Here is a 243,793-nt window from a genome sequence, read left to right as displayed (position 1 = left end):
GCTCCGTGTTACCACTCCCAGAGCGGGGGCTCTGGCGCGGGGGGCAGGACGGCCCGCAGGGCAGCGCCCGCCCGGCCCCGCCGCCTCCCGCTCCAGGCAGGCAGCGCTCCGCTGCCAGAGCCCTCCTCGCCCTCCTCCGCGCCCGGCCCCGCCGCGGAGCCCGCCCCGCCGCCGGCTCCTCCTCCCCCGCCGCCGCCGCTCCGCCAGCAGCCAGTCGGGCCTGAGACCCGCGCCCGGTTGCGGGGCCTGCGCTGAGCGCCGGTGGAGGGCGGGCAGGGGAGAGCAGCAAGGAGGAGCAGCGGAGACCGAGACCTCCGCGTCACATGAGCTGACAGGACCCGCTCCCGTTCCCGTTCCCCTCCGCGCAACAAAGACTCGGGAGCTCCTGTGCCCGCCGCGGGACGGGGCGGGGCGGGGCGGGACGGGACGGGGCTGCCATGGGACCCTGAGGGCCGCCGGCCCGCACAGGTAAGCGGCGGCGGGGGTGTGTGTGTGTGACCCTGGCGTGTGCGGCGTTTGGTGGGGGTGTTATTTGTTTTCCACAGCCCCGCTCCCCCGGGTCCCTCCGCCGCCTTCCCGCGTGTGAAGGGCGGGCGGGGGCTCGGGCAGCCCCCGCGCGTGGGGGTCTGTCCGTCTCGTTAATCTCCAATTCCTTCATGTGATTTCATTTTTTACGGAAATCAAACAGTTAAAACCGCGGGGGTTTGTGCGTTGCCACCCCCCCTCCTTCCCCTCCCCTCACCCATCTCTTTCCCCTCCCCCCTTATGGACCTCCACGTCGTGACCTTTCTGGCTGTTAGAGAAAATATTAAGGTGATCTTTATTTTTGTTAAAGCGCTGTCCTGCTTACGAGCGTCCTTTCCCAAGTCAGATCACTGCTGGCGGTGGTAGGCAGCCCCCCGCCCACCGAGACTTGCCCACTGGGACAGTGGCTGGAAGTTGTTGACAGTGGCGGGCGCGCACGTGTGCCACACGCTCCTCGAGCCGCCGAGGTTTACGGCTGGAAACTCCCGCTGGGAGCCCCGGCAGCCACACGGCCGGGGAAAAATCACCCCAGCAAGGCTGGCGTCTGAAGTCTCTGCTTGTTTGGGAAGCCTTCTCTCCGGCTTGTGGGGCTTGAAGGGGTCCCGGGGGCATAGATATCAGGAGAAGTTTGTGGGTGGGTGAAGGAGATCCTGGGGATTTTTGCTGGGAGTGCAGGAGGGGCTTACAGGGAAGTGACACGGGTGATGGGAATGAGGATCTGTGGACAGCCTGGGCAGGGTGCTTGGCCCCTCTGTTGTGTGTACGGTTCAGTGTGATGCTGCTGAAGGGAACAGTGTGAGGGATGGTGTGGGGTTTTTTTGTTTGGTTTTGGTTGTTGTTGAAGTGGGTGTTTTCTTGGTTGTTGTTGGGGGGTTGTTTTGTTTTGTTGGGTTTTTTTGTTTTGATTTTTTTGTTTTTATTTTGGCTTGCTTTTACTTTTGGTAACTGTATGCTGTGATATGAAAATAATCTCTCCTGGGCATGGTTAGCATCTTCCTTCATGTGCCAAGTGGCCACTGGCTTGAGTTCTAACAGAGGCGCCCCTAAACCCTGGCTCTGTCCAACTGGGAGTGTCCCTGGGAAGGAGTCTTCCTCTGCATGGTTATCTTGGCTTGTGTGGATGGAGAAGAAAACGCAGTTCCCTTTCAAAGGGAGATGCTTGGCCAGCCTTTATGATTGTGTTAAATCTCTTTAAGTCAAAATTAAACATAAGTAGAACTATGAGGTGAGGAGAAACAAGCCACCTGCTGCCCTCTATGTGCAAGGTGCCTGTGAGGGCAGAAACAGTGTCTGGCAAAGCCATTTGTGTTCGGGTGGTATTGCATGACTGTGGTTCAAGCAGTAGGAAACTGATGGCATGCCAGGGAAGGTGGTGGGCAGTGAGGAAGCCAAGGGTGTGTAGCACTTTCCAGTGCAGCTGATGCATCCTGAGGTGTTTCACAGCTCCTCTCACTGCAGGGTTTGGAAAGAAGTGGGGTGCGTGAACAAAGAGGTTGGGCAGATACTGCTGTTAGCCTCGACTGTTCCAAGACTGTGAAGTAGCCCACATGTACTGCCCCCACCCCATTTTTAAGGAACTGGTGTCTTTCAGGGTGAACCAGATTTGCAAGAGTATGCTTATCTTCATTCAGACTTGGACCTGAAGTTTATGTTTGATGGAAGCCAAACATCTTAAGCAGCGTGACTTCAGTCAAAGCAGCAAATGTTCCAAAACTGGGCAAAACTGTGAAAACAGAGAATACTAATTTTAATTGTGCATTTTTCCACAACTCTTTCTTTTCCCAAGATTCCCGTCCCAACTCTCCTCAGCTTGTGGGTGTTTCTTGGTCATGGTGGAAAACAGAAGGTAACTTGTCAATAGCCAGCTCAAGTTATACTGCTGAGGGTTGAGAATGTGACTGGTTTTAAATGTAACCAACTAACTGTATCACAAGGGTCTGATCTGAGACCCTGAGAGTTTGTTTCACATGGATCATTAACTGCTGTGGAAGACTGAATGACTGTGGCTGACAACTTGTGTCTTCACAAAGTAGGAGAAAAGGTTGGCTTTTTCTCTAGAGCGGATGGGATGTTTGAAGTGCAAGTTAGTTCATCTGTCCCTTCCCTTCAAAAAAATGTACAGCACATTTTTGAAACTGAGTCATCAGGTAGAATTTATTTCAAGTATTTTAAGCTGTTATGAATTTGATGCACTTTGGCCACATGCTCACTGGAAATTGTTAGACAGTCTTGCTCAGATTTGCCCTGGCTGGGATCACAAAGGTGATGAGGGAGTTTCCTTGCTGCAGCCCTTTTAGATCTGAGCAGAGCAGAAGTATCTTAAAAGGGGTGGAATATTTTGATGTCCTGTGCTCCAGACAAACTGGGAAGGGAGTGTGTGAGGCCCTTGTCCACCAGCCAAGTGTGGATCCGCTATCAGCCTCCCACTGATAAACCAGAGTTACCTTTTGACTCTCTCTGAGCTGTGCTTCTTGAGAAGTATAGCACAGGATGGGGCACATGGTGTGTGGAGGGCAAATTCCCTCCAAAGTCACTTTGTCATGGAAGTCATAACAAGGATGCACAGATTCAGGAATGATTATTAGTGTCTGATGACCTGACCAGGATTGTGTGATGACACTGAGTAAGCGATAAAAGGTTTTATGTCCCATAAACTTGGTTCTGGCTTCAGGGTAAACGGCAAGGCTTTTGAAAATGTCTGAATTTGATGACTCTCTGGTAACTGCAAATAGGTGCAAGCATTAATTGCTTGAAACAAGTCCTTAAAAATAAGAACAGACACAGATGCAGGCTATAGGCAGCAAAGTGAAAGAAGAGCTAAATGCTATTTTTCAGTGTATTTTTCAAATCATGTTTAATCCTGCATATATGATTCTGTGGGTGACCCAGCAGTTCCAGCAGTTTATTCATTTATTTAAAACGGCTTTGCAGTTCACCTTGAAAACCACTTCCTGCCATATGGTTATATTATTTCCCTATGCCACGTTTTTTGCTAATTATCAAGACCATTTGCTTTAAAATAGGTGTTTTTAATTTCACAGCCTTGTCTGCCTTTCCTGCTTGATCCTGCCCTGGAGTCAAGAGGCTGTGTCTGTTCATTCTCCATGGCAACAGGCTGTGATTTACTTATTTCAATTTAATTAAAAAGCAGATATCAAATTCTAGGCATTTTATATGTCCCTTATATTAGAAAAAATATCAGTGGATCAGTCTCCACAGCAGATCTACCAGTCTCAAAAATAAAATTCTCGACCTAAGCCTCTGGTTTCTTTCTCAGTCCATCCCCTTAGGAAGAGTTCGGGAGAGGGGGGAGTGCTGTAGCCTGTTCTCAGGTGAAGGTATTTGTACACGGGCTAAAAATGAAGGCCTAAGTCCTAAATTAGTTTTTCAAGCTCTGTGATTGTACAAATACTAGTTTGTGTTAGTCAGGGATAAGGAAACATGGGCAATGACAGGCTGGTTGCTGGCTAAAGAGGGGATAGTGTCAAGAAAGGACCTTGGGGGTGGATGGAGAAGTGTGGTAAAGTTACTAACCTACAGGTGTTAGGTTTGGTAGAAAATGGATGGAGTGGAACCAGTGTAATTAACTGCCAAAATTAACACTCCTTTTTGACTTCAATGCCAACCCACCAATTCTTAATAGGATTATTTTCCCTTGAAGGGCCTGTTGAGATGACTCAGCCTTTGGAGTACCTGCATGCCAGTGGTGGTTGCTTCCTAGGAGAAGCTGTGCCTGCTGAGTTGTGTAACTAGACTCAGGTTCTATTTCTGAGCTCTGATAATGTGTGGAAGAAGACAAGTTGGCTGTGCATTTTTATTAAGCCTTAAGGAGCAGTTATCATCAGAAGAGTGCCTGCACAAAACTGCACCTTTGGATTTCTTTTTTCCCCTTTAGTGTTGCTACTCCCAGTGCTTTTTCATAGTCACGGCTGGCAGTTTTAACAAAAGATACAGGTTCTTGCTCCTCCTAGCTCTGCCAAAGCCCATGAGGCTATGTCAGAAAACACTGGACTCTCTCCTGGCTTGCTTATCTATATCGATTAAAATTATGTACAGAATCTCTAGCTGCAGATTCCTGGTGATCATGCACCAACTGGGAAGAGACCCTCTTTGAGTCCATGAGGTAAGCAGTTGAGCAATGTTTACTAGTAAAGCGAGCATGTTTGGTCTGTGAGTGGTAAGTCTGAAATCTCATGATGTTGTTCCTAATAGTAACAGAATAAACCCAAGCAAAACCTCAAAGCAAGCTTTTGTTTGTTACTGTGTTTAAGCAGATACATTCAAAGAATTTATATCCAACTGGCAACATTCTTAATTCTTTATTGCTGGTTTTACTAGAGTACAGTCATGATCTGTATTCTTTAAGAGTGCATCTGTTCCTCTTGCTTATCCAGCTTTGAAGTAGACCTTGCTGATATTAATTTCTGTATAGCCTGTAACCTCATCTATAAAGTGAAGAGAATACTTCATACAGGCAGCTGTGAAGTTACATTTATTGTCGGTAAATTGCTTCTAGTAATTGAGCAGAGGAGGTGGAGAGAAATAAAGACAGTGGAGTTAATATGGGCTTGGGTTTTTTTAATAAAAGAAAAGCATTATTTTTGTTCATCTGATGATGTAGAAGCTAATGGGAAAAGAAAAATGCACCCTGAAACTAACTGTTAAGTTAGTAATGAAAACAGACATTTTTTTAACATAGTGATGAAGGCAGCCATCTTGTTTGATAATAACAGAGCCGAATTTAGAAATAGGGAAGATGATTATTGGAAATCCTGCAGTACCTCTTGTATTTTCTGTGTAGTTTAGTTCTGCTCAGTTTTAGTGTTGTTTTTTATCTGCATGGCTGCCTTCATAAATGCTACTGGTAAGGACACCTTAATAACAGGTAAAACTACCTGTTTTAAGATTACTTGCAAACACCTCTGTTGCAGGCTTTTCAGCTAGGCCGCTTGTTTTGTGCTGACCAGTATCCTTGTTGGATGAAACTGCGGTTTCATGTGGGTTAGGATGGGTTTTCTTGCTGTGGCTGACCCAATCTAACCATTCACTCCTCCTAAGGGGGGTGATCGTGCCTTGCTCCTGGCTCTGGGGCCATATTCCTTGCCTTGTGGATACAGCTTGTTCAGCTTTCAGAAAGCTGACTTGCCCAAAACCATAAAAAAGTGAATTGTTTTCTCCTGGGACAGAGAGCTGAACCTGCTCACCAGGTTCAGACTCGTATCAAAGCTGCCGTGCAGGAGGGGTGAGATTTGTTTTGCCAGCAGTGAAAGGTAAGGAATGAAAGAAAGGTGAAAATGGGGCCCCCCCTTTTTTGGCAGCAGTGACCTATTAGCCTGGTTCAGTTGTAATGTGAAGCCTCGCCCTCAGCCTTCATTTTCAGATCCCTCCCTTCCCCCCTGCACCTCTTCTTTCCCTCAGATATACTCGTGTGCCTCCAGATGCTGACTTCATTCCCAAGCAGTGTTTTCAAAAGGGGGAAAAAAGGGGAAAAGGTTGAGTTTCACTGCCTCTACAATCAGAGACATACTGTAGTTCCTGAGAGCCCATTGCTGTGAGCCTAAGAATTATTATTATTAGGCTCATGTATTATTATTAACGGGTTCAAAAAATAGTAGCTGTAATCATTCTTTATGAGGGCAAAAGGAAACTGCCTGCTGGGATAGCTGTAGGCCAAGTTTGTAAAAGAGCTTCCCCAAACCTGGTGATGGTGGCTCTTTGGACCGAGACCCTTGGAGCTGGTGGGACCAGGTGGTCTGGGGTAAATGACAAGGAGAGGAGACATCTGGAGAATTTTCTGCATGCCGTGGTGAGCCAGGCCTGGAGCTGGGTACCACAGCACCAGGAGGAAGTCTCTCCATCTCCGAACTGTGGCTTGCAGTTGTTCCAGATGCTACTGCCTAGCTAATTTTCAGACACTAGCAGAAATTGGGAAGGCCTTGTGGGACATTGCTGTGGTATTGTAGAACCATGTAGTGCCATCTTGTTCCGGGGGTGAGATGAAGCTCTGGCTCCATGGGAACTGGCCAAGGCAAACTTTGCTTCTGCTGACTGGCAGGGATGGTGTTTCTGCCTCGGCTTTGCCACTGATGGATCGGTGTAACTGCATTAGCCCGTGGTGGCTGCAGGGAGGACGTGTGTCCAATGAGACACGTGCCCAAGCATCTGCTTAGCTGGGGCATAGTGCAGGTTGGAGTGTGCATTTGGAGATGAGATGGAGGCATCTGTTGGCCTACAGCAATTGCCTTATGGCTAAAGGAGCAGAAACAGTGCCTGTCTGGTGAATTTTCTACAGCATGAAGGTGGAAATGATGTCAGTGAAGAGCAGTGTGCCAGAAGCAGCAGGATGCAGTGAGCCTGTGCATGTGTGGACTGACCCAGCAGCTGTACTTGGCAGGAGGGGCAGGTTGCAATTGGTGTGGTGCACAAATTAGAAATGTTTGTGCAGCCATTTTCAAGTAAGGAAAGCCATTGGGAGGGATGAGGGAATTTGCTTCAGCTTTGAGAGTTAGAGATTTGTTTCATGCTGTACTGTAGTTGGTTGGGTTGGGTTTTTGAAACATTTAAACCTAAATTCTTCTCATTGGTAGTCGAAGACATGGCAAAAAAAAGGTTATTATAGGGTTGTGTCGCATTGCATGGTAAGATTATACTCTGGGTGGCTGTTACAGTGGGTTTGTGTTCCAAGGATGGAGTGAATAAAGGAAAGAATCAGTGCATTGATATTAAATAATGATGCCACTGGATATGGTGAATACAAAGTGTCTTTGTTTTCAAGGCTGTGTTTGGGGTTTTTTTAAACTGACACATACATAAGCCAGCTGCAATATTTTTTTTAAAGACACATTTGTAAGAGTGGGAGCAATATAGAAAATGCTGGAAGTAATCTCATTGAGAAGTATGGGTTTTTTCCATTCCTTTGCACATGCATGCAGCCTCTGGGGAAGATGTTAGTGAAGGAGCTTGGATTATGGAGGTCTTCTCTGGAGCTGCCATTGTTCTGATTGATGTAGTGGGTATTAGCTGGGGGATGCGTACAGATGCATGGGCTGTCTGGGGTTTCATCTCTGCAGTCTCCCTTTTTTTCACTCCTCCTGGATGGAGATATGTATCCTGGCAGATTTATCTTCCACCTACATCTCTTTCTCTTCTCATGTAAATACTTGCTGATTTTTTTGTTGTTGTTGTTCTTCTGGCAAATCTTCTACTGTGCTTGTAATTGGTGACTCTTTTCCTCTGGCTCATGATGATGGGTGTTCCTGTAAGCCAGTCTCTTCCTGGATCACCTTGCTGAATTTTCATGCAATCTGCCCTGCCTGGGGGTAGTTTATCTGCTCTTGCAATGGTTGCTCTAGTAAAGATCCAGGTCTTGTAGCTGACTCCAGCTGCCCTTTGGAGTGCGAAGGAATGCAGTAAAAAAAGCAGCCGTTTTGGGGTCCTACTTGTCCTCAGACCTGAAATGCTGAGAGCACGTTAGAGTTCCCATGTAGAACTGCAGTAATTAAATAGTACTGCAGGGAGAGGGAGTAGGAGAGCATGTGATGGTCATTTCAGATAGATTAACAAAGAGGGGCTATTACAGCGCCAGCAGAAGACATCCTAATCTGGAGGTTCCTAGCCAGGAAATATTTTAAAAAGCTATTCCAGAGAGTAAGAGAGAAGCCTGAGAGGTCTATGCTATAATTAATTGCCCAGATACCACTGGAGGAGCAGTTTGAAGAAGGGAACTCATATGGGAGCCGGGTGTGGCGTAGAGGGGGAAATGAGAATTTCCTGACTTTTGTTTGCAAAGCTCAAGTATAGAAGACATTTTAGACAAAATAGGCGCAAAGAAGGACTAAAATTAATAGGTAATTCCATTTTATTTTCTTTTTCACTGCATGCTCCTGGCTAGTGTTACTTGAACATCAGTTGAAGCAGTACAGAGCATGCTTGGGAACTGGAGATATTAAGCAGAAAGAGAGAGCGAATCTGATTAGCTTTGCTTTTCGAGCATTAAGCAGAAAGACGGGCTGAAATGTGATTGCAAGTAGATAATAGCAGCAGGCTCCTGAGGCACCACCACAACCTGGCATATGGGGTGATGGATCTAACCATGCCATAGAACTGTTTCTTGTAATAGAAGCTGCTTGTTTTTATGTTGTGGTTGCTGTTGTACTTTCTAATTATCCTATTCATCGCTGTCTGCCATTTTGAGCCTGGCCACGTGGGATGGCTCAGCCCCCTGGAATGTGTGCCCTGTGGAGCACTTCTGCCCTGAATAGTAACAGTGGTTCTGGTAGCGAAAGGGTGGGAGGGAAGAGGTGCCAAGGCTCAAGAGTCCTAGCTATTTTCCCCCTTACTTCCAAGAACAAGGGAAGTAACAGCTGCTGCTTTTGCCATGTTGGGAAAGATGAGTGCTGGTGGTGTGTGTAAATCTCACTTCCCTCTGAATGTCCAAGTTTTGGGGCTTGCTGGGAGAAGGTTACTAGTGACCTGAAAAAAGGCCATCTATCAGTTCTACTTATAATTGATAAATAGAAGCTGGCCCTGCTACACCAGTCACTTTTTTGGCACAGTAGCAGAGATCCTGGAGCCACTTCCAGTCTGGGGCCTCTCTTCCACACAAAGCAAATGCAGCAGAGAAAGCAGGCAGAGGCTAGGCTGGTGCAAGCTGGAATCGGAGCTGCCGACAGAGCATCCAACACCCCCTGCCTGCTGCTGGGGGAGTTTCTGTGTTGCGGTGATCCTTTCCCCAAAACTGCCTGCTTTCTCTTCTTTCCACCCAAGGCTTTCATTGATGGAAAGCCTAAAGAACCATTTCCAAAGCTGGCATGGATCGGGGAATGCAGATAGAATGGGAAGAGCAGACCTCTCCTTAAAATGTCTGGACAAAGCACAGTAGCAAGAAGCTCACATGTGTAGTTGTGTATAAATATATATTTTTAAGGCTAGAAGGGGTGGGTCAGACGAGTGTTTCTGTGACCTTTTCTCAACTGTGGCTTGCCTTTCCTATGTGCTGCCTCTCCTTCCCTATCAGGGGACTTCCACTTCCTTCCTGCTGACCTGCAGGGCTGCAGGCAGCCTCCCTACCCTTGTGGCAGCTCCCAGCTCTGGCTCTGAGCCCAAGCTAATAATCCTGACATATTTTACTGGCTTGTGCTCTGCTCCGTGCCTTGCTGTAGGGGAGACGGTGTGTGAGGTTGTGGTTTGCATGACTTTAAGCATTGCATTGGCCCTGGGGAAACCCAAACCTCATAATAAGCACCGGCTGAGGCTCTGGTAGAGCCTGGCTTTGCTCAGCAAGGCCCCTGACTTCCCTGCTTGCAGGTGACCAGCTAGCACAGATGTCACCCAAACACACCTTCCAATTGTCTCTGGCTGTCCAGATGATTGCCAGCAGTGTGAGGTTCAGGTGGAAGTAGGAGGTGTTGATAGGCAGGAAAGAAAAAATTCATCAGGTACCAGAGAAGGGTAATGAAGATCTCTCACCACTCTCCCCACGCATCAAAGCACTCTTAAAAAAAATAGAGCGCTCATCTTTGACCCCCATTAATGACTGGCTTGGTCTGTGTAAGAGTTTTATGAGTCTGTTGATGCTCCCACAGAGTTTAATTATTTAGAGCATGAGGTGGAGATTTGTGCTTTCGCTGCTGATGGTGCAGGGTTCAGGCCCTCCTGGCGGGCGGGGGTTGGTTACAAAGGCAGGCTGGCTGGATTGCAGCCGCTGGCTCTGAGGAGCCTAAGGGAGGCACGAGCTGCAGCTGTGTGGTCCTTGTCAAGGCTGGGCAAAGCAGCATATCCTTCTCATTGTGTGAGTTCCACATGACCTGTCATGTGGAATTCAAGGTCTGTGTCCTTATCATCAGGGCACTTAATGGTCTGGACCTGAGATACCTTAAGTGACTACCTGAAGCTGTTGGGTGGGCATACTTGTGGCAGATCCTGCTTGTTGCTGAGCCCCCAGTCAGTGCTAGAGGCTTTAGTGGCTGGTGTGAAACTTCAGCAATATCAGATTTATCAGCCTGGGGCTACAGGCTTTTCCTGTTCCCTGCGGCAGCAAGCCTTCGCCTGCCTCTTTTCTGTGACCAGCCCCCTCCTGTTCCCCCCGAATTCTGCTCTACACTCTAGCAGCCAGTTTTCCTACTGTAAAGTCCCATCTTCAACCTGCTGCTTCCTGCCCTTTGCAGTACATCAGTTTGTTCTTGCCTTTCCTACTTTTCCTCACCCAGCACTTCTCTGCTGATAATCTTCCTGAGACTTGGGAACACAGAACAGATATAAAGAACAACCAAGGGAGAACAGGGTGTCCAAAGACCTTTGTGCAGCTCGTGTTCCCAAACAGGCAGCTGGTCAGCTAGGCCGGGTGTATTTTCCTGATGTCCTGCTGACCATTCAGCCAGGTTTCCACTTCTGGTGGGAAGGTACCAGACTCCAGGTTCGAATGGGATGAATGGTATGTGGGCTGGTCTGATGTGTCAGCTGGCCAGCTGGAAGGGTCAGATGCTCACCTTCTGGCTGCTTCTGGAACAAGTAAATTCCTTTAGAATTGTGCTGCCTCTTATGTTTGTGGGTCCTTAGGGCTTGCAGTTCTCATCAGCGCTGAAATGAAACAGCAGCGGCTGTTTGTTGCAATACTGTAAGTGGAGGCTTATTTCAAGCAAAAGTGGTTAGCGTTGGTGGATTTGGGTTTGGCTGATAGCCAAATAAATTTATGGGCAGACTGGGAAGCCTTAGTTGATGTGGAAGGTTCACACGACATTGCTCGTACCATACAATATCAGTATTGATATACTAAAAATGCCTATCACGGCAGACACCAAGCCAGCAGGTCACCTGGTGCTGCTGCTGAAGGCTGAGCTCACTGTTTGTGCTGGGGCTCACTGCTGTTCTCTGTTGCCATTTCTTACCCTCTGAGCCCAGGGACACTTGAACCTTCTTCTCACATCTGTTCTCCCGCTGTCTCCTTGTACGTGCTTGATCTCCTCTTTACTGCTGTAGCAAGGGCCTGTGCAGGCTCTTGGTTGCATGCCAGTGGGCTTTTCATGCTATCCCTATTTACCCTGGTTTATCTCTTCCCACTCCTTTCCCTATTCCTATTTATTTTCCTTTGGTATGGGACTAATGTTCCAGGTTGTGTTGAGAGCCTGGGTTGAGCTGAGATGACAGAAAGAGGGTGGAAGGGAAATAGGGGCTTAGGCTGGTAGTTGTGAGTTTCTGCCATCAACTCAGTCTTTAATCTGTTGATTATCGTGGATCTAGCTAAATCAGCTGGATCTGCTAGACAAACGTGAGGTGCTATGTGTCTTGTATCCATATTCTACTCTGTTTTTCTGTTTTTCTTTTTTTTTCCCCTGAAAATCAATAGGATTCTACCCATTGATGATTGAAGCAACGCCTGGAGTTTTGGAATGGATCAGATGCATCAATCAAGTGTTACCACATTGCACCCAAAGAGAGGAATGCCATCCAGCTGGGGGTAGGGTCTGTTTTTTCTTTGCCCCCATCAGTGTCTAGAGTTACTGGAAACCTTTTTGGGTTTTTAAATCTTTAAGAGAATTTTTAATAGAAAGTACTGGTTTAAAAATTAGTTGCTTCACTGTGTGAAAACTTGACTGCTTTCTCTTTTTTTGTTGGTATGGAGCAAGGTTGTGCCTCTTTATATTCAAAATGTTATTAATAATCTTGAGAATGCAGGCTTTGGTAAAGAAGACATTTCAGTAACTACCTCAGATATTTTGGGAGGGAAATTTTGTGTTTTAAATGAAAAGTAAATCTATTCTGATTACTAAGAAAGATGAAAATAATTTAACTTTTTTTCAGAAGTGTCAGATGTTCAGGTTGTTGTCCTAGTTCTTGAAATTAATGTAAAACAGACTTAATACCCCTGCATAAACTGTTCCCCTTGCAACAGGGAAGAGGAGGCATATACATCAGTAGGAAACTGCATCTCTCTATGTACTGCTTATGGTCACGTGGCTACTGTGGCAGCAGGTACTGCAGGAGACCTGGAATGAAATAAAAGGTTGGTGGGAATGTGAATCTGGAGCCTTGCTCGGGTGTAAAGCACAGGTTGCAATCCAAGGAGCAAACTGAAGTGGCTTTTTGGCTTCGTTCCAATTAGTAGAGCATGGCTCCCCATTATCCTCTCGTTGGTATGCCACTTGGCTGTTCCAGCAGAGAGGCTGCAGAAACAGAACACTTACCTGGCTCTCAGAAGTGGGATGGACTTTCCAGATCAGGCATGAGAAGATCTGTGTGTTGGGATTTGTGTCCGGAAGTAGTGCTGTTCCAGTGTTGCTCACTTGAAATCTGAAGCTTCTTACGCTTCACATCAATTTCCTGTTCTTGTTAAAATTGCTTTTGCTTTAAAAATGATGGGTCTTAAAGCTGAGGGGTTTGACAGAGTGTGCTGCAGAATGATTCTTTTCTCCTCTGTAGGTTTCCTGAATGAATGATTTTGAAGTAAAGTAGTATTTCCCTGCAGAGCCTGCCTCTGTTAAGTCTTTAGACTGTTACAGCAACAGTGAGAGTGCTAGCGCAATATTAATAATTTATGTGTGTTCCTCATTTTGGACCTTTGTCAGTCATTTCAGCCTTGGCAGGCTGGAAGAGATGAGAAAAGTATGTGTAAGTTTTGCTGCTGTTTCCTCTGCATGAGTTCTCAAGGTAGGCAGAGGATTTGGATCTTCAGAGCATGTCTATCTGGAACCTTTTAGCAGTGCTGAATTCACAAAAGTAATACCAAAAAATAGCATAATTTTAGTCATCTCTGCATAGGGTTGTACCGCTTTTGTTGGACAAGTGTGGTTCAGATGTTTGTGAGGGGAAGGTGAATTTTTTATGGGTTCCTCCTGTGGGATGAGCCCAGCCAGGGTCTTGCTGCATGTCTGTAATCAACCCCAAATGTAGCTGCATGTAACTTTCTTCAAAACTGGGCTTCATGTCCTTGATTCTCTCCCTTACTCTCTTCTAGAGGGAGGGAGATGGTCAGCTAGTTTGTGTGTTTCCTGAGTAGGTCATGCTTGAAGGGAGAAGCAGAAGACTGAGCCAAATGAAAATGGGTCTTCAGAAACAAGGCTGATGAGAGGATGTCACCAGAGAACTCAGCTGGTTTAAGTACAAAGTGTTGCTGAATTCTGTTCTGGAGTTTACTGTTGCAGGTTTGTGCTTGGTGTTAGCAATTATCTGAACACCTTCCAGCTTGGCTGGGGACTAGGTACTTCTTCAGATCTTGTTGGAAGCGTGGCACTGTGTTTCAGGGAGCTTTGGAGGGCCAGTGGTGTAGCATGCATGAGCTAGTTGAGGTGTTTCAGCAAGCGTGTGTTCTTGCAGGCAGGCACTGAACAGTTTGAGTCAGATTCGTCCTCTGAAGTGGTATTTAGTAAGTAGTTTGCAGGAAGTTGGAGAGTTAGCTCCCATTTGTTACTCATGGTCCAAAGTGGTTGATTCACCTCAGGCAGTGAGAGACCCACAGGTTCTGTACTGCTGGGGGATGGATGGATGGATGGATGGATGGATGGATGGATGGATGGATGGATGGATGGATGGATGGGACTGTCAAGGAGAAAAGAATGTTCTGCAAGGAATCTGTATTTTAAGCTTGAAATAGATTTCTAGAATTGTTGTTGGGGGGAAACAGATGTTTCTTTAAAACTGGATTACATTGTTTCAAATTTAGTTTCTGACTATCCTGGCTTGGAAAAAAGTCTGGCTCAAAAATGACTCTGTGTGTGCAGAAGGATCTGCAGAAAGATGAATGGATGAGAAGAAACTTGGTCTAGTTGTTTTATGTTGAACTCACTAAAAGAACTTTTAATTTGAAAGGGAATTTTTTGCTATGGTTTGTAGCTTTGTATTTCAAACATACTCTTTCCCGTATTCTCTGTCTTGTTAAATTTTCCTGAGAGCTTGTATGTACAGTTTGAAGAAAACAGGTTGTAACTGACTTAAGATTTCTTGAAGTTAAATTTTAGTACTTAAATTGCATAACTAAATGGGTTGGCTGCTGTGGGATGGTTATAATTCAGAAAGAAACTATGATGCCTTGTTGGGACTTCAGATGCCTCAGTTGCAGCAATGAGAATTTCTTCTTCCTTTTTCTCTTTTTTGGACTGATAAGTCAGGAGCCTTACTCCTGGCTCTGCGCTTGTGTGCTTCATCTAGTGTACATATGTATTTGTAACAAAAGACTGCAAAGCAGCACTGGTTTGTTCCAGAGGGAATTGGGAATCTGAGTTGGAAGATTCTCTTTCCTCTTTTTCCTTTTTTTTTTTGGCCCCCTCTCCCTCCTCTTTACAAGAAGTTACTTTAAATAGGGAGCTGTTCAGCAGGTTGCAACTAGAATTCTATAATAAGATCTCTGTTCGCTCTCCCTACTTTTTCACATGCAAAGTTGTGGCTGTAATTATATGACAGCTGCCCTCTTGGCTGACATGCAGCAGATTGAACTGGGGATCTCCAGAGCTAAAAGTGTGAGCTGCTACTCTCTGAGCTAAAGCTCTATAGCTGGAGGCTGTAATGATCTATATCCTTCATGACTGAGTGTAGAAGGGAGCTGCAAAAAGCACTTGCTGAGTTATGGTGCATACAGGGTATTTACTGTGTACATGGTTACTTCCCAGGTGTACTGGAAGCTTTTTTTGAGTGGTTTGTGATAATTGTACAAACTGTTGTCAACTCATGGGTGCTTTAAAATGACGATCTGTTTTGAAGCCTTTCTACCTTAAAAAACTTTACTACCCTGTTAGTCAGGCACAGATATTTGTTGCTGTTTGTGTAAGTTGTGCTGAGCTCGAGGTGCCCTGATGTTACTGAAGTCCTTAACTCTAATGCAATGTAAGTAATTGTTACCAATATTGAATGCAGTATGAAAAATTCTACACCACCAGTGGTGTTCAGACAAGTTTGCCTTTATGCTTTGCCATTACAATAGGTTTTTCACAGGCAACACCATGGGAGTTTTGTAAAAGCAAAGGAAGGAGAAACTGGAATCTCTCCTGTTTCCTCAGGACCAGGAAAATCTGAGCAGTGCCAGAGTTTGTTAGGCTGAGGAAAAGTGAAGGGAAGCAGAACCATATGGAGCTTCGTGAGTGGTGTCAGCCGTGGGTAGCTTCTGCAACCAGTGTTGTGGGAGAGGGGAAGTGTGTTACAAGTTGAGACATTAATTTTGAACTTTGTGAGACATTAATTTTTGAACCCTTAATACCTCTTTTCCCCACATCCCCAAACGCACCCCCTCCCCCAAACCGTAACAACAACAACAACAAAACCCCAAACCAAAACCCAAACCAAAAGGGAGATAGGCATCTGGTAGCTTTAAATATGGCACAATAAGCATTCCTGTCGATCTGCACAGTTCCAAACCAAGCTGATCTTTTCCTATTCAAAAAAGAGAAATAACGAAATATGTAAGGGATGCAAATAAATGTTAAATAAAGTATAAACTGGACAGTCTTTCAGACGTCAGACACTTAAGTTAGTGTCAGTCCAGTGTATCAGAAACTTACTTGATACTGTATATGTTATCAACAGGGACATTCTTTGCTGTAAATTAAGATAATCACCATATATGTTAGGCCATATGCTATTTTACATGTCTGACCATACTCACTCATAGTTTAGTAAACACCCTCCACCCTAGTTGCATCCTCCACTGCCTTTCTTTGCATGATTTCATGCACACAGAGTTAATACAAGCCTTTCTTAGGCCTGTAGCATGGCCTAAGAAATTCTTATTTTCTCACCTCTCATTCCTGTCCTGTGCCACCATCATCCCATTGGTTTTGAGGATGCAGCCATTGCCAGGACCATGCTGTAACACACATCAGTTACCTGCTGAGGATTAGAAGCCCCATTCCTCCAAATTCGTGAAATGACCCAGGCTACAGTGATCTAGTCCAGCGTGCTGCCTTGCAAGCAGCAGTGTCAGCAGAGCTGGGGAGGAGATGTTTCGCAGAAGGTGCAGAGGAAGGTTCTTAAGTTTGTGTTACTCCTGAGGCATCTTATGAGACTGTCCCTATCAGGCAATCTCACCAGTCTTAGGGCTTGATTCCCTGCTGCCTGTCCCATCACTCCTGGCAGAGAAGTGGGATGAGGATTCTTCCATTTTCCGTGGGAGCCTGTTCCACAGCCTAATAGGCTTTTCTGTCAGGAAACATTTCTTGATTGTGCTTTAATCATGGGTGTCAGACTGCTGGTCCCTGGAATGACCTTAGCCTGCATCAAAACCACTGCCTTCCTTGCACATGTTGCCTAGAGCCTGCTCCTCCTCCTCCTCTGGCATTTATTGTAGGCCTGTTTCACCTGGAGGTCCACTTGTGATCTGAGACAGACTCGTCACACGAGTAGGTTTTCAAGCATCCAGGCTGCTGGCAAGTAAGGAAATACCCACTGAAGCAGCATTCATGTGCATCTCTACCTTGGATAGAGCCAAGTCCAAGGAATCTGTTAGAGCACAGCTATCCCATGACCTAATTGTGTTGCTGTCAAATCCGAAAGTGTGGGTAAGACTCCAGTATATTCCTGCAGTTAGCTTCAAGCAGGGCTTTCGATTTCTTTTACATGACAGAGTTTGTGCTGTCTGTGTTGAAGCAGCAAGGAAGAGCAACCCAGCCAAGCTGTTCGTCTGCGAGGCTGTGGAAATACCAACCATGAGGCTCGGCAATGAAGACTCTGTATGCAGCGTATCCAATTTGGCAGGTGTGGGTGAGGAGTCTGCCTTGTTAAATCCTCAAGGAGTGACTCTGTCAAGGCTGGTGGCAGTTAGGCCAGGTTGTGGTGGCTGGCTGTGAGCAGATGGACAGGTTTCCTGGGGAGAACAGCATGAACCCACTGTGTCACAGCCCCGGTATGCACTATATTATGGTGGCACTAGAAGATTTCCCTCACCAGCACACGGCTGTTGTTTTGCACATGTGGACTTCATGAAAGCATTTGATACTTTTCAGGTCTCTTCTCTTTGTTGCCACTTGCTGAACCTCCTCACTTTTTTGTATTCCCTTTCCAACGTGGGATGAGTAGAGCACATTTCAATGCTGCAGAGGCAAATATATCTTTGACTTGCATCTTATCATTAGGAAATTGACACTATTTTCTGGTGTTTCTAGTACAGCCAGTGCTCTCCTATCTGCTTCTATAATTTTGGTAGATCTTGTTATGTGATGTCTTTTTAAAGAATGGATGTAATTACTCCAGAACCACAGGGTGTATGAACTGTTTGGATAATGACCCATTAAACTGTTCACAACCAGAATGGTTGTGACACCAGAGACCTGAAGTAGCTTTCTTACCGTTTCTCCTGATCCCCTCCTCTGTGCCCAGCATGGACTGTCTATATCCTCATCCTGCCTCTGTGTCCTCCAGTTCATGCCCTGGCTCCCTTCTGCTCCTCACTGCTCTGCCAGTGAGTTACTTCTCTGGTGTCCCCACACAGTTCCTACTCCTCACCAGCTGTGGTTTCCTATCCTCCTTGATCCTCAGAGGTCTTTGTCCACCTTTCACTGGTGCTTTGCCATTGTTGGGTCTTCCGCAAGCTCTGCCTTTCCTGACTGTACTGCCCACTTCAAAAGGGAGAGCTTTTTGCTTGTCTCCATTCCCGTGGGAGAAATAAAACTTCTGTCTCGTCTAGAGGTGCATAAAACGTGGCCACACTGTCAGCAGATTTTTGGTTTGTTTGTATCCTCTTTGACTTAGCTCATCTCTTCCCTGTTAACCATGTATGAAGTATCCCTCTTCCCTTTGTTTTCATGGGGTTTGCATGCAGTGTCTTGCTCCCCTGGGACTGTCATGCCTGTTGAATCCGAGGGTGTTGTTTTATGAGGGTTGTTCTCAGCAGTCCCTGCTGCTGCTCCTGAGCTACTTGTTCAGCTGTGTCAGTGCAGCTGAACGTGCTGCTGCACATTGAACTGGATCAGGGAATTGATCTGGATTAAAGTAGCCAAGGTGGAGAGGAAAGCTGCTTAACCCAGCGATTTGCTCAAAGAAATACTTGAAAAACTACAGTTTAAGAGCACTTTGACTTGATAGCCCTCCAACTAACAACCCCCTAGTATAGAAATCCGTTGTTTAAATGTAGAGTTGCTGCCTCCGCCCTTCAAACCCTCCTCCCGAGCTATTAAACACCAGCGGCCACCTGCTTCAGGCTTAGAGCAGCTGCTGCAGGTTAAGATGTGCTGTGCATCCTTTCTGGGATGCATGGGACACTATGCTGTTTGGAAGGGATGAGGACCCCCTAGAGTGAAAATGGACATGTGTCAAAGTGTGCAAAATCATCCTTTTGTGGAACATCGCAGAGCGAGACAAAGCTTTGTGCTTTTCTGTCATAATTGCTGGTTGGGGTTTACCCTGAGCCTTATTAATGTTCCAGGATGTTGCTGTGTCACTGAGTGTGGGAAATACAGCATACCTTGATGCTGGCTCGAAATGTTGAAAATGCTTCCCTCTGCCCTACTCTGTGGGACATATTAAACCTGCCCCATCCCTCCCGAGCTGCTGGAGTGGAGCCCTGTCTGGTGGCTCTTCTCCTGCTCTTCCCTTTGGCTTTCTTGCACCCTTCCCTGCCTGATCCGTTCATGTGCTCCCGAATTCATGCTGTCCAGGGTTTAATTTTTGTTTAAGATCTTCGTTCCTTTAATGACAGCAGGAACTGAAGGCAGTTCTCTGTGGGGGCTGTGGTGCGCGGCTGTGCTTGAGGTAATGAGACTTGATGAAAACCTCTTGTTACTGTGGCAAGATTTCTTCCTTCTCTGTGTTTAAGAGGAAGGGGGGGGTGCAGAGGAAAAGAAAAAGTGACAGACCCTGCTGGGTATGTTAATATATTTTTAATGGCTTCCATGTGGCTAGCTGAGGACTTATTTGTCCAGCCTGCGAGAAGAGGGTAGCAGCATGTTATTCTTGTGCACCTTTGAGCTTAGCTGGGAGTTGAAATGGGAAAGAGGGAAGGTTGAGTGAAAATTTCACAGAAATCCTGTTGATAAAAATGAAATCTGCTAGAGATAGAGGGGATTGGCCGGGAGAGAAAGATTGGATCCCAGATACCTCCTCCCCTCCCCCTCCCCAAATCTTCTTTTTTTTCTGGAATATTCCACTGTCTGCAATCAGCAAGCTACTGTCTCAGACTATGGTATTTCTACCAGTGGCAAGGGGAGAGATTTTTCTGAAATGATTGCTGTATTTCTGGTGAGAAACAAAAGGGTTTATGCTATGGTGGCAAGCTGGGGAAGGGAGGGGATGCAGGGCAGATGCTGGGCATTTTCCCCTTCCAGCCTTAATATGCTAGTTAAGCTGCAGGCAGGATGAGGCTGGTGGTCCGAGCCAGCTGCCTGGGGCAATGAGGGGTTTTGCTGCTTTCCTGTTCCAGCGGCATGCAGAGCACTGCTGGGATTGAGGGGCAGCCAGGCTGGGGCAGCTGTGGGTACTCGGGGTCAGGAGCCAGGTGCCTGGGGCAGTAGGTCAGAGCAGAGATGTGCTTGATGGGGCTGTGAGGAGAGTGAGAGCTGCCGGTGAAACATTAACGCTGCATAGCCCTGGTGAGAGGGGGAGAGAGCAAACAGTGAGGAACCCTGGCACTCGGTGTGTGCTGATTAGATGGAACTGCCAGGAGAGAATGGCACTCGTGACACATTGGCAGATTGGCTGGAAGGGTTATGGTATGGTGAGGTACAATGGATTGAGTCCACACCCAACCGACTCCTGGTGCAGGAGGGTTGGGGAAGCAGTGACATCTCTCTTCTGTCCTTATGTTCTCATTCTTACAAAATCCCCGTCAAGGGTGATGCAACCCTAGGAAGGACTGAAAATCAGGTAGACACCAAACTAGGGTTTTCCCTGCCGCCAGCAACTTGTTGTTCCTCAAGAAACAGCTACTGTGCCAGCTCTGTACTTCCCCTGCATTCAGTGACAAGCTCATCTCTCAATGTCCACTTACAGGAGATCTGTCCACCCAGTGTTGAAACCACATGGCTTGTGGGGCCTCCTCCAAGTAAGGAAGCCAACTCATGTGAGGCATCGCTTGTCAAAGCCGTAAAGGCATGCTAGCATCTCTTGAGGCAGGTGCATGGCTGGGGTCACTGCTGGGAGGATGTCAGGAAGTCATTTTCTTGAGTCACTGCCCAGTCCTGGAGTAGTGTGTGTGAGTTGGCAATAGCCCTTGCCTGGCTTCTTGTTTCTGAGTGGCTGGAAAACGTCCCGCAGCAGATATGCCTCTTCCTGGTGGCAGCTTCTCTGGGTGTTCCCAATGCAGCATCCCTACAGGGTCAAACCTGTATTTTGGGGGGGGAAAATTAAAAATTTGATGTCTATTTAATTTTGGAGCCAAGAAATAGTGCTAGACTGGCAACTCTTGGGATATTCTTTGTAGCCTGCCAATGCCAACATACCAGATTGCTGACTCCCAGCCAAACTGGCCCCTCTGATTTAAGTCTCACAAAAACAGTTTGTAGGAGATTTCTCTGAGGCTCCTGTAAGTTTCTTTGTGTTGCAGAAGCACATATGGCGAGTTACTGATATCTATCTGAAAGGACAACAACTTGTTAGCCTGCACTGACCCAATTGCTTGGCTGATCTGACCATACCCTTATTTAGATTGAAATTAACTTTCAGCTGATTTAGTAAAAATAGGTTTAGTAGTGAAGCAGGCAAATCAGGGATACATTTGCATTCTGTATAAAATCTGTCCATACAGATGCTTTATGTCCACTTAAAGTGCTTCAGCTTGCCTCTCCTGTGTGCCCCTCTGCAGGCAAGCCCTAGTTTTTGATGAGTGTCCACTGCTTTCTTAACCCACTTTTCCAGTTGGGCTGAAGTTGCTGACAGCATCATGACTTACCCGGGAGCATGAGTGAATGTGAATTGGCACAAAATAAAAACCAGGGACCCACCAGGCTCCCAGCCCTGTAAATTCTGGGTTGTTGAAGTCCTACTTTGCTTGAGTAGCCAAAAATAACACTCAGTTAATACACTCATATATTATTATTTTTACTCAAGCCTCTTCCACTGATAGTATGCTTGTTTAAAAAACGGAAGGTTTTTCTCTCCTTGAGTGTGCTTTCTAGTGTTAAGTCTAGATTAGTTTTACAGATGACCCAAAGGGAATGTTTGTTTTAAACTAGGCTTGTACCAGTGTATCTCCCCCATTCACCCCATCATAATGGATTAAAAAAGTGGTACTGTCATCAAGCCTGGTATATCTAAGGCTGCAATAAAGAGTAATGTGTGCTGTGTTTTAATTTTTGGAGGCCTTGGAGAACTGCTGCTGAGGTATAATGGATGTTTCTGTGAACTCTAATACTTTAACTGTAGGTACGAGAATTTTGCGTGTCTGCAGCTTAAAACAACTCAATAAATAAAAGTCTTGGTATAGACAGGAGCAAAATCAAGTGAAGACCATCCAGAATTTGTTGTGGGCTGAGTAAAATCCCATTCCCTTTTAACAACACTGCTTTCAGTTTCTCACTGTTCAGGAGATATCATTTTCTTGGCCCGCTGATTCTCATTGTCTTTCAGTCTAGAAAAAAACTTTCATTGCTGGATGGGCAAGATGAGGGAAGTGGCCAGAATTTTTGTCTTGACATTTTTATGTTGCATGTTTTAAAAAATAAAATCACCAAACTACAACAAAAACAAAATCACAAAGTCATGTGCACATGTCTATTTTTAATTTTAAAGATTATTGTAAGGTTGTCTCTAGCAATCTCATGCCACAGGCCTCTAACTGTACCATACCCTGTTCTAAGATGCATTTCCATAGTCCTGATTTTCTGTAGGCACAAGGCTGTACAACGTGGTCTTCTTGCTTTCTAGTTGTTTACTGAGGACACTGGTCTCCCTAAAATGAGGCCATTGGGGAAGGTCTCAGAAGATCACAGAGTATCTTGCTGGTGTTGGCTGCATGTAAAAAGTGGGCATGTTATTTCCTGAGGGGGAAGGAGGGGTGAAAGGCGTTTAATTCCCTTATGCAGGAAGGTGTGCACACAAGGCTGGGGGAAGGTGCCTGTCAGCCCAGTGAGGGTCCCAAGGAAGTGGCAGCGAGATTTGTTCATTAATGCAATAACACTTCACCCCAAGCTCACCCCCTTGCCTTTCCTCTCGCTTCCTTAGCCCTTCCCCCTCCTTGGGAATCTGTGTCAGGGGAATTGGGAATTGCAGCCTGTGAACTGCACCCAGCAGCTCGTGGTGGCAGTTGTGGCTGCTGCTAAATCAGCCAGCTGAGCACCTGCTGTCTCCTGCTAAGGGAACTGAGCAGCCAGCTATTTGTTGTTAAAGTGACATTGTCAAAATAAAAATCCTGTTTTAAGGAGGCTCTTCCTTGCATTCCTGAATAATGCACTGGATTATGAAACTAAATGAAATTTAAGAAATCACATTGGTCTCCCATTTGTAGCCAGAGGCGATGGCCTTGAGCATCAGGTATGAATTACCTACACACCCTGGAACCACAACTTCATGTGCTGAGGTCGATAAATTGACTTCCAGGCAGCTTATTAGGTGGGGCTCTTTCAGATGTGACCTTATTAAAACGTGGAGTCCTCTCTGGATGATGGCAATCCCATGACTGTTTCCTTAAGTATAGGGGAGAGTGTTGTTGCAGTGTCCTTGACAAAATCTCTTTCTTCCCCAAAATACCTGCCAAGAGGGGCATGAACCAGTTGTTCATTGAGCTTTAGACATGACTGTAGCACGTTGCTGAGCGAACAGATTCTTCTGAGGGGCATTAAAGGCAAATATCAGTCTCATGCTAGTGTAAGGGCTAAGGCTCTTCCTTGAAGGGGGTAGTTGTATACTACACTTGATTATGCTGTTTTGTTGGTGAGATTCCTGTTTTTCATTTAAAAAAAAAAAAATCCCAGCTTTCTCAAGCCAGCTGTTGTATCATTTCATAACCTCAGACTGTTTCCTTTCCTGCTTCTGACCTATCAGTTCGTTTCTGTAGTGCTTTAGAGCTGCTTCCTTTTCTGTCTCCTCTTGAACTTCCTACCCCCATTCTTCACGTGCTTGGCCACATACCACCATTGAAATGCCTGTGTGCTCAGATGGGAGTTTAAAAGGGCTGAGAGATATTTAATATGTGGAAAATGATACTGACTTGCCACAGACACGCAGGAAGGAGAAAGGAGTGACCCAGCATCCCAGGCTGAGGTGTGAGCTAGCACCTGCTTTTCTCTCCCCTGCCTCCTAGCCTCCTGAGAAAGCCAGAGGTTTCTGCTAGAGAGTCAGGTCTCTGCTCCTGCTTATCTTCCAGTGCTCTTTCCTGGCTCTTTTCATCCTTGCTCAGAGCATCTTGGGTGGCACAAAGTAGAGAACGAGTCTTTGTTCCTGGTGCGGGCTCTTTTGTCAGGAGGGAAAGAAGAGCACTGTGGTTTGGGCACTGTCCCTGGCTTTGGTTCCCCTGTTCAGATGCTCTGCTGTCTGAAAAATGGGGCTGTTGCAGCCCACAGGGCTGGGGGATGTGCCTACTTACAGCCTGCAAAGCACTCAACAGCAGGAAAAGGGAAGACTGTGGATCGACAGCTGCAGAGCTGCCCCTACCCTGCAGTAGCAAAGTGGAATTGGCACCTTGGGCTTCGCTGGGAAACAAGAGGGCGAGAGCTAATAAAAGATCAGTTTCTAATCTTCTGTTTTGGGGGAAACGCTGGGCAGCAGCAGAAGTGCTGGAGCTGCTGATCTACAGATTGCTGTGGCTTGGCTTAGTCTTGTTTCACATGATAATGATTTTCTATGAGCTTGTGTGTTTGTGTTAATGAAGGCTTTGGTTCAGTACAAGCTGTTACCACTGGACCACAATTTCTTGATTTTTTTTACAAGTAAGTGAGTTTTCCCAATGTCCTACCTCTCTGTATGCACACACTTGTACATGTGTGTGCATTTGGGGATCGCTCAGGATGGAAAGTGCAGTGGAAATGTAAAATACTATAATTATGTGCAGTGTTCATTTCTATTTTTGCTCTGCAGTCAGCTTGGCAAGGGGAACTCTGTGTCTGGGCAGTCTCATATCTGATCTGATCTATTTGTCTGTGCTTCTTTGCATTGTGGTTTACAGCCCTGCAATTGAAACCTTCAAGATTACTTAAAGATGGAACGAGAGTGTGCTTCCACTGAGCTTTGTAAAGGCCATTTCTTCTAGTGCAAAATAATGGGCCTAAATGAGTTGACAGTGCTCCTTTTAAATCCACCACTTGGTTCCTGAGGGGGCGGGGGTGAGGAGGTAATGTATAGGTCTTACAGGAATAAAGCCAGTGTTTTGTGCTCCCCTGCGGCTCTGCAGCAGTAGCTCACTGACTGACCCTATTAGCAGAGCTGTGCTGTCAGCGCGGGCCAGTCCGCTGTGTGCACGGGGAGCTGAGCTGAACAAATAGCACCAACTTAGGGGTTCCAATGAGGCTACAGCTGGGACAGCCACATGGGAAAAGAAAGGGATGCTCCCTTATAGCTCAGTGGTAAAAAAAAATACCTGAGTCTCTCCTTCTCTCCAGTTCGTTTGAAGGTGCAGCTGTGCCAGTGACAGGTCTGAGGAGTTCCAGTACAGGCAGTGCCTTGCAGTGCTGTAGAAAAGCAGGTGGGGGTACCAGAGGGGTACATTTCTCTCTGAGGCACAGCTGAGCCCATGCACCAGCATTGCTCTTGAAGAAGCTGCAACGAGTACTAGAATCTCTTATGGATGAGAGGTAGAGCTGAGGCCTTGATCAACTGATCGTTAAAGATCCCACTGCACTTCTCATGAGATGAGGGGACAGTAACCTTAGTGTCCTGGCCAAATTCCAGTTCATTACTTTGTGTCTGTCTAAAATTTCCCCTTTCCCTCCCCCTGCCGTTTATCCTGGAGAAGTTATCATTTGCTTCCTCTCCTAATGACTCACGGGTAATGCTGCTGGCACACAACTGATGCTTTATTTCATCCTGGTGATGAGGGAGTGATCCCTGTGGTTTGGGGTCTTTGGGCTGGAAGAGGTGCTATGGAAACACAAAGATGTTTGGAGTGTACACATGTATACAAAAGCACTGTTGGCTACTGTTCCCTTCAGCTGCTGTTTCGGAACAGGTAGAGAGGTTTTCCAGCTGCATCTTCCAGCTGAATCCAAATCACAAATGTGTGTGTGTGTCTTCAGTGTGTGTGTGTGCGCGCGCGCAAGCCTGTCTCTTCCCCCCCTCCCCTTTCGTCTTGGAACAAGAAGAATGTGTCAAGCCCTCTGGCTGCAATCCAGGACTCTCCGTGGAACTATAAATCGACCCGTCAGGGAGGGGGAAAGAGATTAACGTTGGCCGTCTTCATTAGTGAGTCCCCAGAGGAAACCGGGTCTGCCATGAGCCGTGAATGAGACCAGCTGAGAGAGGAGGGGGAGAGCTTGCGGTTTTTATCACTGCCTCCAGAGACCCTGGAGGAGCGGAGGAAAAGAGTGTGATAGGGATGGGAGGATGTAAAATGAAGGAAGCTGGAGCTTTCCAGCACATTGCTCGCTCCCTCATTGGTGGGCAGGTAGCTGTTTGCTGCTCCTCCGCGCCAATCCCTGACCCGTGAGCCCATGTGTGTGGCTGGAGTACTTGGCATGCTAATTGGGAGCAGAGAGGAGCGAGCCCAGTGGCAGTGCAATGCCCTGCCATGCTAAACAAGTGCCAGTAATTGCATTCAAGGTACTTTCATTATGTCCGATTTTTCACAGAACCAGGAAAGTGCATTTATCACGAACAGCATAATTCTTCCTGGGCATTGCTTGGGGGGGGGGTGTGTGCTTAATTCCCTGCCCCCTCTGCCTCACAGAAAGATGAAAGTAATTTTTGCTTTTTTTTCATTCTCACTTGCACACCGATTTTTACAAATAGCTTCTTTGAGCTTCAAACAACAATCTCATTCTTCCTCATACTGTTTATTGTATATGTTTGCACCGCAGGCTCATGCAATACATGCATGCACTAAGGCACACGTGTGCTAATTGTTGTTTTTTCAGGCTGATGGAGGATATGGAGGCTGCAACTGCAGCTGGTAATGTTTCAGGATCCCTTGTAAAGTCCCTGGGAGCCTGGATTCTGGTGATGCTCCTACCAGTAAAATCTGGTTTAAGCTGGTAGTTGTCTTCCCCCCCCTGCTTCTTGCAGTGAGTGACGCAGGCTCGACAGCTCCAGATAGTGATGCTCTGTATTCACCGAGCAGGCATCACACATTGTGGCAACACCAGCTATGCATGCACACTGTTCTGCCAGGGTACCTAGCAGTGACCTGAGGGGACCAGGGAGAGGAAGGCCACTTGTCTGTGCCCATGTGGTTTGTGTCACCTCTGCAGCATGACAAGAGAACCAATTAGTGTCAGTTGTGGTGGCAGTTCTTACTGATGGGGACAGAGACCTGGCTGAGATGTGAACTGAGACATCATACATCTTCTCACTCTGCCTCCCTGTGGGTCTCTGGGGTGGGGAAGTCACACGTGGGAGCAAGGGAGCTCCTGGGAAACACAGCCAGTGCCTGCAGCCACTCCGGTTTCTGGAGGTGCGAGTGACCTTTGCAGGTGATTGGAGTTACCAATCTGCATGGCAAAAATCTCTGCTAAAACTTACTGTTCTCTTCTCCCTGCCCTCTCACTGCTGTATTTTTGTTCCCTTGCTGTTTTCTCCTTAGACATCTGACTGCCCTCAATACCAGCACAGCTCCCCATGTTTCTTTACCTTGATATCCACCGTCCTTTGTAAAATATGGTGCAAGGCTTAGCTTTTGCTTTCACACTCGCCACCAGAGCTTAGACGCCTTTGGTGTGGAATTTGTCAGCTTCTTGAAATTGCTTTTTAACTAGCCCTTGCAACACAACTGTGACTTGTGCTTCTAGGCAGTTAGTATTTACTAAGTTAAGTGATGCTCCTTGGTAATAAGTAAAAGTAATACCATGTTTCTGATACTGACAGATTTTTTAAAGAATATTTTGTTAGGACCAACCCATAGCCTGTAGTCCCTAGCTTCAGGTGTTCACAGGCAGAACTGGATGAACAATGGTTTAAATAGAAATGTGGACAGGAAGGAGAACAGAAAGTTGGAGCAGAGGAGCTGCTGTGTGCATGAAAGGAGAGCACTCCTGGCGCTAAAAAGTGGTATTTCAGGTGAGTCAGCCCCAGACTTTGTCTAAAAGCCAGGAATCCTGCTGCTTCCCAGTTCTCTTTTACAGCTCTCACTGTTCCCAGCTGAGGAGCACGCACTGATGTTTTGCCGTACCTTGGAAGGAGAAGAAATAAATGATGATGAGTAGAAGGGTAACTGCACTATGGTGTGTCGTAACACACCACCAGCTACGGTGCCGCTAATGAACAAGCTGATGGATGAGTTACTTACTCCATGGTCTGGAGGGAAGAAGCCACCTTTGCTGACACCCACCTCTGAGCAGTGTGAGGGCTCTGCATCAAGAATAGTATGTCATCTGCAGGAGAAAAATCCTGCTTTTCCTTGTGCAGCTGGATGCCCTTTGGAAAGCTTCAGTTCAAGCCTGATCCTCCTTTGCTTGTGGTGGGGCCTGAGGTGGTTTAGTCTGTGAGGCAACCTGCTGCCAGCTGAGGTGGAGGTCTCTGCTCCTGTGGGACCTCTGTCCTGGTGGAAGAGTGGTGGAGGCACAAGGGGAATGCAGCCTGCTGTGGGGGAAAAGTGCTGCAGTAGATTAAAGCAGCTGCTGAGGGACTCCTCCAGTGAAGCTTGAAATCAGATTGTTTGACAGACATCGTGTTAGAAGCACCTGGCTGGTTCTGTTTGCCCCACAGCTCCCTACCTCAGAGAGAAAACAAGGATTTTCACTGCTCCAGAATTGCTTTACTCTTCCCTCTTCCCTTCCTTTGCTATGCCCCAGAGGGTAGATTGCCTGCCTGCAGTAAGCCACGGGTGTCTGCTGGAGGTGGAGGGTGGTAGAAGGCTTTGGGAACCCCTCACCTCAATGGCATCCCCTTGTCTGAGAGACAGAGAGCTTGTGGAGAGACGGGTTGGTTTAGTGTGATTTTATTTTTTTTCCCGGCTCTGATTTTTGTTCTGCCTCATTTGCATATTGTGGGTTTTTTTTCCAAGGCTCTGCATCTCCTTTTTGCCTTTTTTTTTTTAAATTATCTTCTCTCTGCTAAAGATTGCTCCCTAACTCTCAAATGTCCCTCCCCCTCCTCACTCCCCCCTATCCCCCCCTGCATTTTTCTTTCATCCTTTGTTCTTGATTGCTTGTGCCCGGGAGCAAAGAAAGGAAAAGGAAAGGATACCGTCTTTCTGTGAAATACAGGAGAAAGAAATAGGCAGGCAAGCAAAGTTGTCAGCCTGGCAGAGTGAGACTGGATCCATCTCAGGAACAACATGCTGCACACCTTGAACGTGGGATTCACCTCCCATTATGCTTGCCATGCCACGCCATGTGGCTGTGGTCCTGCCAGCCCTGGATGGGACTCCCCTGCAGAAATGTTACTTTTGGCATCTGCTGCCCCAGGGAGCAAAAACCCGCCTGCCGTGTCTGTGTCGATTGCTAACAGAGGCCCATGCACGGTCCCCTCCTGGTCCTAGTCCTGGTCCTGCTGTGAATCTGCCGTGTCCTTCTCGCACAGGAGTGTAGGGGTAATCATCTGAAATGTGTGTGCACGCTGGCTGATGCATCACATCTTCTCTTTCCTTCCATCTCCTCTCCCCCTGCATCAGCAGCGCTGCCATAATCTCTCAAAATCAACAGGCCATTACAGTCTGATGTAACTCAATGAGTACTCTGAGACAGAAATCCTGCAGTGTACTTAAAAACCCTAATGCAGAAACACAGCGCTGTCTTGCATTCTCCTTCCACCTCGTTTCCTGGTTTCTAATGTACAGTGAGCATTGTTTCTGTGTCTGCATGTAGGGATTTTAAGCAGAGCTGGGCTTCAACCAGCTTTTTATTCCCTTTCAGCTCCCAGAATCTCAAATACAGAATCTGATCTTCCTCCCCTCACTGCCCCAAACTTCTCAATTTTTTGTTAGCTTTTAGGAGCAATGGCTTCCAGCTTGTGCCTTGGGAGAGTGGAGGTCACGGAGACCTCACAGATGCCCTCTGTTTCACCTGCCTTTGCCTGTCTGGCCTGTCCCTCAGCAGTGGAACATGCACTTTTGTTGATCAGGCCCATGGGTGGGCTGTTCAGGTGAAGATGGGCCATGCTGGGTTTTGCACAGCAGAAGTGTCTTTCCCTAGAAGAGATTTATGTTAAATGTAGCCTTACATTTCAGTCCTCCTTCTTAGTCCCCTCCTCTGAGTTTTTGTTATAAGCCACATTTCTGCCCCAGAGAACTCTTGATCTTTAACCCTTATTGGGGAGGGGCATCTACTTTCCTGATATTTGCAGGTTATTCCTGTTTCTCATAGGACTCTTACACATCTGAGACCTATGTTGCAGGTTGATGCAGTGGGGTAGCACAAACTTCAGTGTCAAATACCACAGAACCATATTTTTCTTTATTATTTTGGTTACATAAGATAAACATGAGTGACGGATGAAATTGAGTGAGGTGTTGGCTGGATAGACCGTGTCTACTGTCAGTGGTTCTTCCAAGCCTCTTACCATGGCATCTTGCTGGATCATCTTTGTGTGGAGTGCCACGGTTCGTGTGTTGTGGGCTTCATGCCCATGGTAAAGTGCCAGAGACGCTGCCCCACTGTTGGGCCCACTGACCCATTCGGTCTGATACCCTGTTTTGGGCACTGGAGCTGGCTATGATGCCAGAGCTGACACCGAGTGTCCTCGGAAAGTGAAGAATACTCCACTGTGGGTAATTTGGAGCAATGACCCTAAGAGAGAAGCCGCTTCTTTATATCTCTGTTGGTTGGCTTTCATACACTTCAAAATGTGAGGGTCTGCACTAGTTTATAACTGATTTTGTGTCTGATACCACTGTGGGTATTTTTGTTATCTTTGCAAAAGTCTAACTGAATTAAGATACTGGCCAGTTTGTCTTCTGGACTGTCAAAGGAACTCCATGTGCTTCTATCCTGTGGCTGCAGAGACTGCAATTTGGCAAGACCTCCTCCTGGGTGGTGCCTGCATCTAAGAAATTTCACTTGTCCTCCATGTCCAAGTATCCAGGGAGCCTCCTGCCAGAACTGCAGGAGTTGGAGACAAAAATGCGGGATCCCTCTGTTCATACTTACCCTGTACATCCAGCTAATGTGTTTTATAGCTTATCATCCACTGGTCCCAGTCAAAGCATTACAGCTGCTCGAGCAGCTTGAGCTTCCCTTTCCCTTTGCTTTTTCTTCACGCCCTACCTCGCGCTCCTTTGGAGACAGCAGCTTATTTTCTGGCTTTGCCGTAAAATCTGTTCTCTGGTACAAAAAGCTCCTGTACAGCTGTGTGACTCTGGAAGTCACTTTCTGACCATTATGTCATTTCTCTCTCATGTGTCTCATTTAATCTGAAAACACTCCCTTTTCCCTCTCTTGTCCCTCTTAGTGTTTCTCTTCCCCTTGCATTGCAGATTTGAGCACTTGAGCCAGTTGGGAATATTGATTAAATGTGTGGTTTTTTCTCTTTTGGAAAGTGTTAGTTTAAACACTAGTTAAGCGTCTGTCTAAGACGCAGCATTTCATACAAGTTTCACAGGGAAAGGAATGTGGTGTTGTCCGGCTGCCCAGAATATCCCCTAGCCTGCCAGCACAAAGGCCGTCCTCCGGGCTAGAGCAAAGCCTTTGCTCCTGATGGGATAGGGTGGTGGACAGAGAGGTTTTTTGGTAGTTTTCTTTTATGAAATGGATCCTGCTTCCCAGTCACACCTGGAGACAGCAAGTGGGGAAATGGCTTTGGAAACTGGCTTTGTCACCAGCAGCCAGGATCCCACTGTGCCTTCATGCTATTCTGTGAGGAGTGGGAGGAGAAGCTTGTTTTGGTTTGTGTTTTGTTTCCTTAAAGCTTTGAAAAGGTGTGTCACCCGCTGCAGTGCAATTAAGGCATTCTTACATCTCTTTGATTTCGGAAGCTGGTTTACTGTAAGTTGCTCCTGGAAAATGCCTTCAAAAGATGTTGGAAGGAGAAAGGGCAGGATTGGGTGTCAAGTTATGAGCCAGGTACTTGTTGATATGATGCACTAAATAATCATTTCTCAAGCTGCAGGTTTGTATTAAGTGGTCCTGGCAGTGCTGTGGCTGCAGTGTCATTTAGAACACGTGCAGTTCAGGGGAAGGGGAGAAGATAGGCCATCCCACTGGAGGGAAGGTGCTGGATGAGGACTTGACTTGCTGCTCTTCAAACTCAAGCCTGCCTCTGCTGATGACGTTGTTCAGCTTCTCTGCACCTCCAGAAGAGGATGTGCTGGAGGGCTTCCCTTTGTAAGCTCTGGTTGTGGGCGTCTGATGAGGAAGGCAGGAATTAGACTTGAACCCCTTCCGACTGAGCTGGGGGAAGGGAAGCAGATGGAAGAACATGAATGAAAGCAGGCTTGCACTTACTCTGTGCTGTTCACCATTTGGAGTTGAAATCTATGGCTCAGAGATGGGGTGATATTGGCGTTTGGATTGCAGGTGTCAGATTGTTCATAAGGGCACAGCTTTGTGATAGGCTGAAGTAGACAGAGATCAGCACAGTTACCAAATGGAATGGACCCAGTTGTCTCCCACATTCCTTGTTACTGCTGCAAGTATGCTGTGGTAAACTAGCCAAGTAAAGACAACGTTTTTCAGCCAGATCTAGTCAGGGAAATGTGCTGAGGGAAGAGGCAGGAGGGGCTTCTTTGCCCCCTCAGCAGAAGTAAGGACTTGGATTGTCATGACGTGTTATCCGACAATTTGTTTTCAGCTCATTTAGCTAACTCATCTGCTTCCTCCCGTTGCCCTCTCCTGTTATCCCCATTTAATAGTATTTCCCAGCTTTATGAGGGTGTGATAAGGCTATCGCAGGCTGAGAAGTGATCCGATGAAATGCAGTGTGTGTATACATGTGCGAGAGGGAGAGAGACCTAAGAATAATTTCTGCTGTCTAAACCTCTGCGGGGCAAGAAATGGCATTGGCAAGGGCTGCTGACAGGAGGGAACGGGATGCCTTGGCACGGCCAGGTCCGTGCAGAGCCTTCCAACCCTGCCGGCCCCGATGTGTTGTGCTGACTGTGCGTGACTCAGCCGAGCACTCGCCTCAGTGGCATTTCGCAGTTTGTCTGTAACACAATAGCACTGGAGCGCTGCCGCCCAGCAATTCTGAAACTAAAGGGGGTGGCAGCAATGGGCAGAAACCTATCGATTGTGCTGTAAATCAGAAGGCTAAAGGAAAAAGCCCGATTCCCAGGAAAATTGCAGGTGTCTCACCTGCTGCATGCAGAAGAGTCTTTCTGCCACCTCTTCTGTGCATGTGCAATATTAGTGCTTAATTCTCTTGTGTTCAGGGACCATTGGTAGTCTGGAGTCTGAGATCAGTGTTACTTCTTTCCATGTTTTGTGCAGGCAAAAGATGGGATTTCAGCAGGGCTGGATTAGGTCAGATAAAGGTGCTAGAAGGTTCAGCCTTGCTTAAAAAGGAATCCCAAAGAGAAACGGGACAAGTGGGCTACTGGAGCTCGTGTAGAAGAGGCAGAACTTCATGCCTCTGCTGTTTGGATTGATGCCTGTTTTTGCAGCAGAAAACAAAGATCTGTGACATAGGATTGCCCCTCTTCCTTTTGCAAGCAGTGGGTTCTGCCCCAGAGACACTTGGCTTCGGGAATGGTAAACTGGAGAATTCAACTGGTCTGTGAAAGGAAACAACTCCAGGAAGAGCAAAAGTGCTGCTCAGAGGTGGGATGTGACTAGGTTAATGTGGGACAGAGACAAAAGTCAGTGCCAGGGCTGAAGAATGCAGTGGAGTTAGAGATTTGGGGGAGATGATTAATTGCTGGGCAGAAGATGGACAGATGGAAAGAGATTTTGGAAGAGGTCCCAAAATTACCCTATTTAGTACATTTGGGAGAGTCATCGTTCTACTCATCAGGCATATGTTTTGGGAATGGGCCAGGGGAGTTTTTAACAGAATCACAATCTCAGCTTTCTTTTCTTAAAAAAAGCCAAAAAAACAAAACAAACAAAAACCCAAACCAAAAAAACAACCAAAAAAACTGGGGGAAAAAAAAAAAAGAAAAGGAAAGAAACAAAAAAACCCCTTCAACCAAAAAAAAAAAAAAAAAAAAAAAATCCCCAAACCAGACTCATTATTTTGGGGTCATTTTTGTATGCATTGAGAAGCTTTTTAGAGAGAAATAAAAATCTGCTAGCTGTTAATATCTCTTAGTTTTCCTAACCAAGTATAAACAGGAGTTTCACATAGATTCAGGACAGATGTAGAGGCAACTTGGGAAAAGTGGAATGACAGGAAATTATGTTGGTCACAACTGAAATGTTCAGCACAACCAAAGCACTTGAGCTAGTGAACCTTTTTTACAGCACATGTTGCCCCTGTGCCACAGACTGTTAATTTTCTCTTACCTGGAGCAGATGGAGAAAACCCCTAGGCATGGGATTTTTCTCTTGTGACTGGAGAAAAGCCTGTGTGCACTCCAGAGAGAGAAGAGTCACACCTCTTGCTTTCCTATGTGTGGGTTAGCAGGAAAGCTTCATGAGGATCATGGCTATACTGGATCCATGTTTGCTTAAGGTGCTGAGGGATGCTGAGGTCAGACGAGCTTCCCCTGCTGCAGTGGGGAACTGCTACAATAACTGCTCTTTCTGCTGTTATGGGCCACACAAGGATGAGATATTTATTAGGCTAATGAGCAAATTATAATTCAAAGCTTTAGGATGAACAAAAAAAGAAATGTATGTTAGCTCCCAGCTGGTAGTGGTTGTAGGATCAGTCGCAGAATTCTTGAATTTCTAAGTTTTCCCAAGTGCCCAGTGCTTGGATGAGATGCAGCTATATATGAGTATGTGGTTATATTCTTAAACGTAGAAATGTATGTATGCATTGTGGTCATAATACAGAAAATGAGGAAAAAAGCAACCTTACCTCATTTCCTGCCTTTTTCTATGTCAATTCCCATTCATAAAGCACAGAGAAGGGGTAATTTTTTTTTGTTTCCTAGGAAGATATTTTTCTTTCCCCCACTAAAAGAAAATGCAGAAAGCTTTGGTCATGCATTTAAATGCAGATGGGTTTGGTTTGTGGTGCAGAGGTCTAAGTGTGCATTAGGACATGACCTGCCTAGTGTACCTGTTTTGTATCACCTCTGTACACAGAGAGGGGGTTTTGTGTAAATTGTATCGACCTGCTATCCAAAGGCAGTTTTGGATTACTGTTTATCTGGGCTGGATTCAAATCCTCAAGGAGAAATAATCTTTAATCATTCAAGCTGGATGCTGCCCGAGTTTTGGAATCTTGCAAATATGTTGGCATTTATGTAATAAACACAAACTTTAGGAGTGTTTCTTTTCCCTGAGGAACTCTTGACTTCATAAGCTTTTATTGTGAGCTGGTTGTTAGGGCTGAGAATTTGCCACTGACTCCCTCTCCCCACCCCAAAACAAACAAATAAATAGAACCATATGTAGTTGACTTCATCCTCCAAACAGGCTCTTCAGCTACTTCCCTACGAAATCAGCAGCTTTTTTTTTTTTCCTTCAAGTTTTGAGACATGCCAGACCACTGAGGCTGTGGGGAGAAGGAAGATGTTAGCCCTAGTGATGACTCTTAAGTCAGCTGTCAGCTCAATCTGAAGTTTCAGTCATTTTCCCATAGCTAAAGTCTCTGCAACATGTTTTTCTTGCCTCGTTCCTTGTGTGAAACGAGTTGCTGTAGCAAAAGGGTTTTAAAGACATTCTTTGTTGTTTGGGTTGAGGTTTTTTGTTGGTTGGTTTTTTGTTTGGTTTTTTTTTTCTGTCCAAAATAGAAACATTTAATCATCTTTTTCATCATAGTTTCGATGTACAGCCAAACAACTTTTTTTTTTCAGTGGCTGTTTCTGGTTTGGACTTGACATAAATCTGTTGCAAACTGGTCTGTGCTGTGATCCAGTTCAGACTATGAAGTGGCCCAGGTACAGATCAGCCTGAGTCTGCATTTTATTCCATACAATACTACTGACTTGCCATGTGGCCTTTGTTCAGTCACTTGTAAATTTATCTTTTATTTCCATTATCTTTGAAATCAGGGTAGCTCCTGGTTGTTTAATATAGTTGATATTGGTAGAAGAATCTTAATATTAGAGAAGAGGGGACATACTTGGTGACCTAGCAGAATTAGGATAAAGAGCACGAAGGGGCAGAAAGGGACCAGTGACAGAAAAAAAGGGAAGTTTAGACTGAGAGGTACTGGCGGGAGGCTGGTGTTGAGCTGCAGGAATGGGAAGAATTATTCAAAAAGTGAGAGGAAGGAGATGCTGCAGATCAAAGAAGGAAAGGAAGTGGAGCGCAAATGAAGGCAGTGATTTGGAGAAAGGTGGGTTAAGTCAAGGAGCTGGAAGAAAGCAAAGGGATGGAATAAGGAAAAGTGTTTGTTCAGTTCACTTAGCTTTCTAGATTATCTGTTTTTTACTTTTGAGACATTACCCTTTTGTTTCTGAACCTGGGGCAAAATGAGGCTTGCTTTTTTTTTTTTTTGAGGTCATAATGGTGTCTGATAGCACCCTCCTTTCCCTAGAAAACTGTTGTGTTAATGGTTTGACACAGTCCCCTGCCAGTTTGTCCTGGTGGCTTTCAAATTATTGTCCTGTGTTGTAGAGGAAAACGTCTAACATGTAAAGCATTTAAAACAACAACAAAAAGTAGCTATAGAAAGTTTGTTGTCTGTAGATTTTTTGTCTTCCTTTACTGTTTAGAGAGTAACTTGCCTGATTTAAAGCTGCCCAACAATGCCTTTGGTTTCATATGGTTGGTTCTCGGTGGTGGTTGTCCCCTTTTCCCTGCTGCCAAGGCTGTGTGTGAGGAAGGACTGGTGAGGAGAAGGGATGCAGCAGGGATGGTTTGTGATGACTTGTTTTGGGAAATAAGAGCGGGATGGCCCATGCAGGGTTGAAACGGGGGGGCTGAGGAGTGCTGCTGTTCTTATTGTTCTGCCAGACTGCATGATTCAGCCACAAAGCAGCTGGTTCTCAAAATTAATGTTTAAAACTTCCCATTTTGAAAAATACTGGTTTAAAATATAATGAAGCACAATAAGAAACATTAAGACTGATACTTTGAAACTACCCAAAGGCAGATGAATCACTTGAAAATTCTCCCAGTAAAAATATTTCTATTTTCTCTCAACGAAACAGTATGTTAAAGCATAACCTTGGGTCTCGAATAAGCTTCTGCAGTGACTAATTAGGCAGTGGAAAAGCAGAGAAATCACCTCACCTCTGACCGCAACACTAGTTAAGAAAGTTGTGGAGAATACAGGCAACCACTGCAATCCTGAATTGTAAGAAGGGATGGAGATGGAGCAGCTGCCTTCCCCAGGGCTCTGGTCGGTGTTGCATTGACTAGCAGCACCCATAACCACTCCTGCTAAGATTTATGAGGAGAGACTTGTTCCTTAATGCACAGTGATCACCCATGAGAGCCAGGGGAGACTTGCTGGGTATCCTGGTGCTGCCCATCACCACTGGCACAGAATGGGGAAGATGCCCTGCCCTGTCAGTGGTGTTGGAGGACAAAGGGGAGTGTGGTGTCCTGGGCAGGATGGATCAAAGGTGCTGCCAGATGTGGCAGCTCCTGTGTTAAGCTTTTATCTCCTATTTCACTGTTGGCTCATCTCCTTCAGATGGTGACAGCACTGTGAAATCTTCCAGGAGCTGCAATGTTTCCCTTGAAAGTTGGGACAGCAGGGGAAGAAGTGGGGAAAAAGGTTGTGGTTTTTTTCAAATCTTGTTTAGGCTTTTGTTTGCCTGGGTTTTTTCCCCCTGGAGAGTGCACAGCTCACTGTTTCAGGCTGGTTTTTGCTTTTCAGAGATTCCTATGAAACAATCAGACTATTTGAGGGTGTGTGAGATGCTTCTGTATTTTGAGTCCTAATCACTTAGGTGAAAAAGAATAAGTAAATTATATATTAAACTGCTAACTGGTGCTGAGGCCTGGTGGTTTCCATGGCAACAGGGATGGAAATAGCTGCCTGTGACGTCACCAGCACGGCACAGGTAGATATGAATCCTGTCGTCGCTGTTTCCCCCAAAGAAGTGAGTGTGAAGAAGTGAGTGCAGCAGGCACAAACACCTTGACATTGCAATTAACATATGCAAATTATCCCAGCCACCCCGGGGGTACCTGTCCGTCACCAGGGTACATCGAGTTCACTGCGGGCACAGCAGAAGTGTCTGGGCCCTCTTGCAGGTACTGAGGGGGGCCAGATCCCTCCACCCCACACCTCTCTGCACTGGCCACACTGGGGTGCAGAGCCGCAGTGTGAGACTTTTCAGCCCCACGTCCAGGCTGGGGGCTCAGGTATTCTCCTCCAGTGGCTGGTGATGCCCCAGTTGCCCAAGCTGCTCCTCTAATTCATCTTACAGCTGCAGTATTGCATGTGAGAGGGGAGAGATTTCTAAACAGCTCGGACACCATTTCTTCTTTCTGGAGATGGATAGAAGACCCGGTAGGTTTAGGTTTGGTTTTGGTTCCGTTATTTTTGTTCGCTTTGGGATTTTTCGGTAATTTGGTTGATGTAGGTTTTGGTTTTGCTGTTTTCTGGAGGATTTGGTTTTATTTTCCCTTTCTCTTTTATCTTTGAGATGCCAGGAATGTAAACTCTGATCTTTTCTGGCATTGCTGAAGGACAAATGGGAGGTCTAAATGAATCTATGAATGTGAATGTTTAAAATGTTAATTGAAGGGGTGAATGTGGTGAATCTTTAACAAAGGCCTTTTCTACTTAAAATATTAATTACTTGTTGATGTAAATACATCTTAAGCAAAACAAACAACCAGTCTGATTCGGCAGGGTTATTTGATTATCCTGGCAGAGTCGAGAATGGAGGTTCTGCCTGAAGCCTCTTGCACTGCACTGTAGATACAGGAGTGTCACAGTCCTGTGTGACAGGGACTGACCCACCCTGAAGCCTGGTTAGACACAGGCAAGGTGGATGTGAAGAGTAAGTCGCAGTTTAGCTGTGGAATTGAATATCCTTTAACCAGCAACAACAAAACCCCTCCACCCCACTGATCTGATTACCTAGCTCCATGCATGATCATAATACTTCCTTCCATGCGTTTTCTGGTGTTTGCGTTCAGTTTAGTTTTAGCTGTCCCGAGTGATTGCATTTCCAGCGTTTTCCTGAGAAGACAAGATTGTATGTCTCCTGTTAAGGTGATCTGTCCTCTTTTCCCCATGCAGCAACGGTCAGGTTGTGTTGAATAGTCAGGTAGCATTGAATGATCCCCTTTTTAGTTTGTGCCTCTCAGAGGTTTGGAGACAGTTCAGTTCCCACTCATTGGCCATTGCTTAGTGAGATCTCCTCTTTATTCTTTGTGTTTGTAAATTATTTCTGGTTCTTGATAATGTACTTGTTGCTCTTCTGCAACCTTCTATTTTGTCATGAGGTTTTTTTGAGCAGGTTTAGCCCAGAATTAAATACTAGCTTTCCGGTATGGTTGCAACCAAAATAATTTGAGGCTTGTCAGCTCTAGAGACTGTTAATAATACTGTAAGCACATGCAGCAAGTGCAGCTATTTGCCTCCAGCAGTGCCCACCTGTACACTGTGTTATAACAGTCTTCTCCAGGAGACTGCATCCTGCATCTCTTGAGCCTGTGTCATTGCAGTGGCTCTGAGTACCAAACTGATGGTTTGCGTGTGATGGCCGTTCTCTCAGGAAGGGTCTCATACTATCTCTTCCCCTTGGTCAAAACAGATGCATTCTGGATGATGGTTTACATGTAGATGTAAATGCTTATCTCTCATGTAAGCATAAAAATATTCAGTGTATATAAGGAGAAAAATGGCACAGGGCAATGGACAGGCAGTTTTACTGGATGCTGTGGCTTGCAGAGTGTTGTTTGCAGATAGGGCACTGCACCGACCGCCTGTTATGCTTCACAGGCCAGCAGTGACCTATGGACCACAGTTTAGGTGATGCTGTTCTAGGGCCTTATCTATACTAGAAAAAGGAAGACAAATGATGCATAGTTTATCGTTTTGTTGTAAAGCTAAATGACATTGTGGAAGGGTTTGGGGTGTTTTTTAATGTCAGGAGCGGATTCTTGCATGTGCTGCAGATGTGTTTCTGCTGCCAGAGGTGAAATAACTGTCCTGATTTCATCAGTGTAGATGCAGATAAATGTACTTGGAACTATAGAAGACTCCTACCTTTATAATGTAATTCTTTTTGGAAGCATCTCCAAGTATTAGTAGCTCCTTTTTCCTGCTTTGAGTGGACTAGTTTAAGCCATTCATATTATTCTGACTTCCACAGGGTTTTTTCTTCCAACATGGTTTGTAGACAGTGCCCCAAGAAGTGAATAGGTATGAATATGAAAAATATTAAGATCTCCAAAACCTTACTGACAAAAGGGAAACCTTACAAGGCATTTCACTGCTGCCATCTTGAGTTAGCTGTGCTACCACTAGTGATGAGGCAGAAGTTTGAGATCATCTGTGGCTTGTTAGAGGCAACATCAGAATTTAGAACTGAACACCTACTGCTCAAGGCTTTTGAGCAGTCATGAAAATCTGGTCTTTGTTTAGACACCTTAGTCTTAGCTGAGTGTTTAGAAGATGCTTTTCCTATTTAGACATGCAGTGATTATGTATGGTATGCTTGAAGGACTACAATTAGCATTTCTGTCTTAAGGTACCTACTGCTATTAACACTTGTAGTGCTCCTTACGGTTTCTAACACCTTCTGTCTTTTACGCATCTGTCTTTCAGAAGGTGAAACTTTGGGCCAAAAATTGGCACAGTTTTGTCATACAGCCATATTGATAGGACAAGAAAGAATGGCACTGCTCAGTGTTCCCATCAGAGTAGTTGGCAAATGCATCTGTCAGGAGGGATTTAGTGATGGGTGTTAAGATAATGAGCTACAGGGAGGTGGACTATGACTTTTCACTCCTTGCCATCTCTACTTTTCTCCCAGTTCACAAGGTCTTCAGAAGAAGGAAAAGCTGTTACTATTGCTGACTGCTCAACTCTTGCAGAGTTCTTGATCTCTGCAGATGCTGTTCATAATACCTGTGCAGTGGTATGGCTTGGGAAGGGTGAAAAACCAAGAAGATAGGGGCTTATTGTCTTTAAACCTGAGGCATGCTCAGGTTTTGGTGGCTGCAGTCTCCAGAATTAGATGGTTTTTGCTTGGATTTAGGATATCATCAATCGGGCCTACTGGGGAGAAACCGCTGTTCATGCACCCTAAAGTAACCACTTTGTCTTTCCTCTGCCACAGAAGGGATGGAAGGGGAAACAGGACCTCATGCAGGGCTCAGGGAGTGAGAGGTGGGTGGGGGATGATCTTCAGGCAATCAGTCTGGCGGCTGGAAGGAGTTGGGCCCCATTTAAAATGGCTGCTGTGCATTCAAGGGGCCATTTTAAGTGCTTGTTATCCTACTCTTGCTTAGGGCTGCAATTTGAATGAATGTGAAGCCAACAAAAATGTTAGATTCCAGTACAAATCTGTTCTGATTTGGGGATTCATCTGAGTCCCAACAATGTGTAAAGTACTGTGGAATGAGAGGTGATACATTGTGGAAATGTAAGATATGAATTTTATATTTATTACTGACTTGGCAGGGTGCTTTTCACATCACCATTCTGGTACAATTTTGATTAGATTTTTATGCTGAGTATCAGAGAAACTGTGTTCGTGTGTACGTAATTCTCTTTCCCTATTGTGCATCCCTTCTCTGATAAGGAGAACTCTGTGCTGATGAGCCAGGGTTGACAGTCATTGCACTGTAATGATACAGTTCAGACAAAGCCAGTAAAAACTTCCTCTGCCAGTGTGGAGGATGTGTGTTGACATGGAGCAGAGTGCCACGAGCAGTGGGAGAACAGGTAAGTTTCTGTCTTACCCAGTTGACCTCTGCAAGAGTTTGTAAGGGTGATGGTAGTTTCTGTCATGTTCCTGTGTATGGAGGAACGTGTTCAATGGTCCTCAGTCCATGTGTTGATCTCATTTGTCATAAACTGTTGTCTTGTAATGGATTTTGTTTACTCCCAGCATGTTCTGGCTCTAAATTAGCATTGAAAGCAGGTAAAATTCACCTGCAGATGGAGTGCTGTCTGTTCTCTCACAGGTATCTGTTTTCTTTAGATGGGAAAGCATCAGGGAAATACCCTTCTCTCTAGACTACCTTACAGAGTCAGAGTTCTGGGCCAGAGGTAAATCTGATGTGTATATTTATATTTAGTTATTTATGCAACCCTTGTCTTTTGTATAGAGCTTTTAACAAGCACTGGTGCATGTATTTTACCTTGCCTGATGTCAAAAGCAGTACCGTCTCCATTTTATAGCTTCATAAAGAACTGTGTTGCATGGTTTGAGATGGTGCAGAAAGTCTCCATTAAAAACCGGGAACTAAACCCAGACTTCTCAGATTCTTGATTCAGTGTCCAATATTCAGGAAGAATGAGGGAAAAGGCAGGATGATTTTTGTGCTTATTTAAAGATACATTTACAAATTTTTTTGTTGAATCGGCCTGTGGAGATGAACAGCTTCAATGTAGCATTTTTCATTAGCATAATTGTCTTGAGAAGGGGTTTATAAGGATAAAAATGAAGGGGTTTTTTGCATCTTCACCACAAACAGCATTGCAGTTGTACTGCAAGAATGCACTTGGCTTGTGGCATTTGGTGGAATCAAAAGATTTGACTCAGTGTGATACTGGCAGAGCAAAATGTATGAACAGACAATCGCCAGCAAGTTGATTTACCACAATAAGATTATAAATTGTTATCTGGGCTATAGTAGTTTGACTCTGTGATCTTTCTTCATTGCTGTAAGTAGTAAAATGTTTTGCCTGAACTATCAGGAGGTTACTTGATTCAGTGTTGCTGTGACTCGGCTGGCAAATGGTAACTTGTTAGTTGTGCTAACTCAATTACATATTTCTGTGTTTGCAGCTCTTGAACTGATTTTGGTGGGTAACCATTGTCAATGGAAGGCGAGTGAAAGGAAAACCCTGGGATTTACTTGGGTGTAATCACTATCCTCTGGATAGTCTGGATAGAAGCAGATCTGCTTGTAGAACTGACGGCAAAAAGAAATGGAAAAAGTTTTGTCTGTGTCTAAGTTGCTGGCCTACTGAAATAAATCTGTCACCCTCATCTGAGCTGTGAATTTTTATATTCAGAGTTTTGGCTGCAAATGGACAAAGCTGAAGGTGGTGTTATATGGGTTAGTATTTTATTCCCTACCCTCCCACAGCTGGAAGACTGACTCTTTGTGGAAAAGGTGGAGAGCCTTCCCCTTGCTGAGACCCAAGCTGGGCTTTTGGGCAGCCACACATTAGTCCATAGCTTCACGTTATCCAACAGTGATGTGTGAAGTCAGGTGGCTCCGGCCTACGCAAAATGAACTTGTGGTCTGTGCCCAGCCCCTGGACTGCAGATCTTCTACCCGAGGTCTAAAACCATAGAACAGCCATTCAGGGCCTATCTCTCCAGGAGGAAACCTTGCTTTCAATGTAAAACCACCAGACACTTATGCTTGCTGATGCAAGGAAGTTGGCATGCAGTAAGCTGGGGTGTGAGTTTATGGCTTCCTAGCTGTTCTTGACTCTTCTGTGTGGGCATTTTTCATATGCAGTTAAGAGCTGAGCTGCTTCCTCCAGCAGTGTTGTAAGAGTGGCTACAGCATATGTTGGTGCGCAGTGCTGTCCGCTCAGAGCCCAGCTTATCGCTCCCTTCCCAGGATGAGCAGGCCCTTGGATAACATTTGGATTTTACAGGAGGCCATGCAGGATCAGAGCAGCAGTGGCAAGGTGATGGGGCGGGACTGTGGGGCTGTGAGACCAGCAGGGATTTGCACGCCACACCAGACACAGCTGGGATGTGTGGGCTTAAGTGTGCCCTGGTCAAAGCAGGAACATTGGTGATGCAAGTGGAAGTACCTGTGTGGGGACAGGGGCATCGTTCTGCAGAGCCAGAAGCAAGGGGAGCCCCGGGATCACGCTGGGGGCAGGTCGAACCGGTGGGACCTTGTCTCTCCCCTGCCTTTGCCCACCGCTGGCCTTGGCAGAGCCCATAGGGAGGCCGATCGTGCTCGGCAGAGAAGAAAGGGAGCAAATGCTTCCCGCGGTGGAGCACGAGCTGGCATCTGAGCAGCCTCACCTCTGCCCCACTGTCTCTCACCGGCCCTTCCTGGCTGCTTGCCGCCTCGCTCCAGCTGCCGGCCCCGGGGGCGCCGCTGGCAGGCCCCGCATCCCCTGCCCGGGAGCAGGGAGCAGAGGGGTGGGCTGCTGAGAGGACCAGCTCCCTCGGGCCCCTGGTCCAACCCCAGCAGAGCAGCGAGCTGCTCCCCGGCTCCCCGTGTCAAGCGCGTGTTTAAGCTTGTGCTAGTCTCCTGGACACCTTCCCGGTGAGTTTTCCAGAGAATGACTACAGATGAAATGCAATTAGACACAGATGGAGGGGGGATGGGGGAGGGGTGGGAGATGAGCCGAGTTTGAAAATGGGGGGAGGGGAACGATTAATTGCGAGGCCGTGAGGCAGGACCGGCATGTGCGGGAGAGATGAGTGCGAGGATCAGAGGTCCCCGCTGGGAAACGCTCGCTGGGCTGGGGCCGGGAGCCTGAGGAGGTCTCTGTGCTCTCAGCTGCTGCTGCCGCCGCTGTTGTGGTTGTTGGAGAGCCAGAGGGAAGCAGCAGGCGTGTCTCAGGGATGATTAATCATGTATGGCAGCAGTGAGGAAGGAGGACGCGGTGCGCACACGGAGACCAGCACCTCCCCTGCCCCTGCGCGCCTTTGGCTCGCTGACAGCGATCTCTTCTGCTCGGAAAACCAGCCCCAGAGGAGGGCAGCCAGGGAGGGGGGGGACGGGGGGGACGACTGAGTTTCGCCCGAGCCAAGAGACCGCTCCTTACCCACCCCATTCTCCGGGAACTTTCAGACTTGAGAAACTTAAATCTCCTGAGTCTGGAGAAGAATGAAAAAAATGTGAAAGGAGGGAGTTGAACTAGTCCAGGTGGGAGGAGAGGGAGACCTGACTGAAGGTTTAATTAGGGAGGAGCATGGAAAAAATAAAAGTAGGTTTGGCAACAGCAGGCTGCAAGTGCTTCCCAGTTGGAGAGGTGGGGACAGGGCACAGCCCAGTCCAGATTGTTGCAGGTCTCTGCCTCAGGACTCGTCAGCCTCCTCTCCCTCCACGCCCCGGCAATACCTGAAGGGAAAAAAACCCAAAACCAAATGAAAACATAATTTGGCTTTCTTTTGGGGAAAATACTTGGGAAGAAGTTTGGTTTTAAATCTCCAGGATTTGACTTTTATTGCTGTAAAGAAAAGCTTAAGAAATAGAAACCTGCCTTTTTTTTCTGTGTGTGTGTATATGTGACTTTTTGCAAGGTCAGAGCCCCACACAAGGTGAGAACCAGAAGGTGAGACTATCAAAAACTTCCAAAGAAGGAGACATGGCTAAACCAGGATCACTGACAGGCCTGCAGTATTTTACCAGGCTCCCCAGTCTAATGGCCATTACTTGCAGTGGTCTGCACACACATCTTCTTCTTTTAATTTCTCCTCCAGCTAGCAGAAAGTGTGCCCTTTTCTCTGCATCCCTCATCAAAGATAAGGCAATATTCTTCCCCCTATAATTTACAGTCCCTTTAACCTCAAAGACTCCCCTTTCACAGTCTGTAACAGTTCTTTTTGAGAGCTTTGCACTGAAGGAAGGTGTTTGATTGTATTTTCCTACCCCTATTTCCCTCTACTCAAGATTTGCTCAGACACCTTTAACTACAGTGCTGTCTTCTGTCACCGAGATGGGATCACTGCACTAATTTTTGTAAGGCTGCTTGGACTCATTACCTTTATGTTTGCTCCTGCAAGATTGCTAGGGAGTGTTATTTAATGCTTATAAACAGCTCCACATTTTTCACATGCCACTTTCTCATGCAATGCAGAGCTGTGGCTGGAATCTGGAATGTACTAATTTCTTTATTTTCCTCCTTTTTTTCTTTTAATTGTTCTAAATGTAGCTAGGTAGTATTTCACAAAGCTAAATATCATCACAAAATAAAAGAGGAGTAGGGCATAGATTGTTCAGAGGTGGGACTGAAATGGGTCTCTCCAGAGAGAGTTGTTATGAAATGTGTGCTGCAGAGCTATGGAAAGCTAGGCTACTGCTGGGGAGATTGGAGGTACCTTTGTAGGGTTGTTTTGGGATCCCTGGATTAAAAATAAAAAAAACCCAATGTAGTTTTCCAAGCAGAATCGAAACACATTGGTGGCATCAGAAGCTGACAAAACGGAGAGCTGGAATAAATACTTAATGCTTCTCCCTGTGAGACCTCTGCTCACAGCCAGTAGTCATGAAAACAGGACAAAACAGATGTGGATGCCCGAGCAAGTGAACAGTGCTGCCTTACTCGTTGCTGTTGCGAAGTGAGATGTTTTCCTCTCCTCACCAATTTGCCGAGCTTCCTTTGTGGTTTTGATGGCCTGGGACAGAAGGTGCTGGAAGCAGCTGGTATGTTGCACCCGCACCAGACCAGCAGGTCTGATTTTGGGATCTGGGCAGAGCTCCTTTGCTGAGGACGTGTGGAGGGATGTCTCTGCCTTGCCTGAAGGGCCCATCTACTTGTTTTGAACGGATGGATTGACAACAGGTAGAAGAGGAGGAGGGCGTCCACATGCTTGAGGCTGGTACAACATAGCTCCATTCAGAGCTCTTCCTGAAACGGCTTTCTCTAAGGGCAAGCAGCAAAGGGGGGGCAGCTGGTGGTTTGTGGCGCCTTCTTCATCCACCAAGGGGCTGAAGGGAGTGGGGGTCATGCTAAGGCTTACCCCACAGTATATGTAGTTTAAGAGAGAGGAGGAAAACCAGGGATGAAAGGATGCAAACCAGGGACAAGAAGATATAATTTGCTCACTCAGCTGGCAGATGGGCAGCAAGAAGAATGTGTTGCTAATTAATGTGAACTATTGATCACATTTGGACAGAGGTGATGCTGTGGAGGGGAATAGTGTCCACCTTTGTGCTATTGGGCCATCCAGGGGTTATTTAGTCTTTTTCCAGTTCGGGGATCATTTTGGTGAGCCCTCCAGCTTTGTGTTGCCTTGTGGCAGCAGTGCTGGTGGCAGTGGTGGGGTCCTTGGCCCCCTGGGGACTGCAGCTTGGGAGAGTGGGGGTGGGCAGGACTCCCCCATCTCAGTTGGCACCTTGGGGGCCACCTGGTCCCCTCCCCTGCCAAGGGATGCTTTCTGGCTGTGTAAGGGGAGCTTTTGGAGGAGCCAGGGGCTGGCTGCCAGGCTTCCTTTAATTCCCCCAGCTGGCAAACAGGAGGCCTGTGTCGGTTGCCGGGGCAATGGCGGGAAGCTGTGTTAGTTTAATGAAGCATTGGGAAGGCTGCTGTTTATTTCAGGGGAGCGGGGGCTCTCTCATCTGCCAGGATGCTCTGCCGGGATGGAGGGGTGGCTGCCAAAGGACTCCTAGGCCACGACTGCCATGCTCTTGCCCTTGACTGCTGCCCTCAGCCATTCCCAGGGTGCAGAGGCCAGCGATGGGGCCATCCCTCAGCACAGCATCTCTGCCTCCTCCCTTTCCACCTGAGCCCAGCATTTTCAGTGCCATGCTGTCAAACTTGTCCTCTTCCAAAAGCGCCTGCTGTTTGCCAGGGAAGACCCCCTAGCCCCACTCGTGTGTTGAGAACCCAGTCCTCGCCTTAGGCAGAGTGCCTCCCTCCCTGGATATCCCTTCCCTTTCATTGCCCGCCTGGGGTACAGTGGTTACCTGATGGGGGTGTCGAACTTACTCCTTTATTTAAGCAAATGAAGACTTGAAGCATCAATGTCTTCATAGTAAAGGTGACCTACAAAGGAGGGAGGAGAAGAATGAAGAGGGGGGAAGGGGGAAAGCGCCTTGTGTTATGCCCCTTTTCCAGTGTCTCTTTTTGATTTAAAAGGGACCTAATGGGGGGCTTGGGCTTTTTTATCCTTCTTTGCTTCTTTTCTTCCCAGCGTGCTATTTCAAATACAAAAGGATTTCTGGTCTTGTTTAACCTCTAGGGGGGAGGGGGGATTCGATGCACAACTTGAGCACTAATAGGCTTATGACTATTCAGATAAAACTTCATTAACCGAGTATTTAAAAAAATAAGCCTTATTCAGACCTGTTAAAAATCAAGAGAGTGTAAGTGGGTGTGAACAAACAAATACTAGGTGGAGAGGTTGTCTGAAATTTCAGTAAGTCATGTCCATTTAATAAAAGGCTAAGAAAAAGCCTCAGGCCACAGACCGATGAATTTTCACACCAAAAAAAAGGCAAAATAAGGCTATTGTCCTGCAAAGAAAAAAAAAAAGGCTTTTTCATATGTGAAAAGAGAGATGTATTTGGTAAAGATATATGAACAGAAATGCACCTGATTATTTTTTTTCCCCCTTTCTCCCCTCCCCCCTTTTTTTCTGGTTCTCATTTAAAATAGCATATAAACAAATGCTGTCCTGGATGATGCTTCCTCAGCTGGTGTAGCAGAGCATCCCCATGTCCTGCTGGAGCAGCTTTCCACACCAGCCCTTGCAGGACCAAGTCCCCCTCTCCCCAAGCACAGTGGCACATTACGTGTGCCTGTGCCCGTGCCCAGGGTGGCAGTGTCCCGCGGGGGTTTGCAGGTTGCCTGTGCCAGCCTTGCCATGCGGATGGAGCACAAGGAGCTGTCTCTCAGCTGAAGCCCACATCAACCCAAACTCTCCGACGCCCTGTTGCTAGCCCGCCTCTCTGGCCCGTTTCTCCCTGTATGTGCAAGTCTCGTGCCCTGTGGATGGCTGGTAATTAAAAAACCGTGGAGGGGGATATTACTGAGTTAACAGTAGTTATTTGTCAGGCTGCTGGAGGGGGGGGAGAGAGATCTATCCCCAGGGAAAGCTGCACTGACGAGGGGTGGGGGGGAGCAGGAGGGAGGAGGAAGTGGGGGCGAGATTGGCAGGTGACTGCCAGCTCCGAGGAGATGACAGCGGCAGCAGCTCCGCCAGTCCCACTTGAACACTGCACTGCAGGTACTGGGTTAATGGGTGGGAAGTGGTGAAGAAGAATATCAGGGTGGGTGGCTGGAGGGGAGGGTGTTGGCGTGGGGGAGTTGATTTCTGTTGAATGCCAAGATAGAGATGACACTCTATATACATGTAATCATTAGACTTCATTCCCAAGAATATTTTCCTTCGAATAATTTTTTTAAATGCAGAGAAAGCTTTCCCCAAACCTGACAGTATTCTACCTACAATCACTTTCCCCTTGCCAAATACTACCATGCTCTACAAAAATGGTCTGAAATGCTGTACTATTTTTGACCATTTAATTTGGTTTATTTGTAGTGAAATTTTAATTTTTAAGGTGCTAGGAATAGGCTCCTCAGTTCCACATCATCTCCATGTAGCAAGGCCTTTTTACTGAATGCGAGACTGCATTACAATCTAAACCTCACAATTTTCTTGTTTGATGACACTGACTATCCAACTAGAAAATTCATGTATCCTCCTTTTGCAGGACTGGCAGGTTAGACCTAGACTGAAGTCCTGATTGACATCTGCAGACAGCATTATTGCTCATGCTCACTCTCTCTTGCTCTCTTTCCCCTGTGCTCATGCTCACTTTTCCCCCCTCTATTCCCTTTCAGAGGGCAAAACATCTGTTTGTGAAGGGCTGAGGACACATGCTGCACAGGGAGATAAAAGCAAAGAGCCCTCATCCCATGTAAGAGTTCACAGATCTGCAACTCAGGGGGCTGGCGACAGGGTTTGACAAGGGTTGAAATCCTTCTGTCTTTCTCCCTTCTCATATATTTGAGTTTGAAAAACAAAACCAGCCGGGGTTATCTCAGATGTGCAATAGTGAGGATTTAGATGTCAGCTTCACTATCAGCTTCATTCTTTGTGCACAAAAGAGAGAAAGAGGATCACAGATTTGCACCTAAGCTACACAGAGAGATGCCAGTGCCTTGGTTTATCACAGTGGAGAAAACCCATGCCTCTCCCTGCCCACTCCAGCAGTTAAGCCCCAAGGGCCTTACACAGACAGTGCCTCAGTTGGAATCCTGTCCTTTCCCTCCCTGCAGGCAGAAACCAAGTTTAAGGAGTTGGCTGAGAGTTCAAGGCATACATGTATGATTGTAGACCTGCGTGGTACAGATAGCAAGGAGAAGCTTCAAAAATGTTTCTATGCTTTTCTCTCCCAGCAACAACAGCCGCCCCTGTAAAATGTTCAGCCATAAAAATGTGCCTTTTCTTTTTGACCTGCCATGATTGTGGAGAGCGCCACCACCTATGCCTGTGCACCTGTGGTGTTACAGATTTTAGTCCAGAGACTAAGTAGAGTGTTCTAAACTGTGAAAACACCTGATAGGCTGGTCTAAACATCCAGTTTAACCTATGACTCACTGGTTTGCTTATCAGAAACACCTGCAACAAAAGGGGCAAACCCCTTTTGATTTTCCAGCATTGACATAAGTACGCTGATTTACATTACACGGAGATACATATTTTGATTGCTTGACAAAGAAAAATCATGCCCATGACAGCTTCTTGTCAAGCAAGTAATCCTACTAAATGGAAGCATGACCAGCACCATCCATTTTTGAGATCTCTTCTGTGTGGTAATTTCCAGAGTCCTGGTATGGCCAATTTTAGGAACTGTGTTTTAATCTGGCGACTACCTGCAGCCTTTGGTGAACAGCACTGGAAGCATTGGGCATTTAGCAGCTTTGAAAATTACATCCTAGGCATCTTAAATATACTTCTCAAGTGTGCATTGGTTTTAGAGCTTAGCAGCTGGCCTTTTGGCCATATATATAGATCACACACACACACAGACTTGCTTACCAGGAATGGCAGTTAGTTGAATGCAAAGAAAAATTATATGTTTCTGTCCTGCCTTCATCTTCCCCTTTTCTGTTTTCTGTGTGGAAGGATGATCTTGGGGATGCCTTGAGCTGGACCATGAACCCCCTCGCCTGTCAGTTTTGCTGGGGGTAGAAGGGACTTGCTGTGTAAAGTGCTACCTGCTCTTTGGATGCTTGCACTACAACCTGCTATATTTTCACTGTTAGTAGTGTGTGGCAGCAAGAGTTTCAGATGCACAAAACCTTGCTTGGGGGTAAGGGGGGCTGGGGGAAGACACCAGCAGGAGACACAAATGAAACTGCTAGTTCAGAGCTCACAATTAACAGGACTGAGATTTTGAGCAAGTCTCAGGGTAGTGGGAACGGGTAACACAAAGCCAGCACTGGGAGCTCATTTTAATTTCAACCATCTTGTGCGTGTGTAGTTGGCTGTCTTTGTTTAAAGAACTTGGCCTTCAGGTAGATTTTATTTGGACGGCTTGCTTATCCAAAGAACATTAATGACTTTCCTTGAGGAGTTCCAGCCAGTACCTTTGCACCCTGGTTCTCCTCCAGCCCTGTTTTCTCTTTTCCATAATCTCCTGGTGCCCGGCAGCAAGCCTTTAGGGTACATGCGCAAGCGAAAGGAGCTCGAGTTGGGGAATTAATATTCCTGGAACATAACACCAGCAGCATGCACACGCTGAGGAGAATATTAGAGCTATTAGCGGTGGGAGTTTGGAGTGCATGCAATATCTAGATGGAGAATTCAGTGTGATTAATCTGCCTCTAAGCAGCAGCCTCCGGGCTCTGGGAATTCTGTGGCACGTTTGAAATCAGAACTTTTTTTAATTACCTTTCCGCATCAACAAAACAATTGCAGTTGTGTGAAAATAAGCCCATTCAGTCCCTGCCCTGTCTCTGTTCTTTTTTTTTTTTCCCTTTTTGGATGAGGCATGCTACCGGAGCCCTGAGTATTCACGGTCCCGGCAGCTCTGACAGCATTTTGCACAAGTGCAGAGGGACTTAACCTGGGAGGCTTGGCCTGCCTCCAAGTAAGGTAATTGCATCGTGGGCCAAGCTGGAGCAAGCCCATGCTAGTCTGTGTGTATGTGTTGGATTCCTTGCTCTTTCCCCCTTCTTCATTCCTCTTCCCAACAAATGCCTGTGCCTCCCTTTCTCCCCCATTCACCTCCTCACCTTGCATCCTGGCATGTTGGCAGCCATGTTGCCTCCCCACCACAGGCAGTTTGAGAGAGATTCCCCGAGAGAGAAGGAGTGGGACAAACATGGAGGTTTTCTCTCATGCAGTCAGCAGGGTGGAAAAAAATAGATAAAAAACTGAAAGGAGTCAATATAAAAATGGCAGTAAAGTTGTGGCCAAACAAGGAGCAAGACTTGCTGAAGGATATGAGATTGGATGGGGACCTCCCTGCTTGCAATTCATACCTTTTCCCTCCCTCTCACAAGCAGAGGCAGGAGAGTTTATTCCATCCATTGCAGCCTGGTTTATTGCTGTACTGGCACGGAGACACCGTAAAACAACAGGGGAAATCTTCCCTAATGCTGTGGCTCTGCCAGGGCTGGGATGATGCCCCAAGGCAGTGGGATTCAGAGTCGATGAGAGAACCGAAGCTTTGGCCATGGAGGAACTCTCACCTGGAAGACCATCTTCTGGATGCCTGGATTTTGTGCTGGAAGCACATAGAGCTGCTGGGGTACAAAAGTTTCCAACAACTGTCTTGGGTTTCCGGTGCTGGTGCCAGCCCTCTGGGGCACCTCAGGCACTCGCGGGGTGCTCCCACCATCCAGCAGCAGTGAGATGGGAATGTACTTGCCAGCTGGTTCATGGCAGGGATCTGGATTGCTTCCTCCTCGCTTCTCGCTCGCTCCACGTACAGATTTCCCTCCTGCCGCACTGGCAGGTTGCGGAAAGGGCAGGCTACGATGGTAGTGCTGTTTTCTCCTCCCTTCCAGGTCGACACGGCGATGGGAATTGTTTTGTAGGTCTTGATGAGGGCAGGGATGGAGGCTGGAGAGAGGAGTGGACACACTGTGAGGATCACAAGCTGTCTTCCTTTTGGCTCTGCAGTTCCAATAACTTCATAAATATAACGTCTGCAATTAGCGCAGTTTAATTTTTAAATTTTTTTTTTTTTTTTGTAATTTCACTTGGCTGTGGCTGTGCCCTTGACTTATTCCTCTGAATTCCTGGCCTTCAGGCACGATAAGCGGAGTGTAAGTGTTTGAGCTGTCTTGCTTCAAAAGGTGAAAAACAAAAATTCATTTTAAACACAAATAACAGATTTTTTTTTTGAGCTTATTTACTGACATGTTTGAGGTTGTGTTAAATTTTGAGGAATTTGTGTTAAAAAAAAGCATCAGCTGAATAAACAAAAAAAGCCCCAAATCTTACAACTTTCCAGGTCACATTAAGCCAATAGCTACTTAATAAGCCTTTTTTTTCTTCTAGGCTTCATTTCAGAAATGACTGCAGAAGTCTTGTATCATCAGCTTTTGCTCCCAGAGCAACATCTGAGCATTGCCTTGTATTGGGAGTACATCAAAGTCTCCTGGCCTTTCTTTCATCTACCCCAGTCTGTCTTCCCCTCCCCAGGGCACCTAAAACCTAAAAATACACTAGGGAATCAAAAACTTCCTTCTTTTCCCTATTGCCTTGCTTGGGCCTTACATATAACTCTGTTACCTTTACTCTGACCACTTTTACTCGAATTGTATTATAGTAGTGGTTTCAGATCCTCAGGTGTGGGGAAAAAACCCCAAGTGCCCACTGATTAACCTTACCTTTGCCCAGCCCACAGCTCCCAGACCTCTGCCATGGAGTTTTGTTCATTCTGCGTGGCCCTGCTTGCCTGGTGGCTCTCAGTGCTGCCTTCCCTGTGTGTCTCAGGCACAGCCCACAGCATCTGCCTGTTGCCATCCTTACCCTGCAATCCTCCTCCTGCCGTGCCCCCCCAGAACCTCTCCTGTGGCCACTGCCACCCCTTGATTTTCACCCCAGCACCTCATCCTGTTCCAGTCCCGGCAGGTCCAGAGGGGCCATGGCAGGTGGATCTGTCCCAGAAGGGCTGCTGGTGCCTGTGCTGCGCTGGAGGATGGCGCCTGGACTGGCGCTCGCTGTCTGTCCTGCCCAGGCCACTTTTAAAAGGTATTTCCACCGTGGTCACAAAGTTTATTTGTGAAGAAAAACCACAAAAAAAAACCCCCAAAAACCCCACAACAAAAAAGGGAGTATGATTTATAAAAAAAAAAAAAGCCATTTTCTTGGCCAGCCATTTCCTGAGTTCCCTTTGTTACTACTGCAGATATGTGTTTGAATAAGAGCCTTTTCCCCTCCCCTCTCCTATTCCTCCCTGTTCTACCCTGCAGTGAAGTCACAATCCGGCGTTTGTGGGCTCTGTGTGATGTCAGAGACTCGGTCTTGTGACTTCACCGGCGGGCTCAAGCAGAAGGTGCAGACGGGGCTGAGAGAAGAGAAAAAAAGCCCCCTCCTCTTCCCTCCCCCCCCCTCCACCCTCTCGGTTTATAAAACCAGTAGCTGAGATAAATCGGAAGGGGGTGGGGAGAAGCAGCAGGGAAAGCTGAGAAAGATGCCAGAAAGGTACAGTAAATGGGCTTTATCTCTCTCTCCCTCTCCCTGAAAGTTGAGAGTGGAAAATTGCCCTGCAGAGGCCAGCTCTCGCCGACCACGCGCGGCGGCGGCGGTGGCGGCCGTGTGTCTGCGGCGCCCTGTGCGTGTCACCCGCCCCCGCGACGCCGCTGTGCCCACCCGGGGTGCCCGCGGCGGGGTGGGGGGCTGGGGGCGGGCGGTGAGGGCTGGGGGCGGCGGGGGCAGCCGGAGCCCGGCGTGGCTGGGCACGGGGAGCCGCTCGCCTTATCCCTTTTCAAAGGCCCCAGCTGTTGGCTGCTCGCTGCAGTCTGGCTCCTGCGAGACCGACATAAATGGGTTATGGGGTTTATGCATATACGTGGGGGGGGGGGGGGGGGGGGTTGGCTCCCCCCCTTTTCTTCCCCCTGTATCTCTCGTTGATGATTTTTAATTTTTTTTTAAATTTTGTTTTGGTTTTGGATGTGGTTTTTTTTTCTTGCTTTGCAGGCTCAGAGTAGCACGGGGGTGGATGGGGAGGGGGCCTGCCATTCCCCCGTGATATGTGGGTACATCATGAGGGAGAGGGGCAAGGCCTCAGGGTCACATTCTCAAGGGCTGTGAGATATGATTTCTTCTTTAATATCTTCATGGGGGGGGGAGGTTGGTGACTGTTGTTTTTTTAACTGACAGCTGCACAATAGCAATGTGGGTGCACCAGCAAAGAGCAACCTAAAAAAAATTAAAAAAAAAAAAGGGGGAGGAGGAAAACGGCGGGGTGAGGGGGGGGGGGGAGGTGGGGGGTTAGCTTGCCCCTCCCTTCTTTGGTAATTTTTTTTTTTTCCTGTGTCCAATTTACTGTTCACTTGAGATTTTGGACAAAGATGGGGGCAGTGGGTGGGCTGCTTTGAGTTTTGTGATATAATATGACTGGAGCAACAGAGTAAAGCACAGACAATTAAGGACCAGCGCGAGGGCTTTGCTCATTCAGTCTGTTGAGGAAGCCGTCATTTTGTGTTAGTGTGCGTGTCTGGAGGAGGAAGGATAGTGGAGAGTGACAGTGGAAGGATGCCTAATGTTGTGGTGTATTTGTACTTGCTAAATGCCTGCTCCAGGAAAGGAGGGCTTCAAAAGAAAGGGATGAGTGAAAGGGGGTCCTTCTGAATTTGCCCTTTGGTGAAGCCACTTGGGACTGGATTCTCGCTGCTGGGAACGTGATGTTTTGTTGCCTCCATTAAAGGGGAGGGCTGAGAAACGAGAAGGGCATGCAGGTGTCAGGCAGGCTCCTTGCTGCCATGGCTCTGCCTACGCATCTCACCCTGATCACCCCGATGACCGGTGGCTTCTCTGCTGCTCTGGTTCGTGAAGCTCCTGAGAAAAGCACCGTGTCCTGACTGTCTGCAGGGCCAGGCTTCTCTCCGCTCCCAGGTCACTTGGGTCCTGCTGCCGCACTTCACTGCTAAAGACCCAGAGCACATCCTGCTTTTGTAGTTATTTATTTCTTTATTTCAACTACTGGACCCTGGCTGTCCTCTGCCAATATGTTTCAAGGCTGATGAATAGCACCCCCTGCAGTTACAGAGCTGATCTTTTGTAGCACAGATGTATAATTAATTGTGCAGCACTTTTGCAGTCTGAACAGGCAAGTGGATTCTTGGAAGACACCCATGTACTGCCGCCTGCTTCTCAGAGCCCCAGATCCACGGCCATTAGGGAAGGGACCTGTTGGCCACAGCTTAAGAGCCTCTGTCCTACTGGAGTGATGTGAAACAGGATTTGAATCCAGGTCTTTGGTGTAAAAGCCAAAAAAGCCACAAACAACCCCAAACCCAAAGCACTGCTGCACCGCAGGACTCCTCTGCCTCTGCTCCAACATGAAACAACTTTTAGGCTTTTTTGCATCTCTGTTCCATCACAATGGTGATGTTTAGGGATTTTTTTTTTCCTTCTTTTTTCTCTCAGAGGGAAAGTAAGGATTTGTAAGTTTGTAAAGCACTTTGAAGATAAAAACGGTTGTCTGTGCAGAGTACTGTCTGTTGGCTTGTCTGAGTCACTACCTGGGTTGCCTGGGAAGTGAAGCCTAGAATCACCCCACAGCCCCCTTGGAGGATTAAGTCAAAAGAACCATTGAGGCATCCTCCTTTGGACCTCTGGCCCTAGGGACAGCAGAAGTGGTGATGACCAAGTGGGACCAGACACTGCATGTGAGTCTGGGAGGTGGGGGGCAATGAGTGAATGCACCCTGTGAAACTGAGGGCAGAGGACATGGGGGATGTGATTTAGCTAAGACTAGATACAGAAGAGATTCTAAGCCTCATTATTTTGTCTGGGTATGGCAGGATTGTCCCTTATGGGGCTTTCCTCAGTTCTTCATCTACACCTGCTTTTAAAAGAGCAGAAAACAGTGGAGAAAACCCTTTCCTTTGATTTTTCTTCAGCTGGGGACATCCATTGCCCAGGATTGTAACTGTAGGTGTTCAGTTGGGGGGAGGTGTACATCACTTCAGCCCCATGCTAGGATATAAAAGGATTAAATCTCTTTCCTAAGGAAAGTGGAAGGTCCCCAGGTGTCTTCTCTCAGGCTCAGAGATTGCAGTGGGAGAAGGAAGCAGGATCCAGCTGGGTAAGAGACCTCATCAAGAGGATAAAAGCATTTAGGGTAAAGGACAGTCCATCTTCCTGAGTAGGGGAAGTAATCACTGAGGATGTGCAAGGGTCTCTCGAAAAGCCCTAGGCAGGCAATGTGTGTATCAGAAAAGAATTTCCAGGCAGTGGGGAAGGGGAACGAGCTGCAAGCGTTAATTAGTTCCCACCCCACCCCCACCAGCCCGTTTCTGTTAAGATACTGCCTTTCTTATAACCACAACTGCTTTTCTCTTGTCTTTTTTTTTTTTTTTTTTTAACTAAACTTGTGTTCCAATGAAGAGGACTGTTATGGAAACCCCCTACTTATCACCTGAGGCTAGCTGCTGACTTACTGTTTCTCGAGATGAGATAATGCTAGCTGATTATAAATAGGGGGACTACCCTTTTTCATCAATATTGGGAGTAAGCTGACACCATGATCTTTAGCCTGTGGAATGAATCGCACTGTAAGAGTTGTTACTTTCGGAGAAGAGTGTTCATTTTTTTTCTCACTTTATGCTCCCTGCTGTGAAAAGGCTTGGCCCTCATGAGGGGATCCTTGAGCTGTGGACAGGTACCCCAGGGAATGTGAAATTCCACCCCGGTTAAATGCTTTCTCTCCACCAACGTAACCAGTGTCTCATCATTAAACCTGGGTTCAGCCAGGGTTGTCAGGGGATGACCTTGAGCACTGCAACCCCCCTCTGCCCAATGCTGCTGTTCTCATTGAAACTGTCAGGGTTGGGATAGCTCGTTTTCTTATTTGGAAGTTGGAGCTATTTCCTGAACTTGCTAAAACCAGTGGAGACTTACTGAGTCGGTAGGTCGACATGAACTGTGCTTGCTGAGGTATCTGTTCTTGCTTCTGCTGTCCTAAGAAGTGCTGACCTTATTTTCAGAGCCCTGATGGAACTGACAGTATTTTGTTTAGGTCTAATTACTCACAGCACATTTACAGAAGTTAAATGGGAGACCTTCACTCCTAATCATCTCTCAGGACAAATGTGAGTGCCAGCAGGATTCCCATCTGCAGAAGATAATAATTTCAAGAGGAATGATGAAAGCCATGATATGTAAGCAGAGTTTTTGTTAGTTTGAACCTGAACTTAAGTAGGCAACTGGAAGAGTCCCTCGTATCTTGAAACAAAACCAAGTTACTTAAGATTTAGGTTAGGTAATGTGAATGAAAATACGCTACTTTTCCCCATCCCCAGATGTGTCAGTAGTGTTCATAAATAGTGGAAAATGTTGCATTCAAAGTTGTAAGTTCTGTATGTTCTCATGTGCCCTATCCTGATTTGGATTTGAGCGCAACTTTAAAGTAATGCAGGGCACTAAAATAAGACATTAATATCTTTTGAAATGTAGAATTAGAGTGTTTGAGCACTGGATAAAATTTAATGAGTGTCAAGATACAAAGTAATTAAAGTGGTTGTGTTTGAAGTAGTTTTTTTTCTCCCTCATGTTTTGTTAGCAAGAGGAGATATATAAGTAAACTGTGGAGGAACTTAAAAAATATTTTTAATAAACCAATCTCTCAGATGAATCAGGACCAGAGAACATCACTATACGTAACAAAAAAGAGGCACAGAAGTTGATTTCTATGGCAAGAAGTTAATGAGATTTCATGCAATGTCTATCTCTAGTGGACCCTTAGGTTTCTACTACCCAATATAAGTACAGACTTCTTACCAGGTGAATATGGAAGACTCTATTGGTTTTGGTCCAGTCTGATGCTTTCTGCTTTGGCCTCTTGCTGCTGCAAGCTCTTCTTCAATGCTGTTTCATGTGCTTGGAATTCTGGAGCGCAATAGCAACAAGGTGACTGGAAGAACTAACGCTGTTCCTTCAGGGACCTTTTTTTTCCTCTCCTGTTGGCACAGCTGAGATTCAACAGCTACTGCATACATCAGGGAGGAAGCCAACAGGGAGCAAAGTAAGAATCAAAACCTTAGTTGCCTCTAAAATTTGGAACTATATGTCATGGGGATTTAAGCTTGTTAAGCCCAGAAATTCCCACTTCCCCGCAGGCAGAAAAAGCCACCCCAGCAAATGAAACCTCTGTAAAGGGCTAGCAGAAGTAAGAGAGAGAAAAAAAATCCCTTTCTGTAAAACATGTCCAGGCAAGGCAGAGTTGATTTTATGTAAGATCATTTAAAAAGACAAGTTCTAATATTTGAATTTCTACTTTATTTAGATATACTTAGCAATTCAGATAATGAAGATTTATTGATGGTCTTTTCTGCCTTGTTGGAGACAGTCTTGCTGGAGAATCTTATTTGTATGGCTTTCTGTTTTAATTTCCACCTTTATTACTCTGGGCATCTGCATGGAAATGTGATTGGCTTTTCCTCAAAAGTTCAGCTTCTGTTGTTTCTCGCTTTTTCTGCTGGACTCAGATTCTTTTGTCTGCAGCATCACAATCACTTTCACAGCAACTAATTCTATTCTGCCAGAAGCAGCTTTTTGGCAGGAAGCAAAAGGAAGAAGCAAAAGAAGCAGAGGAGGTCTTAAGGTACAAAGATCTTATTTTCATGAATCAGCTCTTTGTAACGGGAAGATGAAAAGGCAGAAGTGTTGCAGTGTTTTAATTTTTTCTACTGCTATGATTCACGCTACCTACCTTCGGCTGCTTTATCATTTTCCTTCCTTTGAGATGCTCCAAAGTCTTTCAATTCAGTTGTTGTTCTGTTGCTGGAAGGGGTGTAGGACTTAACACTATGGCTTATGGAAACATTCCCAGTGTCTGGAGGAGAACAGCTTCCAAGTGATGCACCCAAGACCTGACGATCAGTATGCTGAGAATCTGTGCTTGTCCAAAATATTTTCCAGCAAGCACAGATCCTTTGGTAATCTCCAGGGGAAAAGTTAAATATTGGCGAATTAATGAGAGCCCTCCCTGTCTTTGCTGCAGTTCCTTGGGAGACGTCTGATACAGCTTCTCCCTTGTGTAGGGTCAGATGTAACATGTTTTATCTGAACTTAAGTGTAAAAGAAATAGGAGGAAGGTATGGGAAATCCTGGGGCTAGGTAGGAAGAGAGGTAGGAAATGTTAATGAATGCAGCCGTGCTGATGTCTTTCTTGGAGAAAGAGAAACAGGTGAGCTGCCCTTGCTTTACACTTGCTTAAAGATGTAGGTGCCCCACCGTGAATATAAGTTTCAGTCCCCAGTTGCGTGACCTGTAGGTGCCCAATCTTGCTGTCATGTTTTGTATTATCTATCTTCAAGGTAGTCACTAATGCCCATTCCCATAGCATCTAAGAGCCTCTAGATGAAAGCTGTAAAAGTGCAGTGGTGAGCCTGTGCATGACATGAAATTGTGTAACAGGGGAAAAGATTAGGATAAGGGTAATACTTTGAGGGGACGGGTGCCATGTCTGTGAGAAATCTGCATGCCTGACTCTGTGGAGGCTTCACCTTCCTAGTGCTGTATCAGCAATGAAACCTTTTGTAAAGAAGAAACCTCTCAGAGGACCCCACCAGCTGCATTCAGAAATCATGTTTCCTCTAATGAACACTGGGGTGCTTGGAGCCTTTCCAGCATGTTACCTGCAGATTTGTTCTTGATCCCCCATCCTGCATCACTTACTGCCCTCCCCCCTTCCAGGCAGAGGGAGCTCAGAGGGTGTGTGAAGATGAGAGGTGGTTGAGGTCAGGAATGGTGTCATCCTTTTGTTCCCCCTCCACGCTGCTAATGTATGCTTCTGGAGAGCCACATGAACTGAGTAATTACTGAATTACGGCTAGATCAGAAGTGGTGACCTCAAAGACAGAAGGAGACTCTCCATCTCCATTTGTCAGTCCTCTTGGGGTCAGAAGGACCTTTTTTCACTGGGATCTGTGAGAGAGGGGAAAGGGATGTGCAAGGTAAGCCTTACATTAAGGCATAACAGGGAAAAACATTTGCTTTAGCCATTGCAGAGTTCATGTGCAGTAAGAGGCAGCATTGCTTGCATGCGTGTAATGACAGCAGCACTGGTGGGAGCAGTGGCACTCATCTGGAGGGCTACTCAGGGGGCTGTATTCTGCTCAGACTCTCCCATCCATCGTAGAGGAGGGTGCCAAGTCTTGAGGCCATTTTCCTGCCTTATTTGTGCCTCTATTGTCAAAAGCATTTTGATTAGGAGATGGCAGGGAGGATTTCAGGGAGGAAATGGGGAGGATTTGGAAAGTTTCTGTTGTGGTAGTACCATAGTGGCTCTGTACAATTATGACTGAGCTGATTTTCTTGCACTAAAAGCAAAGACTTCAATCTTTATTACAGCTGTGGTATAGCATATCTGTTGAATTCATAGCTCTTACTCTTAGATGATGGAATGCATTTGCTGGAAATTTACATTCAAACCTGTTTAGTTTGTTGTGTTGATTGTAAAATTGATCCTCTATGTTTTTTGGGGTTTTTTTTGTTCATAACCATTTTTGGCCTTAAATCCCTGGGGTTTTTTTCTTTTCAGAATTGAAGGGTAAGAGCGTACTGATGCAACTGATGACTTTACCGTGAAGTAGAAAGGCTTGCATGGGTGTTAGATTCCCACCCTGATTGTGTGTACGGGATTGTAGCCCTAGTAGCATGATGGGGTTACTGTCTTCATTAGTCCTAGAAATGTTTCATTTATAACAATTTTTTTTGTGTAACTGATGGTGGTCAAGTAGGTAGATGTCACTGAATTGCCACGTCAGAAGGTTGAATTTCTTTCTTCTGGACAGAAAATGAAATGTTCAGTGGCAGAGGAAAACTTGGTGATGTGAACAAGGTGTACTAATGAGAGTGTTTTTTCATCCGGAGTCTGCAGACGGCCAAAAATTAGTTTCTGGGAGAATTGAATTATCCATTAAGCTCGGTGGGGTTGTACATTGAAGCCTGATATATCACTTGGAAAGCTGCAAACGATACGGCATCTCTGCTTGCGTGATATTTAACTAATACAGTTTTGATAACTTTGTTTACATTCTGCACTTATATTGACCTTGTGTATTACCAATGATGCCTACTGTAATGCAACAGCTGACGATGGTGTGACAATTGCCTGTATTTATAGCATGAGCTCTTTTAAAACTTCAGTTCATCCTTTAAAACCAGCCATATAGTTTTCAAACTTTAAAATATTTTAAAAAGCAACTCCTGTTCTATTTGCCTTGTAACACCTATAAAGTAGTCGTAACAGAGGTGGGAAATGCTGCTCTGCAGCAGACTAGAGATCCAGATATTTAACTCTGTGAATTCACTTACTTTTGGTCCTTTGAGAAATGTTTGACTAGTGAATGGTTGCTGTCCTTGTATTTTTATAGCGCCTTTTAGAGCATTTTACAAAACTTTTGCTATTTATGCTGCAACTTCATTTTAGACATTAGGTAAAAAATACCTTGATATAACAAGCTTATCTAGATAAGCTGTGCTCTTATGTATTTATATATACCAAAGGGTTTTACCTTAAGGTAAGTTTAACTTAAGTTAGAGTGCTCTAAGCACTCCTACCTTATAAACCTACATAAAGGATTGACCTCAATTGATGCTGCACTTCAAAATCAGAAAACAGATAATGGAAAATCAAATTATAAAAACCTTATCAAGTTCCCCCACCCCATTACAGCTTTTATCACAGTCCCGGATCCCCGGGGGAATGCTGCTCTAACCAAGCTCTTAGCATGCCGTGGCAGTCAACAAGATTAAGGCTGTTTCTGACTGGATCAACCTCGCGGTTTGTCATGGTGAATGTGCTGTCAGAGCCTCTTCTCCAGGCGAAGGAAGCGATGACCTCCACCCACCTCCTGTGAGCAGCACCGTGGCTGAAACACCACCTGTGAATGGGCAGCCAGTGCCGAGGAGAGCAGGGTGTACTGTGCTACAAGAGCATGCAATAAGGCAGCGCCTGTGTGCTCCAGCGGCAATTTCCAGGGAGCTGATGCGGAGCGCATCGCGGTATTCTCATCTGAAGGAGATAAGGCATAGATCACAGCAGTAGACTTGCATCAGAAAGGAGCCAGTGCCTCTCAAGTCCCAAGACAAGTGAGCAGAGGAGCAGGCAAGTCTTTCCTGGATGCTCCAGGTGCACAGTTGCCTGACCAGCAGCTGGGGAGTCCCTAACACCCACAAATTGTTAACTTGAAAGACAAGTGGTAGAAGCGCATGTAATTGTTGTCTGCTCTGGTTGTTTTCCTCAGACTACTGGCATCATTTTAGTCTTATCTAGATGGAATTTCAGCCAGCCTCCAAATTATTTTTGACAGATAATGCACGGTATGAGATGTGGTGGTTTGTATTTATTTTTCATAAAAAGCAAGTCACCTGTGGAGGAGCCATCAGTGAAGTTGTCAACTGGCTGTGCTTGCAACACAGTCCTTCTCAGCAGTTCATTGCCTTTTGGATGAGCTCTGAGCAGAGGCCTTCTTTTGGAATACAGCTTGCTGAGGATCTGTGAAACAAAGCTTGGGAAACAGGGCAGTTATTGAAAGTGTCATATCTGCTCAGTAAAGTTCCTGGCAAAGCAAGTTTTAAATGATGCTTGAGCTTTCTCTGCCCAGCACTTAAGAGCTTTGCAGACTGCCAGCCCTACTGCGTTTTCACGTGAAGTGTTCTGAGTGGCAGATGGAGGAAACTGTAATGTCATATAGAGCTTCCTTTGCTGGCATACGGGCTTAAATGAAGGTGGTGATGATTTGACAGGCACTGCATGCCTGCTCTACAGCTGCCCCCTGCACCAGTCTCCTTGCCCTCTCGCTCTCAAACCCAAAAACTAGCGAATAATCTGAAAAAAGCTTAATTGTCTCTGCAGCACAGAAGTGCAACTAGACACACCGGACTCCCAAATGCGAGGCCAGTGGGGACTCGGAGAGCTGGCAGTGCCACTTCTGAGGGCCCGAGCGGCTCTGGGCAGGCGGGCAGGCGGGCTGCGGGGACAGGAGATCCCGGGCATGGCCGGTGCTGATCCCGCCGGGCGGGGGCTGCGGGGGCACGAGAGCCTGGGCACCGCCGCCTCCATGTTGTTTCCTGAGCTCCCCGCGCCTCCGCTGAGGCACCTCCGATTCGGGGCCCGCCCAGCCCCGGCCTACGGCCCGACTGCCGTCTCGAGGTGTGCTCCAGAGCTCCGGCCGGTGGAGGGGCATCCCGGCCCTGTCAGGGCTCGGCCGTCGGTGTCCGCACCTTGCCTGGCGGGGAGGCCGGGCGGGGACAAGTGGCCAAACGGAGCAAAGCCGGTTCTTAAAATGACTTGGGGGGGGGGGGGGGGGGGAGAAGGGGGGAAAAGGGGGGGGGACGGGTGGAGAGGGGCGGTATTGATTTACAAGGAGAGGGAAATGTGAGCTGCCCCGGTGCCTCCCCGGAGGGGCGGAGGGGGGCCCGGCGCCCCTCCGGGGGTCCCGGTGCCCCCCTCAGGGGCGGGGTTGTGTGGCACGCGCAGCGGGCGCGCCTCACCCACGTGCTCCGAGAGCGCGGGATGGAGCGGGCGTGGGGGGGGGGGGTGCGGCGCGCGGCTCCTTTAAGCGGGCGCGTGGTGGTGGGAGGGGCGGTGGCTCCCTCACGCGCCCCCACCCGTCCGCGTGCGCGCGCGCGGAGGCACGTCCCTGCACACGGGGGCGCGCGCGCACGCGCCGCTCCCCCTCCCCTCCATCCATCCCTCCCTCGCCCGGCCGGGACCCGCCGCCTCGCGCCGCCGTTCCCGCTGGCGGGCGCGCTGGCTCCACTACCGCCCGCCGCCATTGGCTGCCGGGGGTCAGGTGACCCCGTGTTATTTCCTGTGTGTGTGTGTGAGGTGTGAGTGAGGGGAGGAGGATGGAACCGGACGCCCCCGCGCCCCCGCCCGCCCCCCGGCCCCGCCGCCCCGGCTGCTGAGCCGCCCGCGCCCCGCCCGCCGCGGCGGAGGGCGCCGGGCACGGCGGCGGGGGGGGGGGGGGGGAGGGGGGTCGGTCTCAGGTAAGGGGCGGTTGCGCTCGCCCGGGCTCTGTCGGTGTGTGGGAGGCCTGGGGAGGGAGTGCGAGTCCTGGCGGGGGAAGCCGAGGTCGCCTGGACGTGTGGGAGGGGATGTGAGGGTCTCATCCGTGAGTTGGAGGGCGGGCGCTGGGTATGAGGGGGCCTTGTGAAAGGGCTCCTGGGAAGTTTAACCTTCTCCCCTCACCTCCCCCCCCCTCTTTTTTTTTTTTTTTCTTTAAAGAAAAAAAAGTGTTTGTTTACGTGTGTTCAAAGAGGCCCTCATCCTGCGTGATGGGGGTGCCCACCTGTTTTCCTGTCCCGGAAGAATTTTTTTTGCAAAAATTGTGAAGTTTTTGTAGGGATTGGTGTTCTCGTTGAAGATATAAACGACTAAAACTGTTGGAGAAGATGGATGCACCCTGTGCTCAAATTGTAGTAGGTGGACGGGCTGTGCTGGGAATACTTGAGGTTTGTAGTGCCTCTCTGCTTTTTGGAGGCTCAGCGTAGCCTTTGCTTGTCTGCAGAGATAATCAGGATATAATGTGTTTGGGCTGCTGTGAGGATCAGTTTGTCTTTTGTTCATGGTGCTTACCTTGCTGGAAGTTGTGTTTAGGGCTGCAGTTGGAAGTTATTTTTTTCCTGCCTTGAGGGAAGGAATAAGAGAAAGTTATGTAACATAAGTGTTCTAACCTATGTATCAGAACTGCCTAATGGTATTGGGGCTCTGTTATTAACCTGAAAATAAGAGCACATTTGTGTGTATCAACAAGTGATTGTCTCTGTAGGTAGATTTGGCAGCACCAGAATCCTTTATTTCTTGTGTATACTGTCTTTTCGTTCATTAAAAGGGCAGGCAGTTTGATTAAATTGCAACATTGTTTTCTGTACCGTTCAAACTTTTTAAAGTCCTCCTTTGAAAACAAATGAAAAATAAGAGGTACAACTGTGAGGGGATTGAGTTTCAGAGCTTTCTGTGTTTAGGTTAGCATTTTGAAACCTATTCATGTCTGTGTCACTTGTTGCCATCTGTTGCTGTATGCATGGGTAATTCTTTGGAGAGTATGATTTTTAGCATGCTTCCTGACCAGTAGATGTGCATGGAGCTGTTAGATCACCTCTACTCAGATTTTTAGAACAGTAAAGTGACTGGATGGAGATGCAGCAGCTTCTGGGTTAGGTTTGTAGCACATTGGCTGAACTCAGTTCAAGAAGAGCTGATTTCTTTTACACATTTTCTAGACTTCTTTTTTTTGTCAGATAAGCTTGTTTTTTGAGGCTTATCGATACGTATTACATAACCAAGTGCATTTGGTTAAGTGTATGTGATAAGTAATTTATAGTACTGTTATTTGAGTTTTCATTTGGCTGAAATGCTTTTGGTTTGTTTAATTTTTTTTCCTTAAATCCACATCTTTGAATAGGGTTCCATGATAGTTCACTTTGAGTTGTTTGAAACTGTATTATTTAATCTTAATATTAGGTTCCATTGGCATTTAAAAACTCAGTTGCATTAGTATACTGCAGAGAGAATTCCTATTAAAAAAGGGAAAAGATATTTATTAGCTCAGTCATCTGTCTCTTAAACTTTGTTAATGCTACAAGGAGAGGAAGATAGTCATTCCTCATTTCTGTGAATTGGTGGTACATTAAATGCATATTGTGTATTCTGGTTAACAAGCAAGTTCCTATGCCGTTTGAGTGAAAGTATGACAACGCCTTTTATATTAAAAATACTCCTTTTCTATTCTGCTCTTTTAAATCTTGTTGTTTTGGGATAGCTTTTAGATTTTGTATTATTCGGTTTAAATGTCTAGGAGGAAGTTTTTGGACCTTTTTGCTGGCTTGGTATTCTTCAGACTACTTAAAGTCGGATAGCATCCTTTCTAATAGAGTTGTGTGGGTTTTGACACAGTTTGGATTTTGACCCATAAGTCAGTTTTCAGAGGTTTTGGGATTGATGAAATGTGGATTTTTGCTGAAATGTATACTTTCATATACCTTTGCAGCCTGGGGCAGGTTAATCATGGTTTTCTATAAGAAAGCAGTAGGAGCAGCTTCATTGTTAGTGACTTTGATAGGAGATCAGGAATTTTGATTGTGTTGTTGTTCGTTTTCTTTGTTATTAATGCTTCATAAAAATAATTTGAAGTGAATTTTTATTAAAGGAGTAAATCTGTTCCTATAATGCATAAATAAGTAGTGAAGGTTATTTAAATGAAAGAGAACTTATTTGTGTCTTAGTTGTAAAGGAGACTTCTTTTTATTGTCAGAAGAAGCTTCCTTAATCTTCAGCTGAAGAAATAGGGTGTTATTAACCTGTTTGCTACATTTTAAAGGATACTCAGATTAAACTTATAGACTTAAAGCAGTAAAAGGAAACATGTTCTTAGTATGGTTCTGTCTATGATGAATACATGTAAAAAGTCTGTAGGACAAAGAGTGAAATGTGTAGGATTTTGGGTTGTTTTCCCTCTCCCACTTCCTGTTGTGGAAATGTGTGTAAAGACAACCTTTTGGGCTCTTAGAACAGTGTTAAAAAGAAAATCATTTTATACTCCCTTTCTCCCTTTTTAGGCCATGTTTAACTAAACCACCCAGGAGGCACAGCAAAATGGCAGTAAGGCCGCTTTTGGAAGGGTCCCTTTGTAAGAGTTACAGTGCACATGTCCTGTTGCTATTGCACCAGCTTGGCATGCTGCTGTCTGGAGTGGGGGCATAATATGTAATAAACTTGAATAATTTCGTGCTGCTTCCTTGGCTTCTCTATAATTTGAGATAAGGGTATTTAAGAGTTTATATCTGGCTTATGTATATCTTGCCTTTTGACACAGGGTATTCCAGATTTCTTTTTGGGTGGGATAGCTTTTTAATTAAAGCATGTGTTTATTTTTTCATACCTTGTTCAGTTAGGTTTTATAGTTATGAAAGGTGTTAGAGTCATGTTTTGGGAACCTGAGTTCTTATAAGTTACAAAGATTAGTAAAGTTTTTTGGCAGTGCTGGCATCTCAGGCTTCAGAGTGTACTTTAACTGGTTGTGTGAGAATTTGTGTTACTTAATCCTGTGGTTGGCCTCTGAAATGGGAAAGATTATGGATGGCAGTTTCTGAAGAGCCAGCTGACTGATTTGTTGATGGAGACTGGACTGAGACCAACCAACTCTTCCTATTCAAAAAATTAATACTGCAGTTCGATAGCAAAAGATAGTTTTTATTGACTGCTTTTGGTGAGATCTCTTTTAAAATGACTTTTTAGTTTTTGGACTTCTAAAATCAAAAAATAAAGGCAGTCTTAAGTGTTTATACTCACTTCTAGTAGCGTTGATACGCGATATAGAATTTTATTGTAAAAAAGCATTTAGTGTTGCTGATAGAGAACACATAGTGTAAGCAGAGGCGTATACTTCTCTAAAATCATGCAGGAGAGGCTGTTCCTGTAGTGGGATCCTGATGTTCAATTCTGTTCCTAGCAAACTTTTCTTACATAAAAAAAAAAAAAAAGTAGTTTAGTTATTCTTACAACTTGGGTCCCCTTCCTGACAGTTCTTGACTAGACTTCAGTCCTGGCTGAAATGGAAAAATGGGAAGATGTCTTACAGTCATGTACAGCACTGCTGGCGCATCTGTGTCACACTGGTGTCTGGCTACGCCGCTCTTTGATTGCTTCAGCTGAGCCTTTCCACTGCTGCTTGCCACTAAGGTACATATTGGTTGGTTTGGGGTCACTTGGAAAAGCCTGTGGTGTTCTTCATTAGGCATGTACACGGGCTTCCTTTCATTTTAAAGAAAGAAAAGGACAAAATAAAAAGCCAGACCCAAAGACTCAAAAGTCAAGGCTGACATGTAATCAAAAGTGGATTCTGTTTAGCCATGTTGGAGGAGAACATCTGCTCTGGGTATTCTAGAGTCTGTGATTTGCTGCCTGTTTGCCTTTGAAGACAAAAAAAATGTAGAATTGCATTTTACCAACTCTTGAACTTTTTCTTGCTGCCTTCATGAACAACAGCACGAGCAGTCAAAGTTCCAGTTTTGGATACAACAGAGCAGTGATCTTGCCATAAGACTCGTGCCTCTTACCTTGCAGTAAGACTCTTGCCTCTCACAGTGATTCCTGAAGAATGGAGCTAAGCAGTGGTAGCCAAAAACACAAGCATCCTCTTGTCAGCTCAGTCTGGTGACAGTGAATATGCTTGTGTTTTTCCAGTGCTTTTTGTGCTTCTCTTTTACCACGCTGTTTGTAACCTGTGATGATATTGGAAGAGGGGAAAAAGTGTTACCAGGTTCTTTGTCAGGGAGCCCTGGCTTGAGTCCCTTGAGATTTGACCTGTTCTCCATTTGGGAAGCCCATTATTTCTTGCCTGAATTGTGATGCAACAAATAACAAAAAAGCTAGGAAAATGACTTTTTTTCCCCCCTACCTCTTCATTGCAAGAAAAACTTGCTTATGTTCATACCAATAGTGTGTATGGAATTCATTGCATGTTCTGTGCTGGAATATGATGATTTATTTTGTAGTATTTTACTAGTATGAACTCAGTCATCTAATTGCTGGTAAATTGCAAATCCTAAATAGAACCCCCTGATGAGCTCTGATAAGACCTCAGTTCTTAGCTAGAAATTGTATAGGGAGCTACTATGCTGGAAGCTTTAGTACAATTTATTGGAAGAATTGTTCAGATCACTTTCCCTGTAAAATTATGTGCTGCAAAGTATCTTGTTAATAAGTTTTAACTGATCTAAAGACTTGGTATTAGCAAAGCTGACTGAATGGCTTGTGTCTATGTACGGCATCAGTAATGACTGAAAAACATACCTGAAACTTATTAGCTGAAAGAAAAATATGTGCTGTCATACTTGCCAAAATAGGAATAAACCTTCATACACCATAATGAAATGTTGTTAACCAGCCTTCGATTCACTATCTGCAGTTTGCTGTTACCTTTGGTCAGATGCCTGGATACACTTGAGTTTCCATGAGATTTGATTTGTTCAAGTGTTTTCTGGATGTTATGGAATAGTGGGAATGCTATGTGTGATTTTTTTAAATTCATGTAAATGGTTATATGATAAATGTAGTGAATGCTGCCTGATTAACATTATGTTGTCTGCTGGAAATACAAAACAGCGGGGCAGAAACAGTCTAGGAGGTTCCTGGAGTGTGTGTCCCCTGACACAAATGATGAGGGAGAAAACTAGGGAAGGCACCTGGTGGACCTGTGGTTTGTGAACAGAGAAGGACTGGTGGGTGATATGATGGTGGGAGGTCGTCCTGGACACAGTGATCGTGCAATGATAGTTTTCAGTTCTTGGGGAAGTAAGGAGGGGAGTCAGCAGAACTGCCACCGCAGACTTCTAGAGCACAGAGCCTCTGGCATGTTGAGGAGCCTGGTTGACAGAATCCCTTGGAAGGCATTCCTGAAGGGCAGAAGAGTCCGGGAAGGTGGACATTCTTCAAGAAGGAAATATTAAAAGTGCAGGAGCAGGCTGCCACCATATGCTGAAAGATGAGCCAGCAGGGAAGAAGACTGGTCTGTCTGAACAGAGAACTTTGGCTGGAGCTTAGGGAAAATTAAAAGAGACAATCTTTGAAACTAAGGGGCAGTCAACTCAGGAGGATTACAAGGATGTTGTGAGGTTACACGGAAAGAAAATTAGAAGAGCCAAAACCCAGCTAGAGCTTAATCTGGCTGCTACCGTGAAAGGCAATAAAAATGTTTCTGTAACATGCATTAGCAACAGAAGGAGGGTCAAGGAGAATCCTTTATTGGATATGCGGGGGAAACCAAGTGACAAATGATGAGGGAAAGGTTGAGACACTTAATGCTTTTTTTGCCTCAGTCTTTAATAGTAAAACCAGTTATTCTCTGGGTATCCAGTCCCCAGAGCTGGAAGACAAGGATGGGGAGAAGAATGAAGCTCCTGTAATCCAAGGGAAAATGTTCAGGGATTTGCTAGACCACTTAGACACACGCAAGTCTGTGGCGATAGATAGGATCCACTCAAGGGTACTGATGGAGTTGGCAGAAGTGCTCACTGAACCGCTTTCCGTCAGCAGTCTTGGCTAGCTGGGGAGGTCCCAGATGACTGGAAGTTGGCAAACATGATGGCCATCTACAAGAAGGGCTGGAGGGAGGATCTGGGGATCATAGGCCTGTCAGCCTGATCTTTGTGCCAAGGAACATCATGGAACAGATTTTAAGTGCCATCACGTGGCACGTATGGGACAACCAGGCCTAGTCAGCATGCATTTAGGAAAGTCAGGTCCTACTTGATCAACGTGGTCTCCTTCTGTGACTAGGTAACCTGCTTAGTGAATGAGGGAAGGGCTGTGGATGTTGTCTAGCTGGACTTTAGTAAAGCTTTTGATAGTGTTTCCCTCAGGATTCTTCTGGAGAAGCTGGCTGCTCATGGCCTACATGGGTGCCCTGTTTGCTGGGTGGAAAGCTGGCTGAATGGCCAGTCTCAGAGTGGTGAGGAATGGAGTTGCATCCAGCTGGTGGCTGGAGACAAGTGGTGTTCCCCAGGGCTCTGTGCTGGAGCCAATCCTGTTAAATGCCTTTATTGATGATTTTGGTGAGAGGATTGAGTGCACCCTCAGTCAGTTTGCAGATGAGACCAAGTTGGACAGGAATGTTGATCAGGTGGAGTGTAGGAAGGCTCTGCAGAGGGATCTGGTCAGACTGGGTTGATGGGCCAAGGCCAGTGCTATGAGGTTCAACAAGGCCAAGTGCACTTGGGTCACAAAAGCATCATGCAGAGCTGCGGGCTGGGGGCAGAGTGGCTGGAAAGCAGCCCAGTGGAAAAGGGCCTGGGGGTGCTGGTAAACAGCAGCTGAACATGAGCCAGCGTGTGTCCAGGTGGCCAAGAAGGCCAGTGGCAACCTGACTCCTATCAGATACGGTGTGGCAAGCCCCTGTACACCTGTGAGGCACCTTGAATCCTGTGTTCAATTTTGAGCCCCTCACTACGAGAAAGACATGGAGGGGCTGGAGTGTGTCCAGAGAAGGGCAATGGAGCTGGTGAAGGGTCTGGAGCACAAATCTTAGGAGGTGCAGCTGGGGGAGCTGGGGTTGTTTAGCCTGGAGAAAAGGAGGTTCAGGGAAGACCGTCTTGTTCACTGCATGAAAGGAGGCTGTAGCCAGGTAGAGCTCAGTCTCTTTTCCCAAGTAACAAGCAATAGGACAGGAGGAGATGTCCTCAAGTTGTGCCAGGGGAGGTTTAGATTCAATGTTAAGAAATATTTCTTACCTGAAGAAGTCAAACATGTGAACAGGTTCCCCAGCGAAGTGGCAGAGTCACCAATCCCTAGAGAGACTTAAAAAGATGTGTAGATGTTGTGGTTAAGGACATGGTTTTGTGGTGGCTTTGACAGTTCTATGAGAGGGGTTGGATATGATGGTCTTAAAGGTCTTTTCCAGGCTAAAGGCACTCCATGGCCTTTATAAACCATGTCTTTCCCTTTTGCATTCAGGGGAAAAAAGAATGAATTCAACAGTGTTCTGTCATGTTGTGTAAGTTTTGGTTTGCCCACTGTAAGTTTTCCCTATTTCACTTCATGTGGGGAGGTTTCTCTCCCTTCTCCAACATTTTTGCATGAAATGTGTACGTCTGATTTTCTGATGTTCTTGATCCTGACCATACCTTGTGCATATTGCTACATAAAATTGGTCTTCTAGATAGGTCTTGATAAGTGTAATAATACTAGATACTCAGCAGGCAGTAAATTAAATGAGTTGGGCAGAATCATTACAGAAGGAGGTAGCAGATTGCCTTTGTATTGCAGGGCATTGCTGAGTGAGTGGCAGATTCTCTTCTGTACTGTTGGAAGAGCGGAAGTAGCAGGAGCATAATGGAGAATTGCTCCAAAGTGATGCTTTTTATTTTGCATGAGAAAACTGAACCGTGCTGTCCTTATCCCCCTTCCATCTAAATCACTGCATTTTAATGGAGAAACATCTCATCCTGTGTTACTCTGAGAATGCATAAAGAGAACTCTGCTGCAGAATGATGTGTTTGCCAGCTGCAGTAGGACACTGGTTTTGGTGATGAGCTGGGGGTCCGCTGCAGTGTGGTATTCTGCATCTTTACAGTTCTGACTTCAGCTAATATCATGTTCACTTTGGAGAGCAGGGATTCTTGCATTCTGGCCTTTTTTCCTTTTGTTCTGTGTACTTTTCTATGTTTGGTGTCTTTCACTTTTTCTACATTAGGTATCGTATTCTGGTTATCAGAGACAAAACTGTGTTCTTGCTTGAGAACTGCTCAATCGAGTACATTTTTATTTGAATGATATCCTGCAATGAGGATATAGAAATTTGACTTGTCATGTGTTCATTTTGTTTGTTTCCTTGTCTTTTTGCCTTGCAAGAATACAGCTTGTTTTATGTTTGAAAGGTGGAACTTGTGGAAAACCAAAGGGGGGTGTATATATAATAGAGCTGCTGAAAATAGCAAGGGGAGGAGAAGAGGTTAATTATATGTATACTCTTGCAGCATAGTCAAAACCCTGTCAAAGCTGGTAGAAAAAGAAAACTTCTGTAAACTTGGGTCAAACTCACCAGCAAAAGCACATCTCTTAGCTCAGTGAGAAGCAGCATTAGGGAGCTCCTGAAAGTGGATGGGAAGAGGATTTAGGAAATAAACTTATTTGCTTATCCACAGAACTGTAATGTTTATAAAGACTCTGATGGTCTGTGTTTACTCATGGAATTTTGGCTCTATGTGTGCGTTGCCTTTCTGGAATAAGCTGAGGAGTAAGGTCCTTTTGCTCAGTTGGTTTAGCAGAAGAATTAAATCAGCAACAACTCTAAAGGTGAAAGTAATTTAGTTGCCATCTTACTACCTGAAACAAGGTGTAGCAAACTTCAGTTTTTCATGGGAAGTTGGGATGTTTTAGAGCAGGGGAGAAAAGAGATCTAGTCCTTCTTTTCTTGTAATAGAACAGTAGGATTACATTAGCATTATGAAATTGTCATATGTAATCCATCATATATGGTTTATGTTAATTGTACGTCTTTATTTAGCCTTCTCATGAGGGGAGATAGGTGGAGACAGAAACAGTAGAGTCTTCTGGTTTTGTTTTTTCTCTCCTCCCTGGTGTACAAAATGAATGACTGCAGGAGTGCGGGAACTTAAGTTTAAGAGAATGGTGGGACTGATTCTCAGAGTGGTGGACCATCTAAGCTCCCTCTGTCTTACTTCAAAATGTTGACTCTAGCATTTCCAAAAATTGTGTTCTGAGTGCAGTATCTTTGTTATCCTCCACTAATCGGTATTTACAGAGGCTTTTTTTCTTCTCTGGTTTTGGATTCATCCCTCCTGTTTGCTTTCAACCGCTGACTTCCTTAAGGATATATCCTTTAGGATATGACATGGAATACATGCAGTAGAAGCTTTGTCCATCAGCTTTCCAGCTTCAAACACTCCTGACACTATCACTGTGGTGATACAGAAATCCTCTGGGGAAGGAGAAAGCTCTAAACCCCAGTTGTGAGAAGATCTCTAATTGTAGGTTGTTAATTTCTCTGAACTGTTTATGCTCATTAGAGTTAATTTTGTGCCTGTGGTGTGGTCTGACTGCTGTTGACATTCCCTGCCTTTGGCTGTGCAGCAGAACTTGGAAGTGTGGAGTTTCTTGGTTACAATGGCTTGAGTTTAAAAGACAGGTTTTTCAGACTTTTAACTGAGGTGTGTTAGAAGTTTAATCACTTTATATGCATAAAGTTGACATAGAAGGATTGCTTCTGAAAGGTTTTGACTCAGTGGGGGTGCTGGTGAGAGCGAACCAATTTAAATGCTTTAGGCCAAGGCTAAGTATAAACCTCAGGAGTTCTGAGCTGTTTGCTCCAACACTGCAGTGTGCTGCCTTCTCTCATCTCTCTGTTGGTTGTGCTAGTGGAGCTACAGTGGGGATGCATAATGAGGTGGTTCAAGAAACTGGTCCAATCTGAAAATTTCAAAGAAAACCTGCAGGGGTGGGGATGGGTAGATAGGAAGGGGGAGGACCTCCTTAAAATAGTCTTACCTCTAAAGTAATCTCTTTGTTGAATTATTTAAATGTATAAAGTTATTTTGTATTAATCTGAACTGTTTCTCCTGTCTCCATGTAAGCGTGGCTGTAGTCTTAGTCACTCCCTGTTAGTCTCAGAAGACAAAGATTACTGTAAGAATGGGTCTGCTTCACTTTGTGGCTTCAACATGAGGCTGATGCTGTGGAATCTGAAGTGTGGAGAAACGAGCACAGTGATCTTTAGAGGACATAGGTTGTAGGAGACAAGGAGAAATGTCAGGGAAAGAAAAGTTGTGGTTCTTCTAGTGTGAAAATCTCACAAGTGCTTTAAAACTTTTAGAGAAATTCAGACAGTTCTTATGTTTGGGAAAAATAAGGTTGCTCTCTAATTTTTTTTATCAGTAAACATGATATGGCCTTGACTGTGTTTTCTTTTAAGTCTGCAATAGCAGTAGTATTTGCATACCTTCCACACTCAAATTCCTTTTAAATCTGTGTTAATTTAGAGGGCTGAAGTGCTGAATTTGTAGGAAGAATGATAACCTTGGCTAGTGAAAATTGAAAGCATTAAAGCTAAATTTTTTGTCTTACCTTAGAGGAACAAAAACTATAAGAGGTTTGGAAGGTGTAAATTTGAGTACAGCTTTTCTGCAATTTATCAGTAGTTATTTAATTTGTTAGTTTAAGTAGATCAAGGTTATATTTCTACCTGATTTTAATGTTATTGCCTATAATGTAAATAGGTGGTATTATTTTCAACAATGGTTTTATCCTAATCAATGGTTATAATTCTTGTGTACAGTGCATAGCCTGTATTGTGATAATACTTGCACATAACTGAGAGAGATTTTGTGTCAATTTACTTCATTTGCCTTGAGGAGTTCCCAGGAGTCTTAGTTACAGGCTTATTGCACCAGGCATTGTAAAAAAAAAAGAATAAAAAGATTTAATTGTATAGACTCCTTTGAATAGAAAAGAAAGACATATTACTGGTAATATGTAATATAGCCCTTATAAGTATTCATCTTAGCAACCTGTCATCAAGGCTGGGGCTGCTGCTTAGTATGAAAAATTATAAAAGTTAATTAAAAATAATGTGTTAGGATGGTGGGGGTTTTTTTCCCCACTGTATAGTTCTGAGTATTTTAGATACTGGATAAATTTTTGCACAGAAAGTGAGAGCTTGGGCAGATAGAACCTGGCAACCCTGTTCACACTTTCCTGTTTTCCTCTTGCAATTAATAATTGACTTCTCCTTTTCACTGTTTTGTAACTGAAAGGTGAAGGTTTAGTGAGAGTTGTGATGCCTTTGCTGAGCCTCATGTCTTGCATGTCTACGAAGGAGTAGGTCAGAAGTTGTTCTTGAAGTGAGTGTGCAGATTTTGCTATATTGCCAAAGCAGATATCAATGGCTTGAAGACATTGGAGGTATGGACACAGGTGAATTTGCAGTAAGAGGTGTGTAACGAGTTGCCAGAATTCTTGGAGGACTAGTGAGGTGGATTAGGATGTGCAGTCAGCTGATCTGCAGCTTGGAGGAAAAAAAAAAGATGCGCTGAGGATTCAGTGTTATTTTCATTTTCATGTTAGGGAGGGTAGTTTGACTATTGTGTAAAGATGAAGAGCCTTTTAAATATAAACTCCTGATTTCAAGTGCTCTTCAGTAGCCAGGCCACTTAAAACAGTTCCTGCTGTGTCCGTTTTGCTGGTACAGATGTTTGTGTAATGATACAGTGAATGGATCTGTCAGGTCAGAAATGGCTTTTCTCTCTCACAGAATTTTCTCGACCGTATCAGTTCCCTGATCTGACTTGCTCATGAATGGCTGTGTTAACACCATAGAGGAGGCTGGGCCTCTTAAACTGGGCTAGAGAAGACTGACCCTATATGTGAAACCAAAATTGTTGTTTTAATCTTTGACATAAAATGAAAGCTGACTGATTTGCATAAGTTCTTATTAAAATAGCTGTGTCTGTCAAAATTTTAGATGGATAACTTTTAGCAAGAGTTTGGTAGATTTTTGAAAGCTATTTAAGTGCATCTGTGCTGTTGATTGAGACTGAGAACCAATGGCATAATAATAAAATCAAATATATACAACCAGCCAAAATTCTGCTGAACTTTGATCATTAGTTACATTTCTAGAAATACATGTTTTCATAGTACTACAACTTAAATACTGGCTTACAACAGAAGTTGTTCTTGTCAAATTTCTTTTCTTCATGTTTAGGAATATGAATTTAACAGTACACTTCACTAAAAGTGCAAAGCTAAACTGGAGATGGTATTTTAGTTTTGCTCACTTAGTAAGAAAAACTTGCAAATGCAAAAAAGTCTGTGTATTTCTGATTTGGTGTTATACAAGTGGTTTTTTAAAAAATATTTTGGATGTGAGGGAAGAAAGCAGCAGCCAAATAATAGCCACGTGCAAAATTTGATTATTCTTTGTTGTTGTTTGTTTACATGATTTTAATACAGCAGGTGAATGCTCTGAATATTGTCTGCTTGCATCTCCTCTGTGAGATAGGAAGGTACACTGACACAGGCTTACTGTGGTTGGGCTTTTTCTGTGGTCACTTAAGGAAATATATGGAGACATAAGTGAATGTAGATCCTATCTAGCACAATAATCCCCAGAGCATTCCCCTCTCTCAACTGACAAAGCTCACTGTGCTCCTTCTGCCACGCTCATCTGTTCCTCACCCATTCTGTGAGAACCATTTCCTTAATTGTTTGGATTTAAGCTCGTACATACTGACTTTCTGAAAAGCTGTACAGACATTTTGGTAAAGAAGGCGTAGTGTCTCTGTGAGATGATGGAAGCTAGTTACAATGCACTTGGCCAAGCTGTAGCTCATTTGAGGAATTTTTTGATAAAAGTTTTCACTAGGAAGGACAAAATTAAGCTTTGGTGTCTTGGTTTTTTTTGTCAAGACCAGTATTACCACTGATTTGCAAGATGTGTTGCTAATATGTGTTATTAATAGATACTTAAGCATGTGTAACCACTACATATGGGTGTTTCTAAGACATGCTGTGATTTTTTAAAATTATAAAATTCAGTTTCCATTAATGCAGTATTCTGGGCTTAATTTAATTTTTTATATGCTTTACAAGATACTTCAGTTTAGCTACTTCCATAGGGTCTGGCGCTCTCAGTGATAATTAACTGTGTCCTGTTTCATCTTTGAGTGGTGTAGTAAGGTTTGTTTGACAGAATATAGATAGCATGATGGCTTGGTGAGAGCCAGATCTGACTGTAGTTTTCTCTAGAAGTGTGGTGGTGAATAATACCAGAAGCACAAGTCTTTGAAAGAAGTGAGCAGTGAATGTTACTGTTTGGACTAAGTGGTGACTGAAGGGCTGACTGTCTTGGTTTATTTCTATACCACACCTAATGTTGAAAACAAGTCTTACTTATTCTCCCTTTTCTTTTAAAAAGGCATCAAATGTAGAAGAAAGAAGTTATATCTGTTACTTTGTTAAATGCACTCTTGGGTTTGATCTTTAAATTCATCTACTTGTGACATTGGTGGCTGATTTGCCTTCTCTTAAAAGCAGCAGTGTTCCTCCAAAACTGAAACAAGGTCAGTCTATTCCCAGCCACTGATCAGGTGTGCACGTAATAACTCTGTACCTGCAGAAATGAGGGTTAGCAACTTGTCCTTAACAGTAGAAATGGTACTCAGTACATGGAAATCCTTTTTTCCAGTATATCTGGCTTAATTTTGAGCACAGGGATTATTTACTTATAAAATATGCCCCTGAATTGCTCATACTCAGGTTCTGCCTTTTGGGATTGTTTTGGTTATGTGTGTTCTCTGCTAGTTTAAGAAGATACAATGAGGAGGGGACAAAAATAGTAATTTTTGCATGTTGTATGAGTTGTGGCAAGAAATGGCTGCAGTCTTACCTATGTATCTGTTACTTGCACAGCATTTAGGAAGTAAGTCTGTTTTAATCAGAACTTTGGACACTCTATAACCCCCCCCAACATTTTTATGTACATTCTGGACTGTGGAAAATATTATCTTACTGTTTGTCACCTGCCTGTAACTGTATTTTCTTTCCTGATAAGCATGCTAGGAAGTGAGAGGCTTTTGACAGAGCACTAAAGATATATTGCATTTGACTGGTGCCTGAGACTTCTCTGCACAGATGGATCGCGGTAGTCAACCCAAATCTAAAGAAAATTTAACGAAGTGGAAAGACCTCACTTATGTCCTATTGAATGAACTGGTGGTGGCTTCATTTGCTCCTTTGTAGGCTTATCATCAAGAATTAGGCATATCCCCACTGTATTTTGGTTTTTAGCTCACTTGTTATGAGCTGTCTGTAGTGATGCACTGCTATGTTGGCATCAGTGTTACGTGGGAAGATCTGGGCAGCTGTCCTGTTATTTGTCCAGTCTTTGATAATCAGGACCAAAAAGAGTTTTAAAGATTTATGTGGCTTTAAAAGAAAGCCTAGCATGGTATATTGCAGAAGATCATTTCACAGAGTAATCTTGGTGTGGGAGTACTGATGAATTCTGTTAATCAGCACTGGTTGGGGGCACTTTGATATACATGCAGGAACCATTGAAAGGTGCTTACATGCTGTTGACTAACATTAGATGATCTTGCTCACAGTGAGGTCACAATGCAGTAGCTTCATATTTTGAGGAACTCCTATGTTAAAAAAGTTCTATAAGGCTGTTTAAAACGATTAAACAAGATACAAAATCTGCATTATACTTAAAAATAAGATCATGTGAAGAAGGTAAATTGATACACTGCTTGAAATAACATGTTTCACAAATAAGTCTGAGATTTGGGTAAGAGGACCTATTGCTTCTTTCTATTCAAGACTTTTGTGCAGTGATGTAAGTGAGGTTGTTTTTATCAGCCATACATATGCTTCTTTTGTTCCTGCCAGGTCGAAGGCAAGTTTTGATTACTGGGCTATTGGGGTAGAAATGAATGTGTTGGAGCAGAGTGAAACTGCTTAGCCTAGTGAGCGTAGTCTGCAGTGTCTAGATGGATATGCTTAGATGGCTCTACAGCTACAGGCTATAAATACTTTAAAGTCATGCAGCTTTATTGAGAGAGCTACGTGCACATGTAGCAAGAGTGTAGGTGTGACACTGGAGTAGTGAAAGCCGTGCCAGACTCTTACCTTCCCTTTGAATAAGCGATGAAGGCTTTGCATATTGTGTGTGTTGGAAAGTACTGTAAATGTGTGTAATTTGTGGCTGTTAATAGAGCACATTTTTGGAGGCAGGACTTTGTCCCTTCTGCTGGGGATGGCATTACGGATGTGTACCATCATTACGGAGGTTTGTATGATTGTGTTGTAGTCTCTAGTTGGCAGCTGGTGCATTGTCCTCTTGGCTTCGTGCATGAGGAGGAGTATGTACCAGCTGAAAATGTTTTCTTTAAAGGCTTCCAGTAAAAAATAAATAAAATAAATACTTTCTTTCATGTGGATATGGGTAGACTTTGAAGGCCTTATCTGTCTGAATGTATTTTATTAACAAGGCTTGTCCAGGGGATTATTCTCAGTGGTTTTGCTGAGAACATAGCACTTAGATATAAGCACTTTACTAGGCTGTTACTATTAAGAAAGGCTATTGCAGTAGTGATTGTAATAGTTCTGTATTTAGTATATTAATGACAGAAAGTGTGCTGTGTGTCTTAAATTATCAGTGATGTAATCGGTCAGAGCACGTCCTATCTTTTTTTACGCCTGTTATTAATGAAATGCCTTTTTTCTCTTTGGCAGCTGTTCTGCTGGTTATGTTACTCAAGTTAGGCTCCTTGTGAGATACTCAAAGCAAGTATTGTCCTGATGAAAACTTCTTATTTGTTTGTCAGGGTAAATTCCAAGATTGAAAAAAATAAAAAACTGAAGAAGAAAAATATGTTCTTCCTGTTTTGAGTTAGCATATATAACTTCTGGGCTAAATAAATGTTACATGGTTGCATGAGATTATGGAGGATAAGAATTTGTGCCTTGGTTGACCTTTACTGTGTCTCTGTTCTTAAGGGCATTTTACAGCATCTTGTGCTGTTTCTATTCATTATATAATTTAAATTATTCTTTTTTAATAGTGAAGAAGTCTTAAGAATGTTTGCCAGCATTGTTAGCATACATTAGCTTGAAAATGTAGCAGTTTTCAAGCCTATTGGTAGGGTTACAGAGAATGAATATCATCAGAGATTAAAGTTTTTGTATGATGTAATGCAGAAGAGGCTTCCTGAGATCTTGTCCAGACTATGCAAAGTAAGTTTTGGTAAAGTTGTGCTTAAAAATTTAGTCTGAGATTCTGTGGGAGACTGAGCCTGTGAGAGGATGGAAATGTTGCTTTCATGAAAAGAGGATAGATGCCAAGCATGTGATAGCCAGGGCGTGCACGCAGTCTCCATAGCACGTGAATGTTGCTGATTGCAGAGCCCCAAACTGCTTATCTAGAGAAGCTGCTTTTAACATCTGCCAGTTAGAGTAGATGTTCTCTTACCTTTAGCTTGATAACTTTCTTCTGTGTAAGTTTTTTTTTCCTTTTCTTCCTCCTCATGTTTTTTGCCTTAACGCCAAATCACACAAAAAAGGGAAGAAAGCAGCTTGCCTTAGGTATCCCAATTTTAGTCCTACCCCAATAGGGCTGGAGCTTCAAACTGATGAAACATCAAAAGGAATGATACAGAAAAAGGAGGGGCTTATCCATAATAAGTCTGAACTGGACAGATTGGCACAGTGTGGCATTCATAGAAGTGTTATTCGTGTGATATATGTAGTCTTTAAAATGCTAAAAAAGGGGAAGTTCAGCAGAACAGCAGATCTCTCTTATGACACTTAAAATATAAGATTAGAACAGCAGTAAAGTTGAATTCCTAGAAGAAGAGGGACAGAATTTGAAGTATTAACAATTTGACAGTTCCCTTTTGATTCTAGTAATATTATGATGTACGTCAAGCTGCATGAACCAAGGTTACAACACAAAGAGGCCTTTGAGTTAGAGGAGAGGGGCTGCGGAGACATGCAGTGCTGTGGGGTGGTTTTGTGCCTGTGTGTTCTGTAGCCCACATACACAGATAGCAGAAACCCAGATGAAAGACTCTAGTGGTAGAGTTAGAGTCTTCTATAGATAACATACATGTTAATAAAAAAAATAGCCTTGGGAGGCAGATGGGAAAAGAATAGGATACCAGATCTTGCCTGCATCTCATTTGTGTGCCTGGGGGTTTTTTTGTGAGTTTGGTGATCTACTTGAACAAAACTTGAGTGCAAAGCTAGAATTTAATTTTCAGTGGGTTCAGTTGAATGTGGCAAACACAAAACATGGCTAAATATAAAAACATAATGCAGACAATTCTTCCAGGAAGTCTCCAATCTGAGGAGTTGGGGTTCTGTTTCCTGGAAAAGGGCGAGCATTGTCTTAACATTCTTTCAAAGGAAGGAGTCTCTCCAGGTGGCTTTATCCATATTTTTTTTCAGGAAGAGAAAACCACAAGGTGTTTCAGACATGAATGCTTTTGTCATCTGCTAATTTGGGGGTTTTGTTTTGGTTGGTTGGTTTCGGTTTTTTTCTTTGTTTGGCTTTGGTTTTTAAAGGCAGTGTATATGCACATACTTGTTCATTATTGTACTTTTCTTAATGCATCTAGTAATGTGTCAGGCTTTTATAGAGGGACTAGCCAGGGTCCCCAAACAATTTTACAGCTGTAGTCCAGTCCTTGAGGGTGAGTCATAATTCCACATACTGAACAATATGTTGAAATACATAGGAGAGCCTTCCTGGAGTTTGTTTACTTATGAGTTGATTATGTGAATGTAGATGATCATACATGGTATTCCAAAATATATATTCTGACTGACAAACATTTTCAGTTATGTTTCATTCAAGGTAATATAAAAGTCCTAAGGGATGAAGTTGTAGACTATTTTGCTCAAATAGAGTGAACTTGTTTCAACTTTCCATCCTGTAAAGCAAAGCAGATGGCAGGGCGGGAAAATGCGATGTGTTGTCTTGTGTTGGTTTTCACCTAGGAGTGTAACTGGAATTACTCAGGAACTGAGCATTGAGTATGCTGGTGCCAGTTCTTCCACACGTTCACATAGATTCTTTCATTGGGTTATCTTGGTTTGAGCTTTGGTCAATTGTATCTTGAGTGTTTGCTAATAGAGATCTTTCCAGTGTGAAACATGGACCTTGGATATCATCCCTGTGGTAAATCCAAGTGTGGTTTGAAAGAGTTGCAGGGTTCTTGTCACATCTTTCCACATGGCAGCAGAATACTTGGATTACTCCCAGTGTTAGCCGTAGGGAATAGCTGGAGGGTGAGGATTGCTCTCCTTTGCTTTGCAAATATTGTTGGAAGCTTCTCTCTTTAGGGGCACGTAAACACAGCCGGTTAGTAAATGCTGGTGGGGAAATATTAATGCTGGAAATGCGCTCCAACTGGTGATGGGCTACTGGCCTGCATTACCTAGAAGGTTGGCAGGTTGCAAGAAGAGGGGTTAAACATTGATGTACCAGGAGGTAGGAGAGAAATACTAAATTTTAGTTGGTGTTAAAACAGGGAAATTGAGTAGGGTACTGGTGTGACTGGGAAGCATATTATACCTTTTTTTCCCCTCTCTTTTTCTCCATATTTAGGAGGGCTTTCGAGCTACCGCTCTGCTGCTGAACAGCATGCAGTCCTTTCGGGAGCAAAGTAGTTATCACGGAAACCAGCAGAGCTACCCGCAGGAAGTGCACACTTCATCCCGACTGGAAGAGTTCAGCCCCCGCCAGCAGGCCCAGATGTTCCAGAGCTTTGGAGGAGGTGCTGGCAGTGGACGTCGTGGAGCAACAGGAGCCTCTACAGCAATGCCTGGTGAGAGCTCTGGCCATCAGAGCTACCAAGGTTTCAGGAAAGAAGCAGGAGAGTTTTACTATATGGCTGCCAACAAAGATCCAGTGGTGTCAGGAGGGCAGCAGCCGCCTCAGCGCAGGCCTTCTGGACCAGTACAGAGCTATGGGCCCCCTCAAGGGAGTAGCTTTGGGAGTCAGTATGGGAGTGAGGGACATGTGGGCCAGTTTCAAACACAGCACTCGACCCTTGGGGGTGTATCCCACTATCAACAGGATTATACTGGTCCTTTTTCTCCAGGGAGTGCCCAGTATCAGCAGCAGGCTTCTAGCCAGCAGCAGCAGGTGCAGCAGCTGAGACAGCAGATCTATCAATCTCATCAGCCTTTACCCCAGGCTTCCAGCCAGTCTGCTTCTAGCACCTCACACTTGCAGCCAATGCAGCGTCCATCCACCCTGCCTTCCTCTGCTTCAGGCTACCAGTTACGAGTGGGTCAGTTCAGCCAACACTATCAGCCACCTTCGTCATCTTCCTCCTCCTCTTTCCCTTCCCCACAGCGTTTTGGCCAGTCAGGACAGAATTATGACGGAAGCTACAATGTGAATTCTGGGTCGCAGTACGAAGGCCATGCTGTGGGTTCCAATGCACAGGCCTATGGGACCCAGTCAAACTACAGCTTTCAAACTCAACCGATGAAAAGCTTTGAGCAGTCTAAGCTGCCCCAAAGTGGGCAGCAGGGGCAGCAGCAGCAGCACCCACCTCAGCACGTAATGCAGTATTCAAATGCTGCCACCAAACTCTCTCTTCAAAGTCAAGTGGGACAGTACAGCCAGACTGAAGTTCCTGTAAGGTCACCAATGCAGTTCCACCAAAACTTCAGTCCAATCTCTAATCCATCTCCTGCTGCATCTGTGGTTCAGTCTCCAAGCTGCAGCTCTACCCCTTCTCCACTCATGCCAGGCGGAGAAAATCTCCAGTGTGGGCAAGGCAACATGTCCATGGGTTCTAGAAACCGAATCCTGCAGATGATGCCTCAGCTTAGTCCTACACCATCTATGATGCCAAGCCCCAATGCTCATGCAGGTGGATTCAAGGGGTTTGGACTGGAAGGGCTGCAGGAAAAAAGGCTCACAGATCCAGGACTGAGCAGCCTGAGTGCTCTCAGTTCTCAAGTGGCGAATCTGCCCAATACAGTCCAGCACATGTTGCTCTCGGATGCCTTGGCACCTCAGAAAAAAAGTTCCAAAAGATCATCCTCTTCCAAGAAGGCCGACAGCTGCACCAACTCAGAAGGCTCCTCCCAGGCAGAGGAGCAACTCAAGTCTCCCATGGCAGAGTCACTGGATGGTGGCTGTTCCAGTAGTTCAGAGGATCATGGGGAAAGGGTGAGACAGCTAAGTGGCCAGAGCACCAGCTCAGACACCACTTACAAAGGGGGTAATTTAGAGAGGCCCAACTCCTCACCAGCACAAGGCTCTCAGAATGAGCCATCAAAACTCAGCAGCAGTCCTGCAGCTAGAGAAGATGTGGCCTCCCCTGATGGGAAGGAAGCTGTGGTGGCTGTGGAAAATGCCCCAAAAGTGAATGAAAAGGCAGTTGGGGTGATTGTCTCCCGGGAAGCCATGACAGGAAGAGTAGAAAAGTCAGGTGGACAAGATAAACCTGCCCAAGATGATGCTTCCACAACCCCTCAGGCACCAGCTAGCACTAGTGGAGCAAAAGAAGCTGGGCATGCAGGGACACAGCAAGAAACTCAAGGAGGAAGTAAAGGGAGCAAAAGTGGCGATAACACTAACCATAATGGGGAGGGGAACAGCCAGCCTGGTCATGCAGTTGTTGGGCCAAATTTTCCTGCAAGAACAGAATCTTCCAAGTCCCCTGGCAGTTTAAGATACAGCTACAAGGATAATATAGCACCTGGTATACAGAGAAATATTGGTGGCTTTCCACAGTATCCTTCTGGTCAAGAAAAGGGGGATTTCCCTGGGCATAGTGAGCGCAAAGGCCGTAATGAGAAGTTTCCTAGCCTCCTACAGGAGGTTTTACAGGGGTACCACCATCATCCAGACAGAAGATACTCTAGGAATGCACAGGAGCATTCTGGGATGGCTGGGAGTTTGGAGGGAGCCATGAGGCCAAATGTTTTAATTAGTCAAACCAATGAATTGACCAATAGAGGCCTCTTAAACAAAAGCATGGGGTCCCTCCTGGAAGGGCCTCACTGGGGTCCCTGGGATAGGAAGTCTAGCAGTGCAGCTCCAGACATGAAGCAGATAAATTTAGCTGATTACCCTATTGCTAGAAAGTTCGATGTGGAGTCTCAGTCTGCTGCCCATGAGGGGGGGGCGCTCTCAGAGAGGAGATCAGTGATCTGTGACATATCTCCATTAAGGCAACTTGTAAGAGATCCTGGCCCTCACCCCATGGGGCACATGGGTCCTGAGGCCAGAAGTGGAAGGAGTGAACGTCTTGCCCCCGGCTTGAGCCAGTCAGTAATACTCCCTGGTGGTTTAGTATCCATGGAAACAAAGATGAAAGCTCACAGTGGGCAAATAAAGGAAGAAGATTTTGAACAGTCTAAAAGCTCAGCTAGTCTCAATAATAAAAAAACAGGAGACCATTGTCATCCCGCTGGCATCAAGCATGAATCTTTTCGAGGCAATGCCAGCCCTGGAGCTGCAGTCTCCGATGCTGCTCCAGACTACATGCCCCAGCAGGACAGCAGATCGACACAAATGAGACGAGCGCCTGGCAGAACTGGAAGGGGTAAATCACCCTCTCAATATCAGGATCTTGCTGATAAGCTTAAAATGTCACCAGGCAGAAGCAGAGGCCCAGGGGCAGATCTGCATCACATGAACCCACACATGACACTATCTGAAAGAGTTAGCAGGGGTTCCTTGCATTCTGTCTACCCTCAGAATTCGGAAGGTCCATCTCTGGCTTCAGCATATCACACAAATGCTAGGCCTCATGCTTTTGGTGACCCCAACCAGAGTTTGAATTCCCAGTATCATTACAAGAGACAGATATACCAGCAACAGCAAGAAGAATACAAAGATTGGGCAAGCAGCACTGCTCAGGGTGTGATTGCTGCAGCTCAGCACAGGCAGGAAGGAGCAAGGAAGAGCCCGAGACAGCAGCAGTTTCTGGAAAGAGTAAGGAGTCCCTTAAAAAATGACAAGGATGGAATGATGTACCTTCAAGGTGGCTCTTATCATGATACTGGAAGCCAGGAAGCTGGGCGCTGTGTCATGGGGAGCGACAGTACTCAGAGCAAATGCACTGAACTGAAACACGGCAACCAGAAGTTGCAGCATCATGAATCTGGTTGGGACCTCTCTCGGCAAACTTCTCCTGCCAAAAGCAGCGGCCCTCTTGGAGCAGCCAACCAAAAAAGGTTTTGCCCTCAAGAAAGTGATGGGCATCGACGAGAGGAATCTACAGATTTGCCCAAGCCTAGTAATGCTATGCTTAGGCTCCCTGGCCAGGAAGACCAGTCTCCTCAAAACCCATTAATTATGAGGAGGAGGGTCCGTTCTTTCATCTCGCCTATCCCTACCAAAAGACAGCCACATGATATGAAGAACAGTGGCAGTGAAGATAAAGGGCGACTGATGACTTCAGCAAAAGAAGGAGCCGATAAAACATACAACTCCTATGCCCATTCATCTCAAAGCCAAGATGCTGGCAAGTCAGTTGCAAAGGGAGATTCCTTCAAGGACCTGCCAAGTCCTGATAATAGGAATTGCCCTGCTGTTTCCCTCACAAGCCCGGCAAAGACCAAAATATTGCCCCCAAGAAAGGGACGAGGATTAAAACTGGAAGCTATTGTTCAAAAAATTACGTCTCCCAATATTAGGAGAAGTGTTTCTACCAACAGTGCTGAAACTGGTCCAGATACTGTCACTCTTGATGACATCCTGTCCCTCAAGAGTGGACCTGAAGGAGGAAATGTGGCTGGACATGGACCAGAGGCTGAGAAGAGAAAAGGAGAGATGTCAGATCAAGTGGGGACAGCAAGCCAGGATACAACTGGTGAAAAAACTGTTCCAAGATCTTCAGAAGAGTGGCAAAGCAGTGAGGATGATAAAAATAAAAAAGAGGTCCCTGAAACAACCAGTGGTGGTAAAGAAGGAGCAGGATCCAGTGCAGCACCACCACCTTCTCAGAAGTCAGGTGGTCAGGGAAGGTCTGATGGATCTGTAAGTGGAGCTGGAACTCTCACCTTTTCTGACTCAAAAACAATTTCCCCTTCCAGTGTGTTCATTTCTGAACCAAATCCAAAGTCTGAGGAAAAAGATGGAGATGTGACAAACATTTCACCCAAGCCAGATGGTTTCCCTCCAAAGGGATATTTCCCCTCTGGAAAGAAAAAGGGGAGACCAATTGGGAGCGTGAACAAGCAGAAGAAGCAGCAGCAGCAGCAACAGCAGCAGCTGCCTGTGCCCCCGCCTCCCCCACCAGTGCCATCACAGCCTGCTGAAGGGGTGGGTGCTGGTGAGCCAAAGCCCAAGAGGCAAAGGAGGGAGAGGCGAAAACCGGCAGCACAGCCACGGAAGCGGAAGCCTAGACGGGCCGCTCCAATCGTGGAGCCTCAAGAACCAGAGATCAAACTTAAATATGCTACCCAGTCTGTAGATAAAACTGACTCCAAGAATAAGTCCTTTTTCCCTTATATTCATGTGGTAAACAAGTGTGAATTAGGCGCTGTGTGCACAATCATAAATGCAGAGGAAGAGGAGCAGAACAAATTGGTGAGGGGTCGGAAAGGACAGAGATCTTCAACACCCCCTCCTAGCAATGCGGAGAGCAAAGTGCTGCCCACCTCAACTTTCATGCTGCAAGGCCCTGTAGTAACGGAGTCTTCTGTCTTGGGGCATCTGGTTTGCTGCTTGTGTGGCAAATGGGCCAGCTATCGTAACATGGGTGACCTCTTTGGTCCTTTCTACCCCCAGGATTATGCAGCTACCTTGCCCAAGAACCCACCTCCAAAGAGGGCCACAGAAATGCAGAGCAAGGTCAAGGTACGGCACAAAAGTGCTTCTAATGGTTCCAAGACAGATACTGAAGAGGAGGAGGAACAGCAAGAACAGAAGGAACAAAGAAGCCTGGCTGCTCATCCTCGCTTTAAGAGGCGGCACCGCTCTGAGGACTGTAGCGGAGCTTCTCGGTCACTTTCAAGGGGAGCTTCTTGTAAAAAAGCAACCACTGATGGTGGCAGTGGTGGTGAAAAGACTCCTTTGGACTCAAAACCATCTATGCCCACTTCAGAAGGTGGCACTGAGCTGGAGTTACAAATTCCTGAACTACCTCTTGACAGCAATGAATTTTGGGTCCATGAGGGTTGTATTCTCTGGGCCAATGGGATCTACCTGGTCTGTGGCAGGCTCTATGGGCTGCAGGAAGCTGTGGAGATTGCAAGAGAGATGGTGAGTACCTAACCTTGCTATACAAAATTATTTTCTTTCATTAGCAAATATATGCTGTTTGGAATACGATTTTTCTTGTTCTTCTCTCATTTCTTAAACAACCGTCTTTCATCTTCAGTAAATCTCTAGTGATGTCCTTTTGACGGCCTCATTTAGATCTCTGCCACACCTGATCAGACAAGATTGTTTGGACATCAAAAAGCTGGGCGCTTATTACCTAGTTAAAGTTCTGGATGTCCAAAGGCTTTCTCGTAACTGCAATGATCTCTTTTCCCTTCCTTCTTCAATCCTGTTAGATAGAAGCTCTAGGGCTCTTCTTGGAGTCATACAGTGAAAAGACAAGTGGTAGCAGACACAAACTGCAGCAAAGAAAATTCCGGTTCAACTAGGCAAAAAATTTCAGTGAGGGTAGCCAAACATTGGATTGAGGGAGGGGAAATGACAGAAAAGCTGTGGAATGCCCTGGTTTTGGAGATGCAGAACTTGGTTCTGGGCAAGGCCCTAAGCATCTTTACATCTGAAGTGGGATCTACCTTCAAAGTTGGCTCTGCTTTCAGCAGGGGCCCCTTCCAGTGAGTTACTCTCCACTGTAATGCACACTACACAACTGTAGGAGAATTTACAGTCCTTACAAAATAAGGTGGATAGATCATAGAATTGCACAGAGGTCTGTAAGCATTGAACGAAATATTTGTGGGTTTAGTATTGATGAATTCAATATTCACAGACAATACTGATAGTTGACCCTCTCCAGAGCACGAGTATACAGTGGGTGAGAAGAAGGAGGTATACTTAAAGCAGGGACAAAGGAAAAACTTCATTCACAACTGCCTGGTTGAGGATGGACACGCTTACTATTGTTGATTTCCTGAGGCAGAAGCTGATGCTTTAAAACCACAGTTATGTGCCTTGTCTTGCCATCATCAGTATCCTGCATCCCTTTATTTATGGTTATCTTACTTTGTATTGGGCTTTGTCCTGGGTCAGACATGAGAGAGGCATAGAACTACTTTTTCTTGTTGCCTTCATGATGTTCCTTTTCTAAACAGTGTTGGGATCCAGTTTTTATCTTCTTTCCTCTGTATTGTTACATACAGCATACTTGTTTCCTCCCCATGAGCTTTTGCTCCTCAAGTTTGATTCCTGGCTTGTTCTAAATTTTCACTCAACTGTTCAGTGACAGTAATTACATGCTTCTTTGCCCTAACTTGATTTGGCTTGCATTCTTGTTCCTAGTCTCTCATTAAACATAGTCAGTTAATTTCATTTGGTTTTCATCGAGCCATGCCTGCATTCTTGTTCTGATGCAACTGCTGAATTTCTTATCTCTTGATAATTGCAAGGTTTCTTTCAGGTTCTCCACCACTGTTTGGATTCTACTCGCAATGTGGCCATGCTTTCATTTGTCTTGTAGTTCACCAGTATTTTGAATTTGCATCTCTCCAGCCTGATTTTCCCTTTCTACTGTGTGTAGGGTGTGTCTTCCATGTAGGATTCTGGTTTTCCCAACAGCAAATGCCTTCTCTACAAGTTCTTGAACCACTTGAGTTATCCTCCAGTGATCCTTTTTATGTCCCAGCTGTGCTAAGACATGCTGTGTTGAGAGGCTCTAATCAAACTTGTTAAATAATAGCAGCCCGTTATCCACATTTTTATATGGGTTTTGCATGTTGTTTGACATCTAGTTCTTTCTCTGCATGGAATCTTTATGACTTTCTGATTGAATATGCTTCGGCTTACCCTTTATCACTTTCTTCCAACTGTTACAATCATCTCCTCCTTACAAGTAAAACATTTTTTTCCTCTTCTTCTTAACCGTTTCATCTGCCCGTATGGCACCGTACAAAATATCTCTTTATCTCCCTTGAACTTTGTGTCCTTTTCCTCTACCTCTTTCCCTTAATCAGTTGCTCAGCTCCTGTCTTTTCTTTTCCCTCATAATACCAGTAGACATAAGTGTTTCTCATTTAAAAAAAAAAAAAAAAAAAAGACAAAATGCCTGTGGCCTCTCTTGCCTTTGCAACTACCTCTTAATTTCCTTTCTCTTTTTCCATCTCAGAGTTCTTTGAGTGCATTGTCTGGGGCTCTTGTCCTCCACTGTGGCTTCAGTTGTGCTCTGCTGCAATTGTTATTGGTGTTTATGGTGATCTTTTCCCAGTTAAGGATCAGATCCAATGCGTAATTTTCCATTTTTCTGTAGGCTACATTGTCACTATCAGCTGTGCTGCTTTTGAAGTGTTGTTCCACCTTTGTTTTCTGCCTGTGTCTTTTGATTACCTCCTTGCTTTCCACTGTATTTTTCAGAGGCTGTTGTACATTCTTCATGCTTTTTCTGTGGGGTTTTCTTGGGGTGACTTTATGATGTATATCCCATATCACTGCCCCATGCCCAGAAATTAATTTTGTGCCTCTCTGTGCCTTTAAACTGAGCCTGAGAGGGGAGAGAGACAAAACCGAGGGAACTTTCTAAGCAGTTTGCAGTTTGTTTTCATGTTTTCAAGGACACAGAGGTAGAGACGGCTCTCTGTGTTCAGCTGCGGCAGCAGAGCGAGAGTGGGGAAAGTACCTTGCTTTCGTCCAGTTTTTCAGCTCCTTTTTTCTCCAGAGAGAGATGGAGAGTTGAACTTTTGTTTTCCTGGGACTTTGTTTTCTTCCCTTTTTCTCTGTTGGATGGTTTCAACATCAGAATACATTGGGAGGAATTTCCATTGAGGCCTTGGCCCTGGAAGTGGGCCCACCACCCCGTCCCAGCTCCAAGGAGGGGAAGAGAAACACTACGGAAGGACTCTGAAATTTTCCCAGGTTTTCTCTCTACAACAAGAGGTTTCATTATTTAGCATTAGTATCCTTTTCCTGTGTGTTTGTTAAATAAATAGTTTTTATCTCTTTCACTTTCCTTCGAGGAAAATTCATTTTTTCCTGAACCTGGTGGGGGAGGGCTGGTTGTAACCTACCTTTTATCAGAGGATGTATTTCCAGATTTGCCCAAACCAGCGCAGGGGTTCACTGAAGTTTGCTTGTGCTTTTCTTCCCTTTATCCTGGAATACCATGCTTTTAAGTAGCTTTGGGTAACTCAGTCACTTGCTTCCAGAGTCTCATAGAGCTTCCTTTTTTCTCCAGATTCATGTTCTTCTGGCACAAACTTAAAAATTGTTCTTGAATTCATTGTGAGTTTTCAAAATCTCACTTTAAAACATGGCTTTTAATCTACATCATCTTTAATCCACTGTCTGCCATTTTATTCTGATTTTCATGTCACTCAGATTCACAGTCTCATTTGATTTAAAAATTATTTCTTCCTAATCCTTTTTATTTAAGGCTGCAAGAAATACTGCTTACTTCTTGTGTATGATGAGTAATACGTAGTCTTTCAGTGCTCTCCACTGTTCTGTCTGGGTCCGTTTTTAATCTGTTTATAAAACGGAACTTTTCAGAGTCAGGGACCATTGTCTTGTGTGTACACTTTGTTTTGTTATAGAATCGTAGAATGACTTGAGTTGGAAGTGACCTTAGAGATCAACCCACCTGCTGTGGGTAGGGTCACCTCCCACCAGACCAGGCTGCTTAGAACCTCATCCAGTCTGGCCTTCGCTTCAAGGAATGGGCGATCCACAGCTGCTCTGCATAACTTGTTCCAGTGCCTCACCACCCTCACAGTAAAGATTTCTTCCTAATCTCTAATCTAAACCTACTCCGTTTGAAACCATTCACCCTTATCCTGTCACTACACGTTCTTGTAAATAGCCTCTCTCTTGTAGGTTTCCCTTCAGGTACTGGAAGGTCACAATTAGGTCACCCTGAAGCCTTCTCTTTATCAAATTGAACAATCCCAATTCTCTCATCTTTTCCTTGTAAGGAGAGGTGCTCCATCTCTTTAATCATTTTGGTGGCCTCCTCTGGACTCGCTCCAACAGGTCCATGTCCTTTTTGTGCAGAGGGCCCCAGAGCTGGATGCAGCACTGCAGGTGGGGTTTCACCAGAGCAGAGGGGCAGAATCCCCTCCCTCACCCTGCTGTCCAGCTGCTTTGGATGCATCCCAGGATACAATTGGCTTTCTGGGCTGTGAATTCACATTGCTGGGTTATGTCCAGCCTCTTGTCCACCTGCACTCCCAAGTCCTTCTTGGCAGGGCTGCTCTCGACCTGTGCATCCCCAGCCTGTGTTGATACCAGGGATCTCCCCAGCCCAGGTGCAGCACCTTGCCCTTGATCTTGTTAGACCTCATGAGATTTCCATGTACCCACTTCTGAGCCTGTCCAGATCCCTATGGATGGTATCCCATCCTTCAGGTGAGTCAAGAGCACCACTCAGCTTGGTGTTACCTGCAAACTTGCTCAGGGTGCACTTGATGCTTTTGTCTGTGTCATTAATGAAGACATTAAATAACACTGGTCCCCATACAGACCCCTGAGGGACATCACTGGTCACTGATGCCCACTGGGACTCTGAGCTGTTGATCTCTACCCTCTGGATGCAACTGTCCAACCAATTCCTAATCCACCTAATCCATTGAATCCATCACTCTTCAGTTTGGAGAGAAGGGTGTTGTGTGGGACTGTCAAAAGCCTTACAGAAGTCCAGATCAATTTCATCCTCAGCCTTTCCCAGGGAGGAAGGAGTCACTCCATCATAAAAAGCCACTAGGTTGGTCAGGCAGGACTTGACCATTGGTGAAGCCGTGCTGGCTGTCCTGAATCACTTCCCTGTCCCCCGTGTGCCTTAGGATAGCTTCTAGGAGGATCTGTTTCATGATCTTCCCAGGCACAGAGGTGAGGCTGATAGGTTGGTAGTTCCCAGGGCTCTCCTTTCTACCCTTTTTGGAGATGTGTACAATGTTTCCCTTTTCCCAGTCACCTGGGGTTTCACCTGACTACCAACTTTTCAGATACCATGGAGCATGGTTTAGGAACTACATCAGCAAATTCTCTCAGGAATCTGGGATGCATCTATTTGAATCCCACAGACTTGTTCAGGTTCCTCAGGTGTTTGTGAACCTGATCTTTGCATACAGTGGGAGAGGCCTTCGCCTGTCCCATTCCCCATCCTGTCATCCATCTACTTGAGAGGTGTGGGAAGAGAGGTTGCCATTGAAGGCTGAGGCAAAAAAGTTGTTGGTTACCTCAGCCTTCTCCTCGTTGATTGTTGCCTGTTTGCCAGCATTGTTTATAGTGGGGGGTACACCTTCTTTGTCCTTCCTTTTCTGGTTCTGCCTATAGAAGCCCTTCCTGTTATTCCTTGTGTTCCTTTCCAGGTTCAGTTCCAGCTTTGCCTTGGCCTTCCTCAAACCATCCATCCACAACTGAACTTCATCCCTATACTCTTCCCACATTACCTGTCCTTGTTTCCACTGCCTGTGCCTTTGTTTATTTCCCTTTAGTTTGCCAAGGAGTTCCCTACTCAGCCATCCAGTCTCTTGCCTTCCTTGCTCAATTTCTTGCTACTGGGAATTTCTAGCTCTTGAACTCTATGGAAGACTTCCTTAAAAATCTGCCAGCTCAGTTCTGCTCTCTTGTCCGCAAGGGCAGTCTCGCAAGCTAGGCTATTGACTATCTCCTTGAAGAGCTGGAAGTTTGCTTTCCTGAAGTTCAAAGGGGCCTTAACTTTACTCCTTACCTAACCTATATCCCTCGGGATTGCAAAATCCACCAATGCGTGATCGCTCTAACCCAGGCTGCCTACCATCTTGACATCCCCAGTTAGCTCATTTACACTGGTGATCATCAAATCCAGTATCGGGTTCCCTCTGGTAGGGCTATCACCTGGCTCAAGAAGCTATTCTCCATGCATTGCAGGAGTTCCCTGGATTGCCCACAGCCTGCCTTGGTACTTTCCCAGTAGATGTCAAGGTGGCTGAAGTCCCCCAGCAGGACTGGAGCCTGTGAGCACAATGCCTCCTGTAACTGGAGCAAGAAGGTTTCATCAATAGGCTCCCCTTGGTCAGGCAGCTGTAGCAGACTGCGGCCACAAGGTTCTTTTTGTTGCCTCAGTGTCTGATTTTTACCCACAGGCTTTTGGCCTGCTCATGGCTGTTCTTCAGAGACAGCTCCTGACACTCAGTGCACCTCCTGATGTAGAGGGCAACCCCTCCACCTCTCCCTTCTCTCCTGTCTCTTCTGAACAGCTCATAGCCATCAGTAGTCACACTCCAGTCACACAGTTTGTCCCACCAAGGATCATCACTTTCCAGCAGCATGGTGGCTTCCAACTCCTGTTTGTGGCCCATGCTGCGTGCTTTGGTGTAAAGGCTGCATCACCTTCCTAGAGGAACACCCCTTAATTCCTTTGAGTTATTTCCCTGCTGTATCCCTGTTGGCTTCTGTAACCTCAGGAGTCCCTGGCTCACATCTGTAAGACTGCAAGTGTGTTCCAGTGTGGCCAGCACATTTCGGAGTTGAGGGCAGAGTGCCCTCGTTAGCACCCTGTCCCTCTAACCTTTGCATCTCATCCCACAGCTTGTCAGGAACAAGCCTGATACTGTCCCCCTCCTGAATCCGTTTAAAGCTCTGGATTATGTCTCGTACAAACACAGTATCCTAACACAATGCTGGGCTCTTCTGTATAACATCCATAAGAGTAATCCATTTATCTCCCCTGTGACAAATAATGGAAAAGGTTTTCTTCTAGCATTTCTCTTTTCCTATTGTAGCAAGCTGTTGTGCTGGGCTCTCCCCTGGAAGCAGTGTATCCTTATCCCTTCAGCTCACAGAGGGTTACGTGCAGCACTGAGATGGCCATGGGGTATTCAGAGGTGTGCCTGCCAGAAGCCATCCCGAGGCAGTGGAAAGGTCCTGTTGAGCTTGACTCTCTTGCCCCGCTGCCTGAGGAAAGCCTTCTGGCTCACACAGCTGATTTCCTCTGCTTGTTGCATATGCTTTTTCTTTACCTCCTCTGTGCTTTGCAAGTTAATTTTCTCTTTCCTCCTCTGACATGCAGTTCATTAGTGTTGCTGTCATGGAAAAGCAGATGTGCAAACCATGTAGCTGCTCCCTACCAAGAACGAGTAGACAGATGTGTGCACAGGCAGACAGGAATCTAGCTCTTGGATTTTGTCTATGGGTAAGGAGGGACATTAGCATATGGTATATGAAGGGTCATGATCCTGGAAGTGAGTAATTCATGTATGTAACTCATTCTGTGCAAATTAAATACTACCATAACTAAAAATTACGTAAATTGTCTGTGGTACTGACAGAGGGTAAATATGCACCAATTTAAACTGAATCCATGTCGCAGCGGGGATTACTGCAACAAGTATATTTCAAACCAGGAGTCCCGTGGAAACCGAAGTATATATGGACAGATTTGTGGTAGATGTTTCGGAGATGTTTATTTCTCCAGCCGCATGGCCGGGGCTCAGCTCAGGAACTCCGCAGTCACGGGACCCCAGGGTCCTTGGCCACCCCGGGGAACACAAACCAACCAATGGGGAATGAGACTGACCAGGGGCAGGGAGACCCCGTGTCTCCCCCCCAGGGCCCCTCTCCCAGGGCTCCATGGCAGGGGAGGGACCCCAACATCTCACCCGTTTTATTTTAATAAAAGGAGAATGAAAACAACTGGATAAACATAACAAGAACAGTTTCAAGACAAAACAAGCCACCCTCCTGAGTCTTTAAATGTCCAAACAGAGTCTCTGGAACATTTTAGGGCTGACAGAAGGGAGACAGAACTCTCCGGGCATGCTCTGTGGGGAAACTGAGGCAGGAGAGGGTTTAATTTCTTCCCTCCCCTTTTTCATCCCCCCCTCGGTACCGGAGAGGAATTGTAGGGAAATGGAATTGTATAGGGAAGCCACGGGGTGAAAAACGGATTAGGAATAAACTGGGGATAGGGCAAACTTAGGAAGGGGTTCATATTGGGTATAGGGTAAAAGGGGGAAGTAGGCCGTGGGTAGGGAAATTGCTGGGATGGATATTGTTTATAATTTTGTGCATAACGGCTGCCTTTGACTGGAATACCCCCAGGCCCAGTAACATTTGCTGCTTGTAAACCTTTCTTTCCTTGCACTATATCAAACTGTACAACCTCCCCATCTCCTACACTTTGCAGGTAATTTTTAGGGTTATTCCTTTTAATGGCAGTTCTGTGGATGAATAAATCTTCCCCTGTATCATCTCGTGTTATAAATCCATAGTTGTTTTTGACATTGTACCATTTCACAGTTCCTGTGACTTTCGTGGCTACAACTCCTCCTATCACGTGCTTGCGTGTCTGTCGTGGCTGCTGGTCCCGCGTGGCCGCTGCCTCGCCGACTCCGACGTCTCGGCCGGGCCCCCATGCTGTGGCTGCTCCGCGCTCTCCGAGTGGAGCTGCTCCGGCGTGTCTGGGCTCTGCGCGGCCCCGCGTTGCCATCGCCGCTGGCTCCGTGCCCTGTGAGCGGTTCCGCTCCGCAAACTCCACGCTGCTTTGGGTGCGGCCCCGTTCCGGCTTGGTGCTGCGCTGCGCGGCTTCTCGTGTCGCTGTGGAAAGCGCCGCTTCTCCCTCCGCAGGGCTCTCCGAGCCGTGTGCTCAGAGCGGGCTGCCACGCCGATGCCGGTTCCTGGCTGCTCGTGGCCCACGGCACCCGCGGCGCCTGCGGCATCGCTCCCTCACTCGCGGCCGTGTGGCCGGGGACCCCGAGACAGGGATGGGGTCTGTGATAAGGCGCACACTCCCGAGGGGGCCGGGCGCATCCAGCGCAGGCACCTCCGCCGGCATGGCTGCAGTCATGTGCTCCCGGGATGGCGGCCGCGCGGCCTCAGCCACGGGATAAGTAGGATCCTCTGCTTTAGGGGTAATGTGACCGTTCAAATGCTCCTCAAGGGCTTCCCTGATTATAAGGTATGCACGGCAAGCTTCTCTTTGATCCCATACTTCATCCCAGATCTCATCCCAGAAACACCCCTCACAAGATACAGGAGGTTCGATATTAAAAAGTAAGTCTCGAGAAATACAGGGGAACCTTTTGAAAAGCCAGATGAAAAAATGTTCTAGATCTCCCAGTTGCATTACTTTTTTGTTTTGTTGTTCAAGGATTTCTTTTACTTCTAGATACATTTTTCTCTGTGGCTCAGAGAGCCCCATTTCCCACGATTCTTCCATAGTCCAGAGAGAATATCCAAACCAAGATGAGAAGAGAGAGGTCTAGAGTGGTTATTTTACTCACGAATCTTCCTCAGGGATCGGTATCTTCCCCGGCATCTCCACCAGTTTGTCGCAGCGGGGATTACTGCAACAAGTATATTTCAAACCAGGAGTCCCGTGGAAACCGAAGTATATATGGACAGATTTGTGGTAGATGTTTCGGAGATGTTTATTTCTCCAGCCGCATGGCCGGGGCTCAGCTCAGGAACTCCGCAGTCACGGGACCCCAGGGTCCTTGGCCACCCCGGGGAACACAAACCAACCAATGGGGAATGAGACTGACCAGGGGCAGGGAGACCCCGTGTCTCCCCCCCAGGGCCCCTCTCCCAGGGCTCCATGGCAGGGGAGGGACCCCAACAAATCCATACCATTAAGTGAGGTGAAATACTTTCTTTAGACATCTGGCTCAGTTGCTGTTGTTTATGCAGCACTCTAGTATAGAAATAGGAAACTTAAAACTCTAGTCAAAGGTCATTGATGTAGAGGTAGTGATATAAGTAACCCATCCTGTGTTTCTTCTCACACAAGCTCACCTATTTTTCATCATATGAAAACTCATTATAGATTTTTTCCCTGAGCACCTGTTTCTCACATGCTTTCCAGAATCAGAAAATAATTTTTCTTGCTAAATTGTTTCTTATATTAATAAATGCCCTGTGTCTTACTGGAGTTTTTTTGAAACTGCCCCGTAGTCAATCTCAGGAAAGGATTTGTGTGTATATGAAGGTGCTCAAAGATCAAATTGTCCAGATGCTCTAGAAGAATACCTGAGAAGGTATTATCTAAAAAAGGCTTATCAAACTGTGAAATGACTCTCCTGAGCTTTGAGCGTTCCTTATCATCTGTTTTCACTCTGGACTGAAAATGGTGTATGTTACCTGCTAAGCAGCAATCCAGGTAGTTTCCAAAGTGCTAGAATCTGCCTTTCTTAAAGGCAAAAAGGTGGCCTGGTCACTTTTACGTTGGTCACTCTGCAATGCTTTTTGGTTCTGAAAATGTGATCCAATTAATTGGGCTGCTTCAGATGCAGAATGACTTAATCCTTTGCCTTATTTTGAGGCTCAAATTAGGTACCCCAGCAGATGAACCTAACTGCCGAGGAGTCTTGTCTCTCTCATAAACAGTTAATGCGTAGTAAGGGTGCTAAGTGGCCTTCTTGCAGTTAGACGTTTTTTGTTCCAATGCTGATGAAATCTTGAACTGAAAAAATGCCATCTCCTTAGTGCTAGGTGATCTTGTTGCCTATAAAATGTTTTCTTTCAAATACTGAATGTGGCCAGACAGTTTCCTGTCCTGTGTATTTTCTCACCATTTTTCTATTCATTTCCGTGGAAGATCAAGTATTGGTTACCTTTGAAGCTGGAAGAACTATGGAGTCATTTTGGTAGTTGTCAGCAGATTTAATGTTCAAAAGAATTGACAGTCTTTATTCCCAGTATTAAATAAAAGAAGCTGTAAATGAAGATAAGAACAATGCAGAGAACATTCTTTGTGTTGAATCCAAAATAGTTCAGCTATTGTTTTCTAAAAAGCTGTTCACTAGGAGGTGATACGCTGTTTCTTACAGGTTTTTTTAATAAGACACGGGTGTTTTTCCCAAGGCAGAGGCTCTGGCCTAGCACATGTATTACTCGTGGTTGGGGTTCTTTTGTTTGTTTGTATTTTTTTTTTCTTCTTCTACCCCTGCTCTTATCAGAATTGACCATGCTGAAGGTAAATGTAGTCTTGTTCCTGCTGAGAGTGTTCTGTGAAAGGAAAGCTTGTTTATCCCCCTTTTAAAGATCTCTTTTAAAAGGTCTGAAAAATGTAATGCTTTTCTCATCAATCTCTGTATCGCTCCCAGCTTGAGAAATCTCTTAATCCTTATACATGGAAAGAAGTCCTTGGAACCTGTTTCCTTTGTTGCTCCTTATTGAAAAGATCATCTTGGGTTTCAGTCAGGTGAACTTTAGAGTGACAAATGGTGAAGGGTGAAATCTGCCCATGATCTACAGTATACCAGAAGGAGATTGTGTGTTTTCTCTCACCAGTCTGGTATTTTGCCTGTCCAGCTCTCCATGGATTGTCTTTCAAAGCCTGCTGTTTACCCAAAGTGGAGAAATCTACCTGCTTTAAGACTGTTGACAAGCCTGTTTTGAAGGTCTGATGAGAAGTTTAGAACCTTAAATGCCTGAGGTCTCTTTCTCTTCAGCTTGATACATACTAGATATTTGAATTTTTTGTGACTGTTGGGCAGTGGCAGCCTTGTGCCTCATGTTAAGTGTGTCTTTGTTAGTTGTAGTGTTAGGGGTAGGTTTGCATGTTACCCGTATTTCCCAGAGAACAGCTTCTGGTTTTGCATAGGTAAGTTGTTCTTGACTTAAAGACTCCTGATAGTTGATCTTCCACAGTATCTTATTTGGAGGAAATTGCCTTTCTACAGTACTTTTTTTACTCTGATGCTTTCATAGAACCATTTTCTTTTGTTTACCTCTACCATTCTGGACCCTAGCTGTAAATTGGGTAAAGAAAGGTGCCTGGAGGGATCACTAGGATTTAAGTTATTTATATTCTCAAATTTGGGAAATCAAAGCCTGACAAAAAAAGCTCCCACGCTCTGTAAGTAATTGTTTATAAAAGGTTCCTGGCTGCATAGCTAATCAAGAGCCTAAGCCAGGGAATTGGTATGAACTGGGAAAATTGTGGAAGGTTAGCTACCTTTGGCAAAACAAAGCAAAATAGCTTCTAGCCCCAGAAACCTGAGTAGTGTAGTACTGTACAAGTATAAAGGTATCGGTTCATTCTGAATGTCTCAGTTTTCACAGGTGGGCTCTCTTATCCCTAAGTCAGACCAGGAGGGAGTAGCTGTCATGAGGAGTGATCCTACTTTATCCTCTTTGCAAGCTGCTTGCTTCCACTGTTTCACTTGCACTAGATCTACCAACTGTGCATTTTGCACAGTGGGTTGATTTTTAGCCAGCTAGCGCATCAGAAAACTAGCTTGGGGTGGGGGATCTTTATGCCAGATCAGCTGTCTGACTCTGCTTACCCTCTGAACCATGTTTGCTTCATCTGAGAGGGAGTACCCTTTCCACTGGTAATGATAACCATTACATCAACTTAGCTGTGACATAAAATTGTGCCTGGATGCCACCAGCACTTGAAAGGGTTTTAGGTCCATAGTACTACTATTTTATAGTATTGGGAGAAGAATGTTAACCTTTTATTCATCATCTTTCTTTGTTGAGAAGAAAAATGTTCAGAACCTGTGAATTTTTTTCTTTCCCCCCCATCCCCACAACCTCCTCTCCCTCCCCAAACCAAAACACGAAACCAAAATACCCTCAAGTGAAGTTCTGTATTAGGTCAGGGTTCAACTGAAATACTAATCTGGTGCTTCCAAAATAACATGCCTGACAAACACAGGAAGGAGCAGCTGTATTTCTACACCTAGATCTGTATTAGTAGGGAGACATTTCAAGAGCAGGAAGAAGTGACACTGGAGTTTTTTAATTTTTCACTGTGGGGAAAGGGAAACCAGTGGCGGATTTAAAATCACTGTTAGCAGTGGTTGGAAAAAGGGTGTATTGAGAACACTGTTTGCTTTTTTTTAATCTCTGGAAACAGCTTTTAGTATGCTTTAGCTCTTCAAATGAGGATTGCCACAGAACCTTGAGGCACTTTCTACAATTAAAGTGGCTGAATTCCTGGTTTTCATTGACAGACTGTGCCCAAATACCTAGTTGTCTGAGCTGGAAATGTGCACTCGAGTGCACAAATGAGTGTAATACTCGTTTCATTCCTCAGGAAATGGCAGCATCTTTAATATTCTTCTGCAGTGTTACAAAAATAAGAAAGCATGAAATTTCGCGTGGAGGAGAAATTCTGAAAGACAGCTGAATGATGAACTTCAGATTTGGTTTTCTCAGAAAGGCATTGCCATCTGCTGCGCTGCTGAAATTCTGTGCTGTCATGACTCCTGGTCTTGTAAGAGTGTTCCTCCACAGAGAGGAGAGCCTGGGAGGAGCCCCTGTTGTATCTCAGTTCACTGCCTTCCTCTGTTGGGGACCTAGAAGTGTGAATCGCTACTGCTGCAGCACTTGGTAGCTCACAGCAGCTCTGTGCATTGATACCACAAGACTTAAATGCTGAAGAGCTGAGCAGATAGAATCCACGTGTCCATGTCTGATGCAAATGTTTCAATATCTTAAATTATCAGAAGCCAGTAATTCCATTTGTGAAATGAAATTGGTTTTCTTTGGCTTTGTTCTGAGTAGAAGTGAGGTAAATTTGGTGCAGCCTATTAGTGATTATGGATTGCAGGTGCTAGGAAGCACATTTAGTTGAGGTCTCAAGCATAAAGATGATGCTGGTAAGAGGAAAGACTCCAGTATCGACCCCTTTGTAATGGGGACAGCAAGAAGATGCAGGGAAGTACTTTCTGTGAATCTCTGCTAGCAGACTCCTTTGTCATTAGTTTATGCCAAAGTACAGGCATTATGTCTGTGCTTGCATGTGGTTTTATATTTTACTGTTTGTCTTGCATGTGGAGTGAGAAAAGTGGAAAACAGATTTACTGACAATGGAGTTTTGGGAAAGAATAGGATGTTTACCCACTGACATTAGTTGTAGCCAAGAGCACTGGAAACTTGTATGCAAAAAGCAGCTTGCTCATTCCACAGTTGCCTTTCTGTAAAGCATCAGGGATCCTCATAATCTATGTACAGTTTTAATTTAAAAATACATTTAAGTAACTCAATTTTGAGGAAGCTCTTCCAAATGCGAATGGGGCCTTCTCTGTGCAGGAGGTTTCTAGACAAAGCTTTAGAGCTTTTTGTCTGGCTTACCCACAAGCTCACACAATCTTTTTTTTGTAAGATTTCAGTTGCCTCTTACCACGGGGGTGCCAAACTCTTACTAAATTCTCAATAGTGAGTGAATGCAATCTATTTATGTGTCATTTTAGCTTGAATCTTTTTAAGCTGTGCTGGTAAAAAGGTTGTTAAGGTTCCCCAAAATTTTGGAGGAGGGTTCTTGTATTGTTGAGGTTTTGTTCTGTTAACTTAAAATGAACCAATTTTTTAAACTTAGACTAATTCCAGATGGTAGACACTTCAGCTGTATTCCTTTAGCTTCATTAGAAGAACGCTACTAACAAACAAGTTTATTCTGATCCATGCCTCTGTATTTTAGGTGGTGTATATTTGATTACAGTTGGGCAAAAATGCAGACTTTAAAGTATTTTTCCTCATTTTTGGGGAAAAAATGATTTCTTTTTTCATCTTTTGTCTGTCTTAGTTTGAAAAGAAGTTAATTTCTGAAGGTAAGAATCCATTACTTTCTTTTATATAATATTTTATGGATCATTAGAACTGTGTTCTGTCTTTTGTAAGACCTTTTTAAATAAAAAAAAATCCACAGTTTTTCCATTTTATTTTTTAAATAAGCATTATACTGAATCCTTTGATCGCTGAATGAGCAAGAATAGTGCTTCAACTATACTAATGTTCTACCATTCATAATAAAGGAAAGCTCTCCAAGCTTAGCAATGCAAACCAAGTTCATAAAAAGTTATCTACACATAAGGCTTTTTGGAGTAGCCAGACTGGGACAGGAATTCTGCAGGCAAAGCTGGGACACTTACTGATGGTGGTATGAGATTACTTTAAAATCATGAAATCATAGGATGGTTTGGGTTGCAAGAGACTTTACAGAGACACCTTCCACTGGACCAGGTTGCTCAAATCCACGTCCGACCTGGCCTTGAAGACTTCTAAGGATGTGGAGAATCCACAGCTTCTCTGTACAGCATTCCAGTGCCTCACCCTCACAGTAAAGAATTTCCTCCTAATACCTAATTTAAACCTCTCCTCCTAGTTCAAAACCGTTCCCCATTGTTCTGTTGCTATCTGCCCATGCTGAAAGTTGCTCTCCCATCATTTTTATAAGCCCCTTTAGGTACTGGAAAGGTCTATAAGGTCTCCCTGGAGCCTTCTCTCCAGGCTGAACAACCTCAGCTCTCTATGTCTTCATAGCAGAGGTGCTTCTGCCCTGTCATCACCTTTGTGGCTTTGTAAGAAAGCAGGTTTTAAACTTCTTTTCTTTTCAAAAGTAGATTTTCACCTGACCATTATAAACCTAGTTGTATAACCTCAATATATTTTTTAATTAGAGAAATATGTTCTGAAAGAGGTTAGATTAATTTCCCTAGATTTAGAAAGATGAGTAAAAATAAAACTGAAGTATGATAAGTATTCATGTAATAATTTTAGAAACTACAGCAAAATTATAACTAGGGTTTTTTTTGCCTTAAAGAATGTTACTCTGCAGAGACAAGAACTGGAGAAAAGAAGTTCCTTCTGTGCAGCACATTGTGCCTCAGGTTATGGAAGGAGCCAGAAAAGTAGTTTGGGTTCCCTGAATCTTAAACCCATCCTTTTTAGCTAATTTAAACTATGCTGCTCTTACCCCGTTTGTGCTCTGGGTAGTTTGTTGGCAGAGGAAATATTTTTCAAGCAATTTCATACACTGAGCTGGACTCTGTGTATAGGATAATCTTCATGGATAGAGCACTTTGGCAAAAAGTTATTAATGAACCTTCATTGTTATGGATTGGATCCCAGCCAGCTGCTTAGTGATTAAAGTTTAATTGCATGATGATTAGTTTTCATTAGTAAGCAATTAGCATTTAACAGCAGTCCTGTATTGCTAAAGCTACGGGCAAGCATAAGTGGCTAGAGCCACATTGAGGGAGAAGGTCTGTAGCAGGAGATATGGGCACAGAGCTGTGTGGAATATGGGAATGAGAATTCTGAGGGTAGTTGACCCCCTCAGCTTGTTCCTACTGCAGCATTAAGCCGGGAGAGTGGATGGGAGTGGGAAACTGAGCAAATGTCCAGAAGAGCACAGCCTGCACATCGGGCACAGAGACTGATTGTGGATTTACCCGTGTGTGTAGAGAATTAACAAAAATCATCATCATCCTGAAAAGGCCCTTTGAAGTTCTGAGTTGTTCTCACAGTAACGCGGGTTTCCATAGACATGTCCCTCTCCTTGCCACAACTAAAACTCCTTTTCCAGAATTTCCCTCTGAATTGGTGAAATTCCCTTTTTTACTTGGATAGTAGCTCTTGATTGCTTTGTGCCACTGTGTGGTAAATTAGGAGAAAGATGAGTGCAGGGCAAGGGCTGGGGGAAGTGAAATGGATGAGGGCAGAGGGAGGTAGGAGTATAGCAAAAGGTCAAGGCTTCTTTGCTATTAAAGGTACAAAAGAGTGAAGAGTGCCCCATGTAAACCATTTCTATTTCACTGAGGAATCTGTTGTGAAGATGAAATATGGTGGTAATTTCATCCAGGCTAAATTAGGGTTATTAGAAGCCATTCTTCTTGTCCACACCTCCCCTTCTGCTAGCAGTAGTGCTCTGTGACTGAACCAAGTTAGGTAGCTAATCTGGCCAGCAAATCCCTCCCTCACTCCATTCCCATTTTAATCAAGCTAATTTTTTGGCTGGGCTCGCTTTCTTGGCTTTCAGTGTCAGTACTGATACAGAGAGATCCTAGGCATAGGAGGGGGCTGCAGGTTGAGCAAGAACAAACTCAGGTCTTAAAATTATTTGGAAGTGGGAGGCCTGGTCAAGATCGTGACTTCAGATGGAAAGTTCTTCCAGAATGATATTACTCATTATGCAAAGTAGTAAATTAAAACAAAAAAGGAACAGTTTAAAGTTTGTCTGAGGTGGTTCTCAAATATACATATATTTATTACTGATGTCAAGTATTTCCATCTCGTTGTCTAGACAAAAAGGTAGGGGTTTTTCTTTATTATTACGATGATTCCTTGATTCAGAAGTGCTGGGGACTGGATGCTTCCTCCCTTCCTCTGGCCTAATTTGCCAGGTGGAATAGCCTAAAGCAGACATTTCCCTTCAGTTAAAAGGTCTCGAGTAGCTACAGTTTTTTTTTGAGAAATTCTGACAGTGCTCATTGTGTGACTTTAATGGTGTAGATCTACTTAAATTGTCTTCAGACTTGCCACAAGAGGAGAAATACCAGTGTAGGACCTGGTGTGAAATTCCAGCCCTACTCAAGGCGCAAGGTGGTGCTCGAGTGGCAAAGCCCTCCCAGGGCTCTGGGTGTTGCAGCTCTGCACTGTTTGTCGCCACCTGAGCTACGGGGGGTAAAAACAGATTGCATATGCCTTCTTGAGGTCTGGCTGCACAACTCATTGTAGCATAAGTACACTTAGGTCTTAGCCAGCTGATTGTTGTCTGGGTCATAAGCTTTTCTTCTGTTTGAGAAAATATTAAAAGTTGATATTAAAAACTGGTTGTGCGGTCTTCCTTTATTAGTGATTTCACCCCCTCATTTGTAGCTTCTTGCATATTTTCTTTTGGTTTGTGCTTAGAACTAGGAGACCAAACTCAGCTGTATTTCTTTTTTTCATGGCTCCTCATTTCATAACATGGTTTTGTTGTTACTTTGCACTAGACTGCTGTTAATTGCAGCTTTTCTTGTGCCTCCAACTCCTTTATTCTTACTGAGAACTCACACTTGCTAAGTTTCAGAAAGTTATTGATGATTAAAAGCAACTGACCAGCTTCATAAAAGACTGCTAGGGGAGGGGAAGGAGGAGGAGGGCGTTCTGGCATGAATCTCTGAAATGGGGACTTCCACCAAAGGGTACTGCTGCTCAGTGTGAAACTTAAAAGGAAAAAAAAAAAGGTGGGTGGGGATGGGAGGGAAAAGCAAGTTCATGTACTTGAGTTCAGGTTTGAGAGCTGTGAACTTTTCTGACTTCATGCCTGTCAGAAATTGATTGCATGGCCTTTGACAAGTCATTTGATTATTCTGTAAAGTAGGCTTTAAGACCACTTATTTTGTGACCATTAAGACAAATTTGTAGGGTGCTTTGAATGTACAGTATGTGTTTAAGTTGTCAGATGTTCTCAATTAAATTGGAAGATTAGGGAGCTGACACAAGGTTTCATGGTGTAGTTGCATAGATGTAATGGCAGGAAGATAAAGTTTGCTCATGTATCATTTAGAGTCAGGTCCAAAAAAATAATAAAAATGTTTTGTAATGGTTCATTTGCTGTTAACTTCCTCTTTTCTTGTAAAAAGTTAAAATGCTTTTTTAATAATACTAAAATACTAATAGCAATGTACTCATCCCATATGTGAATTCAATGTTATATCTAATTGTTGAGATTTTTCTTGCAGAGTAACTCTCCAAGTTAAATTTAATTACTAAAATTTTGGAGTTGACACAGTTCATAACTGATGCTTTCCAGAAAACCAACATTTTTTTTTTTTAATGTTTATTTTAGGAAATTGTGTTGATTAGAAAATTCCAATATTCACATTATAGGTACATAAAACCCTTTTACAAGGTTTTTAATGCAGTCTTAAGTCCTATACTTAAATTTAATTATTCTTCCTTTGAAGCGTTACAGTTTATCATTGTGATGTCGCATGGTACCGCTCTTCTAAACAGAAACTTTCAGAGGCAGGTCATGGGGAACAGGAGTTATGAAAATTTACCAATAAATTCAGTTTCCTGGACAGATAGCTACAAAGGTAACACCAAAAGAAGAATCATCTATTCTGAAGTTGTCTTGACAAAGAAGACTTTAATGCTGACTTACTCTTCCACTTTTGGGCTAGAGCCTTCAGAAGATGAAGGAATAAGAAGTAAGAAGAGGGTGTGTTTATGTAAAATAAAAGAAAAACAAACCAAAACTGCCTGTGTCCTTTGCTTTCTACTGCAGGTGAAAAAAAGATTGAAATTTCTCTTTGATCTTGCACAGTAATTTATTTCTAGCAATCTGTGGCTCATCCCAGCCCTTTTTTCATAGTATAGATTGATCTAGATTTATAAAACTGAAGGTGTGGCTTGCAAATGAGTATTATTGCCTTTACCATGATTCAGCAGTGTTCTGAGCCCAGAAGATCTTCATTAGTCCTTTCCCTTTAGATTTCAGGAGAACCCAATCTAATCCTTAGACGGATGACGTTCTTCTCTCAGGAGAACCACATTATGTGTGTCCTTTAAACTACCTCATCTGCTTTGTAATATCCAGCTGGAATGCCATCCGGGCTTGGACTGCCGCTATTTCTATTTTCTGCCTCTTCTAAACTGCTGCTAGCTCATACCATGTTTTTCTGTGTCATGTCTGTGACAAGCCTACAGACACTACATATTCTTGTATAAATTCAGGTTAGAATTCATTAACCATACCTATTATTGCAATGGGCAGGTTAAGCAGCACATATATTATTATGGGTTCTTGAATAATGAAATAATGTATTCCTCTCTAAACCCATTCAAATTTTTGGCCAACGAATATTATTTTACATAGAGCACCCTCTGTGTATCTGAGGACATTTCATCAATATGTGTTAATTGTCTACTTTCCCTCAACTGTGATTGATGATTTATTGCTGTGGTTCATAAGCTTGTAATTTTTTTTTCTAGAGAGATGAGTTATTTATTTTCCAGTAAGATAAACATTGTACTTTTTTCACCTGTCCTTATAGTGAAATGTATTTTGACTGTGCAGTAGGAGTGGTTCTTTACACCTCAATTTAAGAATTGGTATTCTTAGTAAAGTGCCATTTGGATGGAATACTGTTACAAACATTTGTTGTTCTAAATGGTCATTTTCACATTCCTACTTCCTTCACGTTCATCTGCCCACCTCCTATTTTCTTATGCCTCAAACATAAGTTACTTGTCATTATTTTATCTGCTTTTATCCTGCTGCTTTTTCTTCTTTCAATTTCAAGAACTTAAGATTCACTTCCAATCAGTACACCCTGGCTAATTTTATAATTTCCTAAATTAAGCGCTTCACTTTCAAAACCCTGCACATTTACCTTTGTTTTTCTTCATGCATTTCTTCAAAGCCCTTCTTGTCTGGGATTTGTGCTGAATAATTGGATATGCTTAGCCTGCTGCTGAGATGGACTCTGCCCAACACTGCTGGCTCAGTCTCACCATTCCTATTTCATCCCTTTGCATCCACCAACGCTTTGTTCTCTTTTACCAAAGTGTCTTGCACAGTGGGGCTCTGTTTATGATGAAGGCTTGCACGGATTATTACAAGTAATGACAAATGGTGTATTTCTGTCCAATGTTACAAGTCTTTGAGTCATTGAGAGGGATGGATTTGTGCTGCACCCTTTTCCTGTCAGGTTGCATAGATATGTAATATCTTGTCAAAATATTTTCCATTTACAGTTTGCTTTGATCAAAAGTATTTCCTTATTTTTAAGTCTTTATAAAGATTTTGTTTCTGTTGAATCTACTGCTCCTAATAACATAGCGATTGTGTCTTTAATGAACCAATCTTTTTTTTAAGCCTTTTAGCAAATACTCAGCATCATCTCTTTTTTTCTTTGATTAGAGAAAAGCTGGTTCTGTTATGCAGTTCGGCTCTTGAAAACCTTGAGTTTATTGCATTTTCTTGCTTGTGTCAGGTTTTTTCCTTTTTTATATCACTCCAGACATTGATATTCAAAGCTATTGCTTTTCTGGTAATTAATTTATCCAAAATCTCTTCGATTATGGTGGAGATGTTGCGTTATTTTAAGGTAACTGCATGCTGTTGTTTTATACTGTACTTGGTAGGTCTTGCACTAAATAGAAATTCACAATGTATTTGGATATTTCCTGTAATCAGTATCCAAGATGGCTGAGAAATAAATCTAGTACTGGTAGAAAATCCAACTGGAGTAAATGCTCCCTTGCTGACTGTGCTGTTCCCACAGCTCTGTGTGTCCTTATCACATAATCACTGCTTGAAAATTTGAATTTCTTTTTCTTCTTTTAAGTCTGCTTTTCTATCTTTCAGACCTTTTTGTAACTAAATTGCACTTATTGTTGCATGTTTAATTCCCCAAATGAATAGTCAAGATAACGTAAACTGTATAATTTTTTCTGCTAGACTTGCATACTTTAGCAAATTCAAATCCCTATACTTACAAGTGGTTTTCTGAAATGTTTCTCTTATTCAGGGTGGCTCTTTGCATCAAAGGAAACAAAATTTATGAATTTCTTGGCTTCTTGGACTTGGTAGTCTATGTATTATTTTAATATTCCTTTAAAAGTATGAAATGGCTACATAGGTATGTACGTAGCCTGTTTAACTGAAATTAAACAGGATTTTTCAGCACCATTTAAAATTACTGGTTTCATTACTTTTGCTGAATCTGTTTTAGTTAGCTACTGGTTAACTCTTGAAGGACCTAGCCTCTGTTCTGGTTCAGTTACACTGGGTCTTCATTTGATATGGATTTTTCTCCTTCCATTGTGTGGAAGAGGCGGGAAGGGTTCATCCCCCCTCAGGTCTTACTTGGCTCTCCACCAGTCTCACATATTCATGCACATTTACGCCTTTGATCACTCCACCAAGTGAATGAAACAGGCTTGTAAGGAGAAGAGAACATGAATTTATCACTTAGATTGAATTTCAATCTTTTATATAGTGTTACAGTTTAGCTCAACCTTCCTGTTAGGGAGAATAAGACTGCAGAGTCTTAAATACTTGTAACCAAACAGTAATTTGTGGGTACCTGCGTTCTTTTTGATAATCATGGGGGGTTTTGTTGTTCATTGTGGAATTTCACAATTACATCTCTTGGTCTTCAGAAGAACTAACTTTCCAGACAGGTGCAAAAATACATTATGTTGCGATGTCCTGTCGCCAGCAATGGCCATGTATTTACCACTTCACTGCACATATTCAGAGATTTGTAGTAAACTAGGCATGTACAGAATGACAGTTGCATATATTCTCCCTCGTTTCAGCAATCACAGCTTTAGAGTTGTAGCTTTGGTTATCCCTGTGTTTACCAGGCAGAGGCATACCTGTCCTTGTCTAATCTGTTTTTGAACTTGATAATCTTTTTGCTGGTGCAGCATTCTTTGGCAATGACTTTTAGTTACTTGAGGGAAAAAAAGCAGGTTTATGTTACATTTAAACCTGCCCTTCCTTCTTGGAAACTGCTAAGAATCATTCCCTTGCGCACATCATACTGGATTTTGTAGGTCGCAATCCCCCTTTGGTTCCCTCTTTTCCAAAATACTTAGACTTCTCTTATATACAGGTTCTTTACATTCCTTGTTGTCTCTGTGGTCTGTCGATTTTTTCCTTTCTTAATAGGGTCATTGGAACTGCATATAATAGTAAGATGTCAGGCTACTGCAAGAGTAACAGACATCATGAAGATTTGAGTTTCATTATGGATTTATTTTCTTAATAACTGTATATGTTTTGGCTGTCCTTTTTTTGCAGTTGGCAGGGACTGCATGATGTTTCTGTCTAGGATGACTACTAATTCCTTCCTATGAGTAGTAAAAGCTAATTTAGAATCTGTCATCATGTATGTGCATAGGTGAAAATATTTTCACCACATGTATCACTTTGCACTTAACAATAGTAATTTTCATCCCCATTTTATCATACAGTTATCCATGGCTGTGAGATGGTTTTGAAGCTTTTTACTATCAGTTTGAGATCTGGCTACCCTGGATCATTTTACAAACTTCACAAGTTTTCACATCTTATTGTTCACCCCCCTTTTCGAGGGTCTCTGTAAGTGCAGTTGAATAGCTTAAGTGTCTGCATAGGACCTTAAAATTATTGCTGGCAAACCATTCTTTGTTAGAACTAAATATTTACTTCTGTTCTTGTTGCTTTCTATTTTTCCTCCTGGTTGAGGGTAATAAAATGCTCTGCTCTTAATTTCAAGTGCTTCTGTTCTAGTTTAATCAGTTTCATATGTCTTGAATAGGATTTTCCATTTTTAAGACATTTTCCAGCTCTTGGATTTCTTGTGGGTTTTTTTTCTATGCCATCCATTTTGAGCTGCAGCTTCCCTTTGTGCTTCAGCAGCCTGTGCAGCACTGCAGTTCTGACTTTTCACTATGTTTCCTAATGCAGCTTTATTAGTATAGCATCTTCCAGTTCATTGATTTGTCTGTTTGCTGAAACCTTGGAATCTAAATTTGTCCTTAGTTTCTTGACTTGAAGATAACTGTCCAGTTTTACTCAGGACTATTATCTTTTATTATTTATTTGATTTTCTTGCTACAGGAATGTATCATCATTGGCAAGAGGTGCCTTTTTATAATGCAAGTTTAAAGATTTTTATCTTTTTAATTGTGGGGTTCATTTTACTGATATTCTGTGCCTGGTTCTTTGGTAACTTAAAATTGTTTGTCAGGAAATGTAAACTAATAGTTCTCTATGCTTCAGTACTGGTTGTTATCTCTAGCCCCAGTCACATAAACAATTTTTTTCATTAACCATTATCTGCACATCAGAGTGGAAGTACTCTTCCTCTCACATTTCCTAAAAATGTCTTCCCACCCTGCTTTTTTCCTCTTGGTCCCTTTTTGCAGCACTCTTCCAAAATCACTTATTTCTTTCTCCTGTAGCAAGCAGTATATATATATATATATATACACACACACACACACACTTGTTTATTTTTTCTTGTAGCTTTTTGGAATAAGTTGTCTCCCTGCATCCCACTTTCCAGGAAAGAGAATGTGACTGCCTGCTGCTGCTTCTGTTGCCCTTTTGCCTGGATATTAAATCCGAGCTTCTGCCGAGCCTGCCAACTGTTTAATAAGAAATAGTCAGAAGGCCCTCCTTCCTAATATTGCAGCTGACTCTGAAGTCCTCATTATCTCACATCTGCATTTGTGCAGTGCAATTATACAGAAGCAATTATTTTCCTAAAAGCTTATAATTTAAACAGGAGAAGGAGAGAGTGTGAAAAATGCACATAACATGTGAAGCAAAGACTTGTACCTGTATAATTATTGCCACATATATTTCACTTTTTCTTTGCTTTGCTTTAGTTGTTGCTTTCCATTTTACTCCTTTTATGCATTATTTACACTGGTATGCAAGAAGGGGCAAAACAAGGAGATGCCTAGAAAGCAAAGCAAAGGAAAAAGAAAGAAAACAGAGCAAAAGAAAAACTGGTCATTGGATGGGAGGAAGTCAAGAAGTCTGAGTACGGGGTGCAACCAATCATTGAGAAAAGATGCTTTGTATTATAGACAGCAGAAAATACAATACGGTTGCATCTGCTGTGAATGTGCTTGTGTAAACTGGTTTGGTAGTGGTTCAGCAGGGAAGATAGTGGAAGAGTCATCTGAAAACACCTTAAAATAGTGTTAGAAGAAATTAATTTCTGCTTCTAAGCAACTGTTCCTGCTCCTGTCCAGAATATGTTGGAAGGGCTAGTCTGCAGCTTCCATCCTCCCACCAGCAAAACTGTGTCCACGGTAGGATTCCAGTAATTAGAAGTACTTTGTCTAGGGACAAAGATATTATCTCTGTCAGTGCAGAGCCAAAGTGAGCAAGTGAGTGTTTTACTTGAGCAGCTTGGGGCACTTGTTTTCACAAGGCTAAGAGTTTTCTGCTTGTTTGGGAGAAGGGGAAGGTAGATAGCTCAGGATATCTTTATGTTACAGCACTTAGGTTGATTTGGGTACAAATCTAAGGGAGGCAAAAAAAGGTACTCAAAAAACATACTCTTATTTATTACATATAGCAGTATGGTCTCAAAAGAGTGAAAGAATACAGATTGCAAGGGGGAAAAAAGCCAAGCATAAAGAAAAAAAATATAGCTGGTAGGTGGCGTAGCATTTTAAATGAATCAGAGCTGTTCTGCTGCTGCTGTGGTAGCTGTCCCCCAAATGTTCACACTTCCAGGTTGGCTGTTACTTCATTTTGGTAGACACAGAATGATGAGCTGTAGCAAGGAAGAAATGGGCTGCTAATAGCGTGGAGAAGTAGAAACAATGTATCTGACTTTAATGCTATTGATAATTTAGTTCATGGGATGGAGTGTCTCTTCTAAATGGCACTTTTCAGTCTCTCCAGCCTATTCTAAGTGAGATGTATGTGCCTTGTGGCCAGAGATGAATTGTGGAGATAGGACCTATGAATCAATCTTCGCTGTGTGGTCTCTTTTTTCCTTCTTTTTTTTTTTTTTTTTTTTAATTTAAGCCAAGAGTTGATTAGATGCCTGGCAATGATTACTATCCATTGGCACCTCCCATTGGGAGCATACTCCAAGTACCAGCCTTCAGCTCTTTCAAGCAGGGGAGGTTAAGCAGGCTGCTTACTGAGCAAAAGGAATTTCTCTTCCCAGGAGAGCTTGAGTGCTGTTTCCCTAGCTAAGAATGCTATAATTCCATTACAAGTGACAAGCAGGCTGCTACCATCTGGTGGCGAATGGCTGCAGGATGGTGGAGTTTGGGTGAAAATTTGCTTGTGGACCGAGAAAACAATTAGTGGTCATTATGCTGAATTCACACATTTCCTGTATGAAGTTCTGTGATTTTATTTTGGTTTTAGAATGTTTTCTAGTTGTAGTGTACATATTTTCTTCTTGTTTTGAACCATAAATGCGTGAGACAAGGGTTCTAACCAAAGCCACAGAAAGTATCAGCAGGAGCAGGGCATCTTTTTATCTTTTAAGGCACAGCAGCAATCTCTTGCAAAAGAAGACTGAGACCATCCAGAAATTTCTTAAGCACTTTTTTTTCTGTGTTCGTGGAAACACCTGGATGTATTTGGAAACCATGTGGCACTACATGATGATAGTTTCTTTCAAAGATAAGGTGATACACTCGTAAGTTGTTTTAGAACCATGCAGCTTAGTAGGGCGTCTGCTTTGTTCAGTCACTCAGGTGTGTCAAGAAGGAAGAACTCGAAAGAAAAGAGTAGTTATTGTGTATGTGGTTCCCTCTGCTTCCCTTGAAAGAAGCAGATGGTCGGGGGTCCCTGGAGGTAGAAGAAATGGGGCCATTAGACTGTCAGTGGCTTGTGAAAAGCAGAAGCATCTGCCAGAATGGAGACTTGTTCAGCAGCAGGGGAGCCGGCAGCAGCAGATGATCTCTGCCTTGAGCCGTCAGTGGCATAGTCGTCCACTGGGGAATTGTTATTGTGGGCGTGGCACAGGTAACCTTGGTAAAATCTCGTTGGTCTGCCAGACTAAAAAAGAGTGGCAATGAAGGCTTGATGCACGTGTACTGGCATCTTAACTACCCACTTCTACTGTCTGATCACTCCTAACTACAGACGATTTTAAAGCATTCCTTACCCATTCTCAGCTGAAAATTTGTCAAAATGCCCGTCATGTTTGTGCTGTGAGTTTCAGAATAGCAACATGAACCATGCTAGATGCAGCAAAGAATAAGTTCACAAAATAAATTAACTTTTGGAAAAGTATCAAAAATTTTGCTAGGAGTCTTGTTTTCTCTTGTATCATACAGCACAATCCTTTAAGACATGCCTTTTTATTATTAAGAAATATTTTATACAGCTGCAGTTCAATCTCTGCTGCTGTAGTTCTTATGCTCTTATTGACTGCTCTGCACAGGACACAGTGTTCCACGGGAGAATGACCTTCTGTTGCAACAGTGTGATGGTATGTAAAAGATGAGATAAAGTGAGGAGGGCAGAATGCCTCTGAGGAACAAGACTAGAAATTCATATCTGCATTCAAAAAGAATAGTCAATTTGGGTTCTGTCCTGTTAGAATAATTAATCCCAGTCAGCCACATCTAAAAGCAAGAATAAGTACACAGGTACAGAGCTCTGTTTCAGAACTCCTCAAGCTGCACTTTGTGAGTACTTGGCATAGGTGAATCTGGGACTAGTGCCAATACATAATATCCTTCTAGAGTTGACTTCAGAGCCAGGGAAAGACATTTTCTGTGGATGAAATTTGGTTTTACTCCCATGGGAGAGTGAATTGCATTGCAGTTTGGCTAGTGGGCCATACATTTTGGTGCACATTTCAGTATTGGTTTAGCCTTTTTCTTTAATCTTTGGAAACTTGCGTTCATGTTCTGACAGGCAATAACAAGGTGCTTGTGTGTCTCTTTCTAGGCCTCAGGGACACTTCCCTTGCATCATAAATACTGCAGTAGTTTGTCATGCTTAGAAGATAGACACGATTTAGGAAGCACTGAAGATCAGGCTCAGGATGCTTTGGCATACCCGAAAAGAGAAGGTGTTATTCAAAACTGCAGTTGTAGATGTCACGAGAACTGACGTCTCACAAGCTTTTCTGTTAGTTGCATCTGCTTTGATTTGAAGAGGGCCACCTGGTTTATGGCTGGAGCTAGTTTTGCTTTCATCTTCATTCAGGCATTTAAATACAAACTATAGTCATCTCTGCATAGCACAGAATAGTAGGAAGAGCAATAACTGTCATATATTCTCAGTGGGTTTGGAAATACTGTAATCAACCCCCTGTTTACTATGCAGAGTGAGGAACTTTGCTGTGGCTGTTAGCTTTGGCCACGTCTGTTCTGCAGATCTCCACTGCAGTGTGTGTGCTGGTCAGGGATTGAAGACGTGCTCCAGGGGACGTGGCCATGTTGGCAAGCAAGCGTCACCGTATGGTGGAAAAGCCGTGCTCATGTCCGGTGCCAGGTGTGCTGCTGGCTTGAGCACAGCTGTTCCTGTGCAGTACAGGTGCAGCTCACTGGTAGCAGCAGTAGAGCACGTGTGGTTTGACACCAGCTTTTCCAGTAGCAGCAGTGATTTTAGATCATGTCATCATCTCTGTGTGCAGGCAGAGACCAAAGGCAACTCCTCACAGCCTGAATTCAAGGTGGATTGTACCAAACAAGGCTTTATTGTGGTGTTGGTTGTGTTTAACAGAATAAACAAAATTCCTGTGTTTATTAAGTATGACTCAAAAATGATGGCAGGTTCTCTCTTCGTTTTCTGCCAGTAGTTAATTCACTTTTTAGTTTTTAAATAGTAGCAATCTCTTATCATTTGGTGAATTCTACCATTCTTTTTATAAGGGAAAAATGTCAACCTGTCAGAAATCAGCTTTCATCAGAATCTTAGATTAGTTAACAAAAATCACTTGGTGTATACATTCAAGAGATAAAATGGCTGTCTGAATGAGATGTGCTCTAGAATTACTTCCTTAGGTCATTCCTTAAGTCATTCAGGATGAAGTAAATGGGTGAGAGATTTTCTGCTGATTGTCTGATATTATGGTCAAATACATAATTGACTAGTTGAGCTAATTGGATGAAAATTGAACATAGTCATCAGATGAGTCTGAGCTACTTTGACAATAATTGTGTGAGCATCCTTGTTGCACTGCAAGTCTTTTTTTTGGATGTACCATTTCTGTGATGATGAGGAGTTTTCCCATGATGGCACCTTCTCCTGCTCCAAATAAACCTTTTTGGATCACCTGCAAAATAATATCCAACTTGGCCTTGATCTGCCTCAACTGCTAGTGATAATGAAAATGACGTAACCAAATTACTTTTTTGGTGGTGTCTTCCTAAATCGTTATTTGTCATGCTAATTTTCCTTTTAAAGCTGCTATAGATTCAAAAACACTCTTTTTCCTGCTATTTTAATAGCAATGTCATTGTCAGGTACTGAAACATGGGCCAGTAAAACAGATTTAAGAAGTGTTTCAAGTTCTTTCTGAATGGCTGAACATTTGTATCTCTTGCCTGGTTAGCACAGCTGAAAAGTTTGTAGTTTGAAAGAGCTTATGTTGCTACCTTTTTGAAAGGCCTTTATTTGTATGGTGTGGAAAGATAGAGTTTAAAATGAATTGTCAAAAAATTTGTGCTGGAATGTGGTTGATAAAATTCCCCGGAAAATACAGGTATTCAGAAAGATGACTGCAATCTTCATTGCTGTTCGTTCTTGGTTTCTCTTTCAGAAATGTTCCCATTGCCAGGAACCAGGAGCCACCTTAGGCTGCTACAACAAAGGCTGCTCCTTCCGATACCATTACCCATGTGCCATCGATGCAGGTAGGAACAAATGACAACTGTATTCCATAATTACTCAAGTCATATGACACTAAATAATTCTGGGGCACCTTACAAAGTACTCCCTCTCAGGTTTTCTCTTACTGTGAGGGTAAAGTAATATAAATGGTGAGAAACGGCATGAGATGAACAGTACATTAACACGCTGGGACAAGATGGAGCTTGTAATGAAAAGGAATCTGCCTGAAAGGGCAGAAGAAGCCTGGTTTGGGGGAATGTAGCTCAGTGACTGAAATTTGGCTGTAGTGTGAGAACTGATCATTCTTTTCTTGCCAAAAATAGAAAGCCTTTGCTAAAAGGATGTAAGTAAGCAGAAAGAGGTTTCTCCTTTCAGGGTTACACTCCTATGGGTAGTCCTAGTAATGATTTCGAGTGTTTGTGTTTGTAGAACCATCAATACCACTTGCAGCACAACCGTCCCTCTCCCTCCTAAGAAGCAGTTCAGCCAGTCTCTTGAGTAGGTCTAATTTTAATCATTAGACAAGCTAATTGTTTGGATGATACTATTTCCAGCTATGAGCTGGGCTTGTGAGTTTGGTGGGTTTTGTGCAATAGTGACAGTTTTTCATGGAGATAAACTTGATTCTTGGATTAAAAAAATCCAACATCAAAGTAAATAATACCCCACTATTCCAGTTCCCTGTAACTCACTTCTCGTGTCATACAAGACTTCGTCTGATAACAAGCAGGAAGGGATTCAAGATTACAACCCTTGCCTGGCAAATAATTGCAAGCTTCCTGTTTGTTATTCCACAGCAACCCACTTGTTCACCACCCATTTTCTGCCATTTTCCAAATGTTAGAGTATTTGAAGTACGAATACCCATTTCTGAATGACTGCTTTGCACCTCTCACTGTAAAGTCCCACCCTGTTGGAGATCTGCATTTTATTCTAATAGGAATGTTCTTACTAAATGAATATTGCAGTGGAATACTACTAGTAGTACCACAGTACTACTAACAGGAATCCTTGACTTTACATGAAAGATTATTTAGGTTGCAAAAATCGCATACTCAAAAGAATACCAGAAGTAAGGGTGTCCATGTAAGTGTAATTTTGGTCTTTTATGAATGTATCTTATAAGATAATAATCACCTAATTAAAGGCTGGTATCTCTTTCCATAAGGCCCTACCTCAGCCTGTAGGATGGAAGGGTACTCATTCATGAACATGTGTTGTCCTTGCTGGATTTGTGTCATACTTACTGCAAATGATTCCTTCTTGGTTCTGAAAGTAGAACTGGGAAATTTTCTATGATGTTCATCTCTGTCATGCCGGCGATTTTCAAGAACATTAATAAACTTGGTTCTGTGCAGTGTGCTTGAGATGTGCAATCATCAATCAGTTTCTTATTCATCTTGTGTTTAGTATGTATTTGTTTCTGGTTTGTGACCTGCCTTTTTCAATACCATAAAAAAACCAAAATAAATTATAGTGAATGTCCCCAGTAGTTTGTGGGCTTAATTTAAATTCTTGTTTTACTAGATGCAGTATGTAGCATTTTCTGGGTTCTAAATACATATATAAAAATTCAGATACTATCCTTTTTCTTCAGATATAGTAACTCTACTCCACTTCAGCAAATGTAGGATCCTCCAAAATGAGAAATATACTGAACAATCATGACTGATTCCCAAGAGCAGTTCTGTGTCATGCATGGAAGAGGCAGCGCCATGTACAAAAACGAGGATATAATCATACTATTTAGTCCATTTTAGACATAATATGTCTACTATATAATATGTAGAACTGGGCTAGATTAAATTTGGCTTTTTTTCACTTTTGTCTTGACTTTGCAACCTGTGAATTTTTTTAGAGTAGCTTTTTGTGTTCAAGTTCCAAGGCTATGCTTACTTCATTTTCTTTTAATTTTGTTATGAGACATCACGTTGTCATGTGGCCATCTGTCGGAGTGCACAATTCCAAGCTAATTTCCCTCCTTTGAGTAATACAGCAGTAATAAACTGCAAGAGCTGCATGGAGATGGGATACTTGGACTGTGAGTTTCACAAACATATTTAAAAAATAGCGGAGGAGTTGGTAAGACTGGTGAGTCTCTGGTTTCACTCCAGGAAGAGTATGGTTGAGTGAGAACAAAAGACTTCATTGGGTATCTCTTTTTTTAATACATTTTCCTATCTGTTTCTTCACCTGTCTGATATGTTCTCCACTCTGGCTTCTCATACCAGTCACAGGCCTTTTATCTAGTTGGTCTCAGGCTTCTCTTTACAAATTTCTTATTTCAGTCTCTTTGTAAAACCTAATTCCTCCTAGCTCTTTCTGACTTTTCCTTTGTCCAGTTTTATAGCTCTCACTCTGGCTTCTTTCTCTCTGCTCTTACTTCACCTCCTCCTCTCCTTTCTTGCTCCTTGTCACACCTCACCCCGCTAGTCCTGGTTTGTTCTCATATGTTGTCCTTTATATTCTTTGTTTCACCTTTCTATGCCTTATTCCAATCAGTTCTTAGTCTTAGCCTCCTGCTGGCACTCATCCTTAATTCCCTGCTCCTGACTTCAAGTAGCACTGGTCTTCCTCCTGCTAGCCTCCATTCTTTATCTTGCTTACCTTTCTCAGTACTGTTTTCACTTCTGCCTGCTGGACTAGTGCTTCCCATTTTGCAGTTTTGAAATGGTCACTTTCTTCTTTTGGGTTGCTTGAGCCTTAGAAATGTCCCCTGACAGCTTCACTGCTTTTGGGTCTGGTGGCTGAATCTGAGGGCAGAGGTTCATTTACAGGAAAGGCCTGCTCACCCCCAAGCAGAAGTATATTTCATGGAATTTTTAAAAGTACCTAGCTCCTAAAATCTAAGAAGCCTCTTCTGAGGATGTGCACATGAAAATCCCCATATCATCTCTCAAGGAGTTATATTTGCAGGTTTCGTGGTAGCTGGCAAGGGCGTGCCTTAGCTAAAATCCCAGTCCTACTGAAAATCAGGATATTGTAGAGCTTTTCAGAGAAAAATTCCTGGGATGTTTAACATGGGCAGAATAACACTTTTCCAAGAAAGAGTTTTAAGGAAATCGTTGGGCTGCTTTAGCTGAAGTTTTCAACCAAAACAAATAAAAGAGCCCCAGCTTGAAGTAGATTCTCAGCATTCAAAATTTCAGCCTGATGATGTGACAGTAAAAGACCTTGTTTGCAGTTGGTTTTATCTCTGGGTGTAATCAAGCTGTCTTAATCTATAGACACTCTTCCAATAAATCTGTGTAAAAGAAATAAGGAAGCTATATGGCATAAGACCTGATTTTCATTTATGCCCAAGCAGAAAGCGTAGGCTTCCTTGAGAAACAAATCAACATTATTTTCTCTTTGCTCAGCCTGCTGTCTGCCTATAAACCCTTTTTATTGGTTTTGCAGTTCTAGTGTCTTTCTGTAGTGAAACTGTACAGGTGCTTCTCAGCTTCCTTGAGCTCAGTGGTAGTTCCATTTTGAAGTCAACCATCCTGCTTTGAACGATGGTGCCACCTTGCTTTATTTAGAATCTGTCACAGATCTGTTCTTAATCCTCAGAAGTTTGTGTTAACATTTACCATGGCTTTCAGGGTTTTGGAATATGTATGACTGGTTTTGTATCTAAACAAAATAAAGCCAAACAGAAAACACTTGCTAGAGTGTTTTTTTAGGGTATGTTGAGTCACACACACTTGGTGTTTGTCTGAATTCCTGGTAGTGACCATGCCTTAGTTGAGATGAAGTACCCATGTTGTATTCCGAAGCAGTTGGCAGTGTGAGCTGAAGCATTTCTGCCTTTGCATCTGTGTGGATTAGAAGCCAGTCCCCTGTCCATTACTGTGCCTCATGTGAAAGGCAGTACGTTTTTGGGAAAGGGCTGGAGGCTGGAATATGTCAAACAGCTTCAGTTCCTTGCAGCACTGAAGGCAGCCCCGGGGTGTGACCTGGGCTCTGGCTTCTGCACTGATGGGCGATGTCCAATCCCACCCTGGCGAGGAGCTAGGCTTTGCCCCGCTGTTGCTAATTGAGTGCTGTGCAAGGCACGTGGCTTCACAAGTTGCCAGTTTGTACATATGGATGCTTTTATATAGCCTAATTCAGCCTGTCTTTTAATCTCCTTTCATAGAAAATAATCTTTGGCAATACAGGGTGCAAGAGAGCTGACCATTTCTTACCCATTTACATAAAAATTGCAATCAGTAGTGCCACTTAAGTAATTTTTGTATGGAAGTGACTGTGGTTAACATTGTCTGTATTTGGCTTTCCTCTGTCCAAATTTATGAAGAGCCTCTGATGTCTCAAGATAACTTAGTCCTAGGGATGTCTCCATGGAAACAGGATCTTTGTTTTCTGAAATTTTATATCCTCTCCCTCTGCTTGTTCTTCCCCACCTGGAGTCAGATCCTGATGGTTGCAGCACACTTTTCCCTACAACGTATATTGCAGGCCATTCCACTTACAGAAGATTTTTGACTGTAAATTAGGAAAAGATTAACAGCAAAATAAAATGAATTTTCAGAGAGTAGAAATCCTGTGTCTTCACGAGTGTCATTTAAAGATGAGTAACAGGCAGAATACAGAGGGTGAGACAAAAGTATGAAGCTTACAGAAGAATAATTGCTTCTATTAAAAGTGTTTTAGGTTTTCCCTGACTACTTTATGGAGAAAAATCTGTAGAAACAAGGACAAGTCTCAATTCTTTTCCCTTTCTGCCACAATGAGCTGATCATAGCTCTGTGTCTGCTGACTTCATGACAAATCGTAATCTGTTATATAAAATACTTGGAACTGCTAACAAAAATCCAGGCCAGCTTTGTAATGATGAACAATTTCTGCCTTATTGGTATTCAGCTGATTTTCTACGGTGTGCTGATGATATTTTTCATAGTAGTCTTTTAACAGAAATGAAAAAAATTGCAATTAATTGCATCTGCTGTTAGTATTTGCAACAAAAATGCTGACCGTAGTAAGAAACCAAGCTCCATACATGGATCAGGCGTGGGGTACAAGGTTTCTGGCACTTCTTCCTGATCCTTGTACAATCTTCCTTTCTGATGTACTAGCTAAAGAACTGCATTCATTACCAATGTTAGGTTTCCAAGAAAGAAGAAAACTCCATCCTGTTCTAACATACTGTGTATGTTTTTGATGATTGCTCTGTATATTTTTGATGATTGCTATATTATGCAGTGATAATTCATGCTGTAGTCTAAATGTACAATTCCTGCCCTTATAATGAGAAGACATTTTATTTATTTCCTGTGATTTGCTAATGCTGCATTTGAAATTACCTGTGGCAGGATTAAGGGTTTTACTCCCCTTTGCTAAAATCTCTCAAGTAACTTAGCCTATTGCATGCTGTTCCCCTTTGATTCAGGCCAGAGGCATTCATGTTGAAACATAAGCATTCCGTAGCAGGGGGATGCTCTGCCAAAGCTTGGGTATCTAGAAAGCTTTTCCCTCAAGCTTTAGTTCTAGTCTCCTGCTGTCTGCTAAACTCTTCCAGCAGATTGAAACAGCAGGTAGCAGTGGTTATGCTACATACTTAAGAGCGTTTTAAATTAGCACATCTTAGTTACCACTGCACTTCTCTACTTGCAAGCTCTTGGGGTATGTTGGAGCAGGCAGAGGGTCATAAGCACCTCACTGAATTCTCCCGCAGCATTGGTCAGTTGTGCTGAGGTGGTGATGGGTGCTTGGTCCTGCTGATGAGGTGATGGTCTTGGGTCAGTCTCCTATGCAAGAGGCAATTGGAACAGAGCAATGTCAGGCATTGGGCAGGCTGAGAGGTGGCCCTGCAGTTCAGGGTGCCCAGGGGAGGCAGCTGAGTGCTCTGAGGGGAGTGCTGCTCTTTCCCATGGCTGAAGTTCCAGGAGCTTCCGACTTGCATCCCTTAGAGGTGTAGTCTGGGAGAGGAGAAGCAATCCGTACTCCGGAAGTGCTGCTAAATAAGTGCTCTTGAAATGGCAGTATTGCTTAATTTGTTCCTAAATAAGCAGTTCCACATAGGTGCCCCACTTTACATAATAGGTTTAAATAATTAACTAAACCATCTTTTAGATCATAGATTCATGGAAGCAAATCTAAGAGCAGCATGAGTGACCTAATTATTAGACATAGTGTCACAGTGTAAACTGATCTCTAGGATTTGGGATTGCAAATACACTGTATATACCCATACCTAGAGACACACACCCTTTCTTCCCCTGATGCTGGCAGGGCCTTGGGGTAAGGGTGAAAGACAGTGTTTGTACTGTGAAAAGCAGGGATTGTCTGTTCAGACTGGATGAATGTGTCTGTCTTCCTTGAGCTAAAGCAAGGAAGGCTGGAATTGCTGAAGGGGGTTGGGATACAGGATTTGTAGACTTGCTGTTGTGATTCTTACTGCATACAGAGCATTCCCGGAAAACCGGGGTTGCTTCTTAATCCAGGCAGCATTGTCACTTGGAGTGTTCAGTAATTTTGTTTGCTAAAACTTTGGGGGTGGAAGGGATGAACCTGCTAATAACAAAGTATTCCTGTAAGAGATCTTTGAATGAAAAATATATACCAGTGAGGCAAGATTAACACATGATGTATTATTCAAGTTGGTTTTCATTTAAAAAATAATACATTGCTGTCTTCTCTTCCTTTAGATTGTTTACTAAACGAAGAGAATTTCTCAGTGAGGTGCCCCAAGCACAAGGTAAGAATCCTCTCCTGGATTAGAGCTGTTGGGTTTTTTTTGCTGCCCTCTTCTGGTTTCTAAATTTGGATTAGGAATTTTATACCTGGATAATGTCTGTGGTCAGAGATGCTTTTAGTTGAATTATTCTGTGATATATGCTTGTGGTATATTCTGGGGGCAAACATCAACTCAAGAAGAATACTGAGTTTAAGAAGATAAAATTTTTGTCCCATCTGCTCAGTGCTTCTTTAGATCCTTGATGATTCTTCAGAAAGCTCAGTTTCATTTCCTGAATTCTGTGATAGAATCAGTATGTTGCTCCCTGGTCCTGTTTGAATGTTGCACTGAACTGTTGGGTTTTCTCCTTGGATTTACTGAGGATACAAGGAAGAAGAAAAATGACTTTATGGGAAAGTTCTCCTGGTTTTTGGAAACACCTCGTTCTAGTTTACCAGTAGTAACTGGACTGAGTCCAACCACTCAGCCTTCAGTGGATCTGTGGGGTTTTTTCTGTACATCTTTGGTTCATCAAAAGACCCCTACACTGCTTCTGCCCAAGGCCTGGGCATCCTTAATTAATTGTCCCCGGAGCCTACACAGTGGTGCAAAGAGCTGTCTGTATGGAAAGAGGAGACAAGGTAGACAATACATACTCTCTTGTAGCCATAAGTAATAGAATACAGTGCTGGGAATACCCCTCCCAGCCCTCAAGGGACGATACATCCCTGAGAGGTTGTGGATACCAGTCTTCCAGTTCTAAATGCTCAGAAAGTATCCAGAAAAACAACAGTTCTTGTTGCCAGTTGAATACAACAGGAATTGTGTAAGAGTTTGGATAGCTTGTACTGAAAAGGAAATTATAATAGGGAAGAATTGTGTTGCTTTCTAGCAGGGATTAGTCTCCATCTAGTTCTTGTCTGCAGATCCCTGCCTAGCATTAGACTGACATCTGGTGGTCTTCACAGATTATTCTTAATCTGTCTTTTGTAAACATACAGGAATTAGCCTCACGTTCCCTTCTGGATGTTCTACCACAAAATGATGTATTTATACACACGTATTTTAAATGCGCTGGAAGATTCAGTGCACATTCAGGCTCTTATCCAAAGAATTAGCCTACTTTTCATCATAAAAAAGAAAATAAATTGTTCTGCACAACTGTGGAATAATGTTGACAATGTACAGCAAGCTTAAAGTAATGCATTAATGCTACAAGAACTTACAGATCTTGCCAAACAAAAACGGGAAGGATGAGCTCCCCTTACTGTGGAATGTAACTGCCTAAGTGCCACCCTCTGCTCAACTTTGGATACTTGACTAAAGATAATTGGGGCATGTCTTGGTTTCAGATGGGATGGTTATTTTCTTCCTGGTACTTAGTTGTCAGCTGGGGTTAAACCATGACAGAAAGTTATGTATTTAAAGGCTGTTTTATTTTTACTGCCTGTTGCATTCTGGGGAAACATAGTGTTACGTAGATGGCTTGGGTCACTGCTGCTGTATGTGAACACTTGTAGTGATGTGCTCAAACCATGAAAGGAAGTAACTGGTTTAGATTCAGACAAAGAATCCAGCCTTCCAGAGAAAATTCTGAGAAGCACATGGATTTCTGAAGTAGTGTTGGGGGATGGAGGGGGAAAACTACCAATTAAGTTCATAAAGGTTCTTCATGGGGCAATAAAATTTTGAATCCTGTTCAGAACTATCCCACTGCAGATCACTTTCTTCGTTACGTCGAAAACAGAAATTCAACACCAGCAGCGTTTCTTTGACACTGAAGTTTGTTGACTTTTGCTTAGTAAAGACACAAATAATTTGTTTGAAGCCAAGCAGAGTTTGCTTTGCTTTCTTTCTCTGCCTCACCATGTGTTTCACTAATCACTGCCAGTTTGTTCCAAATCCTTCTGCAGGGCAGAATATAGGCTCACTCTGCTCCTTCCATTGTAGTGGCTGGAAAGGGGAATTCCAGTCAGTGACAATGCAGGAACAGGAAGGCTGAAAACCATTGCTCTAGAATGATTGGAGAAAAAATTGTATCAATTTTTTGCATGATATGAGTATGAGCAACTGAGAGGAAGAAAGACTTTAAATTAGTCGGTTGAAAGCGATGCTTTTAGGTAACACCAGCTTAGCACTATTAGCAAATTAGTGACTGTCTCATAGCTCACTGTGCTGTTCTGTAGCTAATGGGTGGAAGAGCTAACTTTATAAATCTCCAGCAGTACGTCCCCCAGTACAGGGCCTCTTACCCTTTGGCAGTCCGTGCCTCACACCGGTAAATACACTTCATCACAGTAAGTGGCTCCTGGAGAGCAAAGGTGCTTCTTGCCTCATTAACTGTGCTTGACACTTAAGGCATAAGCAAGCTAAGTCCAGAGGGACTGGTCCTGCCTTTCCATGTGCTCCCCAGTGAGCTTTTCCATTTCCTTCTGTCAGGATTGATGCTTCAACCATCCATGTCCTGAATGTGCTACTTATGCAAAATATCAGCTTTTATCACAGGGAAAATGCTGTCTGAAAACTAATAATCTTCTGAAAGGTTCCTCTCACAGATCTAACCAGCTCTGTCTGCATCACAGTAAGTGAGGTTGCAACACACCCAATGAGGATGCTGAGCTGTGGAGCAGCTATAAAGGGGATGGGATACCTCACCTTTTGGTGGCTCAGCCATCTTAGTTTGTCTTAAGCCATCTGTTCAGACAATTTTGAAGTGGTACTTCTCAGCTTGTTCTACCTTTTTGTGTTAAATTCTGTGTTTCTTAAAATTAACCAGGCTTTCATATCTCAAACTCTTTACTTTTGTGGAATTATCTGCTTTTGTCTTGGGGAAAACTCTGTCTGAAAAATCTATTTCTGGTTTCGATACTGACTTCTCTTTTTCTCTCTCTCTCTCTCTCTCACTCACTCTCTGTATGTTCACTTTCCCTACCCCTGTCTTCTGTTTCTCCCTCATTTTCTTTTTCCTCCTCTGTTTGGCTTGCTGGTTCGTCAGCCCCTCCTTCCTTGCTCTCTTCCCTCCTTGCAGAACAAGATGGTGAAAGGCAGCCTCAGCACAGAGCAGTCGGAGCGGGGGTGAGGGGGGAAGTGTACTCCTGGGAATGGATATAAAAGCAAGCACAGGTGAGTTGGGGAGAATTTCCAGTTTCCACCTGCTGCCTTCTGTGGCTCCTTACATCTAGTGCCTTCCCCATTTCTGTGAGAAATCAAGGTGCTTTTGTGTACAATCAGAAAATTTGTAGTATTTTTTTTTTCTCTGCTACCATCCTGTTCAGTTTTTTGTATTTCTGCAGCAGTTCTTTTTGTTAAGCAGTGAAAGGCAAAGCTTGTTAGCTGTTACAACTGCCTGATTATTCTCTCAGCTAAACCAGTGGCAGAAATCTCCTTTTGTATCACATCCATAATGATCTGAAGTGTTTTTTCTGTGAGTCTCAGGGTAGTTAATAGTAAGCTTCTGTATAAATAAATTCATCAAATTCTATATATAAGCAGTAATTAATAATATTGGTGAGTTCAGGATTATTGTAATCTAGGATTCCCCTGTTTTCTGGAAACGTAGATAGATACCTGGATAAGTAAATTAGTCTTAGCAGAAGCCCACTGTGTTTCTTTTAGCCCAGCTTTTTCCTCTATTTTGCAAACAGACATGGGGCATAGAAGGTAGAAGTGTATCCAGAAGTGGTCACAATTTCATAACTTTGTAATGTGCCCCAAGTTCCTCACTGCACTTCCTTCATGCCTCCTCTGTTGTGTAGGCCCAGCATTCATACAGCCATGTGTGAACTTGGTGGGGAATTCAGTTTGTCTGAAATAGCTTTTTGTCATGTCAGCATCAGAGCCAGGTCATTTTCCTAACCTGGTTCAGCATGTGGCTGGGAAAATACATTGGCACAAGGATGGAGTAGTGCTGAGGTGGGACTTAGCACCCAAGGAATGGGATGAGGTTGGGATTTGTTTCTTACTCAATTGCAAGTGCATTGCAGTTCAAAGGCAACAGGGTGGATTAAAATGAAATAAGTGTTGGTTTCAAATTAATACTTGTTGGCACCCTTGCCATGAAGCTGCAGCCCAAGAAGGTCTCTTGCCTTCATTTCACTACTGTGCTGGTTTGGGCAAATTTGGAAATACATCCTCTGATAAAAGGCAGGTTACAACCAGCCCTCCCCCACCAGGTTCAGGAAAAAAGAATTTTCCTCGAAGGAAAGTGAAAGAGATAAAAACTATTTATTTGACAAATACACAGGAAAAGGATACTAATGCCAAATAATAAAACCTCTTGCTCTGCTGAGAGAAACCTGGGAAAATTTCAGAGTCCTTCCGTAGTGTCTCTCTTCCCCTCTGGAGCTGGGACGGGGTGGTGGGCCCACTTCCAGGGCCAAGGCCTCAGTGGAAATTCCTCCCGATGTATTCTGATGTTGAAACCATCCAGCAGAGAAGAAGGGAAAAAATCGGAGTCCCAGGAAAACAAAGTTCAACTCTCCATCTCTCTCCAGAGAAAAAGAAAGCCGAAAGCTGGCTGGAAAGAAAGCAAGCCGGGTACTTCCTCACGCTCCTCTCGCCGCTGCAGAACGCAGAGAGTTTTATATGTATCTCTGTGTGTCCTTGAAACATGAAAACAAACTGCAAAACTGCTTTGAAAGTTTTGGTCGGGTTTTTTTTCTCTTCTCAGGCTCAGTTTAAAGGCATAGAAAGGCACAAAATTAATTTCTGGGCTTAGGGCAGCGGTATGGGATATACATCATAAAGTCACCCCAAGACAACTACTCAGTTGCATTTCTTACTCAAGCTAGTTGCTTCTCTGTCTTTTACTTCCAATCATGCAGGTGAAGTTGCTCTTTCATGTCAGTTCTTGGAGCTGCTGATGATAATCCCCTTCCCTCACTGCTGTTCCCTTGCTTCCCTGGCACCTCCCCTACCTTAAAATCTTTCCTGTTTTTCAAGTAAAGTAGTTGTGAAGTGCTTCTAATGGTGTTTTGTGTGAAGGATGAGAGATTAATTGGAAAATTGTGCGGTTTTAGTGCAGTAGCAGAAGACAGGTAGTGTCCCATATAAACACTTTTTGTAGACTGACTGCTGACTTGGTTTAGCTCTGCTGTGTTCTGTGATTTTTCGTTTTTAATAGCATTCGTTCTTGGCTTTGGAGTGTTGTTTTAACAGTTACCATGCAAACAGTATTTAACAGTATTCAGTGTTTGAGTAGCTTTCTCCTTCCATGGTAAAGGTCACTGGGATTCCTTTAATCTTTTCTCTTTTCCTTAAAGTGTAACAGTCAATGTAATTCAGAACGCTTCTAAAGCAGGATGCAAGTCCCACAGCCAAGGTGCCTCTTACGGCTGTTTAATGCTAGGGAAGTCTGGTGATTTTTGGGCCATTCCTTTAAGGTACTGGTGAACATTACTGTGTCCCAGAGACCTTTACACAACTTTGTTCTCTGCATTATTTTCCAGTGCTAGCTCTTTTTTTATATATCATAGGAATGTATTGACTTAAGACGTTGAAGGCTGTGGAATCTCTGCTCTGTATTCACTGTATGCTCTAGACATCTCTCTAAGGTATCATTTCTTTCCAAATCCACTTTTGCCTCAAGTAGTTCTTAACAGGAAGTCCTATTTAGCCACCCCGTTTTGATGTTCAGAATGTCTTAAAAATTAAGTTCTCCAGCCTGATTTTGCACTCCAAAACAAAAACCATGCAAATCTAAAAGATCCAAGTATAACAAAAAATTAATATTTTTTGTTGTATTACTGTGGTAATTAAAGAACTTTAGGGAAATTCTGTAGCAGTCCAGGTAGTACTGGAACTGCCCTTCTGCTGGGCAGAAGATACAGAAGATCTTAGTGTAAGATTCAATGGATACTCAATTGTGAGATTATTGGGCTGTTCTAGTCCTGGTTCACTCCTAGGCCTAGCAATTTAAGAAAAATCCTGCATGTTGAATAACATCCAGGCAAGTCAGTGTATTCTGTCTTTGTTGCTTCTCTCTCCCTGAGCCAGTTGCCTCCAGAACATTTGGATCAAGTCCAGATTTGGAGAGTGACTGTGAGAGCGAGTCTGGTGCTCTGGATCTTGTCCAGGAACGAGGCAGGACTCTCTCTCAGTGTGTTGAGCTTGTTTCTTCCCTGAGCCAGTGCCTAATGCTCTGGACCAGTTCCAGGCATGGGCAAGCTGCAGTTGTACAAGAGCCAGAGACAGCAACACGGCCTTGACACTCCTTCAGCGAGGGCTCGCAGTTGCACAGTAATGAAACCACAAAGGGCAGCTGCCTGAACTCTCTAGGAACCTCCCCCTTTCCTCTTCAGCTGGAGCTCCATGGCATTGCCCGTCTGGTTTTTGTGCGTACTCGCCTGACTCTTTACTTACTCTCAGCCTGGCACCCCTGGATGGGGGAGATTTGCAGCCAAGAGTTGGGCTTGCTGGGATGTAATCTAGTTGGTGAGCTGATGATCAGAGCAGCATTGACTTCTGTATCACACTTAGTTAGGGTTCCTGGAGTTTAATTGCCAGCTATGAACGAACATGGGTGTTACTTTGCTCCCAGGCACACCTCTCATTCCCTTAACTGCTTTCCATATGTATCACTTATGTTGCAAGTTTTTTTCCTTTTCCCAAGCTCACTAGCTGGTAGGAAGGGATTTATCTAAGTCATATCAAAGAAAGTAACCTTACTAAATAAATAAATTGCTGCTGGGCTCACTTGTGTTATGGGAGAAGGGAAGAAAGGAATACATTATTTCAAGCTTTGCTTTCTCTCTGTGCAGATTAAGAATGAGAACCATAACCTAGAGAAATTAAATTTTAACTTTGTAGTTTCTCTTTTAAACTGAGCCTCCATCAACTTAGCAGACTCCTGAAGTTCATTTTCTCACTTCAGAGAATTTCTGGACAGGGGGAACATGTGCCAAGTACTTGGACATGTCCACATTTGTCTTGGAAGACATCACAAGCTTAGACCTTCCATGAACTGTCTCTACCACCATAATATGACAATTAGATCAAAAAAGCAGTAGAAAGAAATATCACCTGCCCTCCAATTAGTTAAACCACAGCTTTACCTTTAGCTGGTGAAATCTGGCCATTTCCCAAATGTTGATCCTGTGGCTGGACTGCAGTAATTTTGATACTGCAAGTATCAAAGATACAGTAAGTTTGACTATCTGCTGCATATTCACTGGAAACCACTGTTGGATGGTAGTAGTGTGACCTGTAGGAAAACATTTGGGTGCAGTCCCTCACAGCATCCCAGGAGCTGTCACCATGTTGGGATGTGTTTGGCCCCTCTGTTTCCCATTCTCGTGGTTATTGTGAGGAGTGGACTTGAAGTGAGTGAGATCCTGCCTGGCTGCTGAAGGTAGAAGTTCTGTAAGAGTGCCATTGTGATATGGATCATCCTGTCATCCCAGACTTCCTCCAGAACTGGGCTTATTTAATTTATTTTTTGCTGGTTGTTGAACTAAGACTTTTTATCACGTGGATTATCTTTTATGAACTACTCAGCGTTGTGTATATTCATTTTCAGTCCACAAAGCTAAAGAGCTCTTGGTGTTGCTGCTGTGGTAGGCTGCTGAATGGGTTTGTCCAAAGCCTGAGAGACCTGTTTGCAGACGGAGGGAAGGAACCATTCCAATATTATTTTGACTTTGTTTTTCAGGTTAGGCTGTTGAGATAAAAAGCGGTGGACATTCGTGACTGAATGGAATCTCTCCCACTGTGCAGCCATGCCCCCTCTCGACGTGCCTGCCAATGCCAGCACTTCCTTCATAAATTCTTACATCACACTCAAGACTGATGACATCACAGAATCTGACCAAGGAGTCTGAACCAGCTGTTTCCATGGACACAATCTCCATAGTGACAGTGGGGAGGGGAGGGGGAAAAAGGAAACAGGTGGGGGGAATTAAAGAGGGAGGGATAAATATATATATATATAAAGATCTATTTTTTAGTCTTGAAAGACTTTGTTTTAAATGAAAGGTGCGCTATATCCCTTTTGATGCTTTTGATTAAAATTTTAAAAACCCCATATAAATTAAAAAAGAAACCTATAGCTAAAGTAAATATTAAATTCAAAATTAAAGCAAGGCATGTGGAGCCTAACATTTTGTGGGAAAGAAGAGCAAAACTGGGAGTACTCCAAATAGGACTTGTCTCTGTTCCTCTTGCTTTCTTTCTCACAATATCTGATGAAATTCAATTTTAGAAGGCAAATAAAATACTGAGAAATTGTTTGAAAGGTATGGGAGGAAGGCTTGGATGGTTGCAGGTGATGGGGTGACAGTACTTGTGTCTGAGGGGTAGGGAGGTTTCCATTTTTGAGAAACACTATTAACAGTGTAAGCTTGACCAACATCTACAGACTCTTGGGTCGTGAGACTCATGAGATAAGAGGTGGCTGCTGCTTGCTAGGTCCCATACACCTTGTTGGTGTGGGAACAACTGTACCACACAGGGGAAGGGAGTATCTGCCCTGTGTGGCAACAATGTGACCCCTAGATCATTCCAAGAAGCTGCCTTCAGTTTGGAAGGCAGGAGAGAGGAAGACCTGGTTTACCTGCCAGATTGAGGAACGGAAGGAAGTCTGAATGTTGGTGGAGTCAGTGTATCTTCAAACTGATTGGAGTAAATCCACTTGGTTTTTATTTTTCATTTTATGATTTTGCTTTTCCTAAGAAAGGAAGAGGGAATGTCAGTGTAACAGCCTACACTATATGGTTCTTTGGGGTTGTTCTTTTTTTTTCTTTTTTTCTTTCTTTTTTTTTTTTTTTTGGTAAATTATGTAATTTTAAAACATTTGGGTTTAAGGAACAACAAAAAAAATCATATTTTTTTCTTGTTAAGGCCTTAAGAAAGGGGTTAGTGCATCTTTCAGGGGTCACTCTGCCATGGGAATAAAAATAGCTGTTTCACAAACAGTTTTATATAAAAAAAGCTTAAAAAAAACCAAAAAAACTAATAAACTTCATTTTAACCTTGTCTCCTTTTGTTTTGTGCGAACTTGATTTGTTTAAAAGGACAGAGACAGTACTATCTGCTGCTTTTTGGTTTCTTTGCCTTCATCGGTTCTGCCTTCAGTGATGACCTTCTGAACTGGCCCAGCAAGAGGAAGACCACAAAGGCTTTGAAAAACTAAAGCTTAGGATTTGTTTGATGTTCAGAGTTAACGAGCCAATGACTGGATGAATTTTCTGTTCGTGTGAGTTGGTGGTATTTCACCGGGTCACTGACTTCTTTCACTCATAGGATGGTAGCACATCCTAGAGATATCAAACAGCGTGGTGTTTACTGGGAAGTCACTAGAGATAGGGATCTAACCGGCATGACATGGATACGAAAAATGGGGTTGATATTGTGGGGAGGGAAGAACTATTTTAAAAGTTATGTACTGGATGCTTGCTCAGCTACTCACATTTTGGAGTATTCAGCACATAAAAATAAAATCTATGATAGCTCATATTAAGATATCTATTTTAACTCTATTTTTAAAAGATCGATTTAAAGATTTGGGAGATAATTTGGCAGTTATTTATTTCTAGAAGTTGCTACTCTCACTCATAAATATTTGGAAAGAAAGGGCAGACTTCTGCTTACTCCTTTCCCAGTAGCAGCTACTGAAGTTAGTATGTCCTTTACATTAAGAAATAGACCTGTTGTGATAAATGTCACTAATGTGTCATGAATTGGTGCTGAAAATATTTAACTGCTGGTGTAGTCAGAAAAAAGTCATTTTTAGCATAGTTAATGTGATTGAGTAAATGACTTCTTTTCAACTGAATAAAAATGTTTCTTTTTTTCACAGTGTCTGTTCTATTCTACCTGTTCTAAAAAAAAAAAGAAAAAGTTACTGGTTTTGCATTGATTTTTATGTTGGTGAAGAGTCAACTTTGTCTGTAGCACTGTGACAGCAGAACAGTGTGTGCTGGAACTGCTGAATTTGACACTTTCACTTTTGGCTCTTCAGGGTGGTGTCACAGCAGAGGCAGAAGGTTTTTGGGTAGCTGGGAGGGAGCCTTGGAGGTGTTCCATGTGGGAGCTTGTGGCAAGTATGGAGATTCAATATTTCCTTCTGCACTGTGGTTGGAAAGTAGTGGGCGTTGTTTAGGGCAAATAAAGAAATGGTACCACAGTCGACTTCACGGGAAGTATTTCTCAGTGGGAAATGCTTAAAATCCTGCAACTCAGCTGTGGCTTAACCCTCCCAGTGCTGTGGTCAGCGGTGAGGGGGTGCTCTCCAGTAGAGGGGGATTGTGCTTGGTGGTAAAGGCTTTACAGAAACCAGAGTTGTCGTGATTCTAAAACCGAGCCAGGAGGAACTTAAACAATGTGTAGTGGCTTCCTGGGAGAACTTGGAAATGATACAGAAGACTCATAAAATCCTGTTGGAAGTAAAAATTTCTTTTGGCTGAGAAAATGCAAAGTGCTGAGTGGATTTTGAAAGCTGTTGTACAAAACATTTACCTGCTCCATCCTGCAAAAGCAATTAACAGCTTGACATCGTGGATACCCCAAACTGGAAAAAAGTTTGAAAGTCTTGGCTAATTTAGAATTTGTGGAGCAGCAATGACCTGCAGCAGAACCTTAAAAGAGACTGTGTATAGATGAGAATGAGTGGTCTGGCACCCACTTGGGAATTACCTGTTTGGATGAGGAATGAACTAACGAGAGTTTGGATAAGGCAGCTCATTTTCAAAGTGTTTCTTCATGCTGTCTGACTCTCATCGGGATCTCTTGAAAGAGACACCAATGTGCTGGCAATTGAATGTGATCGTTTAGCAGCATTTCCAGGCTAACCAGTGTGAGTCAGCGCTGCTGAGCAGGGTCAAAAGAAAAGATGTTTTCCCATCAAGGATATGCAATGGATCCATCATGATAAGGATGTTTGTTGATATGATAAGGACAAAGAGAGTCCTGCAGCTGGTGGAGGCCTGGGATACATACAGAGCAGATCTTGATACCAGGAGCTGCCCATCGATACATTTGTCATGTATTTATTGCATGTGAAATCCATGCTTGGAAATCCAAGGCACAGATCACTGTGGATCATGCAGCACAGGAGAAAGCCATCTCAGCTGCCACTGCAGAAGGCAGTGGTCAACCTCACTAATCTGTACCACGGAGGTATGAGAGGGAATTTTACTTGGGGTTGTGACATTCTTGAACCTTTTGAATTGCTTAGAGCGAGACAAACTGGTGATGTTTAATAGTATTGAAATAAAAAACATTCAGGGGTTCAGGGTGCAGCATCTGCTGAAGAATGGTGCACATCTAGTTCATGGAGTGTAGCTAATGGCAAGCTGAAGAAATACATTTTTGGTGGACATGCATTTAAAAAACCAGAAGTTTGTTGAGATATGGGCAGTTGAATGGCAGCTTTGGTATTTTGACTATTTAATGTGCAGTAATGTACATAAAAATATGTTAGGAAAGATAATACATTAAACTGGCACAGTTACAGGGGGAACATTTGGGGGCTGACTTGGATATAAACTTTCTAAATTATCAGCCTGTTAACTGTGTTATTACATCAGGAATTACCTCTGCTGTCCTGAGTGCACTGGGTGTCCTGGACATGGTAGAAATATTCAGTAGAGGGACACAGCATTGGTTTGTCTGATCTAGTCCCTGACTTACCAGAATGACTGAAAGAAGCAGTCCTCTATCTCAAAATGTAGAAAATTAAGTGTAAATATCCTACTTTTGGAAGTGGAACAGGGTATCTATATGGTTGAGGATGAATAATTCACCACTGCTCTGGATTTTTTTTTAAATGATTAAAAGTTATGTGAAAAAGAAGAGAGTACAGGTGGTCCAGGTTCAGTTACAGATCTAGAAAACACAAAGACGTGGTTTTACTGACTTTGCTAGGAGATGCTGAAAGAGTAGTTGCAATCTTAGCTTTGGGTTAGAAATCCCTGTTGTGAAACAGGACGAGATTCTTGTATGGCTGTGAAATATTTCTAACAAACATGTTTAGGTTTGGGCTTAGTTTTTTGGGTTTCTGAGGTTATTTTAGGATGGAACTCTAGCAGCATATTATGAGTCAGAGAATTTAGTCAATAAATGTAGAGGACAAAAGTAATTATTAGAAAATTGTGGGAGACCAGTAACACTGGTACTTTCTCCTGGCATAGCTACTTAGAGAGCTTAACTAATGCACATCACTGAAAAATTGGCTCCATAGGGATATTGTGCACCGAGCTCCCCACCTGACCTGTGCTATTCAGCCAGAAATTATTATGTAAAGCTCTGAAGGAGAGACTGATGTTTTTCCTTAGAGTGCAAAGGTCAGTGAAAAAGGTCAGCTGTCATTGTCCCTACTTGTGATTGTTTAATTGTTTGCTCCATCTGTACTTCTGGTGGGATCCAAAAGGTTTACTCTGTCATCTAGTTGGAAAGTGAAGAGGGTGCTGCTTACAGAATCTTTTTGTAGGATTTAATTTCTTAAGTGGAACCCATGTCCTAGTTAGTGTGTTTACAGAAGGGAGCCTGAACTGGAAGGAAAGTATTGTTTGTTTGCTGGCTTCTTCCACAGGGCAATATGGAGAGCTGAGACTGCTTCTCTTCCCTCTTCGTCCTCCAGAGGTTTCTTGCAATTTATTGCTTAACTCAGTTTTAACACTGCGGTTTCAAGGTTCTGACCTTACCTGGCCATCTTTAGAAATGCTGATATTTCTTAGCAGCCCCAGAGAGACTTACTTGCTATCCAAATAATTCGAAAAAGAAAAATAGTCTTCTAGCTCATAGCAAACCCCCTGTGAAAGAAACGTTCCACTCTAGCTGGGGATCAGGAGTCAGACTGATGTGTTCTCCTCTGCATGATAAAACTTGCTTGCATGTTCTGCTGAAGGTGAGCGGAGCCAGGTTACCTGCAAATACCACCTGCATCGCATTAGGGGCCTTTGGGTTGTAGCTACCCCTGCTGACAGCCAAACTTGGAGTTCACATTAGGCTTGGTAGTTGGTGCTCCCTGGCTTTGAGATACAGCATGGCAATGGTTTTCTGAGTTTTGTTGAAATTGCTTATTTTCAGTGCCACATCTTTTAGTGGGGAGCAGCAAAGAATGGCAGAGAAAATGTTGGGGAAAGAGCTGCGAGGTGCTTACATGAAAAATAAAAATGGTGGTGCAAGGATAAATCTGCATTGTATAGCGAGAGTCTTATGAGCTGAAGCCAGTTCATCAAAGAAACGTCACCACTTTTCATGGTTTTATTTAAAAATGGAAGTCTGTACACTTCACAGCATTTGTATGACAAAAACTTAATTGGGCTTTCACCCAAGTTCTTGCCCACCTGAACTGGGTTCCCTCTCAGAAGACAAATGGAATTATTAGAGTCTTAAAATTGTAGATTATTTTGAGGACATTACTTTGGAGGCTGTTGGAATTACAGCAACCTGGATTATGGGGCATAACAATATCTACTTCTTGTGGACTTTTTTATCACCTTGAGGTACCTTGTACATAAGACAGATCTCACGGTAGTTGGAAGACACGCAGAAAAGTGGACAAATTAGTGTTCTACTATGAAAGTCAGAATTGCCAGGTGGCAATGGATTTCAAAGAGGCAAGAAAGCACTGTGTGTATAAGCACAACAAGGACGTAAAACTCCTGGGTTTTGTAATACTTTGCTGCTTTGGAAACCAGGATGAGAAGGTCACTGTTATAAAGTGGATGTTGCAGTCTCTCTGTTCACCTGGTGTCCTGCTGTGGCTGAAACTTCTGAGGAGAAATCACTACCTGTACAGGTGATAGATGGCAAAAATACAAGTGCCCATTTGGGAATGAAACCAAAGAGCTCCACTCTGCAAGAAAATAAGCCAAGCTTCTGTAATACTGCTGATGGAGACTTTTCCAGCTACCAAAAGCAGAGGCCATACAGAACGGCCCAATTTTGTAGTGTCTAAGCAGATTTCCAGGGTTGTGTTTGATTCTGCTCCAAGTGGGAAACATTCTTGGCTTTACATGACAGGAAAATGTGCCAGGAGAAGAAAGTTTCCAGAACTGTGAGTTGGAAGTGGGCATTTGCAGCCTTAAAGAGGACATTGAGGGTTGCAGTCCTCATGGCCGACTCCAGCTGCACCGCTCGTTTTTACTAAAACCAGCAGCATCGTGTTGCCACAGGAACACAAAAGACTTGGAAAAGATGCTGTTACAGCAGAAGTGTACAAATCCCTTATGACAAATGAAAGATGGACTTAGCAGACACCAAGTTTGTGGTCTGCTGCTTCAGACTAGGGAAAGAAGGTGCATCTTTTTAACTGCGCAGAATTGTTGCAGTCTAGAAGATTAATGGGTCAGAAGATGTACAGCTTAGTAGTAGGAACACTAATAATGAGCAAGAGGGACTGTAAGAATGCCAGTAACTGGGACTAATTCTGCTTTGGACCATGGCCCATTGGCCTCAAACACTGCCCACCACCCGTGTTGGATGGATTCACCCCTGAGCTGAGCCCTGGTGTTTTATGATCCAAAGGTCCTCTTGAAAATAAGGAGACCTGAGAAAACCTTTTACGAGCGGCCTAATCATGTGAAAGAGTAATGGAGAAATAACAGGTCAGTAGAAGTTGGGGAAGATTTTTTCCTGAGGTTCCTTCCATGGAATGCTATGGCATGAGAGAAGACTTGAGACCATTGGAAAGGCACTTGAGGGCCTCACTGGAGGAGGTGGCTGTTGCTGATGACCTTTTCTGTGGGCAGCTGCGTGTGTGTGAGTTCTGGAAGAACTGTCCAGGTAGGTACCATACCAAATCTATTCTCTGCCATTTATTAGACTACACAGCAACAGGCCCTGAAATCCACCCTTTAATGTAAAAAAACCACCCTTTTTGCATCCAAATGATTGTTCCAAATACGGATAGTCTCTGTTGTGCTTCCAGGGGGAACGTTGGCTAAGTCACTGGGCTTGGTTGGTCTCTCTTCATAAATGCCTCATCTTGGTTTTCTACCTCCAGTCAGTAGCATGCCACAGAAACTGGAATACAACAGCTGATACTCATTTTCTAGGGTTTCATTTGACCTCTTTGAAGGAGCTACTTGACACAGATGCCAGAAGTCTGTGCAACCATTTTTTTATTTACCATTTCTGCCAAGAGACAATGAGATTTTCCCCTTATTGTTAGCATTTATTGGAGTTACTTGGACTTTAGGAATAGCTGATCAAAAACCTAAACAACCTTTCCCAGTCTGCAGCTAAGTGTGCAATGCAGGGCCTGGTGGAATAACTTCTTAACTTCTTATTCCTTACAATGCATGAGGAAAGACAAGTCTGGGGCTTGCCTGAACAGCCTTTTTGTGTCTGTTTGCCACAGCCCCTTGGCCTCCCCTTTTCTTCACTAGGTGCATTAAGGATATACCAATTTGTGGTTTTTAAGTACATATGTACTTAGCTTTTTGATTTGTAAGTCTATACATTTGTCTGGAAATACACAAGTACAAGGGTTCAGTAGTGGAGAAAAATGTTCATTGATCAGCTTGCATGTTGCATGACCAGATGTTGGGTGAGAGCAGTAAAAACTACAGCTAAGGTCTGTCACGAGTTCAGGGGGCACTTCAGCAACTAAAATGTCACAATTCAAAGTGTCCCACAAGGCACTGTGTCTCTCACAAACAGGCAGTGTACATGAAACAACAAAACCCTTATGTGGAGTAAGCAGGCTTTCTACCTTCAGGCCACAATTTCCGAAGTGCTGGCCCTTGAAATGAGCTTCTCACGGCCACACAACATGGCAACTCCTGTATTCCCACTTTGTTTTCACTTCTGCCTCAGCTGACAGCAAGTGTTTGAGCTTGATTTCTGCTGCAGCCTGTTGCAATCGTCAGGGCAGACAAGAATCTCCAGTCATTCTGAACAGGTTTGTGGCACTCTGATTCAAAGAGCACATGAGGGTTCATAACAGTGTGAACAAGCGGAGACACTTCCATTCTCTTTTCCATTGATTGTGGGTATCTGTAAGACTGTCATTGCATTTCTCCATCTTGCACATTACTTACAGGTAATCTGGATATTGCATGTCTGTGTTGCTTGCAGGTAACTCAACCTGTTAGTCATAATTTGTCCTGGTGTAACTCGGCGGTTCTATCTTGGAGTTTTAGCCCAAGCAGGAGCCCTCCCTCTCACCCTGACATGGGATCAAGGGTATCTGTAGCTGCTCTCTGTCCCCCAGGCAGCACAGAACTCCCCAGCACGTCCAAGCTCATGCAGAGGTTACTGCCTTGGTATCCAGCGTCTATTGCAGTGCTGTTACACTCCAGCAACTTCTCCAGTTGGATTCTTGGCCTATCACATATCCTAATCATCCAGTCAGGTCTGCAGTCCTGAAATTCTGCCTCTCTCTCTTTCTTTCTCTCTTGTTTTTTTTTCTCTTTTATAGAATCAGAACATTTATTCCACTGTTAAAACTTTGGATTTTGTCTTTTCCAAAACTGGGGGAATCTTTTGCACTGTTTGCAAAGGTATACCTGCTCTAGATCAAAGAATTCAAATTGTGTCTGTGATCAGGAATTCCATCTAGCAGCTGTGACAATTACAAAAAGGACATGTAATTTTTACTTGTCATCCACGTTCACGTTTTAAAGTTCTCTGGAAATCCTGGTATGGAACAGACTGGAAGGCACCTCTCAAGGTTTCTGGTCCAACCTGATGGCTTTGTGAAGGTCAGCCTCAGACTATACCAGGCTTCTTCAAGGCTTTGGATAGTCAGGTTTTGAAAACCTTCAGGGTGGAGACTCCACACCATCTCTGGGACCCCGTTCCTGTGCTAAGCTGTTCTCTTGGAGTAGCAATTCTTTTATCTAGTCACAGTTCTGATTGCTGCAGCTTGTGACTTGCTTCTTGCCCTGTTGCTGCACCATTTGGAGAAGAATCTGAGTCCATCCTGCCTATAAAATCAGCAGTTAATGGTGGTGTGACACGTTAGGACAGTCAGGCTGCATGAATCCCTGAAAATATTTAGCAGTGGTTTTAATCCCAAAGTCCAGCACACCTGCAGGGCTTTGGTGCAGCTGTCCAGAGTAGCTTGGGGAGTTGGGGAAGCAGTGGGTGTTTATTCTGGATCCAGTCCCTGCAGGGAGCTGTGGCTCAATCCCTCCCTCCGCAGCCAGGAGGACAGGAGAGTGTAGATCACTGCCTGCATTCTGAAGTCTTTGGGAAAGAGCTACCAGAGCCTCAAAGACTAGAGGCTTCAAAGCTTTACTTCTTCTAATTGGAATTCCCTGCTAGTTCCCTGCTTGCTTTTTTCCTACTTTCCCACAAACCTGACATTCAGGTGAAGACCAGAGGCCTTCATCCTGACTCCAGCCAAGCCTAGCCTGCTTGAGGGAAGCAGGAGCGAAGCCCCAGGCCATGCACACATCGCGGAGCATGTCAGGCGGCGGTGGCTTTCCATCCCTGCCGGCATGGGCGCCCCTCAGGCCGGTGAACCATCTCAGCCTTGTGTAGAAACCGCAGGTCCCATGCCCCCTCCCCTAATCCTATGCGGTGCAAAATTCACCCTGGCCTGTTGGGTGTGGAGTTCACCTTTCCTTCTCACAGCCCCGAGCTTTCCGCACCCCTCTCTGCCTCCCTGCCCACTCCTCAATCGCTGCCGCCTCCCAGCCCCGCTGGTTCTGTCCTTGCCGGCCTCCTGGCCGGCCCAGAGCTGCGGACACGGTCCCGAGGGCTGTCTGGTGCTGCCACCTTTAGGCTCTGAATTCGTACTCCAGCAAAACCCGTGCGCTACTTCCCTGGGGACAGAGGGTGAGGAGCCGGGAACCGGCCAAAGGCCGTCCGTAGCAGCTGAAGGATGACACAAAGCCCTTGCCCTCCTCTCGCTGAGCCCTGTGGCTGCTCCACCACTCATGGGAAAGTATAGCGGGGTTTCACACAAGTTTTTGCCTGCCCCTCCTGATTTTGCGGCTTACGAGAAACCATGGTTTGTAATCTGTAGGGCGGAGTCAGAGCAGATGAGGCAGAAGATGAGTTTCTCAGAGGAGGCTTTTACAGCTTTCTGGCAGGGATGGCAGCCCTGCTGCCCGCCTGCTGCCCCTGTGGAGAGAGAGGGCTTGACGCTTGTTTTCATCGGCTCTCAGCAGCAAATGAGAGGCGCAAATTCATTTGCACGCTGGATGCTCTTTGGTGGCAAATTTGGTGGTTGTTAGTTGGCTTATTGTGTGATCTGCAGCCTTTCCTTTCCCATTGTGCTTCCAGCTGAAAATTCCTGTGCTCTGTGACACTGAGAGGGGGCACCTCTGACTTGAGAGTCTGAAGCCACTTTCCCAGAGCAACCAGTCAGGAGAAGACAGCGAGATCAGTGACAGCCCTCACACTCACAGCAGAGACCACGGACATCAGCTTGGCTGGTGCTGGCAGCTTTTCCCTCTACTGCTGTTCCCTCCAGCAGCACAAGCAGCAAGGCATGCTTGTAGGGACCCATGTGGATTCTGTTCCCACAGGTGCATGCAGGTGGTGGGATCCTTGTGCCACAAAGCTGTCAGCACAGGAGATGCCCTTCACTATCAAAAGACCTGCCCAGGAAAACAGGTAGCATTAGAAATAGTTGTTGATTTTTAATTCTGAATGCAAAGGTTATCCCACATATTAGGCCTTAGTTCAAAACACAGTGAACACAAATCAAAAGGTTTTGATTTTGAAATAGGAGTACAGCGTAATTAAGTAAATAAAGGAATGGAAGATTTTTATTAGGCCTTTCCCTCTTCCTGGATATGAGCCAATATGTTTTATCCTGGAGTAACGCAAGTGAGAAAGGAGCTGCAGAAGGGCATTAACTCACATACACAGTGCCTGTGTTCAGTCCATAGGAGATCTAAGGTTTGTCATCTCCATCTGTGACATGGCTTTGAAAACTTTCAGGTTTTTATGGTTCTTTAAGCAACCCAACATAAAGTTTTAAAGTGTTATTACCTCAAAAGCATTCCTTTTTCATGGCTAGGTCAGCCCTGCATGTTGCTGGTGCTCAGGGACACCTCATTCTGAGCTGCAGGTGCCAGGCCACACAGCCATTCCCAGGGAACCTGGGATTCAGCAGGTTTAGGAAGCTGTTGCTTCTCTGCAGGTGGGGAAGCTGGTTATGTGAAGGAGCTTGCTGTTCTGCCATCAGAAGGAAAGGAGCAGACCCTAACACCTCCCAGGGCATTTCCCTACCACTCACCAGCTGCAGGGCAGTGTGATGTCTTTCAGCATTCTTAAAAATCACAAGAGTACTTTCCTTCTCAGTTTCCCTTGCAGCCACCACCTTTGATCCTTCCTTCTCCTGTGGAAAGACCACTGCTCACAGATACCTCCTGAGTAAAAGAAGGTATTTTTGTTGACACAAAACCACAATTGCAAATGAGCACAGAAAAGTAAGCTTGTTATGTATGGTTGCTGTGAGAGTGTAGCAAGTACTGTTGGCAAAAGTAACCTACAGATCATTTGGGATGGAGCTCCAAAGGTAACTGACAAACTGAAAGCCCAGTAGTAAGATCTTGCCTGCACTTACGTAATTTCTAATTTCTATTTTGCTCCATATGCTCCCACTGTTATTAATTCATCTGTCAGCACAACTGAGCTAATATTTCAAATCAAAAGTTATTTGAGGGTTTTCTATTCGGAAGAAAAGTATAAAATACACATTCTGAGTTCCAATGCACATTCGGATTTGTGAAGCATAAACTATCATTGGGAGCACCACACAGAAATCAAATATAAACAACCCATTTCACTGTCATAGTAACACACAGCAATCTTCTGTTTCCAGCACACTGAGAAAAACTTCTAAGTGCTGACTTGTATTCAAGTCATTGTTTATCCTGACGGAAAAAGTGCAGATAAAACCATGAAAAATTGTTAATGAGAGCTTGATGCTGCATTATTTATGAAAATAGGAAAATAATAAACTCTGTACCCTAGCAAGCATACTATTCTCTCAGAAATGATTAACAGAGGGTTTAGATCATCAAAATTGTATGTTTGAGTATTTTCAGTTTAGAGCATTAATATCATCTGGATAACAAGTGCTAGGATATATGCACATTTTATTTTTGACATTATAGTTTTACTTTATTTTTTGGTATTAAAGTCTTAATGGAATCACTTTAAGTTCTTCTGCTCATCATCTTCCACCTTGATGGACTCTCAGGAGCAGGGAGGAGCTGAGCAAAGGGCAGAATTCGGTAGATCGTGACTTGCTTGACAGAACTATTGGTGCCCTGTGAGCAGCAGCCCCATCCTGTTCTGCAGTTAAGCCTGGCTGTCACTACACAGTGCCTTTGCCAGTGACAGACTGCTGTCCAGACCACGTTGTCTTTCCCACTGCTTTCCTCCTCCCCTTGGATTTCTTTACCAGTCACTACTTGGTCTTGTCATTAATTTCTGTCCCTAAAAGCTCTTCGTGTGCCTGTGAGTAAGACAGGAGCATTGATATTGCTGGAATTTGTGCTGGTTTTTTAGTGAACAAAGCCAGAGGTGTGCTTTGTTTTCCAGAGATTGCTGGGAGAATCTGGCAATGGTTTGTAGTGCCTGGAGAAGTACCTGTCGTCAGCCTGCTGTCACATGTGCCCAGCACGGTGTGCCCAATCCGCAGGGACCTCCCACCGCCTTCGAGCGTGTGCTCGGCCACGCAGCCGCGAATGCCTGACCTTCGGGCTGTGCGAGGTTACTAATTAGCTACTGCAAACATCCAAGTTCGTGCAAGTGCTGAACCTGCGTTCACTGTCTTTTAAGCTCAGGAAAAATTGAAGTGTCACTTCTGCCTGCAAGGTTTTTGCTACCCTTTGCTGCGAAGGGTGGGTTGCCCCTCTCTCACTGGCAGTCTGAACCCAGGTGGGCAAAAGTGAGGTCGTGGTTTGCTCAGGCGGGTACTCGTGTTTGATGTCCTGTGCCTTGGCTCCCCTACAGTTTAGTCTCAAACTCACGGGGAGCAGATAGCTGCTACCCTTCCTCTGTAGAGACTGGCGCAGCAGGGCCGCAGACTCGGCACGGCTCTACTGTTTGTACAGAATCCGCTGCATCTGCCAGCCCTGGCCTGAGGCAAACACACAAAAAGACAGAGTTTGAGAGGCTCTTGTCTGCACACCTTTTCACACGGTGTCACACAGGGGCAGCTAATACCAGTTATCCTACACAAACCAGCCGTGCAAATGTGGCGGCATGAGGGGGAAAATGGGCCCTGAGCTGAGTGAGAGCACATGCTCACAGTGCTGAAAATGTCTGTGTAACTGGAACGAGGCAGGAGCTAACAGCGTGCACTGAAAGAAGCGCTGTGCCATCACTGAGCACATGCTTAAACAACGAAGTAGATAATGCGCCACTTTCCCAGAACAGGAATATTTTTTGGTAAGATTGCTGCAATGGTAAGATTGCTCTTACCACTGGAGCAATCACAGCCACCAAGCCAGCAGGAAGGTGATGTGAACAGAGATAGTCATTTTTACCTTATTGACTGTAAGGAAATTGTAACAGCAAGTGTACTTCAGAAGTAATGCCTCTCTTCATCTCCTCTTTCTGAGATGTGCTGAGAACATGCTGCTCTGAATTCTTTCCTGGGAGGCCAGGAATTTTCAGCAGCCATCAGAAACAGGCTAATGAGCTTGGAGTGAAAAGAAGAGAATTATTGCTGAAACCGGAAATCTGACTTGCCTATGAGGAGACAGAATCACCCAAGGTTATTCTCCCTGCTCCTGAGAGCCATAAGCACAGGAGAAAAATTTAATTCTCTTTTTAGCCAGATTAGCTTCCCTTTTTGTTTTGATTCATAAATAACTGAATTGAGGACCTAACTATAAAAAAGGCAGCATTCCTGACTATCCTTCCAAGGCATGGAAACAGCAGCAAAATGCTTCCTGTGAAATACTGCCTCTGCCAGAAGAGAAAGATCATAGCTAGATGCTTCCTGGAACAAAAGAGAGTCTTCAGATTAGCTCTTTATCTATTTTAATCTCTATTCTGAGATCTTTGGCAACCTGTATCTTTGCTTAGTAATAATTATGGTATTGGCGCTTATTAATGCCCTTTGCACCAAGATTTGTAGATTCTTTACCACAATGGAGTAAACAGCTCCATTAAACACATTTTACAGGTGAGGAAATGGAGCTGGCAGCCAGCTGAGTGCTTGCCTCTCAGGCACAACTGCTTAGGCTTAGGTTTATGCTTGAGGTTAGGCTTGAGAGAACCACAAAGCCTAGACCTCCAGGGATGTTGCAACTACAAAAGGCATGCGAAGGGGAGCACTTCATGTCATCTCATTACATTTGATTACAGTCACTTCATTTCAGAATTTTCTTTTATTTCTTTAAATTGAATTTTGTTTTATTATAAGTGTACTGTAGTCGGTTCGTTTCACTTTCTTCTCTGATTTCAAGATTTCATTTCCTTTCCTGAAAGGTAGAATTTCATTTCAGGAAAGGAAATGAGACCTTGTGATTTCAGTGAGTAGCAATCCAGAAAGCTTCGGTCCATTTCCCTGCACCTCGTGTCATCCCGTTTGCTTTTATTGTTTTCACTTTGTTTCAGAATTTTCTCCTTTTATTTTTAGCATTTCATTTCCTCAATTTCTTCTCCTGTCTTTTTGTTTACCTTTCTTCCCTGGTTTTGGGATTTCAATGAGTACAATTTTGGCAAGTTTTGATCCTTTTCCCTGCACCTCATTTCACCTAAGTACATTTCATTGTAGTCACTCCATTTCCAAATTTTCTTTTTTTTTTTTTAAATTGCATTTTATTTGATCATATGTCCTTTCCAGAGTGCTTGTATTAGCCTTTTTCCATCTTCTGCATGTTGGGTTCATGAACATTGCTGTGGGAAGGTCAGTGCTGGGATACATCGTGCTCTTTCCTTACAGAATACTAATATTTAAAACAAGTATTCGATATTTCCCAGACAGTTATGACAAAGCCCAGCTCTGTGCCCTGGCATGGCAGTGTTGTTCTCCTGGCAACTTCAGAATCCTTAAATAGAAGAGTCGTATAGGATCACATTCACAGAATGGGAAATTATTTCTGCCAGGTTAATTAAAGCCATAAAAAACACAGAAAACAATTAGAATCTTAAAATGCATTCTTTATTGATCCAGGTCTCAGAGAAAGTGTGTTCCAACAGCAATCTGCTGTTTGCAAAACAGAAGTTTTATATTACTGTCTGAATTTTCCATTATATACATGAATTTGTAGGCTTCATACACAAATTCGTAGATAGGAAAGCTGTTAAAGGTTTACTATATTTTGGTACTAAATGACACAATTGAAATATGCAAAAATCACAACCAGAGCATCTCCAACTGAAGAAGTTTAGGAAAAATATAAGCACATGAAATTATTATTAACTGAGCCATGTCATAGCTCAGTGTCACAGGGCAAATAAACAGCAGAAACTAAACCAAGATGCTTTTGTCTGTCTGGCTTCCAAAACATGGATTTAATCACACCATTATTTCCAAAGATGTCCATTGATCTCACACTTCAGGAAAGTAGGATGAGTTTTCCCAGATGGACTTAAATGCATCTCTTACGGAAAAAAATTAATAACGGGGTTTTAGCCAGTAGCTGTGTCCAAAATTCCCCAGGATGCTCTTGTTACAGCAGAGAAATACCCCAAGGTATCAGTATTAAGGCAAAAATGAAAAGAAAAGCAATATATTCACAGTTCCTGAGAAGCTTAAAAAGCAGGAAACCAAAACCAGCAGCTGAGAGAAATCAACAGCCTATGATATGGGGGGCGTAAGCCATATTTTTCTGACAGTTTCACAAGAGAGTGTGAGTCAAGGCAACTGCTGCCAGTCATCTTCCGAATGAGCAGGCATCTTCCCAGAGCTCAGACACATCGCAGAGGTTTAATGGAATCTTCAGGAGGCATTTTGGACCAGTGCTAGAACCACAACCTGTGCAAAGCAGCACCTTGATTCATTACCTCCCCATACTGGGCTTAGAAATTGCACGTGCTGAGCTGTTTGGCTAACTCAGATTGAAGTAACACTGGGAGCATTTTAGCCTGTGAGAGAACCTGAATTTGGCAATGAAAACCAAGCCAGCTTGTTTTGATTTCTGCTTAACCCCAGTTAAAATGACAAGGATGCTGTGGTTAGGGCCCATAACTACCCTGGGCTTGCTGAACTGGTGAAACCCTTGCTGGGCAGTGTCACATGTATGTGTGAGCTCAGTCCTGGATCATCTCAAGCTCTGTGAAATGTCAAGTCAAAATAAAGCCATTCTGCTCTTATCATTTTGATTTTTCAGCCCTTGCTGTCCAAGTCTTTTCTAGGGGTGACTTCATCTCAGTGGCTGCTTTATTCATCCAGATGTTGATGCTTGCAGCAACTGCACAGCTCCCTCTGCCAAACTGCTCACAGCATCACTGGAGCTCTTTGACACTCTTTGACGTCTTCCAGCACCAGCACAGAGTTGTCTCTCTGGGGCGAACGATGGGGCCCGAGACATGCATTGCTTTTGGTACCAAGTTCAGAGTCATTGCTCTTTCAGGGCAAGGGACATGTATGGGGATGGGATGGGATGGGATGGGGTGGAATGGCATGGGAAGGGATGGATGAAAGAAGTAAAGTTCAACTACAACTCACTTTAGTGATATGTGAACTGGTGTGATTGATATAGGAAAAAGGGTAGGAAGCCATGGGGAATTTAAGGAAGAAAAGCCTAAAGAACAGATTTCTTTGCAATGTGGGAAGGCTGGCAGTAAGTCATAGTAACAGTAACTATGAAAGACTTGGCTATTTCAGTTCTGCTGACTGCTTTATTATGAACAAGCTGTTAGCACAGTCCATCTTAAGGCTGTAGAAGTACTTCCAGTGTTTAAAAGCCCCATCTGAAGGCCAAGAAAGTCACAATGAACCAGATGAGACTAAAATTTCCTGAGCTGGGGTTGTACTTCAGGCTAAATTTGTTTGGGAACATTCAACCAAAAAAATTTTAATCCCTTACTAATGGCTGACATCATTCTTAGAAATCCATTGTTTATCTGACCTTCTCTTAACCCGTTAGAAAAATTTCTGGTGGTATTTTCCTTTCTCAGTTTAATGCTTTGAAGCATTACACGCAAAATTTGGCAGGAGGCAGCTTTCTGTTAGGAAGACACATTGCACCAGCTCTCTAAAACTGTGCTCAAACTTGGCTACATTACAAGCCCTTGAAAACCCAGTTTGCATGCGCTTGATAGAGCTCTCAGTTTTTCATCGCAAATCCCCTGAGATGTCTGAGCAGAGCAGGTGGTGGTTATTGCCGGCTGCCAGGGGCTGCTAAGGGTGAATGACAAGTGTGAAGCTGGTCCCTGCCATGCACCCTCCAGCACCAAAATGGTCAGGGGGAGGAGGCCATCTGAGTGAAGGCAAAACAGGCAAAAGAGAGATTGTGGGCTGAAAAAAGGAAGTGGAGGAAGGATCAAGAAAAAGTCTGGGACTAGGTGGGAGACTGTTTTCTGGGCTTAGAAGAGGCCACCAAAGAGGAAAGGTTTCTGGGATCTTCATCAGCCCCACCTCTGCTGTAGCCTGAGAGATGGACAGCCAAGGAATGAGAACAGCAGGCTTCACACTAACCAGTGTTGTTCCAAGAGGCTTTGCTCTTCCAGAATGACAAAATTGCTGAGGTTTGTGTCCATCTACATCTGAGGTTTTAAGGGGAAAGCAGTCGGCCTGCTGGGATTTGGATGAAAAATTTCTGAAAGCTCATGGAAATATTCATGCTATGTGACCAATGCTTCCTGGCTGGCTCCAGGCTTGAAGCAAAGACGGAGGGAAGGAAGAGTGTTTCTTTGGCCATTGGAAGGGTTTCATCCTACCTCTGTGCAGAGAGCAGTATGTGATGCTGAGTACTTACTGAAACAGCAGGTTTCATAAACAGGCACTAATCTGTGACCTCCATGTCCGGGGTGCCAAAGCTGTGATCCTGCAGGAAGACCCACAGAAGCTGCTTGCAGCCTCAGCTGGCAGCTGGGCATGGGCCGTGGACAGCTGTGTGTGGCACCTCCTAGACTTTCTCTCGGGTACCAACACTTAGAAGGTCATTTGCCTCCATTGGTGGCATCTCAGAGGGATGCTTTGAGTACGAATGCCTGCCTGCTCCTCACCCATGCAGGCACTGAGGACCACTGTGGAAAAGCCCATCTAAACCACCTTTATGGGCAAGGTGTGAACAGTAGGTGGCAAAATAGACTTTGAAGATAAATGCTGTAATTAAAACCAGATTAGTGAGTGATCATCATCTATTCTGTGCACTGAATAAAGGGAGAGTCCTTCAAAAAGGAAATACAGCATGTAATTATAATTAAATATGATCTTATGGACAATATGGACAAAAAGTCTCCACTAAAAGTGCCTAAAAAAAAAAAAAAAGGCAACTCCTGCATTATCTTACTTCTGGATGCTTTGTTTTGCAATATTAATAGGCTTTTTTCTTAAAGCTGCCTTTCTGTTTGTATTTCAGTGTCTTCAGTCAAAGAACAGTGATGTCTGCATGCAACTTCTGTAATTTCACTTAGCTCGTCTCTAAATTGACTGTGCACAGTCAAAGACATGCACCCAGCACAGCAGGGCAGCTAGCTGAAATTAATATGTATGGGTTTGGAGGGTTTTTTCCCTGACTTGAAAATTGCTCAAAATATTACTTTATTGAAAAGAAATGCAAATGAACATCTTCCATTCTTCAGAAGAATAATTACTCTTTTCTCTCTCTGTCAGAAAAAGATTTGTTGTCTGTTGTTTCTTTGCTGGCTTTGAAAACTGTTCTTTTGAAATTACGAAGCTATAGCACTTGTTCCAGTCCTTTGCAGGACTGGCAGTCCATGCTACTAGCCAAAAGTGGAGGAGCTGTCAGGTTTGCAGGAAAGGATCATTTACCAAGTGACCTTTTGGAAAGATGTCAATTGGGAAGTCAGTGTCGGGGATTTTTTTTAGCTGATGCATTTCTCAGGTTGCAGCTTTATCACTTTATGTTAAGGCTGAGCCACAGGAAGCAGAGTAGCTGGAGAGTTCCTATTCTGATGGCCTTCCAGAGTGATGTTCATTAAAATTAAATCCACTTCCTGAATTCTGATCAGCCATCCTTGTTAGAGCCCACAGGTGAATGATGGGAGTCCGACAGCCTTTGGTTCTAGCCAAGGTAAGCAAAACTGAAAGGACCTAGGTGGATATTTTTTAGCTGAAGTTCATAAAGGTCGAGCTCAAAATAAACTGAAACAGGCAAGGTAACTTCCTTTTACTGGTGGGGTGATCAGGAAATATCCACTGACATTCTTGAGACCACATTTCCCATCTTTTCACTGTCATCTGAGTGCATGGGTCATGAAAATCAATGTGGGAGGAAGCCCTTGATCATCTTTTATCATTCAAACATCTCCTGCTCAAGTCAGCCCACTGAGCAGAGAACTGTTGCAGCTCTGTCTCCTGAGACCTCACAGTAGAGCTGTTTGAAACGTGGTGGGTACTCAAAAGCCAACAAACTCCCAGCCTGGACTTGCCAAGAGTGCTCTCTGTCCCATCTGCCACGTTGTTAATAACCTAAACTTTGTCAGCCCCAGTACAGATACCTAAGGGACGTCAATAGTGATTATCCACCAGCTGGACTCTGTACTCTTGATCCCACTTCTTTCAGCCCCACAATCTGAACAATTATCCACCTACTTTATCATCTCCCTTGGCAGTCTGTATATCATTGATTTACCTACCAGGATACTGTAGAAAATGGTGTTAAAGGCTTTACAATGTCAAGGAAATAAATGAGATGCACTGATCTCATGCTTTGAGGAGGCTGCCCTTGAAGAACAACTAGCTCTCCTGGAGCCCTTCACTCTCCAGGGCAGCTCTCTTTGGGATCCTGCCAAGGAAACCCCTAAATGAAGTGAAACCTTCTCTCCTGCAGGTAAGGGCAGTAATGCTGTTTGTACTGCTGATTTCTTGCAGGATTTAGTATTTCACAGTTTCATGGTTGCTGCAGGCAAAGTTACCCTTGACCATCATATCCTGAACCAATTCTTCTTATTTTGTGAACAGCGTCTCCTCCAGTTGTCTCATCAATCACCTGTGTCATGAACCTGTCTTGAGCACGCTTGAGAAACCACCCAGATTGTGCCTGACCATGCAGCCCTTCGGTTAAAGCACACCGTGAGTTAGCCCTGAGGCCTGTGATTGTGTGGGATGGCTCTACTGACTTTCTCTCCTTTATCAAGAAGTCTGTAGTGAGTGTCTGGGACAACACTGCTCCAAAAGGAGCTTTGCTACCTTCTCCTTGTCCACAGGCACTCAGCTGGCCCGTCACCTCTCCCATGGCCAAGTTCTGGGCACTCTTTTACACAGCACACAACCACCCCTCACTGTTTCCAGCCTGTCCTTCCTGAAGACACTGTACCCATCTGTGGCAGCTCTCCAGGCTTGTGAACCATCCTGGTATGTCTCTGTAACTCAAAAGAAATCACAATTCTGCAGTTGTGTGGGGGCTGGTAATTCCCCCACTTGTTTCCCATTCCAAGTGTTTGTTTACAACTACTTGAGACAAACCCTGAACCCTGAGTCATGATGGCTTCAAAACAGGATCCTGCTGAGCAAGGTAACCTCAGCACACAGACAATGGGCACTGAGGTGCCTCCCCTCCCAGGGGAAGGGGCATTTGAGGCCCTGGCTGCACACCAGCACTGCCTGCACAGCGTTTGCAGGTGCATTGCTTTGCAGCCTGAGCTCTCCATCACTGCTGCAGCAATTGCTCCATTAGGAGTTTTTTCCCTGATCATGCTGAGATCACAGATCAGACTGTGATGGGCTTACTGCTTCATTTTATCTAAAACTGACTGTCCAAAGAGCAAGTTTTATTGATCTCTGATGGCAGAGATGCCAGGAGCACACAGCTGTGCTGCTTTAGGAAATACTTTGACAAACTCCATAATTGTGTTGGCATTACTGCTGCCCCAAAGGCTGCAAATTTGAGGCCCCTTGTAATACATGTGATTTCTTCTTTGTAGCTGGCCTGTGCTCTACAAAAGCCAAGGTCATTGTGCTGACTGACATTTGGAGTTTGATAAAAATTTTTAATCCTAGACACATAAATGATTTTTTAAATCTCAGGTGACTGTTTTAGGCTTATTTCTGTAATAAGTGCCTCCTGTAAGGGAATGTTTGACCTAACCTGACCTTTCTCAAGTTCCAACGGAACTTAGCCTTAGCCTGCCAACAGAAACCCACGTGATCTGTGTTTAGGAGCTGCTTCTTCCTTGACTTGTCTGTACTAACAAGAAGGTGATACACATTTAAACAAACTCTTTCCAAATTGCCCCACGAGAATGCAGCAAGACTGGTTGGTTGTTGTGACCTTCTCTTTGGCTATGAGAGAAGGCACCCAAAACCCAGAGCTCACCCAGCCCTGCCCCACTGAGGGCATCGTTGGCAGGAGCTGCCACTTTCAGCAGGGACAAAGGCCTCTGAGCTCGGGCTTTGGAGGGGGAGAAGGGGGAGGGAGGTAGGGGGTGGGGGGGGGGAGGAGGGGGAGGAGGGGGGGGAGGGGGGGGAGGGGGGGGAGGAGGAGGAGGGATGACCCTCATCACCACTCCCCTAAGGCTGAAGTGAGCAGAGGAGGAGCTTATAGTTTGAGCCAAGTTTCATATTCGGAGGTCAGCAAGTGCAGGGAGAGAGGTGCAGCAGAAAAGGGCAGTGTGGGGAAGAGGAGAAAGCAAGGGGAAAGGGGCAGCTGTCTGGGCAAGAAAGTGAGAGAGAGGAGAAGAGAAAAGGCAAAAGGAGGCAGCAACAGTCTTGAGTCAAAAGAGGAAGATCAAGGAGTAGACAGGCTACAAAATGGCATTGCTCTTGTGGCTGGGGTCCCAGCTGTCATCCATCTGGAGCAACATCTCTATACTGGGAATTTTTCTTACAGTTTTTACTTTACTGCTTGACTTCATGAAGCGCAGGAAGAAGTGGAGCCGTTACCCGCCGGGCCCAGCGTCGCTGCCGTTCGTCGGGACCATGTTCTCCATTGACTTCCACAAGCCCCACCACTCCTTCGGCCAGGTGAGTGCAATCCCTGCGGTGACACACTCCACGTACAATCAACTGCGGGCCCAGGAGGGGTGGGTCACACCCTGGCATCAGCTACAGGTACATAGCACAGAGAAAAGGAATTTCAGTTCCCCTGAAGTTACCAGATAGAGATTAAAGACTAACTAGCAAAAAAGATGAAAGAATGTAACAGTATGCACACAAGATGATAAACGTAGCTGGGAACAGTGGATAAACAGATAATGAGGAATAGAGTAGGGGTTTTGGCAAGTTATGTAACAAAAGCAACAGCACATGACCAAAGAAAAAGTTCAAGGAAAGGTAATATGGCAATATTGAAGTACTCAGTAAGTATGACTCCCAGAGACACCTTTAGATGAGCCTGTAGGACCACAAAAGGACTTCCAGTAGAAGGAGGATGCATGCAGGTAAGTCCTAGGAAAAGTGGTGTTTATGTATTAGCTGGGAAGCCCACTGCAATGAATATGTATGATCATGATGGAATAAATTCCCTGTTGTAACATTCTATTAGAGGAGTCCAGTGCTACAATAAAGAATGCCTGCTTTCTAGTACTTCAAATTGTGTTAGAAAGTTTATTTTTGGCCAATTTCAGTATTGAAATTGAACAAAGTCAAGGGGCAATGCCCTCTCCAAAGTCCAGGATGAAGCAAGTCACTGCCTAAGGACACTGACCAGGCCAACAAAGATAAAGAGATAATCACACACCAACACTTCCCAACCTCTATCTCCCCATCTCTGTATGAGCTCAATGGGAGACAGTGCTGTACCCCTGGTGATAGGAGCTGGCTACCAACCTAACATGTGGGCAGGCTTGGGGACAAAGGAGCAGGGGGATGTACAAACAAGGGAAGACAAACAAATATCCGTGGGCTGGGAACGTGGCTGTGGTAATGGCAGGCTTCCCTTCGAGTTACTGAAGCATGCCTGCAGGCGTGTGACAGTTTCAGTTAAAGAGATCAGCCTGTGGGATTTGCCCCAGCAGCAATGCCCAAAATCTCAGTAGCGTTCCTATTCAAAGTCAGGGCTTAGCTTTTCTCAAAGGAAAAGCACGGCACAGCTTGCAGCAGATAAACCACGGGGGTTTTGTGCTTCAGCTTGCGAACTCTAAAGGCCTCTTTTCTAGGACAGCGCTGTTCAGCTGTCTGTCCAAAACCTGCCAAATGGAGAAACTAAATATAGCATTTATATTGTTTGCTTGCATATAGTCCAAAGCTTACCATTTCCAAATCATATCACGTCAGGGTCATGCTAACCACAATCTTGACCAGTAATCATTTTTAACGACATATTTCTAGTGCCAGTGAAGTGCTAATTCCCTTTTCAAACCTGCTGCAAATACAGTATTAAGTACTTCAATTCCTTGCAATGCTACAGGGCAAAAATGAAGAATCTTAGCTTTAAAACAAAAAAAAAGAAGAAAAAGGAAACTGTGGGGCATTGCTACTATTGTAGTGTCTTTGAGCAACGTGCTTCTGGGCTTTGTTCAGTGTTCCTGACTAGCAGGGGAGCTTTGACCTGCCTTCCCAGAAGTGTATGTCTGGTTAAAAGGGCTTGTCTACCTGGAGAAGACTTTGCTCCATGGCCAGCTCCCATGGAGAGTGTATGGCTGACAGGATTACCTGTGCAGTCATCCTGATTCAGCATTATAAGGCTTACAAATCACAGCAGATGTAGGGTGTATGCCAGTTACCAGTCATACTAGATGTGTACACTCCTTTTAGGGAGAAAGCTCACCTGAAATTCCAGTGTGGAATTGCCTTTTCCAACCATGTTGCTGGAAACCTGTTTCTGAGTAGATCTTTAGGTACAAATGCATCTTTAAATAAAAATTACATATCACCTTATTATCAATATTTCCTTCAGCAGAACCAGACTAACTCAAAACTTACTTACTCTTTCAGATCAAAATAAATAGAAACATGAGGAAATAATTCATTATTGAGCATGCAGCCTTTGAAAATCCCCAAAAAGGTTCTTGACAAAAAAAGAAGTACTTGCACAATGTTAATAACAACAGTTTGGCCAGGATAGGTGTATTCTAAATTTTTCCGCTTACAGGGCATTGATTCCTGCTACAGCTGCTGCTTGGCACTGTTGTGAGCAGTTGCACTGCAAAGTTAAAGGTCAAAGATCAGCTGAAGATCTCTGAATAAAAATACCTCAAAGATCACTAAATAGTAAAGGCCTTAAGGAAGGATATGGTGATATTTCTGATGTTACACTCAGATAATTTTCAGGGACATGCTTTTTTATCTTGGCAGCTTCAGAAGAAGTTTGGAAACATCTTCAGTCTCCAGAACTGCTGGACCAACCTGGTAGTGTTGAATGGGTATAAAACAGTGAAGGAAGCCCTGGTCCACAAATCGGAGGACTTTGCTGACCGGCCGTACTTTCCAATATATGAACATATGGGCTATGGAAAGAATTCTGAAGGCAAGTCCCATGAAAATGGATATTGCTTGATGGCACTAGCATGAGAAGGATTGGGTAGAGGCAAGATTCTCTCGGTGTGGTGCACTTTCTCATGTCCCCCTTGTATGTCTGGCACCCTTTGGTGGCAACAAACTTGGATTTGATTTAATGGAGGCTCCCCTTAGTGGTGGTAGTACAGCTCCAGCAAGCACACACCTCTTCAGCTGTGTAAGGACACTATCAGTGCTACAACTTTCCTGCCAGTGGTTAGTGCTTACGGTGCTTATGTAAGACAAAATGCTTATGCAAAATGTTACATGCAAGTTGTTGTTGCAAAAAAATACGGTGACTTTCATCCAAGACAGAGTATTGTCCAGCATCCTGCCCACATCACATCCTCAGCTCCTATGTGGTGGCACAAGTTGCTACCCAGTTCACACAAGCTATGGGAACAATGCTGAATGGTTTGGAGGGGTGATTCCTTTATCCTTAGCAGACCTTGTTGCTCCCATTGAATCCCCCCTGAACCTTTGCCAGCCATGCACAGGCATTAGAAGGTGCAGTGATCCATTTCGAATTGCTGTATGAACAAGCTGCACAAGGTCAGACTGTTTCATCTATCCACACAGACCTGTACCTCCAGATTCACAATTGCTGTTCTGTAGCAAAATTTGCTTGATTTAAAAGTCAGATATCTGACATTTCTTGCTCATCCACAATTCCAGGGATTGTTGTAGCAAGATACGGGCATGTCTGGAAGGAGCTAAGGAGATTTACACTCTCTACCCTGAGGAACTTTGGGATGGGAAAGAAATCCTTGGAGGAGCGAGTGGTAGAGGAAGCTGGATTTCTTTGTTCTGCAGTCAAGTCTAAAGAAGGTTTGTGGCATCCAGAAGGACGGGGCAATCACAGAAAAAGGCAATACAGTGATGCAGAGAGAAGAAATACTACAGCCACTCTTGTTTGCATGCAGTGCTCTCTTTCCACGCAAATGCAGTTTTTCTTGTCTATGTGCATTCCTTGGAGCCACTTCTGCTTTACACAGTGGGGCTACCACAACACTAATCCATTTGAAACAGTAAACAAAGAGGAAATTAGAAATAGAGAGGTAAAACAGAACTATTCGTAGAGCTCAGTAACTCTAACTTTATGAAGTTTAGTGGAACATATTGATATTATCATATGCAATAAAAACGCAGCTGAGAGTTCACAGCCTGTCATCCAGACACAGAACAAAGTGTACCTGTCAAGTCACAGAAAAACTCAGTTTTTCTTGGCAGTTTTCTCCTTTAAACACAAATCAAGCAAATATTAATAAGAATGAGATGATCTTCACGTCCTAGTATGATGCTTTGAGTGGTGTGAGGGCTTTTTCTCCTGGTGTCATCAAGGAAGCATTTGTGTATTCTCATTGCTGAGAGATGAGGTCCAACAGCTTGGTGTTGCTGAGCTTCATGGCTTGGTCTCCATTTCCATTTTCAGGTAAATCTTTTGATATACATGTTCTTCTAAATAATGCTGTCTGCAACATAATCTGCACCATTGTGTTTGGAGACCGTTTTGACTACAGTGATGGAACATTCAAGAGGCTGTCACAGTTAGTTCAAGATTCCCTGGATCAAGAAACTGGATTCCTGCCTCAGGTAAACCAAAAGCTGTAAGAAGCTGCCCTCTATTGCTTGAGAGAATTGTGTTTTCATAATTTTTCTTTTTTTGCATCATGTAATGTCTTTTCTCTCCCTCTTTCTCCGGTTCTCACACCCCAGCTTCTTAATGCTGTGCCCATATTGGTGCGCATCCCTGGACTCCCACAGAAGGTCTTTCAAGGACAAAGGGAATTGATGGACTTCATAGATGTGGTCATAGACAAGCATATGAAGACCTGGGACCCTGCTCACACCCGAGATCTCACAGATGTGTTTTTAAAGGAAATGGAGAAGGTAGGGTGACACCAGCAGACCCTCTGGAGTCAGGAGTAGTTTCTTGGCCTGTTTATGCTTGTGAAGCTGACTTTCCTCATAGAGCTGTATAAAACCTCTTAGCAACTAACTTCCTACTTTTTCATTCCACATTGCATCTTGAGATGAAAGGTGTTCTTCATGTCGTAAGCTCTTTTATTGTCTTAAGACACTATATTATCTGCTGATGCTCTTGTTTCCATTTTCTACCTTCACATTTCCTTCAGAATCTAGCAACTTCCTTCTTTCCAGCCTACAAAAATTTGAAGGCTTTTAAAAGGCAATGATTGAGAATCCACTAATAGTCCTAAGTTTGCACCAGGGAACAAGTCAGCATGCAAGATTCTGTGTCATGTCAGTGCCTCAATGACTGATGCCTCAAAATCAGCTACGAAACTGGAGCAACAGACTGGTTTTTTGGTGTCATTGCCCCGTCTGTAGCCTGTCTTTAAGTCAAGTTATGACTTGAAACAACAGTGTCTCTTTTAGGATGTGTATTTTTTAATTGCTTGCTAAGAACTAGTTTGCTAGATATCAGAAGGCCTAAATCTGAACTTCACTGAAATTAAAAGGAGTCTTTCCTTCAATTCAGTCAGGCACAAAGTCAGTATAAGACCAAAGGTATTTGGGTCAGCCTATCCATCCACCATATATTTCTGCACATGGATTCACTAAATTTCAAGTGCCAGATGAGCAATATTAGCAAATTCTGCTTGCAAATTGTTTCCACCATCCAAATCCTCAGGCTGGACTGCTGCTCTGCATAACAAACCCTGCCATGCTATGGGTGTCGGGCACCTCCAGCTTATGTGTTGCCCGCCCCAGCTCACATGGGCAGAGCAACATGACCTACATTAGTCTACACAGTGGTACAACTTGGAGGTGGATGTGAGACTGACCACGCTGCCTCTTGTCACATCTCTCTTCTGTTCACTAAGATCACCTGATAAGCCAGTCTGATAAACCCCTCTCCTGAGTTAACTTTGGTCAAGTCAGTCCCAAACTCCCTTCTCTGAGATCCTTTATTGGAATAACAGTTGAGTCTTAAATGCATTATTAATTGCTATCCATATTACAACAGCATCTAAATATACAGACTAACTTAACAGAAGCTAGTCCCTAGGAAAGGGAAGTATAAAGAGGATTAGAAAAGACAAGTAGATGAACTCATGCAGAGAGCTTGTCATATCTCATATGCTAACAAACTTGAACTCAATTAGCATTTGGATGAGAGACCAGTTTTGCTGAAAGTGGTGTTGCAGACTTAATAGGCAGCAATAATACCCTGATCGGGTTTTTTTCAGTTGTAAGAAAATATCAGGGCAGGAGCAGCAAGAATCTGTAATGCATAGCTAGAGATAACCCCCTTAAAATAATGCTAATTTTGCATTTGCCACACCAATGCAGCCTCCTCTCTACTCTGTGGCTTTTATCATCTGATCAAATCTGAATAACTGTGTTCCACCTTCTTTGGGGGAAGATGCCACAGTGAGTGGCAGGAGTCTGCTGCCTGTTTGAGCTGAGAGCATAAGGTGTTTACTTCTGTCCTGAAGGCAGGGGTAGCATTCTTCTCTAAGTATATTGGAGGTGGTTAAGGACTTTCAAATACAGGAGGTAACAGGGTTATAAATCTCAGACCTGTGCTGTGCTCTCAGACCTGTCACCTGTGCTGTGCTCCACTCTCCAAATGAAAAACAGGAACACATGCTAAAAAGTGGATCTAGTGCTTCTCAGTACTTCTCTGGGCAGTGGTCTTCTTGCACAGCAAATACCCCAGCTCCAGTGACCCACTTGTTTGCTCTCCCCAGGGTAAGGCAGCTGAAGAGAATGGGTTCCACTATAGCAACCTTCGTCTGGTGGCTGTAGACTTGTTTACAGCTGGTTCTGAGACCAGCTCCACCACTCTCCGATGGGCATTGCTGTATATGCTTCTCCACCCAGAAATACAGAGTAAGTCAGAATCTTACTTACAGAAGTGTGACCTCTTCCCTTCAAGGCTCATTTTTCCGCAAGAAGGCTGAATATCTCTCCATGGATTTTGCAATGAGGAACAGCTTTGGTGATTGTTGGTCTAGCAGAAACCAGGAGAAACACTTCCCAAACAGCTGTTCTGGCAGGGGGCAAGCCGTGATAAAAAGACTGGAGTTGGAAGGGCAAGTTTTCTCTCTCCTTCATTTTGAGGGCTTCACCTGGGGACTTGCAGTGGTCAGTGCACCCTCTTCCAGTATTTGGAATAGATGCTGATCAGTTTAAATTCTCAAATGCTGCTTGCCTGGGTACCCTACAAGCTGCATAGAGGAGGGGTCAGGTAGCATGTCAAGTGGCAAGGCCTTTATTAAAGATGCTATGAGCAAAGAATAGTTATACAGAGACACCGGTCAACTGAAAAATGCCTTCCCATCTGGTTTCTGTTCCTATCTCTAACTGCTTGTCTTGTTCTCACACAGTGCCTACAATCTCAGGCAGCCAGTCTTCCTTCAACTTGTACCAGCTCCTTCTGATTATCTAAGAGTCCTCTAATTCCTTATCTATTCTGCTTTCAGGTAAGGTCCAGGCAGAGATTGATAAGGTGATTGGCAGAGAGAGACCCCCCACCATGAAGGACCAAGCAAGCATGCCTTACACTAATGCTGTGATCCATGAAGCGCAACGCTACGGGGATATTGTTCCTGTTGGGCTACCTCATATGACATACCGGGACACAGAGTTGCAAGGCTTCTTTATTCCCAAGGTGACTGTGACCAGATAAGCAATACAGCATCCTCTCCTTGTGCAGATGCCAGGCATGGAGTGGGGATGATCCCATCCAACCCTGCAGTGTTGCATTTCCAGCCCCAATTACAGTCACTGTTGAGCACTAAAATAAGACATTTTGAAATGCTAAATTCAGGCAGATGGTCATATTTGTGCTCTACGCTTACACTTGTTGTGTGGGAACCCAACTGCCGTGGCAGCTCAGTACAAAAGTTTCCTTTCCTCTCAATGAGTCGTGATATTCCCTGCCTGTGTCGGAAGAAGCCTAACAGGCTCTCTGGAGGCATGCAACACCAGCTTACTGGCTTTCCTGAGATGGTAGTAATTAAATTCTAGCTCTGAAGCTACTCAAATGCCATTGGCATTCAGACTAGCTCCAAACTGTGACAAGCAGCTGCCCTGGCAGCAGTGGCAGAATTCAAGACTGGGATTTTGTTGTTTTTTTTTTTTTAGCCTTGTGGTATCTCCTCTGGTTTAGAACCTTGACATGTGAAACAGGAAAGCTTTGCGATTTTCCATGGTCCCTGTGAAAGTCGGACTTTGAAGTCTGTCAGTCAGCTTTTTCTCTGCAGCTATAAAACAAGTCCAGGAGGATCTGAGAAGCAGAGGCTGCTTCCACTGAGTAACCATGAAATTGCCATTCGCATGCAACAGCCTTTGAAAGGATACAAATTGCAAAAGTTCAGATGCTTCAGAGTGTAGGGCAGGCACCATATGCCATTGGAAAAGGGCCCTGCTTTACCTCTGCTTCAATAACATGCAGAAGTGGAAACGAGTGCCTTATGCTGAGGCACCAAACGATGGTTGCTATTAGATGGGAGACACAGACTAAAGAGGGACCAGCACAGTTCTGTTGTGCCAAGATAATGCTGCTGTTCTCACCTAAGTTGTTTCCTCTTGTGGGGGAGTGCAGGGGACAACAATCATCACCAACTTGTCTTCCGTGCTGAAGGATGAGACACTCTGGGAGAAACCACAGGAGTTTTACCCTGAACACTTCCTGGATGCAAACGGGCAGTTTGTGAAACCAGAGGCCTTCCTGCCCTTCTCAGCAGGTAAATATGAGGGGAGGATTCAGCTGCAAGTCAGAAGCACAGCAGGAGGGTGGTCTGCTCTCCCTGCGGCAATTCCAGCATGGATTATTGCCCTCTTTGACAAACACTTTCTACTCCCTCTCTTGCAGGTCGCCGTGCCTGTCCAGGAGAACAGCTGGCCAGGATGGAGCTCTTTCTTTTCTTTACCAGCCTCTTGCAGAAATTCACTTTCGTGCTCCCTGAGGACCAGCCCAGGCCGCGGGAGGACGGTCACTTTGCTCTCACAAACTCCCCACACCCATACATGTTGCGAGCTCTCCCAAGATGAGTGCACAGTGCTCTCCTTTCACTCACAGACCACCACCCACCCAAACTCTGTCAGAAACAGTTTAGGCAGGATCATGCCAGGTTTCAACTCAAGTCTGTGCAGAAGGCCACATCTGTGTAAAGCAAGGATCTAGGCCAATATCTTGTTTAGCTTAATTCTAGCTGTGGATCTTGAATCAGACAAGAGAGCTCCAGCTTAAACAACGTGACATTTAAATGTAGTTTCAGAGTAGTGCTCCTGAAAAATCTTACCATTCAAGACATACATGTCCCCTTCATTCCTTCCTGTTTATTACATACTGCCCTGTCTTGCACAAATATGGCATTGTCTTAATTTATAGCCTCAAAGAAAGTAAGTTTTAATCCTGACAACCCTTATGTCACGCTATGCTTCCAGTAGGAGTAAATACCAAGGAGTACAAAAATAATCCATATGGTGTTTCAGCCACAGAAGAAGGTCATTTGTGAAATATAGAAATTTCTATAAATAAAGAGAAATCCTGGTGTTTAGATTTACTATCTCCTCTAATTAAAACTTTTTTTCGGCAATACATAAAGTCAGCTCTTGGGCAGGTTTGGAACTTGCAAAGGGCTGGAGTTACACTCTTTGAAACTGTATGGCCATGGATTTCAGAGTTACCTTTCTCTTTCTTCCTGCAATATTCCTGACAAATGGTTTTGCAAGATGTAAAGATATGTTAATGTTTAAATTAGTAGCAGCTGCCTTACCGCATCTGAAAAGACAATAGCACGAAGGAGCTCCTATGTATAACTGCCACTAAAAAAAAAAAAAAATCTGAAATCAAGTGCACGTGTATACTAGTAATTTTGTGAAATAGTAATTTTGGAAGCTATGAAAGCTATTGAATTATACAAATACTTATTAACATAATTAAGATTTGTACTTGAGCAGGAACTGCACATTTATGCTTTTCATCTACAAAATAACTTGAAAGAATAAAAATGATGTGAAATCTTCTTTCTTGCTCCTCCTTTTGTGGTTGCCTCAGTCCTGCTGTGCTCCTGCCTCTGATACTCACCTGAGATTTCTCGCCTCACACCCAGCGCCACACCTGCGTCTTTCAAGATCATTTCAGTGTTACTTTTGTGGTCTGTTCAATGACACTGAACTGAATGTGTTTGGGTTTATAGTTGCCAGCACACACCTAAGTGTCTTTAAAGAGAACTTAACTTCAGGGAGGGTCCGGGCATTCGTGTATTTGGATAAAAAGGCGGGGATAGCTAGGAGAGGGACTGTGTTTCTAGCATCCAAGAGCGCACTGAAAGAAAGTACAGCTGCACGAGCAAACACGAGCCGATTGCGGCATTTGGAGGGGCCAAGGGAACAAACACACCGCTCCCCATCACAGCCCCAGCCCCGCCCTGAGGGCGGTGCGGGCTCTGAGGGGCGGTGCGGGCTCTGAGGGGCGGTGTGCGCCCGACGGCCTCAGGAGGCGGGGCCAACACGGGCCCGCCCACCGGCTACTCCACCCTTCCATCAGCGATGATTGGCGTTTCTTCTGACCAATCGGATGGGAGGTGACCGCCCTGGAAGGCTGGAGTGGCAGCTCAGCCAGCCAATAGAAGAAGTCGCCGTGCCTTGCGCGTTCCCGCGGGCGGCGGGGGAAGGCGGTGGCGGCAGCAAGATGGCGGTGGCGGGCAAGGGAGTGGTGTCGGCCGCCGTGAAGCCGATCTTCAGCCGGGACCTGGGCGAGGCGAAGCGGCGAGTCAGGGAGCTGTATCGGGCCTGGTACCGCGAGGTGCCCAACACGGGTGGGTGAGGGACTCGGGGCCTGCCGCGCGGGCTCAAGGTCGGAACGGCCTTAATGACATTGGGTGAAGCCGGCGGGCATCGCATGAACGAGTGACCGTGTAGCGATTTGTAGGTTGCACGTTGCCGGTGGAACAAGTGCAGAGCGACGTGGATGATCGCAGTAGATGTTGTGTTTCTCTTAGTGCACCTGTACCAGCTGGACATCACGGTGAAACAGGGGCGTAACAAGGTGCGGGAGATGTTCATGAAGAATGCCCACGTTACGGATCCACGCGTGATAGACATGCTGGTTATTAAGGTACAAACAGCTATTCCTGAGTTGTTGAAGCTGCAAAGAATGTGGGTGATTGGTGATGTGATGGAGGAGAGGGACAACTTTGTACCAGTCTGTCGGTGGAGTGTTGTCTCTTGCAGTTGGATTGGTTTTATCTGAGTCAGCAAACCTGTTGATAAGGGATGAGGCTGCTTTAGAATTCAGCAAGTGTATGTCAAGCAAAGCAGCAGTTAAAATACTGAGTTTGTTGTTTATTTTTGTTGCTTGCTTGCTTTTCTTAACAACAACAGTCAAAGAAAGGGAAAAATAGGTGCTGCTTACTGGTTTACTATTAAAAATGAACTTTCTATCCTCTACAGTACTTCCTTGGATTGGAAAATGGTTTTCTTCGCTGATTCTGAAACACATAGTACAGTGTCAGTAGTTGGTGGGAGGCTGGTTTTGGGTGGCAGAACATTCCAACTCTGTAACACATCTGTAACCTGGTGTTCCAGGCCTGAGAGACCTGTCTGCTTCAAAGCAATAATCAGCACACCAGGCTTCAAAATGTGTCTGAGCAACAGTAACTGACCTCTGCAGCTCTAATGCATTAGAAAGCTTCCAACCAAGGATTGCCATGCTCACCTGTTTTGTTTCTTGCATTTCGAGGCAATTACTCTGTCCTTATATGATGAAAAAATCTGGAAACAGAATCCTAGATAGTATGGGAGGTGACAATTCCAGGCAGTCTCATTTTGCTCTGTGCTACCATCCTACAAAACCGTTACAAAAGATTGGAGTCATGGAGAAGGTGCATATCTCTGTGGTGGTGATACTGGTGCAAAGCACTTGGCAGCAGTTAATTTTACAGCGAACATGTTGCTGTTCACCCAAATTCAGTAGAGGTGCTTGAAAGTTAGGAATGTTGTGTAGAATTTTATGGGATGAGCTGGTCATGAGAGAAACAAAGCAGGCTTTAAGAAGGGGACAGAGTCTCTTGCCTGTTTTCACAGGGCTGGGAAGCTCTGCTGCAGAGACATCAACTTAAGTCCCAAGGCAGGAACAGTATATTTGTGTCACAGGGTAGGTGATGCATGCAGGCTGTAGGAGTACAGAACTGTCAATGCAGCTATTTTTTTTACTTAGGTGTTTCTAAGTGCATTCAAATAACTTTCACAGTGCTGTGTGGTTGGACTTGGGCTCTAACTTGAGAACTAGTCTAAAATTCTTGTCTGTGTGCAGGGCAAAATGGAGCTTCAAGAAACCATTCACGTCTGGAAGCAGAGGACTCACGTCATGAGGTACTTCCACGAGACGGAACCCCCGCAACCTAAAGACTTTCTGTCCAAATTCTATGCGGGCCACAATCCCTGAGAAACTGACTCTGTGTCTTCTTGCCTTATATTACAAATAAAGTTCTATACAATAGAAAAAAAAAAGTCCATACAAAGAGATTCTCTGGCATCTTAGGAGCCTAATGAGTAGGTGAATCCAGAGCATGTGCAGTGATTATGATCTGTTTGAAGAGCTGTAATTTCCTAGTTTTGCCAGTGTGCATTTTCAGAGATGGCATTTGTCCCATGGGGCATCTGCTGAATAACCACAGCACAACCTGGCTGTGGGACTTTGTGCTTAGCCTACAGCCACATCTGTAGATGTTAGCTCTGTGAGGAAAAGAGCAGGCCTTCAGAAAAGCCACTCTTGTCGCAGAAATATTCTTGTGCTTGAGGCTCATCTGTAGGTTCATCTGTATTCATGCACCGTCTTGCAATTTCATGCTATGACTTTGTTGACCTTGTGTTTTTTATTGGACATTAGTCTCCTTAGTTCCTCACAGAGAATATATAAAATCCAATAGGCAAATAAAGCCTTGTGCTTTAAAACATCAGCAGAGTTCACTTCTCTGCTGTAAAATGAAATCACCTGCAAAAAGGGGGGATTGTACTGTTTTCTATAATAGGAAGGGTCTGTAAGGGCTTCTGAAGTTTAGCAGGAGATGGTGTCCCACCATCACCTCCTCCACTGAATCAAGAATTAGTAGCTCCCTTTGGAGAAGGGTAAGGAAATTTATTCTTTCACCAGTCAGAACAGGTTTTCAGTGGGTAACTAGGTGCTGGAGCTCCCCCAGATGTGACTAGCACTAGGTGTTTGTAGTACACTCTAACTTCTTTTTATCCAGCCTAAATAAAATTTTTATCCAGTCTAAATACTGGGGCTTTCTTCCCCATATGAGAACTGTAACACAGCACTCCTCAGGGATGTGTACATAGGTACCTTCAGAGGTGGCATGTTTTTAAGGACAGGGTTGACAGTCAGGAGGGGCCCAGGACAGACTGTGGGATAAAGCAGTGAAAAGCATTTGGGCAGCAGGTAAGACAGCAGCAGGTACATGTTTGGCTCTCAAGAGCAGCTGAACTGGAACAACCCCTTCTCAAGTGGCTTTGGGGAAGAAGGGGGCAAGTCAGATACCAAGTGACTCAAGAACCTGACAGCTGCCTTCAGCTATAGCTCTTGGGTTTCCTCAGATTACAGGCTCCCTTTTTAATCTGTAGCCATGCTGAGAGTTATTGAGCTAACATTAAAAGCTGTGCCAAAGAATAAGGGAGCAAATGTGGCTGTTGGAACTATACACCCTGCCCAACGTGTGCAACATTAAAAGTAACTTTTCAACAGCAACACCAGTAAGGAAGGGAAAAAGTGGGCAGTCAAGAGAAGAGGCCAGATCTAGTGACCAGAAAACATGAGACACTGGGGCAATGCTGGCTTAAGAAAAATAAATAATTGACCGACCTCTCAAGGTTTCAGTCTGAGAAAACAGCTGGTCTGATGCAACTAAAGATACTCTTCCTGTGCCATAGCAGCAGAGAAGACCTTCTATTATACAAGGATTTAAATGCAATAGTAAACACTTCTATGAAAAGAGGAGTTGAAGTTCATAAACTGTTAAGAAAACAAGTATGTTAGGGCTCTTTCAGAAGGAAGTACTGAACTACCTAGGAAATAACAGATATCTGGAGCCAGTGTTCATTTGCCACTTGTGATCTCAACTTTTGCCAAAGCCACTCAAAGTTTTAACTCTGTGATGATAATACTGTATTTAATCTTCAGTGAGGTGAAGTTAATGATGCAGCCCCTATTAGATACAGCTGCTAGGTTGTTGAACCACAGTGCCCTTGTCAATGTGCACTCCATTCTTTTATGGGGCTGTGTTGTGGGGCTGCTGCCTCCCCTAGGATTCCCCATGTCCTGTAGATCAGTACTGAGTTACTGAAAGGACTCAAAAAATACTACTGAAACACAGATGTAGAAAGGTTAAGACAGAAATGGTAGGACACAGACAAATGTATAAAAACAGAAGACCAAAGTTGTACATGTCAATCTCTTGATCTTTAATTAAGTGTTTCCCATGTTGCTAATTAAAGGCATCCCAAGCAGTCCTTGATGAGGTGAGTGTGTGTGTGTGCAAGGATGCAGGGCCTATCAAGCACTTCCTTCAACCCTGATCTACAGATTTCCATCGTACAGAGATGCAGGACACTCACTGGCAAAAGGGGATACAAAGTCCCCTGTCCCGTTTAGAAAGGACAAAACACAGGTGACAGATGTTAGAACTATTGTTTTGTCAATGGCCTTTTCCCTTCTGTTCTTCTGTTCCAGTGCTGAAAATAGAAAAGCAAGCTGTTACTCTTCAGATACACTACTGAGCTGCAGTCTGTATCCTCCTCCCAAAACTACACAAGATGAGGTTTACATAAAGGGAGTCTCCAACAGGCCAGTGCAGTCTTTGCAATCTTTTAAGTCTTAGTTGTTAGCTGCACAATGCATGCTGGAAAACCCCCTTACAACTGGAATACATCCACCAAACTGATTATAAAGCAACACTATTTACAACAATTTCTCTAAAACAGTTTCTTTGTTCTATAAAGAATCAAATACACCCGAACTCAAATCTTCATGCAAGGGCAAGCCAAACAGAATAACATAAAATGGTAGAAAGTGTTGCATATAAAGGTGCAGATACAGGTGAACTTATTTCCACTCTTCCTTTCAACAGTGAGTCTGAATGGTCCAACTACTCCAGAGATAAGTGCTGTAACACCCACCAGACAGTTCGTTCTGACAGGTTTTGGAATTCTCTTAAATTGTTCACCTAGATCAGAATTTCAGACAATAAGTGATTCTGTTTTAAAAGAGTCATTCTGTGAATTAGGAGAAGACTTTTAAACAGGTAAACAAGTAGAACAAAATCACAGAATCATTTGGTTTGGAAAAGACCTTCAAGTTCATTGAGTCCCAACTGTTAATCCAGTGCTGCCAAGTCCACTGTTAAACCATGTCCTTATGTGCCTCATCTACATCTCATTTAAATACCTCCAGGGCAGGTGACTCCACCACTTCCCTGGGCAGCCTGTTCCAATGCTGGACAACCCTTTCCATGAAGAAATGTTTCCTAGTATCCAATCTAAACCTTCACTAGCACGACCTGAGGCTATTTCCTCTTGTTCTATTGTTTGTTACTTGGGAAAAGAGACTGAACCCTACCTGGCTAGAGCCTCCTTTCAGGTAGTTGTAGAGAGTGTTAAGTTCTCCCCTGAGCCTTCTTTTCACCAGGCTAAACATCCTCAGCTCCCTCCAACACTGCTCATAAGTGTGCTTCAGACCCTTCACCAGCTCTGTTGTCCTCCTTTGGATGTGTGATGTAGTAACACTGAAGTATCTCTGTTGTCTGCGGTACAGACTCTCACTGACTACAGTTTATTTTTGATTCAGCTGACAAGATCTACAACACCATCAGTATTTCCAATCTCTAAGAAATGCATGGTGTAGAGATTGCACAGACACCAGTCTGGCCTACTCTGGTATAAAACAAAAAAGTTCATAGCCAAAGGCAAATCTGTGTGCATGTTAACTGCAAGTGTGTCTTTTAAGCTGTTGCTGGCTGTATTTCCTTGTCTGAGATTCTCCTCCCTGCCCCAAGCCAAACGGGAAGCAGAAATAATTAGACTGCTGGTGCAGTTTATGACATACCTTTTAATCATCGTCATCATCATCCTCTGGGACAAAGATATCATGTTCTTCAAGTAAGGCTGCAAAGTTCTTACTGATCTGAGTACCAACATACAGGAAAGGGATCACGACGCTGAACACTCTGAGGAGGCCGAAGGGCGTCTGCAAGGAGTCGATTGCAAAAGGCGGATCTTTACATGCAAGCAAGTCGCACTTTGGCTGAACCGGCGCACTCCCGGCTCCACAGGCGCGCGGAGGGCCCGGGAAGCGGCGGGAAGAACACTTTGCGTCCCTACTGCCAAGCCCCGGTCACCGCATCGCGCTTTTTTGTAGCCTTGGAGTATTATAAACACTCCCGCACCAGCGAGCGGGGAGCCCGGAGCAGGGAACACCCGTAGCTCAGGAAGGGGGGCGGCCGCGGGTGCCAAAGGGCAGTGCGTAGGCGGGTGTTGCTCTCCCCCTTAGGCCGCAGCGCTGCCCTGCTCGGGGGGACTCGGCCGGGTCAGCCCCGCCCGCTCGGGGGGACGCGGGGCTACTCCCGTCTCCCTCCTGCGTCCCCGCCCACAGCCGCCCCGCTCATTGGCACAGCCGCTGTCACTCACCCCGCCGCCCCGCCCACAGCGGCTGCGCCCGCACCGATTGGCCACCGCCGCCGCCCGTGGCTGCCGCCTCCGCCCGCTCGCCCCTCACTCACCTTAACTGGCTTGGGCAAAATGGCGCCGCTGCGGGTGACGATGGCACTCCGGGAGGGCACCAGCGGCACGACCGAGGCCCGGCACGGCTCGCCCCAGCCCGCACGGCCCGAGCGAGCCACGGTCGCCGCCAGGAGCCGCCCGGCTGCCGCTGCCATCGTCCCGCCCGCCCCGAGCCACGGCCGAGCCCAGGCGTCACCTGCGATCTCGCGAGGCTTGTGGGGAGGCCGTGAGATCGGCGCTGCGCATGCGCGGAGCGAGACCTGCCCGCCCCCCGCCTTTATCCCCGCCGGTGTGGGGGCGTTTCTCGCGCCCCGCGGGAAAAGGGGGCGCGGGCGGGCTCCCGCCGCCTGCCGGTAAGGGGAAAACCGGGCCGGGCGGGAACGGCCAGGCCTGCACACACGCCCGGGGGCTTCACGGCTCCATTGGCAGCGCACGGGCTACAAATCAAACCGGTTTATTCGGCTTCACGGCATAAAATACAAACTCTAAACAATGTAATGAGATGCGTAGTACAAGTTCCGCGTGTAAAACAAACTGAACAATGTAATGCAATGTATAGTACAAGTTCCGCGTGTAAAAACAAAGGCGCATGCAAAACCGCCTCTTAAAAAGAGGAACACGTCCTACGTAAAATAGAAGCACTTGGAAAGGCAGGAGTTGCTCGTAGTGTTTTCCAGGTAATTGTGCGGAGAGAAGACAAGTTTGGTGCTGGTGAAAGATGCCCCCGTGCATTTCAGTGGGGGTTTTTCAGCTTCTCTGCACAGGCACCCGAGAGGTGAGATTGAGGGGTCGTTCCCCCAGGCACTGTTAGTGCAGTAGCTACTGTAACACAGAATGTCTGGTCTTGGTCATCACTGCCCACCACGTGGCTAAGAGTGGCCACGGGTAAAACCTTCAGGTTACTCTTCACCTGGACTCAGTGGAAAACACCACAGTTTTACAAAGAAAAGATGTGCAGAAATAATACATCACAGGCTCAAATCTGAAATGCCAGCCTCAGAAAAATGTAAGGATCTAATCAACTATTTTAGCGGGACTGGGAACCCTTCTTGGCATAGCTTACACAGGCCATGTCAGAATTGCCATTCCTCTTTCAATTTCTTTTAAATTTTAGCACTTTTCTCTCATCGCTTGTGCACTAAAGAAAAGGATCTTACTTCAGTACTTCAAGAAAAGTACCCATTCAACTTCAGTGTTCAGCTTCCATTTTGCCAAGGAACCTGTTTTGTGCTGCTCAGGCATTCTCTATTTTTAAAAATAAAAAGGGGAAGTGGAGGCAGGAGGTGAAACAGTCCAAACCTGAATGACTGATGAAAAACCCTGGGGTGACAATCAGTCTTATTTTGCTGTCGGGGACAATGTGCAGTGAAAACTCTGCCTTTCCTATAACAATCTCTGCCTGCAGAAAGACAGACAGCTTGCCTGCTCCATTAGCCAGCTGAATGTTCAACCTCAGGAAGCTGAAATCCTGACCTCCTGCCTGGGAGCTGCTTCAAAGGCGCTGCCAGCACAACCAATCAGCTGGGCTGGCTTGATAGCCTCCCTGTCCGAGGTGGCAGTGGAGCACTCAGGTGCTTCTTGCCTAATGAAGCAAGTGCCAGTGGTCATTAAAAAACTCCCATACAAATTTGGGCATGGCTGCAATTATGGCCCTTTTCACTCAGAAAAGGGCCAACCTGCTATGACAGCAGGATGGTGAGGAAACCCTGATCAAGTGCATCCAAAGTCATGCAGTGCTTTGGAGACCTAGCAAAGGCCCAGGCATGGATGGCTGGGCCAAGGACAAACTGGATCAGGATTCAGCCATTTTCTTGTCAGTGCTGCAGAATAAGACACAAAATGACTCCAAACGCAATCAGAGGGAAAGCAGAGCGCAGCGCCTCATTTGCAGGATTTGGGATTTAGTTGGGATATGTACTAACGCAAAGGTAGGTAGTGTGGAAATTGTGCCATTTGAATGGGACAGATTAAAGCATTAAATATAAGCTCTTTAGTAGTGTTACGAGCACAATCCTGGCTTATTAAAACAAACTAAGCTTCTTAAAAGTGAAACTGTCCTTAAATGAATAATACTGTCTCAGTTCCAGTTCTGACAGAACTGGCTTTGTTAATTTATTTTTCCTTTCAAGTCGCTCCCAGTTCTTGTGTCTCGTGTAGGAACTGCCACTACATTTTGATTTGTTTTGGAAGTTCAGTCTTTACTGTCAGACTGCCTTATGTTAATCTGAGACATCAGGAATAGTCTCTCTGTATTACATAAAAAAAAAAAAATAACCACAGGAAAATGCTTGACAAATTTGACCTTGGTCCCAAAATACCCATGCTCAGAGCAAGGAGGCATCAGGTAGTGCAATCCCGATACTGCTGCCCTGGCATGGGAAAGGGGACACATTTGCAGCCAGGAATGCTGCAGCACTGAACTCTTCAAGCAGCAGGGTAGGGAGGCAGGAAATGGCCCCTGTGTCCAACCAGCTGAGCTGCTGATGAAGCCAGGGCCTTGCCCCACGGCCACCTGCTCCTGATTTTTCTGAACTGTTTTCACAAAAGCAGAACAAAAATAATCCTCCCAAACTTGAAGACCCTTACTGTGAAGTAATACAGCCATGAACTGGAGAGGACTGGATTGCATTACTCGCAAGTGAAGGTTACACTTTCACTGCCCAAAGTCATTTGTAAGATCTAACTTAAGATCTGATTTCCTCTGATCAAGCCATAATTAGGCAGGAGGCTGGAAGCTCATCATCCAAAACTACCAGAGACTTATTTTAAAAGGCACCAAGAGTTAATAGAATTAATTTGATTTCTGCATTGGCTATCTCTACTGGCTATTGCAAAGTAGGAAGTCAAATGTGTTTTAAGTCCAGAAAGGTTCCAGCCAGTCATGACCTGAAATGGGCTTTTGCTTTCCTAGCAAAGCTCTTTAATAAAAAAGACAATAAAAACAGGTTTAGATGGGAACACTTTTAGATGGGAAGCATGCAACTAGATAAGGGAGATTTTTAAACCCCATCCCAAGGGTGTTTTAGTCCCTGGACTAGGCACCCACCTACTTGTATTGTGTGCCTTGTGGCCAAGGTTTCTGACCTACTGATGGACAAGTCTGTTTCCATAGTGAGGTGACAGGCATGCCTCCCTGCAGCCCTCCCAGCCCGCTGGGAGAATAGGATGTGCTGCAGAGATCAGCCAAGCAATGCTGACATGAAATCAGAGGGAAGTGCTGGCAGGCCAGGTGCAGGCTTGGTAGAAGACAGCAATATGGCTTTGACGCTGGAGAAGCAAGCCCAGACACTGCCAACACCCGTAACTCACTCCCACTCCTTTACTTTTCCTCCTGAGACCAGCCCTCTCTTCCTCCCTCTCCTGCAAAGCCTCTCCTCCAACTGTGCAGCGCTGCCAGGAGCTGGGCAGAGCCACAACACTAAGAGAGGCTGTGCAGGAGTGTGCCTCTGCACACCCTCTTGGGCAAGCAGCCCGATGAGCTGATGGAGCCCTATATGGCACTTTGCAGGGGCTGTGGTCTGAGCAAAGGCTGAGAAATTTACTCCTAAAGAGGCTTTAGCATCCCTGTTTTGGAACAGGGAAACCTTGAACCAGAGATATTAACAGGCTTGGTTACCGCTTGACGGAGTCCAGATCAGCCCTGGGGAGCTCCTGGTGTCCTCACTGTGACTTCAAGCCAAGCTCTGTGTCTCCATTTCAGGCTTGCTGTTGAGTATGAAGCACCCAAAGAGACAGCTGCAAGACCATGATACCCACATCCTGAAGGATTTAGCTGGGAGAAGTGTTAGTGCAGATGAAAGTACAAAAACAATGCAAGAGCCCCAGCTGCTGGGCCAGCAACAGCTGCAGTGGCTCACACGTCCTGTAGTGAGAGAGGCACAAGGCTGGAGGCACGTGCCGGGGCCAGTGGCCTGTCGGAGGCACTTCATAAGAGCCCAGCCTTATCTGCTGCAAAAGAACAAAGGCAGAAGGACTTTGGCACAAGACCATAGACAGTAATAAGCACTGACCAAAAGCAAACTTCCACACTGAGAAACAAAAGAAGTGGTGAAGGAGACGTAGGGGATGAAACACCCGCAGCATCCACCACGTCAGGACAGCAAGTGGCCAAGCCCATTGGCTGAGGTTCATTGCATACGTGCTGATTTGGGCAGCTCCTATCTCCAGCAGAGAGAGTTTAAATAAAGGTGGCTCCGCTGGTGTTACACACTCTGTCTGTATAAAGCCTCATGGAAATGAAATGTGAGGTTTAGGGGAGATTTGAGTCCCTCCCAAGTGAAGCACACACACACACCGCACACTCAGCCACTTGTGAGGGCAGGGGGCAAGCAGAGTCCCTCCCTTCACTCTTCCTGCATGTGGGACAGGCTGCCGGGCATCAGCTGGCAGTGACGTGCGTCCTGCGCCCCCAGTCACGGGTGTCCCCTCTTCTGCCTCTCCTGCCACTCCCGTCTCAGCACCGCGATCTCCTGCCCGTACCAGTTGTGCAGCTTGGAGAAGCAGATCGTTTCTGGTGACACTGGGCTCTCCAGCATGGTGGGCGAGAGGCTAGGTGCTGGGGATCCTGTGGCGCTGCTGGCGCCCGAGCGCCGGCGTGGAGGCAGGGGCGGGGGCTTAGTTTGCCCCCCATCATAGTCAGTGCAGGTGGCCCCACCGGCGACACAACCACCACTACCCCATGTGGAGTAACCATTCTCCAGGGTGGTGGGCTTCTCCTGGAGAGGCAGCAAGGCAGGGTTGGAGAGATGCCTCTTCCTGCCAGAGGAGGAGGACCTCCGTGGAGACTTACGGCAAGCGGCCAAGCTCTTGCAGGCCTCCTCCAGCTGCTTCTCCAGCTCCCTTACCACCAGCCGCATGTAGTCGAAGCTGGCCCGTGAGAGTGCCTTCACCCAGGCCTCCATGGCAGCCTGCCCGTCAGCCACCAGCACATAAGCCCTGGCACCAGCGTCATCAAAGCGGATGGCAAAGGCGAACTCTTCAGCAGCCTCGCACAGCTCCACGGTGCAGCCCTCCAGGACCACCAGCCCCACGGGCTCCCGGCTCTCCCGCTCCTCAAAGTAGAAGAGGAGGTTGCCCTTGAGGACGAACCAGTGGCGCTGGTAGGAGGTGCCATGGTGGTGGGCATGGTGGTGGTGCCGCTCCACCCGCTTGCGCAGGAAGCCGGCATGGTCAGCGGGCGAGTCACAGGTGGCATAGTGGGCCACACTCCGCTCATTCAGCTTCATCGCCCCACCTAGGAGGCAGAGGAAGACAGGGGGAAGAGGTTGTCTTGGTGTGAGGAGCATATCACTGTCCCCACCAGAAGAGGCCTGATCCTGTCCCCAAGGAAAAGCAGCCCCAACTCCAGCAGCATCTAACCCAGCAGTTACCCCTACAAAGGGCAGGCTGGTTCTTCGCTGCTGCAAAGAGGAGGTCACTACCAGAGCATCACCATCCAGACACCTGCCTTCTCTGGGAACGCCAACACCGCTGTTTCATTTCTTATTCCACAAGTGACCTACTTTGCTGGTTTTATATGGGGCACATCAAAGAAATTTGCCTGTCTGCCTGTGAGGCATTAATTTTGCTCTCTATTAGAGGGCAGGATAAGGAAATTGTTTCAGACCCCAGGGCTCTGGAACTTAGATTTCTGCACAGTTTCCCTACTCCCTGTCTCCATGCAGGACCACCCACCCCCACCAGCCCTCCGGGCAGCAGAACTCCCAGCTCCAGCAGGTTCACCAGCAGTGGGGTGCAAGGTGCCATACCAGCTGTGCAGGTCAGACTGCAAACCCTTGCTGTCTTTCTTGGCCAGGCTGCTCCCTCGCCGAGGGTCTCCAAAGCTTCAGCATGATGAGCCCCATCCTTTGTTAGAGAAAAAGGTGCCAGAAATGGAGTTATGAACCAGAACAGTTTGGGACTGACAGAGCTAAGAGCTGTGTCACTCCCACCCCAGAAAGCCAGGGTCCTCACTGCAGCCAAGCTGCACTGGAAACTGGGATGGCAAAACTGGGGGAACATGCACTGGCTTCAAAGCCTGAGCCCCATCCCAGCTCAGTGCTCCTGTGGGTTTGTTTTCTGGCTCCTGGGTTTGTTTTGGGTTTCTTAAAAGAAGAAAAGAAATGTTTTGTAGAAGCTGTCACAGCCGCGTTTGTGGAGGCCCTGTGGCAGGCGACTTGGCAAGTCGAGGCGGACAGAGCCTTGAACGACAGAGCCAGCACAGCCTTTGTGGATTGTTCAATTGCAAAAGGATTTCCAACCGCTAAAACTCTACACTTAGAAATATGCAGAAAACAAACCACAGCCACCACTGCCCGGGCAGATTTGGGCGCTAGGAGCTCCCCATTGCTGAGCAACATCGAGTATCCCTCCCGAAGCCCTTCTCTATCATCAGGGCTTGTGGGGCACGGCTGAGGACATGGGGGCACGGACCCCAGTTGAAAAACGCACAAGACCCCGATCAGACACATGGAAAGGCTGTTCCCTGGGGGTGCTCTGCCCTGGAGAACCTCCAGCCTGGCACACTCAGGCTGCGGACAGCCGGGGCGGCCCAGGCCGGCCCTGACGCGAGGGGCTGTGGGGGTCCCACGTGTGCAGTGCTGGGCTCTGTCTCTTTGTGTGCGGGCGCACGCCTGTGCAAATGGGGCTGCAAGTCTTTGTCTGTGTGTGTGCCCCTCCGTGTGTGTGTTCGTCCTGTGCCTGCGACCCCCGCGGCCCCGCGCCCGCTCCGGCCCCGCCGCCGCCCTGCCCCGCCCCAGCCCGGCCTGGCCCCGGGGCCACCTGGCCCTTGCCCAGCGCCTCCCCACCGACGGCGGGACCCCGACCCCGGCCCCGGCCCCGGCCCCGGCCCGGCTCGGCTCACCTCCGGCCGCTCCTACTCAGCGGTGCGGGGCAGCCCGGCCCTGCCGCGGCCGGGCGGGGGAGGGCGCCTGCGGCCGCCGGGGCCGTCCCGCCGCGCCGGCAGCACCGCCCCGCCGGCGGGCGCGGGGAAGCGGGGGGGCCGGGGCACCTCAGCCAGACCGGAGCTGTGTCCTCCCCCAGCCTTTCGCTCCGCCCGACACCTCCGCGGGGTCGTCACCTGGGGGGGACCTAAACCCTCCCCTCCCAGAGTCACTGTTGGGGTGCAGCAGGCACGGGGGGCGGCGGTGACAGGGTGCCAGCAGGGGGGCGCAGCTGCAGTGGGGTGCAGCACGGACGGGGTGCGATACTAATAGGGTGCAGCTGGGCGGGGGGGCGATATTAATGGGGGGGGCACGGCTGTGGGGTGCGACACCAGCGGGGCACGGCGGCCACGGCCGGGCGGGAAGGAGGCGTGGGCGGTCGGTCAGGTGATGCGGGCGGCATCATGTGAGCGGGGCCGGGCCGGGGCCGGGCCGGGGCCGGGCGAGTCCCGCAGTGCCCCGGCGACAGCGATGGAGGCGGTGGTACTGAGCGGGCTGGCCCTGGCCCTGGCGCTGCCCTCCGTGGCCCTGGAGAACGGGCTGGCGCGCACTCCCCCCATGGGCTGGATGTCCTGGGAGAGGTTCCGCTGCAACGTGGACTGCCAGGCGGATCCCCGCAACTGCATCAGGTCAGCGGGTGGGGCTTGGTCGGGTCGAACTTCAGGCCCGGGATGGCTCTGGCACCTTCTGCGTCCCTGGGACCCCGGGGTGGTTGGTGCCTGGGAGGCGGGCGGCTCAGATGCCCCGGTGCTGGGCTGGAGAGTCCCCAGAGCTGAAGGATGTGGCCAGGCTTTGCAGGCAGTCGGGGAAACGCTTCCCCCTCAGTGAGGTCAATAAACACGGACAGGGTTTACATGGGAGCCCTGGAGACCCTCCTAAGGCTCAGACCAGCCCTCCAGTGCCCCCAGTTAACCCGAAAATCCCTCTGCCTGCCTGACCTGGTGAGGCGCAAGGGTCGCAGGGTCTCAGCCTGCCATGTCCTCTCCATCCACAGTGAGCAGCTCTTCTTCGATATGGCAGACCGGCTGGCAGAGGATGGCTGGAGGGAGCTGGGCTATGAGTACATCAACATTGACGACTGCTGGTCTGCCAAGCAGAGGGACGCGGCAGGACAGCTGGTTCCCGACCCCAAGAGATTTCCCAGTGGAATTAAGGCTCTAGCTGACTACGTGAGTGCCTGCTGGGGGCCGTTGGGGATCTCTGTGGCCCCATGCCACCATGGTGGGAGAGCTGGGAAGGAATGGAGGACCCTGGTACCTGGGAGACATCTTGGATCCCTTTGTTTGCTCCTTGCAGCTCTCTTCTCCTCACAGGTCCATTCCAGGGGCCTGAAGCTGGGCATTTACGGTGACCTGGGCATCTTCACCTGTGGGGGCTACCCAGGCACTATGCTGGAACACGTGCAGCAGGATGCCCAGACCTTTGCAGCATGGGGTGTGGACATGCTGAAGCTGGATGGGTGCTACTCGTCTGCAGAGGAGCAGGCAAAAGGTAAGAGTTCACCAGCCTGTGGTGTTCCTCCCCCTGCTACTTTGGTTGGGGCTGCTGACCCTCTGCAGAAACACTTGTCCAGCCAGTTCTTCCCTTGTGTCTCCTCTTGCAACTCTTGGGAAAAGAGGCAAGAGTTTGTGTGCCCTGGAGGTGGTATAAGGCAGGAAGCCAGGCTGGCCTGGGACACCTCTTGCTGGGTGGGCTGGGACAAAGGCTGCAACTGGGACATGGGCTGCTGCCAGCCACCCCCTTCACTTGCTGTCATCTTCTCTCCCTAAGGATACCCAGAAATGGCGAGGGCCTTGAACGCCACAGGCCGCCCCATTGTCTACTCCTGCAGCTGGCCAGCGTATCAGGGGGGTCTTCCCCCCAAGGTGAGGGTTTTCCCATCCGTTGGCAGGTTCCCATTTCCCCTGCGGCCTGGACGAGCTCTGGCTGGAGTTCCAGGAGCAGGGTGTTACACCCTGCTTATTTCTCCACCCCCGGATGGTGCTGCAGGTCCCCAAAGGGAATGTGGTCTTCCTGGCAGGCATCTGGGGACACTTGGGGGTCCCAATATGGCTAGGTGATGGGAATTTGTGGGAAGAAGGCTCTGGGGTGTACCCTCTTCACCCTACTCACATGGTGTGGGCTTGGTCCTGACAGTCTTCTTATGAAACAATCCTGTCTGGTTTCAGTGCTTGAAATAGGATAATCCTCCTAGTATATATTTCTTGAGAATTGGTTGTACTCACATATTTCCTCTTTCACTTTTTGAGTCAATCCTGAGCTGCCCTCATTGTTGTAGCTGATAGCTTATCATATTTCCTCATGGCCTCTGTGGTTGTTTTGCCAGACATCCTATCGTACTGGCATATGCCCAGACATTGTGGGATATGACTCTGTCTTGCCTCCTTACCCTTCCCGCCTTGCCCTTCTCCAGATTCCTCTGCCTTTCACACACTTTCTGGACAGTGCAGCTCTCAACAATTAACAGTGCTGCCCCTGCTCCCCCACCTTGCAGAGCAGCTCTTTTTTCCCTCCTGCCTGACCCTGTTTTCCTCATCAGGTGAACTACACCATCCTGGCAGAGATCTGCAACCTGTGGCGTAACTATGATGACATTCAGGATTCCTGGGACAGTGTACTTTCCATTGTGGACTGGTTCTTCGCAAACCAGGACGTGCTGCAACCAGCAGCTGGCCCCGGTCACTGGAATGACCCAGACATGGTGCGGCCGGGTGGTGGGTGCTTTGACCCTGTCTGGGGATGAGGAACTCCAGGGATCCCCTTCTAGGGGTAGGGCAAGGGAAGAGCTCCAGGAGCAGGAGCCCTGTTGCTGCAGAGGCAAAGCTGGTGTTGCTCTTGCCAAGCTGTGGGAAAAACCCGTGGTTGCAAAGAACCCTTCACCACCTGAGTTTACCTGTCAAGTTCTCCAGGTGTTCTTGTCCTTCCCTGCACAGCCTGAGGGCAAAGAGTGGTGAAACAAAGGATGTTAATGAGTGCATTTGAATGTATGTTGCCAGCAGGGATGAGATGTCCCAGTGGCTGTGGTGGCAGTGGTGGACTGCTTAAGGGGAAGCAAAAATGTGAGGTTTCCCTTGTGGGTCCCTTCAGGAAGCAGCATCAGCAATGACAAGCAGACAAGTTTCTAACTTTCTTCTGCCTCTTCCATTTTTTCACCGTCTCCCTTCCAGCTCATCATTGGAAACTTTGGCCTTAGCTACGAGCAGTCACGCTCCCAAATGGCCTTGTGGACAGTGATGGCAGCTCCGCTCCTCATGTCCACGGATCTCCGCACCATCTCCCCCAGTGCCAAGGAGATCCTGCAGAACCGCCTGATGATCCAGATCAACCAGGACCCCCTGGGAATCCAGGGGCGCAGGATTGTCAAGGTTAGGGGGAAAGCAGATGCATTTGGGAGAGCAGACAGAAGTAGCACAGAGTATCAAAATAAGGAGGGAGAGTGAAGCGATGCAGAGAAACAAGAGCAGGAGAGCTGTGGGAGTTGTGGGCCTGCTGGTGTAGCAGCTCCACAGTGCAGAGTCAGAAGTTACACTGGTCCTAGCAACTCTGCCTCACCCACCTATCCCCACCCCAGGAGAAATCCCACATCGAGGTGTTTCTGCGCCCGCTGTCCCAGGCTGCCAGCGCCCTTGTGTTCTTCAGCCGGAGGACGGATATGCCCTTCCACTACACCACCAGCCTAGCCAAGCTCCACTTCCCTGAGGATGCTGTGTATGAGGTGAGTCCCATGGCACATGGATCCCCCTCTTCCCAGATCTCCACGCATTTTGGGGGGAGTGAGAGGGAGTACTCTCACTCCATGCTTCTGGGATGAAGGGGCAGCTGCCCACTGGGTCTCCTGTTGCTCACTGCTGTGCCCTGTCCTGCTATGCCATGTCAGTGACCACAGCTGGACCCCAAGATGTGGAAATGCTGGTAGCTCCATCTCTTTCTTTCAGGTACAAGATGTGTTCGTTGGGAAGATCATCGGGGCCTTAAAGACAGCAGACAACTTCTCAGTGGTTATTAACCCCTCGGGGGTGGTGATGTGGTATCTCCGTCCCATGGCACTCCCGGTACAACCCCGGCATGTCAGACATCAAGCCCCCGGCGAGGGTTTCCGCCCAACCCTTCTGTGACAGGGCCCAGGGGATGGGGCGTGGACAGTGCCAGGGTGAGCTGTGAGACCCCAGGGCACGTGGCTCTTCACTACACAAGTGCCTTCTGCTGGTGAGCCCAGCAATGCTGGGCAGTGAACATCCCCTGGTACCAGCCTAATGATGTCTGCTCTGTCTGCATAAATCAGGAATTCTTGTTGCCCACTGCCTAAGGGTATGCAGAGCATAATTCCTCGCTAATTGCAAAGCCTTTTGAGATCCTCTTGTGGAAGATGTCATACAAGTAGAGCCCAGCCACTACTGAAGTTTGTCAGCTCTGACCTGAGAACTTCATTGCTTTGAGCTGGATGGTACTGACTGCTGCAGGGGCTGTTTGAACTACACCTGTAGAAAGGCTTTGGGTGCTTTTGTATCTCCTAGGTTGTGACACGCCCTTCTCCCTTTTCCCCCACCCTCACCTCCCAAGTGTGTGATGGCGTTAATGTCAAGGATCAGACTTGGTCACCTTCTTTCTTTTGCTATAATCAGCTTAGTTTAGAATAAGGGGCTGTCAACAGGGTTGCATCCCTCCCATATATCCCCACCAGGAGCAAGAGCTCTTGGAGGCATAATGGTCCTGTACAGTGAGGCTTTGCTTGCAGGCCTGATCCTGCTGCCACAATCCTAGAGGCCAGCACTACTTGAGCCTAGCATGGGTGCTAGCATTGTGTTAAAGCCCCTCTAGTAGAGGTTTGCAGCAGAGCAGAGCAAAAATCTCCATGAGCCATGCACGACCTCAGGAGCCATGCTGTGGTACGCACCAAAAACCGCAGAGCCATAGCACGTTGTGTAGGAGTGCTGGCAGGAAGATGCTGATACTCAGTTGAGGTGGTCTTTTGGGTTGGGCAATGGTCACAGGTGCCTCCAAGCTGAAAGTTGCATCCTTCTTGCTCTAGAAGGGAATTTCTGCTGAAAGGATGATCAGGTCCTACTCCAGCAGGCTGAAAATACAGGATTCCTCAGTGAAAGGCTTCTTCTCTCAAGGGCACCAAATCCACAGCTCTATTCTGAGGAGGAGCTTGCACTAATAAACTGGAAGTGAGTGTCGGGAGAGACTCTAAAGCCCTCAACTGCTTCACCATCATACAACAGACTACCTATGGAGGAGTTCTAGGTGACACAAGATTAAGCCTCAGACTGGGGAAAGATCACATGTTAGATTAGGGGAAAAAAAAAAAAAGTTCTCCTATTCATCTGTGGGAGGGTTCCTGCTCATCTGCCCACTCTGATTCCTACAGGACCAAACAGTTGATTCTGGCCCCTTCCAGAAACTTTCTCTGGGTGCAGGGTCAAAATACTGAACACAACACTTGCAGTTCTAATAAGGAAGAACTTGCTAAAAAACAAGGAGCTGGCTTTGTTCTTGGGGAGTGATTGAGGCAAATTGATATTGAAATAAAGGGAAGCAGATCACAGACTGTGTCTCATGTTTTAGTGTTGCTAGCTACAGCTGCTTGGTTAATGTAGGATTACAGGGTCATTACCGCAAAACAGGAACAACTATGCTAGGAAACAGAACTGGTTTCCTGTCAGAACCTGGACTGATGCAGAGTAGGAAATGGCTTTCCAGTAGTTACATCATGTTCAGCAGGGCAGCAGCATTCCTTGGCACAAGAGGAAACAGATTTTACAGTCCATAGCCAAATGCCATTTTCCCTATCATGTATTATTTTTCCATTGCTGGAAGAAAAATTGATAGTGAGGAGTTTCTTTTAAAGACCTTAAAAGCCTTCCCTCTGGTGTAATGTACATAGAAGAGATGCGGTGAATGCGGCTGTAGTGAGTAGCAGTGTGGTAACATGGCACCTGCTACATGCAGCGATGGGACATGAACATGTGCCAGTTCTGGATACCTGGGCATAGCCACAGGCACCAGCCAGCCTTCCACCCTTCCCAGGCAGCAAGGATAAGCCCCACCTTCTTCACTCCCACCAGTTACTTGATTCCAGGTCCAGCTTAGCCACATACCAGGGAGAGAAAAGTACAGACCCACAACTGACCCGAGGGAGTAGCAGCAGTGGTTGTAGTTCATTCCAGCCTTCTGTGCAGTACGCAAGAATTAAGGTCAACACAACACAGACACAACAGTGAACTGGCAGATAAAGGTATCAACACTCCTGTATTAAAGTGCAATTCAAAAAGTTACAAACATTCATGGTTGATTTTTTTTTTAAATACAGAGTTGTTAGAATATCTCTAACTCAGAAAAAATATTTATAGATAAGGAAACTTACTTCCTCCCCCCGTGGAACTGCTTTAGGAATTCATACTTTTAAGTTGTGCAAACCTGACTTGCAGGAGAGCCCTGCCATACAGGGAAGTAAGAGGGAAAACACTCCTTCCCCCTTCTTGTGAAGGTAGGGAGGCTGTAGGAAGAAGTACAATCACCCTATATGTAAAGGATCACAAGGGTCTCCACCAGACTAGAGACTCTTTTCAGAGCAGGTTTAACGGCACTATGTCCTAAGGAAAAAGGATAGGTTGTGGCTGAGCAGACAGAGTCTCTGCAAGAGAACCAAGCATTAGTAACTCCTACCCAGACAGCAGTTCCCAGCCGAGGGCACTGCACCTGTGAGCAACCAACTGGGATTAAACTGCCCACATTGTTCAGATGTGGGCACACACGGCCTGGCTCCAGCAGCTGATGGAAAAGATGAAGGCCAGTTTTCCCCGTGGAGGTAGCACACAGCGCAAGTTTGCTCAGCAAGAGGGAGCCAGGGCTGCAGGACTTGTCTCCTGAAAAGGCTAGTTCCAGGTCATCTTCCTAATGTAACATATTTTGCTCCAAGACAGGCAGCCTCCTGTGCAGCACTTGACTCCATTATGTTTGAAGAACGGCTGCTTGACACAGGATCATTGCGCAGAGATGGGGCCTGCTCGGACAGGGAAAGGAAGACGGATCCTCAGGCCTGCCAGTCTATGAGCTCACTGCCCTGAGGCACACCTTTGTTTGCTTCTCTATCCAATGGCTACAAAGACAGGCTGATTTGGGCCCATCCCCTTCCCTCTTTCGTAGCCAAATGCTTCGGCATTTCTTAAAATGCACTTCTCAAGGTCATCACCCCTCAACTGTTAGTCCAGGAGCCACACACTTCCAGCACAATACAGGATTTCCAAAGTCCCACCTCACACTGAATTGTGCTAGAACTTAAGGAAGTTTAACACCTTTCTAGGGCACCCGAGGATCCATGCAGGGAACGCCATGGCTCTCTACACCTTTCCTCCTGGACAGTGCTTCAGAAGTCAAAAGTTTGGCATTCCAAGTTGTTTTACTCCAACAAGATCCCAGAGCCTTCAGATTTTAGTCCTAGATTAGTCATGTGATACGGTTTAATAAGAAGTCCATCTCTCTCCTCAAGCCAATGGCAGGGCAAAAGGTTAGTCCTTCAACCCCATGAGATAAAGCAAGTAAGTAGGAAAGTGCTGTTGTCCTGCCTTGTATTGCCACTGACTTAAATGTTTAAGGAGGGCAGGTGCTCAGCTGCCCAGCGCTATATCTATTGTAGAGAAACAGAGATCTAGAGATATGCTAACTTGAGGGGTACTAACAGCCAAATTGTCTTCAGGGAGAGAGAATGTGGGAGACTGGCTGCAATTTCCTTCTGTTAGTTGTTCTTCTTATCCTCAGGAGGTGCATAAGGAGGCGGCTGATCCTGGAAGGAGATACAGTAAAGTCAACAACCATGCTTGTTTTATGACCAGCTCTTTCCAGGCATTCCCAGGCTTGGCTCACCAGAAATGAGTGCCCTGCAGTGAGCTACAGACAGAACCAAGTGCTATGGTTTAAGCTGTTATTTCATCACACCACTCCTCTCCAGCATCAGTTATGCTCCATGATACATGCTGCCTCCACAACGTTTCCAGGAAAAGTCCCCTCAAAACCAGGTAACAAATGGTCTACTGCAAATGGGCCATTTAATCTGTTTTAACAGCCATCCTCCCTTCCCTTCCAGGGCTTTGTCCCTGTTGAAGCTCATAGCTCTGACCCAGCAGACAGCAAACCCTGGGCTGAGGGCCAGCTTTGCTGCTCCATCAGTCTCCAGCCTGCCAGAGCCAAGCAAGGCAGTCAAGGGCACAGCCAGACCGTCATGTACCAGATGGAGGCTACGCACAACCTACTGGCTGCCACTGACTGAACAGTAAGAGATGTCCCTGTCTCCATGCAGCCCAGAAAGAAAGCAAAACAGAAACCCACATGCTCTCATCCTTAAGTGACCTGTTCTTTAACTCTCCTCATTTTCAGGCCCAATGGATGCAGAGAGCTCTGTGTTTCCTCTGTGCCCATGCAAGTCTGTTATGCCTTTAGGAGTAAGACAGGCAGTAAAGGGCTGTTACTGCATCAATCTTAAGGCCTTCCTGCTTTCCTGACTGAAAATTTAACCAGCCTTCTTTATGGGATCAACATCCATGCCTCCCTCCCAGAAAAATGCACACTTTCTGTGCATGTTCAACATGACGGTACACTAGACTTTGCTAGGAATGCAAAGCACCATCTCTAGTGACAGAGGAGGGAGTAGGCACATGAAGACCAGGCATGGTACTCACCATGGGCATGTACACGTTGTGTGGGTTGGCAGGGTTGTAATATGCACTGGAAGCAGCTTCCATGGCCTTACTGCCTCCTGGAAAGGAAGGAAAAGAAGCCACCTTAAATTCTGAGGCAGTGGCCCTAGCCCCAGAGCCGTCTCCCCAGCCAGTGCTCTTCCAAGGAGGCAACAAAGGCCCAAGGAGCTGACAGGAACTGCAGCAAGCCAGCTTAGAATTCAGAGCAGCTCAGGAAAGCTGGCAAGCTGTGCAGTGCAGGGCTGAGCAGCTCCCTACAGAAGACGTGGAGCTCTTGCAACAACAGCTTCTCCACCCCATGCTGTGCCCATGCCACCCTTAAACCAAGTCGCCAGGCACCCTTTGCACCCAGATCCTGACAACCGCCCAGTCCCATTTACCTGGCATCCCTGGGCTCACCCAGGCTGGGGGAGCTGAGGGGGCTGAGGGTCCCGCAGGAGGTGCCCCAGAGTAGGGCGGTGGAGGTGGCACGTACATGGGGTTCATGTTTGGAAGTGGTGGGTAAATGCCTGAAAAAGACAACACCAGGCTGATGCTTTGGACCACGGATCATGGGACAGAGGGGAGAGAGCTCACAGGCCCGACAGCACATTAGCTGTGGACAAGAGCAGTGGTAAGGGAAGCTCCCCAGGCTTGGCAGGGATGCAGACAGCAGGGATCTGATAATTTGCTAATGCCTGTCATGCCAGCAGGCAATAATTCTCTACCAAGCACAATTTGCAAACCACATTTTCACGTAGCTAGAACTATAGCAACACATGGGTGTGATCAACAGCATGTGACAGAGTTTTCAAGGACAAGGATCCTTGCTGGAGACAAAACAACAGTAACCCTCATCGTACCACTGTCATTTCTTCACAGTTAATATCAGAGCCAGTCATCACTACACAACTTCCAAACCTGGAGTCTGGGCGTATGGGTATCCCATGGGCTGTGGAGCAGGTCCATAGGCATTCATTGGAGGTAGTGCATAGGGATATGGTCCGTTCGGAGGCGGAGGGGCAGCGTAGCCTCCCGGCACAGGTGAATAGCCCCCGGGGGCAGGCGGGGGGGGTGCATATCCTCCAGGAACAGGGGTGTATCCATAGCCAGGGTTCTGCAGAGGAACGCCACTGGAAGCTAAGGAACACATGTTTAGTAAGCCAGACATCTTTTCTTAAAACTAAATGTACAGAACAGAATGAAAATAGTCCTGTTAATGCAGCACTGTTTCCCTTTATCTAGATTCACTGTATAGTCCTGGCATAGCTCTGTGCTTGAAAAGCATTAGTCACAGGGTGCTAAAGGAAAGTAGCTGCAAAAATACAACCTCGCAGGTCCCAGTCCCACCACAGAGCTCCCACTGCTTGAAGAAAAGACCTCTCTAAAGCAAGTAACAGTACAGTGTTTCTTCCTTTTTTTATAAACTTTCTTTCTGAAAAAAAATACATTTTAAAATGCAAATTTCTTTAAAAAGAAAACTTTATCAGAAAAAAAAGGTACTTGTTCCTCCCTTTGAAAATTTTAAAAAGAAATTATTTTTTAAAACCTATTTTTCCCCTCTCCTAATGTGCACATTAACTTCTCCCATCTTACTACACTACAATAGAACTGAGCTGAGGGTAGATAAATGAAGCAATTTTTCACCATCACATATTTCAACCTTTTTCCAGGAGAAATAAGGTTCTGTAGAAAAAGGTGGTTCACCTCAGAAGCCCAAACCCCAGAGTATTCTGACTGCACAAAGCATTAAGATGAAATAAAGAAAAAGGATTGGAAGGGAAACCAAAAGTTCCCCTGGAAAGAGAATAAATACTTTGCTGTGGAAGAGGGCAGAGGGTACCTCTCTTCCCACGAAGTTCAGAACAAGCACACTTGCTTACTAGCTCAGCCAACCATGGGGGAACCACAGGATCTGAAAATCCCTTACCACTAGAAGCAGCTTTGAACATCAGCTGTCCAAACTCAATGGCTCCTCCACTGTTGAAAGTCAGTTTAAATGTCCCCTGACCTTCCCAGCCACCTAGAAGAGAGAATTAGAATGGAAGCAGACTATTAGCCTCCTCAGTACCAGCCAAGACAGCAAAATTGTTTATACTTCAATTATTTTTTTCTTCTTTATTTCAAAACTATTTTGCATCCTATTATCAGGGAGAAAGAGTCATGGCACTGCTATCAGACATCCCCCAAAATAGTATCTCAAGAGGATCAGGAATTTATTTTTTTACACTTTAGAAGTTATAGTCATATAGAAGCAGCCTACTCTAGATACAGTCCTGTTTTGCTCTTTCCTGAAAGCTTTAATGGAACCTAATAATGAACAGTGTAAAGACTGAACATTTGTTTCACTGAGGATTTTAACTGAAAGCCCTCAGATGAAGTTTTATTGATGTCCTCAGTGAACTACAGATCAGCATCTTCAACTCAAGCTAGGATTTAAATCAAATGCAACATCTTTAATCTCACTGACACACAGGAGCTGAGAGAGATTATTAAATGCTGAAGTATAATAGCAATTTTTAAAAGAAACCAATCAAGTAGGCGATGTTTTGCAAAGTAAGAGTGCTTTGTTTTGTTGGGGCTTTTTGGGTTTTGCTGGTTTTTTGGGGGAGGTGCTTTGGGTTTTGGTGTTAAAAATACATGTCATTTAAATATAAGATTTATCTTCCTTGTCTAACAATTAAATTAGTATAAAGAGAGATAGTCTCTTGGGGATAAAGCAGAAATAAAGTACAGAAATATAACAAGAGTCCATCATGGATAAAGTCATTCCTTTGGAGATTCACCTTTGTAAAACCACTGTGTTAGTATGACTTCAGCCCAAGATTGTGGCTGATCCACAATCCCCAGAGGACCCAGTCACTTTAAAACATTGTTACAAACAGAAAGCAAAAAGCATAGACCCTCCAGATGCCATAAAAACGCACATCAACTAATTCCAGGGCTGAAGAGGGAAGAAATTTGAACTAGAAGCCATGTTTCCAATCCCGATTTCTCTTTTGCAATTCCCCTCCATGTTTGGTCATGAACACCACTCTTAAGTCTTACCACAGCTTCATAATCAAATTGGGATCAAAGCTAAATCAATGATGGACAGCAGACTCACAGATCCATATAAACCATACCCAAGTGGCTGCTGACTTTTCAAAACCAAAAGTGCTTGCTTATTCTAATTCTATCAATAGCATTGATGGTGACTTGGTCATTTACCCACCCTTTCAGGTCAAAGACAGGAGAAAAACAAGCTCATTCAAAAACTGAGTGAACTTGACAACACCCAGCAAGACAGAAGAATTAAACAGAAGTCATCCTGGACAAGTCAGCTCCTGGCCTGGGGGCAGAAAGTAACACAGTAGCAGTGGCGTGAAATGCAGGAGACGGAGTTACCTCAGTGTGGACACACCAGCTATACCACCCCAGCTACTCTGCCTTTCCTGTGCACATAAGCTGCCTGTCTGGTGTTCAGCAAAAAGCACCTTGTGATACTTGGCAAGAGTTCAATCTACAAAGCACAGGCACATACCTCCGGCCTCAGCTTGGATCTGTCCTTTGATGTAATTGGCAGAGAAAACAGGCTGCTCAATCGAGCATCCTTTCACCAAATAAAATGGCATCATGAAAGACAGCATAGGATCCTTGCCCTTGGACACAAAGATCATCTGCAAGACAGGAGGGAATGCTTCTGAATTACTTGAATTCAATAAAGAGAGTGGTTGTGGAGTTCTCATTGTATCAGCATCCAAAAAGAGGATAACTTAACCTCTAGTATGAGTATGCATTGAGTTATTTCACAGCTTTAATACTGGGGATCCCCAACAGCTTTGACAGCACATGGCTCACTCACTTGAAGCACGTACGTTCCAAAATAATAAACCACTTAAAACACACCTGCATGTTTACAAAACTTTACTGTTCTGCTTTTTAAGGATAAGCTATGAGAGTTTGCAATGAAAAGTATTATTGACTGACACATTATATGAAATATATTCTCTAGACAGTGACTTCCAGGACTGCATGTGCCTTTGTAGGTAAATGGGATTCTGACATAGGTATGAACTATCCCATTTCCACGTTTCCTTCTCCAACCTAGGGCTGTCAGTGGTTCCTTCCACAACAAAAATCCCTTCCTCTACCATCAACTAGGTTTCTGGTTTAAAGTTTACAAGATCCCTTGAGAAAGAAGCAGCCCTGCTGGCATCAGACTTACCCTGTAAGGGGTGAGATACAGCATTCCTTTCTTGGTGCCTTTGAAGATTTCAGGCTTGCCTGTCACATCACTGAAGGAGAGTTCCACATCTTTACACTGTTTGAGAACACTGCAGGAGGAAATCAAGACAGGTTGGAGAGACAAACTCGGTAACAGCTCCAACAACACATACCCCTATCACACAGCGAGGGGAATAGCACAGCAAAACTCTAAATATTATCCCAAAGTCCTGCTGTGGGCCCTGCCATTTTGACTTTGAATAGAGAGGGATGATTTATGCAGAGTGGAAGAATTCATCCTCTCATCTGAAACAAGCCCTGCTCCTCCTTCACAAAGGGCACCTTTAAACAACAGGAGGTTTTCTGTCTCCAAAGTTGTCAGACTGAGGAATTCCACTCTGCACAGAAAGACCCTCAGCCCAAAGATCAGGGCACAGAAAGGGCTGAGGCGTCAGAAACCATCCCCTTGAAGCCAAGGTGTAATCTTAGAGCAATCCTCCCTCCCAGTCCATGCTCAAATCAAGTCCACTGCACTGGAAAATAGCACTGCTGTTAAGACCACACCCATTGTGCAAAATGAGGAGGTGGCTGCACTGAAACCCTCACTGCTGACCCTGCCTCACATGACTTACTTAAGTTTTTGTAATAAACAGAACGGTGCTAAGGAATGAAACAATGAGTCAGTGATGTCAGCAATAAGGATATTATTGTTGGATATCTATGGGAACATTAGCAGACAGAAAGCCAGATGAGAACTGTGAACACTGCAGGGTCAAGGGTATGGAGGTGCGTGAAAAACTAAATGTATTTTCAGAAAAAAAGAGAGTCATCTTGGGAAAGCATGTCACTGAGTCTATGGTGCAGATCTAAACGTACCACATAGTAAGAAAATCTGCAGAATAAACAAAAGAACTTTGGGGGTGATAAACCTTCAGCGTGTTACAGTGGCAAAAGACCCCGAGGTGCTTTATGGTTCAAGAGCATGGAAAACAAAGTGACAAAACCCTAAACCAACACAAGCCTGAACAGGCTGGATTTAAAATAACCCTTATGTACTGTGCTCAGCATACTGCAGAAGTCAAATAAAGTCAGGAAACTGCAATTCTTTGGGGAAGGGAGGAATCTGCAGGGCCACCATATGGAAAAACAACCAAATGCCCTACAGTTTCAGGTTCTTTGCTCTTTAGGGAAAAGAAGAACATTGCAGATGTATCTGAAAAACAGAGCTACCTGAGAATGACAGTATTGAAAAGTCTAGCTTTGATGAGAAAAAACAACCTGACCAAGAAATTCTACTGGGACATTACTTCATAGCTGAGCCAGATGCAGATTCTCAGACTGGCTGGAAGGGACAGACTTAGGAGACAGCAGAGCTCTTTCCATTTCCAAAATGCAAGGAGGAAACATTTATTCTAAGCTACATAAAACCAACTTTTTGACAGCTCTAATCTTACCAGAACACTCCCTCAATCATGTGCTGTAGCAGCATTTCACGTCATTTTGCCTCACTGGGAAGAATTTCTGTGTAGTCATTGTAATGTTTACTGCTTTGCAGCTACTCACACAAGCAAGTAACATGCAGCCACCACCACGGAGAGTAATTAGGCTGCTGAACCGGTCTGCACCTGCATGCCTGTCCAGGGCTGTCACAGGAGGCTGCGCAGCCTGTGGAACCACACTGCCCTCACCTGTGACTGAGCAGCACCTCAAAGAATGGCTTGAGATCATAAAACCACACAATGTTAGGGGTTGGAAAGGATCTTAAACATTACTTAGTCCCAACCTCCCTGCCATGGCCATGGCCACCTTCCACTAGACCAGTTTGCTCAAGGCATTATCCAACCTGGCTTTGAACACTGCCACGGCTGGGGCATCCACAGCTCGTCTGGGCAACCTGTTCCAGTGCCTCACCACCCTCACAGTAAAGAATTTCTTCCTAATGTCTAGCCTAAATTTCCCTTCTTTCAGCTTGTACTGATTACTCCCTGCCCTAGCACTGCAGCTCCTGATGAAGAGTCCCCCTGTGCCTACCCTGTAGGTCCCATTCAGACACTGGAAAGTTGCAATGAGGCCTCCACACAACCTTCTCATCTTGAGGCTGAACAGCCCCAATATTGTCAGCTTGTCTTCACAGAGAAAGTACTTCATTCCTCTTACCAACTTTGTGGCCTCCTCTGGACTTGCTCCAACAGTTTCACATCCTTCTTATGTTTGGGACCCCAGAGCTGGATGCAGCACTCAAGGTAAGGTCACACCAGAGTAGAATACAGAGGCAGAACCACCTTCCTTGACCTGCTGCCCACGCTACTTTTGATGCAGCCCAGGAATCAAAGGGTAGAGAAATCTCCTTTAAACCAGCATGAACTCAACATGTCAGAGGACTTTCCTGACTGAAGTATTAGGAGTCAGCTCCTACTCCAAACTCAACACAACATGGAGCATATTTTTGGAGTGTAATTTTCCTACTGATCACCAGCCCCAAACCAACTCCTTTGATCCTTTTACTTCGATCCTTTACTGGACCTCGGGTTTCTAGGATTTCTCTTGCCAGGATGCTGGGAGCATCCAAACACAACCAAACTGAAGCCCAAGTCTGTTAAGCCGGTTTGTCAATCCCCACTCGGGGCGAGAGCAGGCGTCGAGCAGCCGGCTGTGCTTCCATGGACAGGCGCTTCTCCGGGCAGAGAAACTTTGAATTCAAGTTCCTTACTTACAAATTCAAGTGATCAAGACTCCTACCTTAAGTAGTCTCTGCCTCTTCGACGTTACTAAGTAACCTTAAAAAAAACCCAATTCCTTGACTTTTACAAACGATAGCAACCACAGCCTTCACCCAGGACGCCCGCCGGAGCGGCTTTAAGGACCGCCGAGCTTCCACAGTGAAGACGGGGCAGCTCTACGGACTCCAGCCAGGCCTTCTCCCCACTGCCCGTCCCCACCCTGCCAGGGAGCGCTTTAATAACGCAGACCCCAGGCCGAGCCGGGCCCGCGCCGCCGGGCAGGAAACGGGAGTTGCCCCAGCGGGAGCCTCCCACCACCGGGCCCCGCCATCCCGGCCCTGCTGAGGGGACAAGGGCCGAGGAGAACCCACCCGGCCCCGCGACCCCCGCGGTACCTCTCGGCATTGGGGATGACGACACCACCCTCCTGCGAGTGGTTCCTGTTCAGCGCCATCTTTGCCCCGCCGGCCCCGCCCCTGACCCGGCGGCGGCAGTGACGTCACACCGCGCGGCCCCGCCCGATGACGCATCCCGGCAGGCCCCGCCCCCCGCGGCGTTCCCGGCCGGCGGCGCGCGCGGGGCGGAAGTGAGAAGGAGCGAGGCGGAAGTGAGGCGGCGCTGGGTCGGTTTAATGGCGCCGGTGGCGGCGGGAACGCTACAAGTGGCGGCCCCGCCCGGCCCCGCGCCCCACGCCCGGCCGCTCAACGAACCACAGACACTGGTGCCTACACGCAGCCCTGCTCGCTCCTGTGGCTCTCTCTGCTCGGTGCAACCACGCCTGTTCGCTGCCGTGGTTGCCTCAGTGGAAGTTGTCCAGGATTTGCCGTGCTTAGCAAAGTTGTTCTGGCGAACGGCTTATCTGGTGAGCAGTGTGTGAGCCTCCGAATGCGCTGAGTGGGCAGGTCTGATGTAAGGTTTAGACTCTTCCCCTCTGCAGTATTACTCGGGATATCTCGGGGGAACAGCTGACTTGCTGTGCTCATCCTGGAACTCAGCTGGTGGCGCGCGATTCAGGCTTTTCCCAGCTTATCCATTTACAGAGACTTCTTCCCAACAGCATCTCCCGTTGTTATGCCACGTGGGATTTTTTTGGATTTGCCATTTGTACACTTCCTTGTAGACACACGGGATGTTGGTAGGCTATTGGCATGAGCAGATGGCAGTGAGGAGTACCTGAGCTTTTCTCAGCAAGCTTTTACAGATCCTTTAGAAGTAGTCTATGGTCCAACAAGAAATTACAGAGCAGGGCATAAAAATCACGTTATTACAAACAAATAAAAATTCCTAAACCTACAGGGCAAACCACACAGCTTTGTCCTTGAAATCCACATTACAGGCAAAGGAAAGTCTCTCTTCTGTTGCATGGGTCTGCTTTGCTTTCTTTAAGCAGGGCAGCATTGTCTCTCTCCATCATAACCCTTGGCTGGACCCAAAAGTCATAAAGATTACCATTCTGCAGCCCAGGGTGAAGACAATGGAACGTGGCTTTGTGTTTCAGTGCTGTGAAGAAGCAGAGCCCTGGTGGTGTCTCTGATGAGGTTTGATGTCCTTGGGCTGAGGAGGGCCAGTTGTGTGGCAGCGTGGCAGGATGGTTTCTGCAGGGTCCATGGTGTGGCTGCTGGCACCAGTGACAAGGCTCTTGTTCCCTGCAGGACTGAGGAGGCCTGGTGCCGGGGGAAGGGGGGGCAAGGCGATACGCACACACTGCACACAGGAACAGCAGGGGCTGTGAACGTGGGTGGTGAAGGGACTGGGAAGGGCTGGGATGGCCCTCACATCCTAGTAGTGCTGAGAATGGCTGATTTGTGTAGACAGGTGGCAGTGAGAGTGAAGAGAACTTTGCTTTGCAGTTACAGCACCAGAGAAAGCCAGCAGATGGACATATGCTCTTGACAGTTTTGCTAAGGCTTGGAGAACCCTATTCCCAGCCCTGGCCCCCATACAGCCAACATCAAGTTTGACTTGAATCCTCCTCTGCTGCTCATTTGCTATTCCCTCTTCCTCCCTCCCATGCCAGCCTTTCCACCCCATCCAAACCCCCCGCACTTCCCCTTACTCACAGTGCTGCCATGCCAGGCCATAGCATTCCACATGTGTGTTTAAAGTGTCCTGGTGGGAACAACCCCTGCCAGCCATGTGACATGCAGACACTGCCAAACTCAGTGTTTCTGGTCTTCTCCCCTCCTTCCTTCTGCCCACGCAGCCCTGACACTTTCAACCTCATCCAGGGATGTCCAGAAAACAGCTGACACACCAGCTAGACACAAACATGTAGTCTTCAGTAAAGCCTCTTTCTGTTCCTGGGTCTTTACCTTCCCTCCCCATCCCCTCCAGGGAAAGGCAAAATGACAGCTTCTCAACAGGACACAAAAGCACATTGTTAAGAAGGTATGAGAACTTGGGACAGGGAGGAAACAGCCTGGAGAAGAGGAATATTCAAGTACTTGGAGAAATGAAGGAGAGACTTAAAGGGTGAAGAACAGAGAAAGTTAGGTAGGGAAAGAAAGGAAGGAAGAAGGCTATGGAGGGCTAAAAGGGAATGAGGACAAAAGCACAGGAGTGGAGGAGGACACGGGACAGTAAGAGGGCAGAGGAACAGCACTGCTGCAGTAGCAAATGCAGCCATTTCAAGGAGGAGGGTGAGGAAGAGGTATCTTGGTATACCTCCTCAGTACCTCTTGTGCCCCCACCATCAGGGGAGACACCCCGGCCCGGTGCTTCTCAATCCACAGCTCTTTGCACTTCTCTGAGATCCTCAAGGCCCTATGCCAAGTGGAGCTGTCCCTGGGGGAGGTCCCAGCAGGGACCCCCTGTGGCATTGTCTTCCCTGTGCTCCCACAGCAGAGGGGCCAAGTTGGGGGAAGGTTTGGCCAGGACCTGTTCAGTGCTGGTGGAGAGAGACCGCTGCAATGGGGGATTGCAGCCAGGGGATGGGGTGACCCCATGGGTTGGGGTGGTCCCAGCACAGCTTGGTCTGATCTGCACAGAGTCAAATGCCTGTGATACAAGCATGGCTTTTCACCTTAGTGCTGGGCAGGGCAAATGCACCCTCTGCAGCAGGAACATGTTATTTTCCTCTGGGTTTTGCTTCTTTTGGAAAATATATCTATTTTCCCCAAGTACTTTGATGCTTCTCAACTAGATGCTACAGGCCAAGAACTGAGTCTGTCTCCTCCCACAAGTCACTTGCTCTGAACCACAAAACATGTCAGTCTTCTTTCATCTATCCTGTTCCAAGCTGCCGTTTCCCCTTGGGAAGCCACAGCAAGAAAAAGGGATAAAATGCCAGGCCACCATGCCCTCAGACCAACCAGCTGCCTTTACACCCATGGAAGATCCAAGAGAAATCTCTGCTGACATCTCTTGAAACATGCATGCATCAACTCCACCATCTCTCCCAGAATCTCTCCTTGCCATGTCTCCAAGTGATAAAAACAGGACCACAGCATGCCCCACACCTCCCCCCTCCAAAATCCATGCCCCTAAAAATCCTTCCCCCCCAACACTATTTCCCCCAGGCAAGATACACAGCTGAGACACAGAAAAGAGAGAAGGGAAGCTGACGGACAGTCTCCACTGTGCAAAAAACAAACCAAGAACAGGGACACTCTGGGAAGGATGGGGAGATGCTCTTGTCCCTCTCCGGCACACAGGTAGGCACATGCACGCCCGCACGCACTCACACTTGCATCCTCTCACTCCCACGGAGGATGTGCCACATGCTTCAGAGACAGGCCCGTGGTAGAGTCAGGGGTAGCAGGGGTGGGTTGTCTATCCAGAGTCACCGGGTGACCGTGGAGGGGGAGGGTGTTTCACAGGTTACTTTCATGGTTCTCCTCTGTCTCCACAGTCATGGGGGGCAGCCCTCCATTGTCATTCAGCCGTTTGGCCCTGTAGGTCTCATAGTGGATGTTGTGGGTCACTTCTTTTAGGTCCTGAAGGTGGGTCCTGCAGGGGACAAAGTGGGTTGGGAAAGAGGATATGATAGTCAATATCAGCGCAGTAAGTATTGTCCTTCTGGTGATAATTTTATTCCCTGAAATAAATGGAAGATTTTTTCAGTCTGTCTAGCTAATTATTGTACCCCTCTTTCTGCATGGATAGCACGGGTGCCATCATACACAACTGAGAACTGGAGCATCAGCATTTGAGAAGACGTAGGCAGGATGCAGGACATGGGCTGAAATTCCTGGCTGTGCTTACCAGTGCCCTGCCTCTCTTGCACCCGTGCCACTGGCACAGCCACTGGCCATCCTGGTGTGTCAGAGCAGACCGGGACTTATCTGAAGCAGTGGTGAGACAAGGAAGCATCAGTGTATCAGGTTCCCTGCAGACCATAAGCTGCAGAACACAGCTGTGAGCATCATCACTGACCTCCGTAGACAGCCTATGGACTTGGATTGTTACAGGCTTTGTGAAGATCATTTGGGCAGGATGGTTTTACTGAAAGACTTTGGAAAAGCACCTCTGCTGCAGAAGGTATTACAGAATAAAAAGAGGGAAGTAGGGTGATGTCAAAGCATTATACCTGGCTCAATAGCACCATACCCACAAGTGGAATGAGTCACAGGGCTCTGGTTTTGAACTGTGTTTCTGTTATTTTCTTTTTGTGTTATTTTTATAGGGAAGAGAGATGACCCTGGATCTACAGCTCTTCTACAGAATCTTTACCGAGGCAACTTCATGAAACAGAGTAGAAATGAGACAGGACAATGAAAGCTAATGAAATACGAAGCTTTTCACTTCCAGCTCATATGTTCCAGCACATCCTCCAACATGTAAGGAAACCTGATCTCGGATGTGGTAGTGACCTCTTTATCACTGACCTATTGTCAGCAGCAAATAGAAATTTTTGTAACCTTAATTGGATTTTTTTTTTAACTCCCTTAATGGGAATTTTTGCAACCTTAATGGGGGTGGTAGTATCCCAGTTTTCTCCAGGCATCCAGCTCATACATGAAAACTAGCACCTACTTTACAGAATGATCATGTCACTAAGAGAGGCACTGGAGTATCTGCCCCTTAACTCAATCCAACCCTACACCACATAAACTTTCACTGCCTGAAATTGACTTTATTTTCTTTTCAATAGGGGCTATTTCACTCTGAGTGGATCTCAGGAAGACTCCCAGCTCATCAAGAGAAAATTGGTGCATGACCATGACCTTACCTGATGACAAAATCTCGGAGTAGGGCAAATTCACAGTGATTGAGGTTTTCCACTGAAAAGAAAGCAAGCAATCATTACATTTGATTTTTTCAACAGCCCCTTTGTGGTTATAGAGCATGGGAAAGTCACTGCCATGGGGGCAGGTTCCAAGTGGGTAGAGCTTGCATACTTCAGAAAGGACAGGCAGTTGTCAACGCCACGCTGTCAAGCATTGAGGAGACACCAAGAGGTGCTCATCAGTCACATAGGAATTTTCATTTGAAAACCAAGGCAACCTTGGGAGCTTAGCTTCACACACCATGGTGTTCGGAGTGGCTTCACCTTCTGCCAGGTGGTGATAGTGGTACCATATTGACCATGGCAGTTCCCTTCTGGCACAGCTATTTGAGAATTCTCCTTTTGCTTGGTTTCAAACAGTTTGTCAAAAATGGGATGGGAAGGTCATCTGGACCCTTGTCTTTTACTGTGATCTGCAGACATACTTTCAGCTCCTGTAAGCAAGAGGTTTTTTACCTTCAATGATTCCCCAAGGTGTTTTCCTGCCCAGGACTCTTTTGCCATTCACTTGGTACTCCTTGTCACTGCCCACTACTGCAAAGGGCATGCTTTCCTGCTGGGGAGAGACACGTGGAAAGATCCATTGAACCTATTCCAGAGAGTAGCACCACCACGGTTCCCCATCCACCTTTCCTCCTCTCAGCTCAACAAACACAAGGCCTTCTCTGAGGGAAAAGATTCTCCAGAGCAAAACTTCACTGGCTGTCCTTTTCACCCACCAGTACTATCCCTAGAATTCTGGACCCTTGCTTTCCAGGTGTCCTTACACCCTAACAAGCTTAGTGGGTAGCTTGCAGCAGTGCCAAGGGCTCTGGAGCTGAGGCAGAGCTTTTCTGCAGCTATCTCCAGCATTCCTCAGGAGGGGGATGACGAGGGGAAGAAATACCTTAGCATAACCAGCAGAGGGTATGTCAGCCCAGAGCTGCTCACATGGATAGTTTGAGGTGAGTATTTCTCACCAGATTTGTAGTTCTTCACAATAGAAAGAGAGGACTCAAATAATCCTTCCCCATAAGACACATGAACATTCAACAAGTTTAGTGGCTGAAATTGTACGGAGGAAACCCAGAATAGGAGTAGGGGTGCAGCTTTCCTGGGAAGTAGGACAGGAGGTGAGGCTATTGGGGACCCAGATATCTCTAAGCACAGGGAGAAACTATCAGTTTCCAGAGCACATAGTGCAGGAGACTCTGCTATCCATAGGGTTGTGCAGATATTCATAGGTTTACTCTATAGATATCCCTGGGCCTGGAAAGAGACTGCAATTACCACAGGAATGGAGATTAAAAAGCAGTTTATTTCTTATGTGTGAGGGCAATGATGCTGAAGTGTAGAACAAAATGTGGTGCCCTCCTCATACCCCCTTCCCCTCCCACAATAAAATGTTTCCTACCCTGATTTTGTCGTTCTCTGTTTTATCCTCCAAGTCCTCATCAAATTCTTTCTGGGGATAAAACTCGATCCCATTTACTTCTAGTTCCTTGCGCACCTAAGCAGAAAGACATTTTGGAGCACAAAGCAGCACAAACCTGAAGGGAAGGAAGTTGGCAAGGCCAGGCAAACACATCTGGGACATCCTTCCAGTGGGCAGAAGCTGAAGGGATTGTCCCAAGGAAGTGCACAGCAAAGCCAGGACACAGGCCAGCAATGATGAGTCTTTCTTCCCAACCTCGGTTACTTGTCTGGCTCTCCAGTTCCCGTGACAGAACATACCACGGGATGTCACAGGAATACACACATTTCTTCCTTCTCTAACAGATGCCCTCAGAGATATAAACAGCTGCATCTTTAGGACTTACCCACCAACCCAGCTCTGGACTCTGTGCACACCCTGGGGACTGCACTGCAATCCCAAGAAGAAGGATACCACTCATTTCTCCCGCCTCCAAGCCAGGGCAGGAAAGGATGCCATCCAGAAGAGGAGATACTCACTCTTTGTTTGAATTCAGTCTTTTCCTCCAAGGTCATGGTGTCAGCCTTAGCAATAACTGGGATGATGTTCACTACCTTGCTGAGATGTTTCATGAACTCCAGGTCCAGAGGCCGCAAGCTGCAGCCCAAGAAGGAACAAGATGGAAGGGGTCACTTTTTACCCTCCTCCCCTTTCATCCTAGTGACTGTCCCAGCATCAGGGCACCCGTGAACCTTCCCTTGTATATACTCTACTTGCTGCCCCCATGTTCTCATCTCCTTCTTCCCATCCATACTGCCCACTCCCAAAAAACACAGTGGTATTTCTTCCGCTCTTGTAATCCTAGACCCTTTCAAGCCCCACAGCACCCAAAGTTAAGCTAAACAGTGGCCAGCCCTGCTGGCAGGATCCCCGGATCCATGTCTGAGATGCAGCAGTGTAGGGTATGTATCTGGCACAGAGGTACCAAGGGCTGGAGGAAGGATGAGGGACTGTGTACATACGAGTGGCCCGTAGGGGAGATGAAGTAGAGGCAGCAGTGCACACGTGTGTCTGGAATTCGTTTCTTCCTTGCAATATTCACCTCCTCTTTCAAAAATTTTTCGTATTGCTCGTTGATGTATTTCTCAATAGGCTCCCAGCTGTTGAGGTGGGAGAGAGAGATGAATAGACAGGTACAAATCTCCTCAAGTTCCTGCCTACAGTGTTCCCAGCTCTGACAGCAACAAAGCAGTCTCAGGCATTAAAAAAAGTCCACCTCAAGCATCTCACCATCAGCACAAATGATTAAGAGTTTCTGTAACTGGGCACAGAAATAAGCACTCACCATGTAATATGTGCATACCCCCAAGCACACACATGGTTTCACAGTCCCACGGCCCCATTATCAGCCCCTGGAGTGCAATAGGATCCCAGATGCTTTCACGGGCCAAGCAGATGACAGTCACTCATATACCATCTTAACTCCAGCCCTTTCTGGGACACAAGGCCTTGGCCTTGTAAAACTTACCAGTTCTCATTGTTGATCTGGTCCCCAAATCCTGGTGTGTCAATCACTGTCAGCTTCATTTTGACACCACCTTCTTCAATGACTGGGTGAGAAATTGCAAACAATCATTCTCCTCCCTGAGGACCTGCTCTATCATGAAACATGTCTCTGTGTGCCAAAAGGGAACAAGAGAGCTCTGCCATCATCCCTACCCAGCAAAGCATTAGGGTTTTAGACCAGGCTGGGTCATGCATGCCTCAACAGTTATGACCCTCATTTGCATGTCTGACCCCAAATTTTGGTAACATCTACACGAAAGCCACTTTATACCACTCTGCCACAGGAAAATGGATTTGTGCTCAGTCTGTAGCCCAGAGGTAGTACTACCTTAACACAACTTCTCCTCCCCTCTAACGCATCATCCTGAATCTGAGATGATGCTCATTACACTGCACCACTGTAGGAGTTGTGCTGATACTTTGCCACAAGGAGCTGTGCACTACCAGGCTTGGGATGGGACCCAACAAAGCAATTTGTACAGATTATTACATGTAACTGCAGGTGAAAATGACTTACAGCAAGGTTTAATCCACAAGTGCAGACTAATGTCTCAGGTGATGAAATCTGTCTATTTTTCTACCCCTCACTTTTGGCTGTGGCATCAGGGGCACTGATGTTTAAGAAAAGCCTTGTCTGTCTCTGAGGCCATCTAAAACTGTCCTTTAGCTTCCAATGGAGAAAGGGCTGCCTAATACCAAAGAACTATTTGCGTAGACTGCTGGGATTTTCTGCAAGACTGTGCTGAAGCATCAGCATTGCTTCCACCCCAGCAGCCTGGCTCTTACCATGCCCAATGGCTTTGATCTCCACTGTCTTGGGGATCTTCTCCTCCCGGTTCCAGCCTGAAGATTTGCGGCTCACCTGGGATTTGAAGAGGGTGTTTACCAATGTTGACTTTCCCAGTCCGCTCTGACCTGAGGATTGCAGAGAGGAAGCTTGTGACATCTGCCACAGCCTGGTGATGACAGCGGGCCCAGGGAACAGAGCAAGGCTGGCAGGGGAAGGGAAGGGGCTGTAGGTGTCTCCTTGCCTTATGCAGGCTCTATTTTCCCTCAGAGCAAGTGCTGTCTGCTCCCTCACACCCTCCCTGCAGGGCTCACTCTCCCACCTGGCCTCAGGGGACAGTCCCTGGCCATGGTTCCCAGTTCCTCAGCTGGTCTCTGCCTACCTACAACCATGATGTTGAAGTCGAAACCTGTCTTCATGGTTTTCTTGCGCATCTGCTCAATGATGGTGTCAATACCGATGTAGCCCAGCAAGCTGGCGTTGATGCCCATGGGTTTCATTGGCACGACTGGTTTTTGTCGTGGCTCTGGGACCAGCTCAGACATGGCTGCTTCGTTTTTGTTCTCCACTGGTCCTGCATGGGGGCAAAGATTGAAAAATCATTGAGGTGTAACAACAACCTCCCTGCTGACCTGTCACAGGGGCTGAGGGCAGCTTTGAGCAGCCTTTTCAAGGGGTGTTGAGGATAACTGAATGTCAAGATTTTAGTGGTAAGGCTCATCATGGAGGAACATCTACTTGAGTTTCCAGCACACTCTTCTATGTACCACTCCAGACACGGAGGTGAAGTGGGGTTCACTGAGAATGCAGTGTATTGATGGCTACCTCCAAACAGCAGGAGCAGGGGCAGCGAGGCTGGCTGGGCTAATAATCAGGTGCCCAAAGCTCCATGTGTGTCTCCTTGCTTTTGTCTCCGGGTTCTCAACAGGATCCTTGTGTTTTGCCCCTCCAAGTTCCCCATAAAATTTGCGATGGAACAGACTTTAAAAAATTATGTGTCAAGTCCTGGCATTGAAACAGAGTTTGGGATGTACCATGAGGACTTGCAAGCTTGGCCCTTGCCAGGGGTGGCTGCATTACTGGCTGTGGTGCACAGGCTGAGTTCCTCAGACGAAGGCAGTGGTGGAAGTGAAAGCATGGCCATAATCTCTGTGCTTGCCTCTTACCTGTAGACCAATGGTTGTTGTCATACTGAAAAACTAATCATCATGATCACAAAATTAATTATCTGCATCCTTCTCTTGTCATCTCTGCCTCCTCATTTCTTCCATGTAGAACAATTGGGTAAAAAGAAAGCCCTGAGGGCTTTCCAGCCTCCCTGACCCTTTCTTGGGTGATGGCACATATTGCTTGGGGCAAGCCTCACCCATTTGTCTCTGTCTCATTAGTGAGTAGCTCCCACCCGCTGGGAGGTTGGGAGAGGACAGGGCATGGAAGAAAAGCCCTAATTGGTGGGGAATGGAGGCATGAGGGATGAATCTGGGAAGGAAGATGAAGGGGATAGGAATCAAATACCTTTCATATACAAGCCAGCTGCAAACTAGAGTTTCTCCCACTCTAATTACTCTACTCCCCCATGCTTTGTCTCATTAGAGGGTTATTTTTCCAGGACAGAGACAGAATGCATTTTTGCTTGGTAAGTACTTCATTTGTTTTGGATGCCACTTCAGTTCAAGTATCTCACACTAAATTATCCCTTTCCATCATTTTGGCAGAGTTTTCTCTCCACTTATCAGAATCCACTGGCAGCAGAAAAGGACATGAGCAGCCAGGGAGGTGACTGCCATTTGGTGGGTGACACATGCCCCTCTTCGCAAGTAAAATGACTCAGAAGTCACTGGGCTAGGGACACTGATGCCACCAATCTGGGGTCCCTGTGACAGCTTAGTCAAGACAGGCAGCGGCAGGCTGGGAAGAGATCAGAGAGATTTTGTTCAAGGACAGGGTTAGGCTGCAGCAGGCTCCATGGCTGAATGGGGACACTGCCTGGCACTCCCACATCAAAGTTCTGGTGCTGACACAAGGGCTGCTCTACACAGTGAAGATTTTACATTTTATATTAGCTGTAATATTCCACTATCATGTGCTAAGGAAAGACCTTGTGGAAGGGCCACCCTTGGCAGGGAGAAGGGTGCCTCCATTCAGCTCCTTTCCACTGCTTGGGAAGTCTTTTATATTAAACTGGGAGAAGGATCTTTCCTCTGCATGAGAGGATGGTGGCACAGCCACTCATGCACAGCACTGTGGGTAACATCTGAAGCTCTTGTACCACCTCTGTTCCACCATGCCCACACAGGAGAGGTCAGTGGGAGGATGGCCCCCCTCCTGCTCTTCCCACTGAGCAAGGGCACCCTGGGCTATCGTCATCCTCTCCTGAAGCAGTGAGCAGCACCCTGGGGGGGACCAGAGCACAAGATGGACCACTGGCTTGAGTCAGACTGGCAATTTGGAGCACCTCACGCTGCCGGGCAGCTGCTGGAGGAGGCAGGCTGCCGAGCCAAGTGCTTCTCAGCTGCAATCCTCTCTTACACCCATCACAACTAGTCTGTGCCTTTCCTGCTGACGAAGCATCCCTTGAGGCTCTTGTCGTCTTTCTTCAGTTTTATCAAAGCTAGTGCCAGCCAGGAAAGCCCATCTCTCTGGTATAGCACAGAGGGCCAGGCCAGCCAGTTCGCCTGCACCTTGCCCTTCACTCATCCTCTCCCAGGCTGCCCTCATCACCCGTATCATGGTTGTGTGGCTGTGCTGTGTCCCTTATGCTGCTGCAGCATTCTCCATATGCACAGCCCTGCTGGGGTCCTACCTAGCCCAAAGAGTGGGAGAAGAGAGAAACAAACAGGGAATGATGAGGGAATTAGGGACATGAGGCTGTGGCCCCAGTGAGGCACTTGGCTACTGCAGTAAACGGGGCAAATAAACCCCAAAGGTGGAAAGAAACAGGTCAAGATGGGAAGGAAGCACAGCTGAGCAGCTGCATGGGATGGGTACAGGACATGGGCCATGTGGGCTGTGACTCTTTCACTGCCTGGGTGGTAGCTTGTCCTCAAGGAATCTGTTGCCCTCTCCTTTATTCTTTCAACCCTTGTTCTTACATAGGGAGGAGGAAGGAGGGAATTTGCTGTCAGCCTCAAGGCTCACTAAGAGGTTCATAACTCATCCCTCAATCTCACCAAGGAAAGCCTTGCCCAGGGTCAGCAGATGTTGCTAACTGCTGTGGACATCACAATACATGACCATTCCTTTGCAAGCTTCCCTGCTGGAGCCAGGAGCTTGGAGTGACTGGTGAGATGTTTCAGATTCAGGCTCTTGGGCAGCTATAAAAACCCTGAGACCAGGAGAAAAGATCTCCAGAAGTCTCCTTAAATATATTTCCTGGATTTTATATCAGGACATTCAAGGTGTCAGGGTAAACCACCTCCCTTTCTCCTCTAGGTCACTTGCCTTCCTCTCTGTGTGAGGTTCCTCCCATACAGCCTCAGGCAGGGAAGCCCCCATTTTGCAGAAATTTCCCAGGGGTTCATTTTTCTGCACATGATCTTCCACCTTTTGCCTCCCACAGTTGAATTCAAGGAGCCAGCTGAGGAACAGCCTGCCAGGGAGTTAAGGGTGAGTAAAACCAGGACCAGAGCCGCAAGAGGCACCCTGAGACATGAAACATGCCTGCCTGCTCTCCTGGGAGTGGCTCTGTTTTATGTGCATTAAAGCTAATGCTGCTAGGAAGCCTCCTGAGCGCACTGAGTGGCTGGTCAGGGGTGGCATTTTGTGTCCTGGCCATGTCCCGTAGCCCTTGCAGCTGTCCCCTGTAATGAATGCACGAGAGGGCACTACAGTCAGTACAGCTGATAATGAATAGAGGGGTAGCCAAGGTTAACCACGTACATCCGCTGTTTGCAAGGCCGCCTTTTTCCCTGCTGCTTTGTTCTGTGTGCTAAGAGAAGCTAATTTAAGAGGGCCGTGGCTGGTGATACCCCACTGCTGCCCAGATCCTGTAGGAGGTGGCCTGGGCTGGGCTGGGCTGTCAGGGGATAATGTCTGGCTCACAGGAGATGCTCCATGTGACTCTGGACCAAGGAAAGGTGCAGCTTTTGGGGCAGGGACAGGCTGAACCGGAAGAGCAATGAGTGCCCAGAGAGGTCCCCATGGTCCCAGCTAGCTCCTGCTTCTGACACCCATTGATCCACCCCAAAACCTCTTCCTGCAGGGCCGACATATGTGGCCAGCAGCAGACACCACTATTGCAGCTCACCCTTCATGCTCTGACGTTCACAGGAGCTGTGTGGGGACAGAGGTGGCCCTGCAGGTCCCTTAGGGGCTCAGGTAGTGGGAACTAACATCTAGTATGTCTGGATAACCCAGATATAGTCGCATCCCCTCCCCCTGCCTTCCCATCCTTTGTCTGGGTGGCAAGAGGGAGGGAGAGCTGCAAACAGTGCTCACCACAACCCAGCTTCCAGCAAGGAAAAGCTATTTAACCCCCACATAACACATGGATGGCCTCACTGCAGTTCTCCTCCAGTGCAGCACAAGGTTGTCCCTCTGCAGCTCAAGGCAGTGATCCTCACACACATCTCACCCCAGCCCCTTCCACTCATGCAGTCCTGGACCCACAGTCCCACTCCCTGTAGACATGGAACAGGGAGGAGGGATGGGTTCAAAGCCTGAAGGTGGCTGGCAGAAGCAGGCCCTCAAAGGGTGATGCCAGGTTCTTAGGAAAGAAAGCAAGCAGCTGCTTCAGTAGTACAGCTTCCCTGGAGCTCACTGGCATAAGGACCTGCTCCTTCCTTCAGAGCTGCAGAGGTGCTGGACGGAGCATCTCTCCACTGTGAAAAAATACCTTTCCCTCCTCAATTCCCATGACCCCAGGGAGTTTCTTTCAGCTGTGCAGGGCAATGGCTGAGCCCTGCCGGATGCACTGCCTGACCTCAGGGTACAGAACAGAACCATTCTTCTTACCAGATCTTTTTGCCTGGCTTGAAGATCATCCCAATCCTCTGGACTGCCGCAGCCTTCCCAACAGCAACCTTTCATCACCTCAACACTCTGCAAAGGGCTTGGGCAAGAGCTCGGCTGCAGTGAAATCTAGGACAGCCTGTGCCGAAGCCTCTCTGGAGATGCAGAAGCTGGAGGTGAAGGAGCTGGGCACATCCCCAGCCCAGCCACCATAGCCCCAGCCATGCCCTTGATGCTGCTCTCCAGCCGTACAATCCCTGTCCCATGTCCCAGTTCACCACCTGGGTGGCACAGCTGTATCGCAAGGCGAGAGGATGCTGAGCACCCCTGGAGCAGGGTACCCACACCACCACAGCTGCCTGTGCCCCTGCCCGCATGCCTGCTGGCTCCTGTGCAGATGCCCAGGGAGCAGCACAGGACATCCCCGCTGCCTGTCACTGGAAAGGGACAAGCCAGGTGCCGAGGACTTTGTGGGCACTCCCCAGCCCTGGGCCGGCTGGATTATCCCTTTCTTTCAGAGCAGTGCCTGGCACTAGCTACTCCCCATCAGCACCACAACCAGCCCTGCTCCTTCTCCTTCATACAAGACTGCTGCCACCAAAAGGAAAAAACAGAGGAAAGACAAAGCCAGGACCGATTTCCCCCACTGCCCTCCGGGGTTATCCCTCCCCCGTGCCCAGAGCTGGGCAGTGTGGGGGCACGGCGGAGGATGCCTGCGCAAAAAGCCCCAGCGGTGTCCCTCTGGCGTTGCCCAGCCCTGCCAAGCCCGGAGCATCCTACCTTTGAACATGAAGCTTCCTTTGTCTCCGAATCCTCTCCCAAAGGGGTGGGTCTCCCCCCACTTTTCTAGCCTGATGCTGATGAAGCAGCACAGTGGGCTACTTGCTTTTACCTTTGTCTTTCTTCCCTGTGTCCTCTTCTCCCCCCTCTCTCCTTCCCTTCCTTCTCCAGTGGCTATTTCAGCAGAGCGGGGATGCTGGTGCTGCTCCTGCTGCCATCGTCATGTGACCTGAATATTAAACATCTCCGCAAAATCTCCCCCCGCGCACCCTCCCCCGGCTCCATCCCAGGCCCCCGGCTCCATCCCAGGCCCCCGCCAGCCTCCCTGCCTTGCGGGGGGGGGAGCATGGCCTCGGGGTCGGAGGGGCCGCTGCCGATGGGGCCCCTATGTCCTGGAGGGGCCCCCATTGCACACCCACACCCCACAGGCATTTTCTTGCCCTTTTCCCTCCCAGTTCCCCAGCCTTTTCAGCACCTCTGCTTGTTTAGGGAGGGGCATATTTAACCCTTCACAGCTTAGCTCCGGCGAGGCTGACAAAGGGTGCTCTTTGCCCCTAGGTAATTCCTGAGATCAGCAGATTGCAAAATCTCCTTCTGCTTTCCCAGAGGGAGGAAATTGGGAACGTTTTGGTTCATCAAAAGTGATTTGCCCTTCAGCTTTGCCTGTGGAGGTGTGAGAAACCTTTTCTCCTCCAACACCGTGATTCCTGGCTGTTAGCCCAAGGCGTAGAGGCAGAGCCAGTGCTGTCCCCTCTGCATGCGCGTGTGTGTACAAACGTGTGCGTGCATGTACATGCGCGCGTGTGTGCCTGTGTGTGGCGAGCAGGGAGAGGTCCTTCCACTTGGACCATGTTGGGGTACACAGGTCACATCCCCGTGTGCTCTGGCAGGCACCTCCATGTGCCCTGTGGATGTGCCTGTGCCTGGAGAGCCGTGTGGATGCCTCTGTCTGCTTGCATCCTTGGATGGGGATGCCCTTTCCCTGCTTTGCATTTCCTTCTACTACATTTGTGAGCCCCGGTCCCAAGAGGCACTGTGTCCCTGTCATGCTGTGCTGGGGCACCGACATCTGGGAATGCTCTGACCCTCCAGGCAGTGGGATGACAGGAGCACCATGTGCCCCTCCACCACGAGGCAGGCCCCTGGGTGGGGGACAGGCTGTGGGATGCCTGGCAGACTTGGCAAGCGTTTGGGGTGCCACACTTTTTGCAGTGTTCTGGGACATAAAGAAAACTGCACCCACTGCAGGTTACAGGAACATTTAGAAATAATTGTCAGCAGTTACCCGGGCCAGGCTGAGCAGTGGACAGGCTGGTTTCCTGACTGACAGACAGACAGACAGGGAGGTAGGCACCCCAGCACCCACAGAATCTCCTGACATGGTGACCACTGTTGCCTGTCTCCCTGCGGAGTGCCAGGCTCAAAAACCACACGGGCTCTCCTGCCACCAGCTGTTGCCCACCCATGATTCCAGTGTGGGTCAAGAGGAAATCACTCCAAGGGGAGGAAGCCCCCATCCTCACTCTCATCACCCTACCTCTCCTGAAGGGTCCTGCCCCATGCTGGGCTCCATGTCATTGCCGAGGGACCCCTTGGTGCCTCCCTCCCCCTGCCCAGCCCATCCCGTCAGCAGAGACCCACCGGAGTGTGGTGGGGCGCAGGACACCCCCATCTTCGCCACCGGGGTGGCCTCGGCCCCGCCAGAGCTGCCGTGTCGCTGGGGCCCCTCGGCCGCCACGGGCCGGGGCCGAGGAGGGATTGGGGTGACAGGGGCCGGGCCCCGCAGCCGCTCCCAAGGGAGCCCCCCGCCACCCCCGCCAGCCCGGCGCAGGGTGACCGAGAGGCAGCTCCGCTTCGTGGAGGCAGGGACACCGAGGGGGCTGTCCCGCCGCCGCGGGGGGCCCGGGATGCGGCTGGGGCTGCCTGGGGCGGACAGGCAGCTGCGGTGAAGGGCGATGTCCTCCTCCATGGCGGTCGGCAGTGGGCTGGAAGCAGAGGTGCGAGGGCAGCGGGCCGGGGAGCCCAAGCTGTCCCCGCTGTCAGGGCTGTGGTGTCTCGGGGCGCAGAGCTCCCTGGGGCTGCTGTCATTCACATGCTTGAGCCCCCACGTCCAGCCCTGTGCAGCCAGCCCGCCCCCAGCTGGGACAATGGGGCCCTTGTGGCCTGCATGGCTCGCTCCCACGCTGGGTGCCATGGCCACTCCTGCCCCTGCCTAGCGGCTTCCTGACCTCGGCCACCAGCAGCCCCACAGCATGGGCAGCTCCACAACATGACCCCCTGCCCTGCTCCCATGGCAGGAGGTGAAGTGATGCAGACCTGCCAGGTCAGGCCTGTGCTGCCTGCTTCCAAGGACAACAGGTGTGATTTAAAAAAAAAAAAAAAAATTGAATTTTTGAAATATTTTCCCTTCCTCTCTTTTTTCTTTTTTTTTCCTCCTCAAATGGCATGTTCCAGTGCAACAATTTATATCCCACAGCGTGAGTTCAATGGTCAGTTGTTGGGTGTTCATCCAAGTTGATGCTTCATTCCCTTATTCTGATTTTCTTTTGCATATTCATTTTCATTATTATGATTGTTTCTTAATTTTGCCAGCTTTGTGGCATTTTCAGGGTCAAGAGGGATTCAGCTTGCCACTCTACACCTTCCTCACTGTAAGAGACTTTGAAGGGCAACACAGTAAACAAGGAGGAAAGGAGACAGGTGTTTTGGTGGGATGGGATGAGAATATGAACGGTTTGGTGAGCAAGTGGGAGCACAGAGAAGAAGAGACAGGCACCCATAGCACAGTGTGGCAGGGACAATGATTGCATGCCTTCAGGTGTCCAGGGCTGAGGGAAGTGGAAGAGGAATCACCATCCAATGACCCACATCAAGCCATTGAGAATGCTGGTGGAAGGCAGAGCTCAGGACAGCGTGAGTTCTCTGCTTCCTTAAGGGCAAAGAGATGGAAAACATGAAGAAAACCAACCTGATACTGTGTAGTATTTCCAGCACTAAGTATCTTCTCTGATTTTTATGCAGTTTAATTCAGTATCTGTGACTATTTCCTTCTCCCCTGAGGTCTCTCTGGCTGCACAGATCCCACAGAGGAGAAACAATCTCAGTTTTCAGGCATTGTTTGCCTTTGGCTTAATTATTCCCAGATAACCTGGCAGCGTAGCTGGCACGGGAGCCAGGCAGATGGAGACCTACCCTGTTGTAAAGGGGACCTCACTGCAGACTGCTCCTTGCTGCCTGCCCAGGGCTAGAGGGAGGCAGCTCCCAGGGGGAACAACAGGAAAATAAAGCGCCGGCCGTGCAGTTTGTCAACCACTTTTATTCCACTGGGGAAGCGTTTGATGCTGCTGACAATAAAGTCCTTCATAGCCATGGAAAACACCTGACTTGATGCTGATTGTGTCTAAACTAAACAGTACAAAACATAAACCAGAGAAGATGAACAATTAGTTTCTCTCTAATCCAGCCCTCACCTGGTTGCTGTCTTCTTTTGCTCAGTTTCTGCATTGAGTCATGGGCAGAGTTGAGGTCAAAACAGGCACGACAGCATGCAGAGGAGAACACAGAGAAGGGGAGAGGGGACCCCTGTGAGTGCAGGCTCCTCTTCCCACAGGGATGGTTTAACTTCTTCCTGACTGCTCCAAGCCCCTCAGTTACAGTGGAGAGGTTTTTATGCTACCCCACAGCTCACCTGTGTTTGTTTACAGGGCAATCCCACCTATGAGGGAGTCGAGGTGAGGAAGCAGGTTTCCAAGCTAGTGCTTGGAGATATGGCTCTGATGTGCCAGAGGGCAGGGAATGTGAGCCATGCATCCAAGGGTGGCATGTCAGACAATGCAACCCAGCCCCTTGTCATTTCCATTTCACAGCCCCAAGTCACAAAAATGTGTCTGTTTCAGACTACACCTGCTCTTTGAGTCTTTGCTTGCCAGGGCAAGTATAACTTTGGGCACAGCAGTAATCCTATTCACTGCATTTCCCTGCTGAGCAAGACTCCCCACTTAGGGTACTTGCATCACGGTCTCTGTTACTTGGCTGAATGAAAGGACTCTTGACTTGTCCTCTGTCTGAAACAGAGCCAGAAAGCTCCTGCCAGTGCGCTTGGTTTTGGTGTGGAAAAGAATGGTGATGCAATTGCAGTCTGGTAGATTAAATGGCCCAGAAAGACCCAGGATATTTGCAGGATGTCCTGATCCATTCCTTAAAGCTAAAAGCTAACTTTCATCCCCAGAGAATTACCAACTTTCAGACTGCACCTGTGCTTTGAGTCTTTGCTTGGCTGGGCAAGTGAAACTTTGGGCACAGGAGTAATCCCACTGACTGCATGTCCCTGCATAACTCACTCACAGCAGCCCAATGAGCTCTCCTTCTTTCTTTGGGATGGAGTGCTGGGGAGGATGAAAGTTTGGTAAGGTATGTAGGCTTGGCAGAAAGGTCTGTGAATGTAGAAGCTGGGGATGAGGTAGAAATGAAAGCAAGTTTTGATATAGAATAAAAGATGTTTTGCTGAAACAGTGATCGCTGAGTAACTGAGAAGGCAAAGGTTAGAGATGAGTTGGAAGGAGATTTTTAGGAGCAGGACAAAGGTATGTGACTACAAACAAAGACATGTTTTTCACCAAGTAAATAAGTCTCAAGAAGAGCATAAGTAAATAGAAAACATGTCTTTACCAAAAACAAAGATATGGCAGGCAAACAAGAAATGTTGATGTAGCAAGAAGAAGAAAGGCCTAAGAATTTTCCGCTGTAAGCTTAAATTGTAACTTACTTACTCTTGTGATTGGATAATAATGACTATAATATGGTGATGGTAGTAGCCATGATAGGCTATAGGCAAATGTAAAGGTATTGTGTATGGTGCTTATTGGTTGTTATGTGTTAAGATATTCTGCAAAGAAAAGTACATAATGCTTTGTAACTTGAACAGAAAGTGGCTTCAGGTATGCCTACAGCTGGAGCTGGCAGCTGTAGGGCTGGCTCTGGATACCCACTCCCTGAAATGCTGTAACTTCACCTATGCAATAAACAGCTTTCAAGAGAGCTGCCTGAAGTGCAGACATCCTTCGTGAAACTTTCTCCTATAATGGCGGAGAAAACTTCTTCTCCCAGGTTCACAGGTGAGGCTGAGTGACACACGCCAGGAGCTGTGGAAGATTTTCACAGCTAGCCTGAGGAACCCCTGCTGCTGAAAGGAGTCATTGGGGACTACAGCACAGAGCCGTAACAATGGAGGGGCGCTGGAGATGTGGGTTGCCAGTGTAGTGGCTGGCCCAGGTGATGGCACAGAATGCACAGACACGTGCACATGGGATGGTGGCACCAGCTAACATACCTGGGATATGCAGGAGTGGGGCGCACAGGATCCCTCTGTATCCAGAGCATTCACAGGTAGCACCATTGCACCTACTTGCATGCAAAGGCTGGATGTTGGGGTGGGAAGAGAGGGGATACAACCTACTGCCACAGGCTCCTTGTTCTCTCAAACCTTCTTGTACACACTGGGCATTGCACTGGGCTGGCAGGGAGGGAGAGGATGGGAATATCCCTCTCAGCCCCAGTGTCACAACTTCATACAGCACTTTGGTGGCTGATCAGCCCTGGGACAGTGCAGAGAGTCTATAAACATGGGATTTTGTGCTAGACCCACATTATATGGCTTGGGTCCAGAAAGCAAAGGTGGTACAACAGGCCCATTTGGATGGCAGGCTCAATGTTCCTTCCCAGAGATGTGCAGGGGAAAAAGGGCTGAGGGATGCTTCACAGCTTTCATTGGGAAACACTTAAGGAAGAGCCTATCCAAGCTGTAGGGCTCTGCAGTGCAGGGGACTGAACAAGTGAGAGTTGCTCCATAGACTATCCCATCTTCCTTCATGACAGAGGAGCAGAAGGTTAGGCAGATCAGGAGCAGCTCATGTGGTATGTCTGGCAGCGCCCCTTCATGGAGAGCTGCAGAAAGTTCTCAGCTTGACACAGGACTTGGACAAACCTCTTTAATAAAGACCTTTAATTTGAATGTGGTGCATCTGGAATGGTTGTATAGATGGATGTTCTCCATCTCCCAAACAGACACAGAAGGGGTGTGCATTTAGCAAAGATAAAGACATTCAGTCTCTGAGGCTCACTGAGCCCTTGGTCCCTCTGCACAGAGCTTCAGCAAGCTCACCATCCTAGCACCAAGAGTGGGTGCTGGGAATAGCTTAGCTGAAGCAACAATTTGTATTGAAACCCCATTGATTTCCTCCAAAATACCCCTTGGACTTAGACAGACTGTGCTAGATTTAATCTAGGGAATAGGAGTACAAGGTTCTGTATCCCTTTGCAAATCTGGTACCTTTCCTACTGAAGGTCCTGTCAAGATGCCAGGCAGCTCAAACTCAAGTGATTAACAAGGGATATTTCATCTGAGTGGTTCATCAGTCTTGGCCATGGGAAGGAGCAGAAGTCCTTGGCTGGCTGAAGAGCTGTGAGCACATGGGAAGCCCCAGCCACACAAATCTTGGCTAAGAAGCAAAGGGGCAGAATGGTGAGTGGTGAGTACGAGACCCAGATCAGCACAGAGCAAAGTGATGACCAGCCCCACTTACACCAGGGCAGGACTGCCATCCCCACTGAGGCTTGTGGTCTGCTGCCTACGCAGGAGAGATTCTTCTGGCTGCGATGGGCAACTTGTCAGACCTCAGGCACCCCAAAGGCCAGGTTGTCCCGAATCATCAGTGTCTTCCGAAGGTCTCGCTCCATGATTGGCCTCTGTGTTCGCCACTTATGGGCTTCCTGGAGTCCTGGCTCAAAGTAGTAAATGCAAGCTCCAAAGCCCACCAGGATGAGAATGGAGATCACCAGATACACGGGCACAAACCAATCCAAGAAGTGGGGCATGGCTGCCAGAGAAAAGGAGAGAAAGCTCATGCAGTGGGAACACCCAAAACACACCTCCGAGACTGATCACGAGACGTGTCTCATCAGCAGTGCCCAGTCCCTCCTCACAGCCCTGCTGCACCTGATTCATGCTTGGTTGCACATGAAGGCACCTCATCCACTGGGAGAGGCCTTTGGGATCATTGCTGGGACCCCGCACAGAGTGTCAGTCCTGCTCCCTCCCCACAGAGGGGGTTGAGCCTGTATGCCCCCAGCCCTGCTGCCAGTGATTAAAGATAGGCAGCAGGTAAATACAGCTTCTTCTCACCTCCTGCTTGAGGGAAAATCTGCTTCCCTTGGTACTCCATCACCCCTTTGAATTCCCAGTCTGAGCTGGTCTGAGCCCTCCCTTACTGCACCCCTATTTCATGTCCTGCTTTGCCAGGGCCCAGGATCTTTGGTTCAGCACCAGTCTGTGAGCAGAGCTGAGATCCCTCCACCACATCAGCCACTGTGCAGTGGGGGACACTCACCAAGAGCAGCTGATTTGCCTTTCCAAGAGCCCCTGGCCAGCTGGGTGCGAGGTGGGCCCGGAGAAGAGTTGCCCTGGGGAACACAAAACAACACCACACTGCATGATTGCTGCTAGCCTAGTGCTAAAAATGAGAGAGCAGGAAGGAGCAAACATCTCCTTGTCCAGATGTCAGGGCTGAATTTTTCTGGAGGGGTGGACAAAGGGGATCCCAGCCCCACAACCTGCTGGTGCCCTGGAAAACTCTCTCCCCACCATTATGGCCCTGCTGATGCCATGCTTAGGGCATGCACCATGACTTGGGGCCATTTAAATCTGTAATGGCATCACATTTGAGCCTGTCCCTTATCCCATCTTTTGGGAGGGAGAGAGCAACCCACATTGCAACCCACAAAGGTGCCCAACCTGTTCAACTCCCGGCCGCTTGCTCTGCACCAAAACACCAGCCAAGGTGTGGATCATGCAGGGACAGAAAAGGGGATCAAAAAGCATCTCCTACAAAAAGCACAGCTACAACTTCCCCAAACACTAGATCTTCTGGGTTTTGCACTGTGAATGTGCTGCTTGTTACAGGCTGTGGTGGATTAAACCCGGGACCCTCAGGCTTGGGACAGCACAGTGCTGCCAGACTCAGGCACAAAAATGCAGTCCTGAAAGGGGGCTTTCTGTAACCCTCACCCATTGGTGGGAGTGATGGAATGCCCCTTGACTTCAGTGGGGACAGAGTTTGGGGAGAGTGGCACCCACATCAAGCTCCTGCTTTTCCAGACAGATGAAAGCTGTCACATCTGACCATTGCCCAAGTCATCCCTCTGCAATAACCATGTATCCCCAAATCCCTTGCATGGGGCCAGTTAGAGGAGGTTGGGGAGAGCACTGAGCATTTCCATCCTCTTTCCTGTTCCTGGCCTGTAAGGTTGATGCCTCTTTGCACACCAGGGGCTAGGCTTTTTTCTTTTTTTTTTTCAAATACCGCAGCCATCAGTTGTTTCCAATGTGCCCAGCAGAATTTATCCCCTGGATACCTCTTGTCTCAGGAGGGCCTGGAACAGTAGGTTTTTTGTCACAGGGTAAGATCTGAAACAAGCTTCACTTCTTATTACCATAAGCAAGAAACTTCAGAAAATGCCTGATTTCCTCCCACTTATTGGCATGGATCTGATCTGGGCACTGCTGCTGCCTCTTCATGGCTGCCTGTGCCTTCCTCAGGTGAACTGTTGAGGAAAGCTCCCACCATAACTTGCAACAACATCACAGAGGTGTTGTGAGGAGCTGTGGGTCTTCCCTTAACTCACCTTAAGCAACCATGTAAGGAATTAGCCATGAACCCCTTCCAGAACAGGAACTGGGTCTGAACTCTGGGCCAGAAGACCCCCAGCGCAGCTTTCCTACATGCTCTGCATGTACCCCCTGCACCCCCCAGTTGCTGCTGCAGATAGCCTGAGGAGATCGGGCTGCTGCAAACCCCTTTTTCAGAGGTGTCTCAGCAGCTGATGTCTGTCCCTGGCTGGGAACAGTAATGGGCAGAGTGAGGGATGCTGTGAAGGTGAGTTCAGCTTGGACCTCCTGGGCTGACGGGAAGAAAGCCAAAAATCTCATTCCCTTCCCTGATCATCCACTTTCCAAATGTGAGAGTGAAGCTGCCATCCAAAAAAGCACTGCAATAAAAAGCAACCCTACACAATTCCCAATTCATCCTTCTTCCATCACTAGCAGAGCCAGCATTTCCTAGCTCCTCTCCAGCAACCTATTCTTCCGTCTACTTGCTATGCAACCCTAACCTTGTGCTGTGTCCCCACTCTGGTCACCCATCCCTGCCCCCTCAACAAAGGATCCTCATCATGGCCAAGCCGAGTGCTGGGTGAGGTGTCAGAGCCCCCCCTCCAGCCTCTGCAGGGCTGGCCTGGCGAAGCAACTTGCTTCTGTCAGGGGAGTGGGAAGATTTTGGCTGCAAATACTGAAAAGAGGGAGTTTCATTTAAAGATGTCAGCTTTCCAGAGCAGTTCTGCAGATACTAAATGTGCCTTAACCTTGCTGGACCAGTTGATCTTCAGCACCTCATTTTGCATGTCACCCCAAAGACATGAAAGAGTCCTTGGTCTTCCATCTGAAAGAGCGTCTCATATAGATAAGCTGTCTGACCCCTTTTAAACCCGTGCTACACCTCACTCCAGCCGCTTGCCTTCAATGTCACCCCTGGATGCCCCCGTGCTGCCTCCCACTGCCCCCGCGGTGCTGTGGGTACACTTGTGACAGGAGCCCTAGGGGGCACATTGTAAGTGGCAGGGCAGAAACTGCCGGGGGGAGGCTGGGAGCAGCATGCCCGAGCACAGGAAACTTTGGGTACAAAACCGTCTCGTGTGCACAGCTGGGGGCACAACTCAGGCTGCAGCGTTACCAGCCATGGGCTCACCTTGACCGCAGGAGATTCCCCCAGAACTGGGCACCCTGGGGCAGGCTGCAGCTTGGGGCACGGAGCTGCCGATGACTGGGGACCCAGACACGACCTCGCTCCCATGCACCGCATCCCCAACAAGCACTCGCTACCTGCCCTGACATCTGCCACGTACCTTCCTCCACGGGTGCAGGGCGATGGGATGAGACTGCTCCCTCCGGCATCTGCCGGGTCCCAGCCGGGATGAGTCAGGCTCCTTTCCCGGCCGGGCAGTGCCAGGGAGAAGGGACCCCGCGCCGGGAGAGCTAGGCGGCAGCGGGAGGCGACAGGCGCGGATGGGCGGGAGGCAGGCAGGGAGGGAGGGATAGCGGGAGCAGCCGCGGCGGGCGGGGAAAGGACACGCAGCCAGCAGTGTGGCCTCATTGCCCACCGGGACTCCCGGGGGCTTCCCCCAGTGCCTCTCCAGCACCCCACCGCCGGCCTTCCCCCCACACACAAGGAACGACTGTCTGCAACCAACTGCATCTCGGCGCGGGGAGGGGGGAGCATTTTAGCAGCGGTCGCTATGGCAACGAGCCTCCCCAGCTCACCCGCACGTGGTACCCGAGTCAGAGCCACGGGGGAGGTGGCCGCGGGATGCTCTCCCTCCTCCCGCACCATCCGCAGCCCCGCTGCAGCCCCGGAGGAGGAGGAATGCTGGGGCAGACGTGTGTGAGCTCGAGCTGATGGAGATGGACAGAATGTTCAAGCTCCACAGATTTACCGCTGTGTCCAGCCCAGTGACTGGGGGCTGGTGGCTTTTCATCAGTGGGCTGGAGGCAGAGAGACAGAGGGGTGGAAGGGGCAAGAGGGTCATTACTCCCTTCAGGGCTTTTATGTAAAATTAAAACAATCAACACTTTGACCAAAAGTATTTTCCATCAGGAAATAGAAAACCATTGCTGTCTGAAGTACTATTTTTGCTTTCAGTGAAATACCTTTTTTCCTGAATCCATACCTAGTTCTGTCATTGCTGCTGCTGACAAGAGATGTTTTGTTAAAACATTTTCAGCTTTTCAGCAGCACGAAAATAGGAACAAGCAAACTGATTTGGGTGTTTGATATTGGAGGTATTTTGATGGGGTTTTTTGGGTTTTTTTTACAACGGGAAATTTTCACCATGACCCAGAAATGATTCAACACAAAAATGTTTTACCAAAATCAATCAAATGACTGGCTCCAGCCCCAAGAACTGCCAGCTCTCCTGTCTGTGCTCTCCAGCTCTACCCACTTAGTTTCTGACGCTTATGGCCCTGCAGATGCACCACAGTGGGTTATTGTAAAGGTTTTCAGGATTAATAATATCCGCTGAAATGTCTGAGCCCCGAATTTGTGCCTGCTACACTCCAGGAGCTGTGAGATTTGAGGTTTGACTTCCCAGTAGGTTGTATTTCAGGCACAAGTGAGTTCATCCTCTCTCCAAGCCAACCTGTGGATGGTGACAGAGCCCATGTGTACTTGCCGGCTCCAAGGGTAATGCATGGTAAGGGTCTGTCACCTGGTCTGTGCCAGGATTTCATCCATCAGTGCAGAGACAGGGCTGTGCTGGAGCCATGAGAGCTGACTGGTATGCTCTGTGATTTCCTCTTCATCCTCTTTTGGTCCCCCTGAGCCTCACTTCTTCTTGACGTAACTTTATAATAGCTTAGAAGCATTGAGTATAGGACTTGCAAGCCCTCTGGACCTAGCAGGATATTTGCATGGAGGTTTTGCTAACTGCTTCTTGGTTTGCCCCAGTAAGGTGGGCACTCCAGATGATTGCCAGAGTGGAGCCTGCAATCATGCCTTAATTTTAACATCAATGGAGTTCAGCCATGACACTCACCTTGACCATCAGCACAGTAACTGCTTCCCTAATCCCACTGTGAGGGGCGGAAAACACAAGCCCCACAGTTTTGACCATAACGGGAGAGAAACCTGTGGTTTGGAGAAACAGATTTTTTAAAATAACTTTGGAAGGATATAGTTTATTGCATTCCCAGAGCAAACCTTAAGGGCAGCCAAAGACACAGCACATTTGAGAGGGCAAAAGGAAAACCCCTTTCCAGGTGTGCAAAGAAAATGAGAGGGAAATCAGTGTTTGATGGCACAAGGTAGGAGACTATTCATTTCTCCTGGCGACTGGTCAGTGGTGAAGCTGCAGGCACTCAGTAGAGCCTGCCAGACCAGGCATCCTCATGCCAAAACGTGTAAGATCTTCCCATTGCCCCTAGTCAACTGTCCCAACTCTCTGTTCTAGGTCACCTAGGGGCACACCAGAGCCAGTGTGTGTTTGCCAGTCTTCAACTTGTTCCCATGTTTAAGCTCAGGCTTAATGCCAGCATGCTGCTCATGCAGCCAAAACCCCAGAACAGCAATAGTTTTGACTCACGAGGTCATTTTTCCGCTGGCTCGCTTCCCTGCCATACAAACACTGGGAGGACATGACAAGGAGTGGGGATCGCGTCTTTCTGCAGCCACCACCACAGCAGTGGGCAAGGTCACAACATGGCAGCTTCTCTTGCTTCAAGAAGAAATTCCCCCAGATGAGTCTGAAGCACCTGTGGAGGCAGCAAGAAAAAGGCACTGGACTTTGTGCTGCTGGAACTGGGACACGCTTGCAGACCTTGTGCCTCTGACGCAGCCGCTTGCTGCCTGTGACAGGGCTCTCAGGTGCTGTCACATCCTTTGGTTTCCAACAAGAGCTGAAGCCGCGAGACAGCTTCAGGCATTGATGTGCCAGTACAGCTCAAACTGCATGGAAACACTTCAGCTGCAGTTCAGCTTTCACCTCAGATAAGGCTGCTGTGTGCCACTCAGATCTTTGAGGCATAAGCTTGTGCATATCATTCTGCCTGGTGCCTTGGGGCCTTCCAGCCCCCTTCACCTGGCTGGAGGAAGTCTCTGAGTGCCTGTGCCCATGCTGAGTCCCTCAGAGCTGTTCAACCCAGGACTCCTGCCTACCACCAAGCCTCTGACTCCCTCCATATCTCTGGGCAACCACAACTTCATCTGCGTGATGAAGGCAAGCATGGGGTCAGGTTTGATGTGAGAGGGCCACCCAGCCAAAGCAGAAATCATGAAACCCTTCTCATAACAAAAGACAAAAGCTTTGGCTGGAAAAAGAGACAGTCAGGCACGTACTTCCTGGTTGTAGCATGTCCATAAATCACAGCATAAACAATGTACTGAGCTCAGCTTAATACCAAGCCTGGCTACGTGTTATTACAGTCTTTCTTAACAAGTTTTTTCACTGATTTTTAGTGTCCTTTAGCCTTTTATAAGCATCTTCTGAGATGACCAGACCCAGGTCGATGCCTGTCTTTAAGGCAACACCAATCTCCCAATATTACTCTCCCAATGTAGATAGAGGCATGGGAGAAGACGGAGTTTATCAAACTTGCCTTCCCCAAGGTCTGCAGTAGAGGACAGAACTTCAGCAAGGATCATAGAAATGCTTCCCTGCTCAGCTGCTGGAGGTGAGGGAGCTGCTGCAGGATGCAGAAGGCACACTGGATTCATGGCAGGCCATCAGTTGGGGATAGTCTGGGGGGAAAGCAGGCTAACCCACCTTCTGGGTGCTACTGCAGCTTCAAAAAAGGAAACCCATTAGAGAAGCTTTGCTGAGTTGATCAAAAATGAAGGAAATGTGTATAGTGAGTTAAATTAAAGAGCAGAATGAAAAAGCTGACTTACTTTGGGTCTAAAAATAGCTGTGAAGAGCCTTTGCCAAAGGAAACTGAAGTTGCCAGCAACATATGAGAAAATGTCATTAATTTCTCTAATAATTTGCACTTGCTGCAAATGATATAATTTTTGTCTATTAGTGAGAGAACAAGTGCAATCAAATACACACGGGTTCTATCTCGCAGGCTTCACGGGAGGGACTGTGAGAGGTCAGCCTGGAGCCAGTAATGCATGGCCAGGTGACATCTCATAGAACTCATACTGAATGGGGATGTCAGGAGGTCTGGGAGCAGGTGCTGAGACAACTGGGACCTTGCTGGGGTCAGCGCTCCTCTCTAGACCATCTCCAAAGTCTGTCTTCTTTGCTCCTCTGGCAGCTCAGGGAGAACCAAGAGAGAAATCAGAGAGAAAATATCTTGAGATGCAGCCATTGGATGAATCATACAGCAAATTGGCCATGGATACATGAGGATGAGGTGTGCTTTATAACATTTTTTGCACTGGCTGGTGCTGTCCTGCTGCAGGAGCGGCTGCCCCATTCCAAGGGAGCACTGGTGATGGCCAAGCCAAGTCTTGCTGATGTCAGTTGTGGGTTTTTGGCAGCATCAGAGCATCTTCATGTTGGCTGCAATATACTTCTACCCATTTTTGGAATGGTTTTTGCTACCAGAGCAATGTACAATAGCCCACAGAGTAAAATCAGGAGCTCTCCCCTTCCATATCATGCCCTGCTCTTGTTTCTTGTGCTTACGCTCTGGGTCAGTGCACTGACACCCATTTCAGCTTTCCTGCACCACTCAGAAGCAGAGATCAACTCATTATTCCCACTTTGCAAACTGGAAATGGGGCAGCAAGAGGTGAAACAACCTGACACAGTCACACAGGGTTATGTAAAATACACCCCAGCCTCCAACACCAATTGTTTCTCATCCCTCTCCCCTCCTCTCCTTGCCAACCTACAGATCTAGACAAGACCTGCAGGCACACGGCCAGGCTGAGTCTCCACTTCCTTACAATGTCCTCTACCATGAAAAATAATTTTCAAATGCTACCCTTTCACACTCCTTGGCGCATGGGTACATAGCCAACAAGGCTGCAGGATGATGACTCCTGTCCTCCCCTCCGATTCCCCACTGAGCTGAGCTGGCTCTGCAGACTTTGCATTCCCCCATGGAGCATCCCTGGCTGCATTTCAAAGAGGGAGGAAAGCAAAGTGAATCTGTCTGGCTCAGCTCACTGTGCCAGCTGTTAGGCAATGGCTTTGCATCCTAGGAGGAAACTGGCTCTGCCAAAGCCTGGACTTCCCAGGCAGGGACCATCACCATAATCCCTGCCCTGCTCCAAGTCACCCCAGGTAGTCTGTGCATGCAAGGGTCCTTTGTTAGTAAGGCGATGAGGGGAAGGCATCCCCCTGGCAAAGCGGTGTGGTGAAGATGCACACAGAGGAAGAAGCAGGGTCAATCTCTGTGTCCCCATGGGAAGGTAGGGGTCAGCCCTGGAGAGGTAAGTCTGCCAAAGGCCAGCCAAGAAACCTGCTGGGAACAAGGAATAATAACTGTGGGATGAGTGGTAGCTCATCTGGATCCACTGAATGACAACAGACACCAGCGGGGTGAGAAGAAGGAAGCCCACAGCAACAGGGGATAGCAAGCGTGTCCCTGACCAGACACTAAAGCCACCCAGGTCCTTCTGTGGGGCCAGAGAGCAGGCAACAGGGGACAGAAAGAGGACAAACACCTTTTAGGTGGGTGCCAGAGCTTTTAATATATTTCCACACCTTCAGCAGCCCAAAAGGAACATTGTTCTATTTGCTCTCTACATCCCCCCAGCCTGTGGAGCTGGCTCTTGTTATTTATTCAATCTGCTTGCCTCCCATCTTCAGGACACGTCTGCCCTGAATTCGTCCTCCCTTCCCCCCACCAAACTCAAAAACAGACAGTAATATCCTGTAATCTCTTCTGCTTCACCTGTAATTTGTCTCATGCTGGCAACGAGGGAAACCGTCTGCCTTTGTCAAGATCAAAAACGCCATGGCAGCCATGTGATGTCAGCTTTCATTAACCCTGTCTCTCTCCCCTTAGCCTCCCCTCTCCAGACTGTTGCAGAGGGGCAGATGTGTCTTCATTCTCCTGCAGCCTTCTTTCTCCCCTGGCACATCTCCTGCCATTTGGAGGTGCCCTGGTTGAAAGGGCAGGGAGAACCAGCACCAGCAGGCAACAGAATGGGTCCTGGACCCCCTTTCCACACTAAACTGGAGCTAAACTCAGATTGAGGCAAGGATCAGGAGATGCAGCAAGGTGGACCACATATTATGGTATCCCGCAGTGGTAGGGAGGAGAAGAAAGGTTCAACAGCCAGGAACTGTGCAGCAAGATTCATTTATTTAATTATTATTTTTTAAATTTATTATTTTATTTTATTTTTATTATTTTATTTTTATTTAAATATCTTTTATGTAGATACAAAAATGCTGCTAGCAAGGATTTTCTTGCTATTTTCTGTGAGAGACTTTTCTCTCTCACAGAAGAGGTAGCAGAGTTATGTAAACAACCAAGCCACCTGCAACCTTGGAAAGTCTTGTTTATGGTATAGTAGAAAAATATTTTGACAATGGATGTTTTAGGATTTTAGCCAATCACCCCCAAGGGGCGGCTGGTCCTTTGTCCAATTAGACTATGAAGAAAAAAGTCTATAAAAGAGTTTGTAAAATAAATAAATAAATAAATCTTGCTGCACAATTCCTGCCTGCTGGATCTTCTCTCCTCCTCCTCCCTGTGGCTGTGGGACACGGTGATATACCCTAGGGCCTAGGCCTGCGGTAATACTTTTATAGACTTTTTTCTTCATAGTCTAATTGGTCAAAGGATCAGCCACCCCTTGGGGTGATTGGCTAAAATCCTAAAACATCCATTGTCAAAATATTTTTCTACTGTACTATAAACAAGGCTTTGCAAGGTCGCAGGTATTCATAGTTTATAGAATTCTACAAATATCTTCTGTGAGAGAGAAAAGTATCTAATGGGACTGGAAAGAAGCAAGAAAAATTCTTGCTAGCAGCAATATTTGTATCCACAGACCACAGGCCACCGAGCTACACTGGACCCTCTGAGGTTTTCCATCACTGCAAGTCATCCTCCTGCTCTGACCTCAGAATGAGAACAACTGAGCCTATCTCTATAACTGCAGTGCTTCTGCCCAGGCCCCTTCCTGCCTGTACCACTGGGCTGGGGAGAGGCTGACCAGATAGGGGGTGAGGGGGAAGGTGCCCAGGAAGGGCCAGGATGGAGGTCAAGGCTGCTGGAGCTGCCACAAAACCTCACACAGAATAATTCAGCATGCAAAGTCAGTTGCTACTGCCACACAGCATTAGGGAAATTCCCTTCCCTAACTATGTTATCAAGCAGTCTTTATAGTATGAAAGTGTATTAACATTCTCCCCTCATATTTAGTACTGGTGAGGCCACACCTTGAATCCTGTGTTCAGTTTTGGGACCCTCACTACAGGAAAGACATTGGGGTACTGGAGCATGTCCATAGAAGGGCAGAGAAGGAGCTGGTGAAGTATCCAGAGCACAAGTGTTATGAGGAGCAGCTGAGGGAGCTGGGGTTGTTCAGCCTGGAGAAAACAAGGCTCAGGGGAGACCTTTTCGCTCTCTACTAACTCTCTGAAAGGAGGCTGCAGCCAGGTGGGGGTTGGTCTCTATTCCCAGGTAACAAGCAGTAGGATTAGAGGAAACAGCCTCAAGTTGCTCCAGGGGATGTTTCAATTGGATATTAGTAAACATTTCTTCAGTGAAAGGGTGGTCGAGAAGTGAAACAGGCTGCCCAAGACTGTTCTGGAGTCACCATCTCTGAAGTGTTTGAAAAGGTGTGGCACATGGCGACGTGGTTGTTTTGAACATGGCAGTCTTGGGTTAATGGTTGGACTCGATCTTAGAGGTCTTTTCAACCTAACTATTCTATGATTCTATGTATTAGTTCACATTATAAACTGCAATGTAAAGAGGCAGTGGAATTTCACTGGAGCCTTTGCTGTTGCTCAGTCTTGAGTAAACAAGCGGGCAACGGCTCATGGCAAGGGCCAGGGGGCAGCACAGCCCTGGAAATAAGGGCTTTGCTTCTCAGAAGCTAGGGGCTGTTCATGATCCCCCTGGACAGCCAAGGCAAGGCCAGTGTCCTCCCCTCAGCATCCCTCCAGAATTGCCTGGGGATGCCCCAGGCACAGCTGATGGCTGGGACATCCGGATGCCACAGGAATAGTGCTGCTTTGCAGGGTTTTATGGTGATTGGCCGTCCTTGGTGGTCTGTCATGCAGTGTGGCACCTGAATGCTCAGAGGGATCCCCTGCACTGTGCCCCTGCATCACTGCAGTCCACAACTTCCTCGTGAGCGAAAGTGGAGGGGCAGGCACTGATCTCTCTGGCAGCCAGCGGAAGGACCCGTGGCAATGGCCTGAAGCTGTGTCAGGGGACATTTAGGTTGAATACTAAATATTATACTGAATACTAGCAAAAGTTTCTTCACCCACAGGGTGGGCAGGCACTGCGACAGGCTCCCTAGGAGAGTGGTAACAGCACCAGCACCAAGCCTGACAATTCAAGAGGCGTTTGGACGACGCTGTCAGGCACATGGTGTGACTCTTGGGGCTCCAGGGGCACGTGGTGTGTGACTCCCGTGCAGGGCCAGGAGCTGGACGCGAGGATCCCGGTGAGTCCCTGCCAGGCCGGGATAGCCCGTGAAGCGATCGCCGCCGGCCCGCAGCGCCCCCTGCCGCCCGCCGGGAACCGCGCGCGCCGCCAGCCCCGCCCCGCCCCACAGGCCCCGCCCCCGGCGCAAGGCGGAGCGCGGCCGCCGTTTGAATTCCGGCGGGCCGGCGGGCGGCTGGTGCTGTTTTCCGCGGGGATGGCGGTGCTGCGGCCCTTCGACAAGCTCCCGATGCTCAACTCCGCCGTCCTCCTGGTAGGTCTGGCGGTGGCGCCGCTCCGGAGCCCGGCCCCGCTGTCCCTTCTCCTTCCTTTTCTCTGGGCCCGGCCCCGCTGCGGACGCCCGCCTGTCCCGCACCCTCCGTCGCGCCGGGCCTTGCCCTGCGCACCCCGCCCCGCCCCGCGCGGGGCTTGGCTGTCCGGCCGCGCTGTGCACACGTCCGGCGGGCGGGGGCTGCGGCTCACCCCGCTCTCGCCTCTGCCCGCAGCTGGTTGGCTCGGATGAGGCGCTCCAGCAGAAGCTGGCGGAGGCGATCCTCCAGGAGAAGAAGGACTTCAGCATCAGCATGTGAGTGGTGGGGAGCGGGATGCGCCGCCTGCGGCCCCGGGCCCGTACGGAGCCCGCTGCCACCTGGTCCAAGAGGTGCAAACCAGAACAGCGGCTGTGACGCGAATTCACGGAAAGCTTCTGCTTCGGATTCCTGAAGCACCGAAATTGGTTAAAAATGCAGGTTCCATCCCCGTGGCGGGAGTCGGAGCTGTAGAGCACACGGTTCAGAGAGAGACTTCGCTCTTGCGAACGCTAGAGAGCACCACTGCCCATCTGCAGCGGGCAAACCCCTCTGTCTTCAGGGCAGGCAGTTTGGGCATGCTTGGAAACGGGGGAGAGGGGAGCATTTCCCACGTTCGTGTTCACCATGCACATACCATTGCCTTTTGCATGTTGCACAGATGTTTGATTACTAAATTGGAAAGGTATGAGAGCAACACATTTTTTCCCCCCCACCTGAGAGACAGACACATACAGAAATGAAACATCCTTGGACAAAATAGGACAAGTACAATGCTTGCAAGTACTTGCAACCGAACAAGTGTTTCTAAAAGATGTCCATTGCTTTTGATGTTCTCTGTAGCTGTTTTCTGGTTTGTATGCGCACACGTGCTTTTCCTCCTCAAGCTATTAAGATGCACTTGGAATTTCAGCTTTAGCTGCATGACATGTCCTGTCTTAAAAGCTTGATTAACTAACTTTTTATGATAAAATGTCCTTGACAGCTCTCTTGCCAAGACCAAATGAGTTTAGTCAGCTCTTCAGAAGGTGTTTGTGTTATTTCGCTGCTGTAATCCGTGGCTATGCGGTAAAAGCAACCCGAGCTAATGTTCTGCTGGCTAATTAGGGTGACTGTACTGTTCTGATTATGGCATCTTGGATGTCTGTGCTAACTAATAGTAAATGAATTACCCAATTTTCTATGTGAAACCTGCAGCCTCTGCTGAGCTGTGGAGTGCCATAACTAGATGGCTGCTGGTACTACAGCTGGGTAACTGCCCAGAGGCACAGCATCGTGTGGTCATGCTACAGAGCAAGATACATCCCTGTGTTAATATTGCTAGGAAAGCAAAGTCAGTGGGTTTTTTCCCCACCGTATTACTTTGGGATTATACACGTTACAAAGAAATATGGTATCTTGTCTGACAGGTCTACCTGTCAGGTACAGCTGTTGGGCAAAGAATTACAAGGCTTGGGGTTTTTTGTGTCTCTTATTGCTGTGGGGGGCGTGGGGGGAAGGTTTCTGCAGTGCGTATCTGGAGGCTGCTGACATCATCTAGTCATGTTGGTTTAAATATAGCAGAATTCCAAATAATGCAGTGCTTTTTTGGGTTGCTTTTTTCTTTCCCTCAGACAATGAGATCTGATACCTTCATCAAAGAGTCTCCCTAAATTTCACCTTAAATTAATAAGCTTGGTTGTGTTGCAGTGTGTCTTTCAAGCTCATTTTGCTCATCTCTCGTGTTAGTTTCAGAATGTTTTCGTTAAATCCTACCTTCCTTAAATGTAAGAAACAGAACACCTTTATTTGGAGACTAGTAAACAAAACTACGAACTACATAGGATTAATAGAAGGGAATGTGTACCATGGTCTGTGGCTGCTGGAGAAAACTGTAAAGTCCTTGAGACTGACTTACTAGAAGTAATATTCCCCAAGAAGATCAGAATCAGTGTTTCTTCCTTGTCTTCCAGAGAGGAAGTGGATTGTGAGAGTGACTGAACTTCTGGGATTTTTGTTTGTCCAGTTTAAATTAAGGTGATCTTCCAAAAATGAGGTGCTGATAACGTTCTTCCCTGTGGAAGATCCAGTTATCTACTGCTGAAACCTTTTTTTTGTTGAGTTTTTGGTTGGTTGGTTTGCTTGTTTGTTTTTTGTTGTTGTTAGTTGGTTGTGGTTGTTTGGCTTTTTTAGTGGGAAGAGACACAAAAAGTCCCCACCCTTGTATTTCTTCCAACAGCTCTGTTAGCAGTGGTGGTACTGTGTAGAAAGACACCTAAATTAACCTGGTAGCTCCTGACTTAGTGAAAGGGTTAAAAAAGAGGGTAATGATATAATAGAAGCTCTTTTTGAGATATAAGTTCGTCTATAAAGCTGTACTAGTGACAAATTTGTGGTTTAAGGTTTTTCTGTACCTGGAAAGGCCGCCGCTCCTATGTGAGCAGTATCTCTGGAATGTGACAGAAAAGCACTGATTTTAACTGAAACTTGGCAGCAAAATATGCCCTTAAAGCATTGGGGTTCACTTTGTAAGAAAGGACTCTTTGTAACAATTAAATGAAATGACTTGCCATACAGATCTGCACAGAGAAAATGTTTCTGTGGGCCTTGTTATGCTCTAATAAGTGTCCCATTATAACCAGCCTTGTCTAGCAATTACCATTGTGGCTGTCAGCAACTGTGAGTGGGCCTGAGGTATGAGAGTACCACTTAAACAATCACAGTGTCTCTTCAGTGCCCACGTATTCAGTAATTAGCAGGCTTCCTGGTAACTTGCTGCATGGCAAACTGCAATGGTTATGTGATTATGGGTAAGTGGATACTGTCTTGCCAAGCTGTTTGGTTAAACTGGCAATTTTGTTATCTTTCAGTCACCTTGCTACATCCCTCCCTTTACCTTCAGAGAGGGATCATCTTCGACCCAGGATAGATCTAATTGTGTTTATGATTGACATCAAGAGCAAATACAGGTAAAAAGGGCAAAAAGATGAGATGGGGGACTAATATTCTTTTTGGTTTGATGGCTAAATCTACATTTTTACTGTATTGGAATTGCTGAGTAGTGGGTTTCAAACCCAAGACTTGCTGTGGTGGAAGAACTCAGTAATATATACAGTGGCTTTCTGGCCTCCAGCAGTGGATTAGGACTGAACTGCTCTGTCCAATAACATGCCTGTTGTGCGCTAAGTTGCCGTAGCAGAGAAGGCAGAATTTATTTCTGCATCCAGATGTGTGACGATATGAACTGAGCTTTGGAAAGATGCTGTCTGTAGAATGAGATGGAAGTGCTGGTGGTGCTGTGAAGTTCTGTAACATGTAAAAGTCTGATGTGCACTGGGCAGTGCTGCCCAATAACCAGCAAGTTGCTGTGTCTGTGTCCTCAGTTCACTGAATTCCTGGTCAAGTGGGACCAGCACTATGGATATCTCTAGGCAAAAGAGAAAAGTCTGCAGGGATTGATCCCTCTTCTGTCATCTTGTGCTCGCTGTTGTAGAAATTATACTTGTTTCCCCAGGCCACAAGTAAAGACTTGCTAAGGCACAGAAGTCAGCATTTTATTACTTACTTAACTTGTGACTGATGATCCTGGGCTCTCATTTACCAAAAATGACAGGCCCAGCTGCATACTTACAGCACAGATGGTGCTGCAGAAATGTGTGGGCAAGCGCTTCCTGAAAGAGCCGAAGTGGTGCTGAAGTTTCATTGGATATTAATGAATTCAGATGCTTAGTGTCTGTAAATCATGGAGGACACTGTTCAAACTAACTCAAACTGTTGAGTCTTGAGTAGAAAGGATATGTTATGGGTTATTAAACAGCTGTGGGTATTACAGAGGTCTCTGATGTCATGCTTTTAGCATAAAGCAGAACTCTGCGAGCTCACAAATCAGCAGATGTTAACATCATTGGTTTTCTAATTGTGCTTCTGAAAATTATTCCTGTTGTCCTTATGCTGCACTGATTTAACCTTCCTGTCCAACTGGCTTGTTTGTACTTTTCTGACAGCTTGAAGAATGTCGAAGCTTCCCTAGCTCATGTGGATGCCAGCTTCTTCCTGGGGAAAGTGTGCTTTCTTGTCACTGGGGGTACGTATGGCGCCTCTTCCTCCTCTTAAAGCAGCACAACTCACTGTTGGTTTTCTTAAAACAGGGTGCTGACTTAACTTGAAACAAACTAAAGGAAACCAGTGGCTTTGTTGAAACTTTGTTTGAATTATTTCTGAACTCCTCTGCCTTTTTTAATTGTTTTCCTAGATAAAACACGGTTCTCTTCTCTCATGCTCACTTGCTCTCTCCTTTTTGTTTTTGCCAGTCACTCTCTTCTCTGTCCCTAATCTCTGAATACGGTTTGTGTTATTGATTTTTTATGGGTTTTTTTTTTTTGTGTGTGGCACCCTAGAAGTCTGTTCTATCTGCTCTTAATTAATAATCTTAATGAGCAGTGAGAAGCATATGATACTGTGGTAATAAAGTGAATTAAATGGATGAGCTACAAAACTATGAAGTATAGTTTTAGTACAAAACTGGTATCCCTGCTGTGTCCTGTCCCGCCCTGTTGTGCCTCTAATCCTTCTGTCTGCCAGTGCTTTCCTGTCTACCCTTCCTGCTTCAGCTCTGAGGAACTGGAGGGGCCAGACTGTACTGCTCGGTGTTGGAACATAGGTGCGGTGTCCCTGGAGTTTGGGGGTCAGGAAGCCTAATTCTGAGGTAGACAAGGAGTCTTAGCATTGTCTTATGCTATGGCTCTCTTGATGAAGTGAATTCCTTGGAGACCAGACCACTCTGTGATACCATATGAGCCAGGAGGATTTTTGGTAAGTGAGTGGAAGACTCTGCCCCCTCTGATGGTGTGCTGATTGCTTATGCGCAATGTTAATGTTACATGAAGAGTGATGTGATAATACTGTTCCTCCTGTTAGTATTATGAAAGACTTCTGTGCTAATTCCATTTCAAATCTTGTACCATTCTGTTTGCACTGCTCCCCGTTGCCTTATCTTCTTTTATGCTCTCAAAATTAGCTCTGGATCACTTTGTAGATGTGGAATTTCCTATTTTTCTTCACTGATTGCTGATTATGGGGCTTGTAATGTGGGAAAACTTTTTTTTAGTTGGCAGGGTGAATGCGTGCAGCATTGAGACCAGTGCTGTCTGTAAACTGGGAGAAACCTACTGCAGTCCTATGATCTTCTGTGAGCTGGAGGTAAGGTGCTTATTTGACATCTCAAGGGATTTCTGAATTCCACTACTCTATGATCCTTAGAAATGTCATTATATTAGCAATAAATACATGTAACAATAAATACATATGCTACTGTCTTTCATAACTATCAGAGACCAGACTCTGTCTACAAGAACCATAGAGATACGGGAGTCTGGTCATCCTTAAAATGAGTCTTCTAGTAACCTGCTCCTTCCTGTGCTACTTCAGAACCTCATGAAGCCAAGCTTAAGCTGACAAAAAACATCTCTGATATGCAGAGCCTTGGTACACTTGTTCCTTGCTGCACTTTCTCTTCCCGGGAGCTGCTGAGCTGTTATTTGCCATGTGACTCCCTTGCCCACGTAATGTTTCGTGTCAGCTCAACTTTGTGGCTTCACAGACCCTCTGATATGCCACTCTTTCCAATTACCTGCTTGGTCAGAAAAGCTGGAGGGAGAGTTTGGCATTCAGCAGTAGCACATTTCACTTTTCTGTGTACTCATCACTGCATCCTCAGAGACTGCTTCCCTACCAGGAGGTAGAATCCGTGTGTTTGGCAAGCCCTTCAGGGCTTCCAGCTGGCAACGCTGTACCTTCCTTAACATTAGGGAAGTAAATGGGCCTGTTTGGGGTTTTCTGTAGCTAGTCACTTGATGCCTGCTCTGGTTCTTTCTTTTACAAAGCTTAGCATTGCTTTTCTTCTTTTCTATTGATTAAATAATTTCTCCATTTTGTTTCCAGTTAGAAGGGATTCGAGTTGCTACTGCTCAACGACTTCTCCGAATGTTACAGATCTGTGCTGGTCAAATACCAGGAGTTTCTGCCTTGTCCTTTGTCTCACTGATGAGGAGCTGTGATGATGATTAGCTTCTCATTGTGATACTTCAGCCACATTCATCAGGTTTTTTTCACTTCAGGCATTCAAGCTGCTGCAGTTGGCATCACATTGGGAAGCTTTTTTTCGTGACTTGTCATGACCACTCATCCAGAACTGTTCCTAGTTGCTTACCTCTCAAGAAAAGTTTGATTCCTATTCAGTGGATAACAGATAGGGAGGGCAGTTTGAATTGGGGATTCCTATCCATTATTACCTCTGAATCCCACTTCATGATCGAGTTTGAGTTTTTTCCACTTGGCCAGTGGCCAGGAGCTACATATTTTTCTGAGAGACTATTAGAAGAACCAGGCTACTGTCTCCAAAGTACCAGAGAAGAGGCAGCAGGCTCCTGCTTTCCTTCAGTTGAAATGCAGCACCTTAGTCTAATGTGAAACCTTGCTGCCAGGTTTTGTCTGTCCACCAAGAGAAGAATGGGGAAGGAAGGCTGTCGTGCTGCTTCTAGATAGACTGCACTTGACAGTTAATGATCCAGCTGTGTGAGCATCTGCCCAGCAAAGGGCTATTTCCATGCCTGCTGCCTAATTGGAAAGGAAGGGACTGAAGAAGATACTCAATCTAGCACTTTAGCTTTCTTTTAGATCTTTGAAGAAAAGGACTCCACCCATCAAGCCCACAAGAGCCCCAGTAACCCAGCCCCTGGGGCTGACCAGAGGTGAAACCCAGCGGAGCAGACCACAGCAGCACATAGAAAACAGGTTGTCTCTGCAGGTTTGGCATATGCTGTGTATAATCCCTTTACTAACAGCTTCTGACCAGCAGTAGGTTGTGCCTTGTGGTTGCTGCAAGGCACTAGGGTTTGAGAGTTCTAATTTAATAAAATAAATAATATGTAATAGTTGTATGCTCTTTATTAGGTATGTGGCACGGCCTCTGAAACCTGCGAACGCTTGCCCTGGCAGCCAGGCTGGTCCTTGCTGGCAGCTCGAACTCCCAGTTAGTTGTTGTGCTGCACTCGTGGCTTCAACCACGTGGTGGTGGCAAAAGCTTTTCAAATACAGCCCTTTCTATTCATTGAGTTGAGCCACCTGCCAGAATACACTGCTTTTTGAAACGCTGAGATATTTCTTACCCAAAATTGCATGCCAGGTTGAAATAAAGCCTAGAGAGAATGTGTTAAGCTCCCCTCTGGTTTAATTTATTTAATCCCTAATAGTCTGCTTTAATGTTCCTAAGTGCAGAGCTCTAGCTGTGTGCACTGTTTCGTTTAGCTTGTTTCTGACATCTGTCTGTGAGCAGGAAAAGCAGAAAGCAGCACTGCAGGCTTAATCAGCTGTGAGTGTTGGCAGTCCTTGCAAAGACAGCTCAGCAAGGCACAAAGCCTGTATCCTTGCTCAGAGGACACACAAATCCCAGCTCCAGTTGTATTGTTGCTGGTGGGGGAGGGATAGGGTGTTTGTCAGCTGAAACAAAAGGAGCTAAACCATTCAGCTGTGTTATGATGCCCAAAAGGGCTGGACTCTGGCTAAAACCCAAAGGAGAAAGACATGTGCAAACTGTCGTGGCTGTGTAAGGAGGATTGGAAGCTTAATGGGCATGCCCTACTTTCAGCTAGCTTTGTGATCCTGAAGGTACTAACCAGGAGTTGGCCACCAGAGAGGGGCAATCATGCTGAGAAACAAGTTTTTGTGTTGGTTATGCTGTCTCAGCCTTGCCCTTGCTTTGAGTCCCTCAAAATAAAGGAGACCATAGTTTAGAATAGGCTGGTTTCGATTTGCTCTCGATGTGCAGGTGCAGTCTGTGGGAGGAAAGGAAGGGAAGTGGCATAAAATGAGCCACTCTTTTGTGTCCTCTGCAACTGCTGTAAGCCAAGGAGATTTTTCCATCTCCTAGGTTGCTCTCCACTTGACTCTAATAACTATTGGACTCAGGTAAAATCCCTTTGGCCTCAAGAGTAATTTCACTGTGCTTTTTTAAGTAGTGAAAATGAAATTTTCTTTTTGGTCCACCCAGAATGCTTTGGAGTAACCCACATGTGCTACTGTCCATTCCTGCACCTTCAAGCAGGGTTTTTTTCCACTGTTATGTTTCGGATGTGGTATTTCTTCCCTTCTACTACTTTCAAAGAAGAAAGATGCTGTTTTTTCCTACAGGTGGCTGAATCTCAGCTGGTACGAAATAAAATCTAGTTCCTTAAGAGCAGCATCTTGCTTCACCTTGGGGCAAATATTTTTCTTACTCTTAGGAGAAAGTATTTACTAGAACTGGCAGGGGAAGTGGAGCGTATCTAAGAATATGACACTCTGTCTCAGGTCCATCATGTTTTACTACCCAAAGTAGTTGGGACACATCTAAAGCTACATCTTCAACTACGTAAATACCTCTCAGAGCTGTCAGCTATTAGTTTAGACAGGCCATAACACTGCCCTTACTACCAGAGGAGACAAGGCAGCTGAGGATATCTTTCATCTGGATGGAGTAGCCAGGGCTGATGTTCAATAAAGGTCTTGTGAAAGTAGTACTTGGATTGGGATCAGAGGCATGGAAGGCCTGAAGCTGAATTAAGGCTAGTGACTCAGGTTCTGTTGTGTTCAAACATCACGAAAGAGCTTGCCAAGCTGACTGGAATCTAAATGAACAGAAACATTTTGGAGTTACTTGCTTTCTCTTTTTCCCTCTTGCCTCAGTTCCCTATCCCTGTGGAGATTTTCAAAGAGAAATCCCCCTCTCTGTGGTGAAAGTACCCGTGAGCATTGCTGGTTTGACTGTTTCAGTTTGTGGATGTGTTTCTGTTTGTCAGTTATGTCAGCAAAAGTTGTATAAATGTGGTTTAATTAGTATAGAAGAGCTCATACCAGTTGCACTGGTGTAAGTTTTGGTCTCACAGTACTTTTTTGGGGGATGGAAGTAAATGAGGTTGTAATATGGTCTCTTCTGCTATGGCAGGTTGACCCACAGGATTTCATTTTCAATCCAGTCCCTTGAAGAAGATTTTGCATCCTCAGCCTGCTAGCCGAACAGCTCACAGAGGTGATCTGTGAGAGATTTTGGCACAAATTGGCTTGGTTGGCATTACCTGGTGGGATTACAGCTTTCTGCTGTGCCAGGTTTTCTAAGACTGACTGCTGCACCAGCAGTTAAATCAGACCAACTTTTAAGCATGATAAAACATGATATGCTCAGTCTGTACCAGTGGGAGAGAAAGTCTATGTACTGATATGGCACACGTAGTAAAAGATCTCCCTGTTCCTGGAACAAAGATCAGAGATAAATCCAGCCCTGGGTCCCTTCCAAACCTTGAAACTGGTGGTAGAGGTTTGGGTTCAAGGCCATCTCTAATATTTGCTTTGGGGAATGGTTAAAACTGGACGTCTTTGCTTGCCAAGACCTGTCATTTGAAGGGAGTGGCTGGCTTAGGTCAGTAGCGGTGCTTAGCAGCTGTGGTCAAGCTGTAAGAGCTACTTGGTTGCTCTCATCACGACCACTGTTCACAGCAGTGGTGGACAAGAAGGGACTCCTGCTTTGCTGCCTGGAGCTGACTGGCAGAGCTGTGGCAGAGGTCAGCTCTGCTCTGCTGCCAAAAGCAAGGGAGAGGCTTCCTCCTGTGGGGTTTTTAACTTGTCTTGATTTTGCAGGAGCACTGGCTGGTTTCCAGATGCTCTCTTTCCATTCAGCTGGCCCAGATCCTCTGGCAGTCTCCTCTGCACTCTGAGTGTTCTCCACTTCCTACCCTAAGCTGGTGTGCAGGGTTGCTGTGGGCTCTGAACAACTGCCACTTTCCATTCAGTGGCCAGCTGTCCGTCACTGGTGGGGAAAAGTGATTTATATGCAAGAGAAAGCAATAGCTGGCACAGTCTAGAGGCAGGAGCCAGAAACACTGGATTCGTTTCACCTCTGTGGCTGATTTCTTTCATGACCCTGGGCACGTGTTTGAAAATCCACTGTGCCTCACTTGCTCTGCCTCTACAGCAGGAGCTGCCCCCACTGGGGGTGGGGGTGTGTTACGAGGGCAAATTGACCTTTGGGGTCACAAATCTGGGACTGAGTGGAAACATTCAGAAGAAACCATTTTTTCCTCCTTAGCAGAATTTGACTTTTACCTAAGTTCTTCGGGGGAAGGTTTGGTGCGACCTGCCGGATGAGATGAGCTGGTTTTGTGCTGCTTACATGCCTGACTCCGCTGCAGGGAGGCTGCTCGAAACTGGGCTGCAATCCTTCTCGTAAAGCATTGCGGCATGGTTAGGTTTTGGTGTGAACTGGAACGAAACCACCCTCTGAAATGCTGAAATTCCCTGCACAGTTCAATTATCCTTGAATTGGCCAGTGGGGAAATCAAAGGCTCTGGATCTGTTCCCCACTGTTAAATATTAATACAGCACGGCGATACTAGGCAGGAAAGCATTCCCTCGGGTCAGCTCTGTGCAGGAGGGGCTGTCTTGGCTGTGAAGAACCGGTGCGAGAGAGAGGTCGGGCACAGGGGACTCTGGAGTGACGTGACTTGCTCAGACTCCTTGGCAGCTGAGTAGCATGGGCTCCCGGCCCGTGCTGGGCCACGTTTCCTTTGCCACAGGCTCCTTCTGCAAGAGCTGCCACGTGCCGCGATGTCACATCCCTCATCCCCCTGGAGCTTGCCGTGTGCTGGGGCATTTTGAGAGGAGCCAGGCAAGACACCGTGCCCGTGTGCCCCGCCGCTCTGCCCCCTTTGCCGAGGGAAGTCAGCGGGGTGTGACAGAGAGCCCATGTTTTACATAAGTGCAGGCAGCCTCCTCGCCGCCGGCCCAGGTGCAGCTGCGGGCTGGGTACGAGAGCCCCGAGGGCTCTGTGCGTCACGGGAAGGAGCACCGAGATGGGGCAAGGACAAAAACAACGAGAGAGAACACCTCCCCTTGGGAAACATGGCCCTGGCGTGCAGGGTCTGCTCTAGCCTCTGGATCCCAACACCCTCTCGGCACTACAACAAGCTGTGCCAGTGATGCCTTTTCTTGGTCTTAAAATCAAGAGTCAAACACGGTTAGAAGGGAAAAAGGGATTTTACCGTGGTATTTATTTTAAGGATCCTTAGGTGTACTACGTGCAGGTGGAATGCACCGAAATGCACACCTCAATGCACACCCCCGAAAGATCTAACATTATAGGTCTTACTAATTAGCATATCTATCAAAAATTCCCCAATGAGAGGCTTGAAGGAGCCCCCCCCAAGGAATCTTCCCCTGGATGGTTCTATCTCAGTTTACAGAATGTGTTCTGGAGAGGACCTTGGGATCTGGGGCACGCTATCCTCTATCCACGAAGCTTCTAAAATGTTTAGTCTCTCAACTTGACAAACAAGTCCAAGAATGTAGGCAAAAAGAATACAGGAGTTGTAAAAAGTATAACAGGGGTATAACAGAAAAGGCAAAAAATCTTCATGGCATCACCAGGGCCAGCTGAAGCACCTGTGCTCAGGCATGCTGGAAAAACCTAAAAAGCCCAGCTAGCATTCAACAAGCTAAGGAGGCTTTCCCCATTTTCTGTCACTATGGAGTACTGTGTTTCTATCTTCCCATGAAAACTCTCCAGTCCCACTATGTGCACACCATACAGTGACAAGGTGACAGTGCCATGCTGCAACTGAGCCTGCTTTGCTCCTGCCCTGTGCTCCGATTGTTGAAACACTTGGGTGTTTGTTGAGGGCTGGTAGTCCTTGAGGCACCATCATTGTCTGCACTGGTCAGCTCAAAGCTCTCCTGAACCTCTGTGCTGGCCACTCTCCTAGTTTTGACAGCAGCATTGGCATCACCCCAGTGTGAACATTCAATTTTTTTTTCTTCCACTGCTGTTTGTTTTTCTCGCTCTTCCAGAGATCACAGACGTGAAGCCAGGGCTGCATTTGCCTCAGCTCAGTAACAACCTCTGGCTCATGTGGTGGTGGAGCATCTCTCTTTAAAGAAGACACGTGCCAGAATCAACTAATTAATCCTCATTCCCCTGTGGGACTGAGAGGTGACTCAGTGCCTCGTGCTGTTATGCTGAACAGCAGAGGATCAAAGGCATTGGAGCTGGGGAAGCCCTGGGATAGCACAGTGTCACTCTGTGCCTGCACACCAGGTACCTGTAAAGGCTTGATCTTGCACATTTATCTCCAGGACTTTTTTTAGCCATGCAGGGGTTTGAAAACTCTGCAACCTTAGAGACAAGGCTGGAGCTGCCATCACCTTGCTCTGGAGGGAGTGTTTTTACTACCTGATGTTGCCTTTTTACCTTTTCTCTTCATTACAACCCAAATTGGCCATCCTGAGCAACTCTGCCTCCTGACCTACAGGTCCTTCACTGCACCCCTGTGTACGTGTCTGGGTGAAAGGCATGGCAGGGAAGCTTAGGCACTGCTGAAATTGAGCTGTTGGTGGTGGTGCATGTCCCTCTTGGGCATTGTGACCCCCAGCATGCTGCATGCCAGGCTGTGCCAGCATGGTATGGCAGCCCTGAAGAAGTGCAAACAAACCCCAACACCTGGCCTTGGGCTGCCCTGGCATCCATCATTCTGCTGCGGGAGCTGCTCGCAGAGAAGGGAAGGGGAGCTGCTTGCACGCAGATGTTGTGTAATACAGACCTACTTCAAACACAAGTTTGCAGGCTGGGAAGTGTTTGCCCAGTCCAGGGGGAAGAGGAAAACCCTCTGGGACGAGGGCTTCTGCACTGCATCTTCTGTTCTGTGTTATAAAGGAGATGAAACATGAAGTGTGTGCTTTCTTCAAAACCTGGGTCTTACCCAGGTTGCATGTGGAGCATCACCTGTGAGAATCCCCCCTGAGTGTGCATGAGCTGTGGTTTGGCTGAGCTCAGCCACTGTATGGGACTAATACATAGTGATGTTGTGCTATAAATTATATAGTCGGAATGTTCGCCATCTGCTCTGCACTGAAAGCTGAGTGTGATTGAGATCTTCCCCACTTCCCAAAGCTTGACTCTCTTGCCAAGCTTGAAATGTGTGTGTGGATCTCCTGTAAGTGGTTCTGATTGAATCAGGTAAAGAGGGAATTTTTAAAGCAGGCTGCAATGCTCCCTGCACCCAAAGTGAGAGCTGAAGCAGCGGCCAGCATCCTATTATAAGGCTATGAGTAAAACTGAGTCTGATTTCATGTTAACTAGGTTCTAAAGGGACTGAATCTTGATTGCAGGGGTCATATCAAAGATTTAAAATAGTAATGCAAAAAGCAAAGGAAACCCCACAGTGATTCATATAAGAAGGGGAAATAAAGAGAGTCATGGAGGAAGAAGGAGTTTGAGGGGGCCTGAATTGCTCTGCTGCCCAAAAGCAGGAGGGGATTTGAATCAGATTATCCTCATTAGATGTCTCTTTAAAGCATCATCAAGCCAGATGAATGGTCTGGGGGAGAGCTTGCAGGCATGGTGGCTGTGATTATCACCAGGGATTTGCAGTCCTAGTTATCTAGCTTAGAGACAAGATTATTAGGGGGTAGAAAGCTATTCCTGCCCTCAGCCTCTAATGTGCATTTTTAGGTTGGGTGATGGGAAATGCTACATTGCTGCACAGCCCCTTGGAAGCCTGCCTGCATCCTCTGGTGGTCCAGCCCTCTGCAGTGCTGGGGGTGCAGTGTGGAAGGGAAAGGGACCTGTGCTGGCCAGGAGATCTTTCATGGGGATAGACAGGCAGCCTTCCCTGTGGACTGTGGCAAAATGCAGGCAACACCTCCCATGTAGGTGCTTACACTGAGATAGGAAATGGGGAGGGCATCTTGGGAGGGGGGATTATATCCGCCTACCTTGGCAGAACTCTTTGCTCCCCCCAGCATCTCCCTTCTTGTGACAGCCTGTGCCAAAGCAACTCATCCTTCTTCCAGCTAGAGCCTTTAAGGCCCCAAAGGCTCAGAAGCTGGTGTGGCTGTTACAGAGGGAACCCCTGCGAGCTGTGGGTAGGGCTCTCCCCTTGAAAGGGAATCAATGGACATTGCCCGCAGGTTCCTTGGAGTTCATCCGCAGGGGTGGTGAATATGGCACAGGGCTGCTGGCAGTCACTCTCCACCTCCTCAGCTCTGCAGCTGCAGCAACTCCTCATCCTCCCCTTTATCTCCTTCCCTACTCTGTGTTGCACTCCTGTTTCTTCTCTGGGCTTTGGCAGGATGGCCAAGGCATTGAGCCCAGATGCCAGCCGGAAGAGGAGGTGCACAGGCCAAATCCTAACATCGCATCCTTAATACAGTCATGGAAATTTATAACATTATTCTGCACTCAAGCCTGTGCAAATGAAATCACTCTGGCCTTTTTACACCAGGCTGGTACCTAATGGTCTGTAGGAAGCTGGAGAAGGTTACAGAGATACTGGGGCAAGTGTGGTTTTGATTTTTGGCTCTGGAGTCATCTGCTGGAGATTCATGCCTTGAGAGTGCAGTAGTGGGGCTTCCCACTGTGAGTACTGGGGAGATTTTCACCCCGGCGTAAGCAATGCCTGATCTGGCTGAACCCACCTGTTCAGAGATTTTTCCTGTGGCAACACATCACTCTCAGCCACTGGTTTCTGTTTCAGTGCTGGAGGTGCTGCCTGGCCCTGTCACAGCATGTGAACACTCCCTATGAACAGCCACAGGCCAAACTAGGGGGACACTTCCCCCCCCCCCCCAGTTGCCCAAGGGAGGCAGGATAAGATCCCACTTCTCCTCAGGATGGGGGTGGGGGCAGCATCGCTGCTGCAGGCAGAGTGGGCAGGGAGTTTGTGTACTGTTTGTTCACATCCAGGCAGAAGAGCCAGGCTCAGCTAATGCTGTGTTGCTCATGATGGGAGAGGGGCTTTCAAGAGCCAGAGCAGTGCCAGGGACCCAAGCCTTGCTGAGTCCCTTCCCCACACTCTGCAGAGCAGCAGGAGCAGCCAGCACACCGGCTGGAAACACCTCTCCTCCCCACCATGGGAGATCAAGGGCTCAGCTCCTCCCGGGCTGAATCAGGCAAGGAAGGTTTTTCCCATATCCTCTGTGCTGCTGTGTCCCTCTTGGGCTCTATGAATGAGGGAGTGGGAATGAGCAGAGGGAGTTTGAGCTCAGGAAGTGTTGACCCACTGCTTTGTAACCCTAGATGGTTCTTCAACAGGCAGCCCACTGAGAAGCCTAATTTGGATGTTCAGCATTATCCCTGCAGTGGTCCAAGGCCCCTTGCAGAGAGAGCCAAGGACACCTGCCCATTTTTCTTTAGCCTTGCGGACAAGCACAGCTCCAGGGACACATAGTCAAGGAGCAAGGAGCCAAATTACATTCAGCAGGGTGGGGCACTGCCCCACACCAAACACCCCATGCAGGTGGCTGAGCAGTGTCACAAACCCCCTTGATAGGAAGCAGAGTACCTACAGAGGGATCTGGGGTTTAGAGTGATTGTGAATCTCTTGAAACCTTTGGTTTGTTGTATTATTCCTAAAATCTCCCCAGATTTTGTCCCTAAGCCCACCTGGCTTTAAGAAGGGTCCCAATGGATTCCGAGGAAGAGGTTTATGCTGGAGCTCTGGGAAACCTGCTCCTAATAGCCATAGTGGTACTTTTTGGGAATGTTTCCCACCAGCCCACTCAGGGGTGTTGGGAAGGCGTGCTGGGATGAGGTGCCAAAAGGACTTTGGGGGTTGGCTCCAACCAAAGCATTCTAGTGGCACCATCTGAATGCGGGGCAGATGTCAGGCTGTGCCGAGATGTTCCCGAGGCATTGGGTGCATCCTGTCAGAGGTTTGTCCTGAGGTAACTAGGTCTGCTCAGTAAACACCTCACAACTTCTCTGCTCAACAAGCCTTTGGGTTTCCGGTGTGCACGAGCACAAGGTGAACTTTCGGGGGATATTTTCTGCTACACACGGTTTTGCAAGTGCATGCGTGAGTCACTTCACCTACCCCTGACACCAGAGGAACCGCTCACACAAGTTCAGTCACTCATGTGTGCACGAGCCCTCGCAGGCTGCTGCAATTCCTCCACGCTCCTGGAACACCAGCACTGCCTGTCCACCACAGGCATCCCAGGGATCTCAGCTGATCTGAGCTGACCTCGGCCAAAGCCATCCCTCCAGGTGTGGGATGGGAGCAAATTGCACTGGAAATCGAGCTGTCTGACTCTGGGATGAAGACATAATTCTTAAATCGCTCATTTGATATCTTTTCTGGTTTATTTGTTTAATAAAAGGACTTAGCCAGAGACCCAGGCTCCTGGGGCTTTCATTTCTCTGCAGAGGAGATAAGAAAAGCGCATTTCCTTATCCAGTGAGTCATTTTTTCTGCTCTTTAATTATGCATTTGTGCGATTATCAAGCGTATTCAGCTCTGAGATGCAAACAGCTCAAACTACTTACCAAGCTTTAACTTTTGCTATTCCAAAAACGATCACAGTTAGGAAGGGTAGGGGAGGCAAAGATGGGGGAGATGAAAAGGGGGACAGCTGATGCCCAGAACCTGGGCCATGCTCGTGAGCAGGCCCACGTGTGAGTGCTGCTGGGGTAGTCAGCACTGTTTTTCTCCTTGAGTAAGCATTACCATGTGTAAATCCAAACATACCTTCTTGGCCCAGGAGGAGGCAGACAAGCTGGGAAGTGGGCAGGGAAGACCTGTAGAGCACGATAAAGAGGGCTGAGAAAATGGGGGGGAATAGGTTAAGGTCAGTGGCAGCAATGAGGCTTGCAACATCCTTCCATGTAGCAGGACTTGGGAGAACTTTATTTATAAGAGGGCATGGCAGCTGCCATCTCTGGGCTCCCCACCATGCATTTGGAACTTCAAGTTTTCTTGCCATGTACTGAAATGGGAGCTGTCAGCCCCTGAGCTTTAATGTAAATCTCACCCTCCATGGTGAAAGCCATGTGTAAGTTACTTGGTTTGGGCTTTCCCCAGTGTGCATATTTGACTGGAGGGCTCACAGTGTTAATCTTTAAGTGTGGTACAGCAGATGCTGGGAACCATTTCCCACCCCACACTTTAAGCGAAGCAGGAAGGAGAGACAGGAAGAGGGCCAGGGTGACAGTCCTATGGTGGGACCCACAGAAACAGGGACTGAGGGTCACTGAGAGATGATCGACATGGGGGAAGTACAGTGGGGGCATTTGAGAGGAGAGAAAAACGGGAATGATGGAGGAGCATACCTCTTTGGGAAAAGGAGACAAGCCAGTGGAAACACCCCAAGGCAAGAGGAACAGCAAAGCCTTTAGAGCAAGGAGGTGGTTTGGGGACAGGTATCCTGACAGAGCGCTGGATGTTTTAAGGGGATCCTCTGCCTACATGCATGTCTTCAGTCCCACCATCCCTTAAGACAATGTATTTTCTCAGCCCTAGACCCTGCACTTGCACTTCTGAGAGCTGCCTACTGGGGACAGTGAGGATTCCAGGTTCCCTCTCCTTGCCTGGTCTCCCTATTGTGGAGCTCAGATGCGGACTGGAGCGAGCCTTGGCTTTTATTTTTCTTCCTGCTGTGGGTCATGGCGCTACATCACAGCTTTCCATCCCCTGGAGCTGCTTCTGCTGCCCTGCTGCTGGACACTTGTCTCTCTGACTCCTATGCCTGCACCCCAGCCCCGGTCCCCATCCGGGGTGTGCAAGAGGCAGAGGGTCAGCTAAGG

The 243,793-nt window shown here is 46.1% G+C and overlaps 10 protein-coding genes across 14 annotated transcripts; 5 read left to right on the top strand and 5 right to left on the bottom strand.

Moving 5' to 3' along the window:
* Positions 1-239: 239 nt before the first annotated feature.
* TCF20 (transcription factor 20) lies at positions 240-133,975 on the top strand. Of its 4 annotated transcripts, XM_082280225.1 has the most exons (8): positions 240-468; positions 11,870-11,980; positions 83,128-83,347; positions 83,624-88,755; positions 117,597-117,690; positions 124,297-124,346; positions 127,321-127,448; positions 131,974-133,975. In XM_082280225.1, exons 3-7 carry the CDS (start codon positions 83,164-83,166, stop codon positions 127,402-127,404), a joined length of 5,544 nt encoding a protein of 1,847 aa, XP_082136351.1. In that variant the 5' UTR covers positions 240-468; positions 11,870-11,980; positions 83,128-83,163; the 3' UTR covers positions 127,405-127,448; positions 131,974-133,975. The 4 variants fall into 4 exon arrangements, with proteins under 4 accessions (XP_082136351.1, XP_082136348.1, XP_082136350.1 ...); XM_082280222.1 differs by having other exon boundaries at positions 83,128-88,755; XM_082280224.1 differs by lacking the exon at positions 127,321-127,448 and having other exon boundaries at positions 83,128-88,755.
* Positions 133,976-153,906: 19,931 nt separating this feature from the next.
* On the top strand, positions 153,907-162,919 carry CYP2D6 (cytochrome P450 family 2 subfamily D member 6). Its single transcript, XM_082280226.1, has 9 exons — positions 153,907-154,284; positions 156,556-156,727; positions 157,432-157,584; positions 158,189-158,349; positions 158,473-158,646; positions 160,473-160,614; positions 161,208-161,395; positions 162,332-162,473; positions 162,602-162,919. Exons 1-9 carry the CDS (start codon positions 154,072-154,074, stop codon positions 162,778-162,780), a joined length of 1,524 nt encoding a protein of 507 aa, XP_082136352.1. The 5' UTR covers positions 153,907-154,071; the 3' UTR covers positions 162,781-162,919.
* A 1,456-nt stretch (positions 162,920-164,375) lies between these two features.
* On the top strand, positions 164,376-166,245 carry NDUFA6 (NADH:ubiquinone oxidoreductase subunit A6). Its single transcript, XM_082280112.1, has 3 exons — positions 164,376-164,552; positions 164,736-164,851; positions 166,049-166,245. The coding sequence occupies exons 1-3, from the start codon at positions 164,426-164,428 to the stop codon at positions 166,178-166,180; spliced, it is 375 nt and encodes a 124-aa protein (XP_082136238.1). The 5' UTR covers positions 164,376-164,425; the 3' UTR covers positions 166,181-166,245.
* A 1,926-nt stretch (positions 166,246-168,171) lies between these two features.
* SMDT1 (single-pass membrane protein with aspartate rich tail 1) lies at positions 168,172-170,742 on the bottom strand. Its single transcript, XM_082280773.1, has 3 exons — positions 170,508-170,742; positions 169,835-169,975; positions 168,172-168,465 (listed from the first exon to the last, which is right to left on the bottom strand). Exons 1-2 carry the CDS (start codon positions 170,661-170,663, stop codon positions 169,838-169,840), a joined length of 294 nt encoding a protein of 97 aa, XP_082136899.1. The 5' UTR covers positions 170,664-170,742; the 3' UTR covers positions 168,172-168,465; positions 169,835-169,837.
* A 204-nt stretch (positions 170,743-170,946) lies between these two features.
* On the bottom strand, positions 170,947-177,438 carry PHETA2 (PH domain containing endocytic trafficking adaptor 2). The gene is made up of 3 exons (XM_082280771.1): positions 177,350-177,438; positions 176,256-176,352; positions 170,947-175,741 (listed from the first exon to the last, which is right to left on the bottom strand). Exon 3 carries the CDS (start codon positions 175,731-175,733, stop codon positions 174,921-174,923), a length of 813 nt encoding a protein of 270 aa, XP_082136897.1. The 5' UTR covers positions 175,734-175,741; positions 176,256-176,352; positions 177,350-177,438; the 3' UTR covers positions 170,947-174,920.
* Positions 177,439-177,883: 445 nt separating this feature from the next.
* NAGA (alpha-N-acetylgalactosaminidase) lies at positions 177,884-189,442 on the top strand. 2 transcript variants are annotated; one of them, XM_082280668.1, is made up of 9 exons: positions 177,884-178,057; positions 178,423-178,597; positions 178,742-178,919; positions 179,199-179,293; positions 179,968-180,129; positions 180,596-180,793; positions 181,000-181,143; positions 181,364-181,578; positions 189,326-189,442. In XM_082280668.1, exons 1-8 carry the CDS (start codon positions 177,900-177,902, stop codon positions 181,541-181,543), a joined length of 1,290 nt encoding a protein of 429 aa, XP_082136794.1. In that variant the 5' UTR covers positions 177,884-177,899; the 3' UTR covers positions 181,544-181,578; positions 189,326-189,442. The 2 variants fall into 2 exon arrangements, with proteins under 2 accessions (XP_082136794.1, XP_082136793.1); XM_082280667.1 differs by lacking the exon at positions 189,326-189,442 and having other exon boundaries at positions 181,364-182,976.
* WBP2NL (WBP2 N-terminal like) lies at positions 183,650-193,508 on the bottom strand. Its single transcript, XM_082280669.1, has 8 exons — positions 193,425-193,508; positions 190,311-190,419; positions 189,627-189,762; positions 188,034-188,126; positions 187,025-187,243; positions 186,505-186,633; positions 186,107-186,183; positions 183,650-185,214 (listed from the first exon to the last, which is right to left on the bottom strand). Exons 1-8 carry the CDS (start codon positions 193,481-193,483, stop codon positions 185,167-185,169), a joined length of 870 nt encoding a protein of 289 aa, XP_082136795.1. The 5' UTR covers positions 193,484-193,508; the 3' UTR covers positions 183,650-185,166.
* Positions 193,509-196,841: 3,333 nt separating this feature from the next.
* SEPTIN3 (septin 3) lies at positions 196,842-213,263 on the bottom strand (the record flags this gene model as incomplete). Its single annotated transcript, XM_082281138.1, has 10 exons — positions 213,062-213,263; positions 202,385-202,576; positions 202,002-202,130; positions 201,178-201,259; positions 200,672-200,809; positions 200,189-200,306; positions 199,650-199,745; positions 198,713-198,812; positions 198,200-198,251; positions 196,842-196,977 (listed from the first exon to the last, which is right to left on the bottom strand). Exons 2-10 carry the CDS (start codon positions 202,545-202,547, stop codon positions 196,842-196,844), a joined length of 1,014 nt encoding a protein of 337 aa, XP_082137264.1. The 5' UTR covers positions 202,548-202,576; positions 213,062-213,263.
* A 1,135-nt stretch (positions 213,264-214,398) lies between these two features.
* SMIM45 (small integral membrane protein 45) lies at positions 214,399-214,605 on the bottom strand (the record flags this gene model as incomplete). Its single annotated transcript, XM_082279990.1, has 1 exon — positions 214,399-214,605. The coding sequence occupies one exon, from the start codon at positions 214,603-214,605 to the stop codon at positions 214,399-214,401; it is 207 nt and encodes a 68-aa protein (XP_082136116.1).
* Positions 214,606-226,118: 11,513 nt separating this feature from the next.
* CENPM (centromere protein M) lies at positions 226,119-232,254 on the top strand (the record flags this gene model as incomplete). The annotated part of the gene is made up of 6 exons (XM_082279982.1): positions 226,119-226,175; positions 226,408-226,487; positions 229,059-229,157; positions 230,193-230,272; positions 231,296-231,387; positions 232,129-232,254. The coding sequence occupies 6 exons, from the start codon at positions 226,119-226,121 to the stop codon at positions 232,252-232,254; spliced, it is 534 nt and encodes a 177-aa protein (XP_082136108.1).
* Between the last annotated feature and the right edge of the window lie 11,539 nt (positions 232,255-243,793).

The sequence above is a fragment of the Coloeus monedula genome, assembly GCF_965178545.1.
Source record: "Coloeus monedula genome assembly, chromosome: 4".
NCBI lineage: Eukaryota > Metazoa > Chordata > Aves > Passeriformes > Corvidae > Coloeus > Coloeus monedula.
Note: the sequence above shows the minus strand (reverse complement) of the source record. Positions and strands in the feature narration are given on the sequence as shown.

Excerpts from the sequence above, each read along its gene's own strand:
- CYP2D6 (XM_082280226.1), top strand. The coding sequence starts at position 154,072 with ATGGCATTGCTCTTGTGGCTGGGGTCCCAGCTGTCATCCATCTGGAGC. Across the intron at positions 157,585-158,188 it reads TGCAGTCAAGTCTAAAGAAG|GTAAATCTTTTGATATACAT; the intron begins GTTTGTGGCATC and ends TTCCATTTTCAG. Across the intron at positions 161,396-162,331 it reads AAGGCTTCTTTATTCCCAAG|GGGACAACAATCATCACCAA; the intron begins GTGACTGTGACC and ends GGGGGAGTGCAG.
- NAGA (XM_082280668.1), top strand. The coding sequence starts at position 177,900 with ATGGAGGCGGTGGTACTGAGCGGGCTGGCCCTGGCCCTGGCGCTGCCC. Across the intron at positions 178,598-178,741 it reads TTAAGGCTCTAGCTGACTAC|GTCCATTCCAGGGGCCTGAA; the intron begins GTGAGTGCCTGC and ends TTCTCCTCACAG. Across the intron at positions 179,294-179,967 it reads AGGGGGGTCTTCCCCCCAAG|GTGAACTACACCATCCTGGC; the intron begins GTGAGGGTTTTC and ends TTTCCTCATCAG.
- TCF20 (XM_082280222.1), top strand. The coding sequence starts at position 83,164 with ATGCAGTCCTTTCGGGAGCAAAGTAGTTATCACGGAAACCAGCAGAGC. Across the intron at positions 88,756-117,596 it reads TGGAGATTGCAAGAGAGATG|AAATGTTCCCATTGCCAGGA; the intron begins GTGAGTACCTAA and ends TTTCTCTTTCAG. Across the intron at positions 124,347-127,320 it reads TGAGGTGCCCCAAGCACAAG|CCCCTCCTTCCTTGCTCTCT; the intron begins GTAAGAATCCTC and ends CTGGTTCGTCAG.
- SMDT1 (XM_082280773.1), bottom strand. The coding sequence starts at position 170,663 with ATGGCAGCGGCAGCCGGGCGGCTCCTGGCGGCGACCGTGGCTCGCTCG. Across the intron at positions 169,976-170,507 it reads TTTTGCCCAAGCCAGTTAAG|ACGCCCTTCGGCCTCCTCAG; the intron begins GTGAGTGAGGGG and ends GACTCCTTGCAG.
- NDUFA6 (XM_082280112.1), top strand. The coding sequence starts at position 164,426 with ATGGCGGTGGCGGGCAAGGGAGTGGTGTCGGCCGCCGTGAAGCCGATC. Across the intron at positions 164,553-164,735 it reads CCGCGAGGTGCCCAACACGG|TGCACCTGTACCAGCTGGAC; the intron begins GTGGGTGAGGGA and ends TGTTTCTCTTAG. Across the intron at positions 164,852-166,048 it reads TAGACATGCTGGTTATTAAG|GGCAAAATGGAGCTTCAAGA; the intron begins GTACAAACAGCT and ends GTCTGTGTGCAG.
- WBP2NL (XM_082280669.1), bottom strand. The coding sequence starts at position 193,483 with ATGGCGCTGAACAGGAACCACTCGCAGGAGGGTGGTGTCGTCATCCCC. Across the intron at positions 189,763-190,310 it reads TGTATCTCACCCCTTACAGG|ATGATCTTTGTGTCCAAGGG; the intron begins GTAAGTCTGATG and ends CCTGTCTTGCAG. Across the intron at positions 186,184-186,504 it reads GGTGAGCCCAGGGATGCCAG|GAGGCAGTAAGGCCATGGAA; the intron begins GTAAATGGGACT and ends CTTCCTTTCCAG.
- PHETA2 (XM_082280771.1), bottom strand. The coding sequence starts at position 175,733 with ATGAAGCTGAATGAGCGGAGTGTGGCCCACTATGCCACCTGTGACTCG.